This window comes from Rhinatrema bivittatum, chromosome 1, assembly GCF_901001135.1.
Source record: "Rhinatrema bivittatum chromosome 1, aRhiBiv1.1, whole genome shotgun sequence".
NCBI classification, from domain to species: domain Eukaryota; kingdom Metazoa; phylum Chordata; class Amphibia; order Gymnophiona; family Rhinatrematidae; genus Rhinatrema; species Rhinatrema bivittatum.
The window spans coordinates 832,708,983-832,960,032 of NC_042615.1; the positions used below are offsets into that span (position 1 = coordinate 832,708,983).

The 251,050-nt window shown below is 49.7% G+C and overlaps 1 protein-coding gene across 5 annotated transcripts; it reads right to left on the minus strand.

Moving 5' to 3' along the window:
- Positions 1-63,776: 63,776 nt before the first annotated feature.
- LOC115079566 (long-chain-fatty-acid--CoA ligase ACSBG2-like) lies at positions 63,777-221,669 on the minus strand. 5 transcript variants are annotated; one of them, XM_029583218.1, is made up of 15 exons: positions 221,531-221,668; positions 185,562-185,667; positions 184,407-185,008; positions 126,254-126,534; positions 126,048-126,136; positions 123,470-123,590; positions 122,361-122,441; positions 120,396-120,545; positions 118,639-118,803; positions 108,400-108,581; positions 106,587-106,820; positions 84,550-84,767; positions 84,214-84,353; positions 66,293-66,539; positions 63,777-64,199 (listed from the first exon to the last, which is right to left on the minus strand). In XM_029583218.1, exons 2-15 carry the CDS (start codon positions 185,648-185,650, stop codon positions 64,123-64,125), a joined length of 2,676 nt encoding a protein of 891 aa, XP_029439078.1. In that variant the 5' UTR covers positions 185,651-185,667; positions 221,531-221,668; the 3' UTR covers positions 63,777-64,122. The 5 variants fall into 5 exon arrangements, with proteins under 5 accessions (XP_029439078.1, XP_029439087.1, XP_029439096.1 ...); XM_029583227.1 differs by lacking the exon at positions 221,531-221,668 and adding an exon at positions 188,878-188,906; XM_029583236.1 differs by lacking the exon at positions 118,639-118,803 and having other exon boundaries at positions 221,531-221,669.
- Positions 221,670-251,050: the final 29,381 nt, after the last annotated feature.

The window sequence follows — 251,050 nt, forward strand, 5'->3', positions numbered from 1 at the left end:
ACCATGGAACATAATAGCCCAGGGCATGTATATTACCCCATTTTACTGGAGATAATTGTTCAACAAAGGATTTCCACGCCTCCCCATAATTTTTGGTAACTGTTTAGCCACCTTTGCATCCATCTGCATGACTGACTTTTTTTGGATGCTACAAATCTGTAGTAAGCTCTGTGTCTCCATCCAGGTGAGTGCTATGGCTAGGTGTGATGGGGATCTCAGCCTGTCTAATATTTTTCCCCAAAGAACCTTTTTTTAGGCCTGGGTAGTAGGAGGAGTTAGAGATTTTGGGACTACTCTTATGGCTTTAACCCCACCTTTTTCTGGGAGATTATAACCCCATGGGAGCATGCTCAGTGCTCAGAGGGTTAGGTGCAGCTGAAGGAGCTAGAGATCGCTCCCAGAATCTGAACAGAGTGGGTGAGTTGGCAGCAGAAGAAACATAGAAACATAACATAGAAATGACGGCAGAAGAAGACCAAATGGCCCATCAAGTCTGCCCAGCAAGCTACGCACTTTATCCATTTTTTTTCCCTTTTTCTCTCTCCCACCTGTTACTATTGGCTTCCAGTACCCTCCAGCCCTAATTCCCCTCCACCCAATTTAGAGAGCAGCTTTGAATCTGCATCCAAGTGACATCCAGCTCAATTGGGGGTAGCAACCGCTGCAACAAGCAGGCCACCCCCTTGCCCCATACTCTTACCCACCCCTGTTTTTATTTTTTGTTTTGTTGGTTTTTTTTTTTGGAGAGATTCCTCCTGAATCTCAAGTATAGAGAAGAGTTTGCTATTGAAGATTTGTGGATTTCTTGGTCTGAAGGAAGGGTTACCCTTCCTGTCTCCCGGAGGATTGGGATTTGGATATCTTTTTGCCCAAGTGACCAGTCAAGCAAGGATCGAAAGAGAGGAAGAGTTAAGGACTTTGAACTAGATGAACTCAGAGTCTCAACGCTGGATAAGTTGAATTTACAGTTTAAGTTTTTGAGAAGTTTTGGTAACCCAGTTGAACCTTTTCTTGGACTTGGGGATGTATTTTTCCACCAGTTGTTGATACATGTTGGAGCTGCACTCTAGTGGTCCCAGTTCCCATGTCTCAGGAAAATACAAGGTAATATTCCATTTATTTTGTCGTGCCAAAGAAGGAGGGCTCCTTTCGTCTCATCCATGATCTCAAAGGTGTCAACCGTCATCTGCAGGTGAAACATTTCCGCATGGAAACTTTATGCTCGGTGATAATGGCTGTGTAGTCAGGGGAATTTCTGACCTCCCTGGATCTATCAAAAGCATACCTTCACATTCCCATCCGGCCAGATCATCAATGTTTTCTGCGGTTTGCAGTTTAGGGGCACCATTTTCAGTTTCAGGCACTGCCCTTTGGTTTGGCCACTGCTCCAAGAACCTTCTCCAAGGTAATGGTGGTGGTTGCGGCAGAATTGAGGAAGGGTGGGATCCTATTACACCCGTATTTGGACAACTGACTGATCTGAGCCAAGTCACCGGAAGAGAGCCACCTGGTGACTCACAAGATGATTTCCCTGCTGCAGGAACTCGGCTGGGTGATGAACCTGGCCAAAAGCAGTTTTCAGCCTACTCAGATGCTGGACTACCTCAGGGCTTATTTCAATACGAAGCAGGGCAAGGTGTTCCTGCTGGAAGCTCGAATTCAGAAGTTGCTAGTGCAGCTCCATCTGCTTATGAGCACTCTGCGCACAACTGTAGGTTTTACCTGCAAGTACTTGGCTTAATGGCAATGATCTGGAAGGAGTACCATGGGCGAGGGTGCATATGCGTCCTCTTCAGCACTCCCTGCTGTCTCGGTGGAACCTGCAGTCTCAAGATTACTTGATTCGACTTCACCTTCCAATGGAGGTTTTCTCCCAACTGCAGTGGTGACTGCAAGTGGAACATCTAAGGAAGGGAGTTTCCCTGATCCCTCTGGACTGGCTAGTGCTGGCGATGGATGTGAGTCTTCTTCGTTGGGGAGCTCACTGTCAGGAGCTGACAGCTCAAGGCTGGCTGGAATGTGGAGGAGTCTCTCCGGAACATCAATCGCCTAAAAGCCAGAGCAGTCCAGTTCGTGTATTTACAGTTCAGCGACAGACTGCAGGGTCGTTCGGTCCACATAATGTCAGACAATACTATAACGGTGGCTTACGTCAGTCAGCAGGGAGGTACCAAGAGCCAAGTGCTGCAGGAAATAGATCAGCTTATGGAATGGGCAGAAGAGCATCTCCAGATGATCTCGGCCTCGCACATCGCAGGCAAAGACAACGTAAGAGCAGACTTTCTCAGCTGGAAGAGTCAGGAACCAGGATAGTGGCTATTGTCAGATGGGATATTTCAACTGATTCGGGATCGCTGGGGTCTTCCGTTCTTAGACCTGTTGGTGACCTTGCAGAATGCGAAGGTTTCATGCTTCTTCAGTCACAGAAGAGATCGATTTCCTAGTGCAGGAGTGGCCGAAAGACGAATTGCTGTATACCTTTCCTCCATGGCCCATGTTGGGCAGATTGATTTGAAGGATCAAACGCTACAGAGGGATGGTATTCTTAGTCACTCCGGATTGGCCCAGGAGACCATAGTATGCAGATCTACAGAAGTTCCTTGTGGACTTGCCTCTTCAACTTCCAGTGCACAGGGACCCGTTCTTCATGAAGATTCAAATCGATTTTATGTTATGGTTTGGCCCTTGAAAGGGCTTGCTTGCTTAAACATGGCTATTCCGTGGCAGTGATTTCCACCTTAATAAGAGCAAGAAAGTTCTCCACTTTCTTGGCCTATGTGCAGGTCTGGAAAGTGTTTGAGGCCTGGTGTTGAGGATTGAGGTACTCTTCCTTCCTTGGTCAAGATTCCGCTCATCTTGGAATTTTTGCAGGATGGCTTACATAAAGGCTTGGCTCTCAATTCCTTGAAGGTACAGGTAGCAGCACTCTCCTGTTTTAGGGGCCAGGTAAACAGTGGTTCCTTGGCTTATCCTGGTGTGGCCCATTTTCTGAGAGTTATGAAACATCTTCAGCCTCCCTTGCAGTTTCCGGTGCCCTTATGGAGTCTTAATTTGGTATTGGACTTCTTGGCAGGCCCTACGTTTAGCTCGCTGCATACTCTCTCCTTCTGGTGGTTGACTTTGAAGATGGCATTTCTGGTGGCCATTTATTCTGCGTGAAAGGTTTCTGAACTGCAGGCCCTGTCTTGCCGAAAACTGTTTCTCTAGGTGTCTCCAGGGGCAGTACAGTTGCATACTGTTTCCTCCTTTTTACTGAAGGTGGTCATTGAGTTTCACTTGAATCAGTCCATCCCCTGCTGTTCTTAGACAGAGAGCAAGATGTAGAAGAGTATCATTTGTTGTGACCAGGAGCGGTTCTATCATGAGGTAGAGTGAGGCGGCCTCAAGTGGCAGAATTTTGAAGCAGCAAAAAGTGTCGCTCCAAAACACCTCTACCGCATCCACCGCCTCACCCTGCCCGATCCACTTAGTGGTAAGACTGGAGATGACAACCAAGATTCAAGCTATGCCCTCTCCCCACTCCCTCTGCCGGTCTCTTGGTCTCTCTACCCTTCCCCCTTCCCCCTCCCCCTGCCCCCACACCCCCTCTCTCCCCTGCCACCTCTCACACTGCTCCCATCCCCCACATCCCCTCTCTCCTCCCCCTCACTCTGCTCTACCTCCTCACGCTCTCTTCTTACCTCCTCCCTCTGCACCCTGGTTTCTCTCCACCCCCCGCCCCTACACTCCCTTTCCTTACCCCCTCCCTCTGTTACCACAAGACTGGCCCCCAGCAGCAGGAGATGATGGGATAAACGAAACTCCTGCTGCCACGGTGGCTGACAGTGGACCACATCTTATAGGCGGCTGAAAAAAAGGCCTAAGCCCTCTGGGTGTGTGTGGGTGACTGCTTGCCTGGGTAGATGTGTGACTGCTTGTGTGTGTGTTGGAAGGGGGTGAGTGTTTGTGTGTGTTTATGAGAGGGTGGGGTGTGTGTGTGTATAGAAGATGAGGTATGTGTATATATGAGAGTGTGTATGTGTGTGGCTGTGAGAGAGTGTCTGCACACATGTGAGTGTGTATGTGAGAGTACCTGTATATATGTGTGTGAGAGAGGCTAAAGTTTGTGCTCCCTCCTCCAATCTACAACAATCTCAGTAGGACTGGAAATCTAAAGTTCCAGGTATGGAGAGTGGGAGATTTTTTTTTTTATCCTTGTTAGTTTTAATTATTGGAGGTGATGTATCTGCAGTTTTGAAATATGTTAATAGTGTTTGGTAATATTTTAAACATTTTTATCTGTGTTTTTAATTGGCTGAATTTATCAGCAGATTTGACATTCTTTTTATTGGTATGTTTAATGTTTCTTGATTGTGTTTGCATTGCTTGCAGCGTTTTGCTCCTTGTGATTTCCAGTTCAGTTTTTGTCTGCACGTTTCAGTTTATATTTTCTGATCTCTGTATTCTGTATTTGGTGAGAGGCTGCCTGTGTTCTGCGTGTGTGACTGAGGCTTTAGCTATTCTGCCAGCCTGTAGTTTCTGTGCAGGGATTTACAACAACCTGGCTTTAATCTGTTTTCCTAATAAGAGGTGTATTGGTGATTAGGGCCTGATGTAATATTTGCAGTACGGCTTTTTCATAGGTTGAGTGCTGGCAGTTATGATATGGAAGGCTTCCTATATTGGAATTGTAGTTCTCTTTATTCCTGGCTTTCTGTGGGCCAAGTCCACCCACAATGCACGTTACCATAGGCCTAATACCATATGGGATCCAGTAAACTGCCTTGATTATTACTATGAGAAAGGTCGTTTATTAAGTCTATTAAACTATTATTAGTGAAAGTGTGTTTTTTTGCAATGTATGCCTATATAATATATATGTTGTTGTAAGTGATATTTTACTTCTGACGATTATACAGTGAATGTCTATTTTCCATATGCAATCTGCCTTTTTAGGTTGGGGAAGTTAATACATTTTAAAATGTAAACAAATGCATAAGTTTTGATTATATAGGAGGGAAGGGGGGATGAATGGCTATAAGGTTTGTGTAGGGCATCTAATACCTTTATATCAGCCCTAGGAAAGAGTGCGCCACACGCACAGCCTCCCACCATTCACCAATCTCTCACACTCCCAGGGGGCAGATCCTGGGGAAGGGTGGGAGGCAGGCAATAGGGAATGGGGGAGTCCTATTTCTAGACCCAGGAGGTGGGACAGCCAAAGTCCGCCCCAACCCATTAAACATCAGTCCGGTGCCCCCTACTGCAGATGCCGAAGACTGAGAACAAAAAATAACAGGCCCAATGTTGCATCGGAGGTGGACCCTAGGGCCGAGGTGGGGTTGACGAAACCCATAGGTGAGGACCCCACCGTCGGCAGGTGGAGTGGGCTGAAGGTAGAGGCCGCTGGAGCTTCATCTATACCAGCCCTCGTTCCCCACAGGTTGAGCCTTTGGGTGCCAGGGCCGGTCTACAATTGTATTTTTCAGTTCTTTCAGCCCTCTGGCATGCATACCATCTGTTCCAAGTGATTTGCTACTCTTTAGTTGGTCAATTTTTCCTAGTACATCTTCCAGGTTCACTGAGAATTGTTTTAATTCTGTTGAATATCATTTCTCACATGGGTATCTCTCTTACATCTTCCTCAGTGAATATAGAAGAAAAGAATTCATTTAGTTTCTCTGCTGTGGCTTTGTCATCCCTGCCTCTTTTACCCCTTGATTATCTAATGGTTCAAATGACTCCCTCACAGGCTTTTTCCTTGAATGTTCCTGGAAAGGGTTGTATTATTTTGATTTTTACTTCCACTGCAAGCTTCTTTTCAAATTCTCTCTTTGTCTTCCTTCTCAATGCTTTGCATTCAACTTGCCAGTGCTTATGCTGTTTCCTGTTTTCTTCATTCAGATCCCTTTTCCATTTCTTGAAAGATGTTCTTTTAGTTATTAAGGCCTCTCTCACGTCACCTTTTAACCAAGCCGATAATCATTTAGCCTTCCTTCCACCTTTTCTAATGCGTGGAATACATCTGTTCTGGGCTTCCAAGATGGCATTTTTAAACAGTGCCCATGCTTGATATAAACTCGTAACCTTTGCAACTGCTCTTTTCGGGGTTTTTCTAACCATTTTCCTCATTTTATCAGTTATCTTTTTGAAAGTAAAATGCTTTCACATTAGATTTCTTTAGTGTCCTTCTTCCATTTATTAAGTAAAATTTGATCATGTTATGATCGCTATTGCCAAGTGGCTCCAACACTGGTTACCATTGCAAAAAAATCTTGTTTATTCACTTAGGCCTAAAATCATTTCCTCTCTTGTTGTTTCTTGTACCAGCAGCTTTGAAGCAGTCATTTATTTCATCTAGGTACTTTACTTCTCTAGAATGCCCTGATGTAACATTCACCCAGTCAATACTGGGGTAATTAATATCACCCCTTATTACTGTGCTGTTGATTTTGTTAGCTTCCCTAATTTCTTTTAGCATTTCATTGACAGTTCATTCTGGCCAGGTGGATGGTATATTACCCTCACTACTATTTTATTCCCCTTTTCACCTGGAATTTCTATCCCTAAAGATTCAACATTGCATTTTGTTTCCTGCAGAACTTTTATCCTGTTTAACTCAATGTTCTCTTTAACATATAGAGCCACCCCTCCACCAGTTTAATCCATCCTATCATTTCGATATAATTTGTACCCTGGTATCACAGTGTCCCATTAGTTATCCTCCTTCTACCAGGTCTCCGAGATGTCAATGATATCTCCCTCTTCATCCAGGGTTATACACTCTAACTCTCTCATCTTATTTTATAGACTTCTAGCATTTGTATACAGACATTTCAAAGTATGCTTTTGTTTGTATTAACAACCTGCTTATCAGTTGGGAGAGGTAATTTGAAATCTTTCTGCTCTGACTGCTCTTTACTTGAAAGTACTTTCTCCATTTTAGCATTTACTGCAACCTCTCTACTGGGATACTCTGCTTTCCCTGTTCTCTTAGTGTCCTTCAAAGAAACATCATTCTGAACCATGCACCTCTGAGTGACTATCGGCTTCCCCCCATCATCTAGTTTATAAACTACTCTATCTCCTTTTTAAAGATTAATACAAGCCGCCTGATTCCACTCTGGTTAAGGTGGAGCTCATCCTTTCAGAAAAGGCCCCCCCCCTTCCCCAAAATGATGCCCAGTTCCTAACAAATAAACACCCCTCTTCCCTGCACCACTGTCCCATCCACGCATTGAGACTCCGGAGCTCTGCCTGCCTTTGTGGTCCTGCACATGAAACAAGGAGCATTTCTGCTACCCTAGAGGTTCTGGATTTCATCTTTCAACCTAAAATCCTAAATTTGGCTGCCAGAACCTCCCTCCTATGTCATTGATACCCACTGGCTTCTCCTCAGCCCTATCTACAAATTCTATCTATGTGATGCATGAGATCCACCACCTTCACACCAGACAGGCAGGTTACCATGTGATCCTCATGTCCGCCAGCCACCCAGCCATCTACCTTCCTAAAAATCAAATCACTAACTACAATGGCTTTCCTAACCCTTGCCTCCTGGTCACGTGCCCCTGGAGACATATCCTTGGTGCACAAGGACACTACATCACCTTGAGGGCAGGTCCTAGTTACAGGATTGCTTCCTGCCTCACCAAGGTGATGCTGTCCTTCCAGATCACCTTTCTCCTCCAAGGCAGCACAGGAGGTGAACAATTGGAGGTGGGACTCCTCTACTATGTCCCTGGAGGTCTCCTCTATCTGCCTCTCTGTCTCCCTTAACCATCAGGCCTGCCATTCTAGCCTCCAGACATCGGACATTTTGAGATCAGACTCATTCTCTGAGAGCCAGGAGCTCTTTGCACCTAGTGCACACTTACAACCTCTCGCAAGCTAGGAGATAATTGTACATGTGGCACTCAGTGCAAAAGACTGGAAAGCCTTCCTCTTGCTCATGGACTACTGGCTGCGTCTTAATTTTGTTGATTTGTTATTGAGTTACAATTTCTAAGGGAGAAGGAATACAAAGTTAATCTCAAGTACTTTTAGTCTATTGATATATTTTAAGAAGAATTTAGAATTGTACCAAGGGAAACAGCAAATCGATCCATCCTTCTGAAGCAGATGTGCAGATGTATTGCATGGTACTGCAGTAGACAGATGGATTAATTTGCGGTTTCCCTTGGTACTCTATGAGGTATAAATTCTTACACAAATGGATCAAACACTAGGGGGAACTCAGTAGCTTGCTCCTGTGGTGGTTTCGGCAGCAAGAACTGCAGACTGGGCTTCCAGGCGGACAGGCAAAGAGCACTGAGTTTCCTGGTAGAAGTGGAAGCTCAGGAAATCAGGTAAAAAGCCATGAATAATATCCTGGTGGAAGCAGACTCCCAGTAAGAAAATCAAAGTGCATTGAAGTTCCTGATAACTGCAGATTACCAGTTTAGCAGACAAAGATCCCTGAATGTTCTGGTGGAAATGGACTCTCAGGTTAACAGAAAAAGAGCCCTCAATGTCCTGATAAAAAGAGACTCCCAGAGCAGACAGACTGCACTGATTTCCCTGATGGAGTGGGCTCCCAGAGCAGCAGGTATAGGGCCTGATTTGTTCCAGCTATGAGCAGGAGCTGGAGGAGACACTGCAGGTAAGGTTGTGGAAATCAACATGTCGGCTAATTCATAAGAAAGTGTTTATTTGACCGAGAAAATCCATACATATTGCATGTATGATAAGTCATAAAATATTGTGCTGTCCAGTTTTCTTGAGCAGAATAAACTTGCCAAGAAAGACAATTAAATGCAAGTCAGGTTGTGAACCAGCTTCAGTTAAAGGGATTAGAGGCATTACATGAAGTTAGCACGTAGCTCATTTAAAACAAATCGAAGAAAATTCTTTTTCACTCAACGCATAGTGAAGCTCTGGAATTCATTGCCAGAGGACGTGATTGTGGCTCATCTAGTAGAAAGAGTTTCTCCCAAGAGGTAATGAATAGTCTTTTGAAAGCCAGAAGGTTGTCCTCTTTTCTAATTTTGACCATGGAGCGCCAGTTACCAGTTGTCCCCTAGGAAGGCGGTGATGTTAGTGATTCTGGAGTTCTTGCAGGAAGGATTCTGAGGGTCTGGGCACTTATTCTTTGTAGCTGCACATTGCAGCCTTTGTATGCTTCGGGGAGGGCATATAATGGTAAGCATTGATCTTTTCTACTAGATGGGAGACCAGACTCAGGAGTGCCAGTCCTTGCACCCATGCCTAGGGTGGATCTGAAGTCCAGAGCCATAGGTGAGGGAGCCTTGCCAGAGGAGATTTTGCTTGCTTTGGCATGTAGGGTGCCTGAGTAGGCTCTACTCTGAGAGGAACAGCTCCATCTCTTTACAGACCTGCAGAGCACTGCCATCTATGCCCAGGTTTACTGGGATCCAGTGACATCTGAGCACAGTCATAGTAATTAGCAGAGTCGTGATCGGGTCCCAGGCGCATGTAGAAGATGTCATGGCCAATCTGTGATGGACATCTGGAGCCCATAGATCCAGTCCTTGAAGTTGCTTTATGTGGCCTTCGTGGAGCCAGACATCCAGATACCTTCTTTTTCTTGTTTATAGCACTGTAAAGTGAGGCAGCAAGGCAATGCCAGAGAAAGCAGAAAAAGACTACCAAGAGTAGGTGAGAGAGAAAGTGAGGGTCCATGTCTGTGCAGAAGCTCAGTCAAGAAAAGATTGAGGGTCTCACAAGACAGTGCACGCGGGAGCGCTATACATTCTGAGTGGTAAACCTTTACTGAGCTAGAGAGATGAGACCGTTTAGCGCCATCGGATGACAGCACCCATGTGAAAATGGAGAAAATCACCCATGTGATTGCCAGTGGAGAAAATGCATGAAATTGGTAAAGGTAGAAAGGTGAAAACTTTAATGCAAAATTAACGGGAGCATTTTTAGAATCTGGAAGCTCAGGGTCTGCATTAGACTGCAATTGAAGCAACTTTGATGGACAAGTTTAAAAATATACTGAACAAATTCCTAGCTCTTGATTCTACGGATGAGTAGAGTGATGTGTGATGACCAGAATCAACACTGGATGTCTGCAGCCTACAGAAAGGGCGATGTCTTTTCAATGTAAGAAGAGCTGTGTGCGTTGCCCATTAGCCGCAGAGGAGCACTATAACACACACACACACACACACACACACACCCTCCTTTGGCTGAAGCAGCAGTCGCCTGGCTTGCATCCTTTGGGCCTCGCCGGGGTTTGTTTTGGAGCACATCTGTACTCCCAGACACATTTAGGGAAGCAGATGGGGCAGGACGGAGTCTCTTGGCCTTCCCTCAGACCACCAGCCGTGGGACTAGGGGAGAGGGGCATGCTGAAAGTGGACACGGGCTTGTGTTTCACAGCCTGGCCCAGGGCTGCAGCAGTGACTCACCCAGCACAGCTGGCAGAGACCTGGCTTTCCATGCCCTAATGTCTAGAAAAGCAGAGGAGATTTATATGCTTGGGCACAATGCCAGCACTCCTTCCAACTATCTAGTGAAACAGTCGTGTGTGTATCATCGGTAGCTGGAGGACACACCACCTGCGTGGAAGAGATGGGGAGGCTGATGAGCTGGCATGACAGACCCCAGCCACAGTGCGTTCCTGCTGTGCTAATACTCCAGGAACACAGCCACATGAGCAGGCGCACAGCTCTTCCACTCTGCCTCTGCAGAGCCTCCGTCAGCACAACTCCAGGACCCCCTTTCATGCAGCACCCACGTTTTATCTTCATAAACAGCTCAGGTGCCTCCAGGCTTAGCCTCCGTAAACGCAGCTCCAGCATATACCCCTCTGCGGATGGAAGTCAGACACTCATTATCACAAGCCTAGAGTTGTCCCTTCAAACTCATCCTGCTTAGACAGCTCCCTTCTCATGCTGTCCAGAAGCACACAGCGGCACTGTTCCCTGGCATGACATTATATGCATAGGACGAGGAGGAAAGGGACGACTGCACAGTCCTGTCCTGATCTTCTTTAGCCCACATCGGAAGGAGTAGGATATGGATTGCGGACTGGGAGTAAGCTTGGGGCATCGAGGCTCCCTGGTTGTTGGAGCTCTCGAGCTCCTGTGTTGCGTCTGTTAAAGGGAGGCTTTTATTAGGCCAGTGTAGATCAGTTGATCCAGTTTTGGTATCCGGGCGGCGGTGTGTAGCAGTTATATGCTGCGTGCGAGCCTGCGCTGGGTACACGTCTCGGGATGATCTCCCTCTGGCAGAGTCTGAACAGGCTAAATTTTAAAAGTAAATTATTCTACCGGGCTCTAAAACACCTAAATACACCTTCTAGTGCAGAGGTGGCCAGCTCCGGTCCTCGAGAGCCACAAACAGGCCAGGTTTTCAGGATATCCACAATGAATATGCACGAGCTACATTTGCGTGCCCTGCCTCCATCATGCACAGGAAACAGAAGCTCTCACCAGATACAGCACTGGTTCCCATCAACCCTGTCCTGGGGATTTCAGGGTATGAGCAATGAATATGCATGAGAGTAATTTGCATCTTGTGGAGGCAGTGCATGCAAATTTTCTTTCATGCATATTCATTGTGGATACCCTGAAAACCCGACTGGCTGGGGGGGGGGGGGGGTTTGGGTTCACAAATTAGAAAGAGAAATGTGCAGACCAAACCTGAATTCTTTCTTCGTCCTGCTATCCCGCTCGCCCCCCCTGTTCCCTGTAGAAAGGAGAGGAGAGGCAGCTCTTCCTTGCCTTGCACTGTGCTCTGCCTGTTCCAGGCTCGCCTGCTCCTCGCCTGCTGCCTGGGAAGGGAGGAACCGGGCGGAAAGCACAGGGGCTGCTCTCAGCTGCGGGAGCCTCAGGGCCCGGGCCAACGGCATCATCGGGGCAGAACCTTGCGTGCTTATGCCCTTAGGTTAAAACAACCCTGCTGATGATGCCCGAGGCAGCCTCGCACCCCCACCTCCACCCCCTGAGAGTAACGAAACCTTTAGGGCCATTTACTAGAAGGACGTTTAGAGCTTGGGGCTTGGCTGGATTTAGGATTTTGGCAGCCCTAGGCACTGTTGCCCCCGCCCTCCACATTCCCCTGCCACCTCCATCCCCAAGGTTGAAAAAACAGGGAGCAGAAGGTCTAAGGCACAGTCCCTTAATTTCCTGTGGCAAAAATTTAAAATTTCTGAAACAAACTGGCAAACATTTCCATCTTTTACATGACATTATAAAAACAGAGTAGTTTTCGGCTATGATTATTAGTATCATTTATTTTATTTTTATTGGGTGAAGAAAAGTGAGCTCAAGTATCAGTACAGGGAGGAGAGCTCAGGAACGGGAGGGGAAGGGGGAAGGGGGAAGGGGGGAGGAGGATCGGGAATGGGGCGAGGAGAAAGGGAAAGAAATGTGAAAGGAAAGAAGACTAGGGATGGGGTGGAGGGGAGATGGGGAAGAGGAGGGAGGTTCTTAGAGGAGGACCAGAAGGTTCATCTGCATACTGCTCCCAGCATCCCGCAGGAGAGGAGTCCAGAAGTCACCGCAAGCGACCCAGGGATTGACGTCCATAGCCCAGCTTCCAGAGGCCCCGCCCCCTTTGCAGTAGAGGAGGACCGGAAGGCTCATCTGCATACTGCTTCCATCATCCCCGGGAGAGGAGTCCAGAAGTCACCGCAAATGATCCAGGATTTGACGTCCATAGCCCCAGCTTCCAGAGGCCCTACCCCCTTTGCAGTAGAAGAGGACCGGAATCTCAAAGCCTACCATTAACTGAGTGAAGATTGGTAAGTATAGCTTTCAGAAATTTTTGGGCTTATAAAAGTTTGCTGAAAGATGAAATTAAGGGATATATTCTTTAGAGTTTGTACGTGTCTGAGGTAATAAGCAAGCCAGTGATAGTTAATTTTAGTGTCTGTCTTTCCCACCCACTGAACCCTTGATTTTTAGGCACAAGACACTTTCTCATTAAAAATCAATTAGGGTCTTAACTAAATCACACTATTCTACCAGCCCTTATTGAAAGTTTAATCATCCCCTTGTAGGACACTAGCTGATTAATTAGTAAATTCACCTGTAAATTTAAACTACTTTCATTCCAACTCCCTTAGTATCCTAAACTTAACTAGGAACTCAATAAAACTAAGATGAAGGCAGCAGTCCAGCAGCAAGAGGGGGGCTTTCCAGTCTTTTGCATTGAGTGTCACATGTATGATTTTTTACCCGCCGGTGAGAGATTGTATGTGTGCACTCTGTGCAAAGAGCTCCTGGCTCTCAGGGAACAAGTCCAATCTCTGGAGGCTAGAGTAGCAGACTTGGAGGAGCTGAGGGAGACAGAGAGGTACATTGATGAGACCTTCAGGGACATCGTAGCCAAGTCCCAAATCCAGTCTGGCAGCCCTAGTGCTGCCTTGGATCAGAAAGTTCTCCCAGTAGGAGAACATCACCCTGGTGTAGCAGAAAGTGATCCTGTAGCAAGGACCTGCTCTCCAGGTGATGTATTGTCCTCTCGCACTGAGGACATGTCTCCCAGGGCTACTGCCCAGGAGGGACGGGTTAGGTTGGCTGTCATAGTTGATGATTCGATTATTAGGAATGTAGATAGCTGGGTGGCTGGTGGGCGTGAGGATCGCCTGGTAACTTGCCTGCCTAGTGCGAAATTGGCAGACCTCACGCGTCACCTAGATAGGATTATAGACAGTGCTGGGGAGGAGCCGGCTGTCATGGTACATGTGGGCACCAACGACATAGGAAAATGTGGGAGAGAGTTTCTGGAAGCCAAATTTAGGATTTTAGGTAGGAAGCTAAAATCCAGAATCTCCAGGGAGGCATTCTCTGAAATGCTCCCTGTTCCACGCGCAGGTCACCAGTGGCAGGCAGAGCTCCAGATTCTCAATGTGTGGATGAGACGATGGTGCAGGGAAGAGGGATTCAGCTTTGTAAAGAACTGGGGAAACCTTTGGGGAAAGGGTAGACTTTTCCGAAAGGATGGGCTCCACCTTAACCAGAATGGAACCAAGCTGCTGGCATTAACTATCAAAAAGGAGATAGAGCAGCTTTTAAACTAGAACAAGGGGGAAAGCCGGCAGTCACTCAGCAGTGCATGGTTCAGAGAAATGTATCCTTGAAGGATACTAATGAAACAGGAGAGTTAAGGCATCCCAACAGAGAGGTTCCATTAAATGCAAACATAGTTCATATGCCTAAATGTAAAAAATCACCAAAGCTAATGATTTCCAAATTATCCCAAACAACTGAAAAGCAGGTTGTTAAAACAAACAAAAAACACACTTTGAAATGTCTGTATGCCAATGTCAGAAGTCTAAGAAGTAAGATGGGAGAGTTAGAGTGTATAACAGCAAATGATGAGATTGACATAATTGGCATCACAGAAACTTGGTGGAAGGAGGATAACCAATGGGAGAGTGCTATATCAGGGTACAAATTATATCGCAATGATAGGGTGAAAGGAAGGCAAAACGATTACCGTCTTGGTTAAAAGGTGAGGTGAAAGAGGCTATTTTACCCAAAAAAACATCCTTCAAAACTTGAAAGAAGGATCCATCTGAAGAAAATAGGATAAAACATAAGCATTGTCAAGTTAATTGTAAAACATTAATAAGACAGGCGAAGAGAGAATTTGAAATGAAGTTGGCCATAGAGGCAAAAACTCATAATAAAAACTTTTTAAAATATATCCAAAGCAAGAAACCCGTGAGGGAGTCGGTTCGACCATTAGATGACCGAGGGGTTAAAGGGGCTCTTAGGGAAGATAAGGCCATTGAGAAAGACTAAATGAATTCTTTGCTTCCGTGTTTACTAATGAGGATGTTGGGGAGATACCAGTTCCGGAGATGGTTTTCAGGGGTGATGAATCAGACAAACTGAACGAAATCACTGTGAACCTGGAAGATGTAGTAGGCCAGATTGACAAACTAAAGAGTAGCAAATCACCTGGACTGGATGGTATGCATCCTAGGGTAATGAAGGAGCTAAAAAATGAAATTTCTGATCTATTAGTTAAAATTTGTAACCTATCATTAAAATCATCCATTGTACCTGAAGACTGGAGGGTGGCCAATGTAACCCCAATATTTAAAAAAGGCTCCTGGGCGATCCGGGTAACTATAGACCAGTGAGCCTAACTTCAGTGCTGGAAAAAATAGTGGAAACTATTCTCAAGATCAAAATTGTAGAGCATATAGAAAGACATGATTTAATGGAACACAGTCAACACGGATTTACCCAAGGGAAGTATTGCCTAACAAATCTGCTTTATTTTTTTGAAGGGGTTAATAAACATGTGGATAAAGGTGAACCGGTAGACGTAGTGTATTTGGATTTTCAGAAGGCGTTTGACAAAGTCCCTCATGAGAGGCTTCTACGAAAACTAAAAAGTCATGGGTTAGGAGGCGATGTCCTTTCGTGGATTACAAACTGGTTAAAAGACAGGAAACAGAGAGTAGGATTAAATGGTCAATTTTCTCAGTGGAAAAGCGTAAACAGTGGAGTGCCTTAGGGATCTGTACTTGGACCCGTGCTTTTCAATATATTTATAAATGATCTGGAAAGGAATACGATGAGTGAGGTTATCAAATTTGCGGATGATACAAAATTATTCAGAATAGTTAAATCACAAGCGGATTGTGATACATTACAGGACGACCTTGCAAGACTGGAAGATTGGGCATCCAAATGGCAGATGAAATTTAATGTGGACAAGTGCAAGGTGTTGCTTATAGGGAAAAATAACCCTTGCTGTAGTTACACGATGTTAGGTTCCATAATAGGAGCTACCACCCAGGAAAAAGATCTAGGAATCATAGTGGATAATACTTTAAAATTGTCGACTCAGTGTGCTGCAGCAGTCAAAAAAGCAAACAGAATGCTAGGAATTATTAGGAAGGTTAATAAAATGGAAAATTTCATAATGCCTCTATATAACTCCATGGTGAGACCACACCTTGAATACTGTGTACAATTCTGGTCGCCGCATCTCAAAAAAGATATAGTTGCGATGGAGAAGGTACAGAGAAGGGCAACCAAAATGATAAAGGGGATGGAACAGCTCCCCTATGAGGAAAGGCTGAAGAGGTTAGGGCTGTTCAGCTTGGAGAAGAGACGGGGGATATGATAGAGATGTTTAAGATCATGAGGGGTCTTGAACGAGTAGATGTGACTCGGTTATTTACACTTTCGAATAATAGAAGGACTAGGGGGCATTCCATGAAGTTAGCAAGTAGCACATTTAAGACTAATCAGAGAAATTTCTTTTTCACTCAACGCAAAATAAAGCTCTGGAATTTGTTGCCAGAGGATGTGGTTAGTGCAGTTAGTGTAGCTGGGTTCAAAAAAGGTTTGGATAAGTTCTTGGAGGAGAAGTCCATTAATGGCTATTAATCAAGTTTACTTAGGGAATAGCCACTGCTATTAATTGCATCAGTAGCATGGGTTCTTCTTAGTGTTTGGGTACTTGCCAGGTTCTTGTGGCCTGGTTTGGCCTCTGTTGGAAACAGGATGCTGGGCTTGATGGACCCTTGGTCTGACCCAACATGGCAATTTCTTATGTTCTTATGTTAGATTGAGGAAGGGGAGGGGCAGTAGGAAGGATTGGGGAATGGGTTGCAGGATCTGGGGGATATAATCCAAGATCAAGCGGGGAAAGATTTGAATTGCAGTGTGAGAGGAGGGAGGGGTCCCTGCTATCTTCTGGTCCTGCTCTTCCTTACATCCCCCTCAATATGGCATCCACACACATTCTTAGCAGTTCCTTCTCTCTCTCTCTCTCTCTCTCACACACACACACACATTCTTATCAGCAGTCCCTTCTCTCTCACACACACACACACACACAAATTCTTATCAGCTGTCCCTTTTCTCTCTCTCTCTCTCTCACACACACACACACATTCTTATCAGCAGTCCCTTCTCTCTCTCTGTCACACACACATTCTTATCAGCAGTCCCTTCTTTCTGTCACACACACATTCTTATCAGCAGTCCCTTCTCTCTCTCTCACACACACACATTCTTATCAGCAGTCCCTTCTCTCTCACACACACATTCTTATCAGCAGTCCCTTCTCTCTCTCTCTCTGTCACACACACACACACATTCTTATCAGCAGTCCCTTCTCTCTCACACACACACATTCTTATCAGCAGTCCCTTCTCTCTTTCTCACACACACACATTCTTACCAGCAGTCCCTTCTCTCTTTCTTACACATATTTTCTTATCAGTAGTCCCTTTTCTGTCTCTCTCTCACACACACACACACATCATCAGCAGTCCCTTCTCTCTCTCTCTCTGTCTCACACACACACACACTGCTCCTTACCCTTGTTCCTCTCACACACACACAGGCATATGCCCTGGCTCCCTAGCTGATCCCCCTTTCATCTCCCAGCTTCTCTTCACACCCTCCAATGATCTCTACTCAGCCCCTCTTAATGTCCTGCTGCAGGCTCTCCTGTTCCCTGCAAGCTGCCTGAAGGAAAGGAGCTGGATCAGGAGAGAGAGGGCTGTTCTCTGCTGAGTGAGATTCTGCACAGCTGGATAAGGAGATGTAGTCAGAAAAGATTTGTTTTCCTTTTTTGGTTTGTTTCACTTTTAAAATTTGTTTCATATGTTTTTTATTGTTGTTGTTTTTGTTAAATTTTTATTTAGGGTGCACTTATTCAAAATAGTGCAGAGAAATTGTTTTAATGCACACTAAAAAACAAAAACAAACAAATGCACATCCTTACAGCTGAAAGACAGCAGATCTTCAGCCAGCCTGCTTCCCCTCCACCAGACTCCTGCTGCCCTAGATACAGGCCTAGTGTGCCTATTGAGAAATCCAGGCCTGATCCTGAGAGAGCATGCTTGTGAATGTACAGACACAAAGATATGGATTTATCTCCCAAAAAATGTACCTTGTCCAGTACACGTGTTTACATCTTTAAGCCTGTACCCATGTACTGTGGAAACATGATGGCAGAAACATGCCAGCTACAGCGGTGAGAGAGGCAGGCACTGAGAGGCCAGATAAAATAGGGCCAGTTGTGAAAGTTTGGCAGGCTGGATTGTGGCCTGTAGGTCGTGCGTTGGACAACCCTGATCTAGATTCAGTCCTTTACAGCGGATCAAACTCAGATCAAAGGCAGGACTTTGCAGAACGGGTCCAGGCAGAGGTCAGCTAAACCTTGGCAGAGCCTTGCAGAAAGACTCCTAGACCGGTTTTCTGTCCTGCTGTTGCTGGGAACATCTGACTGGCAGCTGCTTGTGAGAAGGGTAGGCTGATGAAGGTTACAGAGGTCGGCAGAGTCTGTGGTCAGACAATATGCTCTCGCTGTCTCTCATGAAATTCCTTGCTGGCCTGTAAAAGCTATTCCTGCCAGCTAAACACCAACGGATCAGATTCCACAGTACCTAGAGAGATGGCTGCAAACCAACTGGAAAAAAAAAAACAAATCTTGGGGAGGATCCAGAGAGAGGACAGCGAGTGCTGTGATCATGCAGTCTAAAGCCAGCCCTGCATTCTTGCAGATCAACCCAATGTCCTCCTTCCCCATGGGGACCAGGCTCATAGCACGCTTAATATAAACCACAGGGAACTGTGACTGCTGTCTACCGAGAGAATGATCCTTCGGGCTCTGCTAGGATTTGCATGTGTCCTGTTGTCTGTATTACTGATCTAAGAAACATAATAGCACTCGTTATGTCTTTTTTTGTGAAATAGTGAAAAGCTATCTTTTTCTGTATAATATATGTACAAAACAAAACTAGCGCTTATGAGAACGCTAGTGAAAACACAGCAAACAAATTATTATACTCACACACACACACACACACACACACAAACATGACACAAAATGACAAAACACAATATATACAATATATCAGCACAATATGCAAAAGTAATTTCCCCAACTAATAGGGCATAATTTTATACCAAGCCTAGCAGAAAGTGCCGCCTTCACCTGAAGGGCGTCTCCTTACCCCCAGATGGGTGAATCAGCCAAGTGAGTCCCCTTTTGGGAGACAAAGTCAGGGCTGGAGACCCCCAACCTTGGTTCTCCGCAGGGAATCTGCCTGGGGTATGATGGACCGGGGTTTTATACCTCTTGGGATTACACACGCTCAGAAGGGATTTCTTTGTTCCCTTTTTCTGAAAAATCGCCAGGCTGGGAAATTTTACTGCGCACGAACCTTTCTGATCACCACATTGACTGCCCTGGTGATGCCCTGCTTGCCAGAGGTGACCGTGACTAGGCCAGAGGAAGGGAAGATAATCTGTGGGTGAAGAAGGAGGGAGGGAACTTCTAGCCACGGGAGAGAAGGGAGGGAGAAAGAAAAGAGCAGGGGGTTACCCCCAGCCCACAAGCTTGTGTGTTATCTCTTGCTATGCAGGACTCCCTGGAGCACAACAGTGGAATCAGAGGAGAATCGCAGCACCAAGCAAGGCCTGCCTCACAGTGACACAGAACTATATGCAATCGTTAGGAAAACTATATGACGGCATTTTTCTCTCAAAAAAAGACAGACACTAACACAACATCGTAAATGAATTCAAAACTTTCAGGGTGTAGGACACACAGGCACCTATTTTCAGCTGAACTTAGGTGCCTTAAGTTTTCAGCTGAAAATTCACATACATTTTAGGATCTTAAAAGTTAGGCTTCTAAATTTAAGCCTGCTATTTACTTGTCTAGATTTAGGCTCCTAAATTAGGTGCCCTGCTCTGAAAATCAGTGATAAGCTCCTAACTTTGTTTCCCTACCCTCACTCTGCCCCCCATAGCCACCTACTTTTTAGGCTCCTACATTTTTTAAAGCGCTAATTTAGGGGCCTAAATCCAAAAGTTAGAAGCCTAGACACTTTGAAAATTGGCCCCACACACTCCATTCCCTCTCAAGACTGGAAAGGTGTAATCCATAGAGAAAACACAATTTCCAAAGACATTCTGTACACGTTGTGTGTATGTGTGTCTACTCAGTCTTCTGTCCTTCCCCCTACTGCTTACTGCTCAATCCTCAGTCCTTTCTTCCTTCCTCATCAATAAACGCTCCTCCGCCTTCATTTGGCTGTCATTAGCAAAGACTTGTTAACGTAGGCTATATTCCCTACTCAGGGCCCCCAGTGGTTGCAGATAGTCATTAAAGAGCAAAGGTAACAAAACTGACCCCAGGGGAACACCATATGGAAGTAATCGCCAACCAAAACCTTCTCAGTCCTATTCTTTAGGAAAGAAGTAAGCCATTGTAGCCTCTCGACGCTGAGGTTCCCATACACTCCAGAAGGATACCATTGTTCACGGGAGTCAAAGGCTGCAGATAAATCCAGAAAAACCACCACTGAGCACACTTCCAGTGTAGTCCCCGTCTGAGATCATCTACAAAGGCTAACAATCTTATTTTTGTGGTATACTGTTCTATTTGATTAGGATTCAGCCACGACTGGTCCACATATAATCTGGAAAGCTGTTGCACTGCTGTCCATGTCTGTGAAGTGGGGTACACCCACGGAGTAGTACTCTGTAGATGATGGTATGGCAATGGTCCGCTGAGCAGGTACACTGGTGAGGGTCCTTGGTAGCGATGGTACAGCTTGGGTCCGCAGAGCGGGGTACACCGATGAGGGTCCTCGGTAGCGATGGTACGACATGGGTCCGCGGAGAAGGGTACACTGATGAGCTCTTGCGGCCTCTGAACCTTCACACTCAATAGACTAGATATCATTTCTGAGTCCAACTCAATACGTAGGAGTGTAACATTCAAACTCAGCTCCTCAGTCTTCCCGTGAGCAACTGGAATGCCAAAACCCTGAGCCATCTCCAAAAATCCTTGTACCAATGTCATGCCCGTGTTCGATCCCTCCGCACAGACAAACAAGAAATCATATAAATAATACAAAACACCATCAAAACCCATCATCTGCATTGTAACTTAATGCACAAATGTACTGAATGCCTCCAACAAAGCACAGGACACTGCACACCCCGTTGGCAAACAATGATTCAAAAAATACTGCTCTTGAAATGTGAAAACCCAACAATGGAAAACTACTAGGGTCAATTGGTAACAGGTGAAAAGCCAACTTGATATCCCCCTTAGCCATCAATGCTCCTAACCAATGCCACTGCCACATCAAAGGGCACATAATGGACAGAGCAGCTGTCCTTAGGCACAAGGTCATTCACCGACTACCCCGGAGGGAAAGACAAATTCAGTATCAACTAAAGATGAGCTTCGTTTTTTTCTACCGTGTCGTTTTTTTGAGTTGGATGCTTCGGGGTAAAGTTCGTTTTCCCCCGGTTACTTTTTTGGAAAAACAAACAAAAAACTAAGCGGGGAAAAATGAAACAGGCCCAAAAAACGACGCAGGAAAACGAAGCTCATAAAAACCCACCCCAAGCATTAAAATTTACTATAATATATTATAATATACTATACTATATTATAATATATTATAATATACTATACTATATTATAATATATTATAATATACTATACTATAATATATTAAATACAACAACCCCCCCCCCCCACCACCATCCCAATCCCTCCCCAAGAGAGATTGGGATGGTGGTGGTGGGGGGGGGGGGTTGTTGTATTTGTTTTTCGGGTTTGTACAGGGGGAGGGGCACATTTTATTTTTTTAAATAAAAAAACCACCCCAAGCATTAAAATTTACTATAATTCAATCCCCCCCACCATCCCAATCCCTCCCCAAGACTTACTAACATCCCTGGTGGTCCAGCGGGGTCTCGCGAGTGATTTCTCCCTCCGTGCCGTCAAGCTGTTGGGCCTGCCTCGCATCAAAATGGCACCGATAGCCTTTGACCTACTATGTCACAGGGGTTACTGGTGCCATTGGTCAGCCCCTGTCACAGGGTAGGAGCACAAGATGGCACTGGCCATCCATTTTGAATACTGGCAGCCGACGGCGAGATCGCTCCCGGATCACCAGGGACCTTTGGCAAGTCTTGAAGACCTGCCAAAGGTCCCTGGTGGTCCAGCGGAGGTCCGGGAGCGATCTCCTGCACTTGAGCCGCTCGCTGGCCATCCATTGCTCCTACCATGTGACAGGGGCTGACCAATGGCACCAGTAGCCCTGTGACATAGTAGGTCAAAGGCTATTGGCGCCATTTTGATGCGAGGCAGGCCCGACAGCCCAATGGCACGGAGGGAGAAATCCCTTGCGGGACCCCGCTGGACCACCAGGGATGTTAGTAAGTCTTGGGGAGGGATTGGGATGGTGGCGGGGGGGGGATTGAATTATAGTAAATTTTAATGCTTGGGGTGGTTTTTTTATTTAAAAAAATAAAATGTGCCCCTCCCCCTGTACAAACCCGAAAAACAAATTTTCCCCGAAGTTTGGGGAAAATCCGTTTAGGGGTTCGGGGCCCCCGACCCACAACAAATTAGGCAATTTTGAAAAAATTGCCTAATTCGTGATAAACGAATGGACATCTCTAGTATCAACCTGTATTTCCCTGGATCCTTCTTTGGGTTACTGCTATATTGTGATAGGCGAAGGATGCATAACCCAGAAAAGTGGCAAATCAAAAGGCCCAACAATACACCCCCAAAACCAATTCCAAACCTAAATCGTCACGAACTACCGACGCAAGACAAGTAGCTGAGCGAGCATTCTTAAGAAACCCCCCCCCCCCCCCCCCCGAACCCAGGACTTCACAAGGAATGGCAAATCCTGACCCGAACCTTTCCCTTAACAATTCCGCTGCCACCTTGCTAGGATATCTCCACAGCCAGCCGCACACGGGGCCAAGGACATCAGGAAACTGTGACTTGGCTCCTGGAAGGCCGCTTATGGCACTGGCTCCGCATATGCAACAAGCAATCAGGGAACAAGCAGGACGTCTTATTACACCTCCAGCACACACCCGAACTTCCTGCCTGCGGTTCTGAGACGCCTCCCACCTACAGAGCTCACTGGTGCCCCCGCTGCTTGCCCGGCAGTTCAGTCTTTTTCTGCCGACATTTACTGCGCTACCCTAAATGCAAATCTATCATTGGCAGTGCTCGAGCCGCAGCTTATCCGAGGCTCAGGGTTCCCAGCGTCTTTCTATTTATTTATTTGTTAAAGGCCTCGCACTCCTCCTGCCCGACGCCCCTTTCCTCCCCAGGGCTGTGAAGTGCAGGGAATTGTGTGCTCCACGCCCAGGCCCCCCCTCCTCTCCTGGCGTCCCTGGGGGAAGCGTGCGAGCCCCAGTGCTCCTGCTGCCACGATGACTGGGCCTGGGCCGTGAAAAGGAGAGACCCCACGGGGCAGGGCCGAGGGGCGGGCTGGAGGCCTGGGGCTAATAGCCGGTTTTCTGATCCTGCTGGCCAACCCGCCAGACTGGTGAAATAAGAGTCCCGTCGGCAGCCCCCATCCCCTCCGTCCACCATCTTTCTGGTTTTCGATGCTGGTAAAACTCTTTCATGGAGAGTTTGGGTCATGGCTGTAACCTCTCCCTTTAGAGAAGCCAATTATTGGGCCAGTTAGAAGGAGAGAGAGCGGATACAAATTAATCTGCGAGATTTTCCTTCTCTGCGATTGTGAAGAGAAATGGGCAGATAGGCCCCCCCCCCCCCGGCAGAACTGATAGGAAGCTGCCTCCGGCCTGGGGGAGGAGGGGGTCGCTGCCAGGCAGGAGGGAGGGAAAGGCGAGGGGGTGGGGGTGGGAGCAGGGAGAGACAAGCCAGGCAGTGCAAGGAGAGGGGGCCTGCGCTTGTTGTTCTAAGCTCCGAGGCCGCTGCTCCCTCCCCGCACAAGCCAAGGTTATTTTTAACAACAAGCAGAGACAGGGCTGTGTGTGAGAGGCCTGGGCCTGGGCTGCAAGGCGAACTGTGTCTCTCCCGTGTTGCAATCCAGGCCCCCATCCCCTGCCTCGGGAGGGGAACTGCTCCGATGTATCCTGAGGCTTGAGGTGCCGAGGGGGGAGAGCTCAGAGGATTCACATGAAATGCAGCAGCGGTGCAGGAGAAGGGACCGGGAGCAGAGCAGGAGGAGCTCGGAGGCCTCCGTGTGGGAATGAGGGAGCCAGGCCCAGGACAGCAGCCCCTGGCACTCAGATTGCCTTGGGAGAGAGTCCTCTGGCACTCGGAAGCCAGGCCTAGATAGATTCGGGGGCATTTCTGTGGCCTTGTGGCTGGCCCGAGGGTGGGAGGAAGGTGCTCTGCCGTGATCGAGGATGGGAGGAGGGAGCTCTGCCGTGATCTGGCCCGAGGGTGGGGGGAGGGTGCTCTGCCGTGATCTGGCCTGAGGGTGGGAGGGTGCTCTGCCGTGATCTGGCCCGAGGGTGGGAGGAGGGTGCTCTGCCGTGATCTTGTAACCGTCTCTAAAAGTCAGAAAGGAGGCCCAGACAACTGATTCGTAAAGATAGACTTTTATTGCCAGCAAGATGCAGCTAAGACAAAGGCTTAGTACAACTGCATGCCACGCCCCCTCAGGAGCAGACTCTTATACATTCTACTTTTCTTATCTTTTACACATGCGTTCTACAAATTGCTGAACAAGCATTTTCTAGCGTGGTTTTCAAGTAGGTGTAGCTTATAATCAGACTATTGTTTCGTCATTTAATTGACGTGTTAGACATTTTATAGCGATGATCGTATTAATACAATACAAATTGTTATTTCAAAATGGAAGTGCGTTCCACTGAATGTCAGTACGTAACTACGTAATGCATGCCATTGCGTTCCAAAGGTTAGTACGTTCAATATGGCTGTGCGTTTCACTGCTGGCATAGTTAATCAGAGATTTTCAGTTGTCTCAGTTGTCTCATTCATCGGTCGTCCATAAAATTGAACTCCTTCATTCCCCCCTTTGATACTTCAACTTCGATAGAAGGCAAATGAGGGAAACTGGATTATCAGCAAAGGAAGCTTTAATTTCACCATTTGATTCAAACTGTAGATTTGCTCTTAATTTGCAAAGAAGATCTCTACCAATTAATGGGACTGGGCATCCAGGGACGTAGAGGAATCGGTGGGATACTAATTGTCCTCCCACTCGAACCTGTCGGTTCTGGAGAATAGGGGCTGCTAGCGGTTTCCAGAGGCCCCTACTATGGAGATACTTTGTGCTGTGGGAATGGTTATTGCAGTAGTCATGACTGATCGTTGTGCTCCAGAATCCAGTAGTCCTTTAAAAGTTTTCGCTCCAACCTTTATTTCTACTAATGGGTCAGAGGGAAGGTTTTCCTGGTCTAGTCATGAGTTCCGTCCGATATCATCACCAGACTCGTCTGACAGCTCATCCAGTGCCATTTGCCACTCAGCGCCTCGTGATTTGGATGGTTTGGATCCTTCCCCTTCCCCTTCCTCTCGCGGAATCTCCGGGCAATCAGCCTTCCAATGTCCTTGTCTACAGTACGCACACTGATTAACTCCTAGAGGCGCTCTTCCTCCTCTGAACGATCCACCTCTAGCTAATCTTCCTCTAGGCAATGCCCTTAACGGCGATCTGCCTCTTCCTCTATACCCAGGGTATCCTCGGTACTGCCTGGTATGCTCTCCAAAATTAGTTTCTTCCATGGCTGCGGCTAACAAGTTAACACTTTCTCTCATCCTTCTGCCACTTTCTTTTTTCTCCTTCTTTTCATCTTCCAGTTCTCGATTTCCATAAACTTTATCTGCCATAATTTTGAGCTGGCTGATATTCATTCCCTCAAACCCCTCTGTTTTCTGGAGCTTCCGACGTATATCGGGGCATGACTGTCCTACGAAACTCATGACTATTATAGAATGATTCTTCTGGTCTTCGGGATCAAAAGGGCTATATTTGCGATATGCATCCATTAATCGTTCTAGGAAATCTCCTGGGGTCTCATCCTTTTTCTGTACTACATCTTGGATTTTGGCCATGTTCATAACCTTTCTTTTTCCCCTTCTTAAGGCATCTAGGAAAGCCCGCTGATAGGCAGCGATGCGGTCTCGTCCATTCGAAGTTTGGTAATCCCAGTGGGGGTCTACAAGCGGGGCGAGTTCCCTAACTGCTGCGTCAGGGTCGCCGTCTGACCCGACTCCTCCCCTGGCTGCTTCCTCCATATTCTGCTGTATTTGGCGTCGTTGTTCAGTGGTAAAAAGGAAAGAAGCCAGATGACGGATGTCAGCCCAATTGGGATTATGAGCGGTGAAGATTCCATTTAAAAAGTCGATCATCTGATCCGGCTTTTCAGCATATGAGGGGCCAAGTTGTTTCCAGTTAAAAAGATCACTTGATGAGAAAGGGACGTAGGTAAATAATCTTATGGTTTGCGTAGTTTGGAAAGCATTTTCTTCTGTCGGGGCCACAGGTACAACAGTTGCGGTTTCTCTGATTGGCAGCTGTAGGCTAGCAGCTTGCGTTTTACTACGAGTGCAGGCTGAGACGGGAGGTCCTGCCTCGTCCTCAGTTTTTGCCGATTCTAATTCTCTTTTTGCTTTGTGTGATGTGCTAGGAAAGGGGTCAGATGGCTCATAAGCAGGAGTCGGTGGCAATTCATGCAGCGGCGGGTAGATTGGAACGTATGGCAGCGGCGCTAAAATTTCCGGTTCATCAGCTAATATGGCCTCCGCTGCGAGCGGGGGTTTAATTTTTTTTTCCGTAGTTGCCTCATCTTTTTGTACTACAAATATGGCCGCCGTCGATGACGTTTCGTCGTCTGCGCTCAATATGGCCGCCTTCTCCTTTCTCTTCCGGTTTGGGGACTTCCGGCTGCCCGACTTCTGTATATGCGCCACCATTACGAGGGCGGCTCCCTCCACTAACTTTTTTGCCCAAGACGGCGGGTCCAAAATGACTGCGATCCAGGCATTAATATATGGTATATCTTCGGGAAAACCTGGCTGGCCCTCTTTTGTGACTATGTTTCGAACTCTTGAAGCCGTTGGGAAATCAAAAGTTCCTTGCGGGGGCCAATTAACGCACACTTGGCCATCGATATGCACAACGCTGAACCATGCCAGGTTTAGTGCATGCATGTCTATCGAACACTTCGCCAAAGTGCTCCATCATGGCTTTTAGTGGAGTGGAACCTCCCCCACCCATTTAGAACAGAGGTACAGACAAAGAAGGGAAGGGATAGCAGATAGGTAAGGGGTCCTTATCTGCCAGACACAAAAGGGTCACACTCGCCTCGACTAGAACGCGGTCGCCCGGCCTAGAACTGCGAGGCCATTCATTTTCTTTCACACAACAAGAAACCTATTCCCAAAATTTCCAAAACGCCAATTTCCAATTCGCGTGGTCTTCGGAGCGGGATCGCTACTAACCACAGCGCGAGGCTTGATCAAGACCTCCTCGATCCATCTTTCAGGATCGGCTAGTAATTTAGCTTTATCTTATCTCTAATTCAAGTTCCCACTAATTCTCATTCATGTGAGAATAAAATTATACTTGCCTGAAACGTTCTCTCGATCGCGAAGAAAGCCTTCTTCCCGAATCACCAGCCCAGAGGTCTCGAAACATTTTCTGCGGAATGGTCCCCTCAGAAACCTGATCGCTGAACTCAGCGGTGGCCACTCACCAGGTAAGTCTGGGGGATCGCTCCGCCACCAAACTACCGGACCAACTGGGGGGCTAAAATAGCGTCCCCGGTACCTCCTGGCTGGCTCGCCAAATGTAACCGTCTCTAAAAGTCAGAAAGGAGGCCCAGACAACTGATTCGTAAAGATAGACTTTTATTGCCAGCAAGATGCAGCTAAGACAAGGGCTTAGTACAACTGCATGCCACGCCCCTTCAGGAGCAGACTCTTATACATTCTACTTTTCTTATCTTTTACACATGCGTTCTACAAATTGCTGAACAAGCATTTTCTAGCGTGGTTTTCAAGTAGGTGTAGCTTATAATCAGACTATTGTTTCGTCATTTAATTGACGTGTTAGACATTTTATAGCGATGATCGTATTAATACAATACAAATTGTTATTTCAAAATGGAAGTGCGTTCCACTGAATGTCAGTACGTAACTACGTAATGCATGCCATTGCGTTCCAAAGGTTAGTACGTTCAATATGGCTGTGCGTTTCACTGCTGGCATAGTTAATCAGAGATTTTCAGTTGTCTCAGTTGTCTCATTCATCGGTCGTCCATAAAATTGAACTCCTTCAATCTGGCCCGAGGGTGGGAGGAGGGTGCTCTGCCGCGATCTGGCCCGAGGGTGGGAGGAGGGTGCTCTGCCGCGATCTGGCCCGAGGGTGGGGGGAGGGTGCTCTGCCGCGATCTGGCCCGAGGGTGGGAGGAGGGTGCTCTGCCGCGATGTGGCCCGAGGGAGGGTGGGAGGAGGGTGCTCTGCCGCGATGTGGCCCGAGGGAGGGTGGGAGGAGGGTGCTCTGCCGCGATCTGGCCCGAGGGTGGGAGGAGGGTGCTCTGCCGCGATGTGGCCCGAGGGAGGGTGGGAGGAGGGTGCTCTGCCGCGATGTGGCCCGAGGGAGGGTGGGAGGAGGGTGCTCTGCCGCGATCTGGCCCGAGGGAGGGTGGGAGGAGGGTGCTCTGCCGCGATCTGGCCCGAGGGTGGGGGGAGGGCGCTCTGCCGCGATCTGCCCTGAGGGAGGGTGGGAGGAGGGCGCTCTGCCGCGATCTGGCCCGAGGGAGGGTGGGAGGAGGGTGCTCTGCCGCGATCTGGCCCGAGGGAGGGTGGGAGGAGGGTGCTCTGCCGCGATCTGGCCCGAGGGTGGGGGGAGGGCGCTCTGCCGCGATCTGACCCGAGGGTGGGGGGAGGGCGCTCTGCCGCGATCTGGCCCGAGGGTGGGGGGAGGGCGCTGTGCCGCGATCTGGCCCGAGGATGGGGGGAGGGCGCTCTGCCGCGATCTGGCCCGTGGGTGGGGGGAGGGCGCTCTGCCGCGATCTGGCCCGAGGGTGGGGGCAGGGGGCTCTGCCGCGATCTGGCCAGAGGGTGGGAGGAGGGCGCTCTGCCGCGATCTGGCCCGAGGGTGGGGGGAGGGCGCTCTGCCGCGATCTGGCCCGAGGGTGGGAGGAGGGAGCTCTGCCCTGAACTGGCCCGAGTGTGGGAGGAGGGAGCTCTGCCCTGATCTGACTCGAGGGAGGGAGGAGGGAGCTCTGCCCTGATCTGGCCCGAGGGTGGGGGGAGGGAGCTCTGCCCTGATCTGACCCGAGGGTGGGAGGAGGGAGCTCTGCCCTGATCTGACCCGAGGGTGGGAGGAGGGTGGGAGGAGGGGGCTCTGCCCTGATCTGGCTCGAGGGTGGGAGGAGGGAGCTCTGCCCTGATCTGACCCGAGGGTGGGGGGAGGGAGCTCTGCCCTGATCTGACCCGAGGGTGGGAGGAGGGTGGGGGGGAGGGAGCTCTGCCCTGATCTGGCCCGAGGGTGGGAGGAGGGAGCTCTGCCCTGATCTGGCCCGAGGGTGGGAGGAGGGAGCTCTGCCCTGATCTTGCCCGAGGGTGGGAGGAGGGGGCTCTGCCCTGATCTGGCCCGAGGGAGGGAGGAGGGAGCTCTGCCCTGATCTGACCCGAGGGTGGGAGGAGGGAGCTCTGCCCTGATCTGACCCGAGGGTGGGAGGAGGGTGGGGGGAGGGAGCTCTGCCGTGATCTGACCCGAGGGTGGGAGGAGGGAGCTCTGCCCTGATCTGGCCCGAGGGTGGGAGGAGGGAGCTCTGCCCTGATCTGGCCCGAGGGTGGGAGGAGGGGGCTCTGCCCTGATCTGGCCTGAGGGTGGGAGGAGGGAGCTCTGCCCTGATCTGACCCGAGGGTGGGAGGAGGGAGCTCTGCCCTGATCTGACCCGAGGGTGGGAGGAGGGAGCTCTGCCCTGATCTGGCCTGAGGGTGGGAGGAGGGGGCTCTGCCCTGATCTGACCCGAGGGTGGGAGGAGGGGGCGCTGCCCTGATCTGGCCCGAGGGTGGGGGGAGGGGGCTCTGCCCTGATCTGGCCCGAGGGTGGGGGGAGGGGGCTCTGCCCTGATCTGACCCGAGGGTGGGGGGAGGGAGCTCTGCCCTGATCTGACCCGAGGGTGGGAGGAGGGAGCTCTGCCCTGATCTGACCCGAGGGTGGGGGGAGGGGGCTCTGCCGCGATCTGGCCAGAGGGTGGGAGGAGGGCGCTCTGCCGCGATCTGGCCCGAGGGTGGGGGGAGGGCGCTCTGCCGCGATCTGGCCCGAGGGTGGGAGGAGGGAGCTCTGCCCTGAACTGGCCCGAGGGTGGGAGGAGGGAGCTCTGCCCTGATCTGACTCGAGGGAGGGAGGAGGGAGCTCTGCCCTGATCTGGCCCGAGGGTGGGGGGAGGGAGCTCTGCCCTGATCTGACCCGAGGGTGGGGGGAGGGAGCTCTGCCCTGATCTGACCCGAGGGTGGGAGGAGGGTGGGAGGAGGGGGCTCTGCCCTGATCTGGCTCGAGGGTGGGAGGAGGGAGCTCTGCCCTGATCTGACCCGAGGGTGGGGGGAGGGAGCTCTGCCCTGATCTGACCCGAGGGTGGGAGGAGGGTGGGGGGAGGGAGCTCTGCCCTGATCTGGCCCGAGGGTGGGAGGAGGGAGCTCTGCCCTGATCTGGCCCGAGGGTGGGAGGAGGGAGCTCTGCCCTGATCTTGCCCGAGGGTGGGAGGAGGGGGCTCTGCCCTGATCTGGCCCGAGGGTGGGAGGAGGGAGCTCTGCCCTGATCTGGCCCGAGGGTGGGAGGAGGGAGCTCTGCCCTGATCTGACCCGAGGGTGGGAGGAGGGAGCTCTGCCCTGATCTGACCCGAGGGTGGGAGGAGGGAGCTCTGCCCTGATCTGGCCCGAGGGTGGGAGGAGGGGGCTCTGCCCTGATCTGACCCGAGGGTGGGAGGAGGGAGCTCTGCCCTGATCTGGCCCGAGGGTGGGGGGAGGGGGCTCTGCCCTGATCTGGCCCGAGGGTGGGGGGAGGGGGCTCTGCCCTGATCTGACCCGAGGGTGGGGGGAGGGAGCTCTGCCCTGATCTGACCCGAGGGTGGGAGGAGGGAGCTCTGCCCTGATCTGGCCCGAGGGTGGGAGGAGGGAGCTCTGCCCTGATCTGGCCCGAGGGTGGGAGGAGGGAGCTCTGCCCTGATCTGGCCCGAGGGTGGGAGGAGGGAGCTCTGCCCTGATCTGACCCGAGGGTGGGAGGAGGGAGCTCTGCCCTGATCTGGCCCGAGGGTGGGGGGAGGGAGCTCTGCCCTGATCTGGCCCGAGGGTGGGAGGAGGGAGCTCTGCCCTGATCTGGCCCGAGGGTGGGGGGAGGGGGCTCTGCCCTGATCTGACCCGAGGGTGGGAGGAGGGAGCTCTGCCCTGATCTGACCCGAGGGTGGGGGGAGGGAGCTCTGCCCTGATCTGACCCGAGGGTGGGAGGAGGGAGCTCTGCCCTGATCTGGCCCGAGGGTGGGGGGAGGGAGCTCTGCCCTGACGTGGCCCGAGGGTGGGGGGAGGGGGCTCTGCCCTGATCTGGCCCGAGGGTGGGGGGAGGGAGCTCTGCCCTGACGTGGCCCGAGGGTGGGGGGAGGGGGCTCTGCCCTGATCTGACCCGAGGGTGGGAGGAGGGAGCTCTGCCCTGACGTGGCCCGAGGGTGGGGGGAGGGGGCTCTGCCCTGATCTGGCCCGAGGGTGGGAGGAGGGGGCTCTGCCCTGATCTGGCCCGAGGGTGGGAGGAGGGGGCTCTGTCCTGATCTGGCCCGAGGGTGGGAGGAGGGGGCTCTGCCGCGATCTGACCCGAGGGTGGGGGGAGGGAGCTCTGCCCTGATCTGGCCCGAGGGTGGGAGGAGGGGGCTCTGCCCTGATCTGACCCGAGGGTGGGAGGAGGGAGCTCTGCCCTGATCTGGCCCGAGGGTGGGGGGAGGGGGCTCTGCCCTGATCTGGCCCGAGGGTGGGAGGAGGGGGCTCTGCCCTGATCTGGCCCGAGGGTGGGAGGAGGGAGCTCTGCCCTGATCTGGCCCGAGGGTGGGAGGAGGGGGCTCTGCCCTGATCTGACCCGAGGGTGGGGGGAGGGAGCTCTGCCCTGATCTGGCCCGAGGGTGGGGGGAGGGGGCTCTGCCCTGATCTGACCCGAGGGTGGGAGGAGGGAGCTCTGCCCTGATCTGGCCCGAGGGTGGGGGGAGGGGGCTCTGCCCTGATCTGACCCGAGGGTGGGGGGAGGGAGCTCTGCCCTGATCTGACCCGAGGGTGGGGGGAGGGGGCTCTGCCCTGATCTGACCCGAGGGTGGGGGGAGGGAGCTCTGCCCTGATCTGGCCCGAGGGTGGGGGGAGGGGGCTCTGCCCTGATCTGGCCCGAGGGTGGGGGGAGGGAGCTCTGCCCTGATCTGGCCCGAGGGTGGGGGGAGGGGGCTCTGCCCTGATCTGACCCGAGGGTGGGAGGAGGGGGCTCTGCCCTGATCTGACTCGAGGGTGGGAGGAGGGGGCTCTGCCCTGATCTGACTCGAGGGTGGGGGGAGGGGGCTCTGCCCTGATCTGACTCGAGGGTGGGAGGAGGGGGCTCTGCCCTGATCTGACTCGAGGGTGGGGGGAGGGGGCTCTGCCCTGATCTGACCCGAGGGTGGGGGGAGGGAGCTCTGCCCTGATCTGGCCCGAGGGTGGGAGGAGGGAGCTCTGCCCTGATCTGGCCCGAGGGTGGGAGGAGGGGGCTCTGCCCTGATCTGGCCCGAGGGTGGGGGGAGGGGGCTCTGCCCTGATCTGACCCGAGGGTGGGGGGAGGGGGCTCTGCCCTGATCTGACCCGAGGGTGGGGGGAGGGGGCTCTGCCCTGATGTGACCCGAGGGTGGGGGGAGGGAGCTCTGCCCTGATCTGGCCCGAGGGTGGGGGGAGGGGGCTCTGCCGTGATCTGGCCCGAGGGTGGGGGGAGGGGGGTGTGCCCTGATGTGGCCCGAGGGTGGGGGGAGGGGGCTCTGCCGTGATCTGGCCCGAGGGTGGGGGGAGGGGGCTCTGCCCTGATCTGGCCCGAGGGTGGGGGGAGGGGGCTCTGCCCTGATCTGACCCGAGGGTGGGGGGAGGGGGCTCTGCCGTGATGTGACCCGAGGGTGGGGGGAGGGAGCTCTGCCCTGATCTGGCCCGAGGGTGGGGGGAGGGGGCTCTGCCGTGATCTGGCCCGAGGGTGGGGGGAGGGGGCTCTGCCCTGATGTGACCCGAGGGTGGGGGGAGGGAGCTCTGCCGTGATCTGGCCCGAGGGTGGGGGGAGGGGGCTCTGCCCTGATGTGACCCGAGGGTGGGAGGAGGGAGCTCTGCCGTGATCTGGCCCGAGGGTGGGGGGAGGGAGCTCTGCCGTGATCGAGGGTGGGAGGAGGGAGCTCTGCCCTGATCTGACCCGAGGGTGTGGGGAGGGGGCTCTGCCGCGATCTGACCCGAGGGAGGGGGGAGGGTGCTCTGCCGTGATTTGGCCCGAGGGAGGGTGGGGGGAGGAAAGGAGCCTGGGAATATTCGGTTTCGAAGCGCCTGCCCCTCCCCCACCCGGCAAACCATTAGCAGGGGGCAAATCCTGCGGGCACCTTTGGCACAGCTGTTTTGCAGCTGCTAACTTTCGAAAGGGAAACCCATGCAGACGATCGAGCGTCCCTCTGCTAAAAGCAAAGGCTTAGGTTGCAAAGGACGCGGCGGAGCTGCTGCACGATGGCCCCACTGCCGGAAGAGTGAAAGCTGGTAGTGGGGCACCGAGATCTGGCCAGCTCCCTCCCTCCCCACGCTCCCCTGCTCGCACCATCCGCTAGCGGGCAAAGCTGGGAAAGGAGAAGGAAAGAAAGACCCCCAGGGGCCCTGAGAAAGAGGCGAGAAATGGCGCTGCGGGCGGGCATCGTAGGGGGAGCTCGGGGGAGCCGCCTCATCAGGCTCTGTCCATCCGGGCCAGCTCGGCGCACGGGCCCTTCCCTCCGTGCCTTTGTCCGTGTGCAAGCAGCGGCCTCTCTCCTGCTGACCTCAAGGGGGGAAAAAAACCAAAACGCAATGGCCAGAAACCCAGCGCGCCAGGCTCTTGCACGCGACGACCTGCTGCGCGTGCAAGACCAGGGCCGACGACGGCAGGGAGGAGGTCGCAGAGGGGCAGGGGCTGGAGGGGTCAGGGCCGACGACGGCAGGGAGGAGGTCGCAGAGGGGCAGGGGCTGGAGGGGTCAGGGCCGACGACGGCGGGGAGGAGGTCGCAGAGGGGCAGGGGCTGGAGGAGTCAGGGCCAACTACGGCGGGGAGGAGGTCGCAGAGGGGCAGCGGCTGGAGGGGTCAGGGCCGACGACGGCAGGGAGGAGGTCGCAGAGGTGGAGGGGTCAGGGCCGACGACGGCGGGGAGGAGGTCGCAGAGGGGCAGGGGCTGGAGGGGTCAGGGCCGATGACGGCGGGGAGGAGGTCGCAGAGGGGCAGGGGCTGGAGGGGTCAGGGCCGACGACAGTGGGAAGGAGGTCGCAGAGGGGCAGGGGCTGGAGGGGTCAGGGCCGACGACGGCGGGGAGGAGGTCGCAGAGGGGCAGGGGCTGGAGGGGTCAGGGCCGACGGCGGGGAGGAGGTCGCAGAGGGGCAGGGGCTGGAGGGGTCAGGGTCGACAGGCATCGCGACGAAGACATGACATAAGGATCGATGCACAATGGCATCGCGGACGAAAAAGGACTTGTCACAAAGCTGATGCGAAGACATCACGGAACGACGTGGTAATCTATGGCATCACGGACCAGGGTCGATGCAACGACATCAGGAACAAGACATGATACCAAAGAGTGAGTGCAACGGCATCCAGGACGAGACAAGAAGCTGGGCGGAAGAACATTGGCACCTGTCTATGGGGCGCCAACCTCAGCCCACCTGCGGGACTGAGTCCACGGAGCACCCTGTCCCACTGCGCGCCCTACACAGCCAGAGAAGCTGGTCACGGACCACGCTGGGAGCGGGATAAGGCAGGGAAGGATCCAGTCGAAGCAGAAACTCCAACGACGGAGCCGATGTCATCAAAAGCTCGACCAACGGCTGGCAGGAAACATGACGGCTCAGGAGCACAGGACCCACCAGTCCACAGCAGGATAGTCCATCTCGGCAAAACATCATCCAGAGGGGGGACCCCCGGGCCTACAGGACCAGAGGCTCAAGAGCACTGAAGATGAAGACAGAGGAGCAGGACATCAAGGAAACTGGAACATCAAAGCGAGACACCGGACCACCTGGACAGGGACCTCAGAAACATTTAACTTGACATGGCATGACAACAAGAACTCCATGGAGAACACGAAGAAGACCTGACAGAGCTCTGGCAGGCAGGAGCCTCCAGAGAGAAGCAACTCCGATGCAAGGCAAAGACTGACTGACGGAGCAGCCCTATTAAAGGGCTGGTACAGGAAGTCCTATACCCTAGGTGGGGCCAGCACACTTCCTGTGCCTGGCCCTTTAAATCTTGAAGAGAGGCGCGCTCTGGCGCCTAAGGGAAGCAGGAAGAGCTGTGCAGGACCGCGGACAGCGGCCTGCACTGACGACTCCTCCAGACGCAGGGCTGGGCCTGGACGCAGGCCCCGAAGATGGCAGCGGCTCCAGCCGCTGCAGACAGCCTCGAGGGCGGCTCCAGCCGCCAGGAAAGACCGAGGCTTTTGCGGCCTCCAGTCGCGAAGATCGGGTGACGTCGGCGGCAGTCCCGGCCGCGCAGGAGACGGCAGCCGTGATGAAGAGGAGCAGCCCGGGCGGCCTCCGGGCCGCAGGGGAAATCACAGTCCGCGGCGCCGGCCGTGTGGGCAGGCCCGACGGCGGCGTCCATACCGCGTCGGGTGAAGGCAGCATGGGGTGAGTGAGCCTGCTCGTGGGCAGCAAATTCATAACACAAACAGTGGCACGGCGCCCATAAAACCAAAGAAAGAGCGCGCCCAAAATAAAGAGGGCACGGCACAAAAACAGGGATTTGCACAGATTCACGTGGCTTTCTTCTCTTTGTAATTTAAATATAAAAATGTAATCGGTTTTTTTGCCTGTTTTTCTGTATTGCTATATTTTTTGGTACAAGAGGGAAAAATATTACATTTTTGGAATGGTAAAAATCGCTATTTTTGTAAAATTTTCCAGTTATTTTGTAACTTAAATGTTTTGCACTGAATACATGTCTAAATGTCAGCATTTCTCTCTCTCTCTTATTTATAAGGACTTGTGCTAGGACGTCTCTTCACTGTCAGTAAAAACGGTGATGAACAGAACAGAAGTTATCATTTTGCTGTTTAGTAGGGTAAGGAAGTTCTGGAGATCCAGGCGCATAGTATGAGTCACTGCTTCCCTCTCTGAGGTAGAGTAAGGAAATTCTGGAGATCCAGGCGCATACTATGAGTCACTGCTTCCCTCTCTGAGGTAAAATAAGGAAGTTCTGGAGATCCAGGCGCATACTGTGAGTCACTGCTTCCCTCTCTGAGGTAAAATAAGGAAGTTCTGGAGATCCAGGCGCATACTGTGAGTCACTGCTTCCCTCTCTGAGGTAAAATAAGGAAGTTCTGGAGATCCAGGCGCATACTGTGAGTCACTGCTTCCCTCTCTGAGGTAAAATAAGGAAGTTCTGGAGATCCAGGCGCATACTGTGAGTCACTGCTTCCCTCTCTGAGGTAAAATAAGGAAGTTCTGGAGATCCAGGCGCATACTGTGAGTCACTGCTTCCCTCTCTGAGGTAAAATAAGGAAATTCTGGAGATCCAGGCGCATACTGTGAGTCACTGCTTCCCTCTCTGAGGTAAAATAAGGAAGTTCTGGAGATCCAGGCGCATACTGTGAGTCACTGCTTCCCTCTCTGAGGTAGAGTAAGGAAGTTCTGGAGATCCAGGCGCATACTGTGAGTCACTGCTTCCCTCTCTGAGGTAGAGTAAGGAAGTTCTGGAGATCCAGGCGCATACTATGAGTCACTGCTTCCCTCTCTGAGGTAGAGTAAGGAAGTTCTGGAGATCCAGGCGCATACTGTGAGTCACTGCTTCCCTCTCTGAGGTAGAGTAAGGAAGTTCTGGAGATCCAGGCGCATACTGTGAGTCACTGCTTACCCTCTCTGAGGTAGAGTAAGGAGGTTCTGGAGATCCACCCGCATACTGTGAGTCACTGCTTCCCCTCTCTGAGGTAGAGTAAGGAAGTTCTGGAGATCCAGGCGCATAGTATGAGTCACTGCTTCCCTCTCTGAGGTAGAGTAAGGAAGTTCTGGAGATCCAGGCGCATACTGTGAGTCACTGCTTACCCTCTCTGAGGTAGAGTAAGGAAGTTCTGGAGATCCAGACGCATACTATGAGTCACTGCTTACCCTCTCTGAGGTAAAATAAGGAAGTTCTGGAGATCCAGGCGCATACTGTGAGTCACTGCTTACCCTCTCTGAGGTAGAGTAAGGAGGTTCTGGAGATCCACCCGCATACTGTGAGTCACTGCTTACCCTCTCTGAGGTAGAGTAAGGAAGTTCTGGAGATCCAGGCGCATACTATGAGTCACTGCGTACTCACTCTGAGGTAGAGTAAGGAAGTTCTGGAGATCCAGGCACATACTATGAGTCACTGCGTACTCACTCTGAGGTAGAGTAAGAAAGTTCTGGAAATCCAGGGCATACTATGAGTCACTGCTTCCTTTCTCTGAGGTAGAGTAAGGAAGTTCTGGAGATCCAGGCGCATACTATGAGTCACTGCTTCCCCTCTCTGAGGTAGAGTAAGGAAGTTCTAGAGATCCAGGCGCATACTATGAGTCACTGCTCACCCTCTCTGAGGTAGAGTAAGGAAGTTCTGGAGACCAGGCGCATATTATGAGTCACTGCTCACCCTCTCTGAGGTAGAGTAAGGAAGTTCTGGAGACCAGGCGCATATTATGAGTCACTGCTCACCTCTCTGAGGTAGAGTAAGGAAGTTCTGGAGACCAGGCGCATACTATGAGTCACTGCTCACCCTCTCTGAGGTAGAGTAAGGAAGTTCTGGAGACCAGGCGCATATTATGAGTCACTGCTCACCCTCTCTGAGGTAGAGTAAGGAAGTTCTGGAGACCAGGTGCATATTATGAGTCACTGCTCACCCTCTCTGAGGTAGAGTAAGGAAGTTCTGGAGACCAGGCGCATACTATGAGTCACTGCTTACTCTCTCCTTGCCATGTCCACCTCTAGTGAACTAATTAATATTCAGGATTGGTAGCCATTGTGGTTAAGTCTAAGTGTTTACTGATTATGTAAATGCGTCTGTGTATATATTGTATGGGATTGGCAGAATCTAAATGGCTAGAACAGGTGGCTAAAACAAATAAATAAATAAATAATGGAGGGGCTGGAGCAGGAAGCAGAGGGTTTTTCTCTCCTGAATGAGATTCCTTGCACAAGTGCTGTCTGCCTATGCCTAGGGAAGGGGAGGCTTCTGTAATGGGTCCTGGGGCCAGGACTGAGGGAGCGTGCTGGGGTCATATCGGGAGTTGGGGTTTACAAAGAGAATATGGGTATGAGAGAGTGGGGAAGGGATAAGCAGTTGAAGAGAGATATGCATGGCCCCCCCTCCCCTCCCCTCCTTATCCACATTGAAACTCAAAAGTTGCCAGGTATGTCGTTTGCAGAGAGGTGACTGGGTGGAAAATGTTGTGAGAGTGGACCCTTGGGCTGAGGTGGAGTTGGCGTGACCTGCAGGGAGGAGTCCTCTAGGTCCCTACCTTCGGCAGGCGGAGCTGACTGAAGCAGAGGCCCAACTCGATCTTCACCTGTACCAGTCCTTGTTCCCCTTAGGTTGAGCCCTTAAGTGCTGGTGCCCGCTAGACTTAGCACGGACCTCTGTGGAGATGATCATCCACACATAGAAGAGGATATGGGCCAGCACAGGAAGAGAAAGCGGAGTCAGGTCACGCAATGGTCAAGGCAGGCAGCAGACAAGCAGAGTCAGATTCCGGCTGAGGCAGTGGCAGGTAGGGTATGCTCAGGATCGAAGTCGAGGCAGAAGGTCAGGCCAGGCAGAAGTCAAGAAGAGTCAAATCCAACAGAGGGGATGAGGAACCAGAAGAACAAGAGGAACAGTAGAAGCAGTGTTCCTCTTGGAGGATGGACAAGGAGGACGAGAACTCAGGACCACGACCAAGAACACAGCAGGAACCAGGAAAAGACATCAGGAGCAAGAAACGCTGAGGCAAAGCACTACTCCGAACAGGCAATCTATTGCCAAGGCATTGGAGGAGTATGTGGTGTAGCCTTATATAGGACCCAGCCTGTGATGTCATCAGAGGGCTGGCTGGCCATTCCTGCCACTGCCCTTTTAACTGTGAGGGAAATCGGCCACGCCCGCACCTAGGGAGGCAGAAGAAACAGCTTCTGGGAAGGTGGCCCAGGCCCTGATGTCCCAGTGGCATCCTGTGTACAGTTCTGGTCGCCGCATCTCAAAAAAGATATAATTTCGATGGAGAAGGTACAGAGAAGGGCTACCAAAATGATAAGGGGAATGGAACAGCTCCCCTATGAGGAAAGACTAAAGAGGTTAGGACTTTTCAGCTTGAAGAAGAGACGGCTGAGGGGGGATATGATAGAGGTGTTTAAAATCATGAGAGGTCTAGAACGGGTAGATGTGAATCGGTTATTTACTCTTTCGGATAGTAGAAAGACTAGGGGGCACTCCATGAAGTTAGCATGGGGCACATTTAAAACTAATCGGAGAAAGTTCTTTTTTACTCAACGCACAATTAAACTCTGGAATTTGTTGCCAGAGGATGTGGTTAGTGCAGTTAGTGTAGCTGGGTTTAAAAAGGATTGGATAAGTTCTTGGAGGAGAAGTCCATTACCTGCTGTTAATTAAGTTCACTTAGAGAATAACCACTGCCATTAGCAATGGTTACATGGAATAGACTTAGTTTTTGGGTACTTGCCAGGTTCTTATGGCCTGGATTGGCCTCTGTTGGAAACAGGATGCTGGGCTTGATGGACCCTTGGTCTGACCCAGTATGGCATGTTCTTCACTGGGGAGAATGCAGCTGGAGCGACGCGGCATGGCTTCCTGCTGCGCTCAAAGGAGGATGCTGTGCGGGACCACCGGAAGCAGCAGGGGAGATGTGGCATCGAGAGTCCACGCAGCCAGGCCTGGCTGGCAGGTAAGTGCGGCGGGCCGCTGGATGGGCCCATGCAATCGTACCTCCTCCTCTAAACCCCCTCCCTGAGGGTTTAGCTTTCCAGAGGGGTGTGGCATGAAATTCTTTCAGGAGATTTTTACCTAGAATACTGGAAGCAGACTCCTGTAGTGAGAACAGGAGAGTGCGGTTGCTGGCTTGAGAGAGTCCCAACCCCAGGGCAAAGTTCCAAGGTATGTGCCGTGGCAGGAGGACAAATCCGGGCAAAGAGACTTTTGGACACATGGAGACATGAAGCACTTGTTGATGCCCATGCTAGAGCCTTACAATCCAGACGAGAGAAAATGAAGATGGTCTTGGTGGCTTTATCTGGAAATAGAGATGGCTGGAGTGAGAAGTGCTTGTAGCGCTGATTAAGAAAGCCCCAACACTGCTTCAGATCTCCGGCATAATGGGGAGGCGCCGGCAGAGAAATAGAGGGGCGACTTGGAGCTGCAGGAGCGGAGAGAATCGCTGCTGGCGGCAGTGGTGCAACATGAATTGCTGGAACGTCCAGCCGGGCGTTGAGATGTTCCATGGAAGCTGCCAGAGCCTCGAGGAAGCCCATGCGAACCCACCACTTCCTCTTCCGGGCCGCATGAGCAGGAAGAAGGAGAAGTCACGCCATTGGCGCCCCCAGACCAGTGGTGCCCTAGGCGGATGCCCTGCATCTGGGGGATTTGCAAAGCATGGTGTCAGCTTCCAGAGTCCTCAGGCACAAATCTTCCAGAAAATTGTAATGATTCATTAGCCTTGAAGGCAGCACAGCGACGGCCTTCTTATGCCACCTGAACAAGTTCCAGCACAGCTCTGGATCCACTTCAAAATCCGGGTTCAGACAGAAACTCTGTAACCGGAGCAGCCCGCTCTGTCACCCCCACAGACGGAAATATCAGACCAAGCCACAAGAGACCTGCTGATGCTTCCTACCAGCGGGGTCATTAGCCCAGCTTCAGGGGTGTCTTGGGTCACACTGCTTCTCCAGCTTTTGGAGGTCATGAACTCCAGACCTTCTCCCATAATAGGGTCCCTCTCCTCCGCGAAAGTTATTCAGATATTGTGGAACGTTCCGGTGTCTTGGACATCCAGAATTCCTACAGTAAGCCTCGCCTATCTAAAGTCTCAGACTGGAGGCACTCCTCCAAGATGAAGGTCAATCCTTCAAAATGGGAAGCCATTTGGTTGACTCGCACTTCTCTTTCTTCTGCTCTTCCAATTCCGATGATGGCAGGTTGTGCTATTCCAATTAAAAATACAATCACTTCTGACAACCAACTCAAGTTTTCCCATCATGTCTCCAAGGCGCTTAAGTCTGTTTATCTTTTTCTCACATTTGTACGTTGTCTCCAGCCATTTTTGGATAGCTCTGGTCTACAAGTTCTAACTCATGCCCTTGTTATCATCTCTAGGCTAGATCACTGTAAGGCGTTATTACATGGCCTTTCTGCAGCTGGCACAAAACACAGCTGATAAGCTCATTTTTCACAAATCTAAATATGGTCATGTCACCCCGCTGCTGATTAATTTACATTGGGCTTCCGGCATCTTTTCCTATCTGATTTAAAATTGGATGCCTTACTTGTAAGGCTTTGAGGTGGGGCCCTCTTTCTTATCTCCCCTGTCTTCCTTCTCATCAGTTACGGTCTTCACATCAAGAACTTTTAGTGCTACCTTCTATTTGTAATATTCATTTTGAAAGCTCACATGTAATTTTTTTTTCTTGCCTATCCCCTCACCTTTGGAATTCTTTACCTCTTAATATTCGTCTTGAGAAAGACCTTTTAAAATTTAGGAAGGCACTAAAATCTTATTTGTTTGCCCAGGCTTTTTCACAATGCATTGTTAATTAAATCAGCCAGTATATGTTTATTTCACATTTTATTATTTGAATTTTATCTGTATTTAGTTATTTTTTATTGTATTTTGGGGGGGTTTTAGATTTGATTTGTAGTTTTTATTACTAATTTTGTTTATGTTGTCTGTATATTGCTTTGCTAGCTTTGCCTATTTTATTTGCACATCACTTTGTTTTACATTTGTAATTAATTGCAATTAATCACGTCTTAATAAAGATAAACCTCTCCCCACTCCCAGCCACTGCTGTGCGAACAGATCTCAGACCTCCGAGAAACTTAGACATAATTCCCTTCTCAGGATTGAAGGTGGAGATAAGGTGTGCTGCTATTGTTAGAAGAGTGCATGGCAGGAGGAATCTGTCTGCACAGGGAGGACCGTAGTCTGTGGAGGGCTCTATTGCAGGTTAGCTTAAGGAACAGTGCCACCTGCTGGCACTTAAGCACACGGCATTCCAGGAGACAGAAGTTGTGCAGGGGAGTTCCAGGAGGCAGAGAAGTGGTCCCTCACCCTCAAGGATCTTAAATAACCTCCCCAACCCTCCCCCGGAACCCTCCTTATGCTAGAGTTATAAAACTGAAGCTGTCCAGAGAGACCACCCTTTTCCTGGGGTGAGAGAACATTTCCCTTTGATGCTCACATCTAGGGTTCCCCCCATTACTGGATCTGTCCTTCTCATTCTAGAATATTCCCTTCGTCCTGAGAGAGATGGAGAGCTGTCTCTGGCTTGATACCTTCCTGCTATGGTCCTCTCCTGTCCTATCCCAAAGCTACTAGTCCACAGCCCTCCCCCATAAAATCCACTGTGAGCCACTGGGCCCCTGCACAGGAACTGAACATCTGACACTGATTACTGCCTGATGCCATTTAATCAGAAATCTCTCCAATAGAGGAGCTGAGGACCTGGAACTCATTTCACTATTGATTCTGTTTTTCATTACAGCTGCTCCGAACAAATCAGGAGTGTAGTGGTAGTAGCAGTCCTATAGAGAGTGTGATGGAAGCAGCCGTCCTATAGAGAGTGTGATGGAAGCAGCAGTGCTATAGAGAGCCTGATGGAAGCAGCAGTGCTACAGAGAGCGTGATGGAAGCAGCAGTGCTACAGAGAGTGTGATGGAAGCAGCCGTCCTATAGAGAGTGTGATGGAAGCAGCCGTCCTATAGAGAGAGTGATGGAAGTAGCAGCTCTATAGAGAGCCTGATGGAAGCAGCAGTGCTATAGAGAGCATGATGGAAGCAGCCGTGCTATAGAGAGTGTGATGGAAGCAGCCGTCCTATAGAGAGTGTGATGGAAGCAGCAGTGCTATAGAGAGCGTGATGGAAGTAGCAGTGCTATAGGGAGTATGATGGAAGTAGCAGTGCTATAGAGAGCATGATGGAAGCAGCAGCGCTGTAGGGAACGTGATGGAAGTAGCAGTGCTATAAAGAGTTTAATGGAAACAGCAGTGCTGCAGGGAGTATTATGGAAGCAGCAGTGCTATAAACAGCGTGATGTAAGCAGCAGTGCTATAGAGAGCCTGATGGAAGCAGCAGTGCTATAAACAGCGTGATGGAAGCAGCAGTGCTATAAAGAGTTTAATGGAAACAGCAGTGCTGCAGGGATTATTATGGAAGCAGCAGTGCTATAAACAGCGTGATGGAAGCAGCAGTGCTATAGAGAGCCTGAAGGAAGCAGCAGTGCTATAGAGAGCCTGAAGGAAGCAGCAGTGCTATAAACAGCGTGATGGAAGCAGCAGTGCTATAAAGAGTTTAATGGAAGCAGCAGTGCTATAGAGAGCCTGATGGAAGCCGCAGTGCTATAAACAGCGTGATGGAAGCAGCAGTATGTTCGGGACAGATTACAAGTGAATAATCACCATTTAAACTACCAATGATTTGCAATCTGAGCTGCAAGCTCTCCAAGAAGGGTGAATCCAGGTATTCCAAGAACTATCCTCTTATTCAGCACATCTGGCAATGGGAACTTAAAATGGTGCTGACGTGGAGCCAACAGAAGGTTCTTCACTGCAAAGCAAGGGTAAGCAGTGCAAGCCCTCAGCTCTTCCCTGGTAACAGAGCCCAGGGACGTTCTGTCTGCAGAACGTTCTTCCCTCCTAACCTCTGTACCAGTCCCTACCGCACGTCCTGCTGGGAGAAACTGGGACTGCAGGAGCTGTCAGGCCGGTACAGTACAGTGCGCTCCGGTGGAGCGCACTGTTAACCTGCGTTTGGACGCGCGTTTGACGCGCTAGCTTTACCCCTTATTCAGTAAGGGGTCGAAAACACGCATCCAACCCCCCCGAAACTAATAGCACCCGCAACATGCAAATGCACGCTGATGGCGCTATTAGTCATTCCCGCGCGATTCAGAAAGGAAAATGTGCAGCCAAGCCACTCATTTTACTTTCAGAAATTAGCGCCTACCCAAAGGTAGGCGCTAATTTCTCCGGGCACCGGGAAAGTGCACAGAAAAGCAGTAAAAACTGCTTTTCTGTGCACCCTCCGACTTAATATTATGGAGATATTAAGTCGGAGGTCCCAAAGTAAAAAATAATTTAAAAAAAAAAATTTTTAATTGGCCCATGGCTCACGGGTTGAAAACCGGACGCTCAATTTTGCCGGCGTCCGGTTTCCGAGCCCGTGGCTGTCAGCGGGCTTGAGAACCGACGCCGGCAAAATTGAGCGTCGGCTGTCAAACCCGCTGACAGCCACCGCTCCGGTCCAAAAAGAGGCGCTAGGGACGCGCTAGTGTCCCTAGCGCCTCTTTTTACCGCGGGCCCTCATTTAAATACAGAATCGCGCGCCCAGGAGAGTGGCCTGTGCGCTCACTGAATCGGCCTGTGTGTGAGCGAAGCCCCTGCACCATTTCCTACGCTGTTTTCTGTCTGATGATGGTGGCAGCAGAGCTGTGCATAGGGAACACTGCTGGGGACGTTTGAAACGTGATTGAATACATTTTGTAGGCTGACACTGATTCCCATCCTGGAAGCTGTCAGTGCAGGGCGGGATGGAGCCCAGCTGCTTCCTGAATGGAGAGGCTTTCAGTTATCAGCGTTCACTAATTGCAGCTGGCCCCAGGGAGGAAATGCATTTAGTCACGTCCTAGCAGCCACGACTGCTGTCTGTGCTTTGACAGAGAGCGCGTGTATGTGTGTGTGTGTGTGTGCATGTGTGTGTATGTATATATGTTTGTGTGCTTCTGTCTATGTGTGTAGGTGCATGTACGTGTATGTATGTTTGTGTGCTTTCATCTATGTGTATGTGCGCGCGTGCATGTAAGCATATATATATATATATATGTTTGTGTGCTTTCGTGTATCTGTGTGCACGTGCATGTGTATGTGTGTGTATGTATATATATTTGTGTACTTTCATGTATGTGTGCACACGTGTGCATATGTGTATGCATGTGTGTATGTGTATGTATATATATATTTGTGTGCTTTCATGTATGTGTGCACACGTGTGCATGTGTATGCATGTGTGTATGTGTATGTATATATATATTTGTGTGCTTTCATGTATGTGTGTGCACGCGCGTGCATGTGTGTATGTGTATGTATATATATTTGTGTACTTTCATGTATGTGTGCACACGTGTGCATATGTGTATGCATGTGTGTATGTGTGTGTATGTATATATATTTGTGTGCTTTCATGTATGTGTGCACGCGCGTGCATGTGTGTATGTGTATATGTGTGAATGTATATATATTTGTGTGCTTTCATGTATGTGTGTGCACACGTGTGCATATGTGTATGCATGTGTGTGTGTGCATGACTGTGTGTGCGCTGGAAGTGTCAGAGCTGCCAAGGAAGGACAATGTTTAAGTAGGAGATTTTCAGCCTATGTCCCCTACCCCATTCCTGCTCTGTTTCTGGTCCCTCATTCCCAATTTCCAAATCTACGCTTTCACCCTTCTCATTAGAACAACTCTAGACCCTCTCTCTCCACCCATCCTGATCAACTCAGGCTCATATACTGCACTGCTGACGCTTTCTCTGCACTCCAGCCTCTCTCTCTCTCTCTCTCTGAAGCCTCCGATAGAGGGAGACCACGCTGGAAAAAAACCAGTAGAACTAGGGGTCACGATTTGAAACTCCAGGGAGGAAGACTCAGAACCAATGTCAGGAAGTATTTCTTCACAGAGAGGGTGGTGGATGCCTGGAATGCCCTTCCGGAAGAAGCGGTGAAGACTAAAACTGTGAAGGATTTCAAAGGGGCATGGGATAAACACTGTGGATCCATAAAGGCTAGAGGATGGGAATGAAGAGAAGAGCCATGGGGGTGGCTTGCTGGAATGGTGGCTACTACCTGGTGATTACTATCCTTACTCAATAAGCCTTCACACGGTTAATGCAACTCCAACATTGCTCTCTGCTTCAATGGCAAGGGGAAATGTGGAAAAGAGGATTTGCATTCAGACAACAACCAACGAGGACTGAACTTCACAATCTGGGTAAACAAATAAGCGTGGGGGTAGCTTGGTAGCTTGCTTATTGCGGCAGTTACTACCCTAAACCAATTAAGCCTGATACATCAATTTGAATGCATATACAGCATTGCTCTCTGCTTCAATGGCAGGGGGAAATGTAGAAAAGAGGATTTACATTCAGACAACATCCAACAAGGCATTGATCTGTGCAGTCTGGGTAAACAAGCATCGGGGTAACTTGCTTAATGCGGCAGTTAATACCCTTAACCATTAAGCCTTATGCTCACCTTTGATGCAACTCCATCATTACTCTCTGCATCAATGACAGGGGATGACAGGAAATTCGAATCAGTTACCAACAAGGGCCCTGAACCTGGTGGTCGGTGAAACAGATAAGTATGGGAAAATAAGTGTGGGAGCTTGCTGGGCAGACTGGATGGGCCGATTGGTCTTTTTCTGCCGTCATTTCTATGTTAGAGCTGTGAATGCTTTCTGGCCAGTAGGGAAACACAGAGAGTGGCAGAGTCTTCTCGCATGAACTGGTGGCAGCAAAACACAAGTGGTTCTGCTGGGGCTCTGGGTCCATCCACGGGCTGTAAAATGCATGTACTTTGCAGTTTCAAGCTAATGGTGGAAGACAGTGCCCTGGACTCCCTACTTCCAGCTTGCCACTTGTAACAGTGCTGCTCCCCCTTATCCATTGGGCGGAAGTTTAGGTTGCCCCCTTGGGCAAGCGAGAGATGACCCACCAAAGCAAGAGTTTCCCATTGATTGCAGGAGACTTCATAGGTCTTCAGTTTGTACTACTACTGCCTGGGCTGGAGCTTCCCTGTGGTGAGGACTATGTATATTTGTGGGGGTGGGTGTGAGTCTGTGTGGGTGTGTGTAGTTTACACTGCCACTGCCTGTGCTGTTCCTGTCCTGTGGTAGGCCACCATGTGCGCACGCATGTATATATGCCTGCGCGTGTTTATGTGCGCGCGAGTGTAGCTTGCACTGCCGCTGCCTGTGCTGTTCCTGTCCTGTGGTAGGTCACCATGTGCGCACGCGTGTATAAAAGCACGTGCGCATGTTTATGTGCGCGCGAGTGTAGCTTGCACTGCCGCTGCCTGTGCTGTTCCTGTCCTGTGGTAGGCCACCATGTGCGCACGCATGTATATATGCCTGCGCGTGTTTATGTGCGCGCGAGTGTAGCTTGCACTGCCGCTGCCTGTGCTGTTCCTGTCCTGTGGTAGGTCACCATGTGCGCACGCGTGTATAAAAGCACGTGCGCATGTTTATGTGCGCGCGAGTGTAGCTTGCACTGCCGCTGCCTGTGCTGTTCCTGTCCTGTGTTAGGCCACCATGTGCGCACGCGTGTATAAAAGCACGTGCGCATGTTTATGTGCGCGCGAGTGTAGCTTGCACTGCCGCTGCCTGTGCTGTTCCTGTCCTGTGGTAGGTCACCATGTGCGCACGCGTGTATATAAGCACGTGCACATGTTTATGTGCGCGCGAGTGTAGCTTGCACTGCCGCTGCCTGTGCTGTTCCTGTCCTGTGGTAGGCCACTATGTGCGCTCGCATGTATATATGCGCGTATGTGTTTATTTGCGCATGAGTGTAGCTTGCATTGCCGCTGCCTGTGCTGTTCCTGTCCTGTGGTAGGTCACCATGTGCGCACGCGTGTATATAAGCACGTGCGCATGTTTATGTGCGCGCGAGTGTAGCTTGCACTGCCGCTGCCTGTGCTGTTCCTGTCCTGTGTTAGGCCACCATGTGCGCATGCGTGTATATAAGCACGTGCGCATGTTTATGTACGCGCGAGTGTAGCTTGCACTGCCACTGCCTGTGCTGTTCCTGTCCTGTGGTAGGCCACTATGTGAGCACGCGTGTATATGTGAGTGCGAGTGTAGCTTGCACTGCCTGCTGCCTTTGCTGTTCCTGTCCTGTGGTAGGCCACTATGTGCTCACGCGTGTATATAAGCACGCACGCGTGTTTATGTGCGTGCGAGTGTAGCTTGCACTGCCGCTGCCTGTGCAGTACGTGCTCGTTGGTACTCACTTCTTGTGGCTGCCTCCTAATGACAGCTGCAGGCAGCTCAGAAACCGAAGCTTCCTAATAGAATAAATCTGGTCTAGGGCAGCCAACAACAGATGCCTATGGAGGGGGAATTCAGAGGCTGGGGGGGGGGGGGGGGGGGAGAGGCGTTTTTTACAAAGAGGTAGGGTTGGGGGAAGAGGAGGGGCCTTTGCCATGCACATTAATGTTTTTGGACTCGAGCACTGGGGTCGCTTCTGGGATGATGGGGGTGAGACGGTGATCTCACAAGACCCGGGGGGAGGGGGGGGGGATGAAGGTTGCACATGTCAGGGGGGGGCTCTTTAATACAAAGGCAGCCCTGGGATGAGGGGCTGACATCGCACAGCATTTGTGGGGTACAAACCCCTGAGCTGCTGTACCGAGTACTTCAACTTCGTAAACCCCATGTTATCTTCCTGCTCTGCGGGCGAATACCGAAGCTTAGTAAGTGATTCCTTTGTAAGCTCTCTGGGGCAGGGACCTGCCTACTGTACCTCGATGCAACTCTCCTTGAGCTGGGGGTTTGGAAAGGCGAGTAATTCCATGTTAAAACCCGAAAACAGAGGGATCTCAGCAAGGCTGGCCCTTGGGAATGAACAGGCAGTGAGGGAAATCTCCTCGGCAGGCTCACAGAGCTGCCCCAGCCCCAGCTGGAAAACCCGAGGCCTCCTACATGCTTGCAGAAAGCCTGACAGCAGCAGACTCCTAGACCAAGCGGGGTCACAGGCGGCTGCATACGAGATACCCCGCCTGGCTAGGATGGAGGTGCAACCCCTGTACAGCAACAGAAATGCAGGCCACAGGCCCCTAAAGATGGAACCAGCGCTTCTGAGAAACCCGGACAAAAACACCCCCCATGCAAAAAAAAAAAAGGTATTTATTACATAAGCGAAAAACCAGCACTCTCTCACCCTCCGTTACCTACCCTGCACCCTCCGTTTCCTTCCCATGCTAACAACTCCTCGGCTGCACACTGTATGCATCTGATTCAGGCGGAAAAGCAGCCCAGCAACAGCACCCGCGCTGCGGAAACCCCAATAAACCCCTAATCAGCTGGAGAGGAAGCCCCTAAAACCAGAAGCCCTAGAAATAACCACCCCCAGCAGGGCAGAAACTGATACAGAGCTAAGCAAATGCCCCCCCCGGGCTGTGAGCAGCTCAGCCCCAGCGATGGGAGCTGCTCTCGGAGCCAGTGTGGCCCTGGGGGGGGGGGGGGGGGGGGGGGGGGGGGGGGCAAGGATGAGGCAGGGACGGGGGCTGCGCTGAGCTCCCTGGGGGGCAGGGACGGGGGCTGGGCTGAGCTCCCTGGGGGGCAGGGACGGGGGCTGCACTGAGCTCCCTGGGGGGGGCGGGAACGGGGGCTGCACTGAGCTCCCTGGGGGGGCAGGGATGGGGCCTGCACTGAGCTGCCTGGGGGACGGGGGCTGGGCTGAGCTCCCTGGGGGGCGGGGACGGGGGCTGCACGGAGCTCCCTGGGGGGCAGGGACGGGGGCTGCACTGAGCTCCCTGGGGGGCAGGGACGGGGGCTGCACTGAGCTCCCTGGGGGGACAGGGACGGGGGCTGCACGGAGCTCCCTGGGGGGCGGGGACGGGGGCTGCACTGAGCTCCCTGGGGGGCGGGGACGGGGGCTGCACTGAGCTCCCTGGGGGGACAGGGACGGGGGCTGCACGGAGCTCCCTGGGGGGCAGGGACGGGGGCTGCACTGAGCTCCCTGGGGGGCGGGGACGGGGCTGGGCTGAGCTCCCTGGGGGGCAGGGACGGGGGCTGGGCTGAGCTCCCTGGGGGGCGGGGATGGGGCCTGCACTGAGCTCCCTGGGGGACGGGGGCTGGGCTGAGCTCCCTGGGGGACAGGGACGGGGGCTGCACTGAGCTCCCTGGGGGGGCAGGGACGGGGGCTGCGCTGAGCTCCCTGGGGGGCGGGGACGGGGGCTGCACTGAGCTCCCTGGGGGGGCAGGGACGGGGGCTGGGCTGAGCTCCCCGGGGGACAGGGACGGGGGCTGCACTGAGCTCCCTGGGGGGGCAGGGACGGGGGCTGCGCTGAGCTCCCTGGGGGGCAGGGATGGGGCCTGCACTGAGCTCCCTGGGGGCCGGGGGCTGGGCTGAGCTCCCTGGGGGGCAGGGATGGGGCTGGGCTGAGCTCCCTGGGGGGCGGGGATGGGGCTGCGCTGAGCTCCCTGGGGGACGGGGGCTGGGCTGAGCTCCCTGGGGGGCAGGGATGGGGCTGGGCTGAGCTCCCTCGGGGGCAGGGATGGGGGCAGCGCAGCCCCCGTCCCTGGGGGGCAGGGACGGGGGCTGTTCTGAGCTCCCTGGGGGGCAGGGACGGGGCTGGGCTGAGCTCCCTGGGGGGCAGGGATGGGGGCTGCACGGAGCTCCCTGGGGGGGCAGGGACGGGGGCTGCGCTGAGCTCCCTGGGGGGCAGGGACGGGGGCTGCGCTGAGCTCCCTGGGGGACGGGGGCTGGGCTGAGCTCCCTGGGGGGCAGGGATGGGGGCTGCGCTGAGCTCCCTGGGGGGGCAGGGACGGGGGCTGCGCTGAGCTCCTTGGGGGACGGGGGCTGGGCTGAGCTCCCTGGGGGGCAGGGACGGGGGCTGCGCTGAGCTGCCTGGGGGGGCAGGGACGGGGGCTGCGCTGAGCTCCCTGGGGGACGGGGGCTGGGCTGAGCTCCCTGGGGGGCAGGGACGGGGGCTGCGCTGAGCTCCCTGGGGGACGGGGGCTGGGCTGAGCTCCCTGGGGGGCAGGGACGGGGGCCGCGTGGGAATTCCCTCTGGGTGGATGGACACTTTGGTCAGTATCTGCCCCTTGAAGTTTGACCCCTGTGAGTTCCTGGCACTCGGTCGCACCCCACGGAGAAAAGCAGAATCCCCCCCCCCTCCCCACCTCCTGGGGCATCAGTTACCAAATTCTCTGAGACTTTTCATAAAGCTGCAGCAATGATGTGGCAAATATGCATCCTAGTGATTTCAGTATTAAAAAATGTCGTATTGTATTATTTTGTAATCTGCTTATTTAGTTAGTTTAATGCCCATTTTAGCAATTTTACTGGGCAATTTCATTACTTTTGATAATTTAAAAGTTTTAATACTTTTGAACTTTTACATGTTTTATTATAGTTTTACTTCTTGGATATAGGGAATTTAATAAGTTTTATTGGACCTGGATTAAATATATGAACCTTATTTACAATGTAATCCGACGTGAAAACAAATGTTCGGTATGTAAAAATGTTAAATAAATAAAATAAAGAAATGTGCATTTTAAAATATACATTTAAAACTTTAAAAATAGTCATTTTCTGACTTTTGTGTGTCCAGTTTATTTGGTTCCTTATTGGAGGAAAAGGAATCTTCGTGGTTGAGGGCGGGAGAGGAAGGAAGCTGGGGGTGTGGAGAGGGGATCTCAGAGGGAAGGGGGAGGATCGAGGCACAGAGGGAGGAGAGGAGCAGCAGAGGAAGGGACGATCCTCTCCCCCACACAGCACCAGCTTTTGGGGGTCTACGACCCGTGTGGCTGCACAGGGGGCCCTGCTCTATTGCGTCCGGCGCTGCGAGGGCTTAACCCCCTGACCTGTCGTCCTTGCCCTCAGACCCGGGTCAGCCCCACCGTCGCCCACCGGCCGCTCTCCAACATGCCAAGGAGCTGCTGGCCATAGCGCGGCCGGACGCTGCCGACTCCAGCGCCCCTCTCCCTGGGCAGGCGCAGGCCGTCTCTCCTCACCCCCGCGCTCCCTGAGGCGACCTCGCCGGCGGTGCTGCCCTACAAACGGGCCGGTGACCCCCCCGAACAGCAGGTCCAGCTGCTTGCTGAGTAGCGCGTGTACTTCCCAGCGTGCCAGCCCTCCTTCCAGCATTGTCTGCGGCGTTCATCCTCCTCTCTCCCTTCCACGCTGTCCCCTCACCGTTTCCCACATCGCATCCCGTTCTAACCCGTAAGTCTAGCAACCTCTAGAGAAATTGGGGCAATTCCTAATACACATTTCCCCCCACCCAGTGGTGAATTACTGCCCCCTGCTCCCAGAGCCTGACGATCACATAGGCCAGTGGCACCCAAACCTGTCCTAGAGAACCCCCCGGCTTTCAGGATTTCTGCAATGAATATGCATGAGAGGGACGGCACTGGAGATCTCTCTCATGCATATTCATTGCAGATCGTGGCGGGGATCCCTGAGGACAGGTTTGGGAACCACTGATATAGGCCACGTGTCAATCAGTCTCCAGGGGTGCAAAGCCCCCTAACCTTGCAGGAGGGAGAGGGCACCCACTCACCATTTTATCTACTGGTGCCCATTACCCCCACACCTCTCCCGGCTGATCCTCTATAACCCGACTTCCAGTCTGCGTGGGAATGGGTTACTGGGACCAGTGCTGGTGCCCATTACCCCCACACCTCTCCTGGCTGATCCTCTATAACCCGACTTCCAGTCTGCGTGGGAATGGGTTACTGGGACCAGTGCTGGTGCTCATTACCCCACACCTCTCCCGGCTGATCCTCTATAACCCGACTTCCAGTCTGCGTGGGAATGGGTTACTGGAACCAGTGCTGGTGCCCATTACCCCCACACCTCTCCCGGCTGATCCTCTATAACCCGACTTCCAGTCTGCGTGGGAATGGGTTACTGGGACCAGTGCTGGTGCCCATTACCCCCACACCTCTCCCGGCTGATCCTCTATAACCCGACTTCCAGTCTGCGTGGGAATGGGTTACTGGGACCAGTGCTGGTGCTCATTACCCCCACACCTCTCCTGGCTGATCCTCTATAACCCGACTTCCAGTCTGCGTGGGAATGGGTTACTGGGACCAGTGCTGGTGCCCATTACCCCCCACACCTCTCCTGGCTGATCCTCTATAACCCGACGTCCAGTCTGCGTGGGAATGGGTTACTGGGACCAGTGCTGGTGCTCATTACCCCCACACCTCTCCTGGCTGATCCTCTATAACCCGACTTCCAGTCTGCGTGGGAATGGGTTACTGGTACCAGTGCTGGTGCCCATTACCCCCACACCTCTCCTGGCTGATCCTCTATAACCCGACTTCCAGTCTGTGTGGGAATGGGTTACTGGGACCAGTGCTCGTGCCCATTACCCCCACACCTCTCCTGGCTGATCCTCTGTAACCCGACTTCCAGTCTGCGTGGGAATGGGTTACTGGGACCAGTGCTGGTGCTCATTACCCCCACACCTCTCCTGGCTGATCCTCTGTAACCCGACTTCCAGTCTGCGTGGGAATGGGTTACTGGGACCAGTGCTGCTGCTCATTACCCCCACACCTCTCCCGGCTGATCCTCTATAACCCGACTTCCAGTCTGCGTGGGAATGGGTTACTGGGACCAGTGCTGGTGCTCATTACCCCCACACCTCTCCCGGCTGATCCTCTGTAACCCGACTTCCAGTCTGCGTGGGAATGGGTTACTGGGACCAGTGCTGGTGCTCATTACCCCCACACCTCTCCCGGCTGATCCTCTATAACCCGACTTCCAGTCTGCGTGGGAATGGGTTACTGGGACCAGTGCTGGTGCTCATTACCCCCACACCTCTCCCGGCTGATCCTCTGTAACCCGACTTCCAGTCTGCGTGGGAATGGGTTACTGGGACCAGTGCTGGTGCTCATTACCCCCACACCTCTCCCGGCTGATCCTCTGTAACCCGACTTCCAGTCTGCGTGGGAATGGGTTACTGGGACCAGTGCTGGTGCTCATTACCCCCACACCTCTCCTGGCTGATCCTCTATAACCCGACTTCCAGTCTGCGTGGGAATGGGTTACTGGGACCAGTGCTGGTGCCCATTACCCCCACACCTCTCCTGGCTGATCCTCTATAACCCGACTTCCAGTCTGCGTGGGAATGAGTTACTGGAACCAGTGCTGGTGCTCATTACCCCCACACCTCTCCTGGCTGATCCTCTATAACCCGACGTCCAGTCTGCGTGGGAATGGGTTACTGGGACCAGTGCTGGTGCCCATTACCCCCACACCTCTCCTGGCTGATCCTCTGTAACCCGACTTCCAGTCTGCATGGGAATGGGTTACTGGTACCAGTGCTGGTGCCCATTACCCCCACACCTCTCCTGGCTGATCCTCTATAACCCGACGTCCAGTCTGCGTGGGAATGGGTTACTGGGACCAGTGCTGGTGCCCATTACCCCCACACCTCTCCTGGCTGATCCTCTGTAACCCGACTTCCAGTCTGCATGGGAATGGGTTACTGGTACCAGTGCTGGTGCCCATTACCCCCACACCTCTCCTGGCTGATCCTCTATAACCCGACTTCCAGTCTGCGTGGGAATGGGTTACTGGGACCAGTGCTGGTGCTCATTACCCCCACACCTCTCCCGGCTGATCCTCTATAACCCGACTTCCAGTCTGCGTGGGAATGGGTTACTGGGACCAGTGCTGCTGCTCATTACCCCCACACCTCTCCTGGCTGATCCTCTATAACCCGACTTCCAGTCTGCGTGGGAATGGGTTACTGGGACCAGTGCTGCTGCTCATTACCCCCACACCTCTCCTGGCTGATCCTCTATAACCCGACATCCAGTCTGCGTGGGAATGGGTTACTGGGACCAGTGCTGGTGCTCATTACCCCCACACCTCTCCTGGCTGATCCTCTATAACCCGACTTCCAGTCTGCGTGGGAATGGGTTACTGGGACCAGTGCTGGTGCTCATTACCCCCACACCTCTCCTGGCTGATATTCTATAACCCGACTTCCAGTCTGCGTGGGAATGGGTTACTGGGACCAGTGCTGCTGCTCATTACCCCCACACCTCTCCTGGCTGATCCTCTATAACCCGACTTCCAGTCTGCGTGGGAATGGGTTACTGGAACCAGTGCTGGTGCTCATTACCCCCACACCTCTCCTGGCTGATCCTCTATAACCCGACTTCCAGTCTGCGTGGGAATGGGTTACTGGAACCAGTGCTGGTGCTCATTACCCTCTCCCCTCCCTCCCAGGTCACATTCTCTAACTCCACTTTCAGGCTGCACAACAGGAGTCACTAAATTAAAGCCACATTTCCCTACCTCCGCTGGAATTTACTCTTGGCTTTGAAGCTCGTCTGACTCCTAGAGTGAGGCGGAGGCCCCTCTCCTCCTACGGCTGCTGAACAGCAAAGCCAGCAAGCATCATGCAAGAACAGCCCGGCAGGAGAGCAGCCCTGTGTGCTAAAACCATCTCTGGAGAGCCAGGAGGTGGCCACGGACTCAGACACAGGGAGCCACGGACTCACACACAGGGAGCCAGGCCACTGACAATGGAAGGGTAAACTACATTTCCCAGCAGCCCCCTGCTTCCTGTTCCTTATGGTTTACAATCCCCTAACACGTGTTCACTTTTTCTTTCTGGCTTAAGGCAGTTTTCCTCCTGAGCTTCCTTCGGATATCCCTCTGTCTTCTGGGCAATCTATTTATTTATGCGTTTAAAAGTTTTATGGTCCTCCATCTTACCGGCATTTGTTCATCTTTCCAGAGTGTCTGCGCCTGCCCGTGTGAAATCCTTCTTTCATGACATGTACATAACAAATGATACCACTGCAAGAAGCCAAAATGTAGCCTGGAATGCAACGTCATGCAAACCTTGGCCCCTGAATCGGGGTGTACCCCAAGTCTGAGCACCGTCACCATCCTATTCACTACCAGCCAGCACGCTAAGGACGTTTGGATCCATGCAGGTGCCATTCACGTTCTCATGCCAATGCCAGACGCTTGGGAAGGAAGCACAGCAGTCCTAAAATAACCCCCCTAAAGCAGTAAACGACCTGGAAGACCAACAACCGACCTCTGACAAAGAGAGACAGGGCAGAGATCCTACAGACGAGCAATTCGCCACGACCTGACAAGGCCCCTCCGATCGTCTGAGAAGATTTCATCCCGTACCCGCAGAAGGAAGCGTAAAGTCTAGGAGACGCCGTAGACTCTGCAGGGGAGAACCAAATAAGTGTAGCAACGAAGAAAGCGGTCTCGCAGCTCTGAATGGTGAAGCAAACGTGCCCCTTCCTGCTAGCAATCGCCCTCGCGCGGTAATGGAAGGAAATGGTTCTCAACCGATTTCCCATCCTGACACACCTTCCAGACCACACTCACGTGCGGCACACTGCTCGCCTCAATCCCTGGCGGAAATGTAAAAGAAAAAAGGCTCAGCAATACTTTTATTGTTAAGAATGACACAAGGGAAAGATAAGAGAACTCTCTGTGGATAGAAATTACATGAATGGTAAACATCCCACACCAGAACAGCACCAATTTCAGGCACTCAAAGAGTAAACACCTTATCTAAGAAAAGGCAGCACTGAAAATATTGCACCAGGCCTTAAGACAACAATACATCTCCTATTAGGAAAACGGACCAAGTCAGGCTGCTATAGAGCCCTACACAGAAACTACACGCCAGCAGAGAACCTCACCTGAATCACGTGCTGTCCCTCACCTAACAAGGAATAAAGAGATCAAAACGCATAACTAGAAGCCTGCAGACAAAACTGAATTGGAAACCACAACAAGCCAGAGTCTCTGTATGCAGTGCAACAAAGGAAAAAGAGAAACATCACCAGTCCTTATAAAACAAATCAAGAAATATAAAATCAGTAGCAGTAAAACCATACTAACAAAAAGAACAGATTATTTCAAAACAGCGGATGAGTGGAATATCCAATAATTAAAGCTCATATAAAAAATTTCTAGATACCAATAAAATAATTCAAAATAGCAGACAAAAAGGCCCAGAAATGAAAAATAATAAGGATACAAAAAATGTTTTGCTCTGCATACCTGGGAACGTTTGATATCCAGGTTCCCTGAGATGTGAATAAACAGGAGGAGGGGAAGTGAGGTTTGCTTGAATTTTTTTTCTTTGAATCACATACATATAAATATGCTCTCTCTCTCACACACAGGCTCCCAATCACACATTTACACACACACTGTCTCTCTCACACACAGGCTCTCAATCACACATTTACACACATGCTGTCTATCTGTCTCTCACACACAGGCTCCCAATCACACATTTACACACGCATTGTCTCTCTCACACATAGGCTCTCAATCACACATTTACACACATGCTGTCTCTCTCACACACAGGCTCCCAATCACACATTTACACCCATTCTGTCTCTCTCACACACAGGCTCCCAATCACACATTTACACACATGCTGTCTCTCTCACACACAGGCTTCCAATCACACATTTACACACATGCTGTCTCTCTCACACACAGGCTCCCAATCACACATTTACACACATGCTGTGTCTCTCACACACAGGCTCCCAATCACACATTTACACACATGCTGTCTCTCTTCCTCTCACACACACAAACAGTTTCTCAATCACACACTTACATACATGCATATGGCCCATCTAGTTTGCCCATCCATCCAATTTATCTACCCTTACAATTCTCATCACTCCCTCACAGACCCCCCTGCATGTAGACAACAAGCAAGGGGAAAATTAGGTAGATATTAAAAGAGAAAAACCACCACCGGAACAGAGGCATGGCAAAGTCCAAGCGAGCCAGACCTTTCTGACCCCGGGAGCAGCGATCTGCTCAGACTGCAGGAATCCGCCCCGTCATTGCCCTTGCCCTACTCGGTGATTTCGTTTGACTGTTATTTCCTGTTTTATGTATTAGTTTGACCATGCAGCATGTGCAAATGGCCATGCCAGGATCGCTTCGTGACTCGGAATGGGGCGAGATGCAGGGCAGTAATAGACGGGCCGGCAGCGCCCTCTCCTGACGGGCAGTGAGAAGGCGGCCCAGCCATAGACGGAAAACGTGCAGGGAGCAGAGTTAGTACCGAGAGAAATGCGATCCTCCCCTAACTATCAGATCAAGAAAAACATGGGAAGCAGACACGGTGGGACCTGTCTCCCAGATTTACACCGCTCCTGTCCGAAACGGGACACAGCCGAGAGGCTGCGGCATCAGATCAGGATCCCTCCTGCTCCCAGGATCAATGTCTCTGGGAGCCCTGGCAAAGACTCACATTGCAAAGCAAAGGTGCAGGAAAAGAGATCAGAGCTGCTGGAGGGGGGAGGGGGTAGGATAGCCCCCCGTGTGAATATATTTATTTATCATCTTCTTCCCAGGGGACAGGAAACGTTACTGCAGACTTGAATGAAAGAAAGAAAGAAAGGTGCAGAATTGCAGGGAGAATGCAGTCAATCGGAGCCCCGGGGCTGCTCTGCTTGATCCTTTCCCCTCCTCCTCCGCAGCAGTGTTGGGTCTCTCTTTACTGACACCAGCTCCGTGGCCTTTCCTTCACAACAACAACAGCAACCAACTCCCTCAAACTGAGGGGCAGCCGGGGAGAAAAACTGCACTTTCCACTCACATCAAAAAATGCGCACAGTGAGTAAAAGCAAAGCACCAACAAACAAGAGAGAGAGAACTGATCAAGCACTGCCTGCAGGTTAAAGGCCACCTCTTTCTTTCTGTCCCTAGGATACTGTCCTTGCCCCATATACACAGTGCCCTCACCCTGACCCCGCTCTCAGCACGGGGGTTATTCGTGAGGTCAGCAGGGTCCATGTGAGAGGATGAAGCCCCTGTAAGAGCTGCAGTCCTGCTTGTGGTGGGGTCTCTCCCAGGACAGGGTTCAGAGGAGAACGGAGAGCACAGAGCACCCTGAGGATTGGGAGCCAGGGTCAGAGGAAAGTGCCCTCCCCCTGACCCCGCTCTCAGCCCGGGGTTATTCGTGAGGTCAGCAGGGTCCAGGTGAGAGGATGAAGCCCCTGTAAGAGCTGCAGTCCTGCTTGTGGTGGGGTCTCTCCAAGGACAGGGTTCAGAGGAGAACGGAGAGCACAGAGCATCCTGAGGATTGGGAGCCAGGGTCAGAGGAAAGTGCCCTCCCCCTGACCCCACTCTCAGCACGGGGTTATTCGTGAGGTCAGCAGGGTCCATGTGAGAGGGTGAAGCCCCTGTAAGAGCTGCAGTCCTGCTTGTGGTGGGGTCTCTCCCAGGACAGGGTTCAGAGGAGAACGGAGAGCCCAGAGCATCCTGAGGATTGGGAGCCAGGGTCAGGGGAAAGTGCCCTCCCCCTGACCCCGCTCTCAGCACGGGGTTATTCGTGAGGTCAGCAGGGTCCATGTGAGAGGGTGAAGCCCCTGTAAGAGCTGCAGTCCTGCTTGTGGTGGGGTCTCTCCCAGGACAGGGTTCAGAGGAGAACGGAGAGCGCAGAGCATCCTGAGGATTGGGAGCCAGGGTTAGGGGAAAGTGCCCTCCCCCTGACCCCGCTCTCAGCACGGGGTTATTCGTGAGGTCAGCAGGGTCCATGTGAGAGGGTGAAGCCCCTGTAAGAGCTGCAGTCCTGCTTGTGGTGGGGTCTCTCCCAGGACAGGGTTCAGAGGAGAAGGAGAGCACAGAGCATCCTGAGGATTGGGAGCCAGGGTCAGAGGAAAGTGCCCTCCCCCTGACCCCGCTCTCAGCACGGGGGTTATTCGAGAGTTCAGCAGTGTTTCCAGGTAGTTTTGTTAGTTTTAATCATTGGGTGTTATTTGATGTGTGCGCTGTTTTTCAAATTTGTTTTGGAGCTGGAACTTTTTTTTTTTTTTTAGTTTTTGATTATTGGATGTCACTATTTGTCTATTTTGAAATATTCCTTTTACTAGTGCTGTTTTATATTTCTTCATTTTATTGTTGCATTACTTTTACTTGAGTGTTTGGAAGGGGGTGGAGTAAAGCAGAAGGTTCACCTAGGCTGCCTAATACACTTGCGGTGGCCCTGCCAGACTATGGGCATGGTTATCTTCCACCTTTTGTAATGCATGGAATGCATCTGGTCTGGGCTTCCAAAATGGTATTTTTAAACAGCCATGCCAGTTGTAAACTCTTGACCTTTACAGCTGCTTTCAGTTTTTTGTTAAACCTTGCCACAAGAGAGCGCGAGAGGGGACCTGATGGACTGGGAGAAAAATTGCAAATTTAAGCACAAAAAGAGCAAAGCTCCAAAAACCATGAGGCAACTGCACCGTGGTAAAAAGACTGAAGGGTGACCTCATGCGGACACACGAATAGCAGCAGGTGGGCATGCTCAGTCTGCCAGTCAAAGCTTCTAGAAACTGAAGAAAGTTTTCCACGTTGGGCTCCATCTGAGGACGATCCTGCTTGTCCCATTCTCTGAAGCAGTACTGACTGAGGGCCTGTCCTGCAGTATAAGTATCTGTACAGACACAGCAAGCAGTGAGACTGTCACCAACTAAGCTGCCATATACACACTGCTGGCTGTCCCAGACTATAGAGCAGCCAGTCCAGGGGTGCGAGTCCCCACTACAGAGGGAAAAGGGGAATCTGACTCAGACAGTAACAACGAGGACCCTGACTTACGGTTTGGGGAACAAATAAACATGGGGGTAACTTGCTGATTTGTTACTTACTACCTTTAAGCACTAAGCCTGATACTTTTGATGCGGCTCCATCATTGCTCTCTGCTTCCACGGCAGGGGATGGGGAAAATTGGATTCGGACAGCATCCCGGGGCCCTGCCTGATAAGCATGGGGGGAAACCTGCACAGAGCAGCGCATACTGGCATAAGCTTGCTGGGCAGACTGAGTTCCAGTTTCTGTGTAAGTGGAAGATTTATGGGACTGGAATTTCCACCAAGGAATTTGACAATTACTAAATGAACCAGAGAGGTATTTGTGAGGCTGTGCTCAATCAACCGTCTGCACCAAAATATATTTTCCCTTTTTTGTGCCTGCACTTGCTGGAGTGGGGATTGTGGCAGGGGAAGATATATGCACCTGTTTTGGTGCAAGGGTGTGAAATTACCCAAGGTTCGGGGATATAATTTGGTATCCTTCACAAGGTTTAGCCTAAGCAGGCATTTATGGAAGAGCTTTTCTGATCAGTGTTGCTTATTGCCAGTACTGACCTAGCATTGCTTAGGTAATGGTGCACTAACTGCATTTTATTTCTCAGTATAAAAGTTTGCCACTATCCCTGCCTTTTCAGTACTATCTCTTACCTCTAATAGGACCCAATAGGTCAGTATTCAGTCCCTGGTGTCCCTCACGGATCTGCACTCTGCAGCCTTGTTTTACGCCCCTGTGCCGTGTTCTATCTAATCATGGCGTTCATTACAAGCTTTATGCCTCTCAAAGAAACACAGGTACAAAACAGAACCTTTCCTTCTCTCGTCCAACCACCAAGGATGGCTACATCGCAACACATGAGCATGCAATATTCCCAAAACTGAAGTCATCATCTTTTCCATCATCTTTTCCAACTCTAAAGACACCGAAATGTTTTCCATTTAATAAGCAGACGATTTCATTCTCTCAAAAGGTTCGTAACCTTGGAGTTATGGACCCTGCCCTCTCAATGCAGGATCATGTCGAATCGCCTACTCAATCTTCTTTACAAATTAAGACTTCTCCAACATCTCAGACCTCTCCTTAATGCGACAGACTTTCATTCTGTTTTACAATCTTATTTTCCAGCATTGACTATTGTAACGCTCCTAATTGACCTTCCTGCTTATACTGCCCGTGCACTAGAGGTCATACACAAGTCGGCTGGGTAGGCTAACAGGAGCTCCAAATCATGACCACATCACCCCTGTACTGGCTCCCTATTCCCTATCGTACCCAACACAAGCTGGCCACAGGCACACATCCTATTCACAATACTCACTCTCCCTGCATCTCATCTGCTCTTAAAATTCACACTCCTGCCAGATTGCTAAGATCCTCCTCTCAGACCCTTCTTGATGTTCCTTCCCAGAGCCCTGAAACAGTTAAGAAGCCTCCAGGAAAAACGTCCTGCTTTAAAAAGCTTTGCACACACACTTATTCAGGAAAGCATTTCCGAATCAGGCTGGTAGTGTATAATTATCCTGGGTCTCCCTTAATTTGTGATATTCCTTTGCACGTACTAGCAGGGATCTGATATTTCCTCTATTGCAACCATTAAGCAGCTCCCCTATGAGGAAAGACTAAAGAGGTTAGGGCTGTTCAGCTTGGAGAAGAGACGGCTGAGGGGGGATATGATAGAGGTGTTTAAGATCATGAGAGGTCTTGAACGAGTAGATGTGACTCGGTTATTTACACTTTCGAATAATAGAAGGACTAGGGGGCATTCCATGAAGTTAGCAAGTAGCACATTTAAGACTAATCAGAGAAAATTCTCTCTCAATGCACAATAAAGCTCTGGAATTTGTTGCCAGAGGATGTGGTTAGTGCAGTTAGTATAGCTGGGTTCAAAAAAGGTTTGGATAAGTTGTTGGAGAAGTCCAGTAACGGCTATTAATCAAGTTTACTTAGGGAATAGCCACTGCTATTTAGTAACAACCAGTTGATCTAGCCAGCAATTTCAACTACCAGAAAGAAAAACCTGGAAATTCCAGAAGAAATGTTAGACAGAGCAAGACCGCAGGTTATGCCTCTCAATCTGCTGGAGTCAGAGAAAATACTGAGGGATTGCAGGTGGCACACTGGTATATCTAGGGGGTGCTGTTCAGTTTCCCTGACTCCATCTGCTGGAGGGGAGGCATAACCCAGCAGTCTGGACTGATCCTGGTACGTACAGGGAAGGGATCTTCTTAGTGTCTGGATAATTGCCAGGTTCTTATGGCCTGGATTGGCCACTGTTGGAAAAAGGATGCTGGGCTTGATGGACCCTTGGTCTGAGCTAGCATGGCAATTTCTTATGTACTATATTTTAATGTAACTCATGTGTAATTGTACCCTGCCCTGAACATACAAACGGCAGGTAATGTTTTTAGAAAAATAAAATAAATGCTTTTACTAGCAACTTGGGAGTAAAACGTAAGTGCTTACAGTGGAGTGGCGATTCTTTGCTGTACCCTGTTCCCAGGAGTGGGTTACATCACAGGAACCCAGAGGAGAGAGTATTGCGGGCATTTGTATTATCTATCCCAGAGTCGCTAATGCAGCCTGCCACACCCCCTCTGTCCCCTCCTTCCTAAGGGTGCAAGCCCGCTCTCTGCCTTGGCAGGAGTACATGAAGTCTGAGGGGCGTTGCGCCAATCATATCTACCTCTCTGACTGCTAAACGCTCACTCTCCCGTCTTATTTTTTCACACTTCAAAGCCTGCTTCCTGTCTGTATTAACCGCCTGCTCACCAGTGACAGGGGTGGGGCAGAATCTCTGCACTTTAGAGGCACCGGGCTCACCTCAGCATTTATTGCTGGGAAGCCCTGATTTCCCTGTACTCTCAGTATCTTCCAAGCACTAAACAAAGCAGCTCCCCCCAGTAGGCCTGGTGAAGCCTCCTTACAGAGCCAGACACGGTGCTGCCCTGGCCCAGTACTGTGGAAGCAGCCGCCGTGTGTACTTAGACTCTAACCGAGTCCCAGTAAAGGGCTCTGTTCCCGGATCGGTGGCGGTGCTGCTGGGGTATGGGGCTTTATAGGACTTTACCATATTCTGATAATGTATTGATAAAGCTTGTGTGTGTTGTGTTTATCAATACTGTGAGCCGTTTGGAGCACGTGTGTTAGGTGCTTCTCCCCCCCCCCCTGGCATCCAGCCCTGTAGGACCTCAGTCCTCGTGAGCTGGGACCCCCAGAAGCCGATCCGTACCTCCCCCTGGCGTCATCCCTGGAAACACGAGCCCCGAGCGCAGTAGTAAAGTGAGAAAATTTATTCAACATCATATTAAAAAGGTCTCTTAATTCCATATGTACATCTGTGCATCTCAATTACAAAGCACCTCAACAGGGATTGCAGACAAATTTAAAAAGCACCAATGGAGCAGACAAAGAGTCAAGACGAGGTTCAGCTTCCAAGGCCCTGTGCCTCCTCCGACAGCCGGGGCAGAGAGAGAGAGGACACCGTGTGGAGGAGTCGCAGCTGCGCACAAACCCCAACTGGCACCAAGGGAATATTAGAAATGCTACATCCTTACCAAAAAAAAAAAAAATACATTTTATTCTCTGCAAAGCCCTCCGCGTGCCCGGCAGCACTGCTACTCCTTGTAGAATCCGTCAATCTCCTCTCTGTACATTTTGGAGACCACAGGGCGCTTGAGTTTCATCGTTGGACCTGGAAGAGAAGCAGCGCGGTCAGGCAGTGAAGGCAGAGTCTCAGAACAGAGACCCGGCCATGGCCACAGGTCACCAACCCAGGGGAAGCACCTCCCCAGACTTCTGAAGGAGTGAAGCCTGCGACCTTGGGGTCGGCCGTGCCATTCCCCACCCGATCAGACGGCTGCACGCAAAAAGTCATTAGGTTTCTGCCTCATTCACTCCCTTCTCAGGTTCTGTGTCTCTTCAAATATTCGCTTTCTCTGTCTTATTCCACCTCTACCTGACTTTTCTGAAATTGGTTTCCTACAGTCACACGTAGACTGTAAATCTGAGAGCAAACCCTGCAGCATGCAAGGCAGTGACCCCTCCCCTTGACCAAGCTTACCTTACTGTGCCTGAGGCCACGGCTGCTCACCTAGCGCCATGTCGCATCCCTGGGGCATGACCCCCTTAGCCGGCTGCCATGCAGAGCCCTCAGCTATGCAGTCTCTCCCTCCCCCTGACCCAGAACAGCGACTTCAGTCACACGTGCCGGCTCCATGCGTGCCCGAGCACCCCACATGCCGTCTGCTGGCGGCGAGGATTTCCCCTGCTTTCTGCCACAGCCCATCGTCCAGTTATGGACTTTCAAGGGAGGGCAGACAACAAGGGCCTCTGCTTCCTCCGATCCTGCTCCTGCCCCCCGCCTACAGGCCAGCAGGGCAATACCCAACACTAACCGGCGGCAGCAGCAGCGCAGGACAGAGGTTTGCAGAGATGCGCTGGAGACTGCGAGGAGAGAGGAGTCAGGAGGGGGAGGGACAGAACAGGCAGGGCATGGTTTCAGGGGGGGGGGGGGGACACTGGCCAGGAGAGGAGCTGAGGAGCTGCAAGGCCAGAGGGGAGAGACCTGGGCTGAGATACGAGGTTAGGGGGAAGGGAAACTGGAGGAGGAGGTAAAGGAAAGGAAGAGGCAGGAGAGCACGAGCAGAGAGGGGAAATGGGAGGAAGACCAGAATACAAAGCTTTAAAAAAAGAGGAATGAGGCTGCAGAAAGGAAACAAAATCCAGGGGAGATTCAAACTACAAACAGGAGTTGCAAAATCGTTTCTTCAAAGTTTGGTAAATCTTCTGTGCTCGCTGGGGAAGGTCGGGGGTGGAGGAGTGGCAGGTGCTATCTGCCCTTCACTCCCCAGGGTAAATGAAGTCTTTTACTGGAAGGAGGCGGCACCATGCAAATACAGGCTCAACATTTCTTAAGTCAGACCCTGACCACAGCCTCCCGATGCTTCTTACAAACGCTTCCCTGTCCTACCCCACAGACGAGAGCAGCTCCCCGGGACTCCCAGATCGAGGGCAGCTGAGGCCCTGGGGAGATAGAGACAGCTGAGCTGCCAGGGCTCGGGGCATGCAGGTGGGGTCGAGCGACTGGAAGGAGGCAGGGATTGCTCCAGAATAAGGATATAAGTGCATGGGCTCAGGCTGCAGAGCAGGGAAGTGATGCAAGCCCGTGAAGGAAGAGGAATCAAACTCAAAGGCGAGCAGAGTCTGCCAAGGAAAGGAGGCCTAACGTGCTGAGGAGGGGTGGGAATCCATGAAGGGATGGGTGCACCAAGCCTGCAGAGGAGGGCGAGGAGGGCTGGGAAGAGAGGACAGGTCAGTGGGAAATGCGGAGGAGAGCAGGCCAAGGGGATGTAGGGAATGAAGCAGAAGAGCGGGGATTAAACTCTCCCCCTCCTGCATGGGCATACTTTGAATTTTATGTTTGGGTGAAGCGTGCACAGGGAGTAAGGAAGAGAGGGGGGTGAGGAAACGATGGGAGCAAGGGTGGTTGAGAGGGCGCGGAGATTAAAGGTGTGGAGAGGAACGGAGCAGGAGAGAGGAGACTGGTAAGGATGAGCTGGGATTAGTGAGAGGGGGTGTGGGACTGAGTGCTTCCCTGCTTTTGTTCTGGTCACATGCGCCATTCCCAGCGTCCACATGACCTGCTGCTCTCTGGACACATAAATACAGGCTCTTCAGTCAGTCACAACCCGCCGAGTGTGTTTTTGCTTTTGCTGGGGGCGCTGTAATTCGTGTTGGGTTCAGTGCCTCTAATCGTTTGCTCCTAGGACTCCAGCGAGCACTCACCTAGCTCCCCTCCTAGCACGGAGAAGTCCTTGCTCAGGATGGTCCATTTCTGCACCCTCTGGGCGTTGGACACAGCCCTTCTGTTCACCCGCTCTACCCCCTCCTGGATGGCTTTATAGACAGCTGGGTCCTTCGAACCGATCACGTCGGACACACGCGTGGCCCTGCTGCCCAGCTGCTGACAGAGCTTGACAGCCTCGGGGGTTAATTCATCCTGGGGTTCCCCAGTTTCTCCATCTGTATTACACTGTGGACAGAAGAGTCACTGAGTCAAGGCTTTCCTTACATTACAGACTTACTGGTGTCAAATATAAGTACACATAACAGATGTCAGGACTGCCTCCCACTGTAATGTCTTACTTGCTTCAAAGGAGTGACCTTTAATACATGTAATAGTGCTACAGGACACCATAACTCACAAGTGCACAGTATATGATTTAATAGCAAGATACAGACCAGATACTACAAAACGCTCAAATACACAGGCCCATAAGCCTAGTGTGGGTGTGTAAGTTGAGCTTAACCTCTATCAGGTCTTTAACCTCCTATTGAGTTTTTACAAGATCCCTGCAGGTGTTTCCCAATGGACTGGGATGAGAGCTGTGCTTCAAGGGACTGAATATCCTGCCCTTACCAGGATTTGGGATGCCATTTCTGTTGCAAGCCGTCTATCTACCTGCGATTGCCAGATTTGGGTGTACTGCGAGTGGTGGAACCATGTCTGCTCCAAGATTGAAAAGAAAACGGCAAGCACTGGGTTAATTGGCACCATGGTAGGTGATGCAATACACACAGAGTATGCTTCAGTCTGTGCAAGAGAGCTGATTCTGCTGGACACAAGGGGCAGAGCTTGCCTGCAGTGCACTTTCTGGTTCTGTCCATGGCATAGATCACTTGCAAGAATCCTGCTAAGAATGGTCATCCAAATGAAGGCTTTAGGGGGGTGAAGCCAGAGCCACAAGGTGCTTGGGTGAGAAAGGGATAAAGCTGAATTTAGCTGTTTGGAGACAGAAGAGCTACATGAGGCAGCTGGCTGGATCCACTGCTGGCTCTAGAGTCCCCATATATACTTTTTGGACCAACAGTCCTCTTTCTCTACCCCTGGCCGGAAGTCCAGCCTCCTTTCTCAGCAAAAAAAAAAAAAAAAAAAAGAAAAATCTCACAACATAGCAGGCACACTGCAGCAGTACATGGGAAGGGGCAGGGGTCCACAGGGCTGTGATGGACAGTGGCAGCCAACAGGTCATCTGCTTCTCCCAACTCTCCTCCGCTGTTCCTAACTGGGAGATTAGAAGCAGCTGCGTCCATGTGCATGCAGCCAGCCTAAGCTCAGATGAAAGGGGCCCACCATGTGTGCAAGAGTAGGGGGGGAATGTAACCGCGGCAGGCCGGCAGCTCGAGAACTGGGCGGCAGGCCGGCAGCTCGAGAACCGGGCGGCAGCTCGAGAACCGGGCGGCAGGCCGGCAGAACTGCGTTACTGCTACAGTTCCTGCTTTGGAGAGACGGGGGTAGGGGTGGAAGCACTTTACTGATTGAGTCATTAGCAACAGCACAGCGACAGAAGACTGTGTGCATGCACACACGCATCAGACCTGTCACAGGTAGGGGAAGAGGCTGAAGAAAGTGGGACATGTACCTGTTTCTGGTAGAAGGGGAGGAGGATCTTGTGCTGGGTAGCTCAATGGATTTTAAGATTGTGGGGGTAGGAGCAAGAAAGCCATAAACATAGTAAGCTTTTTTTTTTGGGGGGGGGGGGGGTTGGCAGGGAATTATTGCACCTGAGTTGTAAATATGCTATCATCTGCATTATCTGATCAGAGTCTAATATAGTGTTCAATATGTCCCTCGTACCGCCCCTGAGCGAATGTTGACGTTTCATTGTAAACCAATATTTGTATATTTTTACAGGAATGTCGGTATAGAAAAAATAAAAATAAATAAATAGTGAGCTATATTTCTATTTGAGGTTATGGAAATAAATGTGTACCTATGAAAATATTTGCATATTCTAATTTGCTATAATATGCACTTATCTGTATTTTGTTCTATTCAGGTTCTTTAAGTTGCCCCCCCAGCTGGTTCAGTTCCAGAGGTGGTTTCCTTTACACAAAGCTGCTGAGGGAAACTGAAAAAGGACAAACAAAATCCTGACGGGAGTCTTGGTGTGGGGAGAGTCTAAGTCCATTTTTACTGCAAGACTCTGCCAGGACACCACTTATGAGAGAGAATTAACTGGGGATATCAGAAGAGACTCATGCAAGGCCTGGTTTCTGAGGCACACTAAAGGGTGGGGGGTGCCACTGCTGCCAGCAGGAAGGTCCTGCAGCAGCGCAGAACAGTGACGTGGCAAGGGAAACCCCGCCAGCAAGAGCAAGGTCCTGCAGTGGCAGAGGCCAGCGGCGCCGCCAGCATTTCAGCAAAGAAGAGGCCCAGCATTGCTGCAGGCGCTCCCGGAGACGGCGGCAGAAGAGGCCCTGGGGTGCTGCCAGCAGCCGAAGGGTGTCTGTGTGTGGGATGAGAGACAGGGGGAGCGGGGGTGAGCCATACACAAGGATGTATGTGAGGGGACAGAGGGAGCATATTGTGTGAGTGTGTGTACCCCCAGTTCAAGACCATCTTAGGTTGACAGATATGGAGAGTGGGAGATTTTTAAAATCCTTATTAGTTTTAGTTATTGATGTGTCTGCTATTTTGAAATATTTTATTGATGTTTAGGAAATTTGAATTTATATATGGGGGGGTGCAATAGAAGTATCTGCCCCAGGTGCCAAATACTCTAGGTAGGCCTCTGCCTGGTGTGGTTACTTTGGGGTGAATAATTATTACACAGTAATCACATGGGATCTGCAGCTGCTGCCTATAGCAGTGAGCTTTCTGCTTCTACTGCAGGAAGAAACTGTTCTGTTGCGCGGTTTGAAGAGCCCGGAGCTGGAAATCCCGAGGAGTCATTGGAGACCCCCTTCTTCCTACCCCTCAGGAGTGGAACCTGCACTCACTTCCCCCCTCTGCATTTACTGGGGATCCGGTGTTTTCTTCTAGGGTGTGTCCCTCTCCCCGGGGAACTTACAGTAGAAACTCAAGCTCAGGACAACCCCAGCATTAATCAATCTTCCTATGGTTAAGAGCCCTGATTGTAGCTCCTGGGATAGCCAGTTCTTGCTGCTGTAACTGAAGGCCTTAGGCTCAGATCTCCCACCCACTGCTCCTGTCTCAAGTCTACTTGAATTCTGTCAGTTTCGGTTACTGAAACCTCTGCTGGCTGCTCCAGCTATCTACCACCATCTCTGTAAACTGGTATTTCCTCAGACACTCCCTTCCAGCTTCCTCTCAGGTCACTATTCTCTCAAGATCTCTTCTTTTGCTCAGTTTGTCCTCTACTGATAACATAAGTTGCCATACTGGGTCAGACCAAGGGTCCATCAAGCCCAGCATCCTGTTTCCAGCAGAGGCCAATCCAGGCCATAAGAACCTGGCAAGTACCCAAACACTAAGTCTATTCCATGTAACCATTGCTAATGGCAGTGGCTATTCTCTAAGTGAACTTAATTAACAGCAGGTAATGGACTTCTCCTCCAAGAACTTATCCAATCCTTTTTTAAACACAGCTACACTAACTGCACTAACCACATCCTCTGGCAACAAATTCCAGAGTTTAATTGTGCGTTGAGTGAAAAAGAACCTTCTCCGATTAGTTTTAAATGTGCCCCATGCTAATTTCATGGAGTGCCCCCTAGTCTTTCTACTATCCGAAAGAGTAAATAACCGATTCACATCTACCCGTTCTAGACCTCTCATGATTTTAAACGTCTCTATCATATCCCCCCCTCAGTCGTCTCTTCTCCAAGCTGAAAAGTCCTAACCTCTTTAATCTTTCCTCATAGGGGAGTTGTTCCATTCCCCTTATCATTTTGGTTGCCCTTCTCTGTACCTTCTCCATCGCAATTATATCTTTTTTGAGATGCGGCGACCAGAATTGTACACAGTATTCAAGGTGCGGTCTCACCATGGAGCGATACAGAGGCATTATGACATTTTCCGTTTTATTCACCATTCCCTTCCTAATAATTCCCAACCTTCTGTTTGCTTTTTTGACTGCCGCAGCACACTGCACTGACGATTTCAATGTGTTATCCACTATGACACCTAGATCTCTTTCTTGGGTTGTAGCACCTAATATGGAACCCAACATCGTGTAATTATAGCATGGGTTATTTTTCCCTATATGCATCACCTTGCACTTATCCACATTAAATTTCATCTGCCATTTGGATGCCCAATTTTCCAGTCTCACAAGGTCTTCCTGCAAGTGGGAATGTCCATGTCAATGGTTTCGGTGATAAATTCAATGAGGGGGAGGCATTGCTGTCTAAAGAGTCCTGGGGAGGAGTAGATTAGACAGATTTGAAAAAGCCCATTTCAAATCATGGGGGGGCGCGGATGGATTGCTGGATGATTATGAGTTCTTTCTTGCTAGCAGAAAGCCACCTCCTCTCTTGTTGTTCCTCGGGATGGATATGTCATCTTATATGTGGCTGTGTAGTTGTTTCGGTGATGGCGCATATGTCAGGTTTGTGTTCTAATAGGATATCATTTAGGATTTTTTTTTTTTTTTTTTTTAAGGGATTGGGCGTTGAATAGGAAGAAAAGGCTGTGAGGCCTAGTAGCTGGGTCAGGGGAGAGGTCATGATTGGGCTGAGTGATCTTGGGTGAGGGGTGGGATTATAAGAGGGGTTTTCTGGTATTGAGATCACCTATTGATTTTTGGTATGTGGTGAACTTCGTATGGGGGGGTATTCTGTGTGTGGGGGATGCGGTTTTTTTGGGGCAGGTGGCTTGGGAGTGGGAGTGCTTGAGAGCAAAGCTGTGGTGGGGTTTTTTTATGTGCTTTGGTGCGGATTATTGGGTTGGGAGGATGCTGAGGGGGGCAGGGTTTGCATGGCAGTGGGTGAGAGGCTTTGGGGAGGTGGGTAAAGAGGGGTGTTGCTTAAACATTGTTCAAAAGTGGTTTGCATAAGATTGTTAAAAACTTGTTGCTTACAGTTTATAGACCTGTGGGTTTGCAGGATGGTGCTGAGGTCAGAGTTTTCATTAAGTTTGGCTTCCTGGTTACGTCGTTCAGGTTAAAGAATGATTGGGTGCCACTCAGAGGGGGCAGCACAAAGGGGCGCACCAAGGGGCAGGCCCGTTTGGTTGCGCTCCTTCAGTGCGCGACCCCTGGCGCGCGCGGCACCTGTGGTCCACGCTGGGATTTTAAATTCCCCTCTGCCCCACTGATGTGCTTCAGTCGGCAGGTCAAGCCATGATGGGGGGATGGCACGGCAGCAGTGCTCAGAGGGCCGTTCGGCAGATGGCGGGAGGCTCCTTAACCCTGCCGGGTTGGCACCTATAGCGCAGAGCCTAAGTGCCAGTGGAGTGGAGTTTACCCTTTTCCATTGAGAAAAATTGACCATTTATTCCTGTTTCCTGTCTTTTAACCAGTTCGTATTCCACAAAAAAGGACACAACCTCCTATCCCATGACTTAGTTTCCTTAGAAGCCTCTCATGAGGGACTTTGTCAAACGCCTTCTGAAAATCCAAATACACTACATCTACCGGTTCACCTTTATCCACATGTTTATTAACCCCTTCAAAAAAATGAAGCAGATTTGTTAGGCAAGACTTCCCATGGGTAAATCCATGTTGACTGTGTTCCATTAAATCATGTCTTTCTATTTGCTTTACAATTTTGTTCTTGAGCATAGTTTCCACTATTTTTCCCGGCACTGAAGTCAGGCTCACTGGTCTATAGTTACCTGGATCGCCCCTGGAGCCTTTTTTAAATTTGGGGTTACATTGGCCACCCTCCAGTCTTCAGGTACAATGGATGATTTTAACGATAGGTTACAAGTTTTAAACTAATAGATCTGAAATTTCATTTTTTAGTTCCTTCAGTACCCTAGGATGCATACCATCCGGTCCAGGTGATTTGCTACTCTTTAGTTTGTCAATCTGTCCTATTACATCTTCCAGGTTCACAGTGATTTGGTTCAGTTCATCTTACTCATCATCCCTGAAAACCATCTCCGGAACTGGCATCTCCCCAACATCCTCATTAGTAAACACGGAGGCAAAGAATTCATTTAGTCTTTCTGCAATGACATTATCTTCTCTAAGAGCCCCTTTAACGCCTCAGTCATTTAACGGTCCCACTCCCTCAGGTTTCTTGCTTTTCATATATTTTAAAATTTTATGAGTTTTTGCCTCCACGGCAAACTTCGTTTCAAGTTCTTAGCTTGCCTTATCAATGTTTTACACTTAACTTGACAATGCTTATGTTTTATCCCACTTTCTTCAGATGGATCCTTCTTCCAATTTTAAGGATTTTTTTTGGCTAAAATAACCTTTCACCTCACCTTTTAACTAGGCCAGTAACAGTTTTGCCTTCTTTGCATCTTTTTTAATGCGTGGAATAACTCTGGACTATGCTTCTAAGATTGTATTTTTAAACAATGTCCATGCCTGTTGTACACTTAACCTTTGCAGCTGCACCTTAGTTTTTTTCTATTTTCCTCATTTTATCAAAATTTCCATTTTGAATATTTAGCATTAGAGCTGCAGATTTACTTATTGTCCCCCTTCCAGTTATTAGTTTAAATTTGGTCATGTTATGATCACTGTTGCCAAGTGGCCCCACCACAGTTACCTCTCTCACCAAATCCTGTGTTCCACTAAGAATTAAATCTAAAATAGCTCCCTCTCATTGGTTCTTGAACCAATTGCTCCATGAAGCAGTCATTTATTACATTCAGGAACTTTGTCTCTCTAGCAAGTCCTGATGTTACATTTACCCAGTCAATATTGGGGTAATTGAAATCTCCCATTATTATTGCACTGCCAAATTGGTTAGCTTCCCTGATTTCTCTTAGCATTTCATCATCTGTCTGACCATTTTGTCCAGGTGGACGGTAGTATACTCCTATCACTATACTCTTACCCAACACACATGGGATTTCTACCCATATGGATTCTACTGAGCATTTAGTCTCTATGATCTTTTATGATCTTTATCCTGTTGGACTCTATACCCTCCCGGACATAAAGTGCCACACCCCCACCAAGTTGATCCTCCCTATCATTGCGATATAATTTGTACCCTGATATAGCACCGTCCCATTTAAGAACATGCCAAGGTTCTTCTAGGGTGTGCCAAGGTCAGACCAAGGGTCCATCAAGCCCAGCATCCTGTTTCCAACAGTGACCAGACCAGGCCATAAGAATCTGGCAAGTATCCAAAAACATTATCCTCCTTCCACAAGGTCTCTGAGATGCCAATTATTTCTATCATTCACTGCTATACACTAACTCTCCCATCTTACTTCTTAGACTTCTAGCATTGGCATACAGACATTTCAAAGTGCGTTTTTTGTTTGTATTTACATTCTGTTTAGTTGATAGGGATAAGTTAAAGGGGTTTTTTTTTTTTTTTTTAAACTCAGGTGAGTTTTTAAGTTTCAGGCACTTGGACTACTTTTCTAATTATTGGAACCTGTCGGGATGCCCTAATTCTAATGCTTCATTAGTATCCTTTGAAGATACCTCTCTCCGAACCATGCGCTGCTGAGCGACTGTCGGCTTTCCCCTTTGTTCTAGTTTAAAAGCTGCTCTATCTCCTTTTTAAAGGTTAGCGCCAGCAGTCTGGTTCCAGCCTGGTTAAGGTGGAGCCCATCCCTTCGGAAGAGACTCCCCCTTCCCCAAAAGGTTCCCCAGTTCCTAACAAAACTGAATCCCTCTTCCTTGCACCATCGTCTCATCCACGCATTGAGACTCCGGAGCTCTGCCTGCCTCTGGTGACCTGCGCGTGGAACAGGGAGCATTTCAGAGAATGCTACCCTGGAGGTGCTGGATAGCCTTGTGATTTCAGTAGAGCCTTTAGCATACAGTAGACTGAGTAACATGGAATTGGGCCTCACAGTGTTTCAGGAATGCATCCCAGGGCATACTATTCTCCTTGTGATAGACAAGTGTTTCCTCCTAATCCCTCCAACGTCTGTTTACAGAGTGCACATTCTTGATCAGTGTACTAATAGCTTTAAATACCCACATTTAATGCATGCTAATACCCATGTATAAAGATCCTGATATGCTATTTGCATGCATCAACATTAGCATTCCTGCAGGGGAATCAGTTTATCCTTATTTGCATGTAAATCAGAGTCAGTTATACTGCCCTCAGTGTATTAATACTGAATGTACTATCCAGCGTTAATAGCTGCCTCAGACCATTCTACCTCCCTCCTCAGGTGGGCTGCCTATCTGCATCCTACCAAGTCACCAGTCCACCTGCAAATGGCAGTACTGATGCCTTTGCATGTTGAACTGTGCATGCACACTCAGGCAACACTCACCTAGTAAATATTTTTATGGGTTGAGCCTAACTTTGGGCTGGTTAGAGCCCAATGTCACACAGGCCACTGCCATATTGCTAGGGTGTGTTCATTTTAGTTTGGCCACAGCCATGCAACACAGGCAAGCTCAGACCAATAACACATGTGCAAAAGAAATCACATCATTCAAATACCAACCTCCCTTCCAACCCAACCTACTCCAACAAGAGCTCAGAAAACAACTAGCTAACCTAGACCTTTCCAACATCAACAACGCTATACAATCCTGGCTCCACCTTACTGAACAAACTGCAAACAAACCCTGTAAAAACAAAACAGCTAAACAAAACCAGAGGTAAAAACAAACCATGGTTTAACTCAACTCAGATCGATGAAAACCAACCTCAGAAAAATGGAAAAAGAATGGAGAAAATCCAAATGCCCAGTAACCCTGCAAAGATTCCACACACAACTTGCCACCTATAAAAACACGATAATGAACACCAAACGTGACTACTATAGTCAAAAGATAAGCTCCTCAAATAACTCAAATGCACTGTTCAACATCGTATGAAACCTTATTGAAGAGAACAATGCCCCCACAACCAAAACAAAGAATCTTAGTCAAGACCTGGTCCTGTTCTTTAAAAACAAAATAAGCAAAATAACTGGCACCTTCAACAACCTCTCAACCGCAGATGAACAATTTGAAACAATCATAACACCCTGGTCGAATTTCGTTCCATTATCTAACATCGAAGCTGAAAAAATGCTAAGAAAAATCAACCCAGCGCATCACAATCTAGATATAATCGCAACACGAAATCTGAAAGAAATGGCGCACATTACCCCAACCATAGCTGCTATTATCAACAAATCACTAAGAAGGTGAGCTTCCAACTAAATTAAAAACTGCAACAATCACACCAATATTAAAAAAGAAGAATCTGGATCCTGCTGATTTGAATAGCTACCGTCCTCTCTCAAACCTCCCTTTACTTGCAAAGATGACTGAGAAAGCAGCACTGATACAGCTTAACGAACACCTAGAGAACAACAACATTCTGCATACCACACAACACGGACTCAGGAAAAATCGAGGTACTGAAACTCTGCTCGTCAATCTATCAAACAAAATAAGGGGTTTCGACAACAAACTAAGTCACCTTCTAATCCTACTCGATCTCTCTGCGGCATTTGACACTGTAGACCACAAAAGCCTGTTGTCAAGACTCGCAAGCATTGGTCTTTCCAGCAAAACTCAACTGGTTCACATCATTCCTAAAAGACAGATTCTTCAAGGTCACCATTAACAAATCCTCAAATCCCCTCCCACTTGAAACTGGTGTCCCACAAGGATCCGCCCTCTCGGCCACCCTCTTTAACATCTACCTACTCCCACTCTGCCACCTCATCTCAAGCCTTGGCGTAACATATGTATGCAGACGACATTCAACTCCTCATCCCAGTAACCACAATAGTAGAGGCACTGAGCACTGCAGCCAAACACCTAATCTCAATTAGAAACATGCTGAACCAACTAAAGTTATGCCTCAACATGAATAAAACTGAATGCATCCTCATAGGAAGAAACAACTCAGAACAAACTCCTCCAATACACTCCCTACAAATCGATAACATCAACAACATCCAACTGAAAAACTCTGCAAAGGACCTCGGTATCTGGATAGACAATGAACTTAACCTAAAAAAGAACATCGCAACTAAAATTAAAGAAGGCTTTCATAAACTTCACATCCTGAAAAATCTAAAACCGCTCCTTCACCAACATGAATTCCAAACCGTGCTACAATCTCTTATTTTCTACAGCCTTGATTACTGCAACTCACTCCTGATTGGCCTTCCAAAAATCTACCTTAAAACCATTTCAACTGTTACAAAACGCCGCAGCAAGAATCCTAACCGGCAAGAAGAAATCAGAACACATCACCCCTGTTCTGAGAAGTCTTCACTGGCTTCCAATCGAGCAAAGAATCGAATTCAAAACTTTAACAATGGTTCACAATGCTATATACAAAGCAGACAACACCGCCCTCAATAACATGATTCAGAAACACAAACCTCAACGAACGACCAGAACCGCCTGCAAACTACACCTAGACATACCCTCTCTTCCTTTAGCAAAGCTTACAAACACTAGGAACAGAGCCTTCCCCATAGCAGGACCCAACTTATGGAACTCCTTACCACAATGCCTAAGCTCACTTAGCGACATCAAATCCTTCAAAAGAGAACTAAAAACATGGATATTCAGCCAAACTTTCAGAGATGGCGTGGGTTAAGCAGCATGCAACTATCCTCACTTATTATCCATATCTGTTTGACACACTCTAAACGTGTCGAATGTTCTCCGCTCACATATCTCACCTACCCACCTCTCACCCATCCATGATCTCCTAATAATGTACCTTTTATAGTTAATTATAGGTCTTGACCCCTCTGCTTACCGAAATCAGACTTCTCTCAGTCCCACCATACCCTTTGACGATAAAGCTTTATGCACCTTATGTCCATTGATGAACGCACCATATGCTCGATGCTATACTCTAGTCTCAACTTACCTAAAAATTATCTAATGACCTAATCTCATATATGTTCAATTCGCTTGTTAGAATTGTTCTTTTTAGAATATTATAGTCAATCAATAAGTCTCTCGTTCAAATGTACACTCACTGTAATATGTCGTTTCCAATGTTCATTTAATGTAATAAGTTGTTTTAATGTAAACCGGAGTGAAGGCAGATTGCTATACGTCGGTATATAAAAGATTTGAAATAATCAGTGGTTTAATGTGTGATAGGCAGTAAAATCAACAGGCACTGTGACTGTTGGCACATTGATCTCAAATGAGTGATCTGAACGCTCTAGTAATTAAGGACTGCATTTAAAAGTTTCTTCCATTCACTGACTAAAGTCCACCTAACTCTGGTCTAGATTCATCAAAATGCTATAAATTTTTGCATGGATAATGCCTGCAATAAAAAGGGGCGAGGCTATGAATTTTAGAATCATGGTGCTGATAAGAAAATTATTCCTTACCTGCTAATTTTCGTTCCTGTACCACGGATCAGTCCAGACAGTGTGTTATGTCCCCTTTCCAGCAGATGGAGTCGGAGAAAAAACGTCCCATATAAGCTAGTGCACCCTCTGTCATCCTTCAGTATTAAGAATATCAAAGCCTGAAGAGACAAGATGGATGGATCAAGGTATAAAACCCTTTCAACTTAAAGTTTAGTACACACTGTACAGTTCAAGAGGCAACTAAACTTGCAAAATGAACCATGAAACAGCCACTAAACACATGGCATACGGAAGACAATTTGAGCAGAAAGAATCCCAATCCCATAAATCCTTGGGATGGGCATCTGGACTGATCCGTGGTACTACAGGAACGAAAATTAGCAGGTAAGGAATAATTTTCCTTTCCCTGTACGTACCCGGATCAGTCCAGACAGTGGGATGTACCAAAGCTTCCCTACTTAGGGTGGGCCCCAGATAGCCCTGCTCGACTGACCCAATTGCCAAAGGAGCCGAAAATCGGTGGCTGTAGATTCAAATGATAGTGCTGAGCAAAGGTATGTAAAGACTTCCAGGTGGCTGCTCGGCATATCTCCTGAGGTGAAACAGATTGACTCTCCGCCTAGAAACCCATGTGAGCTCGGAGGGAATGGGCCTTGATGCCCACCGGAGGCTGTCGACCGGCACCAATATATGCTGAGGCGATTGCCTCTTCAGCCAGCGAGCAATGGTGGGTTTTGAAGCCTTGGTCCCATTCTTTGGGCCACTCCAAAGTACAAAAAGATGATCCGAAAAGCAAAAGTCATTTGTGGCCTCCAGATAGCAAATTAGGATGCACTTATCAAGCTTGCGCAGCTCATGGGAATCTTCAGTTGAGAAAGATTCATATGGAACACGGAAACCTTGGGCAGGAAAGGGGGCACCGTGCGCAAGGAAACTCCTGAATCCATGCACGATAGTGCCTGAAGCTCTGAAATCCTGTGGGCAGAGCAAATAGCCACCGGAAGACTGTCTTGAGCATAAGATCCTTGAGGGTAGTGGCTCATAGTTCGAAAGGTGGGCCGCCTAGAATTCGAAGAACTAAGTAGAGGTTCATGAGGGGGACAGAGCATGTACTGGAGGCTTAACATGTTTCACTCCCCTGAGAAATCGTACAATGTCCGTGTGAGAGGAAAGGGGGGTTCCCTCCCGGTGCTGGATCAGGGAACTGAGGGCAGCCACCTGCACCCTCAGGGAATTGTAGGCCATTCTCTTTTCCAGGCCCTGTTGCAGGAACGAAAGTATCAGCCACTGAGGCGATCTGCGGCGAGACAGGTACGGAGCCACACCAGGTGTCGAAGACCTTCCAAACTCAGGCACAGGCAGTGGACAGAGGTCTTCCTAGCCTTGAGGAGAGTCGAGATCACGGCCTCTGGGTATCCTCGTCTTCTCAGCTGGCACCTCTCAAAAGCCAGGCCTCAAGACAGAAGCGATCTGCCTGGTCGAAAAATACTGGACCCTGGCGCAGTAAGCATGGTAGATGTCCCAGGTGAAGAGGGGCGTCCACGGCGAGGTTGACCAAGTGGATGGCTCAGTAATTCTGGCGCCACCGGAATTACTGGACCCCCTCCATGCCGTGCTCTCTTCTGTGGCTGAAGAATTGTGGAGCTTTGGCGTTCCATAGAGTGGCTATAAGGTCCAGGTGGGGAGATCCCCACCGACTGAATAGAAGTGCCACTGCTTCCTCAGAGAGTTCCCACTCTCCGGGATCTATGCGTTGACTACTCAAGAAGTCGGCTTGAAAGTTGTCCATTCCTGCAATATGAGAGGCCGCTAGGCGGGAAAGGTGGACCTCGGCCCAGGCCAGCAACTTGTCTGTCTCCCGAGAAACGTGACGACTGTTTCCCCTTGACTGATGTACACTACTGTTGCGTTGTCTGACAGAATCCGAACCACCCGACACTGGACTAGGGTAAGAAAACACTTCAACGCCAGGCGTACCGTTCTGTCTCCAAGCGATTGATTGGCCAGGATGCTTGCAACTCTGTCCACAACCCCTGTGCCGATTTTGTCTGATAGACCGCTCCCCAACCGGAGAGACTGGCGTCTGTGGTGACAATCACATACTGAGGGACTGCCAAGGTTACTCCCTTTAACAAATGATCCAGGTTGAGCCACCAGGCCAGACTAACCTTGGTCATCTCTGGCAGTGGCAGGATGGCCTGAAACTCCCAAGAAACCGGTTTCCAGCGGGAGAGCAAGGCTCTCTGCAGAGGACGCATATGCGCAAAAGCCCAAGGTACCAGATCTATAGTGGACGCCATAGTACCCAGAACCTGAAGATAATACCAGGCTGTGGGAAGAGTGAAATGAATCACTGTACCTGGGAGATGAGAGCCCGGGCCCGATCCGGACGCAGCAGTACCTTGCCCACAGCTGTATCGAAGTGTGCTCCTAGGAAGTCCAGGGACTGAGATGGAGTAAGGTTGCTCTGAGAAATTGACCACCCATCTGAGGGACTGAAGGAGAAGCAACACTAATCGCTTATTGACACTGGACCAGGGACTTTGCACGGATGAGCCAATCATCCAAATAGGGGTGGACCAGGATTTCCTCCCTCCTGAGGACTGCCACCACTACTACCATTACTTTGGTGAAGGTACGGGGAGCTGTCGTCAGTCCAAAAGGCAGGGCTTGGAATTGAAAATGCTGTCCCAGAATCTTGAAGTGAAGAAAGCGCCGATGTGCCTTGAGGATGGGAATGTGGAGATAAGATCCAGGATTGGATGAAAGTAGCCCTCCTTCTTGGGGACTACAAAGTAGACTGAGAAATGGACGGCTCCCACTTCCAGAAGAACCGGGCGAATTGCTCAGAGGGCCAAGAGCCTGTTTAGTGTCTGGCGTACTACGAGTTGCTTCTGTGGTGGTCCGCAGGGAGAGAAGAGAAACCTGTCTCTTAGAGGACGAGCAAAATCTAAAGTGTAACCGTGCTTTAGAATATCCAGGATCTACTGATCCAAGATAATCTTGACCTACTACTCTTGGAAGAGAGAGAGACAGCCCCCTATCCTGGGGACCAAGGAGTGGGCTGGCACGGCCTCATTGTGAAGATTTGGGAGCTGCCCCCTGGGGAAGATTATCCTGAGCCAGTCTTCGGCCACAAAAGGAATGAGATCAGGACTGGGAACGCGAAGAGGGCAGACGAGAGGTAGCAATTCTTGGTTGACGGAAACATCTTTGGCTCCAAAATGGCTTCTAGTGGAACAGTCTGTCCTAGCAGCCCGCGGCCGATCCTCCGGCAGCTTGTGGACCTTATTCTTGCCGAGTGACTTGATAATCTGGTCCAGATCATGTCCAAAGAGTAATTTCCCTTTGAGGGGTAGGGAGCCCAACTGGGTCTTGGAGGAGGAATCCGCCGACCAGTTGCGGAGCCACAGGAAGCGTCTGGCCAAGACTGCTGAAACCATAGACCTGGCCAGAACTCTGAGCAGGTCATATAGCGCATCTGCCCCATACGCTATCATGGCCTCCAGGCAGTCAAGCCTGCTGCACTTCGGCAGGAGACAGTTCTTGTGTACTGAGGAGCTGTTGGACCCATCGGAGTCTTGCCCGTTTTGTGAGAGAACTACGATCACTGCTCTGACGCCCAGAGCAGACACCTCGAATACTCTCTTGAGATACACCGAGTTTTCTATCCTGCATATCCTGTAAGGCAGAACCTCCCGTCACTGGAATGGTAGCTTGTTTCGTCACTGTAGATACTGCTGCATCCACTTTGGGAACCTTGAGGAGCTCCAGAAAATAGTCTAGGAGGGGGTATAGCTTATCCATAGCTCTACCCACCTTGAGGGAGGCTTCAGGGAAATCCCATTCCTGGGACAGCAATTACAGTAAAGTAGGATGGGAAGGAAAATACCTAGACTGAACATAGACCCGAGAGCATGGGTTCCCCTTTCTTAGCTGGTGGAGAAGGCCCTGGAGGGCCTTGTGGATCCTCAATATCCAATTCCTGCACGACATATGGTATATGAGCGGATCCAACATCCCTCTGGAAGAGATGCAGTACCTGGGGATCATCCCCTTCCATCTGAGCTATCAGAGAGGGTTCATCCAGGTCTGGGTCCAGGAGAGGGCCTTGAGGAAGAGAAGCCAAGCCCCCCAGAGGATGATAGACCATGCGGACCCTGGAGGCACCTTGGTGAACCCCAGGTCCTGAGGCCCCCACTCCCTGAGGGCATCCCAGAGGCCCTGGGGATCAGCCATCCTGCTCACCTTAGGAGGAGGCTGCCCTGTTGGATCTTGCTGCTGTCCCATTTTGGCCAGGAAGGCTTTGTGCTTTTAATGCACCACCTTCTTCTGGACCACCGAAAATGGAGGTGGTCCAGAAGAAGGCACCAAGGGGGTCTCCTGCAGGTGGACAAGGGTCCAGGGGGTTGACAGGGGTCAGGATCGGTGGCAGCACTGAAGAACCAGCATTCAAATTGTGCTCTGGAGCAGTCTGCTCAGAATCAAATATGGCCACCGTTCCCGGGCGGGATCGGGGTCAGCCTCCGTGCATCAAGGCGCGCCACACGTGAACCTACTTGTCCTGCCGTCCGCGAGGAACCCTCCCACCAGGGAGGCATCTTGCAGATCCCCTCGCGGGAGAGCCAGGCTCTCCACCCGTGCAGCACCTCGAGGACTGCGGCATGGGACTGTGAGCTGAGCCGCCCATGAATCGCTGGTGAGTGGCTGTGAGGAGCAGGGAAAAACCCCGTCTGTGGCACTACTCCTTCTCCCCGACCTGCCTGAATTGCTATTTACACCACACAGAGGACTGTCACGTCTCTGTGGAGGCTGCCCCGAGGCAAAATGACTTCTCAGGGCAGTGGGTCAGCTCGGAGGAAAAGGGGAGAGGTTGGACCACCAACTTGCACCCCGGGGCTTACAGATCTAACCTGCAAGTAAGGTACAAAAACTTACCCCCTCAAAGCAAATACAGCAATGGAGACTGAAAAACAGCTCTTCCTGCAAGTTAGATTGCTAGGCCCTAGACAAGGCTCTGAGCTTTCCCTGTCTTTTTTTTTTTTTTTTTTTTTTTTACTATCCTCTGTTAACCTTGATCCATCTTAAGAAAGGAAGGAAGCTAAGAAATAGAGAAAAGAGCACTAAATTTAGTTTTTCAGAAGTCTTAGTGGAGTCAGAAGAATACTGAAGGATGGCAGAGGGTGCACTGGCTTATATGGGAGCACCCTTCGACGTTTGCTCTGACTCCATCTGCTAGAAGGGGGACACAACCCACTGTCTGGACTGATCCGGGTATGTACAGGGTATTAGGGTTTTGGGGCCAGTTTTACACGCAGAGTGAGACGTACGAACAGGACAGTAGACCTCAGTGAAGATTTGAGGTCATTTGGAGTGAGGAAGGTCAGACTAAGATGAGACTGAAGTAATCTTCTCACCCTAGCTCTCTGGTAGAGAGTCCTATCAAGCTAGGGCGAGAGAACATTGTAGAAATCTCATCTTTGACTGACTTTCCTCATTCCAATTGACCTCAAATCTTCACTTGTGTGCTGTGATGTTTGTGTGTCTCACTGTGCATGTAAACACTGGCCCCAAAACCTCAGCTCGAGCTACTATTTATTGTGAATTGCGTTGTGGCTGTTTCAGTCATATCGCACAGCCTAACACCTGCAACGAAGGTGTCGTTATTTCCGGTGTTAAAAGTATGCGATAGCACAACGCACACTATCGCATGGTGCAATTATGCCCCTCATTTTCATTAATCCCGCCCAAGCCCCTCCTCAATCCCTCCCCCTTTGAATAAGTTTGTCAAATTTGCACTCGTGCCGTGCACTGTGAAATATCGCATGTGTTATCGTAGGCGTTAACGTCATAACGCAGTTTAATGAATTACCCTGTCTGGTTGGAAAAATAGCTGTGTTAAGTTAGCCTGATAACTAAAGAAAAAGCTCGCCAAACAAGATCCAGTCCCCTGCCCTAATCTCCCTAACTTCATACCTTAAAAAAACGTAAAAAGGTGCTGGCCAAGTGCCAGGCCCCAGAGCTCTCAGGAAGTGATGCTCTAGACTGAACAACTACTCCTGGAACATCGGTATTTATTCACGTCACGCTGGATCAAGAGACCCACGATTGGCTCCTTTCACTGGACGATGGCACTGAAGGGCCTAATCCCCCATCCAGAGCTCCTGCTCAGCATGCTCGTGTCTCCATTCTTCAAAGCCTCCTGAATGGCCAAGTTATCCGGATAACCAGGGACGTCTCCTGCTGAATACCCCAACCAACGTGAGCCAGTTAAGTTAACCACCTAGCTACCTGCTCACTGCACCACTAAATTTTGACCTAGGATTTAGATTAAGAAGTATTTTTGACCGTCTAAACTCCCATGTATATAGAATTGTGTTTTGCAAGGCTGGTCAACAGTAACTGTACCCTCTCCATTATCTGTCCACTTCTCCCCAATCTGTGTAACTAAGCACTATCCCATCTCTACTCTGTCTAGCGGAGAGTACAGCGGGATATGGCCACCTCCCCTTACCTTCAGGGTGAGCAGCATGGACAGGAACTTCCTCTTGTCTCCAATCAGCATGGCGTTACTGATGATTGGCACCTCCTCTTTTACACGGTCCTCAATGGGGATTGGTGGGATGTTCTCACCTCCTGCTGTGATGATTAGTTCTGCAACCAGGAAGTCACGTTAACCCGAAAGCAGAATCAGCCTCAGAGTTCATGTCTGCACTGCAGATACAAGCTAAAAAGATATCAACTCATCTAGGCGACGCCCAAGATTCTCTTCTAGTTACCAAGAAGTTAACTTTTACAAACTTTGATTGGCCTGGATTTACTCTGGGCATACAGCCAGACTGGCCCTTACCTTTGATTCTGCCAGTGATGTAGAGGAAGCCCTCCTGGTCCTGTTTTCCAAGGTCCCCCGAGTGCAGCCAGCCCTCCTCATCCAAGGCCTCCTCAGTCTTCTCTTTCATGTTCAGGTAGCCCATGAATATGTGCCTGCCCCAGAAGCAGATCTCCCCGTTACCATCCTCATCTGGCTTGTCAATGCGAGTCTTGCACCCCAGGAGATCTTTACCACAGCTGTGAAGGATGACATGGGCACGGATGTCACATTATTATATCAATAAAGTCTCATGGGCCGGAGCAATCAGGCGAAGGCAGCGCATGAGTATAGAAGAGCAAGGTGGCCTTTAGAACCTCAGTCAAAATTGAAAAGTCAAAATCCGATCACCATTCTTTTACGTCAAGATTGGACAAACACCAGTCAAAGATTTGTCAAATTAGGATCCCCACAACATCCAGATTGTGTGTTGTGGTACATTTTGTTGAGAAAAAGTAGCCCTCATTCTTGTCCCTCTGAAGAGGGCATGGGGTCTGAAGCAGCTCATGACTGCTGCCAGGACTTGCCTGTTCTCCCAATGTCTAAACACGGATTACGATGCACTCAATTCATCAGTACAAATAAAAACACGTTACTAAGATTAAAACAAATTAAATAACTGCCGGTGTGCGTGTCCTGGTCCTGCATGGGTGGGGCCATAAAAGAATGTGTTTCTCTTTGGGGCTGGAAGCACTCACCGGCCAGCTCGCAGTCTTACCTCCAGGGCTGGATCCTTTGTAGGTAGGCTAGGGGGGAAGATTTGCTTCCAGGGATCAGTGAGAAGGGGGGGGGGGTGACCTTGCTACATATTCCCCCTTTGTGTTCCCTTGGGCGAGGGGACTTGTCCTTACAGTGGTGCAGCGAGTGTGAAATAAGCACTCTGGAGTCACTGTCGGTGTCCACAATTAAAGGCTGCACTGGGCGAACCGTGATGAGTGGTCCCAAACAGCAGCACCACAGAATGCTCTTGGTTTCTTTTAGTCTCTTCCCTCTCTCTGCAGGACTCGCATACCAGGGCCAGGAGGGTGGAGGTTACGTGGAGCTCCCAGTGGGCAGGGTCTCTAGCTTGGTCAAAAAACCCTTCCAATCTGGTAAACATGGTACAGTATGATACACAGTGTAACTTCTCTCTTCCCCCAACGTAGAAAAACACCAGATGGGTGTCCAGTGATGTCTGCTTTCCCTTACTCACAGTTAGCAGTTAAGAAAATTGGTTCTTACCTGCTAATTTTCGTTCCTGTAGTGCCAATGGATCAGTCCAGACTCCTGGGTTTATTCATCCCTGCCAGCAGATGGAGACAGAAAAGCCTCATGACCCTGCTTGAAAAGCCCTGGTGCCACCTGCAGTGGATCAGTAGTAATCTGTAACCAAGCTGAAAAAACATATGCCAGAAACTGGCTAAACTTGAAAAATGTGTAACTTGAAACTTATAAACCAACGAAGAACAGACGTATGCTGAAATGATTATAGCTGAGCGGAAGACTCTCCCCCTCCAACCTGGGTGGGTTCCTGACTGATCTGTTGGTACTACAGGAACGAAAATTAGCAGGTAAGAACCAATTTTCTTTTCCCTGTACGTACCCGACTCCTGGGATGTACCAAAGCTTCCTAGAGAGGGTGGCCGGGAATCAGAATTTCCCAAATCTAATCAGTAATGCCTTGCAAATGTATGCAGTGATTTCCAAGTCGCCGCCGTGCAAATCTCTTGCAGAGACACCAACTGAGCCTCTGCCCATGTCGAGTGGGCCCACAAACCCTCAGGAACTTGACAGCCCTTCAGAATATATGCCAACCCAATAGCCTCCTTAAGCCACCCGGCAATAGTTACTTTGGAGGCATGGGTACCTTCTTTGATCCGCTCCATAGAACACAGATGATCAGACCTTCTGAAATCATTAGTAACCTTGAGATAGCGGAGCAAGGCCCTGCGGACATCCAACAGCTTAAGCTCCCGAGCATGCTGCATAGAATCCTCCATCTCTGTTAAGTGCTGGGAGCTCGATAGTCTGATTAACATGAAAGGCAGAAATCATCTTTGGGCAAAGGAAGGAACCATACGCAACATGATTCCAGAATCAGATATTTGAAGAAATGGGTACCTACATGACAAGGCCTGCAATTCAGAAATCCTCCTGGCGGAACAGATGGCCACCAAGAACACCTTGAGAGTCAAATCCTTACGCGTCGCTCTCCGAATTCGTTCAAATGGAGCATATCACAATCCACAGAGAACAAGATTAAGGTTCCAGGGAGGACAGACCTTCCACACCGGAAACTTCTGTCCGTCCGGATGAGAAGATAAGGAATAATCCTCAATCTACCCTTGCAAGCAGGCTACAGCTGCTACCTGCACCATAAAGGAATTAAAGGCAAGGCCTTTAGCTAAACCCTCTTGTAGGAAAGATAAGATGTGAGAAACAGAGGCACGAACTGCCTATATCCCCCGATTGGTACACCAAGCCGCAAACACTTTCCAAATCTGAACATACGAAAGGGAAGTAGCCTGCTGCCTAGCCTGCAAGAGCGTAGCAATCACTGGCTCTGGATATCCTCTCCGCCTCAAGCGATGCCTTTCAAAAGCCAAACTGATCTGCCTGGTCGGAAAATACAGGACCTTGATGGAGAAGATCTGGAAGATGACTGAGGTGCAGTGGACCGTCCATCACTAGATTGATGAGATCTGCGAACCACGGTCAATGCGGCCATTCTGGAGCTACTAGGATCACCTTTCCGGTGTGTCTATGCGCACAACACCTTGCCCACCAGAGGCCACAGAGGAAAAACAAAGCAAGATCCCCTGAGGCCAAAGAACTACCAGAGCATCTACTCCCTCAGCCCCGTACTCCCTCCTGCGATTGAAATACCAAGGAGCTTTTGCATTGAGCCGAGTTGCCATCAAGTCTACATGAGGACAACCCCATCTTTTCCGGATGAGCCGCATCACGGACTCCGCCAACTCCCACTTGCCTGGATCTAAACTCTGACTGAGGAAATTGGCCTGGATGTTGTCAACACCCGCGATATGAGACGCAGCTAACTGCCCACTGGAACAGCTCTTGAGCTTCCAGGGCCACCCCGATGATTGATGTAAGCTACCGTTGCGGCATTGTCAGACAGAACAACCCTGAACGAGGGGGAGAAAGGTTCGAAGTGCCAGCCGCACTGCCCTGGTCTCCAACCGATTGATAGGCCACGAGGCTTCTACCTCCGACCAAGTGCCCTGGGTCAACTGTCGCTCGCAGACCACCCCCCCAACCAGAGATACTGGCATCGGCAGTGAGAACCACCTACTCCGGAACCTCGAGACTGAACCCACGCTGCAGATAGGACGACTGTAGCTACCACAAGAGGCTGCTCCATGCCATCACATTCAGCAAGACCGGTAAATGAAAAGCCTGTGACAGGATTCCATTTCTCCAACAGGGCCCTCTGAAGTGGGCGCATATGCGCGAAGGCCCACGGCACCAGTTCCAGCGTTGAGGCCATCAATCCTAGAACCTGCAAAAAAATCCTAGGCTCTGGGTACCTTCAACACCAACAAGCGGCGAACTTTCGACTGTAGCTTGATCACTCTCTCCTCTGAGAAACACACTTCCTTGTCTCGTGTCGAAACAAGCCCCAAGATAGTCTAGTGTCTGGGACGGCTCCAAATGACTCTTCGCCCAATTGACCTGGGTGGTCAATTGGGTTATTCGTCTGCTAGAATCTCTTGACTGGGTGTCAAGAGACTCTAGCAGACGAATAACCTTCTGAACCAAAGAATGGCATCCGTCCAATGATTTCTCCCGAATCAGCCAATCGTCGAGATAAGGGTGCACCAGCACCCCTGATGCCGAAGAGCTGCTGCCGCCACCATTACCTTGGTGAATGTGCGAGGAGCTGTAGATTTCCTTGCTCTTACAGTCTATTTCTTCTTTCTGGATCCCTGATGAGAGGGTTCCCCTTGAAGCAAGCAGCTCTTTGCTTCAAAACAGGAAGGAAGGACAGCCAAAGCATCCACCTAGATCTTGAACTCAGACTGACGCAATAAAGTGCACAGGTTAACCCACGATTGGACGTGCTAGACTTTAACACCTGATGCAATAAGGGGATCAGCATATCCAAACACGTACCTAATAGTGCTCATCACATGTAAATGCCATGTAGATGAGGCTATTAGCTATTACTCCTGATGCAAAAAAAAAAAAAGATTCACCATGCACCTGACATGCACTTTTTAAATACGGAAAATCTATTGCCAGTCCCGGCGCTGATGTAGTCTTGTGCGTCAAGGACTCAACTAAAAAAAAAAAAACACTAAACTGCTTTTCATTGGTTCCTCCTACTTAGGATCGTCATGCTACTAAGATCTACTCTTTGTGATGACTAAAAATATATTTAAAAAAGCAAAAGGCTTGATGAAAAATTATGTGCACACAATATACGTGCTCCAGGCTGTGCATATCGTGCCGGTAAGTTATCTGTGGCAGGATAAAATGGACGCATGTATCGACTGTCCATTTTCCTAACCCACCCACAGCCACGTCTCCAGGGTGCCCGATGCTTTTGAGGACTAGGCATGCACAGTTTAATCCTAGCATGTTCTTTTTAGCACAGCAGCTCATAATACTGCAACGCACACCCAGGAGAGGAGGATGTGCGCGTGTTGAAAGAATGGGCGCCCAGTTTGGATACACTTTTTACGCATCGGCCCCAAATTCTTATCCCCAACTGAATTTAACACCGGAAATCCTCCTCACAATGGGTCACCACCACTTCAGGGGCAGGTTTTCCCTATCCTGGGCATCCTAGACAGAGGCTGATTCTCATGCCCTGAGTCCAAGAAAGGCCCAGGGGTCCAATAGTCTTAAAACCCAAAAGAGACCCACAGGGAAAATACTAGCCAGCCAGTGAGTGGACAGGAAAGGAAAACTCTCCCAACCCTGGTCAAGACCACTCAAGTAGGACGTGCATGGCACCTTTAACTGGAAAAGACTCCAAACAAACTCTGCCTCCTAACTGAGGAAACCTAAAGGATTGCCTGAAGCTCTCTGCAGGGAGCTGCTAAACAGAGTCCCAGGGGGACGGCCATTCCAGACCCCGCATTCGCATGGTAACCTCCCCCTCATACTGACCTGCATTCCTCAAGCTGAGGAAAGGGCTACCCCGGTCTTAATGGGGGTGTAACCGAATGGTCAGTCACATATGGTAATTCAGAAACCCAGGCAGTACGTTAGATCCAATCCATTTTATTCATACGGGAGGAGCCCTTTTTCTTACAGAAGGAATGAACCAAACATTCTGGGGAGGCGGAGGTTGGGCTTTGTCTCCCCCTCGTGGGAGAAGCAGATGGGCGTGTTTAGCCTTTATAAGCCCTTAGCACCAGCTTACTGTGGATTTTGACTCCCATTTTTCCAGGTGGCCCTGCTGAGGGACACCTCTGCACTGCACCCCCCCCCCTCCAAAAATGTGGGTCATCTTCACTGAGACCTGGCTAATGAAGAAGAAACGGTCTTAACCCTATTTTCTTTGGCACAGAGTTTGAGATTGTTGAAGCAAGTTTCACCCTTCCTCTGGCATTTGGTTCCCCTTTTTACTACGTTTTTGTTTGTACTGAAGTTGTGTTACTGCAGAGGGATAAACCTTCATCCATCGCCAGAGGGGAGGAGTTAAGCTATCCTCCAAGAATAATTCTCACTCCTGAGCCAGCAGTGCTACATGTGGGAGGAAATCCAGGAGAAGTCAGAAGACTGGGACTTTCCATGCCATTACGTAACAGTCTCCATCAGATCATTATAGAACGGGAGGAATCTGCTAGAAATTTAGCAACGTTGGTTTACTTTTTCTTAAATCCGATTCATTGGAAACGTAAGAGCCAAATCATTAAGGAATTGCTACTACAAATTCCGAAGACTTACTGGAAGAGCAAGATCACCTTTATTAATCTCATCCTGTAAATCAATTTAATATCAAAGAGCTGTAAAGAGCTTTTCATGCATGAACTATCAGTAAAGCTCTGTTGGAAGCCACTTCACTTCCAGCATAATTGCTGCTGTAGGCTGTTGGGAGATTATCAGTGCTCTTTACAATGGATTTAAGGACACTGTAATTGAACAATGCAGAAGGGCCCTAAAGTAAAACTTCATCCCACAGGGAGCCCTGGACACTGAGCACCTTGGACTAATCTCAACTATGTCTTTGGTTCCATTATCTAGATTCTTAGTGATCTTGCTCTTGCAGTAAAAAATTACTTAACAGGCAACCGAGTAGTTGACCTGTTAGGCATCTGACTCTCCCCCCCACCCCCACTCAACTGAACTCCTTCTACCTGAAACCCTTTCTACCCCCTTTCTTTGACTAAGAATGCCTTAAGAACGCTGTCTTATTAACCCATTTCTCTTTGTATCTTGTACTATAGTTGCTGTATACACTGTTGCTCTTCAGCATTATATATAGTTTTTGTTACTGTAGCTCCCTAAGATATCCATATATAGTCCTGGTTCCTAACATTTATATCACTCATTTATTTTGTTACATGTCTTTCGACTGTTCTTTGTAAGGGCCATGCCCAAAAGTTATTGGTTGTATGTAAGCCGATACGATGTGCAAACGGCTATCGGTATAGAAGAGACTCTAAATAAATTGTCTCACCCAGGGATTACACATAACTTGATATAAAACATTTTACTCAACTCACAGGCCCTTTTGACATGGCTGCCACATAAGGGGGATAAATAAGGCCAACTTGGCTCTAACATAAGAAATTGCCATACTGGGTCAGACCAAGGGTCCATCAAGCCCAGCATCCTGCTTCCAACAGTGGCCAATCCAGGCCATAAGAACCTGGCAAGTTCCCAAAAACTAAGTCTATTCCATGTTACCATTGCTAATGGCAGTGGCTATTCTCTAAGTGAACTTAATAGCAGGTAATGGACTTCTCCTCCAAGAACTTATCCAATCCTTTTTTAAACACAGCTATACTAACTGCACTAACCACATCCTCTGGCAACACATTCCAGAGTTTAATTGTGCGTTGAGTAAAAAAGAACTTTCTCCGATTAGTTTTAAATGTGCCCCATGCTAACTTCATGGAGTGCCCCCTAGTCTTTCTACTATCCGAAAGAGTAAATAACCGATTCACATCTACCCGTTCTAGACCTCTCATGATTTTAAACATCTCTATCATATCCCCCCTTAGCCGTCTCTTCTCCAAGCTGAAAAGTCCTAACCTCTTTAGTCTTTCCTCATAGGGGAGCTGTTCCAGTCCCCTTATTTTGGCTGCCCTTCTCCAGTGCAGCTATATCTTTTTTGAGATATAGTTGTGATATCAAAACGTTCGCCCATTTCTGATAAGGCTTGATCTAGATCGTGTCAGAGAAGTGTATTTGCCACTTGCAGTGGTTACAAGCTCAAGGCGTGGACATGGCCATTGAATGGAATCTTTATGGACTAATCCAATTGGTCACTTATCGTCCTCTTGTGATTTAGAAGCACATTTCTGTCAGAAATAAAAACGGCCACAGAGACTGCAACGGATGGAAGTTGTCTTCCCTTTTATACTGGCCCTGAAGCAGCTCTTCAGCTAAACGTGGCCCGTGTCAGCGTGGCACGCCAATCTCCTGGATGTGAAAACCTGACAAACTGGATTGCAGTGAGAGTTCCCCCTCCTGCCAGAGAAGAACAGACTGAAGAGCGCGACTGCAGGGTGGCAAACAGAAAAGCCTTGATGGGGAGTTCTTTTTATATTTAAGATGTAAAAGGAAGTTAATATTGCTGCAGTTAATTGGATCAGTGAGAAGTTGTGGTGTGCTGGCGATATATCATTAACTGCGAAACTTAATTTAGCAATCAGGATCCTAATACCTTTTATGACAGAGTCTGCAGCCAAGAACAAATTTAAATCCCATTCCCTCTAAGAGATGTTTAGAGATCAGCACATCTGCTCTTGGTCTGTAAGAGTTAAGGGCCAGCGCACAGAGGCACGTTACATATTAACAGCCACTCAGTTTTATTACACGCCAAGAATTTATAGATCCCTTTAAACAAAGGGCAATGGACCTGCCAGCCCAGCTCAGTGAATCAAGCACTGAAACTTGTGCAAGCAAGATATGTAAGCAAACAGGAGCTAACACTAAAATGAGAAACCAGGAGGCACCAGGCAGGGAGCTTTTCCCAGCTCTGCCAACACCACACTGCCATTTTAACCTAGCAAAAATATTCAGTTTTACATACCTCAAAGGCAATCTTCTGCAACATCCGCTGCCCAAGCACTCGTTAAACTAGAGAACAAGCAGCAAATTCACATTTCCAACAATGGCGAAGTCTGAAATAAGACTCAATTGCTTAGGAGAATGGTTTTGCAAAAGTTGACAAAGTTTAAAGCTGCAGTTACCCCTTGGCCTTTGCACCATTTTGATAGAGGAAGTATGCATGTACTTTCCCTTCAAAAAAAGTCTCACCCTAGAAGCTACCTGCATGCATTTACACCTAATACGTGCAGAATCTCTTTGGAAAACTTAAAATGCATTCCAGTAACCAGCAGCTTCTCCCAACTCTGCCGACTGCGAGAAGAGGGGATGTGCATACAGGCCCTGTGCATGCACACAGCACCATTTCACACAACTCTCCCCACCACCATCTAACTGCCCTGGTGACTGCTGCTGTGACCATCTTTCCACAGGTCTATGAGAACAGATAACGGCCCCACCCAAGAGGCGGCCATCATTTAGGTAGTTCCGGGGGTCCAGCTGCCAGTTCATTAGCGCCCAAAGAGCCTGCAAAGGTTTTTGGTTCTGGCTGTGTGAACTTTATCATAAAAGCACAGAAGTGGAATAAGCTCCACACAGGGTAGGGACCGTCTTATGTACAGGTCTGGCAGCCCGATAGCACAGCAAGCAGCAGTGGGAAGTCAAATCCTCTTTGGATAAAGCACTGAGTTTTCAACTTCTGAGCAACAGAACTGCATCAAAGAAAAGCTTTGCAGTACCCTTCAAGGAGACAGACCAACCTTGCATCTAAACGTTTGCATAAAGTTTCACCAAACTGGCAGATCTATGGTCCGGTCCTTTGGTGAAGTATGGAGGGCTCCCGGCGTCTGATTCTGCGGCAGGAAGATGGAGGGACCATATTATTCCAGTTCTTAAGGACCACCACCCTCGGATTAGCTATAAACTTGCTAAAATGGTCCCCAAACTGTTGAGAACAGATTCTCTGCCTTGGACAAATGCTTTATTTCAATTACGCAACCCAACACAGCTCCTTAGGCGATCCCCAATCCTCGCTCACCTGTTTGAAACCCGGGACCGCTCGTTGCGCAACGCTTCCTATGGCACTTCAGCAGAAGACACGCTCAGACACTTTAAGGTTTGTTAAAGCAATTTTTAAGCAGGCCTTTGAGCATGACTGTGGCAGCTGTCTTACCACTTCTGTTGGACTGTCATTTTGGACAAGGAAGTTAGGAAAACCACACTGTGTGCCTTTGTGCGATTCATTTTTTGGGATGTGTTTACGTCTTGTACTTTATTTTTTGCATGTTTTGCTATATTTTGCTTTGTTGATATTGTATAAACGATTAGTAAAATAATAAGGCCAGAGCCAGAGGGCCACTCTGGTAGATAAGGAGAGGAAATGACCAGTAGCAGCTAGCTGTGCTACACATGACCAAGGGAGCTGAGTTTCCAGAAGGCGTGCACATGCCTACACGGATCCAGGATTCCTCTTAGCACTGCCAACATACCCTGAAAACGTGGCATAGGACAGGACATCTCGACAGTGCTGTGCTTAGCACTGCCAACATATCCTGAAAACGTGGCATAGGACAGGACATCTCTACAGTGCTGTGCTTAGCACTGCTAACATATCCTGAAAACGTGGCATAGGACAGGACATCTCTACAGTGCTGTGTTTAGCACTGCTAACATATCCTGAAAACGTGGCACAGGACAGGACATCTCGACAGTGCTGTGTTTAGCACTGCTAACATATCCTGAAAACGTGGCACAGGACAGGACATCTCGACAGTACTGTGCTTAGCACTGCTAACATATCCTGAAAACGTGGCACAGGACAGGACATCTCTACAGTGCTGTGCTTAGCACTGCTAACATATCCTGAAAACGTGGCACAGGACAGGACATCTCTACAGTGCTGTGCTTAGCACTGCTAACATATCCTGAAAACGTGGCACAGGACAGGACATCTCGACAGTACTGTGCTTAGCACTGCTAACATATCCTGAAAACGTGGCATAGGACAGGACATCTCTACAGTGCTGTGTTTAGCACTGCTAACATATCCTGAAAACGTGGCATAGGACAGGACATCTCTACAGTGCTGTGCTTAGCACTGCTAACATATCCTGAAAACGTGGCATAGGACAGGACATCTCGACAGTGCTGTGTTTAGCACTGCTAACATATCCTGAAAACGTGGCACAGGACAGGACATCTCTACAGTGCTGTGCTTAGCACTGCTAACATATCCTGAAAACGTGGCACAGGACAGGACATCTCTACAGTGCTGTGTTTAGCACTGCTAACATATCCTGAAAACGTGGCATAGGACAGGACATAGACAGTGCTGTGCTTAGCACTGCTAACATATCCTGAAAACGTGGCATAGGACAGGACATCTCTACAGTGCTGTGCTTAGCACTGCTAACATATCCTGAAAACGTGGCACAGGACAGGACATCTCGACAGTGCTGTGCTTAGCATGTCTTCTGCAAACTGTAAGTAGCTTCCCTCAGATTAAGTAGGGAGATAATGGCTCTGTACAGGCAGTTAAGAAAACAACTAAAAAACAGTGTCCAGAACTGGAGGCCATGCAAGCAGTCCAGAGAAAGCCACCAAAATGGCATATCTGCACCAAAAGCCATGTGCAAGATTGGACTTTAGGAGCCAACTATGGGAGAGGAGATGGGGTCAACTAAACATTCAGATACCTCAGACATCAGGAAACACGCAAATAAGGTCACAGAAAGGCTCCAAGGGGCAGACACAGGAGCAACATCAAAACGGTTAGAGCACTGCAGTTCGGTTCTGGGCAATATTTCAGGAAGATTCAGTCTTAGCATCAGGCACTGGGGTAGCCCACGGGTCACTACCTCCGTCAGCATGGGCTCCAGGTGTTGCCTTAGGGCAGCGACGATCAGGAGCAGAGGCGTGGATAAAGGTGAAAGCACACCCTAGCGGCACCAGGCCACGTCACTGTGCAGCAAGGCTGATGCCCACTCTCTGGGTTTGGTAGCCATTTAGAGTGGTGGTAAGACGGGGCGTGGGTGATGGATTGCCGATGGGAGCTTTGAATGCACATTTACCCAAGGCAGAAAAAGCTAAAGAGAAAGAGGAGAAAAACTGGATAGGAATAAGCCGCCAGGTTTCTCCAGGTGGTAGCCGTGTGCTCAGGAATAATCTGGATGGCTCAGCTGAATTCCTGCATCGTGCCAGTAAGCTGGGCTTCCTTCCCTGCACACCTTCCCTAGTACACATGAGAGCTTTTCACTTTTGTACAGCTCATCCTTCAATTTTCTTTTGGCAGAGATGAAACATTACTAGTTTATTTTCCCCAGATTAAATCTCACGGCGTCGGGCCATGTAAGTGAGCCTAGTGAAATAGGGGACCTCATTTTTTGGATTCTTCCCTTTAATCTAAAATGACCTAGCAGGGGCGTGTGGTGTTTCTTCTACTCCCTGATATCACCAGCCCGACTTCAGGAGAATGTATAACATTTTAATTGGGGCCAACCTTAAAATACACCACACACACATCCAGCCCAGCAGGGAAAGGTTGGGTCGGCCATCATAGTTGGTGAATTGATTAGAAATGTAGATAACTAGATGGCTGATGGATGCGAGGACAGCAAGGTGCGAAGGTGACAGACCTCACGCGTCACCTAGATAGGATTATAGACAGTGCTGGGGAGGAGCCGGCTGTCGTGGTACATGTGGGCACCAACGACATAGGAAAATGTGGGAGGGAGGTTCTGGAAGCCAAATTTAGGCTCTTAGGTAGAAAGCTTAAATCCAGAACCTCCAGGGTAGCTTTCTCTGAAATGCTCCCTGTTCCACGCGCAGCTCCCCAGAGGCAGGCAGAGCTCCGGAGTCTCAATGCGTGGATGAGACGATGGTGCAAGGAAGAGGGATTCAGTTTTGTTAGGAACTGGGAAACCTATTGGGGAAGGGGGAGTCTCTTCCGAAGGGATGGGCTCCACCTTAACCAGGGTGGAACCAGACTGCTGGCGCTAACCTTTAAAAAGGAGGTAGAGCAGCTTTTAAACTAGAACAAAGGGGAAAGCCGACAGTCGCTCAGCAACGCATGATTTAGAGGCGGCATTTTTGAATAATACTAATGAAAAAGGAGAGATAGACCTCTAATTGGATGACCTAAAGCAAAAAGTAGTCCATGTGTCTATAAGTAAAGAACCACCTGAATTAAGATTCTAAGTTATCCCCTGTTAAGGTTAATACAAAAACCCCCAAAACTTTGAAATGTCTGTATGCCAATGCCAGACGTCTTAAGTAGCAAGATAGTTAGTTATAGGAAAATTGGTTCTTACTTGTGTCCTCATAGGATACCCTTTCAGTTTGTCTCCATCTGCTGGACAGGAGGCTCAACCCACTGTCTGGACTGATCCGGATACATACAAGGAAAGCGTATAGCAGTGGATGAGACATATCTGGCATCTCAGACTTTGTGGACAGAGGTTAACCAATGGGACAGTGCTATAATTAGAGCACAAATTACAATGCAATGATAGGGAGGATCAATTTGGGGGATGGCATAGCAACCAACAGGATAAGCTCTTAAAGGAGACTAAATGTAGAAATCCCATGTGTGCTGGGTAAGAGTATAGTGATAGGGGTATACTACCGTCCACCTGAACAAAATGGTCAGACAGATGATGAAATGCTAAGAGAAATCAGGGAAGCTAACCAAATTGGTAGTGCAGTAATAATGGGAGACTTCAATTACCCAGAGAGAAGAAGAAGCAAAGCCTTGCACATAAGCAAGTATCACGAAACGCTGGTGCAGGATAAAAGTTTTAATCACCAAGAATTTCAATAATGTACTTACACGATTAAACGTCAAACACATATATAGACATTTAAACTGGCAACTCCATGAGTCTCAAGAAATGCTTTAAACACGGTCCCCCGACACGGACCCGTGTTTCGCCAGGCTGCGTCGGGGGGGACCAGGGGTGCATTCAAATCTAGAGTGTAAAAGCAAATACAAGTCAGTTCAAAGTAATTGGTGAAACAAGGCTACAATGTAACATACGTATCACAAGAGTGCATACCTCTAAAATGTCACCCGGAGCGCGCAAGCTCGCACGGGTGACCGCTATTTAAACACAGGAGAAGGCGCGAACGTGACAGCTTTCGCGAGAGCTGTCAAGCATACTCTTGACAGTTCCCGCGAGAGCGGAACAGCCAGAAGATCTCGATGGATACGTCCCTAGTAAAACAGGTGCCACTCAATTTCTCTATTGAGGCCCTGGGGGGCAACCGTGTCAAGCGTAAATATCCACCTCTGCTCCCTCCGGCCCAAGGCCTCAGGGAAGTCCCCACCCCGAAGGGGGGGGACGGACAACCTCAATTGCTGAAAACAGAAGGTCGGAGACGGTGTGACCAGATTGGATCCAGTGCGAAACCAAGGGCTCATCTACTCTGTGAAGGCGAATGTTGGAGCAATGCTCGATCATGCGGGTTTTTAACATCCGGGTGGTTTTGCCAACATAGAGTAGAGAGCAGGGACATTTAATAATGTATACTACCCCCTTTGTGCAGCAGTCTGATGTGGAGCGAAGTGTGAAAACTCGCCCTGTGCGGGGGTGTATAAACTCAGGGGACAGTGTAGTATGGCTGCACATAGTGCAGCGGCCACATGGACCATGTACCCCAACATTATCGGTCCGAGCCACTAAAGGGGATGTGTGGACCAGCCGGTCCCGCAAATTTTTACCGCGTCTGAAGGTAAAGCGTAGTGAACTGTCAAGTAATTCAGTCATTGCTAAAGATACCCAGTGTCTCCTAATCATCGTGGAAATTGATCTCCCCAAAATCGAGAAAGGTAAAATGCAATTGTTAGCGTCATCTTCTACGGGGGTCGACTGGACAAATAACCATTCACGGGTGGAATACAACGCCCTTTTAAAAGCGCGTTTAACAACTTTGTGCGGGTAACCACGCTCTATAAAACGTTCACTCATCAGGCGCGCTTGCGCCACAAATTCGGAACGAGTGGAGCACAGTCGACGTAAACGTAAAAATTGTCCAGAGGGAATGTTATCCCGCAAAGCGCGGGGATGACAGCTCTGATACTGTAGAAGGGTATTCCGGTCTGTATCTTTACGATACAGAGTCGTGTCAAAACCATCTAACCCAGAGGTTATAGTAATGTCCAAAAATGCTATAGTACGTGGGTGAATATAGAAGTTGAATTGAATGTGTGTACTAACTGAATTTAGCCAATCTAAAAAGCAATAAAACTGAATATCGGTCCCAGTCCAGATGAGCAGTACATCGTCAATATAACGACGCCATGCAAAAATGAACTGAGACCATTCAGAAGGATAAACGTTCTGACGCTCAAAGTGGTCCATAAATAAGCACGCCAAACTGGGGGCCATGGTGGCCCCCATAGCTGTGCCCTTAATCTGTTGGAAATAAGCATTCTGAAACCGAAAAAAGTTTTTGGTAAGCGCTATCTCTGCTAGTTGGGTTAGGAAGGAAGTCGATACACGATGTGGGTGAGGTCGTTTGTCTAACGTATCTGAAATCACCTGTAAAGCCTCATGTTGAGGTATGTTAGAATAGAGAGAGATCACATCCAGCGTGACCAGAAAAAACGAGTCAGTGGGGTAACTCAGTTCCGATAGCAAAGTGATAAGGTGTGTAGAGTCTCTCACATAGGATTGAATCAATGGCACAAAGGGCTTCAAAAAATAATCCACAAATTGTGACAGTGGTTCAAGGAGAGAACCAATACCAGCGACAATAGGCCGACCCGGCGGGTGTGTGAGGGTTTTGTGTATTTTGGGTAATGTATAGAATTGTGGCATAATAGGAAAAGGTGTAGTCAAAAACTTTTGCTCTTTAGCGGTGATCATACGTCGGTCAGCAGCATGTTGTACTATAAGTTTAATGTGATTCTTCAATGACTCAGTGGGGTCAGTCAGTAGTGGTTTATAAAAAGATAGATCGCTCAATTGCCGAAGTGCTTCACCATCGTAATCAGAGCGATCCTGGACCACTATGCCACCTCCTTTATCAGCCGGTTTAATAGTAATGGACTGATCCTTCGACAGAGTGGCTAACGCGCTTGACTCAGCCCTGATTAAATTGTAACGAACGAATGGAGTATGGGAAAATATATCGCGGGAACTGTCAAGAGTATGCTTGACAGCTCTCGCGAAAGCTGTCACGTTCGCGCCTTCTCCTCTGTTTAAATAGCGGTCACCTGTGCGAGCTTGCGCGCTCCGGGTGACATTTTAGAGGTATGCACTCTTGTGATACGTATGTTACATTGTAGCCTTGTTTCACCAATTACTTTGAACTGACTTGTATTTGCTTTTACACTCTAGATTTGAATGCACCCCTGGTCCCCCCCCGACGCAGCCTGGCGAAACACGGGTCCGTGTCGGGGGACCGTGTTTAAAGCATTTCTTGAGACTCATGGAGTTGCCAGTTTAAATGTCTATATATGTGTTTGACGTTTAATCGTGTAAGTACATTATTGAAATTCTTGGTGATTAAAACTTTTATCCTGCACCAGCGTTTCGTGAGACTTCAATTACCCCAATATTGACTGGGTAAATGTAACATCAGGACTTGCTAGAGAAAGTTCCTGGATGTAATAAATAACTGCTTCATGGAGCAATTGGTTCAGGAACCAACAAGAGAGGGAGCTATTTTATATTTAATTCTTAGTGGAACGCAGGATTTGGTGAGAGGTAATGGTTTTGGGGTCACTTGGCAACAGTGATCATAACATGATCAAGTTTGACACGAGTGGAAGGGGAGACAATAAGTAAATCTGCAGCTCTGGCACTAAACTTTTAAAAAGACTGATAAAATGAGGACAATAGAAAAAAAACTGAAAGAGGTACTCCACTTTTTGTAGCTGCAACAGGCAGACATTGATTTTTAAATAAGGTCCTCCACATGTGCTAATAAATGGTATGATAGAAAACAATAGTACTTTACGGGGGTCAAGACACTGTCCTGACCCCCGTACTGTGCAATCCTAAACTTACCTGATTCTTAAAGCTTGCATGCTGTGGGGGGATGGGAGTGCGTGCATGGAACAGTTTCACGAAACATGGAGCGTGTCAGGGCAAATTCAACTGCATAATGATTCAAGCACTTTATATGCAAAAAACCCCCCAACCTAAATAATGCAAATCAGAACTGACCAATTAACAAGGCAATTTGAAAGCCAGTAGTGCCTACAATGAAGTCGTTACAAAATAATATTAAAAATATACATATAAAGTACCATTTAACACATATAGGGGATTTTATGCCTTCGCCCTTCACATTTGGACACATTACTACTTTTGTGGCTCATTGTTTAAAAATACCATCTTGGAAGCCCAGTCCAGATGTATTCCATATATTAAGGTGGAAGGAAGGCCAAACTGCCAGCATGGTCAGAAGCGATTTTAGTGAAAGCTTCCTTCAAAAATTGGAAGGATCCACCTGAAGAAAATAGAAAAAAAGAACCACCATGGCAAGTTAAATTTAACACAGTGATAAGAAAGGCTAAGAATCTGAAAATAAGCTGGCCATACAGACAAAAACTCAACCTTAAATATATCCAAAACAAGGAACCCGTGAGGGAGTCTGTTGGACCATTAGATGACAGAGGGGTTAAAGGGGCTCTTAGGGAAGATAAGGCCACTGTCGAAAGACTAAATGAATTCTTTGCTTCCGTGTTTACTAATGAGGATGTTGGGGAGATACCAGTTCCGGAGATGGTTTTCAGGGGTGATGAATCAGACGAACTGAACAAAATCACTGTGACCCTGGAAGATGTAGTAGGCCAGATTGACAAACTAAAGAGTAGCAAATCACTTGGACCGGATGGTATGCATCCTAGGGTACTGAAGGAACTAAAAAATGAAATTTATGATCTATTAGTTAAAATTTGTAACCTATCATTAAAATCATCCATTGTACCTGAAGACTGGAAGTTAGCTAATGTAACCCCAATATTTAAAAAAGGCTCTAAGGGTAATCTGGGAAACTATACACACCAATGACCTTGACGTCAGTGCCGGGGGTGGGGGTAGATGTGAATCTGTTATTTACTCTTTTGGATAATAGAAAGACTAGGGGGCACTCCATGAAGTTAGCACGTGGCACATTTAAAACTAATCGGAGAAAGTTCTTTTTTACTCAACGCACAATTAAACTCTGGAATTTGTTGCCAGAAGATGTGGTTAGTGCAGTTAGTATAGCTGTGTTTAAAAAAGGATTGGATAAGTTCTTGGAGGAGAAGTCCATTACCTGCTATTAAGTTCACTTAGAAAATAGCCACTGCTATTACTAGCAAAGGTAACATGGGATAGACTTAGTTTTTGGGTATTTGCCAAGTTCTTATGGCCTGGATTGGCCACTATTGGAAACAGGATGCTGAGCTTGATAGACCCTTGGTCTGACCCATTATGGCATGTTCTTATGTTTGAGTGTTAAATCCTTTAACGTAGCCCTCTTGAGAGGCTCAAAAGGCAGACTGCACAGCGCCCGGAGAACCAGATTCTAACTTCATGAAGGACAAACTGTATGCACCGGCGGGTGTAAATGCTTGGCCCCTTTCAGAAAGCACGCCACATCAGGATGACCTGCAAGGGCTGTACCAATGTTACCTCAAACAGCCCAATACTGCTACCTGAACCTGAAGCGAGCTGTATGCCAATCCCTTCAAGCCTTCCTGTAAGAACACGAGAATGTGTACAATAGTGGCCTTACGCGGGGACATCTTCAACCCACTGCACCAGGAATCAAAAACCTTCCAGACCCCAACGTAGGTAAGCGAAGTGGAGGTCTTTTGTGCACGTAGCAGGGTGGAAATAACCGAATCCGGATAGCCCTTCTTTCTCAACTGCCTCCTCTCATAAGCCAAGCCACTAGACAAAAGCAAGCCGCCTGATCGAATACGGCACCCTGTCGAAGGAGATCGAGACAGTAACCAAGATGCAATGGCCTGTCTACCGCCAAGTTGATCAGGTCTGTGAACCACGGTCTCCGTGGACACTCTGGGGCAACGAGGATCACCAGCCCCTGATGGGACTCTATTCAACACAGGATCTTGCCCACCAATGGCTAAGGAGGAAACACAGGAGTATGTCGTGGGGCCTCAAAAGGACCAGGGCATCTACTCCTTCTGCCCCGTGTTCCCTTCTGCGACTGAAAAAATGAGCTGCTTCTGCATTTAGCCGAGTCGCCATTAAGTTCAGACAAGGAAATCCACACAGACAAGTCACGAGCCTCAGCACTTCCTCGGAAAATTCCCACTCTCCTGGGTCTAGCCATTGGCGACTGAGGAAATCCACCAGGATGTTGTCCACTCTGGCGATGAGACACCACCAACCATATGAGATGACGCTCCGCCCAGACCATCAGCTTGTCTGCTTCCGCGGCCACCGGCTGAATTTGTTCCCCCTTGACGAATGATGTACGCATTGTCGGAGAGAGCCCTTACAGACTGATGGTGGATGAGGGGGAAGAATCTGCACAGCACTAGATGAACCGCTCTCGTCTCCATATGATTGATGGACCTCTGACTCCTGAGGTGTCCACTGTCCTTGTGCCGATCGAGACTGACAAACTGCCCCCCAACCGGAGAGACTAGCATCCGTTGTCACAATCAGCCACTGGGGATTCTTCAGGTCCATCCCCAGCTGTAAGAGCTCTGGAACCAACCACCATCCGAGACGACTCCTGGCCGAATCCAAGAGAGGTAAGCTGAGGTGGAAGTTTTCGGACTTGGAATCCCAGCGGGAAAGCAACGCCCTCTGCAAAGGTCTCATATGAGCGAACGCCCAGGGAACCAGCTCCGAGTAGATGCCATAGATCCAAGAACCTGCAAGTAGTCCCAGACCTTGGGCAAAGGGAGGGCCAACAGACGGCAAACCTGAGTCTTGAGCTTGACCGTCCTCTCCCTGGGGAGGGAAAAAAAACAAACCCCTTTGCCTATAACTGTCGAAACGGGCTCCCAGGAACTCCAATACTTGAGACGGGACCAGCTGACTCCTGGAGAAAATGACAAGACGAAGCAAAACAGACTGAACTGCCTGCAAAGGTCTTCTGACTTTGCCCGAATCAGCCAGTCTAAATAGGGATGAACTAGAATCCCCTCTCGCCGAAGAGCTGCTGCTACCACCATTACCTTGGTGAAAACGCAGGGAGCTGTCACTAAACTGAACGGGAGCACTTGAAACTGGTAAAGTTAGCCCAATACCATGAACCACAGAAACCTCGGATGCAGATATGCAGGTATGCCTCCGTAAGATCCAAAGAGGCCAAAAATTCACCTTTGCAGACCGCCGTAATGGCGGATCTCAAAGTCTCCATGCAAAAATGAGGAACCCAAAGCATCCTGTTGACTTTCTTCAAGTCCAGAATCGGATGGAAGGAGCCCTCCTTCTTGGAGATCATGAAGTAAATGGAGTATCTGCCGGTACAGCACTCGCCCGGCGGAACTGGGACGATCGCTCCCAGAGCCTTCAAACGACACAGGGTCTGGAGTACCACCTGCTGTTTTGCCCGAGGCCCGCTAGGACACACCAAGAAAAGATCCCGCAGTGGGCGAGCAAAAATCTATCGCGTAACCGTGTTTTATAATGTTTAAGACCCACCAATTTGACGTGATTTTGACCCATTCTTCTCGAAACAGAGGATCACTGGAACGGAGGAATGGGCCAGCGCACATTTGTTGGGGAGATTTATTGGCGGAGAATCCTTGGGAGGCTCAGTCACGGGAAGGCCGTCTACCTCAAAAGGAATGGGCCCAAGCCTGGGACCTCTATGGCGCCTGGCGAGGAGGAAAGGACGGAGCCCTACTGGACCGAAAACTATGTTGACCCTGAAGATGACCCCTAAAAGAACTGAAGGGGGCGAGAAGACCCGGGCTTGTCCTCCAGCAGCCTGTAAACCTTGTTATCCCCAAGTCTAATGAGATTTTCCAGACCGACCCCGAATAAGAGCTTGCCTTTGAACGGGAAGGACCCCAGTTGAGACTTGGACATGTCAGCTGACCAATTGCGGAGCCAAAGAAGCCTTCTCGCTGACACAGCCGAGGACTTCGTGCATGAGGAGGTACCCAGGAGATCATACAGGGCATCTGCTGTATCGGCGACCGCCGCTTCCATCCGGTCCGCCTGCTCTGCCTCTGCCGGTGGAAGTTCCTGAGCCGTAAGCAACTGCTGTATCCATCCAAGGGTGGTTCTCTGCATGAGACTACTGCAGACAGCCGCCCTAACGCAAAGCCGCTTGAGGAGAATCTCAAGCTTCCTGTCCTGGAGATCCTTGAGGGCGGCACCTCCTGTCACTGGAATCATGGTGCGCTTGGCGATTGCCAATACGGCTGCATCCACTTTAGGAACCTTAATGAGCTCCAAGAACTCATCCAGGATCGGATAAAGCTTCTCCACGGCCCTAACTCGCAGAGTGGCTTCTGGGGTGTCCCATTCCCGAGTCATGAGCTGTAAAAGGCTCGGATGAAAAAGAAAAGTTCTAGGAGGGGTACGAAGACCAGACAACACAGAATCCCCTGGGGAAAGGCTCCGCCATAGACTGTGGAGCTGGAATATCGAGTTCTGTGAGCACATGAGGGATACGAGGGTCCAGCTAGTCCTTTTGAAATAACCGGAGCACCTGCGGATCATCCCCCTCTACCGGAGCGGAAATATCAACATCGCCCAGGTCCACAGAGAGGGTCTTGGGGCATGGGGTCAGGAGAAGGAAGTGATGCTATCCCTGCATCAGGGGCTGGACAGGGTAACAGAGCCCTAGGCACCTCCTGATTGTCCGCAGGCCTGGGTATCTTTGCCGGAGGTTCTTGTAAATGCAAGTCAGCCTCTGTCTCCATGTAAGCCTTATGCAACAATAAAACAAGTTGTGAAAAGGAGGCGGCGGCAGAGAATCACATCCCGGAGAGGGGCCTTTCAGGGCTTAAAATAGGAGGCGGAGGAAAATCCCCTCCCCCAGAGTTCTGTGCAACATCGGTGTGCGAGTCACCCAAAATGGCCGCCGTTCCCGCACTTCTCCCTACACCTTGCGGCCGAGGAAGAGACTTTTGCCTGCTAGAGGCAATTGTGAAGGGCCTTCTCCCCCGGGGATACATCGCGAACACAAGCCGTCGTGGGAGAGCAGTGCTGCCGGCTCTCCACATGCCGAGCACTGCGATCCCCGCAGCATGGTAAGTGCAGCTGCTAATAAAAATCAGCTGGGTAAATTTATCCCTTCTGGAGACCCGGGAAATAAGCAGACTCACTCGGTCCGGTTTTTTTGTTTTTTTTTAAACCGAGCTTATGCACCAGGGGAATGAAACGTCCCTGGGCTCAACACTGCAGAGGAATTAAAATGTCTCTGGAGGTATTTAGGAGGGGGGCGGAAGGGACCGGCCCACTGGTAAATCCCCCCTACTCACCGGGCTGTAACAATATGCTCCAGGGATTGAGGCTGTAAGACCCAAGGTCCAGCTGGGCCTGCTGAAACTTAGACTGGCCCCCCTTTTTGGAGGAATCTGTACTCTGACTGAAACTGATTTTTTTTTTTTTTTTTTACCAAGTTACTTACTAACCAGTTGATCTAGTCAAAGGCACTCCAGGGTGTAAGAACCCTACAGATTAAGAATCAAAATTTGAAAGATCAGGCCGGCAGGTTATGCCATCCTTCATCTGCTGGAGTCAGAGAAATACTGAAGGATCGCAGGCGGCACACTTTTTTCTCTGACTCCATGTGCTGGAAGGGAGGAATAACCCTGGTACATTCAGGGAACGAAGTGGATGTATTTATTTAATCATGCTTACCTCATGATGCGGAAAGAGCTGGGAAGCGATACGGTCTGCGGTCCTGTGCACTCACTCATCCCATAGATCTCCAGCAAGGGCATCTTGAGGCTCATGAAGTACTCCAGAGTGTCCTTGGTGATGGGGGCAGCTGACGTTATGCACTTCGTGCAACGATCAAGCCCGAGGGCTGCAGAGACTCGCCTGAACACCAGGATATTGGCTAGCGTGTATCCCCAGGGTACACAGTTATTCCTGTGGAAGAGAGGGAGAACGTCATGCACAGTACCTCAATAGTGCCTTTTCCCAGGCATGAGGCTGGGTCGCTCCTTCCCATCCTGGGGGGGATCAGGGGAGAGAGAGCTGAATGTGTACATCGAGTGTCCTGAATGGAAACAGGCACTGGATAAGCACCACTTGCTCTATGCAGTTTTCCTACTTGATCTGCACTTTTCTGCCTTCCTCATGCCATTCAGTCCCTGCCATTAGCAATGGTTACATGGAATAGATTTAGTTTTTGGGTACTTGCCAGGTTCTTATGGCCTGGATTGGCCACTGTTGGAAACAGGATGCTGGGCTTGATGGACCCTTGGTCTGACCCAGTATGGCATTTTCTTATGTTCTGCACTGTTAGCTTAATCTCTATTATTATTATAATCTCTATTGGAAACCTGCTCCAGCTGTCCAGCACTCTGTGTAAGTCATTTTCTCACATGTGTTGAGCCTCTATCCCCTTTAGGTGCAGGGACCTGCCCTGAGCTTTTCATTTTATGGAAAATGCTTCCTTGTGCCAGCCTTCCCTTCTGGAGTATAACTCCCAAGTCTAAGTATTGGCTTATAAAGCAGGCCATGCATTCTGCTGGTCCTCTGACCTGCCTCTACCTTGTCAAGCTATTTTTGGAGAGGTGATGTCCAGAACTGAACAGTTCTCAACATGGGGTCCTGGAGCAGGTAAGCCTTGCTTCTTCCTACTAGAAAGATATCCCTGGATGCATCCAAGTATACTACGGTATTAACTGCTTAGTTACACTGACTGGCTACCTGTAGTTAGGGTGACCCTATAGCACCATGACAGGGGGAGAGACAGCCAGTATACATTTTGCTCCACTGCATGCACAAGATATAGGGAAATCAGACCACAATGCCCTGCATGCAATGAGCTAAATCCAGGCCACAGTCCTCTTCTCCCTTTGACATGATCCCTTCCTTGAGATTAGATAGGACCATGTTTTCCCCCTCTTTTAAGGGCTAGCTCTTCCCCTCTAACATGGAATTGGGCCATACAATTTCTGCTTTCCAAATACATGGATTTTGCATTTTTTCCCTGATTAAGGCATAGTTGCCAAACCCTTGACTAATTTTCCAATTTAAGTCACTTTTCTCTCCCCTCTGGCAAGCCTACTCTGCTGGGAATTTTCCTAACAGGCAGGCACACTGTTTTCTAACTTCCTCAGTATCGCAAAGTGACTGCCAGATTGGGCACCAACTACCCCTCAGTCCTGCTGCTCAGTGCAGCCTGATAGAAAGGTGAACTCTTCATTTCGGCAGGACGGTGGAGGCTGTTGGAGAGCCCATGTGAAGAGCTGCATTATATTGATGGGTTTAGCTAGTCCCTGATGCAAGCCCCCCCCCCCCCCCCACACACACACACACACACACACACACACACACACACACACACACGCATCTCCTCGGTGCACAGGTACTGAATAGGTCTGCCTTGAACCTCTGCTTGTTGCAGATTCCTTTACGGTGCAGAAATCCTTCCCCTATCTCGGGTCCCTCCTGGAAGGGTCCGTTTTCCCTCATGCGCTGGTAACCCCGAGCCACCTACCCATTCATCTGGCTGTAGCTGGCATGCAACCCAATGCCCTTTGCCCAGGCGGCCACCTTCCTCTGGATAAGAGAGGACTTGGCGCCTGCTGCTTTCATCTTCTCTTGAATCTTCTCCCAGACCCGTGGCACGCCCAAGAACGACGTAGGGCGCGCTTCCTGCAGCGTGGTGACCAGCGAGCCCTACAATTGGAGAACAGATCCAAACAATGAGCATGAAAGTGGTGAAACCGTACTGGGGCTGGAGAGTCCCGCTCCTGCTTCCCAAAGACTGGGCAGCGATGGCACAGAGGTCCTGCTTTCACGATTCATGGCGGCATGAAGCACAGCCACGTAACCTCCATGAGGGGCATCAACTAGCTTGAAAGAGAAAAAAAAAGGATTCTCCACAGAAGCTTGGGCATCACGTTTCCCTAAAGAATAAGAGATGTCAATTTTTATATCCAATAAACTAGAACAGAACTGTATAACGTGAGAGAAAGCAAAGGTTGCTTACCTGTAACAGGTGTTCTCCCAGGACAGCAGGATGTTAGTCCTCACAAATGGGTGACATCACAGGATGGAGCCCAATCATGGAAAACTTGTCAAAGTTTCCAGAACTTTGACTGGCCCCTACTGGGCATGCCCAGCACGGCACCAACCCTGCAGCCAGCAGGGGTCCCCCTTCAGTCTTGTATAGCAAAAGTACGAGCGAAAAATAAAACATGTAAATGAACCCAACTCCACAGGGTGGCGGGCAGGTTTCCTGAGGACTAACATCCTGCTGTCCTGTGAGAACACCTGTTACAGGTAAGCAACTCTGCTTTCTCATAGGACAAGCAGGATGGTAGTCCTCACATATGGGTGAGTACCGAACTGAGGATGCCCGAGCAATACATCAAACGTACCCAAGATGTGCAACAGGCCTGCAGAATTTCAGTGTAAGGCGGGTAGGTAACTAATGCCTGCAGATCACTAACTGCAAGCGGACATGATCACAAGAAGAAAAACTACCTTCCAGGAGAGATAGCGGAGAGGCTCAAACGGAGGTTTCATGAGCCGTCCCAAAACATTAAGGTCCCATGCAGGGGCAGGAGGGCGCAGTGGAGGTTTTAAATGGAGCAAGCCTCTCATGAACCGTGTTACTAAGGGCTGCATTGAAATGGAGACATTACCTACATCCTTATGGTACACACTAACACGCACTAGATAGCTGAAGTTTTTAGGCCTGACAGGTACCAGAAGTAGTCCAGGAACCTTGCAGTGGAACAAGTGAAGGGGTCTATGGACATGGAACTACACCAGACTGTAAACTTCTTCCATTTAGAGCGGTAAGACCTTCTAGTTAAAGGCTTTCATGAAGCCACCAGGACTCTGAATACTGACTCTGAAAGGTTAAGAGGTTGGAGTATTAACCTTTCAACATCCAGGCCAGACAGAGCTTGGAGGTTGGGGTGACAGATAACCTTCATTCTGAGTGATTAGAAGGGGATCCTTCCCCAGAGGAATGTGTCAGCATACTGATAGGTCTTAGAGGATTGGAAACCACACCAATGGGGAGCTATCAGAATTATTGATCCTTTGTCCTGCCGGAGCTTCACGAGAGTCTTTGAAATGAGAGGAAGTGGAAGGTACACATAAAGGAGACCACTGGTTCAGGAGAGGGTGAAGGCATCTATTGGCTGCAAGTGGTGACAGCGAATGAGAGAGCAGAAGTTGTCTACCAATGCAAAGAGGTCTATGCGAGGGTAACCCCATCGTTGGAATATCTTGTCCGCTACTATGGGGTTGAGAGACCACTCATGCGGATGGAAAGTGCGACTCAGCTAGGTTGCTTTGAGGTACATCGAGCGGGAAAGGGCCCATGCCCATGTCTGTGCAGCTTTCTGACAGAAGGTAGGAGCCCGTTCCCCCTTGTTTGTTGATGTACCACATCGCAACCTGGTTGTCTGTTTGAATCAGGATAGCTTTGTTTGATATGCCCTCAAGGCCTTTCAGGATTGTCTATCTGATCGCCCGTAGCTCCAGGAAATGGTGTTTGGCTTCATCAAGAGTCCAGGTTCCCTGAGTCTGCAGTTCGCCTACATGTGCACCCCACCCAAAGTTGGATGCGTCTGTTAAGGTGATTTGGGGATCTGGAGCCTGAAATGGAAGGCCTTGAATGAGATTAGAGTGGTGCATCCACCAGGCTAGTGACAGACTGAGCTGTTTGGTAATCTGGATAATGCTGGACATTGGCTGACAAGCTTGAATCCACTGGCATTTTAAGGTCCACTGCATTACTAGGCAAGCCATCGGAGTGACATGCAGAGGACACCATGTGACCCAATAGCATGAAGAAGTGACGAGCAGTTGAAGATACTCACTGTAGCTGAGGTGCCAGAGATGTTATGGTGAAAGCACGAACCTGGGGGAGGAAGGCTTTCGCCAGTATAGTGTTTAGGTCGGCCCCTATAAAGGATAGGGTTTGGGATGGAACTATCTTGATTTGGGATAGTTGATTAGAAACCCTATGGAGACCAGGATGTTAATAGTGAGACACAGGGAGATTAGCCTGCCCTGTGAGTCTGAGCCCTTATCAACCAATCATCGAGATAAGGGTAGACCATGCACACCCTGATTCCTGAAGAAGGCTGCGACCAGACGCCTGGCCGAATGGTAGTACATGGTACTGAAAATGACGAGGGCCGACAGGAATCGCAGGAATTTGCGATGAGATGGTGTGATTGGGATGTGTGTGCATGCATCCTGTAGATCTAGAGAGCATAGCCAATCTCCTCTTTACAGAAGAGGAAGTAGAGAGCCCAAGGTTACCATCTTGAATTTTTCTCTGTCCAGTATCGGGCGATCGCCACCTGACTTTTTTGGTATTAGAAAATGCCGGGAATAAAAACCCTGCCCTTGCTGGGAGAGGGTTACTGGTTCTATTGCTCGGGATAGGAGGAGGGATGAGACCTCCTGTTCAAGCAAGGGAGAGTGGTCGGACTTACCCCACGTCAGCCGAGGTGGAGAGTCCGCTGGAACAGTCAGGAAATTTAGGTGGTAACCTTGGGTGACTACTGCCAGTACCCACTGGTCTGCTGACTGTGTGCCAGGCCCTTTTGAAGGGGCAGAGCTGACCGCCGACCGGTATGGATGGAAGAGGAGGTTGGCTTACACTCTCTAGGAAGGAGTCAAAACCCCGACGCTGGCCCAGGCTGAGACTTGAGGCTGAGTCTGCCTGGATTGAACTTTTGGGTAAGGTCTGGAAGGGCGTCCTCTAGAAGCCGGAGGATAAAATTTCCTTGGCTTGAGGGTCGGCCGCTTAGAGTCTCGTCTGAAAGTTCTCTTAGGGGCAGAAGGGAACTCACAGCACAGAAGAAAGCTGGCAAAGCATTTCATGGTGGTCCTTCAACTGCACCACAGTCTCTCGGATCTTTTCCCCAAAGAGATTATCACCCGCACAGGGTAGATCTTCTAACCTGTCTTGGACTTATTTATTTATTTCAGATTTTTATATACCGACATTCTCAATACAAGTATCGAATCAGGTCGGTTTACATAGAACAATAACTGTCGCAATAAAGGCGTTACATTAAACAGCGTTTCTTAACATATATTTTCTTAACATATCACATATAAATATAACTATAAATACAACTTAAATATAAGTATAAATACAACTTAACTTAAATATAAATACAACTTGAATATTACATAAACAATAATAATAATGATGATAATAACTTGATAAAGACTTGATAAAGACTTCCGGTCTTAAATCTGAGGATTTGAGCCAGGGCCATCTTTGTGCACTAATCCCCACTGCAGACACTCTAGAGGTAGTGTCAAAGATATATGCAACGCAGACTTCGTGCTTTCCAGCATCCAGACCTTTCTGAGCCAGAGTATGAAGTTGAGCCTGGAGTTGCTCTGTAACAAATCATAGAAGTCCTGGATCCTTTTTAAAATGTCTGTTATACTGGGTCATGTATAACTGGTAAGAGGCAATGCGAGATGAGCATTGAGCCATGGAATACATGCCTGCCAAAGGCATCCAGGGATTTTTGTTCCTTCCCTGGAGGTATGATGTTTTGAATGTCATGCCTTCTTCTGAGCTGATTCCACAACCACAGAGTGATGATCCAACTGTGACTTCTGGAACCCAGGAGCTGACTGCACCAGATAGGTAGCATCTGTCTTACTGTTGACAGGTGGGACCGAACATGGGTGTTCCCAATTTCTCTTCAGGAGATCAAGCAGGATTTCATGAATAGGAATAAACGATTTCCTTAGGAGCATCAAGAAGTTTGAGTACTTCCAACATCTTGTTCCTAGAGTCCTCTTCTGTTTGAAGTTGGAAAGGAATGGTTTCAGACATTTCCTTGATGAAATTAATAAAAGACAGTTCCTTCTGGTGGAGAGGGCTCTGAAGGTAGATCTATATCTACCTTCATCGGTCCAAGGATTATAGGGCTGATCTCCAGCAGGGAGAAATGGTGCTAATCCTGAAGGATCAGGCCTAGACATTGATGGACGAGTCGGTGGTAAAATCCCAGACGGTGGAATGGGAATTGGTATTTCCTCATCTGATAATGGAATCAGTGTAGAAGGCACTGGACCCACCAGTGCTCTTAGTTCCAGAGGCAGGGCACCGATCAATGCATCCAGTCTACCCAGTAGCGGTGCGAGCGCTACAAGAATCGGATCGGTGATCGGCTCGGGGACTGGTACTGGCGTCGATGGAGGTTGGAAGCCCTGAAGTGCTTTACCGATGACCTCTTGGATCATCTGATCTAATTCCTCATGCAAGCCTGGGGTATGGAACCCTGGCACTGGAGTAGGAGGCAACACTGGCGTAGCCAGAGGGTTCACCGGTGAAGGTGGAATCACGGATCCTGACACCACTGAAGGTGGGGAACGCCTCTGTGACCCGGTCACAGAAGAGGATGGGGCTTCCTTGTTGGTGGCTGTCAACGATGCCGAGGACATGCCTGGATCGACGGACTGAGCCTTCTGATGCTAGTGTCGACGCTTTTCACAATGGTCTCCTTGGTCCTTTTCTTGAGGAGGCTATTGACAGTTTTGGAATAGTCGACACTGGTTGAACAGCAGCGGAGTCCCGGTGCTGGCGAGACGCCTATGGCACCGGCTCGGACAAAGTTGAAGCTATTGATGGAGTCGGGGTTTTCAACTGAAAGAAAGTCCATTTTCTCTAAACAAGCCTTACGGCCTTTCAGTGTCATTTGGGCACATTTGGTGCAAGTTAAGACATCATGGTCAGACCCTAAACACAGACCCCATGCGGGTCAGTGATGGACATTGTCCAAGTATAGGGCATTGACGAAAACCTGACGCCACCCGACCCTTTGAAAACGACCCCTTAGCGTCCCCCACCCTCCCGAGCCCCCCAAAACATTTTAAAATTACCTGGTGGTCTAGTGGTGGTCCCGGGAGCGATCTCCCGTTCTCAGGCCGTTGGCTGCCACTCAAAGATGGCGCCGATGGCCCTTTGCCCTTACCATATGACAGGGTATCCGTGCCATTGGCCGGCTCCTGTCACATGGTAGGAGCACTGTCATATGGTAAGGGCAAAGGGCCAAGGGCCATCGGCGCCATCTCTGAGTGGCAGCCGACTGCCCGAGAACGGGAGATCGCTCCCGGGACCACCACTAAAGCACCAGGTAATTTTAAAATGTTTTGGGGGGGATCGGGAGGGTGGGGGAAGCTAAGGAGTCGTTTTCAAAGGGTCGGGTGGGTTTCTTTTTTTTTTTTTTTTTTATCGGGCCATCGGCGCCATTGGACCGAGAGCGGGAGATCGGTCCCCGCGCCCCCACTGGACCACCAGGTACTCGTAAAACGTTTTGGGGGGTTCGGGAGGGTGGGGGAAGGTAAGGGATTCGTTTTATAGGGTTGGGGTGGGTTTAGGGTTTTTTTGGTGTGCTGGTTTTCCCCGCCCTCCCCCGATTTTTCACGATAAATCGGGGGAATTTCTATTGTATCGCGACTCAACGATTTAAAATATATCTGACGATTGTTTTAAATCGTCAAAAAACGATTCACATCCCTAGTACATATCACCATATACATATGCCCTCACCTTCAAATTATGTATTAGACTAAATTGATTATACAAAATGTCCGAACATAACATCAACAACAATCCATGCCCTTGGCATTTGGAAATTTGTTTTTTAGATTCAAGTGCACTATGTGGCATGGTTGTGAAGACCAGGTTGAGGATCGGGTGTGTGATATATTGTTTGAGTTCTCATAATGTGATATCAAGCAGTGGAGTTGGAGGAGTTTAGATATTAGAGAAACAGTGCTATTATGGGTCCGGACATGCGGTGACTTTATGGTGATTCAAAAACCAGTTTGTGATAGAAAAGCACATGATCAAAAAATAAATGATATAAGATTTCCCCTGAAGAAGCCCGATGAGGGTAAAACAAGGAGTCTTGTTGGGTGAACTACTTTAATTCCAGTGGAAAGTACAGGAACATTGTTGGAACAAGGAAATTGGAGAATATATATTTAGGAGGGAATTGTTTTACCAATTAAAAGATAAAGATTATTGGTTGATATATACAGACCATCGGGGCGGGTGGTGTTATATTTTATGGGACTGGGATTTTTAGAGGAGTGAGTGATGAGCGAATGTGACTATATGATATTAGTGGGTTAGGGTTGAGTGTATGGATTGTTATTTAGGGCATGTTCGGACATTTTGTATAATCAAATTAGTATAATACATAATTTGAAGGTGGGTCCTCAAAGTCATCGAAAGAGGCTACGTGTTAGAGTTTGCTCGGGATCTCCCGGACCTCTACCTGATCTCTCCCTGTGGAACTCGAAGTGCTCAGCAGTGTGCCAGACACTCGATAGGCTTCAAGCGCTCTGTGCCATAGTCCCCCTCCAGAACAGGGATCCAGCCAGTATTCCATCTACTTAGTTTTCCCCAAAAAGGACGGCTCCTTTCGACCGATCCTGGACCTCAAGAGTGTCAATAAGGCCCTCAAGGTTCCCCATTTTCGGATGGAGACCCTGAGGGCGGTCATAGCGACAGTTTGTACAGGGGAGTTCCTTGCCTCTCTCAACCTGAATGAGGCCTACCTTCACATCCCGGTCTGCCAGAACACCAGAGATTTCTTCGTCTCAACATCCTGGGATGACATTTTCAGTTTCGAGCACTCCCATTTAGTCTCGTCACCGTGCCACACACATTTACCAAGATCATGGTGGTAGTGGCGGCCTTCCTCCGGTGGAAGGGAGTCCTAGTCCACCTGTACGACTGGCTCATTCGGGCAAAGTCTGAGGACCTGTGTGTGATAGCGGTCAACCGAGTGTTCTCACCTCCCTCTGGTGGATAGTCAATTTCTCAAAGAGCAACCTCAAGCCCTCTCAGGTCCTCGCATTCATAGGAGCATACTTCAACACTCGTGTGGGCAAAGTTCTGTTACCTGAGGCCCGTGCACTCATGCTCATGGGTCAAGTCCAACATCTATTATCTCTCACGGTCCCCACAGTCTGGAATTATCTCCAGGTTCTGGGCACTACGGCTTCAATTATAGATTTGGTTCCCTGGGCCTTTGTGCATATGCATCCTTTGCAGAAAACTCTGCTATCCTGCTGGAAGCCAGTCTCAGAGGAGTTTGACACCCTTACCACTTTTCGATGTTACCATTGACAGCATGCAGTGGTGACTCTCTCAACCACCTGTTGAAGGGGGATGTCCTTGCAGACACCTCAGTAGATTGTTGTGACAACAGATGCCAGCCTCTCCAGCTGGGGAGCGGTGTGTCAGAATTAGTCTACCCAGGGACGATTGACCCCAATCCAGTCTCAGTGGCACATCAATCGTCTGGAGACCCGAGCGGTCCGTCTGGCTCTCAAGACTTTTCTGCCCTTGATTCATCAAAAAGCTGTGTGAGTCCTCTCCAACAATTCCACCACGGTAGCTTACATCAATCACCAGGAGGGGCACCAGGAGTCATCCAGTTGCCCTGGAAGCCAGCAAGCTGCTAGCCTGGGCGGAGCGCCATCTGGAATGGCTAGCAGCCTCCCACATTGCAGGGAAGGAGAACACTCAAGCCGACTTCCTGAGTCATCAGCTCCAGAGAGTGGTAGTGGTTTGGTGAGGCGATGGATTTGATCGTGTACAAGTGGGGGGTCCCTCACAGACCTGATGACTACTCTGAAAAATGCAAAGGCCCCCAGATTCTTCAGCCACAGAACGAAGCACTGCTCAGGAGTAGATGCACTGGTCCTACCCTGGCTTCACGATGTCCTCCTTTATGTGTTCCCACTTTGGCCTCTGGTGGGAAAGGTACTCAGAAGAATAGAATGCCACAGGGGGCCGGTTGTCCTCTGAGAAAGTGGTTTGCAGATCTGGTGAACTTTGCTACGGACGGTCCTCTCCACCTCTGCCATCTGCCAAACCTGCTCCATCAGGCAGATCGCTTTTGTCTAGCGGTCTGGCTTTTGAGCAGCGGCGACTAAGGAAGAAGGGTTATAAGGAGGAGGTTATCTCCACTCTGTTGCGGGCCCGTAAGACTTCTACCTCTCTGGCTTATATTCAGGTATGGAGAGTGTTGAGACTGTGCGCTGAGTCCGGAGTTCCAGCGCGCAAGGCTTCGGTGTCCCAGGTTCTCTCCCTCCTGCAGAATTGGTCTCTCCAAAGGTTTATTTTTCAATTCCTTGCGGGTACAGGTTTTGGTGCTCTGTTCCCTCCTTGGGAGGGTCGATGGTTACACGTTGGCAACCCATCCGCATGTCATTCGGTTCCTCAGGGGGGCTAAGCACTTTAACCCGCCTGCCCGGGTCCATCGTGGAGCCTTAACTTGGTTCTACGCGTCCTTTGCGAGGCGCCCTTTGAACCCCTTCGGCGAGCCCTACTTTAGGATCTGACCCTTAAGACTGTCTTTCTGGTTTCTATTTCCTCAGCCAGGAGAGTGTCCGAGCTCCAAGCCCTGTCTTGTAGGGAGCCTTTCCTTTGCTGATTCAGGTGTTTCCCTCCAAACAGTCCCATCCTCCCTGCCAAAGGTTGTGTCATCATGTAAATCAGTCAGTGGAGCTCTCTGCTTTTTCTCAAGAGGACATTGCGAACACGCCTGGCGCGGATCTACGGCGCCTTGATGTGAAGAGGGTCCTACTGCAATATTTACAGGTGACGAATGATTTTAGAGTCTCTGATCATCTTTGTCTTATGGAGCGGGCCGAGGAAGGGGAATAAGGCTTCTAAAGCTACTATCACTCGCTGGCTAAAAGAGGCAATTGCATTGGCGTATATTTGTCGAGGCCGGTCTGTTCTGGAGGGCTTAAAAGCTCTCTTTAGGTTTCTCAGGCTACCTGTTGGGTGGAGAGTTGGTCAGTCTCACCACAAGAAATCTGCAGAGCAGCTACTTGGAAATCCCTACATACCTTTGCGCGTCACTGTCTCGATGTTCCGGCGCCAGTCTTTGGCTCTTTTGGTAGACAGGTACTTCGAGCAGGACTGTCTCGGTCCCACCCTGTTTAGGGAAGCTTTGGTACATCCCACTGACTGGACTGATCCGGGTACGTACAGGGAAAGAAATTTGTTCTTACCTGCTAATTTTTGTTCCTGTAGTATCACGGATCAGTCCAGACTGCCGCCCTGAATACATCTACATTGCTACATCCGCTCAGTCTTTCACAGATTCTTTTTGGGATTCTCTACTTCCTATTTGAGCTTTAAGACATTGGAAGTTCATCCGGACGCAGGGTGAGCACTGTCCTGATAGAGAAAAACTGAAAGGGTATCCTATGTCTCCCTCTGCTGGACAGGAGGCTCAACCCACTGTCTGGACTGATCCGTGGTACTTCAGGAACGAAAATTAGCAGGTAAGAACCAATTTTCCTCTAGATGGCATGGATGGTAAAAGCGGCAAATAGCGCGAGGTAATCACGGATCTCACAGTTCATACACTAAAGTCAATTTCAAAAGTTGAAAGAAATTCCAGTAAGTCATTTCATCCAAAAACAAAAAAGTTCTTTACTTTGTATGAATAGAATGAAATTCCAAAGAACACTGTCTTGACATGTTTTACAATACTGGCTGCACTGGGAGGGACAATGCGCCAGCAAGCTTGTACGACAGGTCAAAGCGAGCTCCTATCACCTCATCCACTCCCTTTGCGGGCTGCTGCAACAGAGCACCTCCCTCCAGTGACCCGCAGCGCGCACCACCACGTGATCAGGGTCGGGAGCAGCTGGTGCCCCGAGGGTCTGACGTGCCAGACTGAGGCAGGCCCATGCTTACCTTTAGAGCATCTGGATCTGCAAAATAAGTCATTCCACCAAAGGTCAAGGGGATCCAGATGTCCACGATTTGGGCTGCGATGTGGCTCAGGGGCAGGTAACTGACCACAACTTCCTGATCGTCCAACCCCAACATCTTCCCAATAGATTTTGACGTCCAAGTCAGCTGTGACACCAAGGAAAGGAGCAATTACACAGAGCACCAGGCAAAGTCACTCTTAACAGTGTTCAAAAATGCCTGCCAGCTGGGATCAGTCCAGCTTCATTTCTTCAATTCCCAAAGGAATTGTTCCACTGCGAAATATCACAGCCGGCAGGGTCCAACAGAAGAGCCAGAGTGGGTTGGGAGGAGCCTCGAGGTCACCTAATCCCTACGGATGTGTCCAACTCAACCTCCAATGTCAGATAAGTCAGAAGAGCGCATCGTGGGGGCTGACCACCGAGCCCAACTGGGTTCCCAAGGAAGTACTGGGCAGACTAATGGTGCACTGCCTTCCCCATTGCTTTATCCCAGAACTAAGATGATCCCGTATCTGCCTAGTTAATTGTTAATGGACCTGTCCTCCAGAAAAAACTTGGCCAAATTTAAGCCCAGCTGTGCTAGCAGCCTTCATCTCGTCCTCCTCAGCTTGGGTGCTGACTCAATGTGCTACCTGTTACTTACCCTTTCTAAATGACACGGGATGAGGGGACACGCCATGAACCGGTTCCACCCCACTCGTTTTATCACCTCTCGACCCCAAAGGTTAGGGGTCCACATTGCTTCTTTTGCTGCTTGGAGGAAGGCACTGCGTGGGAACCAACGCATCTGAAAACTTTCCCAGGTTAAAGAGGTCGTTCACTTACATATTTATCTTTTTGGCTTCCCTGTGAGCTGGATTGGAGACAGGATGCTGGGCTCCTTGGACCCTTGGTCTGACCCAGCGTGGCATGTTCTTATGTTCCCTCAGAAGGGGCCGGTCTGCACACCGAAGCCACCGGTCACCTCTGGCAGGGCCGGGGCTGGGTACGGCCTTTTCCTGGGAGTGCAAGACCCTCTGAACTAACGGAGCTGACCAGCAAGACCTCTCAGAGGAGCCCAGGGTGACTGCTAAGATCTTGCTCTGTCCTTTTACATTCGTTAACCTGTCAGGGCAGCTTCCAAACCGCGCACGGAAGGATCCGGACTTCACGGGAGTTTTCAGGAGGAAACTTCTCCTGCAGGCCCTTTCCCCTTAGAAACCCAACCCGGATTCTGCAGGGCTCGCCAAGAGCGAGTGCGTGGCGCCACCTCACCTGTACCTTTGCCCGCAGTTACCCACCCTGCTCCCATGTGCAGTAACTTGAAATAGCCCTCTGAAGGACCCTATATCCAGGACACACTGTAGTGTCTGCATAATCCGTCCCACCGCTGACCAGGTCAAAGCGCCATCTCCAAAGACACTTAATCCTGTAAGAGGGGCTGACAGACGTCCCACAAAGAGCGAGCAGGAGCGCCACGGCAGCTGGAGCAGAAACGTCCGTGGGATCCTGCCACCAGAGCAGAACAAAATCCCAGCCATTTCTTTTCTAGCTTTCCCTTCCTTTAGGGGCAGTTTTGGACCTTGCAGGTTCCTGGCTGGCCTCGTTTTAAGGGAGCCCCGTGCACTTTGGAGCAGGTACAGGAGGCACGCGGGCACGGAGCTAGGGGTCCGACCTCACACTGAGTGCAGGCTCCGTGACAGAGTGCCAGCTCTTTTCCAGGACCCTTGTGAGAAAGACAACCAGAATCTGACTCACATTGTCGTGGCTGAGCATCACCCCTTTGGAGTTCCCTGTGGTCCCGGAGGTGTAGATCAGGGTGCAGCACTGGTTGGCTTTCTGGGAGGCGATTATTTCATCCAGCAGTGAATCCTGAACATCTGACCCCAGCTGCATCAACTCCTTCCACTGCACAGAGAGAACAAGAGGACTGTCAGAGAGAGGCAGGCAGGGGTTAATACACACAGTGCAGACCACTGACCACCCCTGCCCCCCAGCTGCATCAAGTCCTCCCACTGCACAAGAGCACATACCTAAACCTTTCCACTAATTGCAGAATAGGTTGTCCATACAGGCCCGTGTCCCCCAGTTGCATAGGCGCCTTTGCTGGGCTTGTGGTCACCTTTGTCAAAGTTCTTGGCTACGTGGCAGGTTCTGCCTTGTTCCACTTTCCCAGGTCCCTTGCACACCGTGGACTCTACAGACACCCAGTCATCTTGTCCAAATAAAACTGCTCTTAGCAAAGGACCTGCCCACCTCAATATGAGTTCCCATTTGGACTGGGCCACCCGTCTCGTGCACGGCCTCTCCCAACCCTGTCCCTCAGGCCACGCTCCATGCCGTCCGTTTCGTACTGCCCAGTTCTGCTTGCATCCCGTGGTACCTTGTCTGCTTTAATCTCACGGGCACAGCCATGATCCAGGTGCTTGCAGGAAATGTTACTGCACACAATCACACCGAACCTGGATCAGTCAGCTCTGCGTCACGCATCCGACCCCGCCGCACTCGCGTCACGCATCCAACCCCGCCGCACTCGCGTCACGCATCCACTCCCCCGCCGCACTCAGAACGAGCCTCAATGATTTTTATGAACTCTTGCCAAAAGCTCTCAACCTGCAACTGAACCTTTGCCTCTCCCGTGCATCTTTCTCCAATGTTTCTGGTACACATCTGCTGCCTCTGGGTCTAGTCTTCACTTGGCTTTCATTCACGGCCTTTTCTTCTCTCCCCCAGAAGGCGAACGCCAGTGTTTTATTCCCTGTGCACTGGGGCACGTAACAGCCTCATTTTTCAACAGTAAGCAAATTCCTGTTGTGTTATTGAGTAGACTTTCGAGACATCTCAGATCCTCCACATCTTCTGCTGACTCCTCACAGCCAGCAACGATTTCCACCACTTCAGCCTTGGAGGAATGTACAAAGCAGTCGTCCTGTTTCCCCCTCACCTGGCTCTCTGCCTATTACTCTCCACTTCTCCCTCTGCTCTTTTTGCCCCCAAAATACGTAGTCTCATCATTTAGTCAGAAGATGAGTGGAGGAGCAGCTGCCCTACGCTCCTCCTGCTGGTCCCCTATCCTGCAGGCTCCTACTATCCAGATAAATTGTTCAAGATCCTGCATCACGGTTAATCACGTCAGGTGCTGACTATTCCTTCTAGCATGATCTTATTCTCCATCGTCGGATACTCTTCTGTAAGAAGTCTACCTCAAACCATCATGGTCAGACTGTTTATGAAAAATCCTTGTTTGGGAGAGGAGGGGATTCACTGATGTCTCCTGGATTCGTGTTCAGACCACGTCACTCTGTCCCACTCTCCTGCCTGCATTCGTCTGTTACAGATGTACGTGGGTAAGAGCGTGCTAGCCTGAGGATATCGCTCCTTATGTCCTCCGCTGGGAAGGGGACCCACGTCGCGGCTTTCCCTCTCCCCTCATAGCCCCAGTGCAGGGAAGCTCTGCCCCACTGCATGCTGGTTCACCTCTGCTTGGGAGCTCACAGCTCCTTCATCCCTGTGCATGCGGGCTTTTCTATTCTTCCCTTTCACCTACTATTCCAGGCGGATGAGCATTTAAAAGCCATAAAGGAATATTGGTCCCCTTAAACTTTGTCATCCCTGAAACGACAATGAACACTGTCACATCTCCCCTATGCCTTCATCTGTATTTAGCTGGCTCAGAGGCAGTCTTCTCATACTTTATTTAGCGGGCTGTGGGGAGAAACTCACTGTATAGAGGTTGGGTCTCTTCTCTTTCAGTTCGTCATGATACTGGATAATGGCCTTGAGATGCGGTAACTGGTCTTGCACCTGGAAAACCAGAACAAAGACACTGAATGCGTGAACCTCTATTACAGAACTGATGGAGGTGGTGACGGCATTAGACAGGTCTACAGAAGCAAGGAGCCATGTGGGCAAGTCTGCCTTCAGAATTCCCATTTCTAGCAAAAAAAATATGCAGAATGGCTACACAGTAAGTGGTGGGGGAAAGCCATGGAGATTGAAGAGGAAGATGCATAAGGACATTTCTCAGAGCAGTCTGGGTATCATAAATGGTGTCACGGCGATCTACTTAACCACATCCTGCAGCTCCCTTAGTCAATGTAACAAAGCACCAGGGAAAGCAGATTGTGCGCTCAGGTGCGTAAGCGGAGGTAATATGGCCCTTGTATAAGGCCCTAGCGAGACCCTCCCACACACACTTGGAATGCTCTACCTTTGAATGGACATTAAGATGGTGGCACTTCACAGAAGGCAGCTAACACGATGCCTGACTCGCAGACTTAATGTCCTTGCTGGAGGACGAGACAGAGGGATCTGACAGAGCCAAACATTTGGACGGATTCAATAAAGTGCCAGGGACAGATGGTACAGGAGTGAGAAGTTTGAAATAAGTGAGAGAAGGTGGACACCCAAATAACCTGTTAGCGGAGATGCCAGTAACCAAGACCATGAATTTGACTCTGCTTAGAAGAAAACGAGCTGGTGTGAGTGAGAACATGAGATTAGGGATGTGCGGAGGTAAGATTGTGAGTTTCATGGGTCACCTCCATCTCTCGTTACTCACTCAGTTTGTTTCCCATTAAAGTCAATGGGGGAGGCAGTGCAACCTTTTCCCTCCCCAGGAATTTCTTGGTTGCTGCTCTGAAGTCTCACAGTAGCAGTTTCTAATGGGCCATAGACTTACATGGGAAACAGAATTAAGTTAATTTGTTTAAGTTCATGGACCCCCTTCATTTCAGAGTGGATTCACATCCTGCTCCCGTATAACCTCCAATCTTCACACTCGCGTCAAGCGCCAGGAGTCTCAGGCATCTTTTTGGAAAGATCAAACTTACTTGTAAGATTTTAGCAAGCTGCCTGTGATTCTCCACCAGGAGAACGTTTGCTTCGCAGTTGTCTGCCACATACTGACACGCCTCCGGGGAATTTGTGGTGTATATTCCAACAGCAAAGCCACTAAACGGAAAAGAGAGAAACGTTTGTGAACCGACAGCACCCATGTCTCGGCAGGAGAGAGAGACAAATTCCCTTGGCGCATTTCACAAAATCACTCAAGGTTAGTGACAGGAGGACAACACAGATAGTGAGCCAGAGGGATGCCAGGGAAGTTAGGAAAAGATCCCTGTATAAACATCTGGAATACCATGCCCAATCTCCACAAGATCAGACAACAGCAATTAAAACAGCTCACAAAGCAGTTCTCACCGTTTATCCACCATTCAGGATGGGCTTTTCCAGAATAAATTACTCGCAATGTTAAAAGAAAACAAAAGCCAGCAGTTCTCTCCTTGGGGCAGCCTGTTCCGTATCCCAATTCTTACACAATGGGTTGGATTTTCAATTTTTGCAGAAAGCTTGCAATCTTGGCATTTTCTTGGACTGCTGTGTACGCTCGTATTGTGAATTCTGGATCAAGTTAAAGAGACAATTTGCCATCTGAAACCCCTCCTGGAATCAGCCAGTTTTTGTATTGTTCAACTCTTTCAAAACTCAAGAGCTGAAAGTTACAGACGTCTGCTGCCCGTCTGCTTACAGGATTGTACATACAAGACCCTATGCCTCCTGTTACAAAGCAGGACACTGGCGTCTGGCCCTGTCGCACACGGTATATGTACTCCTGGGGGAATTCTGCATCCTTTATATTGGTCAAGGCAATATACACAACCAGTCTAATTTAAAATGTAATACAGAAAAAAAAGTTGTTACTTAAAGATGCAGAATTTCCCTGGAAGTTCAGTGCAAGCGTCCCTTCCACCCTCTCTCCCACTCCTCCACCACTGTCTATCCCCTCCCAGAGTTTGACCCCTCTCAGTACTGCCCCTCTGTAGTGAGTGCATGACCCCTCCCCTCCGGCCTTCACCTTTGCTGTGAGCAGGACGCGCTCTGCTTGCAGCACGCCGGGGTCTCCCATCTTTGCACGTTCTGTGAAGAATTTGGCAATTCTGTGCAGGGGGGGGGATTCTGCCCTCCACAGGTAGCACAGAATTCCCCCAGGACTAAGCATAAGACTGCAGAATTCATTCATAACCATCGCCACATGACTTCGACCCTCAGACTCCATACTCCTTTCACGCGCCCTGCACTCTGCTTAGCTATTCCAACTCCAAAAGTCAGGGACGTTCCTTCTCTATTCACGCCGCTACCCTTGGGAATTCTGCTGCGCGACGAACATCGACTAAAGACCAAGACGTAAGAAAATTAGGTCTTACCTTGGATAATTTTCCTTCCTGTAGTACCAAGGACCAGTCCAGACTCCTGGGTTTTGCCTCCGCACCAGCAGATGGAGACAGAGCAAGATTTGACGGGCTCTGCCGTATATAGTAGGGAGCCACCCACAGTCTGCCAGTATTACTCTGTCTCCAGCAGATGGAGACAGAGCAAGATTTGACGGGCTCTGCCGTATATAGTAGGGAGCCACCCACAGTCTGCCTGTATTACACAGGATTCTCAACCCAAACTATTTACAGGAAAACCTATGGATCACTGACCCCAACAACCGAACCAGACGCGTAAAAAGGGTTACGAACATCAGGAAAATCCGCAGATCAGAGTACAAACCAACCAACAGCAGTAGCGGACTCCCCAACTTTAATGCACACAGCGGGTGGGGCTCTGGACTGATCCTTGGTACTGCAGGAACGAAAATTATCAAAGGTCCTCAAGTTACATGCACAAGGCCCCTGGAGTATTCACCCCCTTAGTGCCCAGAGTCTGATGGAAACTAGGAATCTGTTCTTAGCAGGCCAGGGATTTAACACTGGCCTCATCTCTGGAAGGAAGAGGGGAGGAAATAAAAGCCATTCCAGTATGCGTCGGGCTTCAATGAAGGGGCAGAAGGAAGCGTTTGGCATGGAGCGAGAGCTCAAGGAGCCGGCGACGTGAGGCTGGCGGGAGGGAGAGAGAGACTGAAGCAGTGTGAGAAGAAGATCGGCAGCAGGACTGTGCATCCAGTAAAGAGAAACCCACGCGTGTGCGGGGACAAGGAAGGACCCCAGGGACAGGGCAAGGGCAGCAGACGGGCACGGACAAGCCTGCTGCCGCCGAGGTTTCACAGCAGGGGAGGTGAAGGCAGGCAGTATCCGGTTTGAGAAAGCCTGGAATAAGCAGAGGAGCTCGATGGACAGGAAAGCTGGCAGTCGGGTAGAGCAGGAAAGCGGTCAAGCTTGGCAGTTTTTGGTGCCCGAATGCTAACTTTATACATTTTTTTTTTTAAAAAGTGATGGGAGATGTGCACGAGCAGTGCCTTGGGCATCAGACACCAGAACCTCATAGCAATAGGTTTAGCCCCGGATAGTGCCTGGACAGCTGCATCTCCAGCAGAAGCACCGGGCAGGGAGGAGACTACGGACAGGGCGTCCATCCTCCAGGCCACGGACGTGTCCACGCTCAGCAGTAGGGAGCAAGCACACTTACCCTGCCATGATAGCCGCAATATCGGAGATGAACCACTCCATGCAGTTAAAGCCCATGATCCCAACACCATGGAAAGGCTCCAGGCCAAGCTACGAGAGAGAGAGAGATCATGAAAGAGCAACGTTACACGTCTATGCACCAGCCTGCCCCTTGCACCTCCCTCCCCACACCCTCCCCTCCTGAACGCAGGAAGAGCACCCACTCACTTTCAGGAAGCCTTTGGCCGCTGCCCGGCAGTCCTGGTAATACTGCAGATACGTGATGGTTTCCCACCGCCCGTCTCTCCTGGTGGCCAGGGCCGGCCGGTCACCGTAACGCTGGACCGTCTGTCGGAAGAGCTGGTGCATGGTGAGGGGAGGCTCCGAGCCGGGCCCCGTCTGCTCCACGCGCAGCCTCACCACCCCGTCGCGCCTCGTGGTCCACAGGTCGTCTGCTGGTGCCACCTTCGACCGGTCCCAGCTCTCGCCCATGGTGAAGGACAGGCACTCTGCAGGAAGGGGAGGAGAGGGAGGATCACCACGCTCGCTCTGTCCTCCTGGAGGGCCACCCGCACTCTGTTACCTGGGCGCACCTCACTCTCATGACGAACGGAAGGCAAGCAACAACATTTTATTTAAGCCGATTACGGCGTAGCAGTGTTAGAACATTTTGCACCTATTTAAAAACACTTTTACACTGCGTAACCTAAAGGTGTCTGGATTACAAAATAAAAAGCCACTCATCAGTAAGAGACATGCAAAGTCTCCCTACACGAGTCACAGCCAGGAATCAAACTCGTGCAAATCAAAACTGTTTAAAGAAAAAAATGCAGCATGGTGGCATTGCGTTTTATTGAATTTATAATTATATACAAAGCGATAACGCTTGCATACGGAAGAGAACATGCATAATAAAATAAGGAAAAAACATTTTACAGAAAGCAAGATTATAAACCATCATCATCTCCAACAAAAAAGCGGCGCTTTCTGGAAGTGTCTGGGGGTTTGGAAGCAGAGGTGGTCCAGCACGGGCCCAGGCATGGTAGGGCCCTGGATGGGGTCCCGCTACACAGGGATGGCCCTATGGGAGGCACCTAGCCAGAAGCATGGGAATACCTTCCTCCTTCATCCCTTCTTGTTTCAATAACCCTGATACCATCTGCGTTCTAGTTTCATATTAAGAGCAGACATTCCAGCGGGTGAAGTTAGGATGCTACTTAACCAGTTCTTCCAGTCCTCCAGCCTGCCGGCAGGTGATTGCACATGGACTGAGGAATCCCAGGATGCAGTCTCCCTGCCATACGGGCTGCCGGCAGGTGATTGCACATGGACTGAGGAATCCCAGGATGCAGTCTCCCTGCCATACGGGGCTGCCGGCAGGTGATTGCACATGGACTGAGGAATCCCAGGCTGCATAGGACAGCAGGATGCAGTCTCCCTGCCATACGGGGCTGCCGGCAGGTGATTGCACATGGACTGAGGAATCCCAGGATGCAGTCTCCCTGCCATACGGGGCTGCCGGCAGGTGATTGCACATGGACTGAGGAATCCCAGGATGCAGTCTCCCTGCCATACGGGGCTGCCGGCAGGTGATTGCACATGGACTGAGGAATCCCAGGATGCAGTCTCCCTGCCATACGGGGCTGCCGGCAGGTGATTGCACGTGGACTGAGGAATCCCAGGCTGCATAGGACAGCAGGATGCAGTCTCCCTGCCATACGGGGCTGCCGGCAGGTGATTGCACATGCACTGAGGAATCCCAGGATGCAGTCTCCCTGCCATACGGGGCTGCCGGCAGGAGGACATTGCACGTGGACTGAGGAATCCCAGGCTGCATAGGACAGAAGGATGCAGCCTCCATGCCATACGGGGCTGCCAGCGGGAGATTGCATGTGGACTGAAGCTTCGTATGGAAAAGGGGACTGGCAGCCTGGGAGGTCTTCAGTTCACCTGCAGTCTCAGTTGCTGGTGGTCTGGTCTGGTGGTCCTGACTTCAGTGCCAGGAAAAATAGTGGAAAGTGTTCTAAAGATCAAAATCACAGAACATATAGAAAGACATGGTTTAATGGAACAAAGTCAGCATGGCTTTACCCAGGGCAAGTCTTGCCTCACAAATCTGCTTCACTTTTTTGAAGGAGTTAATAAACATGTGGATAAAGGTGAACCGGTAGATATAGTATACTTGGGTTTTCAGAAGGCGTTTGACAAAGTTCCTCATGAGAGGCTTCTAGGAAAAGTAAAAAGTCATGGGATAGGTGGCGATGTCCTTTCGTGGATTACAAACTGGCTAAAAGACAGGAAACAGAGAGTAGGATTGAATGGGCAATTTTCTCAGTGGAAGGGAGTGGACAGTGGAGTGCCTCAGGGATCTGTATTGGAACCCTTACTGTTCAATATATTTATAACTGATCTGGAAAGAAATACGAGTGAGATAATCAAATTTGCAGATACAAAATTGTTCAGAGTAGTTAAATCACAAGCAGACTGTGATAAATTGCAGGAAGAACTTGTGAGATTGGAAAATTGGGCATCCAAATGGCAGATGAAATTTAATGTGGATAAGTGCAAGGTGATGCATATAGGGAAAAATAACCCATGCTATAATTACACGATGTTGGGTTCCATATTAGGTGCTACAACCCAAGAAAGAGATCTAGGTGTCATAGTGGATAACACATTGAAATCGTCGGTTCAGTGTGCTGCGGCAGTCAAAAAAGCAAACAGAAGGTTGGGAATTATTAGAAAGGGAATGGTGAATAAAACAGAAAATGTCATAATGCCTCTGTATCGCTCCATGGTGAGACCGCACCTTGAATACTGTGTACAATTCTGGTCACCGCATCTCAAAAAAGATATAATTGCGATGGAGAAGTTAGAGAAGGGCAACCAAAATGATAAGGGGAATGGAACAGCTCCCCTATGAGTAAAGGCTAAAGAGGTTAGGACTTCTCAGCTTGGAGAAGAGATGGCTGAGGGGGGATATGATAGAGGTGTTTAAGATCATGAGAGGTCTAGAACGGGTAGATGTGAATCGGTTATTTACTCTTTCGGATAGTAGAAAGACTAGGGGGCACTCCATGAAGTTAGCATGGGGCACATTTAAGACTAATCGGAGAAAGTTTTTTCACTCAACGCACAATAAAGCTCTGGAATTTGTTGCCAGAGGATGTGGTTAGTGCAGTTAGTGTAGCTGGGTTCAAAAAAGGTTTGGATAAGTTCTTGGAGGAGAAGTCCATTAATGGCTATTAATCAAGTTTACTTGGGGAATAGCCACTGCTATTACATCAGTAGCATGGGTTCTTCTTAGTGTTTGGGTAATTGCCAGGTTTGGCCTCTGTTGGAAACAGGATGCTGGGCTTGATGGACCCTTGGTCTGACCCAGCATGGCAATTTCTTATGTTCTTAAGGTGAGACAGTTTTGTTCCAGAATCTCCTCTCCAGAATGAAAAGCCATCCAGCAGCTCCTGCTGCAGTGTGCAAGGCTCCCCCCCAGCCTTCCTGCTGACTGAGCTCAGATACCATCAGGAGCCGTTTCCAATCCTCCAGGCTCCCACATCTACCCCTTGTGTCACTTCTGACAGAGTGCACCCAGGGGTGCCAGAGAGCCAAATTACACAGCCTGGAGGGTTTCTATAATCCTTAGCAGCCTCCCACAGAGAGGTGGGGAACAGCAAGGGCCCCCCAGGCCAGAAATGGAGACCCCCCCCCCACTGTGTAGGTGAGAAAAATCTTAAGACCCTTAGTGGCAGGCAAAGCTAGGTCACAGCAGTCCGCAGGCTCGTCTAGGACAGGTGCTGACTGTCCAAGGCCTCGGAGAAAACAAGTTACTTCTTCTGCTACAAGACACCCTTGATGTTCCCACATCCTGCAGAAGCAGCCAGCTGGGTACAGGAGAGTCTGCTCTAAGCCACGAGCTATGGCAGATCCCCAGTCCCTCCCCTCTGGGGGATGCAGAGGTCTACGTGCTGAGAGCGAGACAAGTCTGAACGGCTCAGCTGCCCGTTCACCGGGGGCAGAGAACTCTGCTCCGAGTGTAGCGGGCAGGTCTGGTTTTTGGATATTTGCATTATATGCAAACAGATCTCTTGCACAGTCGTGGATACCCTGAAAAGCAGACCAGTTTGCAACACTGGCTCCTGCCATACACAGCGTTAGCATCCACAGGAGTCCGAGGTCTTGATTCACCCACCCATGGGAGCTTGCTAAACAGCAGGAAGGAGATCTTGATACTCACAGGCCTACCCGAGAGCTTCACCTGAGACACAAGTGCAGACTGAACGGGGTAATTCAGGAGCTCAGGGGAGCGGGTCACTGCCTGCAGGGAGCATGGGTACGTCTGTACCACTGCACCTGCGGGGACCGGAAAACGAGTTGCACGCGTGCCATCCTGCGAGGAAGCCCTGCAGAGTACGACTTCTCCGCAAGACTGCTGCACTTACCTAGCGCTCCAGAGGGGATCTCTCGTCAGCAGCAACTGCGCCACAAAAAGAGCGGCGAGGCAGGGAAGAGACACACGCCTTCCGGGCCAACGACCTGACCCGTCCTCAGGCTCACCAAGAGGGCAAGACCCTCACCCCCGACAAGAGCGATAAGCCAAGGCGCCTAGGCATCAGTACCTGGGCTGGCACCCCAGTGCCATTTATTAAAAAATTACCTCTTCCAGATGTTCATCGAATAAGACTTTACAGAACTTGATTGTGACGACTCCCCAAGGCTGACCTTTCGCTCTGACCTGGTAGAACATGGGTTTACTGGTTCTTAGTGTGGTGAAATGACCGCTGGATGGCATTTTAAAGGGAAGGAGTCAGGAGGTCACGTTTGCCAAGGACACATTGAACCATCTCTCACTGGGGGATTCTGGAGAGCGGCCAGGATAGAGGGGGGGGGGAAGGGTTTTTCCTGGGGTGGGACTGTGCAGGGTGGGGGTCTTCCCTCAAGACGAGGGGGCCCCAAAGTCCATTCCCCGTCACGCTTGGGCCAGAGCAGAGAAGTAACGCTGTGCTAAGGTCTGGGGTCCCTGTCCCCTCCCCGGGGGGGGGGGGGGGGAACTATCACACTGCAAACAGAAGTGCAGGATGGGGCGAGTTAGGAGTAGGGCCCTGGATGTGTGGGGAACCGCGAGGCGAGGTTTCCTCTCCATCGAGCACCTGACTGGCGCAGGGAAGCAGCATGGAGAGGAGCGGGATGAGACTGGTCGAGAGTCGTGCCGAGGTATTGCGTGTGGGGGGAGCAGCACGGTAACGGGGAGAGCGCCTCGGGAGGCGTGAACGGTGCTCAGGGAAAGCAGTGGTGCGCTGCACTGACAGGGAAGGCTGTGGCTCTATTTGGAGCCCACGGGCCTGAAGAACAGCGTCAGAGGATAACAGGGTGACCCCACCCCCCCGATGTGGGCAGGAAGCGTAGTATTCGCTGCACGGAAGCCCGAGATGTTCACCGTCTCGTGAAACACTCTCGCCCGCGTAAAGAGCTCTCGGCTGGCGGGATATGCCAGAAAATAAGTTGTATCCAATTCCAAGACGCAATACGTCGGCCTGATCTCATGGCTGGAGCCAGGGGACATCTTCCCTGTCCTTACTGGCGGCTGGGATAAGAGCTTGCAGTCTCCGTCTGCATGACCTGAAGACCCTGCACAAGAAATGAAAGGGATGGACCCCTTAAGCAATAGGGAAATACCAGGGGGGGGCCCCATGTTGCTTGCTTTGTAAAGGAACAGACGTCAGAATTAAGTGAGCCCGGATGTGACCTGGAACAGATTCCCTGAAGTCTGCAGCAGGCGCTGGTCCTAGAGGGGGGAAATGGATCAGATTACAGGGGGGGATCTCATGCAGCCACACCGGATTCTCAATGCCAGAGCTCTCTCCAGATGTGAGGCAGCAGGCGCTGGTCCTAGAGGGGGGAAATGGATCAGATTACAGGGGGGGGATCTCATGCAGCCTCACCGGATTCTCAATGCCAGAGCTCTCTCCAGATGTGAGGCAGCAGGCGCTGGTCCTAGAGGGGGGAAATGGATCAGATTACAGGGGGGGGGGTCTCATGCAGCCTCACCGGATTCTCAATGCCAGAGCTCTCTCCAGATGTGAGGCAGCAGGCGCTGGTCCTAGAGGGGGGAAATGGATCAGATTACAGGGGGGGGTCTCATGCAGCCTCACCGGATTCTCAATGCCAGAGCTCTCTCCAGATGTGAGGCAGCAGGCGCTGGTCCTAGAGGGGGGAAATGGATCAGATTACAGGGGGGGGGTCTCATGCAGCCTCACCGGATTCTCAATGCCAGAGCTCTCTCCAGGTGCGAGGCAGCTCTGAAGACCCTACACAGCGCCCCCTGTCGGGGGAGACCGCTATGCTGAAAGCAGCTCATCTCGAAGGTTGACGCGCTCCCCCCCACAGGGTCTGGAGAAGGTGGCGTGGGGATTGGAACCCATCAGTAGGAGCAGTCTCCCGCAGGCTGACTCACAAGACATTTTCAGGGGGGCAGGGCTCCTCGGGGGTGTTCAGCTTGAGGGACGACACGCACACACGAGTAGATTGCAGTTTTCGGAGCCTTCACATCAACTTTTCCAACCCAGAACCACACGCACTTTGAAGCTGTGAGTTCCACGGCAGAGTCCACTGTACTTCCAATCCGAGGACTGGGGAAGAGCGTCATTCCCTTCTCCTAATGTGGAGTGAGAGATTACGTCTAAAAAAAAACCGTTCATGGGCAAACATGAAGAAAGGCATCTTTCAGTCCTGGATGATACGCTGTGGGGATCTCACACACACATCTGGGGACGGCCAGCCCAGGGATTACAAGGTGCAGAGGCCATCTCCCCGTAGTATGATGAGTTCTGAGTGGTCAGCAATCCCCTAGCAGAGAGGAAACCTTTGCATTGCAAGCGTTTAAGTCCCTGTGCAAAGTTCCTGCCCGCAGCCGAGAACAGCACTGATGAGCATCGACACCAAGCAGCATATTGGAAGCTGCCTGCTCACAGATCTGAAGTGACAAGCAAGTCACTTTACCCTTCCCACTGCCTCAGCTACAGATTGCGATCCCTCCGGGTACAAGGGAACGCCTACAGTAGATGAATGTAATAGACTTTGGTGCCTGAAAAAGCAAATATAAAAAAACGGTCTCTACAGCTCTTTGGTTCACATACTGATGTGCAGTAATACTGCCATTTGTGACCTCTTATCTTTTTAAATTAAGATGGTAAAACCAAATTTTTGCCTGCTCTCCGTCGTTGTAGGAGAGTTTTAAGCTTCCCTCCCGTGTGGTTGGCAAGTCTAATGTTTTATCCGATTTGTGTGAGCAGCCAGACACAGGATCTCCTGTCTCCTGCCGTCTCATCGTATCAGATTTGTACCTCTTATAAATCTTTAGTGGAGTTTATGGACCTCAGGGATCCGTCTTCTGGTTGCAGACGATCCTCGGGTCAGTTCAGGGAAGCAACCTCTCCCTTGCTTTTAAGATATCAAATCTAAATGCCGAGCCCTTAGTTAATGGGAGCCCAGGGGGAAAAAAAAAAAACTTACAGAAAAAGAAAATGCACGGAGCGCCAGAGGGTGGGGAAAACTCCCAGCTCAGCAGTAAGGTTAGGGAAGAGATTCCAGCGGCCTTACCCTTTCAAATAAACCAAAGCAGGAGACAACCAGACATTGCCCCTAGGAAGGGAAACTAAAAGAGCTTAAATATTCGAGAAACTCAAGTTACCTTCTCCCACACGCTCACTACGACTGCTCCCCCTTAATCATGAACTATTCCATGTTACTGGCAGAGGAAACAGGCTCCCCACTGATCCTCCTCCTGCAGGGCCCAGAATACCACGAGTGGTGATACGAGCCAGGCTCCAGGCCTCCACCCGTGCGTGGTACAGGAAGTATGGCTGCCCAACTCATTTGATTAGGCCTTAAAGGCATTGCCACCACATTCTCTTTATATTACACAAATTGCATTTTGAAAAAACAGGACAGTACATTACCTGAGCTTGTACGTTCCTTGGTGACTCAAGTAGAGTTTCCTGGGATTTCCCCTCAGTGGAAAGAGATTCCTTCATAGCACACCTAGAGGCCAATATTCAGCATCATCCGTCCAACTAAGTTTGGACTCCAGACAAATGGCGAGATTTGAAAATCCAACCATGCTAATCCCATCATGAGAATGTATGCCTGTACCCCAAAACATGTCATCAAGATTGAATGCGACTGCATCAAATGCCGAAGAAATCACGAAGGACCAACAGAACTGCTCAACAGCAGACTAAAGGTAGCAGCTTTTGTGAAAACTGCATAGATATGGACCTAACATTGTCATTATCTAAAAAGTAACTAGCTTAGCTTAGGATGGGCAGATTTACACCTTAAGAGGAGATGTTTAAAAAACCCACACCCCAAAAAAAGAGTTAAGCCACCGTCCAATCCTCCCACTGCTGCACCTGTGCAATTGGCACTGACCCATCGGGGTCAGTGTGACCGGCTCAAGGGCGGCCCTACTCTCCAATCACTCACCTTCTTCACTGGACCTTCTCTCGCCCTGACTGGCCACAAGGGACCGCTGCCGAAGCGTCTTCACAGTCTGCCGACCCGACCTCACCAGTAAGCGACCACCTCCCTGCTTTAAAGCAGGCACAGACCTCAGGTGTCACTTAGTGTGCCCCTTTGTCCACCCCACATTCTCGCCATTGTCTCTAGCCTTAACTTTATACAGGCTGTCACAGGGCCCTTAACCCCAGCTGCTACACTTGTCCAACTACACCCCTTCCTCCACCACAACCTACCCCCCTACACTCAAAGATGCAACCCTTCACCTTCCCCAAACATCACTACCGCAACTATACAAAACCCCCTACCCCGTCCCTAACCCACCAACCAAGATCCCTTATACCCATCATGACCTCCCCCTCACACAACTCCTTGGACTCACTAACGCTTTTCAATGCTCAATCCCTCAAAAAACCCACATGCTCAACGACTACCTACTAAACTCTTTTGGGTACTTGCCAGGTTCTTATGGCCTGGATTGGCCACTGTTGGAAACAGGATGCTGGGCTTGATGGACCCTTGGTCTGACCCAGTATGGCATTTTCTTATGTTCTTAAACTCGAAGCCAGAAATCTGTGCTATCACAGAAAGCTGGCTTAAACACACCGACATAGCTTTGATCAACCAATTACCACTACATCTTTACGATATATTCTCACTACCCAGACATAAAAAATAAAGAGGCAGCGGGCTATTAGCTGCCAAAAAAGAAAAGACTAATCCCCCAGACTGCGAAAACCACTTCTAAATAGGCCTCTTGAAATCTAACCAACCGCAAATATGTCTAGTCTACCCCCCCCAAGGTTACTAGACTCCGATGCCTCCCCCCCCCCCTCATAGAATTTCATCGCCAAACACATTAACACCGACTCCCCAGCTATTATCATGGGGGATTTTAACCTCCATGTCGACGCAACTCCATCCCCTAACTGTGAAGCCATTCTGGCTTCAAGGCCATGGGGTTTAAGCAAATCAACAGCCCTACCCACAAAGCAGGCCACACCTTAGATATCATTCATAAATTCCTGCCTCATTCACACCTCTCCTCCCACCTGTACCCCAGTCCCTTGGTCAGACACTCGATCACCAAACTCATGGTAAAAGAAAAACTAACACTCCCCCACCCCAAGACCACCCTCCACTTTCAAAAACCCTGCTCCATGGATGATCTCAGTTCCCACCTCTCCAAAGAACTACCCAACCTAGATTCAAACACAGATGCAGCCATCTCCTCTTGGTTCAACACCACGAAACTTGTGGCCAACAAAATTTGCCCCTTAACAGCTAAAGAAATGAATCCTGCCCTCAAGAACAAAAAACCCTGGTTTTCACCTGAACTAAAGAAACTAAAACAAGAGCTAAGACAAAGAACATAACTGGCGTAAAGAACCCTCCTCAAGTTCGCTGACTGTCTACAAAACCTCCATGCACAGCTACAGGACTTACATACTATGTATAAAAAAAAAAAAAAAAAAAAAAAAAAAGACTTCCATGCATGCAAAACACACAACTTTCACTAAGACGCGAAGGCCCTGTTCTCGTATGTTTTAGAACTTACAAAATCCACCACCCCCTCCATCCCTGATAACCAAGCCCAAATTAAGTCCAACGAACTTACAACCTTCTTCCAGAAAAAAAATTTCCGGTCTCTTAACCCTTCTCACTTCCACTAATACCTCCCCCCATACCCCCTTACACCTCCAACCTTGACCAAAGAGCCAAGTTTGATTCCTTCGAACTCACTTCATCAGTTGAAATCAAATCCATCCTCAACATGAAACCCTCCTCCCATCCAGACAAAATTACTGCACACCATTTCCAAACCCCTGGCCAAAATTATAAACTGCTCCCTGTCTCAAGGAATAGTCCCTGACCCTCTGAAACTTGCCACCCTTAAACCCGCTGAAGAAACAAAACCTTAATCCAGGAGACCCCTCTAAATTCCATCCCATCTCCAACCTGCCATTTATTGCCAAACTCATGGAGAGGCTAGTCAACTCCCAACTCTACGACTATCTAGACAAACATAACATTCTCTACCCCACGCAGTTTGGCTTCTGTAAATTCCTAAACAGAATCCCTTCTAATTTCTCACGGATACCCTTCTCATCTGACAACAAGAGAGCCTTCTCCATCGCCTCCCCCAATTTTTGGAACAATCTACCTGAAGACATGAGAACTCAGCACAACTTAAAAACCTTCAAAAAAGACCTAAAAACTTTACTGTTTCATAAATTCTTCACTGACCCCCAATCATCTGCTCATTCCAACTCTCAAATGAGCTCACAACTATAATCCTCAACCTTACATCACTCATCCAACTCTATATTGCTTCAGAGACTTGTTATATTTCATATTATACATTGTTATACTTTTTTACTGTAATTGTTAACTGTTATGATGCCTCAAAACTTCCATGATAAAATTGTCCACTTTGTAAACCGTTATGATGGCTTCCCGAATAACGGTATATAAAACTCTTCAAATAAATAAATAAATAGGATTAGACAAAAGACAACCATACCTACTGGCACTTCTGGATATCCCATCTGCTTTTGATACCGTGAATCACTCCACCCATCTAAACTGCCTCTCAGACAGGGGTATCTCAGAAACAGTCCTCAGATGGTTTGAGTCCTTCCTCAGCAACAGATACTATAAAGTCAGAATAAGCAATGAAGAATCCCCTTCCGTCAGCTCTACCCTCTCATCTCTTACCCCTCTGCCAGCTCCTCACAAAACTAAACCTAACTCATTTCATATACACAGAGGATGTGCAGATTCTGATTCCCTCCCCAAAACCCTCAAGTTCTGGGACAGCTGATTTTAAACTAGAACAAAGGGGAAAGCCGACAGTCGCTCAGCAGCGCATGGTTCGGAGAGAGGTATCTTCAAAGGATACTAATGATGCATTAGAATTAGGGCATCCCGACAGTGAGGTTCCAATAATTAGAAAAGTAGTCCAAGTGCCTGTAACTAAAAACTCACCTGAGCTAAAAAAATTCTAATAAATTAAAAAGCAGAATGAAAATACAAACAAAAAACAAACTGAAATGTTTGTATGCTAATGCCAGAAGTCTAAGAAGATGGGAGAATTAGAATGTATAGCAGTGAATGATGACATAGACTTAACTGGCATCTCAGACACATGGTGGAAGGAGGATAACCAATGGGGCATGCTATACCGGGGTACAAATTATATCACAATGACAGAGAGGAACAGTCGGGAGGAGGTGTGGTGCTTTGTCCGGGATGGCCTAGAGTCCAACAGGATAAACCTCCTGCATGAGACTAATTGCACAATTGAATCTTTATGGGTAGAAATCCCTTATGTGTCGGGGAAGAGTATACCGATAGTCCTATCAGTATACCCCCGACACAGTATACTCTTGACCGTCCACCTGGTCAAGATGGTGAGACGGACAGTGAAATGCTAAGAGAAATTAGGGAAGTTATCCAAATTGGTAGTGCGGTAATAATGGGAGATTTCAATTACCCCAATATTGACTGGGTAAATATATCACTGGAACACGCTAGAGAGACAGTGTTCCTGGAGCAATTGGTTCAGGAACAGACGAGAGAGGGAGCAATTTTAGATCTAATTCTCAGTGGAGCACATGACTTGGTGAGAGAGGTAACGGTGGTGGGGCCACTTGGCAATAGTGATCATAATATGATCAAATTTGATTTAATGACTGGAAGAGGAACAGTGTGCAAATCCATTGCTCTTGTGCTAAACTTTCAAAAGGGAAACTTTGATAAAATGAGAAAAATAGTTAGAAAAAAACTGAAAGGAGCAGCTACAAAAGTAAAAAATGTGCAAGAGGCATGGTCATTGTTAAAAAATACCATCCTAGAAGCACAATCCAGATGTATTCCACACATTAAGAAAGGTGGAAAGAAGGCAAAACGATTACCGGCATGGTTAAAAGGGGAGGTGAAAGAAGCTATTTTAGCTAAAAGATCTTCATTCAGAAATTGGAAGGATCCAACAGAAGAAAATAGGATAATGCATAAACGGCAAGTTAAATGTAAGACATTGATAAGACAGGCTAAGAAAGAATTTGAAGAGAAGTTGGCCGTAGAGGCAAAAACTCACAATAAAAACTTTAAATATATCCGAAGCAGAAAACCTGTGAGGGAGTCAGTTGTACCGTTAGATGATCGAGGGGTTAATTTATTTATTTAGAAACTTTTATATACCGGTATTTGTGGGGACATCATACCGGTTCACATAGTAACTGAAAGATTGGAAAATACATTGCAACAGGGGAATGTAACTGGGCGGGGGGTAGAACAGAAAGGCAGTAGGAAGGATAGGAGAACAAGAAGGTAATAACCAATACAATTTACAATGAAGGTCTCCTTAATATAAGGAGAGGGTGGTCACCTGAAAGGGGGCTATGAGGGGGAGTGGAAGGAGTTATTCTGTGTAGGCATGGTTGAACAGAAGAGTTTTTAGTTTCTTTTTGAATTTAAATGCACAAGGTTCAAGTCGCATGTGGACAGGTAGTGTATTCCAGAGAGCGGGCCCGGCAATAGAGATGGCACGGTCGCGGGTGGAGGAGAGATGAGCTAGTTTCAAGGATTGAACGTGTAGGGTGCCTTTGTTGGTAGATCTGGTGGCTCGGGTGGACAGGGGGGCACTTAGAAAAAGTAAGGCCATCGTGGAAGGATTAAGTGATTTCTTTTCTTCAGTGTTTACTGAAGAGAACGTTGGGGAGGTACCTGTACTGGAAATGGTACCTCCCCATTCAGATGGACTGAACCAAATCACGGTGAACCTAGAAGATGTGGTAGGCCTGATTGACAAACTGAAGAGTAGTAAATCACCTGGACCGGATGGTATACACCCCAGAGTTCTGAAGGAACTAAAAAATGAAATTTCAGACCTATTAGTAAAAATTTGTAACCTATCATTAAAATCATCCATTGTACCTGAAGACTGGAGGATAGCAAATGTAACCCCAATATTTAAAAAGGGCTCCAGGGGCGATCTGGGAAACTACAGACCGGTTAGCCTGACTTCAGTGCCAGGAAAAATAGTGGAAAGTGTTCTAAACATCAAAATCACAGAACATATAGAAAGACATGGTTTAATGGAACAAAGTCAGCATGGCTTTACCCAGGGCAAGTCTTGCCTCACAAATCTGCTTCACTTTTTTGAAGGAGTTAATAAACATGTGGATAAAGGTGAACCGGTAGATATAGTATACTTGGATTTTCAGAAGGCATTTGACAAAGTTCCTCATGAGAGGCTTCTAGGAAAAGTAAAAAGTTATGGGATAGGTGGCGATGTCCTTTCGTGGATTGCAAACTGGCTAAAAGACAGGAAACAGAGAGTAGGATTGAATGGGCAATTTTCTCAGTGGAAGGGAGTGGACAGTGGAGTGCCTCAGGGATCTGTATTGGGACCCTTACTGTTCAATATATTTATAAATGATCTGGAAAGAAATACGACGAGTGAGATAATCAAATTTGCAGATGACACAAAATTGTTCAGAGTAGTTAAATCACAAGCAGATTGTGATAAATTGCAGGAAGACCTTGTGAGACTGGAAAATTGGGCATCCAAATGGCAGATGAAATTTAATGTGGATAAGTGCAAGGTGATTCATATAGGGAAAAATAACCCATGCTATAGTTATACAATGTTGGGTTCCATATTAGGATCTATAACCCAAGAAAGAGATCTAGGCGTCATAGTGGATAACACATTGAAATCGTTGGCTCAGTGTGCTGCAGCAGTCAAAAAAGCAAACAGAATGTTGGGAATTATTAGAAAGGGAATGGTGAATAAAACGAAAAATGTCATAATGCCTCTATCGCTCCATGGTGAGACCGCACCTTGAATACTGTGTACAATTCTGGTCGCCGCATCTCAAAAAAGATATAATTGCGATGGAGAAGGTTCAGAGAAGGGCAACCAAAATGATAAGGGGAATGGAACAACTCCCCTATGAGGAAAGACTAAAGAGGTTAGGACTTTTCAACTTGGAGAAGAGACGGCTGAGGGGGGATATGATAGAGATGTTTAAAATCATGAGAGGTCTAGAACGGGTAGATGTGAATCTGTATTTTACTCTTTCGGATAATAGATAGACCCGGGTGCACTCCATGAAGTTAGCAAGTAGCACATTTAAAACTAATCTGAGAAAACCTTTACTGAATGCACAATTAAACTCTGGAATTTGTTGCCAGAAGATGTGGTTATTGCAGTTAGTGTAGCTGTGTTTAAAAAAGGATTGGATAAGTTCTTGGAGGAGAAGTCCATTACCTGCTATTAAGTTTACTTTGAATATAGCCACTGCTATTACTAGCAATGGTAACATGGAATAGACTTGGTGTTTGGGTAATTGCCAGGTTCTTATGGCCTGGATTGGCCACTGTTGGAAACAGGATGCTGGGCTTGATAGACCTTTGATCTACCCAGTATGGCATGTTCTTATATTCTTAATCTCATCCTCAACACGGCCAATATTGAACTTATTTCTTCCTTGGACCACAATAACCTTTCCCTCCCTGACTCCTCATCCGCCACAGCTGCCCAAGAAAGATCTCCGCGTAGTACTAGATAACAGACTAAACTTAAAAAAATGTGTTAACACAGCAAAAGACTGCTGCAGCAGTCAAAAAAACAAACAGAATGTTATGAATTATTAGGAAGGGAATGATTAATAAAAACGGAAAATGTCATAATGCCTCTGTATCGCTCCATGGTGAGACCGCACCTTGAATACTGTGTACAATTCTGGTCGCCGCATCTCAAAAAAGATATAGTTGCGATGGAGAAGGTACAGAGAAGGGCAACCAAAATGATAAAGGGGATGGAAAAGCTCCCCTATGAGGAAAGGCTGAAGAGGTTAGGGCTGTTCAACTTGAAGAGACGGCTGAGGGGGGATATGATAGAGGTCTTTAAGATCATGAGAGGTCTTGAACGAGTAGATGTGACTGTTTACACTTTCGAATAATAGAAGGACTAGGGGGCATTCCATGAAGTTAGCAAGTAGCACATTTAAAACTAATCGGAGAAAATTCTTTCACTCAACGCACAATAAAGCTCTGGAATTTGTTGCCAGATGATGTGGTTAGTGCAGTTAGTGTAGCTGGGTTCAAAAAAGGTTTGGATAAGTTCTTGGAGGAGAAGTCCATTAATGGCTATTAATCAATTATACTTAGGGAATAGCCACTGCTATTAATTGCATCAGTAGCATGGGATCTTCTTAGTGTTTGGGTAATTGCCAGGTTCTTGTGGCCTGCTTTGGCCTCTGTTGGAAACAGGATGCTGGGCTTGATGGACCCTTGGTCTGACCCAGCATGGCAATTTCTTATGTTCTTATGTTCTCCACTTCTATGACTTCCGGAGTGTCCTCCAAGCTACCCTTTTCTCTAAAATAGACTCCTGCAACTCCCTCCTTCTAGGACTCCCAACTACCATAAAATCCTTGCAGATGCTCCAGAATGCCGCCAGAATCCTAACCAATTCCAACCGAGGAGACCACATCACACCCATCCTCAGGAATCTTATCAGCTTTAGAATCCTTCATAAGTCTCTCACTTTCATTCACAAAACCATCCACAATCAGCACTCGCTCGAGCTGAAACTCCCGCTACGACTCCACACTTCAAAAAGAGCAGTTGGAACTGCTTATAAAAGAACCCTACACGTTCCCCCCTCCAAATCCATTCTTCACACCTCCACTAGGGGACGTGCCTTCTCCGCAGCTTGGGCCATCCCTATGGAACACCCTGCCTCCTGACCTACACCAGCAACACTGCCCTCTGACCTTTAAAAAAACTAGACATGGCTGTTCAAACAAGCCTATCATAACCATATAATCTGTAACGTTACATTCTATATTGTATATTTTGTACTGTTTTATATATATTGTTATATCATTTAACTGTTCTTACCGTTATTCCATATATTTACCATTATTGTTGTTCCATATATTTACTGTAACTCAACTGTTCCTCTCTCCTTCCAACCTCCAAGTTCCTGTAACCCTCGTTCTTTGTAACTTACTACTTACCACTTCCCTTAACTATCAGTAGCTCTCTAGCTATGATTATTGTTAAAGTTAAACTCCCATGTTTGATGTGAACCGATGTGATATGACGTGCGTCATGAACATCGCTATAGAAAAGAATGAAATAAAGCTGCTTTGGAAGCCTTCCCTTTTTTGGCTAATAGCTCAAAGGAGTCGTTTAGAGCAAATGACAGTGGTGACGATCTTAGACAGTTACCACACTACCTGCTGGGCTAATTCATGCATAACAGATAGAGCAAGGCAGATAAGAAAAAGTTAACTTATCCCCCTGAAGCAAAGCCAGAACAAAATGTCAGCTGAGCATTTCTCACAGATCTCTCTTGACGTGGATATACCTTTAGAGAAAAACACACATGACACTTTAGAGAAGAGGGGGGTGGATCGAATAGAGCAGGTGATAGACTTGTGATTCACACCCCGGCTAGCTGTGTGTAAGATTGAGTGTTTATTTAATACTGTTCTTTATTATATGCTTCAGTTCATGCATGGACAGACCTAAATGAGACACTGGCTGTAGTCCGAACTCTAGCTTCAACAATTAGTAAATTCACAATCAAGGACTTGCTATGATTGTTTTCAGCATTTGAAATTTGAGGGGCCTATTTACTGAATTACATAAGCTTCCTGGCCGCAGCAAATGCAACCTTACGCTATATTTAAGGCAGCCTTAAATGTTGCTTTGGATTGTTGCACCATTAGGGATGTGAATCGTTTTTCAACGATTAAAATTATCGTCCGATAATGTTTATATCGTCTTAAATCGTTATAGAACACGATACAATAGAAATTCTAACGATTTATCGTTAAAAATCGTTAAATCGTGTTAGTGCGCACTAACTCCCCGTTAGTGCGCACTAACTCCCCGTTAGTGCGCACTAACTGAAAATGATACAAATAAACACTTTCCAGGTCACTGAAGGTCAGTTAGGAATGAATATGTGTTCCTATTGGCTGGCTGCCCTCTTATCTATTGATATTACCAAGGTTACCACTGAGGTGATGGTTGGGGGGATGGGAAATGGAACTGGAAACTAACGAACACCAACAGAAAATGAAACAAAGTGTTCACACTTCCCAGGTCAGTAAAGGTCACTTAGGAATGAATATGTATGTATGTATTCCTATTGGCTGGCTGTGCTCTTATCTATTGATGTTACCAATATGGTTGGGGGGATGTGAAATGGAAACAGTTGGAAGCTTGACAAAAAAAGTAATGTAATGATCAGCACTCACGTGACTAGAACTTGTTTGTTTATTATTTTTGTTAGCAGGCACCTGAAATGCTAGTGCATGTTGAATTTGCCAATCACTGTGCATTTTAGAAAGGTGGTCCTGGCTGGAACTGTACACAGTTCAAATATATGTAATTGATTGTTGGTAAGTGTATTTTTTAAGTAGCCACACTGGCACCAGTATGTTTACTTTTCCTCCTACTTAACTCACTAGCTCAGCTTTGTAAGAAGGGCTTCTCTGCTTGTGTGTTGTTTTTGTTTGGTGTGAGGAGAGCAGAAACATCAGATCTTTATTCAATCTACTACAGTCATCTCTTACAGTGCCCTATCCCTATTAATACCAGGAGTGTTGTGATCTTCCTGCACACAGTGCCCTAACCCTGATACCAGTCTGAGACAGCTCCCTCCCTGCATTACTAGTGAGAGGCTGGCTTCACAGACAGGGGGGAGCTGCCTGACCCTCACTCCTGACTTCCCCCATGTCCCAGCTAGTGAATGGTGTGTGGGTGAGGGGGGGGGGAGGATGGTGAAGTCTGAGACAGCTCCCTCCCTGCATTACTAGTGAGAGGCTGGCTTCACAGACAGGGGGGAGCTGCCTGACCCTCACTCCTGACTTCCCCCATGTCCCAGCTAGTGAATGGTGTGTGGGTGAGGGGGGGGGGGGAGGATGGTGAAGTCTGAGACAGCTCCCTCCCTGCATTACTAGTGAGAGGCTGGCTTCGCAGACAGGGGGGAGCTGCCTGACCCTCACTCCTGACTTCCCCCATGTCCCAGCTAGTGAATGGTGTGTGGGTAAGGGGGGGGGGGGGAGGATGGTGAAGTCTGAGACAGCTCCCTCCCTGCATTACTAGTGAGAGGCTGGCTTCACAGACAGGGGGAAGCTGCCTGACCCTCACTCCTGACTTCCCCCATGTCCCAGCTAGTGAATGGTGTGTGGGTGGGGGGGGGGGGGGGAGGATGGTGAAGTCTGAGACAGCTCCCTCCCTGCATTACTAGTGAGAGGCTGGCTTCACAGACAGGGGGGAGCTGCCTGTCCCTCACTCCTGACTTCCCCCATGTCCCAGCTAGTGAATGGTGTGTGGGTGAGGGGGGGGGGGTGGATGGTGAAGTCTGAGACAGCTCCCTCCCTGCATTACTAGTGAGAGGCTGGCTTCACAGACAGGGGGGAGCTGCCTGACCCTCACTCCTCCGGGGTATTGTGATCTTCCTGCACACAGTGCCCTATCCCTGATACCAGGGGTGTTGTGATCTTCCTGCATGCAGTGCCCTATCCCTATTAATACCAGGAGTGTTGTGATCTTCCTGCATGCAGTGCCCTATCCCTATTAATACCAGGAGTGTTGTGATCTTCCTGCATGCAGTGCCCTATCCCTGATATCGGGATGTGTGCAAGAAGATCACAACACCCCCGGTATCAGGAATAGGGCACTGTGTGCAGGAAGATCACAACACCCCCGGTATCAGGAATAGGGCACTGTGTGCAGGAAGATCACAACACCCCTGGTATTAGGGATAGGGCACTGTGTGCAGGAAGATCACAACACTCCTGGTATTAATAGGGATAGGGCACTGTGTGCAGGAAGATCACAATACCCCTGGTATCAGGGTTAGGGCACAAGTTCTAGTCACATTGACTGATCACATTACTTGTTTTGTCAAGCTACCAACTGTTTCCATTTCCCATCCCCCATATACTGTCAGTAGGAAACTTGGTAACATGAATAAATAAGAGGGCAGCCAATAGGAATACATATTCATTCCTAAACTGACCTTAACTGACCTGAAAAGTGTCAAATTGTATCATTTTCAGTTAGTGCGCACTAACTCCCGTTAGTGCGCACTAACTCCCGTTAGTGCGCACTAATCGGACAAAACGATTTTTAACGATTTTTTAACTAAAAAATCGTGCCTAAGACGATTTTCTTGCCCTGCCACACGATTTCTATCGTTAAGACGATATGGAAAACGATTCACATCCCTATGCACCATAAGCTGCTCTGCCTTTCACATGCTTGAGTAGCACCACTTTCTGCACATACCAGGGTACTAACCGCAGCCTTTAATGGGGCCGCTTCCTCCAGTGTTTCACACAGCTGTGTATCAAGATGCTCAACGACACTATCAAGTGTCAAATTTAAGAGTTTGGTGCCCCAGACCCTGGAGATCAGAACGTGGTCTTCTCAGAGTCCCTCTGAAGTGGCCTGGAGCAGGCTACTCATCGGCCTGGGTATTTGGCACCTTAGGCAGTCACTATACCTAAATATCACTGGACCCTTCTCGTGACATCCATTGTGCAAAGGCTGAACTAATTAATGGCACCTCTAATTAGTTCTGAATGCATTACTTTGGGCTAAATCCCTGTGCAACAAGACCAGTTCAAATAAGGAAGTGGTCTGACCAAGGAATCTAGAAGTATTTGGAAATCTGATGCTATTATAAACTAAAAAGGATTCAGAAAAAATCATCAAGAATGTGTCCTACTTTGTGTGTAGGAACCTGTACAAGTTAAAACCAGCAGCTGAAAATGCTGACAAAACTGCCACCATTCAGTCTATGGGTGAAGTTATGCATGAAAGAAGAGCAAGATCTGGGGGACAATCATAGGGCATCAAGGTGACAGCAAGAGCCAGAAAGCTGCTGGCTGCACAGGGAGAGGAACGGTCAGCAGAAAGAGGGAGGTGATATTGCCCCTGTATAGGTCCCTGGTGAGACCTCACCAGGGACCTATACAGCCAAGTAGGGAGTCTTTGTAAATCAAGTTGTGTAATGGTTAAAACTTCACATATTGTATTCTGTAGTGAACTGGGAGCCAATGTAGAGATTGTAAAATCAGGGTTGTGTGTTCTTTTCTTGATGAACCAGTTAGAATGTGAGCAGCTGTGTTTTGTATTAATAAAGGGCGAAGTACATTATCGTGTAGACTAAGCTAGAGGGCATTACAGTAATCTATATTGTGCAAAAGATTGTAGAACAGTGCGAAATTAGTTAGCAAATAGAGGGTGAAGGCATTTTAATAAGTTAAGCTTGAAAAAGGAGGAGTTTGACAGTGGTAGAGATGGTAAGACAGAAGCTTGATTCTAAGATTACAGCAAGGCTTTGGTTTTTGGATACAATTGGAATACGGAAGTCATCTAGAAGTAGATGAGATGGGACTACAAGCAGAATGTGGTATGGTTGAGGTGAAGAATTTCTGTTTTTGATGTATTTAATTTGAGGTGATTATGGGATAACCTTGCTCGCTTTCCCAAGGTTCCTTCCCAGAAGACCTCAAACAAGCCTCACTCAAACCACTTTTAAAAAAACCCAACCTGGACCTAAAAGACCCCAACAACTACCGTCCAATAGCTAATCTTCCTATCATAGCTAAGATTATGGAAAGGCTTGTGAACACCCAACTATCGGACTTCATTGAAGACAACAAAATTCTATCCGCCTCACAACATGGATTCCGCAAAAATCGGGGCACTGAATCCCTACTTACCTCCCTTACAGACCTCCTCATCTTAGGTACAAAGGACAATCCTTTCTATTGATCCTTCTGGACCTTTCAGCAGCTTTCGATACCGTAAATCACGCTATCCTCATCAACCAGCTAGCTGCGATAGGTATCTCTGGTTTAGCGCTCTCCTGGTTCAAATCGTTTCTAACCAACAGAGGCTACAAGGTAAAAATCCATAATAAAGAATCATCACGCCAAGACTCGACCATCGGAGTCCCACAAGGTTCCTCTTTATCCCCCACACTCTTTAATATTTACCTTCTACCACTCTGCAGACTTCTTACCAACCTCAATTTAATACACTTTCTCTATGCAGACGACATTCAGATCCTGATACCCATCAAAGAAACATACTCAAAAACCCTCGAATACTGGGAATCCTGTCACCAAGAAATCAAAAGCCTCCTCAACAGCCTAAACCTGGTACTAAACTCTGCCAAAACTGAAGTTTTACTCATAACTCCTGACAACAATCTCACAGCCTGTCTCCCAACCAACCTACAAACCACTCATGTGAGAGATCTAGGTGTGCTAATCGACAATAAACTGAACTTCAAAGCCCACATCAATAAAACCACCAAAGACTGCTTCTTTAAACTGCAAGTCTTAAAAAGGATAAGACCACTATTCCATGCCAAAGACTTCAGAACCATCCTCCAAGCCCTCATTTTCTCTAAACTGGACTACTGCAGCTCTATTCTACTTGGCCTCCCCTCCTCATACACAAAACCACTCCAAATGGTTCAAAACGCAGCAGCCCGTCTACTGACTAACACTAGGAGAAGAGACCACATCTCCCCAGTTCTACAAGACCTCCACTGGTTACCAATCCATTTCAGAGTCATTTATAAATCCATCACCTTGATATACAAAATCATTCACCAACATACCATAATCGACCTACAAATTCCGCCCTGTTTACACAAATCCACAAGACCAACCAGGGAAGCCTACAGAGGATGCCTCATTGTTCCACCCACGAAAACCACTAAGCACAGCACCTTAAGAGACCGAGCCCTTTCCACAGCAGGACCACCGTTATGGAACTCCATCCCTCCAGATCTCAGAAACGAACCATGCCTCCTAACCTTTAGGAAAAGGCTAAAGACATGGCTTTTCAGGCAAGCCTTCCCGAACTCCACCTAACATGCACCACCAATAATTTCTCTGCTCAGAAGCTGTATATATTGGACTCCATATTTACATTGTACATTTGTATATAATTAACCCTCTCTATCTCTCTTTATTTCTTACAATCCCAGTTCATTAGCCCTTGTTAATTGTAACTGCTTCTTTTCATCACGTTTTATTATGTTTTTTGGTTGTATTCTTCGCACCCCTGTTTTCTGTAAACCGACATGATGTGAACGAGTTCATGAATGCCGGTATAAAAAAACCTTAAATAAATAAATAAATGTTAATTTTAATATATAGGCATACAGTAGAAAGAGTAGTGGACCATGATATAGAATAAGGTACAAAAAAATGTCAGCATAGATTTTAAATTGAGTACTAAGACTTAAGGATGTGGCATAGTGTTATGAGAAATGTTAAATTGAATAACAAAGTGATGAACCTTGAACACCAGACTGGAGAATACATTTAGATGAATAGGGACCAATATTGATCTGATGTGGACGGTTTGAAAGGTATGTATGAAACCAGTTTTAAAAACTGTCTATCAAGCCAATGGACTGCAACTGATGGAGGAGGATTTGATGGTCGAGTGTCAAAGGCAGCTGGAGTTGTCTACAAGCACTAGGATATAGTATGTGTTAGCATCAAAACCTTGTACTAAAGGTGTACAGAGGAAAGTAATGTCTCAGTGCTATGGACTTTGCGAAATCCATGTTGATGTGGGTGAAGGAGCATGTTTTCTGATAGATAAGTTGATGCAAAGCTACTGATTCAAGAATTTTTGCCAGAGAAGTGAGATGCAATGGGGTGGAGGTTGGCAACATTTGTAATGCTTTTTCCCTTCGGGATAGGGTGGATAGAGGTTCTCCTAAGCAAACCCGGGAAGATACCGGAAACCAGAGTTCGATTTACAAGTTGACATAAGAATGGGCTTGTGAGGTCACCTAAAGCTCTTAGTAGATGACCAGAACAAGGATTAAAAGGGGATGAAGCCATTTTGGTTTTCTGTAGTATGCGTGAAATGGAACATCTACAAGTGAAAAATGTGACCAGGTGCAAGCTGGGAGGGGGAGATGTAACTGATGTGGAGGTTGGGGGGAGACTGCTGATAATTTGAGATTTTATCTTGAAAATGGTTATAAGATTGCAGAAGGCATCAATAACAGAATGACGAGTATGTGGGATGGCTATTACAGACCTCACAATATTAAAAAGATCAAATCGATTACCATTGGCAACTGTTTAGTGAGTAGAAGGGTTTTATTTTTTTAGCGATGTCAATTTCTCTCGTACTTTTTCAAACAGAAATAGGAGTTTTTGGCCACAGTAGTACGATGTTTTCTTCACAAATGTTCTAAATGCTTAAAGGAAAATTGGTTCTTACCTGAGTTTTTGTTCCTGTAGTACCACGGATCAGTCCAGACTCCTGGGTTTGGGCCCCCCCAGCACAGAGACAGGTTTACCAAACAAAAACTCTGCCTCATATAGGCTGGTGCCACTTACAGTCTGGCAGCATTACTTAATGTCAAAGCAGAATGGATCATAAAAACCCAAACTATATACAGTAACCTAACAATTGCAAACTGGCACAACAACCCCCAAATGGATACAGAACCTGTGCCGTGTAAAAAGAACAATGTTGAATCAATCTGTCGAGAAATATCAGTAAACAGAGCGGACTCTCCATTCCCTTTCAAGGAAAAAATGGGTGGGACTCTGGACTGATCCGTGGTACTGCAGGAACGAAAATCTTCCGGTAAGAACCAGTTTTCCTTTCCCTGTACATACCCGAATCAGTCCAGACTCCTGGGATGTACCAGAGCTTACCTTAATTGGGATGGGATCCAGAGAGGCCCGCTCTAAGTACTCCCTCTCCAAATTCTCTGGAAGCTGGCGTCCGAACATCCAAGCAATAATGTCTGGCGAAAGTATGCAAAGACTTCCATGTAGCCACCCTGCAAGTCTCCTCCAGGGAAATCTGTTGACATTCCGCCCAGGATGTGGCCTGAGAACAAGTGGAATGAGCCCGTAGACCTTCGGGTGAAGATCTAGAAACATAGAAATGACGGCAGAAGACGACCAAACAGCCCATCCAGTCTGCCCAGCAAGCTATGCACTTTTTTTTTCCTCTTACTTGTTACGCTTGGCTCTTAGTACCTTTTAGTTCTATTTCCCTTCCACCCCACCATTAATGTAGAGAGCAGTGTTGGAACTGCATCTAATTGAATATGTAGCTTAGTTAGGGGTACTAACCGCCTCAATAAGCAAGCTACACCCATGCTTTTGTTTACTCGACTATGTAATTCAGTCCTTGTTGGTTGTTGTCTATATATAGATCCTCTTTTCTACATTGCCCCTGCCGTTGAAGCAGAGAGCTATGCGTTGAAAGTGAAGTCTGCCGTCCAAATAGGCAGAATTGATTGTCTCCTTTAGCCACTGAGCGATGGTAGTCTTGGAAGCCATATTGCCCCGTCGGGGACCACTCCATAGCACAAAAAGGTGATCCGATACTCGAAATGTATTGGTTACCTCCAGGTAATGCAGTAAAGCTCTACGAACATTGAGCTTCCGGAGATTCTTAGAGAAGGTGTCAGACCTATCCAAATCCGAAAATGACGGTAGCTCGACAGACTGATTTAAATGGAAGGAAGACACCACCTTAGGTAGAAATGAGGGAACCATAAGCAGAGAAACCCCAAAGTCAGATTCGCAAAAAAAACACAAGAGAGCCTGAAGCTCCGACAGCCGTGCTGATGTAATAGCCACCAAGAACACCACCTTCAAAGTAAGGTCCTTCAAGGTTGCCCTACTCAATGGTTCAAAAGGTGCCTGACAATGCCTTAAGAACCAGATTCAAATTCCAAGAGGGACAGGGCTGTCGCATTGGAGGACGCAAATACTTCACCCCTGAACAAAACGAGTGACATCAAGGTGATTTGCCAAGGATGCTCCCTGGACGTTACTGCGTAAGAACAGAGCGCCATCTGTACGTGCAAGTAACTAAACGATAATCCCTTCGCTAAACCAGCCTGAAGAAAGTTCAAAATTTCTGGAACGGTCGCTCAGGTAGGAATAGCCCTGTCGAGACACCAGGCCTCAAAAGTCTTCCAGACCCTTACATAAGATAGGGAAGTAGAGACTTTACGGGAACGTAACAGCATAGACACTACAGCATCTGAGTACCCCTGGGACTTCAGCTGCTTCCTCTCAAAAGCCATGCCGCTAGACAGAAGCGCTTGACCTGGTCGAGACAGACGGGACCCTGATGAAGCAGATTCAGCCTGTCCGGGAAGAACAGATGCTACCGCCAGATTCACCAGATCTGCAAACCAGGGATGCCTTGGCCACTCGGGAGCTATTCAAACCACCTCCGGATGTAACTATTTGGCGAATCACCGTGCTGATGAGAAGCCAAGGTGGAAACACAAAGCAGAACATCTGTCGGCCAGGGAAGAACCAGGGCATCCACACCCTCTGCCCCCGTGTCCCTGCAACGAGCAAGTGAGGTGCCTTGGCATTCTTGAATGTCACCATGAGATCCATCCCTGGAGTGCCCCACTGGGCACAAATTAACTGAACGACATCGTCCGCCAATTCCCATTCCCTGGGGTCGAGAAGATGGCGACTGAGGAAGTCCGCCTGAACATTCTCCACCCCCGGCAATGTGAGAAGCTGCTATGCAGGCCAAGTTCTGTTCTGCCTATGCAATCAAGAGACAAGCTTCCAACACAGTCACAGACGTGATATTGGCCCATTCCTTGTAAAATAGGGACAGACGACCTCCCACTACTGGAACAGAGGAATGGACCAGCTGCACATCATTGTGAGGGCTTGCTGCCAGGTCTACTGAAGCGGCACCCGCGAAAGGACTGAATATGTTTGCTGCCTGCTGGCATTGTGGCGAAACGGACCCCCGGGAGGTTCGAGGTCTCTGACGTCCACGAAATCTAGAAGCAAGACCCTCTTGACTTCGGTCTATCTTCTGGCAAGCGATGCACCTTATTCTTGCCTAAAGACTGGATCAGATCTTCCAGTTACTTGCCAAACAGCAGCTTGCCCTTAAAAGGTAAAGATACCAGCTTAGACTTTGAGGACACCTGTGGCCCAGTTACGAAGCCACAACAAACTGCATGCTGACACCATGGACCTGGCTGACGTGTGGAGCACGTCATAAGAGGCATCCGTGCTGTAGGCGATCACCGCCTCAAAGCTTCCCGCTTGGATGGCTTCCTCTTGTGAAAGCGAGTTGTTGGCAAGAAGTTGTTGGACCCAATGAAGACCTGCATGTAAGGAAAAATTACTACAAATAGCTGCTCTAATGCCAAGTGTGGAAACTTCAAAGATCTTCTTGAGTTGAACTTCCAGCTTGCGATCCTGCAAATCCTTAAGGGCCGTCCCCCCGGTAACCGGTATGGTTTTCTTTGTGACCGCCACCTCAACATCCACTTTAGGAACTTGTAGTAGCTCCAAGGCATCCTCTGGCAGAGGATAGAGCTTATCCATTGCCTTTGCCAATTTAAGGCCCAAATCTGGAGTACCCCATTCCTTGAATAGCAAATCCGATGCTGAAAAATGGAAAGGGAAGGCAGAGGGCAGACCCCGGAGTCCTAGCACCACAGGATTCGTAGCCCCTGAGACTCTTCCTGGGGCAGCTGGATCCCTAATTCTCCAAGGATAGCAGGGATGAGCGAACCCAGTTCATCCCTGCGAAACAGCTGGACCATCTTCGGGTCGTTGCCATCCACTCTATGGGATGCCCGCAAACCTTTCTGTAAAAGCTCAGCATCCCCCTTCCACCCCCCACGGTGGTGGGATGGGCAAATCCTGGTAGTCTGTACTGGAAGAGGTATCCGTATCCTCCCCCGGTGCCTGTGCGCAGAAAGGACGCTGTCCCAAGGGACCTGGTTCCTGGTCGGGCCTGGCTCGCTTCTGGGACTCCGGCAGAGAAACATGACTGTGCTGCATCTTTCCTACCTTCCTGGCCTTGATGGCCTTATGCATCAATAAAACAAAAGTCAGGAGAAAGAAGAATCCGAGGACACACCCTCACCCCCAGTATTGGGGTCCGTATCAGTGTGCAAGCCAGGCCATGCAGCTTTGTCCCCCCTCAGGGACCCTTCGCTGCAGTGACAATCGTGGGGGAGGGTCCTTCTCTGTTGGCGCTGATTGTGCTGCAGGAGCAGCTATAGTGCTATCGGAGGCAAGATAGCGCCCATTCCCAGAAGCAGTGACCCAAGTGCACCTAAAATGGCACCCGTTCCCGTGCTTCGCTGGAACGGACTGGAGGCCGGGGGCTGCAGCTCCCCAAAGGCGCCCGTCACAATTTGGACCCCAAGTATGACCCTGCCCCAGGTCGTGGAGGCTCCCTCTCCAAGACCCGGAAGACAATTGGCGCAGATCCCATCGCACGACAATTGCGGCGGCGCCGCAGGCCCTACTCGCAGCCCGATGCTACAAAAACAAAGTGCCTGAAATCAAACGAACATGGCGAAACTGAGCCCGAAGAGCCCCCAACAGCACTGGAGAGAAGGGAGCCCCGAAGAAAAATATATTTAGAGAAAATTTAATTGTCTTTTTTTTTTTTTTTTTAAATACCTGACAAGCCTCCAGGTCCTGGATCAAACTGGGGGGAGTGAGCCGGGCTCCCCGGTTTCACCCCCAGTGATCTCCACAAGCTGGCAATCGGGGTTGTCTGCCCCGTACCTCAGCTGCCTCTGAAGCCAGGGAGGGATGGTACCCTCAGGACCTCACCACCCCCTGGGAGGCTATGACCTGCAGGCAAACACTGGGGTCCTTCACTTTCTCTTCCCTCTTTATGCCTTTAGACCTAACTATACTGTCACACATCTTGTGCTCCTACCATGTGACAGGGGCTGACCAATGGCACCGGAAGCCCCTGACGTGTGGTAGACCTGATTGACAAAACAAGAGTAGTAAATCACCTGGACCGGATGGTATACACCCCAGAGTTCTGAAGGAACGAAAAAATGAAATTTCAGACCTATTAGTAAAGTTTGTAACTTATCATTAAAATCATCCATTGTACCTGAAGACTGGAGGATAGCAAATGTAACCCCAATATTTAAAAAGGGCTCCAGGGGCGATCCGGGAAGCTACAGACCGGTTAGCCTGACTTCAGTGCCAGGAAAAATAGTGGAAAGTGTTCTAAACATCAAAATCACAGAACACATAGAAAGACATGGTTTAATGGAACAAAGTCAGCATGGCTTTACCCAGGGCAAGTCTTGCCTCACAATCTGCTTCACTTTTTTGAAGGAGTTAATAAACATGTGGATAAAGGTGAACCGGTAGATATAGTATACTTGGATTTTCAGAAGGCATTTGACAAAGTTCCTCATGAGAGGCTTCTAGGAAAAGTAAAAAGTCATGGGATAGGTGGTGATGTCCTTTCGTGGATTACAAACTGGCTAAAAGACAGGAAACAGAGAGTAGGATTAAATGGGCAATTTTCTCAGTGGAAGGGAGTGGACAGTGGAGTGCCTCAGGGATCTGTATTGGGACCCTTACTTTTCAATATATTTATAAATGATCTGGAAAGACTGAATACTGGAGGGGGCAAATGGGGGCTGCAACCCCTCCCCACACACTGAATGCAGGGACCGAGCTCGCACCCCTCCCCCCCCCCCGTGTCCCCCCAGCTACAGAGCTCACGCCCCCCCACCCCCCCCTGCTACAACGGAGCAGTTCTCCACGGCCCCGGCGTGACGAGGCTGTGCACACTGTAGCACCTGCTCATGCACGGTGTTTTTGGCTTTAAGTGGGGGGGGGGGGGGGGACAACACTCACTCTGCTTATGTATGCATGGACCCCCATGTTCAGAGGACGAGTTCTCAGAGTAATTGCTTTATATGCATTCTATATAATTAAAATGTTTACATTCCCAGAGCAGGCAGGCAGTGGGCCAAGAGGCTATTACTACCTGAGCTCCTGCAACCCTCTGCCAGCCCCCAAAGCCTGTCGCCAACAGGCATGCAGCCACCTCGGGGACACGGCCTGCCAGCAACAGCTGCATCCACTTCAGGGCTTCGGGGGAGAATTAAAAATCAAATTTAATATGAAAAACTACGGCAAAGTCTGCAGCTGCCAGAGGCAGACAGATTACATGAAGAGGAACTGCCATCAGAAGCTGAGAATCTGGCAGAGTAAGAAATACTAAGCTCTAGCATCCAGGAACTAGGATACGAGCGAGCACCCCTGCCATTACATGGACCGGGGAAGAAAGTACCAAGAGGTTGGAAATAATCTGCACCAAGTGGCAGTTACTACCCTTAACAGAAGGCATGGGGGTAACCTGCACGGAGCGGCAGTTACTACCCTTAACAGAAGGCATGGGGGTAACCTGCACAGAGCAGCAGTTACTACCCTTAACAGAAGGCATGGGGGTAACCTGCACAGAGCGGCAGTTACTACCCTTAACAGAAGGCATGGGGTAACCTGCATGGAGCGGCAGTTACTACCCTTAACAGAAGGCATGGGGGTAACCTGCACAGAACGGCAGTTACTCCCCTTAACAGAAGGCATGGGGGTAACCTGCACGGAGCGGCAGTTACTCCCCTTAACAGAAGGCATGGTGTAACCTGCACGGAGCGGCAGTTACTCCCCTTAACAGAAGGCATGGGGTAACCTGCACGGAGCGGCAGTTACTACCCTTAACAGAAGGCATGGAGGTAACCTGCACGGAGCGGCAGTTACTACCCTTAACAGAAGGCATGGAGGTAACCTGCACGGAGCAGCAGTCACTACCCTTAAGAGAAGGCATGGGGTAACCTGCACGGAGCAGCAGTTACTATTATAAGAGTCTTGCTGGGCAGCCTGGTTAGACCATTTTGTCATTTTCTGCCATCTTTACTATGTTAGGCTGATGTTTGCATGCTCAGTGCTCCAGGAGGGAGGGCAGGCCTGCATTTAGAAACTATTTCTATGAGCTGGTTGCACGTGAAAGGTGAAAAGCATTCTGTATCCATGAACTAAGTGCACCAGGCAGCACAGAGCTGAGAAGCGTCTGATGCCCCTCGTCGCGTCACTATTGCCTCAAGGTGGAAACTGGGCAGGGAAGCTTATGGTCCCCCTCGCCATGAGCTCGATTTGGAAATGCAGGTCACGGCCAGAGGGGGGCTTTACACACAGTTTCCCAGCACAGGGATCACTTCCAGGGTAAGGGGCACGTTTGGTCTCTGCAAGTTAATGCAGTGTCCTCCAGAGAGACCCTGTGACTCCTCATCACCAGCAAGATGAAGCCAAGGGGTTTCCGTTGCAAGCCATGCACAGCCCAGCGAAGCTGAAACAGGAAGCCTGGCAGGACGCGAGGCGCGGCACGAGGCTGTCTGTGAGGGCAGCAGGGACACCAGTGGTGGTGCACATCCATCGCCCTTTCATCCGAGTAGCATGCCAAGCACCTGACGGGCAAACATCCTGCAAGACCTCACAGGTGCTGCCACCTACTCCGCGGCTTCAGCAATCTCCAGGACCTCCACGCGAGAAAAAAGTCCAGCTCCTTCCAGAAAAGGAGGGGAAAGTTAGTTCACAGCCCTTGAAATCCAGCCGAAAGAGCCAAGGTCACATACGAGAGAGAGTGGTTATGAAGAGAAAGCACTCGAATCCCGGGAGTGTACGGCCCCCGTCCACCTGCTTTCTAATGCCCTTCTCCACCCCAGGAGGCACGCAGCCACCCCTGGGGTGCATGAACTGGCACAGAAGAAGCAAAGCCAGTTCCGTTACCTGACAAGGTCGCAGGGTGAACCTGCATCCCAGCATCCCCCTCCTGACCGGCAGCCTGATGCTTTACTCCTCGGCACCCGCTCCTTCACCACCCAGTTAAGCAAAGCCTGCAATCAGAGCAGGGACGCTCCTGCTCCTCACCACAGACAGCGCCCCCCCCAGCGTGACCTTAAGCGCTGACCTGCAAGCTCAGCATGCATGTGACCCAGACTGATTGGGTCCCTCAGAATACACAGTACCCGGGGAGTACCTTCTGCTCCTCCTCCCCCTGTTAGGAGAAGACAGACAGTTCTTCATTCCCGGGCTAACTGGACAAACCTGCCCCTTACGCTGTGTGGAAGATGCACTCAGTGCCCACCACTCCCAGCTCCCCCAGGCAGGGCTACTAATGGACTTACCCACAGCAGCAGCATCAGCAGCCTCCCTTCTCCAGCCGCTGCCTACCTGCAGGGTGCGGGCAGAGGGCTCCTGCAGGGTCCTAGCAGCCATCACCAGGCACCGAGGAGGAACGTTAGGCACAGACCTGAATATTCAGCAGGACTTGTGCGCACACACGTCTGCTGCCGTCATCTGACCAAGGATGAATCTCTCCGCTGAACACACAAACGTTCAAAACGGTGCCCTGGAAGCTCTCCAGTCCCACCTTCTTAGGCAGCTACATTTTTGCTAACGAGTTACACAAGACTTTTCCCATGGGGGGGAGAAGGGGTAGAATCCAACCCTGGAGATTTGGCTGGCCAGCTCCCAAACTTAGCTGGACAGCTCTTGATCTGTGCACCTGCAAGGTGAGGGCAGAGGGCTCCTGCAGGGTCCTAGCTCCCTCCCTGTCACTGCCCCACACACTACCCACCTGCAAGGTGAGGGCAGAGGGCTCCTGCAGGGTCCTAGCTCCCTCCCTGTCACTGCCCCACACTACCCACCTGCAAGGTGAGGGCAGAGGGCTCCTGCAGGGTCCTAGCTCCCTCCCTGTCACTGCCACACACACTACCCACCTGCAAGGTGAGGGCAGAGGGCTCCTGCAGGGTCCTAGCTCCCTCCCTGTCACTGCCACACACACCACCCACCTGCAAGGTGAGGGCAGAAGGACTCCTGCAGGGTCCTAGCTTCCTCCCTGTCACTGCCACACACACTACCCACCTGCAAGGTGAGGGCAGAAGGGCTCCTGCAGGGTCCTAGCTCCCTCCCTGTCACTGCCACACACACTACCCACCTGCAAGGTGAGGGCAGAAGGGCTCCTGCAGGGTCCTAGCTCCCTCCCTGTCACTGCCACACACTACCCACCTGCAAGGTGAGGGCAGAGGGCTCCTGCAGGGTCCTAGCTCCCTCCCTGCCACACACACTACCCACCTGCAAGGTGAGGGCAGAGGGCTCCTGCAGGGTCCTAGCTCCCTCCCTGTCACTGCCACACAGTACCCACCTGCAAGGTGAGGGCAGAGGGCTCCTGCAGGGTCCTAGCTCCCTCCCTGTCACTGCCTCACACACTACCCACACCTGCAAGGTGAGGGCAGAGGGCTCCTGCAGGGTCCTAGCTCCCTCCCTGTCACTGCCTCACACACTACCCACACCTGCAAGGTGAGGGCAGAAGGCTCCTGCAGGGTCCTAGCTCCTCCCTGTCACTGCCTCACACACTACCCACACCTGCAAGGTGAGGGCAGAAGGGCTCCTGCAGGGTCCTAGCTCCCTCCCTGTCACTGCCACACACACTACCCACACCTGCAAGGTGAGGGCAGAAGGACTCCTGCAGGGTCCTAGCTCCCTCCCTGTCACTGCCACACACACTACCCACACCTGCAAGGTGAGGGCAGAAGGACTCCTGCAGGGTCCTAGCTCCCTCCCTGTCACTGCCACACACACTACCCACACCTGCAAGGTGAGGGCAGAAGGACTCCTGCAGGGTCCTAGCTCCCTCCCTGTCACTGCCACACACACTACCCACACCTGCAAGGTGAGGGCAGAAGGGCTCCTGCAGGGTCCTAGCTCCCTCCCTGTCACTGCCACACACACTACTCACCTGCAAGGTGAGGGCAGAGAGCTCCTGCAGGGTCCTAGCTCCCTCTGTTAGGCTGTGGGTTCAGAGAAATTTAATCTCTGTAATGTTACCCATTTGCTACTGAGCTTCTCCCAAATCCCTCTAGTTCTGGGTTTTAGTTGGCAGCACCTCTGCTCTTAAGACTAGTGGGATTAGGAAGCTGAGCACAGGGCCTCTGATCTTAAAATCTCTATAAGCAGCTCATTGCCTGGGATTTAAGCATTTGGTAACTCACATGCACAGATTTTCTGGATAGTATTGTGCCTGTATCTGGATTTGTGAAAGCTTTTGTGCTATTCCCTCTGTTTTCTGCCTCTGACAATTATTGGATTAAGAAAAAAAAAGATGCCCTACCTGTGCCAGGAGAACTCAGGTGGTTACTGCCTCAGACAGAAATGAGATCCCACAGGCTCATGGCACTAGTAGCAGGGCACATGAGCCAACATGGTCCTGCCAGCTCCCATTCACATTGGACAGCCCTGAAGATGGCTGCCCCTGGGAACTATAGCAAAGGAGAAATTTAAAAAGAATTACGAACTCCTGCGGAAAAGTAACCAGTACAGGAAGTAGGAACCTCGGTGTATGGATTTAGGAAAAATTGTTTGGTACACGGTGCACAACAGTGTGAAAACACTTTCTAGAGATGGGAGACAAGGGTATTAATGGAATTTGGACTGCTAGAAGGGTCCACCTTTTACCAGTATAAGAGAGTCGAGTCACTCGAGGTGGTCAGAATAGTGGTAGCCACATCCAGTGAACCTGGTGGGAGGCAAGTGTGGCTCACTGGGACCAGATGGTATTCTACAGGAACTCAAATGGAACTGCAGGCCTCTTGTGCTGATTTCCAAAATATTGGACAGGTGTCCAATATGAAACCCGGATTTAAAAAGCATACTGGGTGATCTGGGAAACTATTGACTGGGGAGCCTGGACGGCAGTGCTGGTCAAAATGATCGAAACAAAAAAATTAAAAAATTAAGAAAACCCATAAGATTACCGACTATATAACAGTTTGATGGGGAGAGCATCAACGTTGTTTTTGCAGAGGAAGTCTTGCTTTACCAGTTTACTAGAATGTTAAGCTATAAACATGCAAACAAAAGCTGAACCAGTTGACCATGAGAGACTTCTCGGGATACTGGAAGGTCATGAGATAGAAGCAGAGTCCCATTATGGATTGCTGACTGGATAAAGAACGGGAAGCAGCGGGTAGGACTAAATGGTCAGTGTTCCAAGAGAAGTGTCAGCAGAGTGCCCCAAGGGTCAGTACTGGGGCCTGGGCTATTTAGCATGGTCTGGAGAAAGGAACCAGGTGAGGTGGCCACATTTGTAGATCACAAAATTGTTTTGAGTAGTGAGGAACTGCAGAAGGACTGGAGATTAAAGGCTGGGCTTTACAAGGGCAAGTGCAAAGTAATGCACGTAGGGAGAAATAATCCCGACGGTAGGCGCACGATGCTGGGATCCGTGCTAGGAGTCACCACCCAGGAGAGAGACCTCAGGAGTCCTTCCAGATAATACCGTGAAACCTTCAGTGCAGTGTGTGGCAGTGCTCAAAGGCAAATTGTGTGCTAGGAATTTAAAAAGAGCTACGGAGAACACGACTGAGAATATCATAAATACCTTTGTATAGATCCACGGTGCAGCCGCATTGTGAGTGTTATTTGTGGTTGTTACCCCAAGCCAGAAAAGGCACAGAGAAGGGTGAGAAATGATAGAGGGAATGGAGTAACCCTCTTATGGAGAAAGGATAAACCGACGAGGGGTCTCTAGCTTAGAAAACATGACAGAACGAGATGTGATTGAGAGATCCGAAATCATGAATGGGGTGGACTAGGGGGGCAGTCCATGAAAGCAGAAACTGGCAGATTTAAAAACTAATTGTGGAAATATTTATTCATCATACAAGCAAGCTGCGAAGTCTGATGCCAGAGAACGTGTTCCGGCAACTAACAGTGGGGTTGAAAACTGGATCAGACAAGTTCCTGAAGGAATGACAGATCTATTGATGTCCGACAGGTACTGGTGACCCAGACTGGTCACTGTCAGAAGATACTGGCTTGGACCTTGGTGTGCCCCAGCATGGCACTGGTGTCCTGGAAGGGGAAGACTCTCTGCCATCCAAAAAGGCCAGCAGATCTTATTCTACGCTCAGAGAATGGCTTCCTATGAAGACTGGACGCCCTCAAGCATCGATGTGTGTCCTCTACAACCACTGTATCTTCATCTACGCAGACATTCAGCCGCCTTAGACTTACTCTCACCGTGGGGGGTGTTAGAGCACGGATGGAGGAGGATCACGCGACACTAAGGGGGAGCGGAAGATGGGTCCATGTGCGTCTCAGTCCTGTCCCAGCCTTACAGCATAAACCTGCATCCTGATGAACCTGGCTTCTGTCCGACTTACACAACTCAAGTCAAAGCCACTCTCAAGACCTGGTTTCTATAGGTTGAGGTATTTTAAGTTCTATTTTAGGGCCATAGTGTGGGAACGCATTCTTCATTGGACTACCTAAGTGTCGTATTTTGAGGGCTGTAGACCGCACAAAATCCAGCTGCTCTATTATAGTTTATAGTTTGTTTTTTTCATACACCACCACATTGGCCATAGTCTTCACAGCAGTTTACAATTTAAAAACAAATAAGGAAATGCAGTAAATACATTCAATAAGAGATCACAGCTAAAGGTTTAAAAGCACAATATAGTTTAGCTGTTGAAAGATAAGAATTTAAAAATTAAAAATAAAGTAAAACCAATCCTCAGAGTATTATTAAAATAACTAAAAATCAAAGAAGCTAACAATAAAAATAACGAAAAAGGTATTAGACTTTACTAAACATTAAACAATTCACGTCTGCCTGCTGCTACAATTCCACGAACACACACTTTTAAGACCATTGTGCATGCATTTAATGCTGTGGTCCACTTTCTGTGTATCTGAAAAGCCAGGTTTTAAGGTTGGCCTTAAATTCTCTTCTCTCTTAATCTCAACTGTTGGTAAATTGTTGCAAAGTTTGGTTCCCGCTATCGACACTGCACGCTCTCTAACTTGTCTCCGTCTGGCTGATCTTATCGTTGGTATTGTTAGCAGGGCCATGGAGCTTTAAAGAAAAATTCAGCCATTCTATTAAGAGAAGGGGGGACGGACGGACAGACAGGAGAGGGCATTAATCCTTTTATGCAATACACAGTGCTCTCAGCCCAGTCACCGTTTCACCCATGCTTGGATGCACGTCCACAGTCCCTGCTGCCATAAAGCCAGAGCAGGTGTTAATGCAGAAGATACCGCTTTTCTGGACGTCCTTCTACTTAATATCGCGGCGCCATGAAATCGGAGGAAGTAAAAAAAGTCAGGCAGTCAGGTTAGGAAAAGGGACGCTCATTAACCCGCGGCTGTGCACACGTTAGGAAGACGGAAGATTCAGCATCTGATTCCCTAACCCGCTGACGGCCGACCTCCCCTGGACACCTGGTCCCTGGCAGCGCGACCCCCTTATTTGAATATTTAACCGCCTGCCCGCGTTAAGTGCTGGGCACGTGTTAGGAAAGCGGCCACCCAAAGCCGAGCGCCCATTTTCCGTGCCGATTGATCGCATCGGCCCCTTGTTTTTTCTACCTGCTGTACAGAGTTAGATTTAACCTGCTGCTGCCAGGTAAGGCCCGTATTTATCAGATCTGCGTTTGGATGTAGGAGCGAGCTCTCGCGCTCTGCGTTCATTGGGTGCATTACTGACAAACGTGCCCGCTGACTTCAGGAAACTCAAGCTTCGGCCTCTTCTATTGGTCCCGCCATGTGAACTGGGTCTAATCCCTGACCTTAGGCTTTTTTTTTTTGCAAACGGTTAAGAGGAGTTAGCTCAAGCAGGAATGGAGCAATGCTTTTCCTTGCAAGAGTAAGCATATTCTATTAGCAGTTTTGTTAAACACATTAATATAAAAGCATTAGCTGCTTAGTATAAACCCTGAAGGGCTTGAGGAATTCCTGCGGAAAAGCTGGGTCACCGATCAGGGAGCGGGAGCAGAGGACATCCCGGGCTGTTCTCCCCTTTTGGGATAATTGGGAGAGATCCTTGCACTTTCCTCTAGTGCAGGAGCTGCTAGAAGCATCGAGGGAAAGCGCCGGTGTCCATTCCTCTCCAATGGCTTGGGACGGTTTTTTCCTATCTGCCTCCGCTGGACTCCGATCCTCTCTACGGCCTCACAGACCGCGTACCAGACACTGTCCGTGCCGAGCAGTCTCAGGACCCCCCTTGTCAAGAGGGGGTTACACGTGCGAGAGGGTCCCCAGTTCTGCCACTTACTGGCAGGGTCACCCCTTGGTGCTAAAGCATTAGTGGCCTTGCTAGGCACGGCCTCAGCCAGACCCTGCCGTAATCCCGAGGTGATCGCGTTGTGCGCCCACGTGATGGGGAAGAAAGCAGCAGAATCGAGGAGGAGCAGGCATCTCCCTGGAGGAGACGAGAAGATCTTACCCTTCCACGGGCAGGGTCCCAGCTCAGAGGGGCTGGAGAGAGAGGTTAGCCAGGCGTTACCAGGAGGAGCTACATCCTGGGAGTCCCCTGGAGGAGAGAGAGACGTCTCACAAGTACCCGAACATTAAATAAAGCTCAAGCTGCTATTGCTTATTAAAAATGGAAGTTTATGGATTTTTCCTCTATGAACGTATCCAAACAGTTTTGTTTTTTTAAAAGCAGCTCCACTAACTGCTGTGACCACAACCTCTGGCAATGAATTGCAGAGCTTAACTATGCGCCGAGTGAAAGAATTTGTCATGAATGAGCTACCTGCTAACTTCAAGGAATGCCCCCTAGTCCTATTATCTAAGAATAAATAACTGATTGACATTAACTTGTACAAGTCCCTTCATGTTTTCCAACACCTCTATCATATCCCCCCTCAGCCGTCTCTTCTCCAAGCTGAACAGCCCTAACCTCTTCAGTCTTTCCTCATAGGGGAGCTGTTCCATCCCCTTTATCATTTTGGTTGCCCTTCTCTGTACCTTCATCACAATTATATCTTTTTTGAGATACGGCGACCAGAATTGTACACAGTACTCAAGGTGCGGTCTTACTCACTCAGCAGCGCATGGTTTGGAGCGAGGTATCTTTGAAGGATACTAAGAACATGGAAAATAGGGCATCCCAGGAGAGAGTTTGCAATAAATGCCAATGGGGATCAGGTGCCTTTAAGTAAAGTGAAGAAAGATTCTAAATTTCCCCTATCAACTTATAAGCAGGTTAGTACAAGCCAAAAACATACTTTGAAATGTCTGTATACAAATGCTAGAAAGTAAGACGGGAGGGTCCGTGAATAGCACTGGATGAAGAGTAGATGTAATTGGCATCTCAGAGACCTGGTAGGAGGAGGAGAACCAATGGGACGCTGTGATACCACGGTACAAGGTATACTGTAATGACCGGGCGGAGGAAACTGGTGGAGGTGTGGCACTATGTGAAGAAGTTACATCTCCTGCACGGATGTCAGGCTTGTCATCTGGGATGTTGGTTTGCTGCCCTGATGTCAGGAGGCGGCATCCTGTGGCACATACTGCAGGCATGCGCAGCCGAAGCCATGCACCAAAGGAGTTTGGGGCTTCTAGTTTAACTGCTTTCCTTGGCCCTTAGCCTTTTCTTTCATATGGTTCCGAGACGAGCCTGGGTGCGATCAGATCCCGTGCTTCACTTCTCAGTGGACAATCCCCCAGATGCTAGGGCCATCAGGATTTGGCTCAGCTTTCCTCATTGCTGACATGAGTGGGATCACTTGGGCCAACTACAGGAAGATACCACCTTGAGACCTGAACACTGTACTCATCTGGTCAAATGGATTTCCAATCTCGTTCCAGTGGGTTCCATTCTACAGGGGCTTTGAGGATGTGTGGAAGGCCATAGCTCTGGAAGAGGCTTTAAGTGAAAGAATTGACATCCTGAAAAAGGGACAAGTATCAGCTTCCTAAGTCATGAAAAGACATTAAGCTTGAAGCTCATGATCTGGCAAGAGTTTTAAATTGTTTCTTCCAAAGTTAGCTCTATGATACATGTCTGGGATGGCATAGAGTCCAAGAGGATAAACATCCTGCATGAGACTAAATGCACAATTGAATCTTTGAGTAGAAATCCCTTGTGTCAGGGAAGACTATAGTGATAGGGGTATACTACCGTCCACCTGGCCAAGAGGGTGAGACTGACAGTGAAATGCGGGAAGCTAACCAAATTGATAGTATGGTAATAATGGGAGATTTCAATTACTTTTTTTTCCCCCCCAAAGAGAGTCAATACAGTAACCCATGTAGTAAACTGTAAATAATCAGGGAAACCACACACACATATCAATAGCCTAAGTGAAGGTGTCAGCAACCAACCGGTCTTAATCATTCACTTTCAAAAATATTGAAATTTTATTCATCAAAATGCTTTTAGTATTTTTTGTAAAATTATGATTTTATTTATTTTTATATACCGACATTCTTACATCCGATGTAGATTTTGTGTCTAACTGATCCATTGAGAACATTTTTAGGCAGCAATCTCTTTAGCTTGATAGTAAACACAGGCTATTGATCATGTGTGTGGTTTCCCTGATTTACCCAGTCAATATTGGGGTAATTGAAATCTGTAAATGTATCATCGGGACATGCTAGAGATATAAAGTCCCTGGATGGAATAAATGACAGTTTTATGGAGCAATTGGTTCAGGAACCGACAAGAGGGAGCGTTTTTAGATCTAATTCTCAGTGGAGCACAGGACTTTGTGAGAGAGGTAACGGTGGTGGGGCCGCTTGGCAATAGTGATCATAATATGATCAAATTTGAATTAATGACTGGAAGGGGGACAGTAAGCAAATCCACAGCTCTCGTGCTAAACTTTCAAAAGGGAAACTTTGATAAAATGAGAAAAATAGAAAAAACCTGAAAGGAGCAGCTACAAAGGTAAAAAAAGTGTGCAAGAAGTGTGGTCATTGTTAAAAAAAAAAAATACCATCCTAGAAGCACAGTCCAGATGTATTCCACACATTAAGATAGAAAGGTGGTAAATAGATTACTGGCGTGGTTAAAAGGGGAGGTGAAAAAAGTTTACCCAAAAGATCTTCATTCAAAAACTGGAAGAATCCAACAAAAGAAAATAGGATAAAGCATAAACATTGGCAAGTTAAATGTAAGACATTGATAAGACAGGCTAAGAGAGAATTTGAAAAGAAGTTGGCCATAGAGGCAAAAACTCACAGTAAAAACATTTTTAAATATATCCGAAGCAGAAAGCCTGTGAGGGAGTCAGTTGGACCGTTAGATGATCGAGGGGTTAAAGGGGCACTTAGAGAAGATAAGGCCATCGCGGAAAGATTAAATGATTTCTTTTCTTCGGTGTTTACTGAAGAGGATGTTGGGGAGGTACCCGTACTGGAGAAGGTTTTCATGGGTAATGATTCAGATGGACTGAACCAAATCACGGTGAACCTAGAAGATGGGGAAGACCTGATTGACAAACTGAAGAGTAGTAAAGCACCTGGACCGGATGGTATACACCCCAGGGTTCCAACTCAAAAATGAAATTTCAGACCTATTAGTAAAAATTTGTAACCTATCATTAAAATCATCCATTGTACCTGAAGACTGGAGGGTGGCTAATGTAACCCCAATATTTAAAAAGGGCTCCAGGGGCAATCCGGGTAACTATAGATCAGTGAGGCTGACTTCAGTGCCAGGAAAAATAGTGGAAACTTCTCAAGATCAAAATTGTAGAGCATATAGAAAGACAGTTTAATGGAACACAGTCAACATGGATTTACCCAAGGGAAGTCTTGCCTCACAAATCTGCTTCATTTTTTTTTTGAAGGGGTTAATAGACATGTGGATAAAGGTGAACCAGTAGATGTAGTGTATTTGGATTTTCAGAAGGCATTTGACAAAGTCCCTCATGAGAGGCTTCTAAGAAAACTAAGTTATGGGATTTATTTATTTATTTTATTTATTTGTGATTTTTCTATACCAGCATTCACGGAGTTCGTATCATGTCGGTTTACATAAAACAAGGGGTGAGCAATACAAAACTATAACTTGAATGTATACATTACAACTTATAATAAATTATAACAAATTATAACAAGTGCTCAGAAGAAGAAGTTACAATAAAACAGGGATGATTCTAACTGGGAGTAAAAGAAGAGGAAGATAGAAGTTTAACAAGAGGTAGAACTTTGCGGAGGTTGTTGCGGGATAGGAGGTGATGTCCTTTTGTGGATTACAAACTGGTTAAAAGACAGGAAACAGAGTAGGATTAAATGGTCAATTTTCTCAGTGGAAAAGGGTAAACAGTGGAGTGCCTCAGGGATACGAACTTGGACCAGTGCTTTTCAATATATATAAATGATCTGAAAGGAATAAGACAAGTGAGGTTATCAAATTTGCGGAGCATACAAAATTATTCAGAGTAGTTAAATCACAAGCGGATTGTGATACATTACAGGAGGGCCTTGCAAGACGAAGATTGGGCATCCAAATGGCAGATGAAATTTAATGTGGATAAGTGCAAGGTGTTGCATATAGGGAAAAATAACCCTTGCTGTAGTTACACGATGTTAGGTTCCATATTAGGAGCTACCACCCAGGAAAGATCTAAGCATCATAGTGGATAACACATTGAAATAGTCAGTGCAGTGTGCTGCAGCAGTCAAAAAAGCAAACAGAATGTTGGGAATTTAGGAAGGGAATGGTTAATAAAATGGAAAATGTCATAATGCCTCTGTATCGCTCCATGGTGAGACCACACCTTGAATACTGTGTACAATTCTGGTCACCGCATCTCAAAAAAGATATAATTGCGATGGAGAAGGTACAGAGAAGGGCAACCAAAATGATAAAGGGGATGGAACAGCTCCCCTATGAGGAAAGGCTGAAGAGGTTAGGGCTGTTCAGCTTGGAGAAGAGACTGCTGAGGGGGGGGATATGATAGAGGTCTTGAACAAGTAGATGTGACTGTTATTTACACTTTCGAATAATAGAAAGACTAGGGCGCACACTCCATGAAGTTAGCAAGTAGCACATTTAAGACTAATCGGAGAAAATTCTTTCACTCAACGCACAATAAAGCTCTGGAATTTGTTGCCAGAGGATGTGGTTAGTGCAGTTAGTGTAGCTGGGTTCAAAAAAGGATTGGATAAGTTCTTGGAGTAGAAGTCCATTAACTGCTATTAATCAAGTTTACTTAGGATATAACCACTGCTATTAATTGCATCAGTAGCATGGGATCTTCTTAGTGTTTGGGTACTTGCCAGGTTCTTATGGCCTGGATTGGCCACTGTTGGATACAGGATGCTGGGCTTGAGGGACCCTTGGTCTGACCCAGCACAGCATGTTCTTATTGCAAAAGACTTTCCTTCAGGATGGCGCTGTATGCAGAGATTTGTGCTGGGACTTTACAATTAAAGGTTTCCTTTGAACTGCACAACAGGTGTAGTTGTGAATGACTCTCACCTTTGGTGGTTTTTTCAGTTTTAGGGCCACAGAAGGGTCACTCCCCACCCTGGCAACTGCCAAAGGTGACTGCACTAATAAAAGGGAGCTGCTGAAGAGGAGTGGAGAGAAGTTTGTAAATGAGTAACTGAGAAACAAATGCAGTTTTGGAAACATTTATAGCTTGAATTTTCTGGCTTTTGCATCCTCCTCAGCCTAGACTTACCCAGCTATGTAACCTGTTCAAATCTGAATGGAACTAGTACACTGACTGCTGGAAATACCAGAAGAAACGTTTGCTCATTTGATGTCCATCTTGGAGAAAGTCCTAGTCTTCTGGTAACTGAGTGTGAAGCAAGACTATGGCAGAGGGGATTCTCAGTGCACAGGAGCCCTAGCCAGCCAAGAATCCATGCATAGCCTCCTAGCCTTTGGGCCTGGGCCCACTAAGCCATCTGCTGGCCTTCTGAGCCCTTCCCAGGAGGCTGGCGCTCCTCTAGAGAACCCACCAGAAGCTTCCTTCATAAAGTCCCATTGGTTTATAGTGCTCTTACCTTCACTGTCATCTAGTGGTGGTTCCTTGTAACTGCAAGAGTTACATTTCCCACCAAAACATTCAGACTTTACTAGCCACTTACAAAATCCCAGACACTAGTCAAAAGCCGACCCCACCTGCACTCTTCAGGTGTCCCTTCCAAGTGGGGGTTACATGTAAGGCAAGATTCCCTTTGCTAAAAGCACACCACCAACTTCCCTCTTAACTTATGTCTACCTGTATAGCCACTGATTTGTTTAAAACTAGCTCCTGCCATTTTGCAAGGTAGGAAAGTCAAGTTTTCCATCTATAGTTTCCCCAATTACCCCGTAACAGGATCCCAGATATAGCTGAGTTGCTTATCTGTAACAGGTGTTCTCTGATAACAGCAGGATGTTATCCCTCACACATGGGTGACATTAGATGGAGCCTGGACACAAGACATGTCAAGGTTTCTAGACGTTTGACCACATTGAGCATGCCCAGCTTGCCCTATATTGTGTCCATGTTGGGGTCCCTCTTCAGTCTTAACAGAATAAGAACCAAAATAAAATAGGAGAAACCCAGTTCTGCAGGGTGGCGGGCAGGTTTCATGAAGACTAACATCCTGAAATTTAATGTGGATAAGTGCAAGGTGATGCATATAGGGAAAAATAACCCATGCTATAATTACACGATGTTGGGTTCCATATTAGGTGCTACAACCCAAGAAAGAGATCTAGGTGTCATAGTGGATAACACATTGAAATCGTCGGTTCAGTGTGCTGCGGCAGTCAAAAAAGCAAACAGAATGTTGGGAATTATTAGAAAAGGAATGATGAATAAAACGGAAAATGTCATAATGCCTCTATCACTCCATGGTGAGACCGCACCTTGAATACTGTGTACAATTCTGGTCGCCGCATCTCAAAAAAGATATAATTGCGATGGAGAAGGTACAGAGAAGGGCTACCAAAATGATAAGGGGAATGGAACAACTCCCCTATGAGGAAAGACTAAAGAGGTTAGGACTTTTCAGCTTGGAGAAGAGACGACTGAGGGGGGATATGATAGAGGTGTTTAAAATCATGAGAGGTCTAGAACGGGTAGATGTGAATCGGTTATTTACTCTTTCGGATAGTAGAAGGACTAGGGGACACTCCATGAAGTTAGCATGGGGCACATTTAAAACTAATCGGAGAAAGTTCTTTTTTACTCAACGCACAATTAAACTCTGGAATTTGTTGCCAGAGAATGTGGTTCGTGCAGTTAGTATAGCTGTGTTTAAAAAAGGATTGGATAAGTTCTTGGAGGAGAAGTCCATTACCTGCTATTAAGTTCACTTAGAGAATAGCCACTGCCATTAGCAATGGTTACATGGAATAGACTTAGTTTTTGGGTACTTGCCAGGTTCTTATGGCCTGGATTGGCCACTGTTGGAAACAGGATGCTGGGCTTGATGGACCCTTGGTCTGACCCAGTAGGCATTTTCTTATGTTCTTATGCTGTCCTAGGGGGAACACCTGTTACAGGTAAGCAACTCTTTCTCCCAGGACAAGCAGCATGGTAATCCCCACACATGGGTGAATCCCTAGCTACAGGCCGACCCAACATAAAAAAGGGACCAGATACTCAAAGCATGTGCCAATGGTGACAAAAATGGTGCTGTTGATAACAGAGGGGGAGTCAGCTGGACCCAACAAGCCCTAGGCAGGAGAGAGTTGGGTTCTATTCTTCATATTCCAAAGGATGGATTGGCCAAACCTACTATTGCATCAGCCATGCGGAACCCAGCAATAGTGAGATGTTAATCTGTGGAGAGAAGGCCTCGTCGCAGCCTTGCAGAACATTTCCATGGGAACTGCTTGCAAGTGAACCACCAAACACTGCCATGACTGACAGAATGAGCCTTGACATGACCCCAAGATACAGACCCACCTGGGCATAAAGGAAGGAGATACAATCTGCTAGCCAATCTGATAGTGTTTGGCAATGGCAACTCCCAACCTATTCCTATCAAAAAACAAAGTTGGGTGGCCTGTCTATGGGCTGTCTGCCTGCTCCAGATAGAAGGCTAAGGCTCGCTTGCAGTCCACACTGTGCAGGACCAGTTTGCCTTGGTGCGAATGGGGACTGGGAGAAATGTTGGCAGGAAGATTGATGTCTACCACCTTAGCCAGGAACCTAGGGTGTGCATGCAAGACCACCCTATCAAAAAAACCAGCATAGTGTGGATAAGTCACTAAGGCCCAGAGCTTGCTGACCCTGTGTGCTGAAGTGACCACCACCAAAAATACAACCTTCCAGGTCAGGTACTTCACGTCACAGGAGCGCAGCAGTTCAAAAGGAGCTTTCATCAGCTGAGCCAACACCACATTGAGGTCCCAAGACAATGGGAGAGCTCAGCGGAGGCTTCAATTGAAGCAGGACCCACATGAAGCTTACAACTATAGGCTGTACAGAGATGGACATACCATCTACACCATGGTGGTATGTGCCTATTGCACTCATATGAACCCTTACAGTTGGTTTTCAAGCCAGCTTCTGACAGATGTAGAAGTTAAATCAAGCAGTTTTTGTTGGAGGCAGGAGAAAGGATCTAAGGCCTTCTACTCACACCATGCAGAAAACCTCCATTTCAATCCATAGGAAATTCTAGTTGGAAGGCTTTCTAGAAGCCACCAGGACTCAAGATATATCCTCTCAGAGTGGCTGCAGAATTAGCCTCTCAACATCCAGGCTGTGAGCAACAGGCCCTGGAGGCTGGGATGCCACAGCCTGCCTCGATCCAGTGTGACAAGATCTGAGAAGTCCCCAGACTGATCAGTTTCTGGGTGGACAACTCCTGTAGGTATGGAAACCAGACAAGTCTCTGCCAATGAGAGGCTATGAGGATCATCGTCCCTTTGTCCTCATGAAGCTTCTAGAGGGTCTTCACTACCAGTGGAGTCAGAGGATACATGTACAGAAGACTCTTGCCCCAATAGTGGGCGACAGCATCCAAGGCTGGTTTGTAGTTTCCTGTACAGGGAACAGAACAGAGGAACCTTCCTGTTCCAAGGAGCTCCAGGCTTCCCAGAGTCAGAAGATCTGATTCATGACCTCTTGGTCCAGAGATCATTCGTAGGGTCTGAAGCCATGACTCTGTGCCTGCTAACACATTCTCTGTTCCAACCAGGTACTTGGCCCTGAGAGAGGGCCCAGGACCAGATCTGAACTGCTTCCTGACTCAGGAATTACAAGCCTGTATGTCCCTGCTTGACTACATAACCACATCCTTACTTGGTTGTCTGTTTGAAACCAGAAACTGATCTCCAAAAGCCCACAGCATGTATCCGATTGCCCAAAGCTCCAGCAAGCTGTTTTGGCAACAGCATTCCCTGGCAGGCCACATTCACAGAGTGCTGAGCCCATCTACATGAGTTCCCCAACCCAGGCTGGACACATCTGTGGTTAGGACAATTTGATTAGGAGGACTTTGAAAGGAAATCACCATTCAGGATCTGAAGTTACCTGCCACCAGGACCACAAGGGGCTGAGTGACTCAGATGCAGTCCTGGAGGCTCTACGTGGCTTGATGCTACTATAACCTCAAGGTCCATTGGGCTGTTCTCATGTACAAGCATGCCAAGGGAGTGATAAAACTGTTGCAGCCATGTGACACAACCTTAACACGTCAAGCTGACACCTGCTGGCTCTGTGGAATCTCTGCCTCGAGGGCCATCAAATCGGTGGCCCTTGCATGAGCCATGTCTAACAGGGCTCCTATGAAGTCCAATTGCGATGACGGGCTGAGATAGGACCTTGGGCAGTAGATGACAAGCCCTAGCAACTCCATCACCCGGATGGTCAGGTGCATGGATTTGACAGCCCCTGCTCTCGACCAGCCAATTGCCTAGAAAAGGGAAGACATGCACTCCTATCCTGCCCAAATTTACCAACACTACCATAGCCAGGCATTTTGTAAAGAGACATGGGATTAACAAGCCGAAAACAGCAGCATGGGATACTACAAGTGATGTTTCCCCCCGCCATGAATCAGAGATGCTTCCAATGACTGGGTAAGATCAATGTGGCTGTATGCATCCTTCAGATCAAGAGAGCATAGCCAGTCCCCTTTTTGCAGTAAGGGGATCAAGGGGCCCAGGGAAACCATCTTGAACTTTTCTTTTTGAAGAAATTTGTTCAAGGCCCTCTGGTCCAGGATGGGATGAAGACCTCCTGTTTTCTTTGGAATCAGGAAGTATCTGAAGTAGAAGCCCTGGTGGAAAGGGTTCGCCCGCTCTGGCCATTAAGGAGAAGAGCTTCTCAAGCAGTAACTCCTGATGTGCTACTGGACCCCAAACGGGCTCAGAAATTTGGCTGGGCATCCAAAAGGTTTAAATTTGTAACCCTGATGGACGATGGAAAGAACCCACTAGTCTGAGGTTACACTGGGTCAATAGTCTGCAAAGAGCCTTAGCCTTCCCAGACAGAGCCATCGCTGCTGGTACAGGGGACTGGGCTATGCTCCCTACAACCCAGTCAAAACCCTGTCCTGGGAGTTGACAGGTTTCAGCGAGTCTTTCCTGTACCTCCAGTAGGAGGAGATAGAGGCCCACAGCCACTGATTTCTGCTGCAGAAACCCTCTCTGCTGTCTTGAACACTGTAGGTCAAGGAAGCCTTGGGTTTTCCACTCCAGTCCCTTATGCACCAGCAACATGCTGCTGCGTCAGCTATTCAGCCACCTCCTGCATCTGCTTCCAGATGTCCTGCGAGTACTGGCTCATGTAGAGTTGGGAAGAATGAGCATAGCTCCCTGAAACGTTTTCCTCCCAAGAGCATCCATCGCCCTGAGGTTGCCGAGGAATGGGTCTAAGAACACTTAGCTCTCCAAAGCAGATTCAGCCACCAGATTGGTGGGGCAGCTGATGCCTGTCGAATCCAGCCGCCTTCTGGATGAGAAACTGTCTGCCTTCTTGTTCATGGGAGGCACTGTGAGGGGGTGTTCCCAGATCCTCAACAGCAATTCCTTAAAGATGTTAGGCACCAAGACCGCCACTACCTCCTTGAGAGGCTCCACAAACTGGAGGATCTCCAGAATTGTGTACCAGGCATCCTCTTCAGTTAACTGAAAGGGGATCTTCTCTGCCAACAACCGCACAAACCCTGCAAAGGTAGGGATATCCCTTCACTCTTCCGGAAACAGGCCTGAAGGAAGACCATCGGAGGCATTGTCTGAGACCTCCGAGTCATGTCCCATACTCTGCGTCATGACCAGGGACGGAGCCCTGAGCAATCAGCCTTTATCCAGGGGTGCACGCACTGATAGGGGCCACAGGCCTTGGGTGCTGGGCCAGCCTAGGGGAGCTCTCTCTGAGGAGGAATTGGCCATGACCACTGTATTGACAGGGGCAGCTCCAGTGCCCTGCCAGGCATCAGCACCATCCTAGGAATAGAGTCAGTAATGTGTCTATGAGCGTATGTAGAGACTCCAGCAATGGCTCCAAGAAAGTGCAGGTGCTATTGGTGCCATGGGGACAGATGAAGCATGACCAGATCCTATTTGGAACCAGGACTGATCAGTCCATGGCACACCCGGCATCGGTGGGAGGTCTGGTTATCCCTGCCGCAGGGTAGCTTCAAGGACATCACAGCAGGAGCCGGTGCATCCCCGTGCAGAGACAGACTGGTGCCGACGTTTACCTCTGTGTTCAGCATGGTCCTTCGTTTGGGCCAAGGCATCAGATGTCCTCAGCCTGGAGAAACATGAAGGTAGGTCTCTGGCACCCATATCTTCTGACTGCACCGAGGGCCCTGCCGATGCTGATGGCTCAGCGTGGCTCTGTAGTCCCTCAATGCAGATGGCTCGGACTTTTCCAGACCTGAAAAGGTGCTCCATCTTGAATCAAGGCAGACGTCCCTTAGGGGGTCATCTGGGCACACATGGCAATGCCAATCATGGGATGCCCCCAGGCAGAGAACATGTTCATCATGGCGGGGGGTCTGTGATGGACATGATCCTCAGATACCAATGGCATCATTTAAACCTGGATGAGGCCACGATGGGATGAAAGAAAAGGGATGCTAAATCAAGCTTTGGTGACATGAGGGCACCAACTGCACCCTCCCCACCCTGGGAGAATCGACACGAAAGGAAACTTACCAGCAAAATGTCAAACACTAAGATGCTAAGGGGAGAATGAAGGAGCCTGGCGTCTACTGCACACGAGGAAATCCAAAAAAACACAAACATGAAGGAAGTTTCCCCAAAGAGGCCAAACCCATGAGGCTCACAGACCCTGATGTTGCAGCTCTGTGCAAATAAAGAGGCTGAAGAGGGACCCCACGAGGTACAGGGCGTGCTCAATGGGGTCAAGTCAAAGGACTTTCCCTATTGGGGCTGCATCTGGTGTCATCCTCCCACAGACTTTATCTGAGCTGGAGTTATCCTCTTCTCTGTCGTGCTGGTTCTGCAGTGGCTTGTAATGGTTTTTTGCTTACTTTGTTTTTAAATCTCTCCTGGCTATTAGTAGAGGTTTTTTGGGCAATCTCCCATCAAGATTTTGATCCTATTACTAATAGGAAACTAGGCATTTTACTTTTGTATTTAATTGTTTTTATATACCGAAGTTTAGCTAGATTCCTTCACTCCAGTTTACATTAGGAACATAATACATTTGCAGAAAACAAAAAGAAACAAAACTGTAAACTGTTGTGGCTGGGAGTTAAATATGCTGATATGGTATATAACGAGAACAGGTAAGGTAGCATGATTAAGTCTAACATAAAAAGATAACAGGTTGTACAATAAGAATACTTTGTGGTAACTAATCAGGACTGAGGATGAGAATGCATCAGGTTAGGATATATTCTCAGGTATCTAACTCTATGGGTGTATCACTATGTGGTTTAGGTGACCGTAAGGGTATGCATTGTAGATGTGTCGGAGTGATAAGGGTCCGTGAGAGTATGGGTGTTGAGACGTGAGAGTATGGAGTCCGTGAGAGTATGGGTATTGATTGAGACTTTTCTAATAAAGTTAAAATTTTACAGATATGCAGATGTGACAGGCCTCCCAAACTGGCCTTTTAGGGTCTGACCTGAAAGAGTCCAGGCAGGGACAGCTTTTGACTTGTTTCTGGGATCTTGTAAAAGTGTCGGTAAAGTTTGAATGTTTTGGTGTGAAATGTAACACTTGTAGTTACAAGGAACCACCACTAGATGCCAGTGAAGAGTAAGAGCACTATAAAGCAATGGACTTTTTAAAGGAGGAAGTTTTTAGTGAGAGAGTTAACATTAGAACATGCCATACTGGGTCAGACCAAGGGTCGTTCAAGCCCAGCATCCTGTTTCCAACAGTGGCCAATCCAGGCCATAAGAAACTGGCAAGTTTAACATTTTTTTGTATAGCAACATCACATCGGTTTCCATAAAACAAAAAACTTCAGAACAAAAGCTTTACAATGAAACTAAGATTGAACCGGGGAGGGGGGATACTAAATATGCAAAACTAGGAGGAGGAAGGAGAGAGGAAGAAAGAGGAGGGCAGGAGGGAAGAGGGAAATTGTACACTTAGGGAGTGATAGAGGATATTGCAATCATCAACTTAACATTAAAATGCAGTCATTAAATATATGAAGCTGATAGGGTGGGAAATATAAGATACTGTGCATACTTAGGAGGTGTTAGAAAGTAGTACAATAATCAACTTAACATTAAAGCAAGCAATAAATATAAGAAGCCAATTAGCCAAAAACTAAGTCTATCCCATGTTACTGTTGCTAGTAATAGCAGTGGCTATTTTCTAAGTCAGCTTAATTAATAGCAGGTAATGGACTTCTCCAAGAACTTATCCAATCCTTTTTTAAACACAGCTATACTAACTGCATTAACCACATCCTCTGGCAACAAATTCCAGAGTTTAATTGTGCGTTGAGTAAAAAAGAACTTTCTCTGATTAGTCTTAAATGTGCCCCATGCTAACTTCATGGAGTGCCCCCTAGTCTTTCTACTATCCGAAAGAGTAAATAACCGATTCACATCTACCCGTTCTAGACCTCTCATGATTTTAAACGTCTCTATCATATCCCCCCTCAGTCGTCTCTTCTCCAGCCTGAAAAGTCCTAACCTCTTTAGTCTTTCCTCATAGGGGAGCTGTTCCATCCCCTTTATCATTTTGGTCGCCCTTCTCTGTACCTTCTCCATCGCAATTATATCTTTTTTGAGATGCGGCGACCAGAATTGTACACAGTATTCAAGGTGCGGTCTCACTATGGAGCGATACAGAGGCATTATGACATTTTCCGTTTTATTCATCATTCCTTTTCTAATAATTCCTAACATTCTGTTTGCTTTTTTGACTGCCGCAGCACACTGAACCAACGATTTCAATGTGTTATCCACTATGATGCCTAGATCTCTTTCTTGGGTTGTAGCACCTAATATGGAACCCAACATCGTGTAATTATGGCATGGGTTATTTTTCCCTATATGCATCACCTTGCACTTATCCACATTAAATTTCATCTGCCATTTCGATGCCCAATTTTCCAGTCTCACAAGGTCTTCCTGCAATTTATCACAATCTGCTTGTGATTTAACTACTCTGAACAATTTTGTGTCATCTGCAAATTTGATTACCTCACTCGTCTTATTCCTTTCCAGATCATTTATAAATATATTGAAAAGTAAGGGTCCCAATACAGATCCCTGAGGCACTCCACTGCTCACTCCCTTCCACTGAGAAAATTGCCCATTTAATCCTACTCTGTTTCCTGTCTTTTAGCCAGTTTGCAATCCACTCGAATATCCTTTAAAAGAGATTTGGGGAGAAGGATTTAAGAGAATAAGGCGAGGCCCATATGATGCTAGGTCAGTATTTGGAAAGAGCTGCCAGCAAGGCTGGCGAGTTCAGGGACCCTCCCCCCCCGCCCTGCAGCGACTGTCCAGGCACTGCCCAATGGGGCATGGTCCCCAGCCGTGCAGGACCAGAGGGGTATCCTGCAGCCCATGAAGTGAAGCTGATGTGCGCATAAAGGGGAGGTAGACAAACTGATTTCGTGTGCAGAAGTGCACATCACTCCCCCTAAGGAAACAGTCAGGGAGAGTATTGAGAGATTTGGGGGTAAGTGATAACTTTGTGAAAGCTGCTTGTGGGCTCAGTAAGGGTTAGATCAGCCTTGTAAACGTTAGCTGCTGGTCTTCCCAGAAAAAAGGGGATTGTTTGGAAGATAACGTGGACGAGGAGCTTGCACCAGCACCACCATTAGGATAGTAAGGAACAGGGGTCAGAGGGCAGATCCAAGGGGCATTTCCCCGTTCCAGCTCAGCAAGATCCACCCTGAGCCTGCAGGGGCCAGACCCTCTCACAGCGAGCCCCGTCTGGGGGTTACACAAGCTCAACCCAACAGAAGGAAGAGAGGAGCCAGAGCACTGCACCCCACTCCCCGGGCACTGTGAGGACGAAGGACGTCTCTGCTGCTGTGATACCAGCAAAGGGATGACCCTGCTCAGCTCCGTGCCCGAGGCAAGATCACAGAACCATCATGAGTCTGACTGTTCCCCCCTCCCCATCCCAGTTACCTGCGTGCACAGGAAGCCAGACTCGAAAGCCTTCCTGCAGATCCTGGAAGTCCCCCTGGACTGCTGCAGGGCTGGGCAGCTCTGTCTCAGCTCTGTCTCAGCAGGCGAGTTCCCCTTTCCTGTTCCAAGCAGTGACATGTGAAACCCTGGGACACCTGAGCTGCGGTGCTCACCCAGTATTTGCACACCTGCCCATAAAGCACTGCCAGGGGCTGAAGCAGACAGCAGGGGCTCTCGGGACGCGTACACGGAGAGCTGGCGTGCAGGTGCACTGCACGTCACCCACCCGCACAGCGCTCAGGCAATGCAGAAACATCATAGCCAGCGAGGCCTGCTCCAGCTCCGTCTGGGCTTTGCGCTTTCCCTGGCTCTTTCATGAAGCCTGCTAGTTACTACTGAACGTACAGCTCCCCTGCCACGTCTGCTTACAGACAGAATCTGTGGCAGGTCCGCGGCTCTCCCCCACGGATCAAGAGGACCCCCGGACCTTGCCCGTTTCTGCAGGTGGTGCTTCGGTGGAGAATCACAGGGATAATTAAAAAAAAAAAAGTTGCTTTACTGGTGTACTGCCCCCATCCTGGGGAAACTTAACCCTTCACAGCTCGACTGCGTTAGCAGCTCTGCCGGGTCAGGTCTCGAGCCCGACACCCGTCTGTTGCTTGCAGTGTAGGCCGTGCTCCTCTCGACGGGTCTGCAGACCACAGCTCATCTCGAGATACAGAGACCTGCAGCCAGGTAACGACTGGCGATGCCCGTTGTGCACCTTCCTGACTGCTCTGCTGGGGTCAGACTGAGCCCGGGTCCCTCCTCTTCATGAAGGTCAGGAGTAAGATTGTTAAAATGTCTAAATGCCAAGTGCAATCTGCCCTGTATACGATGCAGACGTGCTGGAAGGTGGGTCTGGCCCGCATCCTGCAGCCACAGTTCTGCGCGTGTGGATGAAAGGGGTTGCCCGACCTTAGATGTGAAGTCTGCATGCACACTGCCACGTCTCCTACAGATTTCCTGCTTTCTGCGCCTTCTTCATGTTTAAAATCATGAGAGGTCTAGAACGGGTAGATGTGAATAGGTTATTTACTCTTTTGGATAGTAGAAAGACTAGGGGGCACTCCATGAAGTTAGCATGGGGCACATTTAAAACTAATCAGAGAAAGTTCTTCTTCACTCAATGCTCAATTAAACTCTGGAATTTGTTGCCAGAGGATGTGGTTAGTGCAGTTAGTATAGCTGTGTTTAAAAAAGGATTGGATAAGTTCTTGGAGGAGAAGTCCATTACCTGCTATTAAGTTCACTTAGAGAATAGCCACTGCCATTAGCAATGGTTACATGGAATAGACTTAGTGTTTGGGTACTTGCCAGGTTCTTATGGCCTGGATTGGCCACTGTTGGAAACAGGATGCTGGGCTTGATGGACCCTTGGTCTGACCCAGTATGGCATTTTCTTATGTTCTTACCCCCAGAAGGTGATTAGAGAGCTGGAAGAGCCTGCTCCGTGAAGCGGGGGTCACGGCACAGGACGCTGGTGTCCCAGCGTGTGGACGGTGCATCCACGGGAAGGCCTGCTGCCGGAGGATGGGCCAAGGCAGATTTCCCCATCACCCTCACAGGGTGCCACAAAACATTTTAGGAAACTAAAAATTGAGTTTTCATGAAGGAGGCAAGGAGGAGAGATGAGAGCCAGCCCTCCATCAGGAGGAGCACACCAGGAGCTGGCCACCATAACAGGAGAGCTGGCAAGGGATCCCTTCACACCCAGGGCAATTTCATGAACCGGGGTGGGGAGTAAAAGCTGCTTCATCAGGTCAGTATGGGTTGGGTCTCTACTAGAAGGATAGACACAGGGAGGAGAGATTACATCTTTAAAGCAGACAATGCAGGTCCCACTCTGTCCAAATCCCTCCAGATTACAGCCAGCTCACACCTGGGATTATTATTTCCATACATCTCCCTACCCCAGTGCTTCTGGGAACTGTCTCCATCTGCTGGAAGGGAGGTACAACCACAGTCTGGACTGATCCAGGTACGTACAGGGAATATAGGATTACAGCCAGCTCATACCTGGGATTATCATTTCCATACATCTCCCTACCCCAGTGCTTCTGAGAACTGTCTCCATCTGCTGGAAGGGAGGTACAACCACAGTCTGACTGATCCAGGTACGTACAGGGAATATAGGATTACAGCCAGCTCATACCTGGGATTATTATTTCCATACATCTCCCTACCCCAGTGCTTCTGGGAACTCTGTCTCCATCTGCTGGAAGGGAGGTACAACCACAGTCTGACTGATCCAGGTACGTACAGGGAATATAGGATTACAGCCAGCTCCTACCTGGATTATTGTTTCCATACATCTCCCTACCCCCAGTGCTTCTGGGAACTTGCAAACGTGACCCAATAAGAAAATGATTGAACTTTGCGCCTCTTAATTACCTTTGGCCAGAGGTCGCCTGGGATGACCTGCCAGCAGCTGTGACTTACGTTTTACTGAAAGGGACAGAGCCCGGTGGAAGGAACAGGGTTGAGAGGTTGGATGAGGGAACAGGTTTTGAATCTGAATTTGTCTGCTCACCTGTCCAAACCGGGACAGAACCAGAGAGATGACCGTGGGCTGCAGTCACATGGCCATTCCAGCCCCCTCGTAGAGCGGGGCTGCATGTCGAGGGTCACCTCCCCATTCACTCAGCCTAACCAGCTAAGTGTCCACCCAGGGCCCACAGTAAGGGAACCTGCTCACCCCGGTATCATCCTGAGGCTCGGCCCCAGGCGCATTACACAAGGTGCACAGTTCTCATGCACAGAGATAGTTTTCAGGTCCACATTACTTTATATTTGCAGACTCACAGACTCATTGGGGGATCCTAAGTTTGGATGGGAGTTGTTGCTAATTCACATTCAGCGAACGGGTGGATCCTGAGAATTCTGTGCCACCGAGAGGGAGAATATTTTTGGTTGGACTTGGCTTGCGGCTGGAAGCCCTGGGCCCTTCACGTTGCCCGTTTGGGTAGAGAAGCAGCCACCACTGCCGGCGGAGCAGGAGCTCAGCAGTGGAGCTCAGGCAGCTGAAGGAGCAGAGGGACCCAGAACGAGAGACGGAAGAAAGATTTACTGCTTAAGGTTTCTTTTGGGCGCCAGCAGAAGACCAGCGGACGTGGTGTTATTCACGGCGACACCTACAGCCGCTCCGAGAATCCATGCCGGTGCTTGGGAGGGTGGGTTCGGGACTCGGGCAGTGAACTGACCCCCTGTGTCGAGGGGGCGCCATTACCAGGACCCCGCACAGGCTCCTCACCCCCTGCCGGGGCAGAGAAGGAATGGGCACCTTCGTTTTCAGCTTCTCTCTCTCCCTGGGAATTTCTCAGGGTTTGTTAGGACAACAAAAAACAGGAGGAGGAAGGCAGTGGGAAAATGTGACTCGTTTTTCTAGGTAAATATTGGAGTTTGTTTCGGTGGCCAGAAGCCAGGGCAATAAAATAGAGCAGATTCTCCCTCCCACCCACTCAGCAGAATCCCTGCCTACTCCTCCTCCTCCTCCTCGCCTAGCAGGTGCCTCTCCTCACCCCCCATTGCAGCAGCCTGTGTCGCCTTTACTGGTGGGGCCTCCAGGCTGCGGCTTTCAGGGTCCCTCGGCCTGCACCAGCAGCGCCAGTCACAGGACATCGGTGGCACCGGGGAGCGAGCGTCGGGATTCGGAGGGCGGGAGGTGCTTCGGCCCGCACTGGCTTCCAAGCCCTCGGAGACCTCGAGAGGCTGCAGCTGCTTTTTAATCAGCCGAAAACGGGGGTGAAAAATCAATCTAAACAGCACCACTTTTGGAGAAGTCTGGGAATTGATGGTGAAAAAAAGTGGTTGAAACTGAAGACTTAAGGACCCAGAGGATGGAGAACCCTCTCCCAAAATGTGAATATTTTAGAATTGTCTGAGATCTGTTTATCACCTGAAAATAGGGAACTGCGTCCTGTCTAAAGACCATAAAACGTGCCGTACCGAGTCAAGCCAGAGGTCCAGGCCCTATCCTGCTGGGTGCAGGTAACCTGGCTTTGCCGCTTTGGAACAAGAAAAAGAGTTCGTGTTATGTTGGAATGGACTGTGAGCGCAATGTAAATCACACTGTCGATTCTTTTATTTTCAAAATTGGAGGAAGACCTCAGTGCTGATATCTTTTCTGAATTAGAGTACAGACCAGTTACAGTCATCGGTCTAAAAAAACCTCCAGTATTTCTTTTATTGAAAAAAAACTTATTCTATAAAAATTTGATTGGTATCAGCTCTTGCTCACTGTGTCTTGTATTGACTAATTTAAGTGCGCAACAGATACATCGGCAGGAATTGACCCAATTCAAGATAAAGAGCCGATAATGTTGCCTCTTGATAAACTGCAGTCTCACTTACATTGCCCGATTGACTTGCTCGAAAATTGCTGGAAAAACCTTTGGACAAGATTGCCTTCTAAATCAAGGTAGTGAGGCTGGTGAAGCCGCTGGGAAGGCAATTCAAGGGACACTTGAGCAGCACTAAGAAGTTGCCAGTTGAGGCTCGTTCTTCAATGTCTCTACGGTTCTTATGTAAAGAACATTGTGGTTCTGCAGTTCTGGCACTGCAAGACTTGCCACAGATTTTATTAGCTCTATGAAAGCTGCTTGTAATTCAAATGTCGCTTATCTTGGTGTGATGGTTGCGCCAGAGGATGCCTGAAACGTCGACGTACATTTCGCTGGAAAAGCTGCGTCAGGGCAGTATCTCGTCTCAAGGAATTATAGTTTCTTGTTTGATCAAACTTTCTGTCATTGGGCTTCAAGTCAAAAGTCGAAACGTACGTCAGCGTTTCAGGCATCCTCTGGCGCAACCATCACGCCAAGATAAGCGACATTTGAATTACAAGCAGCTTTCATAGAGCTAATAAAATATCTGTGGCAAGTCTTGCAGTGCCAGAACTGCAGAACCACAATGTTCTTTACATAAGAACCGTAGAGACATTGAAGAACGAGCCTCAACTGGCAACGTTCAGAGTGGCACTCAAGTGTCCCTTGAATTGCCTTCCCAGCGGCTTCACCAGCCTCACTACCTTGATTTAGAAGGCAATCTTGTCCAAAGGTTTTTCCAGCGATTCGAGCAAGTCAATCGGGCAATGTAATTGAGACTGCAATTGTTTATCAAGAGGCAACATTATTGGCTCAATTCCTGCCGATGTATCTGTTGCCCACTTTAGTCAATACAAAAACACAGTGAGCAAGAGCCGATATCAAATAATTTTTATAGAAAGAATAAAAGAATTCTCTCAATAGAAGAGAAATACTGGAGTTTTTTTAGACGGATGACTATTAACTGGTCTGTACTCTTTCATAAAAGATCAGCACGGAGGTCTTCCTCCAATTTTTAAAATTTTGAAAAATAAACTTTGAAAATAAAAGAATCGACAGTGTAATTTACATTGCAGTCACAGTTCATTCCAACATACACCAACTCTTTCTTGTTGTAATTTACATTGGTGGATCCTTAAGTTTTTTTTTCTTTGCCATTTTGGAAACAGTGGCCAAGATTCCTGAAGCTTCCAATACAAGGCCTGACAGCCATTAAACCTGAGCCCACACCGAGCAGGAATGAGAGAACAGAGGCAGGGGTTTGTACGCACCTCTCCCCCCAGTGTTTACCTGTGGGAGTCTTGGCTCCATCTGCAGCCCTCAGGACATGGTCCCCGTCTCCTCCCATTGCAGCCTCGCCTGTAGATGGTGACGGAGGAGATGCCCCATCCAGAGGACTCTCCTGCCCCTCCGTGCTCTCTTGTGCTGCAGAACTACTCCCCTGATCCTGCTCTGCCGGCCTCCACTCATCCTCCTGTTGGTCACTGGTTACGGTGGAGACGCTCTGCTCATGGTCCTTCACTGGCGTGGACTCTGCAGAGGCCACCAGAGACTCTGAAAGCAGCTCGGCGTCCGTCTCTGTGGTTCCCTGCTCTCCTGCTGCGCACTCCTCTCTCACGCCAGGATCAGGAGCCTCTCTGCTCTTCTCTGTCCCAAGGGCAGCTCCCTCAGGGACCTTCACGGGCTTTACAGGAGTTGCTGGGTCAATATGGATGAGGATGGGGGCTTTGTCTGACCCTCCATCTGTCTGGCTCAGGGAGTCCTCTCCGTTGATGACCACTAGCGAGGAGACATCTTCTGATCCAGTCCTTGCCTGTACTCCCTTCCATAGCCCATGGCCTGCAACAGCGGGACTATCCACCCCGTCCTTACTCGGGGATATCTCGACAAAGCTGTGGGCAGAGAGAGAGAGAGAAGACCCTGTTAGAGCTTTACAGACTCAGCTCCTACACTGAAGGTGGCATCACAAATCACTTCTGGTGATATGCACGTCATGATCTAACCCTACTTGCACAGCCCGACTCCTGGTTGGAACTGCAAGGGAGACCCTTCAGGGAGGACAAGGAGGCTGGCGAGCCAGAGCACGGTTCTTATTACTTTGCTAGAAGCCTTGACATACAAACGTTAACGGGTTCCTGGAACGACAACGAGAATGCTAGAGTCCTGCCCTCTTCACTTACATGGGGTTTCCAGGAGCTGCGGGAGGGGGGGAGAGGAGGTTAATCTCACAGACCTGGCAGGGAGAACAGACTCTTCTACATCAAGGTGGCATCCGTGCGAGTCATGGCAGGGTGAGCGCCTATAAGCCGAGGCTGGGGATTCTCAGTGCACGCGTTAATCTCACCCCCCGGCACCATTTCTGAACGTGCAGGAGGAGCGGCCTGCGGTACTGCTGGTTTCACCACCCTCCCTCCCTCTCTCTGGGCCCTGTGCTCTTTGTTTTACCTTTCTGAGGACAGGTCATGGTCAGCACTCCAGCTGCTGACCGTGTGCAGGCTGTGGTCCGTCACGCATCCCGGGCCCTGGGCCTCCATCCTGGGCGCTGGTTATGCTGCAGAAAGAGAAGAGGTTAGATGGGTGGCTGAGCCTGGACCCCCCCTCACCACCCCCACTATGCATCCTGGCACTGGACACCCTTACCCACAGCCTCACAAAGCAGTGGGCAGGACGGCTGCATCGGGACAGACAGACTGGATACAGATCAGAGACCCGGGAGGTGCAACTCAGAACTGAAAGGAGGGTTCGGTGTGTACAGAGAGGGGGAGGGGAGATTTAGGAGCACATCTGAAGGTGACACCATCATATAAGGGGGAGAGATGGAGGGCGGGGGAGGGGAAACCCATTCTTGCATTATCCAGGCCCACCATGGGGGGGGGGGGGCTGGAGGTAGGGGACTGGGTTTTTGGATAGCGCGACTATGGTGTGCGCTGCGTTACAGTTTTGTTTTAAATGCAGCAGATGGGAGCTGGGAGCAGAGGCGCACGGAGGAGACCAGGAGCTGGGAGCAGAGGCACAGGCCCATGGCTTTCCCTGGGGGGGGGGAGCAGAGATAGTCAGTGGCTATCAGAATTTTATAATCTTTTTTCTGCTTGACGAATGAATTTTACTGTCATTTGATGCACTTGTTTTCTCTGGAGGAAGTTAGATGGTGGGCAGACATTTGAGCAGAAGAGCAGAAGGCCAGCAAGGGGTATAGACAAGATCAGCAGAAGCAAACTTGTGATTCCTGGAGGATTACTAACGGGGGGGGGGGGGCAGGACGGACGTCCCTCGGTGACTGGGAGCAGCTGCCCTCGTATCTCACCCACGGGGAAGTCAGTACAAGCCGGCCTGTAACCCTCCCGACACCCAGCCTGCACCTCAGCCAGACACACAGACTCTCAGATACCGGGATCACAGGCCAGAAACGGAGAGATGCAGACAAATCTGAACGGGAAGCCCCAAGGAGTCAAACTGACTGCAGTGCAGCAGCAGAGGCCTTACCCCCTGTGCTGTGCTGGATGCAGAGAGCAGAGCCACAGGGATCCCGGACACCACGGAGCAGAACTGGAGGGGATCCTGCCACCAGGCCAGAAATGAAACAGACCAGCAGCAGTGGCCTCTCACTTAAACACTGGTCTTAGCGGGCACTCGCCCTATGCACGGGGATCCCACACACCACGGCGCAGAACTGGAGGGGATCCTGCCGCCAGGCCAGAAATGAAACAGACCAGCAGCAGTGGCCTCTCACTAAAACGCTGGTCTTAGCGAGCACTGTCCCTATGCACGGGGATCCCACACACCACGGAGCAGAACTGGAGGGGATCCTGCCGCCAGGCCAGAAATGAAACAGACCAGCAGCAAGGGCCTCTCACTTAAACGCTGGTCTTAGCGGGCACTCGCCCTATGCACGGGGATTCCACACACCACGGAGCAGAACTGGAGGGGATCCTGCCGCCAGGCCAGAAATGAAACAGACCAGCAGCAAGGGCCTCTCACTAAAACGCTGGTCTTAGCGGGCACTCGCCCTATGCACGGGGATCCCACACACCACGGAGCAGAACTGGAGGGGATCCTGCCGCCAGGCCAGAAATGAAACAGACCAGCAGCAAGGGCCTCTCACTAAAACGCTGGTCTTAGCGGGCACTTTCCCTATGCACGGGAATCACTCGCACTTTACTAACATCAGGGGCTTAATAAACTCACATGGAACAGCCAGCAGCCTCTCCCCAGGGAGAGTCTGCAAAGGGAAAAAGGCAGGGACACACAGACAGACACCATGTCCTGAGGAAGAATCTACTACAGGAAGAGAACTACCCTCCCCCTCCACCATTCTCCCCCTGTACAGTCATTCCCTCCCCACTCCCCAGCACACAGCCATACCCTCCCCCACCCCCATCTCTCACACTCCCTGACATTCTCCCCCCCCCCCACCATTTCCCACCTCTCACTCCCTGACATTCTCCCCCCCCCCCACCATTTCCCACCTCTCACTCCCTGACATTCTCCCCCCCCCCCCCACCATTTCCCACCTCTCACACTCCCTGACATTCTCCCCCCCCCCCCCACCATTTCCCACCTCTCACACTCCCTGACATTCTCCCCCCCCCACCATTTCCCACCTCTCACTCCCTGACATTCTCCCCCCCCCCCATTTTCCCCCTCTCACTCCCTGACATTCTCCCCCCCCCCCATCTCTCACTCCCTGACATTCTCCCCCCCCACACACACACAACTGCAGCTTCCCCCCATCATTTCCCACCTCTCACACTCAGACACTCCCCCCACACACACACACACAGCTGTAGCTTCCCCCCTCACACTCCCTGACATTCTCCCCCCCACAGCCATAGCCTCCCTCCATTTTCCACCTCTCACTCCCTGACACCCCCCCTGCAGTCTCATGTCCTCCCCACACCTCTCCATTTCCCACCCCTCATTCCATGACACCCCCCCCCCACAGTGTCATTTCCTCCCCACTCCCCAGCACACAACCATACCCTCTCTCCATCATTTCCTACTTCTCACTCCCCGACACCCCTCCAACCCCTATCCACAAGCCATACCCACCCCACCACTTCCCATCTGTCACATCCACGCACACACCCCCCCATACCCTCCCTCGCACATATTCATACCAGCGTCAGTGAGAGGGTATCTTGTCCCTTTAAGAAAGCTCTGTTCATCCAGGGTTCAGATACAGGTAGGAGAGGAGGGGGAGTGCTAACTAGTCCCACAGTTCAGGGTGTCAGGATACCATAATACATATGCATAAGGCATTTGCATACAGCGTGCATGCAGTTCTCATGCATATTCATGACTCTCGGGCTGGGACTGCCACCCCCGAGCTAGGGCCCAGCGAGGTCCGAGGCTGGGGGCGGGCGGATCTCTGGTGCTTCCTGCAGCCACCTCGGGGGCGGACACTTTCTCCCGGCCGCACGGGGAGGCTCCCGGTTACTCCCACGCGAGCTCACGTGGCTCTGAAGGCTTCCTGTTTCCCGAGCAGGTGCCGGGAGGGCTCATCATCTCCAAGCCACTTCTAATAAACTCCTAGCCCTGCGCCAGGAACGGGACACAGCGCACGTTGGGGGCTGGAGTTTCAGAAATCCGTGGCTGCAAAGCTGGGAACTGCAGCAGATTTTTAAAAACAGAAACCTAAAGGTCAGGGGAGGTGGGCAAGGACCTGCAGGCGCAGCCCCAGAGGACGAGGCCACTACTCCCAGGCACCGCAGAGCCCCTCTCGGGTGCATCATCCCCGTCCAGGAGAGCCACTTTCACTTGCCTGCAGGATCTCCTCTCAGCTGGAAGTGTCTAAGCCCCGCCCCCAGGGAGAACTTTTATACCCTCCAAGCTCCGCCCCCCCGGGCCTGCACAGCCAATCAGAGCGGCTAAATGTGAAAGGCACGTTTAAGGGGGAAGGCTCCTGTTCCCTCCCAGAAAGGAAAGGGAGTGACCTGGCTCCTGGATGTGCCCGCCGGCTGCACCCCCGGGGTGGCGCACACGCAGGCCCTGGGAGGCCCTCGCCCATTCCCAGCTTGGTTTGTGGCCCCAATAGTCCATAAAGCTGTACAAGCACGGGAGGGAAATAGGAAAGTCTGCTCCTGGCTTTAGTTTAAGTTTTCTTCTGGATGTGCCACAAATCCGTAAATTGATTGGCTTACGTGTACAACATTCCCATGCAGACAGTACCCAATGCAAAATGATCTAAAAACATTAGCAGTAGTAAAGAAATAATTAACCAAAAATTGCAAAATTCTTAAACTCCCCCCAAACCTTCGAAAAAAAACAGGCAATGCTTCGGCCCCTTAGCAAAAATGTAACTAATTCGGGTGAGAGCTCCAGAGCTTAGGACCTTTGTTCCTTTTCAAGTCTTCCCGAAGAGGAGCCACGTGCAGGGGAGGGACGAGAAGTCCAGGAGAGCTGAGCGCTCCAGACCTGCACAGGGAACCATCATCCATCCTCCCAGGGCAGGCGAAGGGGGTCTGTGCTTTTCTACCTCATTTATACGCTGCCACCAGATGTACACAGCACCGTACAAAAACAGACATACAGGCTGCATGGGGGGAGTGAGTGTGAGAGACTGAGTGTGTGTGTGAGAGAGACACAGGCTCTATTCCTGTGCCAGTTTGTGTGAATGTGTGCGGGAGACACGGCGGATGTGTGTGTCCATGTGTGGGTGTGTATTTGAGACAGGTTGTATATGTGTATGTGATTGTGTGTGAATGTGAATGTGTGCGGGAGACACAGGGCGGATGTGTGTGTCCATGTGTGTGTGTGTGTGTATATGAGACAGGTTGTATATGTGTATGTGATTGTGTGTGAATGTGAATGTGTGCGGGAGACACAGGGCGGATGTGTGTGTCCGTGTGTGTGTGTGTGTGTGTGTATATGAGACAGGTTGTATGTGTGTATGTGATTGTGTGTGAATGTGAATGTGTGCGGGAGACACAGGGCGGATGTGTGTGTCCATGTGTGTGTGTGTATGTGAGACAGGTTGTATGTGTGTATGTGATTGTGTGTAAATGTGAATGTGTGCGGGAGACACAGGGCGGATGTGTGTGTCCATGTGTGTGTGTGTATGTGAGACAGGTTGTATGTGTGTATGTGATTGTGTGTGAATGTGAATGTGTGCGGGAGACACAGACTGCCTGTGTGTGTCCATGTGTGTGTGTGTGTGTATATGAGACAGGTTGTATGTGTGTATGTGATTGTGTGTGAATGTGTGTGGGAGACACAGGGTGGATGTGTGTGTCCATGTGTGTGTGTGTATGTGAGACAGGTTGTATGTGTGTATGTGATTGTGTGTAAATGTGAATGTGTGCGGGAGACACAGGGCGGATGTGTGTGTCCATGTGTGTGTGTGTATGTGAGACAGGTTGTATGTGTGTATGTGATTGTGTGTGAATGTGAATGTGTGCGGGAGACACAGGGTGGATGTGTGTGTCCATGTGTGTGTGTGTATGTGAGACAGGTTGTATATGTGTATGTGATTGTGTGTAAATGTGAATGTGTGCGGGAGACACAGGGCGGATGTGTGTGTCCATGTGTGTGTGTGTGTGTATGAGACAGGTTGTATGTGTGTATGTGATTGTGTGTGAATGTGTGTGGGAGACACAGGGCGGATGTGTGTGTCCATGTGTGTGTGTGTATGTGAGACAGGTTGTATGTGTGTATGTGATTGTGTGTGAATGTGAATGTGTGCGGGAGACACAGACTGCCTGTGAGTGTCCATGTGTGTGTGTGTGTGTGTATGAGACAGGTTGTATGTGTGTATGTGATTGTGTGTGAATGTGTGTGGGAGACACAGGGCGGATGTGTGTGTCCATGTGTGGGTGTGTATGTGAGACAGGTTGTATGTGTGTATGTGATTGTGTGTGAATGTGTGTGGGAGACACAGGCTGTATGAGTGTGTCAGTTTGTGTGAATATGAATGCGTGACTGAAAGACAGGCTGCATTTGTGAGTGAGTGTGAGTGAGTGTGTGAGTGAGTGTGTGTGAGTGTGTGAGTGTGTGAGTGTGTGTGAGTGAGTGAGTGTGTGGGTGTGTGTGTGAGTGTGTGTGAGAGAGAGACATTTCGTGAGACAGATAGCAGAGTAATGCAGGGAACCAGGTCCACCTCTGCTTGCTGAGGTCCCCTCTGGTGCAGGGTCCCTGGTACACGCTGGGTCCGGTGTGAGCAATGTTTCCTTTCAGGTCCTAAAGGAATTCTCTCTCTCTTACCTGTGGACCAGGTGCAGCCCTTCTACCTCCCACCTGGCCCCCACAGAAAAGGGTGCAAGCAGGAAGCCCTCAGCGCCAGGACTCCAAGGGGACCCTGCACCGCTGTCCTGTCTGAAAGAGGCAGGAGCACCCAGGACACCCTCCTGTTGTAACCATCGGTCTTCAACAGCTTGGCCCCGCCCACCTCTGGCCCCGCCCACCTCTCACTGCTTGCGGCTCCTCCCGCTCACCTGGGACTGATGGCTGCCACGGCGTCTGTTTGCCGTCCTCTCCGGCGTCCCCGGACCGGCTTTGGTGCTGCCTCCCGCCACGCTCCTCCAAGGTACCTTAGGGCGCGCACTCGCACGCCGCCCTCATCTATATTTGTACGTTGGCGCGAACCTCAGGGGCGTCCCCCTGATATGACGTCACGCTGCCCGGATATTTAAGCCTACGGTATTTGCTAGCTCATCGAGTTAGCAACGGGAACCTTACGGATGGGATTTGCTCTGCCACTCCTGCGCTGTCTGGAACTCTTACAGCCTTCGGGGCTGCTAACAGGTACCCGCTCCTCGGGGGCCTCTTCTTCTTCTTTCAGGTGCTCTCAGGAAACCGGTACTCGCTCCTCGGGGGCCTCTTCTGCTTCTTTCAGGTGCTCTCAGGAAACCGGTACTCGCTCCTCGGGGGCCTCTTCTTCTTCTTTCAGGTGCTCTCAGGAAACCGGTACTCGCTCCTCGGGGGCCTCTTCTGCTTCTTTCAGGTGCTCTAAGGAAACCGGTACTCGCTCCTCGGGGGGCCTCTTCTGCTTCTTTCAGGTGCTCTCAGGAAACCGGTACTCGCTCCTCGGGGGCCTCTTCTGCTTCTTTCAGGTGCTCTCAGGAAACCGGTACTCGCTCCTCGGGGGCCTCTTCTGCTTCTTTCAGGTGCTCTCAGGAAACCGGTACTCGCTCCTCGGGGGCCTCTTCTGCTTCTTTCAGGTGCTCTCAGGAAACCGGTACTCGCTCCTCGGGGGCCTCTTCTGCTTCTTTCAGGTGCTCTAAGGAAACCGGTACCCGCTCCTCGGGGGCCTCTTCTGCTTCTTTCAGGTGCTCTAAGGAAACCGGTACTCGCTCCTCGGGGGCCTCTTCTGCTTCTTTCAGGTGCTCTCAGGAAACCGATACCCGCTCCTCGGGGGCCTCTTCTGCTTCTTTCAGGTGCTCTCAGGAAACCGGTACCCGCTCCTCGGGGGCCTCTTCTGCTTCTTTCAGGTGCTCTCAGGAAACCGGTACCCGCTCCTCGGGGGCCTCTTCTGCTTCTTTCAGGTGCTCTCAGGAAACCGGTACTCGCTCCTCGGGGGCCTCTTCTGCTTCTTTCAGGTGCTCTAAGGAAACCGGTACCCGCTCCTCGGGGGCCTCTTCTGCTTCTTTCAGGTGCTCTAAGGAAACCGGTACTCGCTCCTCGGGGGCCTCTTCTGCTTCTTTCAGGTGCTCTCAGGAAACCGATACCCGCTCCTCGGGGGCCTCTTCTGCTTCTTTCAGGTGCTCTCAGGAAACCGATACCCGCTCCTCGGGGGCCTCTTCTGCTTCTTTCAGGTGCTCTCAGGAAACCGGTACCCGCTCCTCGGGGGCCTCTTCTGCTTCTTTCAGGTGCTCTCAGGAAACCGGTACTCGCTCCTCGAGGGCCCATGTTCCCTGAGTCGCTGCCTGCATCTACAACCCTTTCTACTTGGAAGAATTAAATTACAGTCACCATCAGTGAGTACAGAAACCATCTCTCTCCACAGTACTGCTAAGTGAGTACAATACAACTGAGTCTCTCTGCTCTAAGGGATCAGGTACTCGCTCCTCGAGGGCCTGCTCTCCCTGTCTCGGAGCTTCTCCTAATTCTACCTGGGACTCTGTATATTTCTCACTGTGTACTCATAACTCTCAGCCTCTTTCCACTGCAGCACAGCCTAGCAGAGGATTCGCTGCTCCAGCGTCCTGTGGCAGACCTGCCCAGCCGGGCTCAACATCCACTACTCACTACTGCCACCTCTGGTGGTTTCCAAAACTGTTTAATAAAAGATTCAAATCTGTGTTTGTGTGTCCAGAGTTTGTGGACCCTCACGGGACTGCCCCCGTGGGCGTGGTCAGCTGCCACAGTGTCCAAGGATCCACCCAAACATCAATAACCGTAACACCTCCATATAAAAGAAACTCCACCCTGCCACCTCCTGGCCACACCAGCTCGGCTCCTCTCCCACTGCTCCCTGAGGGAGGCTGGCCTCACTCCCAGACTGCCCTGGACGCTGTAGCTCCCTCTCTTGGGGCAGATAGGGAAGTGCAATAGGCAAAGACAAGGGTGTCGGCATTGTGCAGACCCAAGCGGTACCTACGTTCTCCCTTCTACAACTGCATTATGCACAGCTCCCAGCAAACTTTTATTACAAAGGGCCATCAGTGTAAACAGCACTGTACAGCAACAGTGATTATTATTTATAATGCAAAATCAGCATACACAGCACTGTACAGCCACACAACACTATTAATAAATCACCAGTGTACCCAGCACTCAACAGTCTGAGCAGTAATTATTTATAAAGCTCTGTCAGTGAACACAGTACTGTACAGTCAGCAGTGATTATAACTGTCAGTGTACATAGCACTGTACAATCATAATTATGATTATTTACAAAGCATCAGTACACACAGCACTGTACAGTCACAGCTGAGATTATTATTTATAGAGCCTCATCAGTGTACACAGCAGTGTATAGTCATAAAGCGGTGATTATTATTTATAGAGCCTTGTCAGTGTACACAGCACTGTACAGTCATTGTTGTGATTATTTATAAAGAACTATCAGTTTAAACAGCACTGTACAGAGCTTTATTTATAAGGCTCTGTCAGTGTATAAGCAGTGTACAATCAGCAGCGATTATTATTTATAAAGCTCTGTCAGTGTATACAGCACTGTACAGTCAGCTGCGATTTATAAAGCACCATTAGTGTACACAGTACTGTACAGTTACAGCAGTGATTTATAATGCAGCAACAGTATTCACAGCACTGTACAGTCAGAGTGGTAATTATCAAATAGAAAGGTCCGTTAGTGTAAACAGCACTATACAATTGCTGAGTAATGATTATTTATAAAGCTCCATCAGTGTATACAGCACTGTTCAGTCACAGAGCAGGGATTATATATAAAGCACTGTTAGTATACACAGCACTGTACACCACACACACACACACACACACACACACACACGCTCCACCTCTGACATACGCACCGTGCACACACACTGTACAGTCACAGAGCAGTGATTATTTACGAAGCACCATTATTTTACAGTCACACAGCAGTGTTTATTTATATAGCACCCTTAGTATACACAGCACTGTACAGTCACAGAGCAGTGATTACTTATGAAGCACCATTATTTTACACATCACTGTACAGTCACAGAGCAGTGATTATTTGCAAAGCACCATTAGTATACACAGTACTGTACAGTCACAGAACAGTGATTATTTATAAAGCACCGCTAGTATACACAGCACTGTACAGTCACAGAGCAGTGATTATTTACGAAGCACCATTATTTTACAGTCACACAGCAGTGTTTATTTATATAGCACCCTTAGTATACACAGCACTGTACAGTCACAGAGCAGTGATTACTTATGAAGCACCATTATTTTACACATCACTGTACAGTCACAGAGCAGTGATTATTTATAAAGCACCGCTAGTATACACAGCACTGTACAGCCACAGAGCAGTGATTATTTAGAAACTACTGCTAGTATACACAGCACTGTACAGTCACAGAGCAGTGATTCTAGAGCACAGCTAGTATACACAGCACTGTACAGTCACAGAGCAGTGATTATTTATAAAGCACCGTTAGTGTACACAGCACTGTACAGTTACACAGCAGTGATTATTTATAAAGCACTGTTAGTATACACAGCACTGTATAGTCACAGAGCAGTGATTATTTACGAAGCACCGTTAGTATACACAGCACTGTATAATCACAGAACAGTGATTATTTACAAAGCACCGCTAGTATACACAGCACTGTACAGTCACAGAGCAGTGATTATTTACAAAGCACCATTAGTATACACAGCACTGAACAGTCACAGAACAGTGATTATTTATAAAGCACTGTTAGTATACACAGCACTGTACAGTCACAGAGCAGTGATTATTAATGAAGGACCGCTAGTGTACACAGCACTGTAAAGACACAGAGCAGTGATTATTAATGAAGGACCGCTAGTGTACACAGCACTGTACAGACACAGAGCAGTGATTATAAAGCACCTCAAGAATACACAGCACTGTACAGTAACAGAGCGGTGATTATTACTTATAAAGCCCCGTTAGTGGACACAGCACTACAGTGATGGTACACAGTGATCTTTTAACACTGTTGCTCACTTACTAGTAACAGCACACCTGGGAATTTTTTAATTGTTTCTAAAGGTTAAGAACATAAGAACATAAGAACATATGCCATACTGGGTCAGACCAAGGGTCCATCAAGCCCAGCATCCTGTTTCCAACAGTGGCCAATCCAGGCCATAAGAACCTGGCAAGTACCCAAAAACTAAGTCTATTCCACGTAACCATTGCTAATGGCAGTGGCTATTCTCTAAGTGAACTTAATAGCAGGTAATGGACTTCTCCTCCAAGAACTTATCCAATCCTTTTTTAAACACAGCTATACTTACTGCACGAACCACATCCCCTGGTAACAAATTCCAGAGTTTAATTGTGCGTTGAGTAAAAAAGAACTTTCTCCGATTAGTTTTAAATGTGCCCCATGCTAACTTCATGGAGTGCCCCCTAGTCTTTCTACTATCCGAAAGAGTAAATAACCGATTCACATCTACCCGTTCTAGACCTCTCATGATTTTAAACACCTCTATCATATCCCCCCTCAGTCGTCTCTTCTCCAAGCTGAAAAGTCCTAACCTCTTTAGTCTTTCCTCATAGGGGAGTTGTTCCATTCCCCTTATCATTTTGGTAGCCCTTCTCTGTACCTTCTCCATCGCAATTATATCTTTTTTGAGATGTGGCGACCAGAATTGTACACAGTATTCAAGGTGCGGTCTCACCATGGAGCGATACAGAGGCATTATGACATTTTCCGTTTTATTCATCATTCCTTTTCTAATAATTCCCAACATTCTGTTTTCAGAGAACTCCTCTGTTCCCCGCCTCTCCCCAGCAGGACAGCAAAAGGACTCACTCTGCTCAGGATGACATAGCAAGGACTCACTCTGCTCAGGATGACATAGCAAGGGCTCACTCAGGATGACATAGCAAGGACTCACTCTGCTCAGGATAACATAGCAAAGACTCATTCTGCTCAGGATGACATAGCAAAGACTCACTCTGCTCAGGATGACATAGGAAGGACTCACTCTGCTCAGGATGACATAGCAGGGACTCACTCTGCTCAGGATGACATAGCAAAGACTCATTCTGCTCAGGATGACATAGCAAAGACTCACTCTGCTCAGGATGACATAGGAAGGACTCACTCTGCTCAGGATGACATAGCAGGGACTCACTCTGCTCAGGATAACATAGCAAAGACTCATTCTGCTCAGGATGACATAGCAAAGACTCACTCTGCTCAGGATGACATAGGAAGGACTCACTCTGCTCAGGATGACATAGCAGGGACTCACTCTGCTCAGGATGACATAGCAAGGACTCACTCTGCTCAGGATGACATAGCAAAGGCTCACTCTGCTCAGGATGACATAGCAGGGGCTCTCTCTGCTCAGGATGACATAGGAAGGGCTCACTCTGCTCAGGATGACATAGGAAGGACTCACTCTGCTCAGGATGACATAGCAGGGACTCACTCTGCTCAGGATGACATAGCAAAGGCTCACTCTGCTCAGGATGACATAGCAGGGGCTCTCTCTGCTCAGGATGACATAGGAAGGACTCACTCTGCTCAGGATGACATAGCAGGGGCTCACTCTGCTCAGGATGACATAGCAAAGGCTCACTCTGCTCAGGATGACATAGCAGGGGCTCTCTCTGCTCAGGATGACATAGGAAGGACTCACTCTGCTCAGGATGACATAGCAGGGGCTCACTCTGCTCAGGATGACATAGGAAGGACTCACTCTGCTCAGGATGACATAGCAGGGACTCACTCTGCTCAGGATCACATAGGAAGGACTCACTCTGCTCAGGATGACATAGGAAGGACTCACTCTGCTCAGGATGACATAGCAGGGACTCACTCTGCTCAGGATCACATAGGAAGGACTCACTCTGCTCAGGATGACATAGCAGGGGCTCACTCTGCTTAGGATGACATAGCAAAAGGACTCACTCTGCTCAGGATGACATAGGAAGGACTCACTCTGCTCAGGATGACATAGCAAGGACTCACTCTGCTCAGGATGACATAGGAAGGACTCACTCTGCTCAGGATCACATAGGAAGGACTCACTCTGCTCAGGATGACATAGCAGGGACTCACTCTGCTCAGGATCACATAGGAAGGACTCACTCTGCTCAGGATGACATAGCAAGGACTCACTCTGCTCAGGATGACATAGGAAGGGCTCACTCTGCTCAGGATCACATAGGAAGGACTCACTCTGCTCAGGATGACATAGCAGGGGCTCACTCTGCTCAGGATGACATAGCAAGGACTCACTCTGCTCAGGATGACATAGCAAGGGCTCACTCTGCTCAGGATGACATAGAGGGACTCACTCTGCTCAGGATGACATAGCAAGGACACGACTCTGCTCAGGATGACATAGGAAGGACTCACTCTGCTCAGGATGACATAGCAGGGACTCACTCTGCTCAGGATCACATAGGAAGGACTCACTCTGGTCAGGATGACATAGGAAGGGCTCACTCTGCTCAGGATGACATAGGAAGGGTTCACTATGCTCAGGATGACATAGGAAGGACTCACTCTGCTCAAGATGACATAGCAGGGACTCACTCTGCTCAGGATGACATAGCAAGGACTCACTCTGCTCAGGATGACATAGGAAGGGCTCACTCTGCTCAGGATGACATAGCAAGGACTCACTCTGCTCAGGATGACATAGGAAGGGCTCACTCTGCTCAGGATGACATAGCAAGGGCTCTCTCTGCTCAGGATGACATAGCAAAAGGACTCACTCTGCTCAGGATGACATAACAGGGACTCACTCTGCTCAGGATGACATAGGAAGGGCTCACTCTGCTCAGGATGACATAGCAGGGACTCACTCTGCTCAGGATGACATAGGAAGGACTCACTCTGCTCAGGATGACATAGCAGGGACTCACTCTGCTCAGGATGACATAGGAAGGGCTCACTCTGCTCAGGATGACATAGGAAGGACTCACTCTGCTCAGGATGACATAGCAGGGACTCTGCTCATGATGACATAGGAAGGGCTCACTCTGCTCAGGATGACATAGCAGGGACTCTGCTCATGATGACATAGGAAGGGCTCACTCTGCTCAGGATGACATAGCAAGGATTCACTCTGCTCAGGATGACATAGAAGGGACTCACTCTGCTCAGGATGACATAGCAAGGACTCACTCTGCTCAGGATGACATAGGAAGGGCTCACTCTGCTCAGGATGACATAGCAGGGACTCACTCTGCTCAGGATGACATAGCAAGGGCTCACTCTGCTCAGGATGACATAGGAAAGGCTCACTCTGCTCAGGATGACATAGCAGGGACTCACTCTGCTCAGGATGACATAGGAAGGGCTCACTCTGCTCAGGATGACATAGCAGGGACTCACTCTGCTCAGGATGACATAGAAGGGACTCACTCTGCTCAGGATGACATAGCAGGGACTCACTCTGCTCAGGATGACATAGGAAGGACTCACTCTGCTCAGGATGACATAGCAGGGACTCTGCTCAGGATGACATAGGAAGGGCTCACTCTGCTCAGGATGACATAGCAAGGACTCACTCTGCTCAGGATGACATAGGAAGGGCTCACTCTGCTCAGGATGACATAGCAAGGACTCACTCTGCTCAGGATGACATAGGAAGGGCTCACTCTGCTCAGGATGACATAGCAGGGACTCACTCTGCTCAGGATGACATAGCAAGGACTCACTGCTCAGGAAGACATAGCAGGGACTCATTCTGCTCAGGATGACATAGGAATGGTTCACTCTGCTCAGGATGACATAGGAAGGACTCACTCTGCTCAGGATGACATAGCAGGGACTCACTCTGCTCAGGATGACATAGGAAGGACTCACTCTGCTCAGGAGGACATAGCAGGGACTCACTCTGCTCAGGATGACATAGGAAAAGGACTCACTCTGCTCAGGATGACATAGGAAGGACTCACTCTGCTCAGGATGACATGGCAGGGGCTCACTCTGCTCAGGATGACATAGGAAGGACTCACTCTGCTCAGGATGACATAGGAAGGGCTCACTCTGCTCATGATGACATAGCAGGGGCTCACTCTGCTCAGGATGACATAGGAAGGACTCACTCTGCTCAGGATGACATAGGAAGGGCTCACTCTGCTCAGGATGACTTAGCAGGGGCTCACTCTGCTCAGGATGACATAGGAAGGACTCATTCTGCTCAGGATGACATAGCAGGGACTCACTCTGCTCAGGATGACATAGGAAGGACTCACTCTGCTCAGGATGACATAGCAGGGGCTCACTCTGCTCAGGATGACATAGGAAGGGCTCACTCTGCTCAGGATGACATAGGAAGGGCTCACTCTGCTCAGGATGACAGAGCAGGGGCTCACTCTGCTCAGGATGACATAGCAGGGGCTCACTCTGCTCAGGATGACATAGGAAGGGCTCACTCTGCTCAGGATGACAGAGCAGGGACTCACTCTGCTCAGGATGACATAGCAAGGACTCACTATGCTCAGGATGACATAGCAGGGGCTCACTCTGCTCAGGATGACATAGGAAGGGCTCACTCTGCTCAGGATGACATAGCAGGGACTCACTCTGCTCAGGATGACATAGCAGGGACTCACTCTGCTCAGGATGACATAGGAAAAGGACTCACTCTGCTCAGGATGACATAGGAAGGACTCACTCTGCTCAGGATGACATAGGAAGGACTCACTCTGCTCAGGATGACATAGCAGGGGCTCACTCTGCTCAGGATGACATAGGAAGGACTCACTCTGCTCAGGATGACATAGCAGGGACTCACTCTGCTCAGGATCACATAGGAAGGACTCACTCTGCTCAGGATGACATAGGAAGGACTCACTCTGCTCAGGATGACATAGCAGGGACTCACTCTGCTCAGGATCACATAGGAAGGACTCACTCTGCTCAGGATGACATAGCAGGGACTCACTCTGCTCAGGATCACATAGCAAGGACTCACTCTGCTCAGGATGACATAGCAAGGACTCACTCTGCTCAGGATGACATAGGAAGGGCTCACTCTGCTCAGGATCACATAGGAAGGACTCACTCTGCTCAGGATGACATAGCAGGGGCTCACTCTGCTCAGGATGACATAGCAAGGACTCACTCTGCTCAGGATGACATAGCAAGGGCTCACTCTGCTCAGGATGACATAGAGGGACTCACTCTGCTCAGGATGACATAGCAAGGACTCACTCTGCTCAGGATGACATAGGAAGGACTCACTCTGCTCAGGATGACATAGCAGGGACTCACTCTGCTCAGGATCACATAGGAAGGACTCACTCTGGTCAGGATGACATAGGAAGGGCTCACTCTGCTCAGGATGACATAGGAAGGGTTCACTATGCTCAGGATGACATAGGAAGGACTCACTCTGCTCAAGATGACATAGCAGGGACTCACTCTGCTCAGGATGACATAGCAAGGACTCACTCTGCTCAGGATGACATAGGAAGGGCTCACTCTGCTCAGGATGACATAGCAAGGACTCACTCTGCTCAGGATGACATAGGAAGGGCTCACTCTGCTCAGGATGACATAGCAAGGGCTCTCTCTGCTCAGGATGACATAGCAAAAGGACTCACTCTGCTCAGGATGACATAACAGGGACTCACTCTGCTCAGGATGACATAGGAAGGGCTCACTCTGCTCAGGATGACATAGCAGGGACTCACTCTGCTCAGGATGACATAGGAAGGACTCACTCTGCTCAGGATGACATAGCAGGGACTCACTCTGCTCAGGATGACATAGGAAGGGCTCACTCTGCTCAGGATGACATAGGAAGGACTCACTCTGCTCAGGATGACATAGCAGGGACTCTGCTCATGATGACATAGGAAGGGCTCACTCTGCTCAGGATGACATAGCAGGGACTCTGCTCATGATGACATAGGAAGGGCTCACTCTGCTCAGGATGACATAGCAAGGATTCACTCTGCTCAGGATGACATAGAAGGGACTCACTCTGCTCAGGATGACATAGCAAGGACTCACTCTGCTCAGGATGACATAGGAAGGGCTCACTCTGCTCAGGATGACATAGCAGGGACTCACTCTGCTCAGGATGACATAGCAAGGGCTCACTCTGCTCAGGATGACATAGGAAAGGCTCACTCTGCTCAGGATGACATAGCAGGGACTCACTCTGCTCAGGATGACATAGGAAGGGCTCACTCTGCTCAGGATGACATAGCAGGGACTCACTCTGCTCAGGATGACATAGGAAGGACTCACTCTGCTCAGGATGACATAGCAGGGACTCACTCTGCTCAGGATGACATAGGAAGGACTCACTCTGCTCAGGATGACATAGCAGGGACTCTGCTCAGGATGACATAGGAAGGGCTCACTCTGCTCAGGATGACATAGCAAGGACTCACTCTGCTCAGGATGACATAGGAAGGGCTCACTCTGCTCAGGATGACATAGCAAGGACTCACTCTGCTCAGGATGACATAGGAAGGGCTCACTCTGCTCAGGATGACATAGCAGGGACTCACTCTGCTCAGGATGACATAGCAAGGACTCACTGCTCAGGAAGACATAGCAGGGACTCATTCTGCTCAGGATGACATAGGAATGGTTCACTCTGCTCAGGATGACATAGGAAGGACTCACTCTGCTCAGGATGACATAGCAGGGACTCACTCTGCTCAGGATGACATAGGAAGGACTCACTCTGCTCAGGAGGACATAGCAGGGACTCACTCTGCTCAGGATGACATAGGAAAAGGACTCACTCTGCTCAGGATGACATAGGAAGGACTCACTCTGCTCAGGATGACATGGCAGGGGCTCACTCTGCTCAGGATGACATAGGAAGGACTCACTCTGCTCAGGATGACATAGGAAGGGCTCACTCTGCTCATGATGACATAGCAGGGGCTCACTCTGCTCAGGATGACATAGGAAGGACTCACTCTGCTCAGGATGACATAGGAAGGGCTCACTCTGCTCAGGATGACTTAGCAGGGGCTCACTCTGCTCAGGATGACATAGGAAGGACTCATTCTGCTCAGGATGACATAGCAGGGACTCACTCTGCTCAGGATGACATAGGAAGGACTCACTCTGCTCAGGATGACATAGCAGGGGCTCACTCTGCTCAGGATGACATAGGAAGGGCTCACTCTGCTCAGGATGACATAGCAAGGACTCACTCTGCTCAGGATGACATAGGAAGGGCTCACTCTGCTCAGGATGACATAGCAGGGACTCACTCTGCTCAGGATGACATAGCAAGGACTCACTGCTCAGGAAGACATAGCAGGGACTCATTCTGCTCAGGATGACATAGGAATGGTTCACTCTGCTCAGGATGACATAGGAAGGACTCACTCTGCTCAGGATGACATAGCAGGGACTCACTCTGCTCAGGATGACATAGGAAGGACTCACTCTGCTCAGGAGGACATAGCAGGGACTCACTCTGCTCAGGATGACATAGGAAAAGGACTCACTCTGCTCAGGATGACATAGGAAGGACTCACTCTGCTCAGGATGACATGGCAGGGGCTCACTCTGCTCAGGATGACATAGGAAGGACTCACTCTGCTCAGGATGACATAGGAAGGGCTCACTCTGCTCATGATGACATAGCAGGGGCTCACTCTGCTCAGGATGACATAGGAAGGACTCACTCTGCTCAGGATGACATAGGAAGGGCTCACTCTGCTCAGGATGACTTAGCAGGGGCTCACTCTGCTCAGGATGACATAGGAAGGACTCATTCTGCTCAGGATGACATAGCAGGGACTCACTCTGCTCAGGATGACATAGGAAGGACTCACTCTGCTCAGGATGACATAGCAGGGGCTCACTCTGCTCAGGATGACATAGGAAGGGCTCACTCTGCTCAGGATGACATAGGAAGGGCTCACTCTGCTCAGGATGACAGAGCAGGGGCTCACTCTGCTCAGGATGACATAGCAGGGGCTCACTCTGCTCAGGATGACATAGGAAGGGCTCACTCTGCTCAGGATGACAGAGCAGGGACTCACTCTGCTCAGGATGACATAGCAAGGACTCACTATGCTCAGGATGACATAGCAGGGGCTCACTCTGCTCAGGATGACATAGGAAGGGCTCACTCTGCTCAGGATGACATAGCAGGGACTCACTCTGCTCAGGATGACATAGGAAAAGGACTCACTCTGCTCAGGATGACATAGGAAGGACTCACTCTGCTCAGGATGACATAGGAAGGACTCACTCTGCTCAGGATGACATAGCAGGGGCTCACTCTGCTCAGGATGACATAGGAAGGACTCACTCTGCTCAGGATGACATAGCAGGGACTCACTCTGCTCAGGATCACATAGGAAGGACTCACTCTGCTCAGGATGACATAGGAAGGACTCACTCTGCTCAGGATGACATAGCAGGGACTCACTCTGCTCAGGATCACATAGGAAGGACTCACTCTGCTCAGGATGACATAGCAGGGACTCACTCTGCTCAGGATCACATAGGAAGGACTCACTCTGCTCAGGATGACATAGCAAGGACTCACTCTGCTCAGGATGACATAGGAAGGGCTCACTCTGCTCAGGATCACATAGGAAGGACTCACTCTGCTCAGGATGACATAGCAGGGGCTCACTCTGCTCAGGATGACATAGCAAGGACTCACTCTGCTCAGGATGACATAGCAAGGGCTCACTCTGCTCAGGATGACATAGAGGGACTCACTCTGCTCAGGATGACATAGCAAGGACTCACTCTGCTCAGGATGACATAGGAAGGACTCACTCTGCTCAGGATGACATAGCAGGGACTCACTCTGCTCAGGATCACATAGGAAGGACTCACTCTGGTCAGGATGACATAGGAAGGGCTCACTCTGCTCAGGATGACATAGGAAGGGTTCACTATGCTCAGGATGACATAGGAAGGACTCACTCTGCTCAAGATGACATAGCAGGGACTCACTCTGCTCAGGATGACATAGCAAGGACTCACTCTGCTCAGGATGACATAGGAAGGGCTCACTCTGCTCAGGATGACATAGCAAGGACTCACTCTGCTCAGGATGACATAGGAAGGGCTCACTCTGCTCAGGATGACATAGCAAGGGCTCTCTCTGCTCAGGATGACATAGCAAAAGGACTCACTCTGCTCAGGATGACATAACAGGGACTCACTCTGCTCAGGATGACATAGGAAGGGCTCACTCTGCTCAGGATGACATAGCAGGGACTCACTCTGCTCAGGATGACATAGGAAGGACTCACTCTGCTCAGGATGACATAGCAGGGACTCACTCTGCTCAGGATGACATAGGAAGGGCTCACTCTGCTCAGGATGACATAGGAAGGACTCACTCTGCTCAGGATGACATAGCAGGGACTCTGCTCAGGATGACATAGGAAGGGCTCACTCTGCTCAGGATGACATAGCAGGGACTCTGCTCATGATGACATAGGAAGGGCTCACTCTGCTCAGGATGACATAGCAAGGATTCACTCTGCTCAGGATGACATAGAAGGGACTCACTCTGCTCAGGATGACATAGCAAGGACTCACTCTGCTCAGGATGACATAGGAAGGGCTCACTCTGCTCAGGATGACATAGCAGGGACTCACTCTGCTCAGGATGACATAGCAAGGGCTCACTCTGCTCAGGATGACATAGGAAAGGCTCACTCTGCTCAGGATGACATAGCAGGGACTCACTCTGCTCAGGATGACATAGGAAGGGCTCACTCTGCTCAGGATGACATAGCAGGGACTCACTCTGCTCAGGATGACATAGGAAGGACTCACTCTGCTCAGGATGACATAGCAGGGACTCACTCTGCTCAGGATGACATAGGAAGGACTCACTCTGCTCAGGATGACATAGCAGGGACTCTGCTCAGGATGACATAGGAAGGGCTCACTCTGCTCAGGATGACATAGCAAGGACTCACTCTGCTCAGGATGACATAGGAAGGGCTCACTCTGCTCAGGATGACATAGCAAGGACTCACTCTGCTCAGGATGACATAGGAAGGGCTCACTCTGCTCAGGATGACATAGCAGGGACTCACTCTGCTCAGGATGACATAGCAAGGACTCACTGCTCAGGAAGACATAGCAGGGACTCATTCTGCTCAGGATGACATAGGAATGGTTCACTCTGCTCAGGATGACATAGGAAGGACTCACTCTGCTCAGGATGACATAGCAGGGACTCACTCTGCTCAGGATGACATAGGAAGGACTCACTCTGCTCAGGAGGACATAGCAGGGACTCACTCTGCTCAGGATGACATAGGAAAAGGACTCACTCTGCTCAGGATGACATAGGAAGGACTCACTCTGCTCAGGATGACATGGCAGGGGCTCACTCTGCTCAGGATGACATAGGAAGGACTCACTCTGCTCAGGATGACATAGGAAGGGCTCACTCTGCTCATGATGACATAGCAGGGGCTCACTCTGCTCAGGATGACATAGGAAGGACTCACTCTGCTCAGGATGACATAGGAAGGGCTCACTCTGCTCAGGATGACTTAGCAGGGGCTCACTCTGCTCAGGATGACATAGGAAGGACTCATTCTGCTCAGGATGACATAGCAGGGACTCACTCTGCTCAGGATGACATAGGAAGGACTCACTCTGCTCAGGATGACATAGCAGGGGCTCACTCTGCTCAGGATGACATAGGAAGGGCTCACTCTGCTCAGGATGACATAGCAGGGGCTCACTCTGCTCAGGATGACATAGCAGGGGCTCACTCTGCTCAGGATGACATAGGAAGGGCTCACTCTGCTCAGGATGACAGAGCAGGGACTCACTCTGCTCAGGATGACATAGCAAGGACTCACTATGCTCAGGATGACATAGCAGGGGCTCACTCTGCTCAGGATGACATAGGAAGGGCTCACTCTGCTCAGGATGACATAGCAGGGACTCACTCTGCTCAGGATGACATAGGAAGGACTCACTCTGCTCAGGATGACATAGCAGGGACTCACTCTGCTCAGGATGACATAGGAAGGACTCACTCTGCTCAGGATGACATAGCAGGGGCTCACTCTGCTCAGGATGACATAGGAAGGGCTCACTCTGCTCAGAATGACATAGCAAGGACTCACTCTGCTCAGGATGACATAGCAGGGACTCACTCTGCTCAGGATGACATAGGAAGGACTCACTCTGCTCAGGATGACTTAGGAAGGGCTCACTCTGCTCAGGATGACATAGCAAGGACTCACTCTGCTCAGGATGACATAGCAGGGACTCACTCTGCTCAGGATGACATAGGAAGGACTCACTCTGCTCAGGATGACTTAGGAAGGGCTCACTCTGCTCAGGATGACATAGCAAGGACTCACTCTGCTCAGGATGACATAGGAAGGGCTCACTCTGCTCAGGATGACATAGGAAGGACTCACTCTGCTCAGGATGACATAGGAAGGGCTCACTCTGCTCAGGATGACATAGCAAGGACTCACTCTGCTCAGGATGACATAGCAGGGACTCACTCTGCTCAGGATGACATAGGAAGGACTCACTCTGCTCAGGATGACTTAGGAAGGGCTCACTCTGCTCAGGATGACATAGCAAGGACTCACTCTGCTCAGGATGACATAGCAGGGACTCACTCTGCTCAGGATGACATAGGAAGGGCTCACTCTGCTCAGGATGACATAGGAAGGACTCACTCTGCTCAGGATAACATAGCAGGGACTCACTCTGCTCAGGATGACATAGCAAGGACTCACTCTGCTCAGGATGACATAGCAGGGACTCACTCTGCCCAGGATGACATAGGAAGGGCTCACTCTGCTCAGGATGACATAGCAGGGACTCTCTCTGCTCAGGATAACATAGCAGGGACTCACTCTGCTCAGGATGACATAGGAAGGACTCACTCTGCTCAGGATGACATACCAGGGACTCACTCTGCGCACGGAGAGGCACAAGGCTCACAGTATTTCGCTAGTATCGCCTCTCAGGGTAAGCATCCCCCATCTGATTTTCTCATGTTGGTACAGGAGGAATGGTTTCAAGCAAGCCTGGGGGTAACCTACACGGGGAGGCACTTACTCCCCTAGACAGCAGAGGAATGAGTGCTGAGGACTGGGATGGACTTGGCCATGCTAGGGACGAATATGAGAGGAGGGCTGAGGGGGGAAGCGGGGTTGTGTTGCATTTGGAAATGTTATTTTCCCATCTTAAACAAGAGGTCGAATCTCAGCTAGGCAGAATGGATGGTGCATTTTGGTTTTATCAGCAGAATATGCACTGCTCAGGTGCGTAATAAATCCATTTATTCATCAACAACCAGACCTACCTGAAGGCTGGCATAAACCTCTCTCTCTCCCTCTCCTTCCCCTCGCCCCCTCTCCTTCTCACACTCTACCCGCTTTCAGGGTCCTGCCCTCCGGGGCCGGTGCACCCCTGGCAGCAGCTCCAGCACAGCGGCCCCCCCTCTCACCCTCCACACCTGGCGCTGGCAGGGTTTTGCTGCCCCGCTCCCTCCGTCCCTCTTCCCACCGCTTTTCTTTAGCTCCCACCCCTTCCCCGTCCTTCAGGCTCCTCTCTCCTCCTTCTACTTTTTCTTTTCCTCCTCCTGGTATCCCTCGCCATCCTGTTTCAGGTTTCCCTCTACTCCTCCGCCTCCTGTTCCTCTCTCATTCCCTTCCCTTCCCATCTTCTCCTCCCCTCCCCTGCTTCCTTCAGGGGCGGGAGGAGCGAGGATCCTGTCCCTTGAGGGGGGGCCTCCTCTGACGCACTCAGGGGGCCGATGCAATAAAGAGCGTTTTGGATAATAATCACCCGATGCGATAAGGGGATCAGCGCGTCCAAACTCACGCGCGGCCAGAGGTGCCTGTCATGTAAATCCCATGTACACGGGGCTATTAGCACCCCCTCACCCCCACCCCCCCACGGAAGTGGCTGTCAAGGGCTCATGAGAAAAATGGCGTTCCTCTGCGGCTCCTCCTCGTTGCCGTCGTTGTGACAATTAAATTTCCTGCTTGCGCTGTTTAAAAATAAAGATATATGGGCTTGGTTTAAAAAAAAACAAACCATAAACAGATTCTGGAGGCGGAATATACACAGAGACGGATTTAGGAGTTTGCCAGCCCCCCCAGGTTAAGGTTGGAGCTCGGGCACTCAGGCAAAGCTTCTGTGCAAACACGGGAAGGATCTGAAGCAGACTGGCAAACATTTCCAGCTTTCAGATTCAATCATTTTCCAACCTTGTTTCTGTCTCTGTCATTGAGGTTTTTTAATTGGGTGAGGAAAAGGGAACTTAAGCCTCAGTACAGGGATCAGATCTCAGGGATGGCAGAAGAGAGGACCAGGGATGGGGAGGAGGACTAGGAATGGGATGAGGAGAAGGTGAAAGGACTGGGGGACACGAGAGAGGAGCAAGAGAAGGAAAGAGGACTGTGTGATGGTTAAGCGGTGTTTGGGTGGCTCCTTGGGTACTGTGGCAGATGACCACGCCCACGGGGAGGAGCCCCATGAGGAGCCACAGTACGGGGCTAGACTCAGAATGCACAAACACACTAACTGTGTTTGTGCATTCTGAGTCTAGCCCCGTTTATTATACAACTTGAAGAGAGCCACCAGAGGTGGCAGTAGTGAGGCAGTCTGGTAGTAGCAGTCTCAGGGACCTCGGTAGGGCCCTTCTCACCCCGTTGGTATAGGAAGGTTCCGAAGCAGGTTTCCCAGCAAGGTAGTACTGTGGATGAGACAGACTGAGTGTTGGAGTACTCACTAGGTGTTTGCTGTAGATAGGCAATTCCACCAGGTTGTAGAAGAAAGTGCAGGCACCGAGACAGGGAGAGCAGGCCCTCGAGGAGCGAGTACCTGTTCCCTGTAAGGCACCTGAAATAAAGCAGAGGGCCCCGAGGAGCGGGTACCCAGGTTAGCAGTTACCCCGTAGGGTAGAGAGAGAGATTCCAGCGGTAGCATGGAAGCGGCAGAGTAGCGTAGACAGGAACGGATTCGAGTCCTTGCTAACTCAAGGAGCTAGCAAATTAGAATAGGTTATATACCCGGATGGCGTGATGTCAGCGGGAACGCCCCTGAGGTTTGCGCCAAGGTTGGAATAAAGATGTGGGTGACGCGCGCGCACCCTAGTAGGTACCTGGGAGGAGCATGGCGGGAGGCTGCACCATAGCCGTTCCGGGGACGCTGGAGAGATCGGCTTGTAGACGCGGTGGTAGCCATCTTTCCTAGGTATGTGGGAGGAGCAGTGAACAAGGTGAGGCAAATGGGGCAAAGCCGTCTAGCACCGACGGACGCAACAGTACCCCCCTTCAAAGGGTGTCCACGCTGTTTCCTACCTGGTCTTGGTTTCTGAGGATGCAATTTATGGAAATCCTGTAGCATCTCTTTATCCAGTATATTAGCCAAAGGAGTCCAAGAGTTTTTTTTAGGTCCATAACCCTCCCATGATAGGAGGTATTCCCATACTTTGCCTCTTTTTCTCAAATTGAGAGTAGCGTCTACCTTGTATACGATGTCTTCTTCTGCATCTATAGGTGTAGTTTCAGGTGTTTTGTTGGAGAACTCACTAAGGATTAATGGCTTCAATAGTGAGATGTGGAACGCATTGTGGATCTTCAATGTAGATGATAGCTTCAGACTATAGGTGAGATATGGACCAACGAAGCGTGGAGCGAAGCAAGCTGAAGGAAGTTTAAGTCTTAAGTGCTTAGTGGATAGCCAGACTTTGTCAACAGGCTGGAAATCTGGAGCTTTGCAATGGTGAGCATCGTATCCTTTTTTAGCTCGAAGTCCTACTTTAAGACGTATCTCTTTTGTCTGAGTCCAAAGTTGTTGAATATCTTTGGCAGTAGATTGAGCTGCCGGGGACGACACTGATAATGGAAGTGGCAGTGGTGGCAGTGGTAGTTGTCCGTAAACCACTTTGAATGGTGTTGATCCAGTGGATGTAGCTAGATGAGAATTGATAGCGAATTCAGCCCAGGGCAACAGTTCACTCCAATCATTCTGGCAAGTGTTCACATAGGCACGAAAGAACTGCTTGAGTGTCCTGTTCATTCTCTCTGTTTGCCCGTTAGACTGGGGATGGTATGCTGAGGTGAAGTCGAGAGAAATATCAAACTTCTTGCATAGTGCCTTCCAGAACTTAGCTGTGAATTGGGCTCCTCGATCGGAGACTATGTGCTTAGGCATGCCGGGTAGGCGGAAGATGTGCATGATGAAGAGCTTGGTGAGCTCCACAGCGGTGGGTAAGCCAGAGAGAGCCACAAAGTGAGTCAGCTTTGAGAACCAATCTACAGTTACTCAAATCGTGTTTTTTCCTCCTGAAAATGGTAAGTCTACCACAAAGTCTGTAGCGATGTGTGTCCATGGTTCGTCTGGTACTGGCAAGGGTTGGAGTATGCCGCAAGGTTGATCGGGTGGCGTCTTCTGTCTTGCACAATTTGCACAGGAAGCAATGTAGGAGAATGTGTCTTCCTTCATGGTAGGCCACCAATAAAAGTTTTGTAGCTTAGAGTTCTGCGTTGGCCAGGGTGTCCTGCCAGTTTAGAGTCGTGAGCCCATGCTAACAACTTCTTTCTGGGGTACGATGGTTTTTCCTCAGGTACTGAGTGAGTAGCTGTCAAAATAACCCTTTCTGGGTCAATGATGTGTTGCGGTTCCTCTGGAATGTCCTCTGATAGGAATGAGCGAGATAGGGCATCTGCTCTGATATTCTTATCTCCAGGGCAGTATTTTAGCACAAAGTTGAATCGAAAAACAGAGACCATCTCGCTTGTCTATGATTTCGGCGCTGAGTGTGGTGGAGGTACTCCAGATTTTAATAGTCTGTAAAGACAGTGACTTGATGTTGCGCTCCTTCGAGCCAAGGGCGCCATTCTTCGAATGCCATCTTATAGCCAGGAGCTCTTTATCTCCTATTCTGTAATGTTTATCTGCTGGAGAGAAGTGACGGGAGAAGAATGAGCATGGTTGTAAAGCTTTAGAATCACCGGCCTGGCTTAGTACGGGCCCCTATGCCAACGTCTGAGGCATTGACCTCAACGATGAAGGGCTTGGTGGGATACGGGTGTCGGAGACATGGCTTGCTCGAAAAGGCATCTTTTAATTTCTGGAATGCAGCTATTGCCTCCGGAGACCAATTTGCAACATATTGGCACCTTTCTTTGTCATAGCTGTAAGCGGAACTGTAAGTGAGGCATAGTTCTTGATGAAAGTCCTGTAATAGTTGGTGAAACCTAAGAAACTTCTGAGAGCCTTGAGACCGGTGGGTTGTGCCCATTTCTTAATGCTCTCCAGCTTTTGTGGATCCATTTGAATGCCTTGGTTGGAAATGATGTAGCCCAAGAAAGGCACTGATTCCTTGTGGAATTCGCACTTGGATAGCTTGGTGTATAGATTCTCACGGAGTCTTTGCAGCACTCTTTTGACATCCTCAAAATGAGTGGTAATGTCTTGAGAGAATATCAAGATGTTATCTAGGTTGATAACGACACTTTTATAGAGGAGATCCCGGAAAATGTCGTTCATTAAATTTTGAAAGACAGCCGGGGCGTTGCACAGGCCGAAGGGCATCACTAAATATTCAAAGTGACCGACCCAGGTGTTGAAGGCCATTTTCCACTCATCGCCAGTGTGAATGCGAAGTAAGTTGTAGGATCCTTTAAGAATATCTTGGCTCCCTGTAGTCTGTCAAATAGCTCTGAGATCAGAGGCAGGGGATAACGATCTTTTGCTGTTATCTCGTTGAGACCCCTGTAATCTATACATGGACGCAATTTTCCGTCCTTCTTCCCCACAAAGAAGAATCTTACGCCAGCAGGAGACTTGGAGGGTCTTATGAAGCCCTTTTGGAGGTTTTCCTGAATATATTTGGACATGGCTTTATTCTCTGCCACTGAGAGGGGGGTACACCCGTCCCTTGGGTGGTTCAGTGTTAGGCGGTAGTACAGTCTGCAGCTTCTTTTGAAAAAACATCTTGGAATGATGAATATTGAGGCGGCAACCCCGGAATTACTGGGGTGGTTGGCATGCAGGGTATAGGAGTGACCGCCATCAGGCATTTCCCATGGCAGTCTGGACCCCAACGTGAAAATTCCAGTGTAGCCCAATTGAATTCAGGCATATGCTGCTGCGGCCACGGTAATCCCAGTACTATAGGGTTGTGATGCAGTATGACCTGGTCTGGGGCAGAAACAGCCGGGACACAGAAAAGCAGAAGCTGGCGGTACCAAACCTAGCCACCGGAGGGCGCTGAGGAAGGTAGCAAAGACTACACTTCCCAGGTTCCCTGAACCGACACCTGACCCCTGGCTGGAGGATGAGCAGGAACAGGTGGAGGAAATTGGAACTGATCCCTATGACTCAGCAGAGTCTATGGAAGCTGAGGAAGAGGGCGTGCCACCGTGGTGGAGCTGGCCACAAAAGCCCGGCTCCTCAGAGTCTCTGGAGGAGGAGATGGAGGTAAGCTGGGGAGAGGAAAGCTCCAGCTGTTCCTCTATGGAGCTGGAATAACCAGGAGGTTGGGGGATGGTAAATCCTAGGTTTAGACAAGGAGGTTTAAGAAATGTTGAAAGAATATTATGGTTTAAATGCTGTTTAACTCTAAACTTGCTAAGGAGGACCTAAGCAGTTAGGCTTGGGGTTGTACAGTCAAGCAGGCATTGTTGCGGGGCTGCAGCCGGTGAGGCTACAGGACTCCATTAAACCCTTTTTGTGATAAAAGCCTTTTTCTCTGTGTACTGTTTGGGAGTGCCAGGACTAGGCCTGGCACTCTGACTAGAGGCTGTGAGGAGTTCATAGCAGCGCTGTGCATGAGCTGTGCAAGTGGATGGGACGTGGCATAGGAGCGAAGCCGGAGGCCTAAAGCCCAGCAAAGCTCCACAGCATGCTGAGCGGATGGGCGTGATCGTGACAGGATGCATGGCCTTTTCTAAAACAAAGAAGGAGATAGCTTCAGAATGGAGAGCACTGGTCCATAGACATACTGGTTTGGTGAGTTGGGTTACTTCACCCGGTAAGGGCTCTCCATGAATGGACGACAGAAGTAGTGGAGACTTCATAGTGGTAGTGGGGATCCATAGGTGCTCCACTAATCGTTGTAGAATGAAATTGCCTCCTGGCCTTGAGTCCACTAGGGCAAGCATCTGATACTCTAAAAGTCCGCAGATCAAGGATACAGGACGAGAGAGTGGAGGAGAAGGAGCAGTAAGACCTAAGAAGAGTCCTCCCGCAGGACTTAGGTCTTCCAGTTTCCCGGACATATAGGGCATGTTTGAACAGCATGGCCAGCTTGTCCACAGTACATTCACAGCCCCAATTTCTTCTGTGTTCTTTTCTCTTTTGATGTCAGATGGCTGCGGCCTAATTGCATAGGTACTTCTTCGCCAGCAACTGGGACCGAGGGAGCAGGACTGGGTGTGGACTTAACTCGAGCATCACCCTGAAAGGGTTTTCTGGGAGTCTTGGTCTCTTGAACCTTGTCACGAAGTCGGCGATCAATCCTTGTTGCCAACTTCACTAGTTCAGCCAAGGTCTCAGGCATCTCACGAGCATCGAGCTCGTCCTTCAGACGAGAATTCAGTCCTTCAAAGAAGAGGATCTTCAGGCATTTCGGGTCCCAGGATAATTCAGACGCCAGTGTCTTGAATTCGATAGCGAAGTCAACTAATGGTTTATTACCTTGCTTCAGGTGACCTAAGGAAGATCCTGCAGTGGTATACCGGGCAGAGTCATCGAAAATTGATTTAAATAGTTCGAGCAATCCTTCAAGGTCATGAAGAATTGGATCCTCTCGCTCCCACAGCGAAGAGGTCCAAGACAATGCTCGTCCATTTAGATACAACAAGATATAGATGGTCTTGGCATAAGCTCAACTAAACCTCTCAGACGTCAACACTGCCACTACCTCATGGATCAACATCACCAATAGGGTGGCTGATCAAGTATGCCCCATGACCACGAAATTGCTCCATCCTGAAAAGGACAACAGGAAACCCTGGTTCACGCCGGAGTTGAAGTCGCTCAAACAAGAGCTCAGATGTAAGGAACACAGGTGGCGAAAAAACCCATCCACTATTACCCTCTTGGCTTATAAATCTTGCCTAAACTCTTACAGAAACATCATCAATATAACCAAGAAAGAATTCTTCTCAAAAAAGATCCACCACTTTATCTTCGACTCTAGAGCTCTGTTTTCCTATGTGTCAGCCCTCACTAAACCAACTACCCCTCTTAAACCAGACACACAAGCATCCAACAAAGCCAACGAACTGGCGGTCTACTTTGAGAAAAAAATAGACACCCTCCTCGCTCCTCTCAAAGTGCCCTCTCCTCAACCGAACTACCCTCCCACCACCAGCACACAACACTCTCACCCAACCCACATGCAATACAAAGCAACTACAGCTTCGATGGCTTCCCTTGAGCAGACGTCCGCCTTAGAAATTGAAAACATCCTTAGGAAGATGAAGCCCTCATCCCACCCACTTGACCACATCCCATCCAATCTACTGTTCTCCATTCCTAACATCATCGCTAAACCGATAGCAGACATCATAAACTGCTCGCTCTCCCAAGGTCAAGTCCCTGACCAACTCAAGCTTGCTATTCTCAAGCCTCTCCTTAAAAAACCTAATCTTCCACCCACTGACCCAGCTAACTTCAGACCAATTGCCAACCTCCCAATGATTGCAAAAATCATGGAGAAGGTAGTAAACAGACAACTATCCGAATTCCTAGAAGAGAATGACATTCTAACCTCCAATCAATTCGGATTTCGAAAGTCACTGAACACTGAATCTCTACTAGCCTCGCTTTCTGATAACATCCTCATCAACCTGGAAAATGGTCAACCTTTCCTTCTCGTCTTACTGGACCTCTCCTCAGCGTTCGACACTGTGAACCATACCTGCCTCATTCAGCGTCTAGCAGATATTGGTATAACAGGTTCAGCGCTCAACTGGTTCAAATCTTTCCTTGAAAACAGGCAATACAAGGTCAGGATTAACAACAAAGAATCACTCCCTATCAGATCAAAGCTGGGGGTACCTCAAGGATCATCCCTTTCACCTACACTATTCAATATTTATCTCCTTCCACTCTGCCATCTACTATCTAACCTCAAGCTAACACACTTCCTATACGCGGATGACATTCAGATCCTCATCCCGATAATGGAATCCCTCCACAAAACGTGGTCTTACTGGAACAGCTGCTTTTCGGAAATCAAAAACATGCTAACAAGCCTCAACCTCGTGCTAAATACTAGCAAAACTGAAATCCTCATAATAGCTCCAGACAAGTGCTCTCTATTCAACCCAACTAGTTCCACCCAACTCTCCTTCACATCAATCGACCACACGCCACAAGTAAGAGATCTTGGTGTACTTCTGGACAACCAATTCAACTTCACCAAGTTCATAAACAATACTACCAAAGACTGCTTCTTCAAATTGCAAGTCTTAAAAAAATTAAAACCTCTTCTACACTTCCAAGACTTCCGCTTGGTACTACAATCTATCATCCTCCCTAAACTGGACTATTGCAACTCACTCCTCCTGGGCCTGCCAGCCAACACCATCAAACCACTTCAGATGGTCCAGAACGCGACAGCCAGAATTCTCACTAACACCAAAAAATGGGATCACATCACCCCTATCCTCCAAAATCTTCACTGGCTGCCCATAAAATTTAGGATACAATTTAAATCCTTCATGATGATTCACAAGGCTCTTCACAACATCTCCCCCCTCAACCTATCCTTCCAACTACAGCAACACGTCTCCAATAGACCGATCAGAAGTGCATACCAGAACATGCTTCACACCCAGCCAACAAAAACCTCATTGAGGAAACGAGCTCTGTCCACTGCAGGTCCCCATCTTTGGAACCTGCTCCCACCGGACCTCCGCCAAGAACCATGCCTTCCGACATTCAAAAAGAAGCTAAAGACTTGGCTATTCACTCAAGCTTTCCCTGAGAGCTAAAATCTGGTGAAGCGACAGACGATATACCTACCTCTGTACATATGTTCCTGATTTATGGTTCCTGATTTATGGTTCACAGTTACATTTAATTGAGTTTATGAAAGTTCTCTTTAATAGTTTTCCTGTATACTTGTGTTAATGTATTCTGCCTTGAGGCGACTGTTTTAATGTATTTCCGCCCTGGAGGTGACTGTTCAGTTCCTTGTAAACCGGTGCGATATGTATTCTTTACAGGAACATCGGTATATAAAAATTAAAAATAAATAAATAAATAAATAAATAAGCTGTGGGAAAATGTTCTCTCACTCATACAACACACACCAGAATCAATCCATTCCATCTCTCAAACACACACACACACCAGAATCAATCCGTTCTCTCTCTAAAACACACACACACCAGAATCAATCCGTTCTCTCACTCACACACACACACCAGAATCAATCCATTCTCCCCCTCTCACACAAACACCAAAATCAATCTATTCTCTCTCTCATACAACACACACCAGAAACAATCGTTCTCTCTCTCTCTCACACACACACACACACCAGAATCAATCCATTCTCCCTCTCAAACACACACACACCAGAATCACTTTCATCCCTCAGCCTCTCTTCTCACCCGCAGTGATCCCCATTCACGAGCCTACTGAGCTTACCAAATGATCCCCCTCTGCTTTCTATGTGCCAGGCTCACCCCTGCAGACTGCCTGGGAGGGGAGGAGCAGAGCACTGCTCTCTTCTGAGTCAGATTCAGCACAACTGGGAGGCCCTGCTGCACCCCACCCCTCCAATTTTTGCTGTACTAGGCACAGACATAGTGCACCTTTTGACAAATTCAGGCCTGAATATACAAGCACAATAGCAAGGGGCACTTAGCTATGGGAGTCCAGCAACCTCAGCAAAATTGGCCAGGAGAGGGATAAAAATGGACACTCCTCATATTCAGGTTGAGGCTATATCATGCGCTGGCAGCACCATGGCTATTATCAATTACCACCTGCCTTCTGTTAAGGGTAGTAACTGCCGCTCTGTGCAGGTTACCCCCATGCCTTCTGTTAAGGGTAGTGACTGCCGCTCTCTGCAGGTTACCCCCATGCCTTCTGTTAAGGGCAGTAACTGCTGCTCTGTGCAGGTTACCCCCATGCCTTCTGTTAAGGATAGTAACTGCCGCTCCATGCAGGTTAACCCCATGCCTTCTGTTAAGGGTAGTAACTGCTGCTCCGTGCAGGTTACCTCATGCCTTCTGTTAAGGGAAGTAACTGCCACTCCATGCAGGTTACCCCCATGCCTTCTGTTAAGGGCAGTAACTGCCGCTCCATGCAGGTTACCTCCATGCCTTCTGTTAAGGGCAGTAACTGCTGCTCCATGCAGGTTACCTCCATGCCTTCTGTTAAGGGTAGTAACTGCCACTCCCTGCAGGTTACCCCCATGCCTTCTGTTAAGGGTAGAAACTGCCGCTCCCTGCAGGTTACCCCCATGCCTTCTGTTAAGGGTAGAAACTGCCGCTCCCTGCAGGTTACCCCCATGCCTTCTGTTAAGGGTAGTAACTGCCACTCTGTGCATGTTACCCCCATGCCTTCTGTTAAGGGTAGTGACTGCCGCTCTCTGCAGGTTACCCCCATGCCTTCTGTTAAGGGTAGTAACTGCCACTCCATGCAGGTTATCCCCATGCCTTTTGGTAAGGGTAGAAACTGATGCTCCATGCAGGTTACCCCCATGCCTTCTGTTAAGGGAAGTGACTGCCGCTCTCTGCAGTTACCCCCATGCCTTCTGTTAAGGATAGTAACTGCCGCTCCATGCAGGTTACCCCCATGCCTTCTGTTAAGGGTAGTAACTGCCGCTCCATGCAGGTTACCCCATGCCTTCTGTTAAGGGTAGTGACTGCCGCTCTGTGCAGGTTACCCCCATGCCTTCTGTTAAGGGTAGTGACTGCCGCTCCCTGCAGGTTACCCCCATGCCTTCTGTTAAGGGTAGTAACTGCCACTCCATGCAGGTTACCCCTATGCTTTCTGTTAAGGGTAGTAACTGCCACTCCGTGCAGGTTGCCCCCATGCCTTCTGTTAAGCGTAGAAATTGATGCTCCGTGCAGGTTACCCCCCATGCCTTCTGTTAAGGGTAGTAACTGCTGCTCCATGCAGGTTACCCCATGCCTTCTGTTATGGGTAGTAACTGCTTCTCCATGCAGGTTACCCCCATGCCTTCTGTTAAGGGTAGTGACTGCTGCTCTCTGCAGGTTACCCTCATGCCTTCTGTTAAGCGTAGAAATTGATTCTCCGTGCAGGTTACCCCCATGCCTTCTGTTAAGGGTAGTGACTGCCGCTCTCTGCAGGTTACCCCCATGCCTTCTGTTAAGGGTAGTAACTGCCGCTCCATGCAGGTAACCCACATGCCTTCTGTTAAGGGCAGTAACTGCTGCTCTGTGCAGGTTACCCCATGCCTTCTGTTAAGGGTAGTGACTGCCGCTCTCTACAGGTTACCCCCATGCCTTCTGTTAAGGGTAGTAACTGCCGCTCTCTGCAGGTTACCCCCATGCCTTCTGTTAAGGGTAGTAACTGCCGCTCTGTGCAGGTTACCCCATGCCTTCTGTTAAGGGTAGTGACTGCCGCTCTGTGCAGGTTACCCCCATGCCTTCTGTTAAGGGTAGTAACTGCCGCTCTGTGCAGGTTACCCCCATGCCTTCTGTTAAGTGTAGTAACTGCCGCTCCGTGCAGGTTACCCCCATGCCTTCTGTTAAGGGTAGTAACTACTGCTCTGTGCAGGTTACCCCATGCCTTCTGTTAAGGGTAGTAACTGCTGCTCTGTGCAGGTTACCCCCATGCCTTCTGTTAAGGGCAGTAACTGCTGCTCTGTGCAGGTTATCCCATGCCTTCTGTTAAGGGTAGTGACTGCCGCTCTCTGCAGGTTACCCCCCATGCCTTCTGTTAAGGGTAGTAACTGCCACTCTGTGCAGGTTACCCCCTGCCTTCTGTTAAGTGTAGTAACTGCCGCTCCGTGCAGGTTACCCCCATGGCTTCTGTTAAGGGTAGTAACTATTGCTCTGTGCAGGTTACCCCATGCCTTCTGTTAAGGGTAGTAACTGCCTCTCTGTGCAGGTTACTCCCATGCCTTCTGTTAAGGGTAGTAACTGCCACTCTGTGCAGGTTACCCCATGCCTTCTGTTAAGGGTAGTAACTGCTGCTCTGTGCAGGTTACCCCCATGCCTTCTGTTAAGGATAGTAACTGCCGCTCCATGCAGGTTACCCCTGTTCTTTATTTCCATTCTAAATCAATCAGGGATCCTCTGTGTATTACCAGTGCCCTTTTGAATTCCTTTACTGCTCTCTTCATCATCCTTTCCTGGTCTTCCCCCTTGGAGTTTCATATCGTGAACACCAGTTCGGACATAAAGCTGTATTACGCTAAAGGGTTTAGAGGGAGGGGAGCAATTATTAAGGTTGTAAAAATGTTGTGTGTGGTTTGTATCTTATTGCAGATTCCTATATCTATTGCTGTTACCGTTCCTTAATACCGCGATAAAACGTACATTAAAGAAAAAAGAACTCTATGCTGCTGGATCTGCGAATTGAATTGAATTATTTCTGTTTTTGTGAAATGGTGACGTCATGTTTTTTTGGATGGAGGGGTGCGGGTTGTGTGCGTGGGGGATTGGCGGGCTGAGGAAGTGATTGAGTTATTTATAGGCTGGAAGCATTTGTTTCGGTGTTGGGCAGATTTAGTGCTATGTAATAACTTGGTCAGGGCTGAAAGGCTCGGGCGATTGAAATCCAAGTAACGGGCCGATACAGTACAGTGCGCTCCGGTAACCGGCATTTGGACGCGCGTTTTCGACTCGCTAGCTTTACCCCTTATTCAGTAAGGGGTCGAAAACGCGCGTCCAACCCCCCCGAAACTAATAGCACCCGCAACATGCAAATGCACGTTGATGACCCTATTAGTCATTCCCGCGCGATTCAGTAAGTAAAATGTGCAGCCAAGCCGCACATTTTACTTTCAGAAATTAGCGCCTACCCAAAGGTAGGCGCTAATTTCTGCCGGCGCCAGGGAAGTGCACAGAAAGCAGTAAAAACTGCTTTCTGTGCAGACTCCGACAATATCATGGCGATATTAAGTCGGAGGTCCCAAAGTAAAAAAAACTTAAAAAAAAAAAAAAAATTAAAATGGGCCCGCGGCTCGCAGGTTGAAAACCGGATGCTCAATTTTGCCGGCGTCGGTTCTCAAACCCGCTGACAGCTGTCGCTCCTGTGCAAAAAGAGGTGCTAGTGTCCCTGGGAGAGCTTGCCCGCTCTCCCGCGATTTTTCCTGTATTGGCCCGTAAAAATCAGTTGTCCATCTTTCTTCCCCTCTGAAGCAGGCAGGCGCCCACACGTGTCCACACGTGTTCTGCCCCCCGAGGAGCGCCTCTGGGAGGGTGCACACAGGTCCAGCGAGGTGCACTCACTCCGCCCTTCCACTCGCACGCTCCCCGTATTCATCCACACATCTTCTGACTGAGGAGCAGGCAAGCGAGACCCGCACACCCTCACAGGATCGGGCCATGCAGGGGAGCTGAAAATGCACAGAACCCCCCGCACACCCCCCCACACGCTCCTGTCCCGAGCAGCTGACCTCCGCCCCGGGTCAGAGCACCCGCCTCACAGCACAAGAACTCCCTCATCAATGCTAGGGATCGGGGCTCATCATCTCAGTCAGACTCAGACAAACTGATCGTCCTGACAGTTTTACACGAGTGGCCAGAGTAATGCAGAGAATGATTAAACCAAGAAAGGAACAAAGCATTCCCCGTGAGGCTGGACTGGGAAGATGGGAGGGACACTTGCAAAGCTTTCCTTAGGGATCCTGCCCTCATCCTCCCTCCTTGCCCCTGCATGTCCTGGACACAGACTCACCCTCGCTCCCGGGCAGCGTTGGGCACCGAGGGGGCCACGGTGCTAGGGGACAGCAGCGCTGAGGACGTGGTGCCAGGGAGAGCGACCTCTGGAATGACTGAAGTGCCAGCGAGCGGAGAGCAAACACCTCACAGGCACGGCCAAAGGTTAACCAGAGCAGAGCTCACGGACTTCATTCGCCAGACTCAGGGCTTGTACAAGAGGGAACAGCAGACTGCATTCAGGCCAATCCAGTGCTATCACAAGCTTGGAAACCACCAGCTCTCCCAGCACAGCGTGCAATCAGCAATTAAACCGGGCCAACCTTTTATCCACTTATTAAGCAAAATAGATAATAATTTCTTCCATGGCAAAGGAAACCTCAGAGTCTTGGCTCAAGACTACAGTCTGTTAACTCTAGGACTAGAGGGCTCAGGGGGTGCGAGCAGGGCTCCAGGGGTTATCCGGATAACTACAGACCAGTTAGCCTGACTTCAGTGCCAGGAAAAATAGTGGAAACTATTCTAAAGATCAAAATTACAGAACATATAGAAAGACATGGTTTAATGGAACAAAGTCAGCATGGCTTTACCCAGGGCAAGTCTTGCCTCACAAATCTGCTTCACTTTTTTGAAGGAGTTAATAAACACATGGATAAAGGTGAACCGGTAGATATAGTATACTTGGATTTTCAGAAGGCGTTTCACAAAGTTCCTCATGAGAGGCTTCTAGGAAAAGTAAAAAGTCATGGGATGGGTGGCGATGTCCTTTCGTGGATTGCAAACTGGCTAAAAGACAGGAAACAGAGAGTAGGATTAAATGGGCAATTTTCTCAGTAGAAGGGAGTGGACAGTGGAGTGCCTCAGGGATCGGTATTGGGACCCTTACTTTTCAATATATATATAAATGATCTGGAAAGAAATACGACGAGTGAGATAATCAAATTTGCAGATGACACAAAATTGTTCAGAGTAGTTAAATCATAAGCAGATTGTGATAAATTGCAGGAAGACCTTGTGAGATTGGAAAATTGGGCATCCAAATGACAGATGAAATTTAATGTGGATAAGTGCAAGGTGATGCATATAGGGAAAAATAACCCATGCTATAATTACACAATGTTGGGTTCCATATTAGGTGCTACAACCCAAGAAAGAGATCTAGGTGTCATAGTGGTATAACACATTGAAATCGTCGGTCAGTGTGCTGCGGCAGTCAAAAAAGCAACAGAATGTTGGGGAATTATTAGAAAGGGAATGGTGAATAAAACGGAAAAGTGTCATAATGCCTCTGTATCGCTCCATAGTGAGACCGCACCTTGAATATTGTGTACAATTCTGGTCGCCGCATCTCAAAAAAGATATAATTGCGATGGAGAAGGTACAGAGAAGGGTGATCAAAATGATAAAGGGGAATGAAACAGCTCCCCTATGAGGAAAGACTAAGAGGTTAGGACTTTTCAGCTTGGAGAAGAGACGACTGAGGGGGGATATGATAGAGGTGTTTAAAATCATGAGAGGTCTAGAACGGGTAGATGTGAATAGGTTATTTACTCTTTCGGATAGTAGAAAGACTAGGGGGCACTCCATGAAGTTAGCATGGGGCACATTTAAAACTAATCGGAGAAAGTTCTTTTTTACTCAACGCACAATTAAACTCTGGAATTTGTTGCCAGAGGATGTGGTTAGTGCAGTTAGTATAGCTGTGTTTAAAAAAGGATTGGATAAGTTCTTGGAGGAGAAGTCCGTTACCTGCTATTAAGTTCACTTAGAGAATAGCCACTGCCATTAGCAATGGTTACATGGAATAGACTTAGTTTTTGGGTACTTGCCAGGTTCTTATGGCCTGGATTGGCCACTGTTGGAAACAGGATGCTGGGCTTGATGGACCCTTGGTCTGACCCAGTATGGCATTTTCTTATGTTCTTATGTGCCATAACAGTGCGAGTTAGTTGCCGTCCTCATTCCTGTGTTCCTGTGCTTGTTCCAGTGTTCCTGAGTTTGCTCCTGTCTTCCTGTGGTCCTTCCTGTGTTCCAGCACCTGTTCCAGTGATTCTTCATTCCTGAGTTCGTTCTTCGTTCCTCATCCCAGGTTGTACCCTGCTCGGACTGATACCCAGTACTGACTTCGGCTTGCCTCTGACCATGCTTGGACTGATCCTCTGCTTGCCTCTGACTACACTTGAACTGACCTCTGCTTGCCTTTGACTACACTTGAACTGATCCCTGGAACTGACCTCTGCTTGCCTCTGACCACGCTTGGACTGATACCTGGAACTGACAATTCTCAGATGGATACCCTGGCTTTGACCCTTGCGCTCCTTTCAGAAACTCTCTTCGCTTCTCCTGTGACCACCAGGCCCTCCTGCCTTGACGCTGACAGCGGCCTTCCTCGAGCTAGACCACTAGGCGCTACCTATCCTGCCCAGAGGACCTTCAGTTCCTGCCTCATACCCGTGGTTTCCGGTACTCTCTGTTCCGATCTAGCTCATCTGTTTACCATCAGCCACGCATCTCTACTCTTCGTGGGCACACCTCTCCATCTCTCCGGGAGACCCCCAGAGGCCCACCTAAGCCCAGGCAGTCTGGAAATCCAAGGGCTCAACCCGCAGAGCCCCCGGGCCATTATTGGTGAAGCTCCAGCTTGCCTCTGTCTCCTTGTGTGCTCCGCCTCCTGGTGGCAGGTGCTCCCTGGGTTCCCTCAGAGGGCCGTACCAATCCTGCGCCAGGCCAAGGGTCCACCTCCAGTGCAACAATGTGCTTTTGTCTGTGTTAATGGTTTGAAATCCAGTGATTTTCCACTAGAGTGGGGTACTCGTCAAGGTTGCGATTATCACCCTTGCTATTTATTTTAGCTCTAGAACCCTTTTTATGTTGGCTTTGGGCGAACCGGAACATAGTGGGTATTCCTATTGATAGTCGCACGTGTACTACCTTTAAACTCTCTGTTTTCGCAGATCATATGCTGCTCCATGTCGCGGACTCACAAAAATCCATACCGGCCCTCCTCTCCGATGTAGCGGAATACGAGTGCGTGGCCGGCTTTAAATTAAACCTTGACCAATGTGAAGCCTTACTGGTAGTCCCAGCTGTTAGGCAAACGTGAGCTGGGGCTTTTATGATGAAATGGGTTTCTGGGTCTTTTTCCTACCTCGGCATTACGTTAGCTATGGATTTGACCCAACTCGGAAAACTCAACTTTACTCACTTGATCAGTGCGACCAAATAGACACTCGCGCTTTGGCACGATTTCCCGCTTTCGCTATTGGGTTGAGTCAATCTCGTCCAAATGATTCTTTTGCCCAAGTGGCTTCACTTATTTCAAACTCTACCCTGTCTATTTACCAACCAGGAGTTAGCAGGCATGGATTGTCTCTTGAGCTGCTTTATTTGGAAACATAAAAGACCTCAGCTATCCTGGCTGGCAATTTATTGAAAGAAAGAGGGAGGCAGACTTGGCCTTGTGGATTTGAAACTATACAGTATAGCGTGTAATTTATGCCTTGTAGCCAACTGGTTGTTGAAATCATCTTTTTTCACTCCTCATAACTTCTGGGGCTGCCCAAAAATTCAGGTTTTTGGAAAACGGTAGTTACCTGTATTTCTCAAGTAACTGGGATACAGCTGCCCTCCCAGACCCATAGAGTCCTCTTCGACCAACTGGGTGGCGTGGCTCTGGGGCAGAGATTTAAGAGGTTATGGATGCGGAAAGATTTATTGCTAAGAAGTCTATCCTTCACTGTTGCATGGAAACAGACTTGCCAAATTTGATAGACTGAAAAAATCAAGCCCACCTCTTATTCTTGAATGAAAAACTGGCGGAACGAATTGACATAGCTCACAATCCAGGCCCTTCGTCCTCACCTGGATCGCTTATGTACAATCCCTACCCTATAGGGCTCGCAGTTTAATTCTCAATGACTGTTCCCTGCCTCATACTTCATGATTTCTACTCTTATTGTTACGATTACCTGCTAGACCTGGGGGGGGGAGGAGGTACAAAAGGGGGCTTGTTTTCTAGTGAGAGAGGCTGAGAAGACTCCGCCAGCAGGCTCTCTGTGTTTTTGCCATATTTGCCCTGTGTTGGGTTGGGGGGGGGGGGGGGGCGTGTGTTGTTAGGGGTGCATTGCCTATGTTTATCAAGTGTACTACTGGAAATTCCAGTCTTTAATTGCTAATTGGTTGTTTGGCCATGTATGTATTTGTAAAATTCAATAAAGATATTTAAACATAACTGGTACTAATCATCAGTAGCATGGGATAGACTTAGTTTTTGGGTACTTGCCAGGTTCTGGTGGCCTGGTTTTGGCCTCTGTTGGAAAAAGGATATTGGGCTTGATGGACCCTTGGTCTGACCCAGTATGGCATTTTCTTATGTTCATAGAGGCTGTCACATCTACAACTCTAGGGCTCAGGGGATGGGAGCAGGGATACAGAGCCTGTTTCCTGCAGGTGTTTGCAGTTACTGTGCACTAATGGTATTTGGTCTTTCTTTCTCTGCCCTAACAATGAAATGATCTTGTAAAGCGACTGCGTAGTATTTCTGTGTTGTAGTGCTACAAAGAGCTGTTAGTGCATAGTAGCAGAAAGTGTAACTAAATTGACACTTGTAGCCTTGGTAGGGAGTAGTTTCCTTGGTAACAGGCATGAATCTGCCTTCCCATTGGCTGTCTGCTTGTTGTTTATTGCTGTTGCCATGGTTCCCTCTGCCTGAGGTAAGCAGGACGTCAGACACGTGACCAGAGCTTGTCTCTTTAGCTTTGTTTATTCCTGTTGCCAGGCACTGGCAGGTCAAACCCTTGTGCATATTTTGAATTTGCCAATCCCTGCTCATTTTAGAAAAGGGGGTGCTGGCATTTTGGAATATTATGCAGGTATGTGCTCTCCAATCCTGCTTCTTTTTGTTTTTTGAGAGGTGCCTGGTAATTGGTTAAGTGAGTTTTTGAATTGGCCAATTATAGGTTTATATCCCCTCCCACTTTTACTCAGTGGCTATATAATAAGGGAGCCGCTGTTTGGGTGCTGCTTTTGTTTTGTGGGGTTTGAGGGAAAACATCTGCTCTTTATTCACTGATCCAATCATTTGCCTTTCCAGAACAGAAAAATAATTATATCAATCCATCAGTGTTAGCTGCAGCTGGAGATTGATTTAATAACTCTAAATCACAGTCTTGTTGAGGGGTGGTTGGGTACCAGGCTAGTAGCCAGCCACTTAGACGCAGTAGCCTAGCCCTAGGCCCCAGTGCTTGTAAGGTAGGCACTTTCTCTGCAGTGCATGCAATAGTGAGTGAGTGAGTGCTGCAGAGTCAGGCATTAGTGCACTGCACTGGAGGTGCTTGTGTAGCACTAGCTAGTCACTATTAGCCAGTGCCACAATCTTTCTTATTATTTTTACATCCTGTCCTCTGTCCTTTGACCTGGGCTCCAGAATCTGTCAACTTGCCACTGGTCTGAGGCATCTGGACCAGCAACATCAGCAGTGCCAAATTTTCAAATGTATTAAAACCTTTAAAGAGCAGTGAGAGGACTGGAGGAAGAGCAGTAACTGCAGTGCTTGTCTTGCACTGTATCAGGAAGACAGTGGGTGACATGTTTTTCAGCTGCTGCTGCTGCTACACAGTTCAGTAACATAACATCTCTGCCAGTTGTGTAGTAGACTGCAGTTGATTTTATTTTCAGCAGTAGTGGTGGCTGCACCATTTAATTAATCAGTTAATAGCTTGCCAATAACAACCATATAGTAAAACCAATTGATTTATATTTCTATAAAATCAAGTGAAGAGCAGAGCTCCTCCTGCACTTTTACCTGCAGAGCTGTCTATGGGATACACTTGTGGCAGGCTAGAACTGCAGTAGCAGCCAGGTAGCCACTTTACTTAACATGGGTGCCACATTTTCAAATTGAATAAACATTTTAAGAACAGTGACAGGACTAGAGCAGCCGCTGAAGTGCTCTTGTACTGTATCAGTATCAGTGAGTGACATCTTTTATTGGGTGATATTTGGTATTGCACTCTGGCTGGCTGGCAGGCTAGCCAAGCAGGCAGACAGTAGTGGTACAGCACTGGTCATTCAGAGACTCGCTGGTGGTCACAGCAGTTGCCACCTGACCCCTTTCACTATCTGTGTGTGTTCTCTTTGCAGCCAGCTTGAGCATTAGCGAGAATAGAGACGGTCTCTGTGGTGCGCTGTCACGGTGGGTAGTGTGTGCTCTGGCTGTTTGTGTGCACTCACTGTGTAGCCAAGTTAGAGCCTCTGTGCAAGGTGTAAAGGGACAAGGAAGTAAAACCATTCAATCATTCATCATGCCACTTCCCTCTGGAAGAAAACGTGCTACTACAGGTACTGGGAGTGGGCGGCAAGTGTTTAAATATGGTGGTAGCAGCAGGCGTATTGGCTTTGCCGGTGGCAGAGGGCCTGTGCAAGGCATGGGTGCTAGTGCTACCAGAAAGAGCAGTCTGCCAGTTCCCAGGAAAAAACTGCGAATTTTTGAGAAGAGTAAGAATGATAATCCTGCTACTTGTGAGGATGTAGAAGATCAAGGAAAATCTGAACAATGTGAGGGAAAGGCCAAATCTGTGCAGTGCACTTTATTCTTAGATGAAAGAACAGCGCCAGATAAAGTCTTGCATGATGACTCTGATTATTCATATATTGATGATGATGATGATGAGGAGGAGGTGGTTGACAATGATGATCATCAATCTGATGTGGATTTCCTAATGGGTGAATCTGCTAGCAAGGGGAAGGGAAAATCTGTGGAAAGATCTCAGGGGTTCTTGGCTAGTAAAACGTCTGAGGAGGAGGAGGAGGAGAACACCACCAATGACATTGTACTTTCACATGGTGGCAATACTAGTCAGATTGCAAAAAACGCTGCCAGCATCACCTGTACACCATTTGAACTTCGGCAAGTGACTACTACTACTGCTACTTCTGCTATGAGAATGGCAATAAGTATCCAGCCTAGAGTAAGGGACAGTAGGAAGACATCAAAGATTTGGAATCATTTTCATGTTCTGGCTGATCGGAGATGTGCTGAATGTATCCATTGTAAAAGGATGGTGAGCCGTGGAAGAATTATGGGACATCTTACTAACAGCAACATGAAATATCACCTGGAAAGAGAACATAGAGCACTGTTGCTTGCAGAAGAAGCTGGGAAAGCAACAGGGAGGCCACAGAAGGAAAGTAGCACAGAAGATTGTGTGCAACTGCACCAGCAGCAGTCTGCTCCTCCTCTTCCCCGGCAGCAGCGGCAAGCTACCATTGAGCAGATGGGGTGGTGTTCTGCAATGTCACAGAGTAGGAAGCAGGTAACATCCAAAGTGATGACACGACAGATTGCTGTAATGATTGCTGCGGATGATCAGCCACTGCAGATTGTAGAGAATGATGGATTTAAGCAGCTGATCCATCTTTTAGCCCCTGACTACAAAATTCCTTCAAGAACTACATTTAGCCTTCAGGTGATTCCTTCCCTGTACTCACAATGTCGTGCTCGAATGCAGAGCGTGATGGCAAGGGCAAAGGGGAGGAGCATCCATCTCACCACTGATGTTTGGACTAGTATGAACGCAATGCATGCATATTTGTCTCTAACAGCACATTGGTGGCAGCTGGATGAGGCATTAATACCTGTAAGCAGCACTAGCAGTGGCAGCAGTAGCACCAGCAGCTCCAAAAAGGTTTCACCAGGATACCGGTGGGCTTTACTGCATGCTCAAGTGCTAGACAAGAACCACACTTCAGAAAATATCTTACACGCAATTCAGGGGATGATGGAAAGATGGAATGGGCTCCTTACAAGCAGTGATATGGAATGTTTAAATGGATATTTCATTACTGACAATGGTGCCAGTATTGTTAAGGCTCTGGCTGATGGTGGATTAAAGGGCATCCAATGCGTTGCCCAAATGCTGCACCTGGTAGTGAGGGATGCTTTGGGGCTTAGTGGCAAGGAAAGTGGTAGTCAAGTCCTGAAGCGGTTGATTGAAAAGTGTCGCAAAATAGCTGGGCATTTCAATCGCAGTGTGAAAAATGGGAAGGAACTCAGAGAGAGGCAAATAACAGTTGGCGCACCTTTGCACAACCTTCTTCAGGATGTGCCTACCAGATGGAATTCCACCTATCTTATGTTGGAGAGGTTCTCTGAACAGCGGACACCTCTTCATGATTTGAAAATGGCCTCTGAAATTGGATTGGAAAGCACTCTTGGATGTCAGGACTGGACAAACATTGCACAGATGGTGCATGTCCTCAAGCCTTTCAAAGTATATACTGATGCACTGAGTTCAGCTACAGCCATGTTAGGTGATGTCATCCCTGTAATATACTATCTGGAGCAGGTATTAGAGGAATTTCTGCATCAGCCAGATTTCTCAAAGGAAGTTTTGCTGCTTGTTAAATGCTTAAAAGAACAAGTACGGAAAAGATTGAAACCTCTCATGCAAAGGGATTGCTATATGTTAGCCACGATGTGTGACCCACGTGTGAAAGGCTGTTTTGCTCTCAAGTGCAACGCTCTTACATATTGGAAAAAAAAGTTAATTACAATGGTTAAAAAGATAATGTCAAAGAGGGTCAGTTTTAAGGATGATGATGACGAATTAGGATCATCCTCTCAGTCTCCAGCTCCATCCTGTTCAACTAGTACCAGCTGTTACCCTCCCATGACACACCATTGTCATCCCAAATTTGATGAACTGGATCCCATGTTGCACGCAAGAGCATCACTTGTTGGCAGAATTCTGAGAGGTGCTGACCAGCAGCAATATGCGCAAGAGAAGCTTTCAGAAATTTATGTAAAGAGTTTTATGTCTGAACCAATTCAGAGCATGGACTCAGATCCCTTGAGATATTGGGCACAGAAAGCTTCAGTGTGGCCTGATCTTGCTATAGTAGCACAGCACTTTCTTTCCTGCCCACCAACCAGTGTGCAAAGTGAAAGAGTATTTTCAATAAAAGGGAACATTGGGACTCCACACCATGCATGTTTGTCTCCAGACTTAGTAGAGCAATTGGTTTTCATCAAAATGAACTTTCCTTTGCTTGGGTTTCCGGAGATTCCCTGTGATTGGGAGGAGGAGTGAGATGAGAATCAGGCTGGTTTACTAGTGGGGAGGGGGGCAGATACTATAATATTCCTGCGCATTTGTGTAAAATCATTTAATGAATGGTCTATCCGCAAAGAATAATACATTAATAGTATTACAATACCTACATATACATTTACAATGGTAATATACCATATATGTCTTGCCTAATTCTTGTGCCTCCAAAAATGTATGAGCAGTAAGTCTCATGAATGACTGGAAATGTTTGTAAAACTGCTGTGAACCCAACACTGCCAGCTGGAGCAAAATATAACAACAAGATAACTATACTGTCTGTCTGCTGCTGCCTCTTGTGATCCCAGAAGCCAGTCAGAGAGCCACAACTCAACAACGTCTAGGCCTCCTGAGTGCTGTGTCCCGAACCCCACCAGTTGGGGTGCATTATATAACAACAATACAAGTACACTGTCTGCTGATGCCTCTTGTGGTCCCAGAAGCCAGTCCAAGGGCCACAATGCAAATATGCCCAGTCCTGCTGAGTGCTGTGTCCCTAACCCTGGCCGGTTGGGGCGCACTATATAACAACAAGACAAGTACACTGTCTGCTGCTGCCTCTTGTCCCAGAAGCCAGTCCGAGGGCCTCAGCTCAACAAAGTCCAGTCCTGCTGAGTGCTGTGGCCCCAACACCTCCAGTTGGGGTGCACTATCTAACAACAAGACAAGTACACTGTGTGTCTGCTGCTATGGTCCCAGAAGCCAGGCCAAGGGCCACAATGCAACAACTTCCAGTCCTGCTGAGTGCTGTGTCCAAACACCGATACAACAACAAGACAAGTATACTGTCTGTCTGCTGCTGCCTCTTGTGCTCCCAGAAGCCAGGCCAGGGGCCACATTGCAACAATGCCCAGTCCTTCTGAGTGCTGAGTCCCCAACACTGCCAGTTGGAACACACGATATAACAACAAGTACAATGTCTGTCTGCAGCTGCCTCTTGTGATCCCAGAAGCCAGGCCAAGGGCTACAACTCAACAACGCCCAGTTCTGCTAAGTGCTGTGTCCTCAACACTGCCAGTTGGGGTGCACTAAATAACAAGAAGACAACTACAATCTCTGTCTTCAGCTGCCTCTTGTTGTCCCAGAAGCCACTACGAGGGCCACAACACAACAACGCCTAGGCCTGCTGAATGCTGTGGCCCAAACACTGCCAGTTGTAGCACAATATATAACAAGACATGTACACTGTCTGTTTGCTGCTGCCTCTTGTGGTCCCAGGAGCCAGTCTGAGGGCCACAACACAACAATGCCTAGGCCTGCTGAGTGCTGTGTCCCCAACACCGCCAGTTGGAGCACAATATATAACAAGACAAGTACACTGACTGCTGCTGGCTCTTGTGGTCCCAGAAGCCATTCCGAGGGACACAACACAACAACATCCAGTCTGCTGAATGCTGTGTCCCCAACACTGCCGGTTGGGGCACAGTATATACAACAAGTCAAGTACATTGTCTGTCTGCTGCTGCCTTTTGTGTACCCAGAAGCCAGTCCAAGGGCAACAATGCAACAACATCTAGTCCTGCTGAGTGCTGTGGTCCCCAACACCGCCAGTTGGAGCACACTGTATATCAACAAGACAAGTACACTGTCTGGTGCTGCCTCCTGTGGTTCCAGAAGCCATTCCGAGGGCCACAACACAACAACATCCAGTCCTGCTGAGTACTGTCCCAACACCGCCAGTTGGAGCACACTATCTAACAACAAGTACACTGTCTGTCTGCTGCTGCCTCTTGTCGTCCCAGGAGCCAGTCCGAGGGCCACAACACAACAACATCCAGTCCTGAGTGCTGTGTCCCCAACACTGCCAGTCGGGCCGCACTAAATAACAAGAAGACAACTACACTCTCTGTCTTCAGCTGCCTCTTGTTATCCCAGAAGCCACTACGAGGGCCACAATACAACAAAGTACAGTCCTGCTGAGTGCTGTGGCCCCAACACTGCCAGTTGGAGCACACTATATAACAACAAGTCAAGTACACTTTCTGTCTGCTGCTGCCTCTTGTGGTCCCAGGAGCAACTCTTAGGGCCACAGTGTAACAACGCCCAGTCCTGCTGAGTGTTGTGTCCCCAACACTGCCAGTTGGAGCACACTATATAACAACAAGACAAGTACACTTTCTGTCTGGAGCTGCCTCTTGTGGTCCCAGGAGCCAGTCCGAGTGCCACAACACAACAACATCCAGTCCTGATTGTTGTGTCCCCAACACTGCCAGATGGGGCGCACTAAACAACAACAAGACAACTACACAGAGAGTTGTAGCACAACTCATTCAGCTGCTCTTGTTGTCCCAGAAGCCAGTCCGAGGGCCACAATACAACGCCTAGGCCTGCTGAGTGCTGCATCCCCAATACCACCAGTTGGGGTGCACTATCTAACAACAAGACAAGTACACTGTCTGTCTGCTGCTGCCTCTTGTGGTTCCAGAAGCCAGTCAAAGAGTCACAAAGCAAGAATGCCCAGTCCTGTTGAGTGCTCTGTCTCCAAAACCCCTGGTTGTGGCACACTACAGCCACCAAAGCACTCCTCCTGCTTCCTGTCCAGGCCTGATGTGCAGGATCGAGAGTTGGAAGAGAGGCTTTGCCAGCTGGGTCCCCAACACTGCCCACTGGAGCACTCTGTTGCAAATACCACACTGCTCCTGCCTCTTGTGGCCCCAGAAGCCAGTGCAAGGTCCACAAGACAACAACGCCTGATCCAGCTGAGTGCTGTGTCCCAACACCACCAGTTGGGGCACACTGTATAGCAACAAGAGAAGCACACTGTCTGTCTGCTGCCGCCGCTTCTGGTCCCAGAGGCCAGTCCGAGGGCCACAACAGTGCCCGATCGTCCTGAGTGCTGTGTCCCATGCTCTCATTCATGCACACAGACACAGGCTTCTCACTCCCATGCTCTCTCTCTCTCATGCACACACAACACACACACACACACACATGCTTCTCACTTCCATGCACTGTCTCATGCATACACCACACACACACACACACACACACATGCTTCTCACTTCCATGCACTGTCTCATGCATACACCACACACACACACACACACACACACATGCTTCTCACTTCCATGCTCTCTCTCTCATGCACACACAACACACACACACACATGGTTCTCACTTCCATGCACTGTCTCATGCATACACCACACACACACATCCACCTCCGAGGCAGGTCCCCGCCGGGTTCCTCTGCCGCCTTCCCCCCAGCGTCCACCTCCGAGGCATGAGTCTCAGACTCATTTCCAAAAGAAAACAATAATTGTGTGAATGAAGTATGAAAGAATTTCAGGCCAATGCAGTACAGTGGGGTTATATGCAATGTTTGAGGCGTGCACGCAGGGAGGTGGCTGTGCATCTGTTCTATCCCACTCCCGTAACAATGTACACACAGAGTAAAGATACACACACACCCTGGAGTGTGTGTTGTGTGTGTAGAAACACTCTGATGCTAACAATTGCTGTGTGTCCTAGCAGCCCATTTCAAGCGGCAAATGCAATGCTTGCTTGCCCGGGAGCTTTCTGTGATTCTGCCAGTCGCGGTATTGTTGTTCTTTGCAATAATATTAATAAAATAGGACTAAGAAAAGACCTTCAGAAATCATAATAAAACAGAAACACTGAGCGCCCAGCAGTTGTACCTTTCTGAAGGCTTTTTTTCTTTTTCCATGATTCTGCTTTCTTACTCCTACGTTAGTATCACAAGCAGTACATTTGCCGCGGTGAGCAGTATTTGGCCTTGAAGTGTTACCCCTTGCGCTAGTCGGAGTGCACAATATTGCATCGGCCAGGTTGAAAGATGTGTGAATGGTCAGTAGCCATGGTTGAAGCCTTGACGTTGGCGCTACTGCTCACAAGTGTGCAGCTTGTGCTAATTCAACCGGACTGAACGTTTTATGGAAGTGTATGAGCGAGTGCCCTACTAAAAACACTGAAATATGTTTTTCTCACGTTAATAGACATCTGCTGTGTAATTCAGTAATAATAATGATTATTAGCACCAAGCTACTAAATTTAATAATTGATGATTTTTAGCTTTATCACTAGCACTGAACGACATCTATGAACGTAATCAAACACACTGAGGACAGTTTTTCACATTGCAACTCTCAGTCCCTAATATTTCTAAAACTGCAAAAGAAACAAAGATTTACTTTACATAATTTATTTACAAAAATAATGTAAAAGAAAAACTATATATATATAACAAAAACATAGCACAATATATAAACACAATCAAATCATATTATAAGACAAATAAGTAAGGGTTTTGGAGGAGGGCTGCGTCTCAGGAGGATCCTGCTCTGGAGCAGAGAGCACTGGCATCTCCTCATGTGATGCCATTGAGAGGTCTCCAGGGCTGCTACTCTCCTCTCCAGCACCCTGAGCTCTGCCCTGACCTCCGCCCTGTACTTCGTGCAGGATCCCCTGCAGGACAGCAATCGTTACCCCGCAGGTACAGGCAGGAGATCCTGCAGAAGAGCAATCATTACCCCCCAGGTACAGGCAGGACCCCCTGCAGGAGAGCAATCGTTACCCCCCAGGTACAGGCAGGATCCCCTGCAGGCCAGCAATCGTTACCCCGCAGGTACAGGCAGGAGATCCTGCAGGAGAGCAATCATTACCCCCCAGGTACAGGCAGGACCCCCTGCAAGGACAGCAATCGTTACCCAGCAGGTACAGGCAGGATCCCCTGCAGGAGAGCAATCAGTAATACCCTGCAGGTACAGGCAGGATCCCCTGTAGGAGAGCAATCGTTACCCCGCAGGTACAGGCAGGATCCCCTGCAGGAGAGCAATCGCTACCCCCCCAGGTACAGGCAGGATCCCCTGCAGGAGAGCAATCAGTACTCCCCAGGTACAGGCAGGATCCCCTGTAGGAGAGCAATCGTTACCCCGCAGGTACAGGCAGGATCCCCTGCAGGAGAGCAATCGCTACCCCCCAGGTACAGGCAGGATCCCCTGCAGGAGAGCAATCAGTACTCCCCAGGTACAGGCAGGATCCCCTGTAGGAGAGCAATCGTTACCCCGCAGGTACAGGCAGGATCCCTTGCAGGAGAGCAATCGCTACCCCCCAGGTACAGGCAGGATCCCCTGCAGGAGAGCAATCAGTACTCCCCAGGTACAGGCAGGATCCCCTGCAGGAGAGCAATCAGTAATACCCTGCAGGTACAGGCAGGATCCCCTGCAGGAGAGCAATCATTACCCCGCAGGTACAGGCAGGATCCCTTGCAGGAGAGCAATCGCTACCCCCCAGGTACAGGCAGGATCCCCTGCAGGAGAGCAATCAGTACTCCCCATGTACAGGCAGGATCCCCTGCAGGACAGCAATTGTTACCCCGCAGGTAGAGGCAGGATCCCTTGCAGGAAAGCAATCGTTACCCCGCAGGTACAGGCAGGATCCCCTGCAGGAAAGCAATCAGTAATACCCTGCAGGTACAGGCAGGATCCCATGCGGGAGAGCAATCAGTACCCCCCAGGTACAGGCAGGATCCCCTGCAGGACAGCAATCGTTACCCAGCAGGTACAGGCAGGATCCCCTGCAGGAGAGCAATCAGTAATACCCTGCAGGTACAGGCAGGATCCCCTGTAGGAGAGCAATCGTTACCCCGCAGGTACAGGCAGGATCCCCTGCAGGAGAGCAATCGCTACCCCCCAGGTACAGGCAGGATCCCCTGCAGGAGAGCAATCAGTACTCCCAAGGTACAGGCAGGATCCCCTGTAGGAGAGCAATCGTTACCCCGCAGGTACAGGCAGGATCCCCTGCAGGAGAGCAATCGCTACCCCCCAGGTACAGGCAGGATCCCCTGCAGGAGAGCAATCAGTACTCCCCAGGTACAGGCAGGATCCCCTGTAGGAGAGCAATCGTTACCCCGCAGGTACAGGCAGGATCCCTTGCAGGAGAGCAATCGCTACCCCCCAGGTACAGGCAGGATCCCCTGCAGGAGAGCAATCAGTACTCCCCAGGTACAGGCAGGATCCCCTGCAGGAGAGCAATCCGTAATACCCTGCAGGTACAGGCAGGATCCCCTGCAGGAGAGCAATCGCTACCCCCCAGGTACAGGCAGGATCCCCTGCAGGAGAGCAATCAGTACTCCCCATGTACAGGCAGGATCCCCTGCAGGACAGCAATTGTTACCCCGCAGGTAGAGGCAGGATCCCCTGCAGGAAAGCAATCAGTAATACCCTGCAGGTACAGGCAGGATCCCATGCGGGAGAGCAATCAGTACCCCCCAGGTAGAGGCAGGATCCCTTGCAGGAAAGCAATCGTTACCCCGCAGGTACAGGCAGGATCCCCTGCAGGAAAGCAATCAGTAATACCCTGCAGGTACAGGCAGGATCCCATGCGGGAGAGCAATCAGTACCCCCCAGGTACAGGCAGGATCCCCTGCAGGACAGCAATCGTTACCCAGCAGGTACAGGCAGGATCCCCTGCAGGAGAGCAATCAGTAATACCCTGCAGGTACAGGCAGGATCCCCTGTAGGAGAGCAATCGTTACCCCGCAGGTACAGGCAGGATCCCCTGCAGGAGAGCAATCGCTACCCCCCAGGTACAGGCAGGATCCCCTGCAGGAGAGCAATCAGTACTCCCAAGGTACAGGCAGGATCCCCTGTAGGAGAGCAATCGTTACCCCGCAGGTACAGGCAGGATCCCCTGCAGGAGAGCAATCGCTACCCCCCAGGTACAGGCAGGATCCCCTGCAGGAGAGCAATCAGTACTCCCCAGGTACAGGCAGGATCCCCTGTAGGAGAGCAATCGTTACCCCGCAGGTACAGGCAGGATCCCTTGCAGGAGAGCAATCGCTACCCCCCCAGGTACAGGCAGGATCCCCTGCAGGAGAGCAATCAGTACTCCCCAGGTACAGGCAGGATCCCCTGCAGGAGAGCAATCAGTAATACCCTGCAGGTACAGGCAGGATCCCCTGCAGGAGAGCAATCGCTACCCCCCAGGTACAGGCAGGATCCCCTGCAGGAGAGCAATCAGTACTCCCCATGTACAGGCAGGATCCCCTGCAGGACAGCAATTGTTACCCCGCAGGTAGAGGCAGGATCCCCTGCAGGAAAGCAATCAGTAATACCCTGCAGGTACAGGCAGGATCCCATGCGGGAGAGCAATCAGTACCCCCCAGGTACAGGCAGGATCCCCTGCAGGAAAGCAATCGTTACCCCGCAGGTACAGGCAGGATCCCCTGCAGGAAAGCAATCAGTAATACCCTGCAGGTACAGGCAGGATCCCATGCGGGAGAGCAATCAGTACCCCCCAGGTACAGGCAGGATCCCCTGTAGGAGAGCAATCATTACCCCCCAGGTACAGGCAGGATCCCCTGCAGGAGAGCAATCGTTACCCCGCAGGTACAGGCAGGAGATCCTGCAGGAGAGCAATCGTTACCCCGCAGGTACAGGCAGTATCCCCTGCAGGAGAGCAATTAGTAATACCCTGCAGGTACAGGCAGGATCCCATGTGGGAGAGCAATCAGTACCCCCCAGGGACAGGCAGGATCCCCTGCAGGAGAGTAATCATTACCCCCCAGGTACAGGCAGGATCCCCTGCAGGACAGCAATCGTTACCCCGCAGGTACAGGCAGGAGATCCTGCAGGAGAGCAATCGTTACCCCGCAGGTACAGGCAGGATCCCCTGCAGGAGAGCAATCGTTACCCCGCAGGTACAAGCAGCATCCCCTGCAGGACAGCAACCGCTACCCCCCAGGTACAGGCAGGATCCCCTGTAGGAGAGCAATTGTTACCCCCCAGGTACAGGCAGGATCCCCTGCAAGAGAGCAATCATTACCCCGCAGGTACAGGCAGGAGATCCTGCAGGAGAGCAATCGTTACCCCGCAGGTACAGGCAGTATCCCCTGCAGGAGAGCAATCTGTAATACCCTGCAGGTAAAGGCAGGATCCCATGCGGGAGAGCAATCAGTACCCCCCAGGTACAGGCAGGATCCCCTGCAGGAGAGGAATCGTTACCTACCAGGTACAGGCAGGATCCCCTGCAGGAGAGCACTCGTTACCCCGCAGGTACAGGCAGTATCCCCTGCAGGAGAGCAATCAGTAATACCCTGCAGGTACAGGCAGGATCCCATGCGGGAGAGCAATCAGTACCCCCCAGGGACAGGCAGGATCCCCTGCAGGAGAGCAATCATTACCCCCCAGGTACAGGCAGGATCCCCTGCAGGACAGCAATCGTTACCCCGCAGGTACAAGCAGCATCCCCTGCAGGAGAGCAACCGCTACCCCCCAGGTACAGGCAGCATCCCCTGCAGGAGAGCAATCAGTATTACCCTGCAGGTACAGGCAGGATCCCCTGCAGGAGAGCAATCAGTACCCCCCAGGTATAGGCAGGATCCCCTGCAGGAGAGCAATCAGTAATACCCTGCAGGTACAGGCAGGATCCCATGCAGGAGAGCAATCGGTATCCCCCAGGTACAGGCAGGATCCCCTGCAGGAGAGCAATCGTTACCCCCCTAGTAGAGGCAGGATCCCCTGCAGGAGAGCAATCGTTACCCCGCAGGTACAGGCAGGATCCCCTGCAGGAGAACAATCGGTACCCCCCAGGGACAGGCAGGATCCCCTGCAGGAGAACAATCGGTACCCCCCAGGGACAGGCAGGATCCCCTGCAGGAGAGCAATCGTTACCCCGCAGGTACAGGCAGGATCCCCTGCAGGAGAGCAATCAGTAATACCCTGCAGGTACAGGCAGGATCCCCTGCAGGAGAGCAATCGTTACCCCGCAGGTACAGGCAGGATCCCCTGTAGGAGAGCAATCGCTACCCCCCATGTACAGGCAGGATCCCCTGCAGGAGAGCAATCAGTAATACCCTGCAGATACAGGCAGGATCCCCTGCAGGAGAACAATCGGTACCCCCCAGGGACAGGCAGGATCCCCTGCAGGAGAGCAATCGTTATCCCCCTGGTAGAGGCAGGTTCCCCTGCAGGAGAGCAATCAGTAATACCCTGCAGATACAGGCAGGATCCCCTGCAGGAGAACAATCGGTACCCCCCAGGGACAGGCAGGATCCCCTGCAGGAGAGCAATCGTTATCCCCCTGGTAGAGGCAGGTTCCCCTGCAGGAGAGCAATCGTTACCCCGCAGGTACAGGCAGGATCCCCTGTAGGAGAGCAATCGCTACCCCCCAGGTACAAGCAGGACCCATGCAGGAGAGCAATCAGTAATACCCTGCAGATACAGGCAGGATCCCATGCGGAAGAGAGCAATCGGTACCCCCCAGGTACAGGCAGGAGATCCCGCAGGAAGTACAGGAGTGCCAGGGCCTGGCTCCTGGCGGTTGTCGATGCTCCTGGTGCTGCTGCTGGCAGTTGCTGCTCGTTCTTCCCTGTAAGGAAATGTAAACAAACTATTTAAACAGGAGACACAGAACAATACATATATGTCAAATAAATTAGCAAAAAACATTTTAGTATTAATATTCCAATAACACAGTCTGTATATGTAATTAAACACACAATCGTGCAGTTAGTTTAGTAAGTTAGAGGGTTTTAGGAACATGAGGAGTGGATAACAGGGACGAGAGAGGGAGGGGATATAATTCTCTAGATAGATATCACGTGATTTGAAGGATTAGAAGGAGAAGGAAAAGGAGATTTCTGTGCCATGTCCTCTCTACCAAGCTGGCATCAAGGTAGAGAAAAGGGATGGGACACTACAAATCTCCTCTTCTTTCTCCTTAAAGCTTTCCTGAAGGTAGCGGTGCCCTAAACCCAAACTCACCCAGACTTACTCTTACAGTGGTGTGAATAATACTGTAGTTCTGTTTCTCTAAGAGCTCTACAGAGGCTCTCTCTCACTCTCTATCTCTCTCTCTCTGTAATGCACATTGCAGTAAAATATCCCGCTTCGTGCTGTCTTGGAAATTCCCCTAACCACGCCCCCTTCTCCCATCGCAAGCGGTATTCCTGCGAAATTTATAACAAATGATAACTCTAGGCCTTAGTTTACTGTACTAGTGCTCGTAGGAGTCACTACACACATCCATCCCAACCACTCTAACTGATGTACTACTGTAATACCTGGCCCACTGGCTGAGGCTGTTTCCTCCATCCTCCTCGGGTAGCAGCTAGGTCCAGGAAGCCCCGCCGCGTTCCTGCTACCGCCGGTGTGCGCTTCTCTGCAAGACAGATGAAAATTGAGAGAATAAGAGTTGACAAACTCAGGAGTGAGGACACGAGTACTAGTAACACTACAGCCACAGGCAATTGCATTCAATGACGTGAAGGATTTCAAAGGGGCGTGGGATAAACACTGTGGATCCATAAATGTGTATAAAGAGAAGAGGCACGGGGGTGGCTTGCTTGCTGGAAAGACGGCTACTACCTAGAGATTAATATCCTTATTCAATAAACATACACACAGTTAATGCGACTCCAACATTGCTCTATGCTTCAACGGCAAGAGGAAATGTGGAAAAAAAGGATTTGCATTCACAAAAAAGCGGGGAGTAGCTTGCTTCTTACAGCGGTTACTACCCCAAATCAAACGAGTCTGATCTTCACTTTCAATGCATATCCAGAGTAGCTCTCTGCTTCAACGGCAGGGAGAATGAAGAAAAGACTATTTATATTCAGACAACAACCCACAAGGAATGAATTACATAGTCTGGGTAAACAAACAAGCATGTGTGGCTTGCTTATTACGGCGGTTACTACCCCGAATTAATTAAGCCTGATACTTCACTTGGAATACATATCCAGCGCAGTTCACTGCTTCAACGGCGGGGGGAATGATGTAAAGAGGATATATATTCAGACAACCAACAAGGATTGAATTGCACAGGCAGGGTAAACAAGCATGGGAGTAGCTTGCTTATTACAGCGGTTACTACCCCAAACCAATTACCTAGATACTTCACTTAGATGCAGCTCCAGCACTGCTCTCTACATCAATGGTGGGGGTGGAAGGGAATTGGAACCAAAAAGTTACCAATAAGGGCCCTGGCTTCAGCAGTCAGAGTAACAGATAAGTATGAAAACAATTAGGTATGAAAGCTTGCTGGGCAGACTGGATGGGCCGTTTGGCCTTCTTCTGCTGTCACTTCTATGTTTCTATGAGTGTTATAACTACATATCTCAATCAAATTTCATGACCATTAAAATTTAGTACAGCAGCGGCACAGCTACTTATTGAATGAATAATATTTGTGTGAGAGTCTTATTCCAAATACAACCTACCAGGTGGGGGATGGGACAGGGAGCTGAGGACCTCCTGGAGCCACTGACCCTCATGAAGTCTCAAATGCCGACCTAAGAATTAGAGGGATAAAGGAATAACATTCATTATTATAAACGTGACCAAGATTTACCTTGACCTACTAGGAAATTTTGTATGCCACATAGAAAAGTTAGCAAATATAAACACTAATTTAAATTTACTTATCTTTCAATGTGGCATTCAAAATTCCAAATACCACCATTTCACGAATATAAATGTAATGATACCTCAGTTAACGGCTTCTTTCGTAGTAGACTTCTTCTAAAATATATTTATTATAATAATAAATTTCTATAACTCACTCTTTTCCAGTACTAGCCCTACTCTATCACATTTTCAAATACAGAAATATCAATATAAATAATAAGTAGTAATAGGCAGAACATTATGATCTCTGCACTTTCTTTTTGAGATCCTCGATCTCACGAGGGTAAGAGGCCTCTTGGAGAGAGGCCCAGGCTGCGGACTCCCTGTGCAGCCTGGGGGAGTGCAGAAGGTTCCTCTCATCCAGGAGGATGAGCCGGGCCAGGCAGGTCCACGTCTGCCTCCGGGACGCGGGCCTTCCTGGGTTCCCCTCCGCTGGCACCTTCCAGGAGCACGGTTGATGTTCTTCAGGATCCATCCTACCATGATAAGGTAAAGGAGCACATGAGGAAAGGCATGAGGTGGAGGAGAGAGGAGGGATAGTGGGGGAGGGGAGGGGGTGACGGGACAGGCAGTCCCCAGCATTCACAGCTCCCTGGGGGAGGAAGGAGTTCCAGTCCTTAACCAGCCTTGGAGTCCACCTCAGCCTAATTTGGATGGAGCTGTGGTTTCTAACCCTGGTTGAGGGCTGAGTTGGAGGGAGGAAGCAAAACTAGGGGAGAAATCCTCAGGTAGTTGTGAACGAAGGCTCCTGGTGCCAAATTCCAGCCTTAGTTCCCACAGAGCTGAAGGTGAAGAGGAGCAGAGGGACATTTCTGGGCAAAGAAAAGAAAGAAGGCAAATGAGAGGAGAAGTGACCCAGTTTTACATAGGGGACCGGCTGCCGGGGCAGGAAATGCCCGATTCCTACGGTCAGGGGATAGGAGGGAAGCGCTGATCCTGCCATGCCAGGCCTTCCTTGCTGAGTCACACAGGGAAGAGCTGCCGGGGCAGGAAATGCCCGATTCACTCCCACAGTCAGGGGATAGGAGGGAAGTGCTGATCCTGCCATGCCAGGCCTCCCTGACTGAGTCACACAGGAAAGAGCTGCTGGGGCAGGAAATGCCCGATTCACTCCCACAGTCAGGGGATAGAAGGGAGGCGCTGATCCTGCCATGCCAGGCCTCCCTGACTGAGTCACACAGGAAAGAGCTGCTGGGGCAGGAAATGCCCGATTCACTCCCATGGTCAGGGGATAGGAGGGAAGCGCTGATCCTGCCATGCCAGGCCTCCCTTGCTGAGTCACACAGGGAAGAGCTGCTGGGGCAGGAAATGCCCGATTCACTCCCACAGTCGGGATAGGAGGGAAGCGCTGATCCTGCCATGCCAGGCCTCCCTTGGTTAGTCACACAGGGAAGAGCTGCTGGGGCAGGAAATCCCCAATTCAGTCCTATGGTCAGGGGATAGGAGGGAAGCGCTGATCCTGCCATGCCAGGCCTCCCTTGCTGAGTCACACAGGGAAGAGCTGCTGGGGCAGGAAATGCCCGATTCACTCCCACAGTCGGGATAGGAGGGAAGCGCTGATCCTACCATGCCAGGCCTCCCTTGGTTAGTCACACAGGGAAGAGCTGCTGGGGCAGGAAATGCCCGATTCAGTCCTATGGTCAGGGGATAGGAGGGAAGCGCTGATCCTGCCATGCCAGGCCTCCCTTGCTGAGTCACACAGGGAAGAGCTGCCGGGGCAGGAAATGCCCGATTCACTCCCACAGTCAGGGGATAGGAGGGAAGCGCTGATCCTGCCATGCCAGGCCTCCGTTGCTGAGTCACACAGGGAAGAGCTGCCGGGGCAGGAAATGCCCGATTCACTCCCAGGGTCAGGGATAGGAGGGAAGTGCTGATTCTGCCATGCCAGGCCTCCCTTGGTTAGTCACACAGGGAAGAGCTGCTGGGGCAGGAAATCCCCGATTCAGTCCTATGGTCAGGGGATAGGAGGGAAGCGCTGATCCTGCCATGCCAGGCCTCCCTTGCTGTGTCACACAGGGAAGAGCTGCTGGGGCAGGAAATGCCCGATTCACTCCCACAGTCAGGGGATAGGAGGGAGGCGCTGATCCTGCCATGCCAGGCCTCCCTGACTGAGTCACACAGGAAAGAGCTGCTGGGGCAGGAAATGCCCGATTCACTCCCATGGTCAGGGGATAGGAGGGAAGCGCTGATCCTGCCATGCCAGGCCTCCCTTGCTGAGTCACACAGGGAAGAGCTGCTGGGGCAGGAAATGCCCGATTCACTCCCACAGTCGGGATAGGAGGGAAGCGCTGATCCTGCCATGCCAGGCCTCCCTTGGTTAGTCACACAGGGAAGAGCTGCTGGGGCAGGAAATCCCCGATTCAGTCCTATGGTCAGGGGATAGGAGGGAAGCGCTGATCCTGCCATGCCAGGCCTCCCTTGCTGAGTCACACAGGGAAGAGCTGCTGGGGCAGGAAATGCCCGATTCACTCCCACAGTCGGGATAGGAGGGAAGCGCTGATCCTACCATGCCAGGCCTCCCTTGGTTAGTCACACAGGGAAGAGCTGCTGGGGCAGGAAAATCCCCGATTCAGTCCTATGGTCAGGGGATAGGAGGGAAGCGCTGATCCTGCCATGCCAGGCCTCCCTTGCTGAGTCACACAGGGAAGAGCTGCCGGGGCAGGAAATGCCCGATTCACTCCCACAGTCAGGGGATAGGAGGGAAGCGCTGATCCTGCCATGCCAGGCCTCCGTTGCTGAGTCACACAGGGAAGAGCTGCCGGGGCAGGAAATGCCCGATTCACTCCCAGGGTCAGGGATAGGAGGGAAGTGCTGATTCTGCCATGCCAGGCCTCCCTTGGTTAGTCACACAGGGAAGAGCTGCTGGGGCAGGAAATCCCCGATTCAGTCCTATGGTCAGGGGATAGGAGGGAAGCGCTGATCCTGCCATGCCAGGCCTCCCTTGGTTAGTCACACAGGGAAGAGCTGCTGGGGCAGGAAATCCCCGATTCAGTCCTATGGTCAGGGGATAGGAGGGAAGCGCTGATCCTGCCATGCCAGGCCTCCCTTACTGAGTCACACAGGGAAGAGCTGCCGGGGCAGGAAATGCCCGATTGACTCCCACAGTCAGGGGATAGGAGGGAAGCGCTGATCCTGCCATGCCAGGCCTCCCTTGCTTAGTCACACAGGGAAGAGCTGCTAGGGCAGGAAATGCCCGATTCAGTCCCATGGTCAGGGGATAGGAGGGAAGCGCTGATTCTGCCATGCCAGACCTCCGTTGCTGAGTCACACAGGGAAGAGCTGCCGGGGCAGGAAATGCCCGATTCACTCCCAGGGTCAGGGATAGGAGGGAAGTGCTGATTCTGCCATGCCAGGCCTCCCTTACTGAGTCACACAGGGAAGAGGTGCTGGGGCAGGAAATGCCCGATTCACTCCCACAGTCAGGAGATAGGAGGGAAGCGCTGATCCTGCCATGCCAGGCCTCCCTTGCTGAGTCACACAGGGAAGAGCAGCTGGGGCAGGAAATGCCCGAATCACTCCCACAGTCGGGATAGGAGGGAAGCGCTGATCCTGCCATGCCAGGCCTCCCTTGCTGAGTCACACAGGAAAGAGCAGCTGGGGCAGGAAATGCCCGATTCACTCCCACAGTCAGGAGATAGGAGGGAAGCGCTGATCCTGCCATGCCAGGCCTCCCTTGCTGAGTCACACAGGAAAGAGCAGCTGGGGCAGGAAATGCCCGAATCACTCCCACAGTCGGGATAGGAGGGAAGCGCTGATCCTGCCATGCCAGGCCTCCCTTGCTTAGTCACACAGGGAAGAGCTGCCGGGGCAGGAAATGCCCGATTCACTCCCACGGTCAGGGGATAGGAGGGAAGCGCTGATCCTGCCATGCCAGACCTCCCTTGCTGAGTCACACAGGGAAGAGCTGCCGGGGCAGGAAATGCCCGATTCACTCCCACAGTCAGGGGATAGGAGGGAAGCGCTGATCCTGCCATGCCAGACCTCCCTTGCTGAGTCACACAGGGAAGAGCTGCCGGGGCAGGTGTGTCCGATTCACTCCCACAGTCAGGGGATAGGAGGGAAGCGCTGATCCTGCCATGCCAGACCTCCCTTGCTGAGTCACACAGGGAAGAGCTGCCGGGGCAGGAAATGCCCGATTCACTCCCACGGTCAGGGGATAGGAGGGAAGCGCTGATCCTGCCATGCCTGGCCTCCCTTGCTGAGTCACACAGGGAAGAGCTTCTGGGGCAGGAAATGCCCGATTCACTCCCACGGTCAGGGGATAGGAGGGAAGCGCTGATCCTGCCATGCCAGGCCTCCCTTGCTGAGTCACACAGGGAAGAGCTTCTGGGGCAGGAAATGCCCGAATCACTCCCACAGTCGGGATAGGAGGGAAGCGCTGATCCTGCCATGCCAGGCCTCCCTTGCTTAGTCACACAGGGAAGAGCTGCCGGGGCAGGAAATGCCCGATTCACTCCCACGGTCAGGGGATAGGAGGGAAGCGCTGATCCTGCCATGCCAGACCTCCCTTGCTGAGTCACACAGGGAAGAGCTGCCGGGGCAGGAAATGCCCGATTCACTCCCACGGTCAGGGGATAGGAGGGAAGCGCTGATCCTGCCATGCCAGGCCTCCCTTGCTGAGTCACACAGGGAAGAGCTTCTGGGGCAGGAAATGCCCGATTCACTCCCACGGTCAGGGGATAGGAGGGAAGCGCTGATCCTGCCATGCCAGGCCTCCGTTGCTGAGTCACACAGGGAAGAGCTGCCGAGGCAGGAAATGCCCGATTCACTCCCAGGGTCAGGGATGGGAGGGAAGCGCTGATCCTGCCATGCCAGACCTCCCTTGCTGAGTCACACAGGGAAGAGCTGCCGGGGCAGGAAATGCCCGATTCACTCCCACGGTCAGGGGATAGGAGGGAAGCGCTGATCCTGCCATGCCAGGCCTCCCTTGCTGAGTCACACAGGGAAGAGCTGCTGGGGCAGGAAATGCCCGATTCACTCCCACGGTCAGGGGATAGGAGGGAAGCGCTGATCCTGCCATGCCAGGCCTCCCTTGCTGAGTCACACAGGAAAGAGCAGCTGGGGCAGGAAATGCCCGAATCACTCCCACAGTCGGGATAGGAGGGAAGCGCTGATCCTGCCATGCCAGGCCTCCCTTGCTTAGTCACACAGGGAAGAGCTGCCGGGGCAGGAAATGCCCGATTCACTCCCACGGTCAGGGGATAGGAGGGAAGCGCTGATCCTGCCATGCCAGACCTCCCTTGCTGAGTCACACAGGGAAGAGCTGCCGGGGCAGGAAATGCCCGATTCACTCCCACGGTCAGGGGATAGGAGGGAAGCGCTGATCCTGCCATGCCAGGCCTCCCTTGCTGAGTCACACAGTGAAGAGCTTCTGGGGCAGGAAATGCCCGATTCACTCCCACGGTCAGGGGATAGGAGGGAAGCGCTGATCCTGCCATGCCAGACCTCCCTGACTGAGTCACACAGGGAAGAGCTGCCGGGGCAGGAGTGTCTGATTCACTCCAACAGTCAGGGTAGGAGGGAAGTGCTGATCCTGCCATGCCAGACCTCCCTGACTGAGTCACACAGGGAAGAGCTGCCGGGGCAGGAGTGTCTGATTCACTCCAACAGTCAGGGTAGGAGGGAAGTGCTGATCCTGCCATGCCAGACCTCCCTGACTGAGTCACACAGGGAAGAGCTGCCGGGGCAGGAGTGTCTGATTCACTCCAACAGTCAGGGTAGGAGGGAAGTGCTGATCCTGCCATGCCAGACCTCCCTGACTGAGTCACACAGGGAAGAGCTGCCGAGGCAGGAGTGTCTGATTCACTCCAACAGTCAGGGGATAGGAGGGAAGCGCTGATCCTGCCATGCCAGGCCTCCCTTGCTTAATCACACAGGGAAGAGCTGCCGGGGCAGGAAATGCCCGATTCACTCCCACGGTCAGGGGATAGGAGGGAAGCGCTGATCCTGCCATGCCAGACCTCCCTTGCTGAGTCACACAGGGAAGAGCTGCCGAGGCAGGAGTGTCTGATTCACTCCCACAGTCAGGGGATAGGAGGGAAGCGCTGATCCTGCCATGCCAGGCCTCCCTTGCTTAGTCACACAGGGAAGAGCTGCCGGGGCAGGAAATGCCCGATTCACTCCCACGGTCAGGGGATAGGAGGGAAGTGCTGATCCTGCCATGCCAGACCTCCCTGACTGAGTCACACAGGGAAGAGCTGCCGAGGCAGGAGTGTCTGATTCACTCCCACAGTCAGGGGATAGGAGGGAAGCGCTGATCCTGCCATGCCAGGCCTCCCTTGCTTAGTCACACAGGGAAGAGCTGCCGGGGGCAGGAAATGCCCGATTCACTCCCACGGTCAGGGGATAGGAGGGAAGCGCTGATCCTGCCATGCCAGACCTCCCTTGCTGAGTCACACAGGGAAGAGCTGCCGGGGCAGGAAATGCCCGATTCACTCCACGGTCAGGGGATAGGAGGGAAGCGCTGATCCTGCCATGCCAGGCCTCCCTTGCTGAGTCACACAGGGAAGAGTTTCTGGGGCAGGAAATGCCCGATTCACTCCCACGGTCAGGGGATAGGAGGGAAGCGCTGATCCTGCCATGCCAGGCCTCCCTTGCTGAGTCACACAGTGAAGAGCTTCTGGGGCAGGAAATGCCCGATTCACTCCCACGGTCAGGGGATAGGAGGGAAGCGCTGATCCTGCCATGCCAGGCCTCCGTTGCTGAGTCACACAGGGAAGAGCTGCCGAGGCAGGAAATGCCCGATTCACTCCCAGGGTCAGGGATGGGAGGGAAGCGCTGATCCTGCCATGCCAGGCCTCCCTGACTGAGTCACACAGGGAAGAGCTGCCGGGGCAGGAGTGTCTGATTCACTCCAACAGTCAGGGTAGGAGGGAAGTGCTGATCCTGCCATGCCAGACCTCCCTGACTGAGTCACACAGGGAAGAGCTGCCGAGGCAGGAGTGTCTGATTCACTCCAACAGTCAGGGGATAGGAGGGAAGCGCTGATCCTGCCATGCCAGGCCTCCCTTGCTGAGTCACATGGGGAAGAGCTGCCGGGGCAGGAAATGCCCGATTCACTCCCAGGGTCAGGGATGGGAGGGAAGCGCTGATCCTGCCATGCCAGACCTCCCGGACTGAGTCACACAGGGAAGAGCTACCGGGGCAGGAAATGCCCGATTCACTCCCACAGTCGGGATAGGAGGGAAGCGCTGATCCTGCCATGCCAGGCCTCCCTGACTGAGTCACACAGGGAAGAGCTGCCGGGGCAGGAAATGCCCGATTCACTCCCACAGTCGGGATAGGAGGGAAGCGCTGATCCTGCCATGCCAGGCCTCCCTGACTGAGTCACACAGGGAAGAGCTGCCGGGGCAGGAAATGCCCGATTCACTCCCATGGTCAGGGGATAGGAGGGAAGCGCTGATCCTGCCATGCCAGGCCTCCCTGACTGAGTCACACAGGGAAGAGCTGCCGGGGCAGGAAATGCCCGATTCACTCCCAGGGTCAGGGATGGGAGGGAAGTGCTGATCCTGCCATGCCAGGCCTCCCTTGCTGAGTCACATGGGGAAGAGCTGCCGGGGCAGGAAATGCCCGATTCACTCCCAGGGTCAGGGATGGGAGGGAAGCGCTGATCCTGCCATGCCAGGCCTCCCTGACTGAGTCACACAGGGAAGAGCTGCCGGGGCAGGAGTGTCTGATTCACTCCAACAGTCAGGGTAGGAGGGAAGTGCTGATCCTGCCATGCCAGGCCTCCCTTGCTGAGTCACACAGGGAAGAGCTGCCGGGGCAGGAGTGTCTGATTCACTCCAACAGTCAGGGTAGGAGGGAAGTGCTGATCCTGCCATGCCAGGCCTCCCTTGCTGAGTCACACAGGGAAGAGCTGCCGGGGCAGGAGTGTCTGATTCACTCCAACAGTCAGGGTAGGAGGGAAGCGCTGATCCTGCCATGCCAGACCTCCCTTGCTGAGTCACATGGGGAAGAGCTGCCGGGGCAGGAAATGCCCGATTCACTCCCAGGGTCAGGGATGGGAGGGAAGTGCTGATCCTGCCATGCCAGGCCTCCCTTGCTGAGTCACATGGGGAAGAGCTGCCGGGGCAGGAAATGCCCGATTCACTCCCACAGTCAGGGGATAGGAGGGAAGCGCTGATCCTGCCATGCCAGGCCTCCCTTGCTGAGTCACACAGGGAAGAGCTGCCGGGGCAGGAAATGCCCGATTCACTCCCACAGTCAGGGGATAGGAGGGAAGCGCTGATCCTGCCATGCCAGGCCTCCCTTACTGAGTCACACAGGGAAGAGCTGCCGGGGCAGGAAATGCCCGATTCACTCCCAGGGTCAGGGATAGGAGGGAAGCGCTGATCCTGCCATGCCAGGCCTCCCTTGCTGAGTCACATGGGGAAGAGCTGCCGGGGCAGGAAATGCTCAATTCACTTACACAGTCAGGGGGTAGGAGGAAAGCCCTGAGAGGTTGCATTCAGGAACAGCCTGAGCCATACAACAGGTTTTCCAAACAGGTTTTGCTGCAATAAGTACAAATAATTATGGGGTGTAAAGTAGCTGGAAGATAAGGCATCACATCTGATAGCAGAAATAGAGAGGGTGGGAAGCAGGCAACAGGGAAAGAGGTAGGAGGGAGAGAAAGGGAGGACGGGAGAGGGGAGAGAGAGAGAAGAGACGGGGACAAAGGGAGGGATAAAGGAAAAGGGGTGGGAGAGGGAAGAGAGGATGAAGCAATGTAAATGAATGAGCCTGCAGCCGGCTTCAGACAGGAGGAAGGGGACCCGGGTGCAGCCTGGCTTTCCTTTCCATGCCCCCTCCTTCCACACATCTCTCCCTCTCCTCCTCTCCTCTCCCCCTCCATTCTCCACTTTCACATGATCGTTTATCCCGGTGTTGCCAGGATAATGCAGAATATTCTCTCTGCACCTAGATTACCCCTGTCACCTGTGCTTGTGTCCCTGTCGTCCGGTACATTGCAATGGCCTGGAACCTTTCATCCAATAGTTCATTGGGTCAGAGCAAGGTCCATCAGGGCCAGCCTCCTGTCTCCAGGCCATGCCATGAGCACCGTCTGATTATTGCAATGGC

Coding starts and splice junctions, on each gene's coding strand:
- LOC115079566 (XM_029583218.1), bottom strand. CDS start 185,650: ATGGAGGCCCAGGGCCCGGGATGCGTGACGGACCACAGCCTGCACACG. Junction 122,442..123,469: donor AGCTTGCTAAAATCTTACAA/GTAAGTTTGATC, acceptor CTGGTTTTCCAG/GTGCAAGACCAGTTACCGCA. Junction 118,804..120,395: donor TGATGCTCAGCCACGACAAT/GTGAGTCAGATT, acceptor TTGGTGTCACAG/CTGACTTGGACGTCAAAATC.